The 285513-nt window shown below is 38.5% G+C and overlaps 18 protein-coding genes and 1 non-coding gene across 36 annotated transcripts; 11 read left to right on the plus strand and 8 right to left on the minus strand.

Moving 5' to 3' along the window:
• The first annotated feature begins 9411 nt into the window (after positions 1 to 9411).
• On the plus strand, positions 9412 to 15652 carry ppp1r32 (protein phosphatase 1, regulatory subunit 32). The gene is made up of 11 exons (XM_041794626.1): positions 9412 to 9509; positions 9644 to 9757; positions 11937 to 12099; positions 12214 to 12259; positions 12366 to 12451; positions 12650 to 12715; positions 12818 to 12907; positions 15138 to 15200; positions 15282 to 15376; positions 15471 to 15560; positions 15634 to 15652. Exons 1-11 carry the CDS (start codon positions 9412 to 9414, stop codon positions 15650 to 15652), a joined length of 930 nt encoding a protein of 309 aa, XP_041650560.1.
• Positions 15653 to 22989: 7337 nt separating this feature from the next.
• On the minus strand, positions 22990 to 24319 carry LOC121514498 (leucine-rich repeat-containing protein 10B). Its single transcript, XM_041794627.1, has one exon. It carries the CDS (start codon positions 24172 to 24174, stop codon positions 22990 to 22992), a length of 1185 nt encoding a protein of 394 aa, XP_041650561.1. The 5' UTR covers positions 24175 to 24319.
• A 5683-nt stretch (positions 24320 to 30002) lies between these two features.
• On the plus strand, positions 30003 to 39534 carry fads2 (fatty acid desaturase 2). The gene is made up of 13 exons (XM_041795737.1): positions 30003 to 30138; positions 30695 to 30927; positions 34685 to 34795; positions 35043 to 35240; positions 35311 to 35412; positions 35487 to 35612; positions 35687 to 35747; positions 35824 to 35900; positions 36096 to 36193; positions 37208 to 37304; positions 37411 to 37490; positions 39104 to 39229; positions 39400 to 39534. Exons 2-13 carry the CDS (start codon positions 30727 to 30729, stop codon positions 39449 to 39451), a joined length of 1329 nt encoding a protein of 442 aa, XP_041651671.1. The 5' UTR covers positions 30003 to 30138; positions 30695 to 30726; the 3' UTR covers positions 39452 to 39534.
• Positions 39503 to 70103, minus strand: eps8l2 (EPS8 like 2). 3 transcript variants are annotated; one of them, XM_041795735.1, is made up of 21 exons: positions 69888 to 70103; positions 63212 to 63262; positions 62759 to 62805; positions 56209 to 56273; positions 54678 to 54839; positions 54128 to 54277; positions 52058 to 52137; positions 51036 to 51145; positions 50841 to 50908; positions 50620 to 50746; positions 48465 to 48553; positions 48293 to 48367; positions 46856 to 47004; positions 46575 to 46743; positions 46453 to 46487; positions 46265 to 46370; positions 46006 to 46125; positions 45166 to 45238; positions 44877 to 45045; positions 43125 to 43257; positions 39503 to 40673 (listed from the first exon to the last, which is right to left on the minus strand). In XM_041795735.1, exons 2-21 carry the CDS (start codon positions 63256 to 63258, stop codon positions 40596 to 40598), a joined length of 2052 nt encoding a protein of 683 aa, XP_041651669.1. In that variant the 5' UTR covers positions 63259 to 63262; positions 69888 to 70103; the 3' UTR covers positions 39503 to 40595. The 3 variants fall into 3 exon arrangements, with proteins under 3 accessions (XP_041651669.1, XP_041651668.1, XP_041651670.1); XM_041795734.1 differs by having other exon boundaries at positions 39504 to 40673; positions 45166 to 45241; XM_041795736.1 differs by lacking the exons at positions 62759 to 62805; positions 63212 to 63262; positions 69888 to 70103 and adding an exon at positions 56377 to 56445 and having other exon boundaries at positions 39504 to 40673; positions 45166 to 45241.
• A 9293-nt stretch (positions 70104 to 79396) lies between these two features.
• On the plus strand, positions 79397 to 112814 carry myrf (myelin regulatory factor). 4 transcript variants are annotated; one of them, XM_041796514.1, is made up of 26 exons: positions 79397 to 79931; positions 94030 to 94120; positions 94257 to 94532; positions 96370 to 96431; positions 96808 to 97030; positions 100931 to 101031; positions 101196 to 101310; positions 103332 to 103527; positions 103617 to 103693; positions 104792 to 104902; positions 104997 to 105102; positions 106668 to 106868; positions 107118 to 107226; positions 107372 to 107481; positions 107561 to 107721; positions 107802 to 107874; positions 107955 to 108037; positions 108150 to 108218; positions 108619 to 108686; positions 109142 to 109216; positions 109480 to 109710; positions 109888 to 109981; positions 110622 to 110684; positions 111912 to 112017; positions 112164 to 112238; positions 112367 to 112814. In XM_041796514.1, exons 1-26 carry the CDS (start codon positions 79886 to 79888, stop codon positions 112451 to 112453), a joined length of 3009 nt encoding a protein of 1002 aa, XP_041652448.1. In that variant the 5' UTR covers positions 79397 to 79885; the 3' UTR covers positions 112454 to 112814. The 4 variants fall into 4 exon arrangements, with proteins under 4 accessions (XP_041652448.1, XP_041652451.1, XP_041652449.1 ...); XM_041796517.1 differs by having other exon boundaries at positions 109160 to 109216; XM_041796515.1 differs by having other exon boundaries at positions 104997 to 105087.
• A 2823-nt stretch (positions 112815 to 115637) lies between these two features.
• On the plus strand, positions 115638 to 117707 carry tmem258 (transmembrane protein 258). Its single transcript, XM_041795888.1, has 4 exons — positions 115638 to 115723; positions 116063 to 116172; positions 117347 to 117475; positions 117562 to 117707. The coding sequence occupies exons 1-3, from the start codon at positions 115721 to 115723 to the stop codon at positions 117471 to 117473; spliced, it is 240 nt and encodes a 79-aa protein (XP_041651822.1). The 5' UTR covers positions 115638 to 115720; the 3' UTR covers positions 117474 to 117475; positions 117562 to 117707.
• Positions 117708 to 117773: 66 nt separating this feature from the next.
• tmem138 (transmembrane protein 138) lies at positions 117774 to 120427 on the minus strand. The gene is made up of 4 exons (XM_041795887.1): positions 120291 to 120427; positions 118951 to 119122; positions 118787 to 118862; positions 117774 to 118691 (listed from the first exon to the last, which is right to left on the minus strand). The coding sequence occupies exons 1-4, from the start codon at positions 120416 to 120418 to the stop codon at positions 118579 to 118581; spliced, it is 489 nt and encodes a 162-aa protein (XP_041651821.1). The 5' UTR covers positions 120419 to 120427; the 3' UTR covers positions 117774 to 118578.
• Positions 120428 to 120695: 268 nt separating this feature from the next.
• Positions 120696 to 135839, plus strand: cracr2b (calcium release activated channel regulator 2B). Of its 8 annotated transcripts, XM_041795884.1 has the most exons (19): positions 121079 to 121164; positions 121266 to 121384; positions 126066 to 126322; positions 126396 to 126507; positions 126606 to 126753; positions 128976 to 129122; positions 129217 to 129307; positions 129393 to 129488; positions 129570 to 129757; positions 130555 to 130626; positions 130792 to 130846; positions 131637 to 131716; positions 131823 to 131943; positions 132153 to 132279; positions 132369 to 132450; positions 133146 to 133260; positions 133536 to 133637; positions 133745 to 133821; positions 135491 to 135839. In XM_041795884.1, the coding sequence occupies exons 3-19, from the start codon at positions 126068 to 126070 to the stop codon at positions 135573 to 135575; spliced, it is 1953 nt and encodes a 650-aa protein (XP_041651818.1). In that variant the 5' UTR covers positions 121079 to 121164; positions 121266 to 121384; positions 126066 to 126067; the 3' UTR covers positions 135576 to 135839. The 8 variants fall into 8 exon arrangements, with proteins under 8 accessions (XP_041651820.1, XP_041651812.1, XP_041651814.1 ...); XM_041795886.1 differs by lacking the exons at positions 121079 to 121164; positions 121266 to 121384 and adding an exon at positions 120696 to 120819; XM_041795878.1 differs by lacking the exon at positions 121266 to 121384 and having other exon boundaries at positions 121002 to 121164.
• Positions 135840 to 135972: 133 nt separating this feature from the next.
• On the plus strand, positions 135973 to 143292 carry cd151 (CD151 molecule). Of its 2 annotated transcripts, XM_041794839.1 has the most exons (9): positions 135973 to 136141; positions 137048 to 137132; positions 139154 to 139345; positions 139948 to 140022; positions 140414 to 140434; positions 140773 to 140877; positions 142345 to 142500; positions 142585 to 142671; positions 142806 to 143292. In XM_041794839.1, the coding sequence occupies exons 2-9, from the start codon at positions 137049 to 137051 to the stop codon at positions 142863 to 142865; spliced, it is 780 nt and encodes a 259-aa protein (XP_041650773.1). In that variant the 5' UTR covers positions 135973 to 136141; position 137048; the 3' UTR covers positions 142866 to 143292. The 2 variants fall into 2 exon arrangements, with proteins under 2 accessions (XP_041650773.1, XP_041650774.1); XM_041794840.1 differs by lacking the exon at positions 140414 to 140434.
• A 66-nt stretch (positions 143293 to 143358) lies between these two features.
• Positions 143359 to 146659, plus strand: gatd1 (glutamine amidotransferase class 1 domain containing 1). The gene is made up of 7 exons (XM_041794841.1): positions 143359 to 143540; positions 143763 to 143839; positions 145122 to 145227; positions 145313 to 145420; positions 145530 to 145621; positions 145703 to 145796; positions 145888 to 146659. Exons 1-7 carry the CDS (start codon positions 143492 to 143494, stop codon positions 146001 to 146003), a joined length of 642 nt encoding a protein of 213 aa, XP_041650775.1. The 5' UTR covers positions 143359 to 143491; the 3' UTR covers positions 146004 to 146659.
• On the minus strand, positions 146035 to 152024 carry chid1 (chitinase domain containing 1). The gene is made up of 12 exons (XM_041794837.1): positions 151614 to 152024; positions 151283 to 151426; positions 150083 to 150215; positions 149909 to 149953; positions 149679 to 149785; positions 149531 to 149592; positions 149355 to 149444; positions 149160 to 149261; positions 148888 to 149037; positions 147050 to 147130; positions 146926 to 146968; positions 146035 to 146830 (listed from the first exon to the last, which is right to left on the minus strand). The coding sequence occupies exons 1-12, from the start codon at positions 151716 to 151718 to the stop codon at positions 146732 to 146734; spliced, it is 1161 nt and encodes a 386-aa protein (XP_041650771.1). The 5' UTR covers positions 151719 to 152024; the 3' UTR covers positions 146035 to 146731.
• Positions 152025 to 152070: 46 nt separating this feature from the next.
• On the plus strand, positions 152071 to 161828 carry ighmbp2 (immunoglobulin mu DNA binding protein 2). The gene is made up of 16 exons (XM_041794835.1): positions 152071 to 152252; positions 153554 to 153632; positions 154202 to 154371; positions 154460 to 154655; positions 154765 to 154862; positions 155016 to 155179; positions 155317 to 155517; positions 155597 to 155744; positions 155835 to 156009; positions 156886 to 157068; positions 157162 to 157280; positions 157365 to 157459; positions 157908 to 158031; positions 160231 to 161040; positions 161134 to 161333; positions 161557 to 161828. The coding sequence occupies exons 2-16, from the start codon at positions 153556 to 153558 to the stop codon at positions 161749 to 161751; spliced, it is 2955 nt and encodes a 984-aa protein (XP_041650769.1). The 5' UTR covers positions 152071 to 152252; positions 153554 to 153555; the 3' UTR covers positions 161752 to 161828.
• Positions 161829 to 161968: 140 nt separating this feature from the next.
• LOC121514631 (zinc-binding protein A33-like) lies at positions 161969 to 166831 on the minus strand. Its single transcript, XM_041794836.1, has 6 exons — positions 166439 to 166831; positions 164933 to 165028; positions 164513 to 164743; positions 162820 to 162842; positions 162624 to 162742; positions 161969 to 162543 (listed from the first exon to the last, which is right to left on the minus strand). The coding sequence occupies exons 1-6, from the start codon at positions 166829 to 166831 to the stop codon at positions 161993 to 161995; spliced, it is 1413 nt and encodes a 470-aa protein (XP_041650770.1). The 3' UTR covers positions 161969 to 161992.
• A 305-nt stretch (positions 166832 to 167136) lies between these two features.
• Positions 167137 to 176894, minus strand: rapsn (receptor-associated protein of the synapse, 43kD). The gene is made up of 8 exons (XM_041794947.1): positions 176282 to 176894; positions 175308 to 175646; positions 174332 to 174490; positions 172628 to 172726; positions 171777 to 171899; positions 171286 to 171339; positions 170695 to 170894; positions 167137 to 169370 (listed from the first exon to the last, which is right to left on the minus strand). The coding sequence occupies exons 1-8, from the start codon at positions 176504 to 176506 to the stop codon at positions 169298 to 169300; spliced, it is 1272 nt and encodes a 423-aa protein (XP_041650881.1). The 5' UTR covers positions 176507 to 176894; the 3' UTR covers positions 167137 to 169297.
• A 2693-nt stretch (positions 176895 to 179587) lies between these two features.
• kbtbd4 (kelch repeat and BTB (POZ) domain containing 4) lies at positions 179588 to 182967 on the minus strand. The gene is made up of 5 exons (XM_041794705.1): positions 182859 to 182967; positions 181641 to 182115; positions 181416 to 181557; positions 181036 to 181142; positions 179588 to 180931 (listed from the first exon to the last, which is right to left on the minus strand). Exons 2-5 carry the CDS (start codon positions 182100 to 182102, stop codon positions 180071 to 180073), a joined length of 1572 nt encoding a protein of 523 aa, XP_041650639.1. The 5' UTR covers positions 182103 to 182115; positions 182859 to 182967; the 3' UTR covers positions 179588 to 180070.
• A 2286-nt stretch (positions 182968 to 185253) lies between these two features.
• LOC121515052 (protein FAM180B) lies at positions 185254 to 186138 on the plus strand. The gene is made up of 3 exons (XM_041795619.1): positions 185254 to 185420; positions 185583 to 185638; positions 185729 to 186138. The coding sequence occupies exons 1-3, from the start codon at positions 185351 to 185353 to the stop codon at positions 186071 to 186073; spliced, it is 471 nt and encodes a 156-aa protein (XP_041651553.1). The 5' UTR covers positions 185254 to 185350; the 3' UTR covers positions 186074 to 186138.
• A 31-nt stretch (positions 186139 to 186169) lies between these two features.
• Positions 186170 to 193012, minus strand: ddb2 (damage-specific DNA binding protein 2). Its single transcript, XM_041795618.1, has 11 exons — positions 192877 to 193012; positions 192649 to 192789; positions 192437 to 192555; positions 191940 to 192131; positions 191347 to 191513; positions 189741 to 189840; positions 189417 to 189594; positions 188999 to 189144; positions 187626 to 187781; positions 187216 to 187261; positions 186170 to 186589 (listed from the first exon to the last, which is right to left on the minus strand). The coding sequence occupies exons 2-11, from the start codon at positions 192779 to 192781 to the stop codon at positions 186351 to 186353; spliced, it is 1476 nt and encodes a 491-aa protein (XP_041651552.1). The 5' UTR covers positions 192782 to 192789; positions 192877 to 193012; the 3' UTR covers positions 186170 to 186350.
• On the plus strand, positions 192534 to 208197 carry kif23 (kinesin family member 23). 5 transcript variants are annotated; one of them, XM_041795615.1, is made up of 24 exons: positions 192534 to 192608; positions 194053 to 194116; positions 194284 to 194412; positions 195245 to 195350; positions 195555 to 195691; positions 195791 to 195900; positions 195985 to 196155; positions 196316 to 196360; positions 197718 to 197830; positions 198111 to 198232; positions 198332 to 198434; positions 198524 to 198603; positions 198705 to 198824; positions 198926 to 199085; positions 199641 to 199802; positions 199909 to 200075; positions 200832 to 201005; positions 201139 to 201342; positions 202040 to 202399; positions 202639 to 202872; positions 203893 to 203981; positions 204078 to 204156; positions 204845 to 204915; positions 207676 to 208197. In XM_041795615.1, the coding sequence occupies exons 4-24, from the start codon at positions 195308 to 195310 to the stop codon at positions 207689 to 207691; spliced, it is 2760 nt and encodes a 919-aa protein (XP_041651549.1). In that variant the 5' UTR covers positions 192534 to 192608; positions 194053 to 194116; positions 194284 to 194412; positions 195245 to 195307; the 3' UTR covers positions 207692 to 208197. The 5 variants fall into 5 exon arrangements, with proteins under 5 accessions (XP_041651549.1, XP_041651547.1, XP_041651548.1 ...); XM_041795613.1 differs by lacking the exon at positions 192534 to 192608 and adding an exon at positions 193633 to 193783; XM_041795614.1 differs by lacking the exons at positions 192534 to 192608; positions 196316 to 196360 and adding an exon at positions 193636 to 193783.
• LOC121515832 lies at positions 197886 to 197982 on the plus strand. The gene has a single exon (XR_005992420.1). It is a non-coding gene; the product is annotated as a Z30 small nucleolar RNA (small nucleolar RNA).
• Positions 208198 to 285513: the final 77316 nt, after the last annotated feature.

Raw genomic sequence — 285513 nt, forward strand, 5'->3', positions numbered from 1 at the left:
GAAATGTCATTAGCATTAAGGCCTGCAGTGTAAACGTAGCTGTAGACCAGCTAAGACGGATACTTGACAACAAAAACTGAGACTAGAACTAAGTTTATTTTTCATCAAGAAACCAAAAGAGAATGAAATATTACTGCTGGACTATGAGTCATTCAAAATCCATTATATTTCAAAACGGGGGAGAAAAAGTAGGAGTAATATTTGTGTTTTGCAATTCTATTAATTTCACAACTTGGCTGATTTCAGGAGAATAAATGTTCTGACAAAGTAAAGACTTGAATGTAAAGACTCAAAATATTGAGTTGTTGACATGCCATTTACTAAAACTTAACAGTAAAAATGACTGAAGTGACTAAAACTAATGAAAATTTTAATATAAAGACTTAATTTAAAATAGCTTTCAAAATTAACACTGGAAAAATACTGAAATGTAGTCATGCTTTGGCAGACATCAAGTCCTCCAGCTCAGTGAGTCCTCTGACTTTTCCTTTGATTGTGAGGTAAACATTTTCATTTGTCAACAGAATTTTGACCATAACGCAAATAATTTTACCTTCACTTTATAGAAAGTTCAGTTTGCACTTTACTTTGTCTTATCAATCAACCAATACTTTATACTTTTGTTTGGTCCTAGATCACAGCATTTGCTCTTGGCAGCCAACATATTGAGCAGGTTTAGACCACACTGTGTCAATCGACAGACACCTCAAGCAGAAGAAGATATCTGCAACAACCAGCTGGACAGAGAAAGAAGGACAGGCCGAGAGACACACAGATAGCAGCATCAGCAGTATCAATGATTACAGTGAAATCACTGCTACAATAACGGCACTCTTGAGAGTGCTAATTCAAGAATTAGCATGCTAGAAAGGTAAACTTGTAATATGATGCATGCTTAAATCTGATGGTGCCAGCTGAACAAGAACATGCCATGAAGAAAACAGAGTAGAGCTTATGTTTTCTTTTTGCTTTAAGACATTATGGAGTAAATATGAAAAGCCATTAAAATGTTTTTTTTTTTTTTTTTTTTTTACATTTTTACCACAAATACATACTAACAATAAAGTAATGACAATTTCTTAATTGGGGGAAAAACTACAATTAGGTACACTCAAATTATTGGGCAAAGTTTGAACCACTAACTTTTCTGAAAAGGCTTCCAGCATCATTTTTAAATTATAGATTGTACACAATAGAAAGCAGCAGTCAGGGGTTTAGATTATACAGAATAATGGATGACAGCCAGCTCCCACAAAAGTGAAGCCAAACATTTTAACACCTCTGCTGATGGCTGCTATACTCTGATTATTTTTACTTTTGTCGTTATAAGCTGAAAAAAGACAGGAAATATGGGGAACGACTGTGGGGGAAGCCCTGCACCAAATAGCGGGGACTCTATCCTGCGGCCAGTGTGTCGTGGATTGTAGCCTCTGCATAAGGGTGCCTGCTCTACAAGCTGAGCTTAACTGGCACACGTTTTGGGGCTTATTATGCCTTTATTTATGGAGGAGGACAATAGATAGAGTAAGAAACAGGGATATGAGAGTAGGGAACAACATGCAGGAAAGGAGCCACCGTGTGTTTAAGTTAGTTCTTATACGGGAGCATTTTGCATTTATGTGATAAAATATATTTTTTCTTTCGTCAGTTATATTTTTTGTGTTGAACTTTCTTTTTTCTGTGTTAGTGACATCACTATCTTAAAAACAGAGCAAAGTTAAATTTCAGTTTATCAATGGAAATCACTTCTATAAATTTATGTGATAGTGTTCACTTTTCTAAAGTTTCATTTTTAAATAGTGTTTCTAAAAGAAAAAGAGCGGAAGTAACAGGTTTAGAAGAGTATAGGAGGAACCATGAAAGAAAACTTAATGAAGACTAAACGTGGCTTTATGCATCTGCGTTGAATCTATGCTGTAGTAGGGTTAGGGTAGGGGTTAAGGCATGGGTGTCAAACTCAAGGCCCGGGGGCCAAATCCGGCCCATGGTGCAGTTTTACCCGGCCCACAGGATTTTTTTTAAATAGAACTGGCCCGCAGGTGTGAGGTCTGCAGATTTCCTCCAGAATAGAAATGTAAATTTAACCTTGAAGATTTAAAATATTCTTTGTTAAGTCGTAAAAATTAAAAAAAAAAATAAAAATGACATCGAAAGTAAGGAATAGGGGAGAGAAATTAATTTGTGTTTTCATTTAATACTTACAATTTGCATCTGAAAAATTCAGACTTCAAATTAAAATTTTGACTTTTTATCTCATATTGTGAACTTTTAGATTCCAATTTTAAATTTCGTCATATTTTAAAATTTCAAGATCATGATTTCAAATTTAATCTCATATTTTGCCCTTTTAAACTCCTAACTTTGAATTTTAATCCCATATTTTGACTTTTTAAACTCACAATTTAGAATTTTATTGCATATTTTGACCTTTTACATTCACAATCTTAAATATTAAGTTATATCTTGACCTTTTAAACTCAACATTTTGATTTTTTAATCTCATATCTAGACCTTTAAACTCATGATTTTAACTTTCTATCTCATATATTTGCCTTTTGAAAACATTATTTTCACTTTTGATTTTGTATTCTGACCTTTTAAACCAATATTTTGACTTTTTATCTCATATTTTGAGCCTTTAAACTTTTCATTTTGATTTTTTTTAAAATCTCATTATCATTTATCATCAGTTTTTCTCCCCCTTAAATGTATTACCTGTGAAAATGAGGTTGACAGTTTATGGTTAAATCTTAACCCTGTTAGGCCCTCAGGTTAAAGCTAAATTCAGATTTTGGCCCCTGCTGTGATTGAGTTTGACTCCCCTGGGTTAAGGTAACAGGATACCAAAAGTTAAAAACCTGACCGACAAAACCTGATCACCAAACTTTGAATAAAGCTGAGTGAATAGTCTGCTTACAGGGAAAAAGCTCATTCTCTATGAAAACACTCTAACACAGCAAACGTAGCTTACATAGCTACGTAGCTAAAGCTAAGCTCACAATAAAGCTACATACGCTAATATAGCTATTAACTATACATTAGCTTTAGCTATGTTTGCTAAAGCTCATGTTTCTTAGCTAACTTAGCTACATTTGCTCGTGTAGTAATATGAACTTGATAGCTAGCGTAGCTTAGCTATGTTAGCTTTAGCTGAAGCTAATGAAGTTAAACTGAGCTACTGTTTGTGTAACTACTTCTAAACAGCTCTATGTGTAATTTAATCCCAGATTAGATCTCTGATGTTTTACTGTTTTATTTATGAAGTGTTTCTTCGTCTTTAATGTTCGCATTGCGGTTATTTCATTAATGTGACTGCCAGACTTTGTTTAGGGTTAAATTTAATTTTTAAAAATCTAAGACTGTGAATAAGTTTTATTGGCAAATGTTGGCACTTTCATTCTGAGGGAGACAGTGTCTTAGATGAACAGTCTATGAGAGTGGCTGTCAGAGATGTACGGTCTGCCAGACTGCTCTGTCTCTGAGTAATGAGGAAGAGATGCCCAAAGTGGGCGATAAGTTCTGATTCACACCTTCCATACAAAATAGTGCCAACTATTTATACATAGCAGTGCTGTGAGGCTGGATAAGGGGAGAGACCTCCTTTAATTATGTCCAAAAAAAGTAAATATCATCAAAGCTTTATCTTGGACACACATGCAGTGTAATTAAAATGCACTATAAATAATTAGACATTATAATGACACCATTCTGTTTTGACATGCTCTACTATTAACTTGTAGAGGCTGTAATTTGCTAAGGTTGTTTTTGCCTTTGACAGCAATTAAAAATGTATAGAGGAGCTGTGCTGTAAGCAACACATTAGTCAGCATGAAGGTAAATGAATCTCAAAGCTACATGCTACACTCTGAAGGAATCTTTCATCCCTTTTCAAGCAGGATGACAGATTTTTCTCATTAATTAGCCGCTGCATTGTTCTTACAGTCTGCCTCCCTTCTGACACTCGACGTGTCAGCTCAACAGCTGTGTGTGCTCCAGGTTTAGTCTGTCAGACATCCAGTAATTGATTAAACATTCAAAGGCATTTCTCGTTGCAACAATATGATATGAAAAAGATTGTTTTTCCTTAATTCAATCAATTTCTTGTGGAGTTACAGAGTAGCCTGTCTTGTGCTCGTCAGGAGAAGGATCTGTTTTGACTTTGAATGTCTTACTTTATGCCTGATTTCCCTTTTTTTCATCACAGCCTACCTTCTTAGCATTACAGCGCACACACTGGGCTGACTGAAATATGAAATGGAAAAAGATGACAATGCAATTTAGTCCAAACCAAGCGTGCCAGATTTGCCTATTAAGTAGAGAAGTCAAAAAGGAAGCAGGAAGAAGATAAAGCTGAGAACAGTGAGGCTGTGAAGCAGAGAGAGCCAGCACCTCTGGGACCTGACATGCACAAAGACGGGTCTTAGCGCCTGAGCTGTCTCTTTATGTCTCTCTAAATATTAATTCCATGCTATTCTATTGCAGACATAGAATCATGTTAGTGAGCAGACAGAGAAACCAGAGGATGTGTAGCAGAGCCGGACAGGAAACACAGATGAGCTCCTGCAGACGAGGGGCCGAAGTTTGGTCCCTCCCTGAACTACAACAGACGGCTGCAGGCGAGCCTAGCACATCAACTCGACGGGAGACCCTTGCTTGCATCACCTGGGTCTATTTTTAGACCCACTGCACCCACCTCCTCTTTTAAGCTTCCTCTGTCGTTGAAGTGTCATCTCAAGTACAAACTGTTGCAGGAGCTGTGTTGTTTGTATCTTTTATTCCCAGAATTATTGGCAATTTGATAAAGAATCTGTCTGGGCCCAGCACATATTTTATAAGTGGATTAAACAGATTGCACCTCTCACAGAGGTGAACAATCACGTGGAGGGCTGAAAGTCTGCAGGCGAGTACAGCAGGTGCCTCTACTGATCAGTTTCTCCTCTGTGACTCTCAAGGAAAAGTTGTCCTAATAAGAAAAATCATCTGGTGCAATCTTTGAGTGGAATGAAAACAGACGGCCGGTCTGTTCCTGCTGTATGGATCCCTCTGAAATTAGAATTAGAGATGCCAATAATGTTCCACATTGTGTTTAAGAGAAAAGAAGCAGGAAATGAGACTGTCACTTTCAATGATGCAGGCGTTTCCCAGTATTTTTCCTTTTTTTTTTTTTAGAAAGATAATGAACAGTTCCAGGCTTGGCTCGACAGCATGTCAAGCAGGAGAGACAGTGGAATGGCAATGAAAGCAACAGCTTGGTAAAGATAGGCTCCACCGACGACTGCCAGCGCTGGACAGATGGAGGCAAGAAGAGGAGCAGGAAGAGATGTGACAGAGGTGAAGACGCGGTGTGAGTCCAAGGAAATATGATTAAAAAGATAAGTGAGGGAATGTGAGAATTAAAAGATGAAAAGATAGTCACGGAAAAACACCAGTTAGTCCCACTTTATACTGAAACAAAGAAGAAATCACACTGTGTTTGCAGAGTTCACACATTGCGCTTGGGATATCTCTAAAAAAAGCAGAGAAGATATCACACTTTAATTTGACACAAGGATTCTTTTCAAGGTGGTTGAATTATTAAAGTATTAAAATATACAAGCTCCGCCCGTCTAAAACACACCGTGCAGGGGGATTAAATTCATATGATGTAGATATAGATGATGTAAAGACATTTTCTCTTTCCAACAGCCATGGAGGATATCTCCATGTCTGGGATGGACATTTTTATCATGATGTGATGCAAATTTCATGCCATCCATCAATTTACATAACCTTACAATGTTCAGAGCTGGTGTGGAAGCAGTGTGGCACCACACTGCCATCCAGTGGACACTTGGGCTAACTGCTCTTTGGTGTCAGGGCTGGGCAGCAAACATTTTTCTAAAAAAAAAAAAAAATAAAAAAAATAAATATATATATATATATATATATATATATATATATATCAGAGTGGGAGACTCACACATTACATTGGCAGGAGCTCAGGTGTGATAATTGGTATAAATATATCTAAAACTTAGACATTAACTCATTAGGGCTTGACTATCTGGACAGTTTAAATCACCTTCTATGTTAAAGCACACACAGAAAATTAGCTACATTTTTGGTGTCAGTGAAATTTCAGCAAGTGCAGAGTTGATTATACTCTGGATGGATTCAAATTCCTAAAAATATAATCTCAGTTGACTGAGAGTTGAACAGGAGTGTAAATATTAAGTGTCAGACAATCAAATGTGGAAGTGTTAGCCTCTATAAATCAGAACTTTTCACTCCAACCCTGGATGTGACACTAGAAGTGTTATTTTTCATGCCCTGCATGATAAATGTGTTCAAACCAAAAATGGCATCTTCATTTTAGCAAAATATCAACATTTTCTTAATTCAGTAAATATTCACACCTTATATGAGGATAACAATTTAATAATTTTAAAAATTATCCACTGAGACACTACAAAGAAGTGAGTAGTTCGGGTATTTCAGTTTTAAACATTTCAGAGTTGATTTTACCTTCCAAAGTGTAATTTTAACTCCATTCTCAGTGAAATGGCCTTGACTGTTGGGTTATTTTACCGTGTTAATCCATCTGTGTTAAACAGCAATGTGTCAAATTAACTGGCTAACACTGGCTGTGTAAAATAAATCTAAAAAGTCTAAAAATAATGAGTTAATTAGTGTCGTGGTACTCACTCTCCAAAAAGAGTCAAATCTACACTCTGTGAGTGGACCCATACAGACACTGTAGAAGTGTTATTTTTGCTTTGTTCTTTTTAGACATATAAGAGATTATTTCACTATTATCACTGAATGTGATAAAGTTGTTTAAGGTAACATGAAATGTATAATGGATGTCTGTTTCTTTTGTATTTTCTCTAAAAGATGGATAAGTGACAGTATTATTCTGCAGTAATTTGAGGACATCTTATATTTTACATTGATCAAATCTAATTTACATTTCACTCTATAAAACTATTTTCTAAAAGTACTGACTTTATCAAAACAAACATAAGAAACAATTTCATGTTCAAAAACATGAAAAAAAGACAAGTTAAACCTGACGATGAATGCAGCCCCGCATAAAGATGATGGGAACAAGGCATGATGGGATGTTGCTACATGATAATGTAAAGTAGATACTGGTCCTGCTGCTGCTAATATAGGACTACTCAACGGCTCAAAGTGTAACAGAAATGTGATTAAAAATGCCTAAAACTCTTAGTGACTGTAAGATTCAGTATGTCACTGCAAAGGGAACTTTTTTCTGTTACTTACATGCATTAAACAGTAAATATAAAAAGTATAACGTTGGTTTAAGCAGTGGTGTAGCGGTGCATACTCTTGGGCATACTCTTTATTTATCCAAATCTTCCATCCAGATGCTTCTCTTCAAAAAGCTTCTGTAGTTCACTGAAGAGGCCTTTCAGAAAAGTGGTGAAACGTCTTCAAGAACCTCATTATGTCCAGTTACCACCTTTGGACAAACATTTCAGTAACTGTGTCCCACATGAATGAGAGCCTACACAGACACTCTTAGGTTATCCCACACATTCTTTAACTGGCCCATCCAGCAAACAATAACCAACCTGTGTTATTAGCAAAGACATTTAAGACATTCTTGCAGTTCACCTAAAAATGGGTTTTTAGTATTTGCACAGTGCAGAACTATTTCAGGGAGTAAGAAAGATTATTATGAAATTTACAGCTGATGACTTTAAGAAATTTATACCACTGGTATGCCCACTATAGACCGAGAAAATGACATGATTATGCTGTTTAGGTAAACTCCTTCATGGGCCTCATTCACCAGCCATTCTAAAGAAGACATTTGCTCTTAGAACCCTCTTAAGCAGTTTTTTTTAGAAGATTCTGACATTCACTAAAGTTTCTTCTTCTTCTCCAGAGACACTCCAGAGCACGCTTAAGAACATTTGTGTGCTGTATAAGAGGAGAAAACGCTTAATTTTGCACTCAGCATTCAAATATAAAAGCTTAAGAATAACAAAATAAAATATGTTTTATTCTAGTTTACTACATTTTTAAAAATTTAACACTGTTTACACTGCTACTGTTATCAATATACATATATATATGACCTGAATATAGTTGAGTATTAAATCAAACATACAGTGTTTAATTTTAGCAGAAAATGTGTAATTCTTAATAGTCTCTTACTCAGTGGATAACTTCACAGATGGTGCAAAAGTGTCTAACATTAGTTAAAAACAAAAAGAAAAAAAAACAACCCAACAGGAACAAGAGCAAAGGAATCCCAGCAGGGAGAATTGTACAACATGCAACATCCAAACACATAAAACATACAAACTGCCCAACGGCATGATGGGGAAATTCTGCCCACTTATCCCCCAGATTTGAAACGACAGTGGGCAAAGCTTTAAACAAAGGACTCTCTACAGAGTGGGACTAACATTGATGAATCAACACCGTCAAGTAATAGTGTGCCAGTTCATCTCAGAGTTTGGAAATTTCAAGTTGCCAGTTAGATACATCATCAAGAATGAACCCTTGGGCCCTGGACCCCAGGTTAGAATCAGACAGTGCAATATTGGATAAATGTGTGTTTTTAATTACAAAACTTAAAAATAAACTCACACACTGTCTATATTGCAAAAAAAGCTTTCATAGATTTTAATACCACTGATAAATAAAATAGCAAAGATTGTTTTGGTTTAAAGTGTAAAAATGGTATAAGAAAGTAGTTAGCTGTAAAGCTGCAGTGTTGATATAAGCATACTCACTAAACTCCAGTTTTTGTAAAGCAGGGCAGACATCTCTAACATCTTAACCCCAAACACTGCTGCTGAGAATGTACAATAAGATAAATCCTAAAAGGTATCTTTGACTGCTATTAAAGGGTTCAAACATCCATCTGACACCACTTAAACTAAAGCCTGCAAATAAAGGACACTAAGCAAACACATACAGGGATTACTGAATTAAGTTTCTGAAATCTATTTATAAAGAAACATTTGAAAAGAGGTGAGGTCATGTGATGTGTTTATCTCCTAGCAACAAAGTTTTGTTGACACACAAACAATGACAGGGAGGTGAACTCGGGACCTGGAGCTGCAGGTAGGAAGTGACACTTCTCATGTCCTTGTTAATTCATTTATATGCTGATATTTATCTCCCTAACTGTACTGCAGTGTTATTCACTCCTCTTGTCTTCCCTCCATCAAACAGCTTTAGATAAAGGGAACACTTGTTGCATTACTTTGAACAAACTGTGATCACTTTTCCCAGAGAGATCTGAGCTCTGCTGGATGTCATCAATCCAACAATCTGAGAAGTAACACCACTTTTGCTGCTTTTATCTGCTGTTACAGCACAGTGCACATGCCCTCGGATTTTTCTATCAATCACTGTTGTCACAAGGAGTTTCCATTACAGCAGTCACAGATGGATGAACAGGGGAGGATAGGCATGCCGGCTGGTGCAGCAACAGGCAGCAGAGGACAACAAACCAGTGACAAACTGTACACTACTTCTTACATGGAGTCTTATGCTTGCAAAGGTGGGAATGCAGCATGCTTTTAAATATCTCAGTACAAACAGAAATAGCTTTTATAACTCTCATTATGATTCAGATTATAATGGCTAATTCTTGAATGACTGTCTCAGAGGCCAGCAGGGTCAACTTCATGTCTTTCCTCAGTCATCCCAGCAGCTCAGGCTTCACGGCAAACAACAGACCTGCCATATATTACAATCCTAGTCTGGACTTCATAGACAACCCTCACATGGGGTAGGTGTCTATCTCATAATGCAGCATCCTACTGAGCAGCCGGTTTTGTTTTATTTGACCAGTTTTTTAATGACCTTCATACCTGTTGAGTTGTGTATCCAGTTAATCTCAGTAATTAAACCTCAGCAGGGAATTGAGTTAGGTGACTTTTTCACTGAAGATATTGTGACAGCTCACAGTGGGAGAAACCACAGCAGTAAATAACTAAATTAAAAATAATAGCTGAATTCCTTTGGGCTCCTGCTGAGGTATTTGCTCCCATTTGCCATAATCTCACCAGCTGTTTTCTTCTTATTTAAAGCAAAAAAACGTGCAGCACAAATAGCGTCACAATGACAAATTGCTACAAGGTTGCACAAAGGAATAAATAACCCATTAGCTACTGTCAGGAAACAACCAAAGTTAACATTCAACCATTTCTAAGCTTATATTGCAGGTAAAAGTGCCTGGAAATGAAAGTTGATACCATTTTATGATAGAATCAGTGGTGCAGTGGTGCCTGCAGAAGTGGACCTACTCTAAATGTATGCCCCACATTGTTGGCAACTCATCCAGCGATGATAAATGGCCTGTGTTATAGACTGCTCTTATGTATTTAGGACACCAAAAAAAGGCATTTTGTATTGCCCATTGAAACTTCTGCTGCTTTACTTCAGATATTAAAGATCATTATGACACATGAATGGAAAAGTAGGCTAACAGAAAGTAGTCCCGCCAGGCGCCAGCTCCATTTGCATCATAACCCAGAGAAACGGCAGATCTCAGACATCACCCACTTGAAGACGTCAAGACACCGCCTCTGCAAATATAAGCTAAAACATTTAGAATAAATTAGATTAAACTTTCTCTTAGCACTAGGGTGAAGGCTAAGATAAAAGTTAGGCCCCTTAAAGTTTAAAGCCAAAAACCTGATCTGCAAAGCCTTATTCCAAAATGTTTAATAAAGCAAACAGTCTGCTTACATGAAAAGCTTGTCCTTCATGAAAACACTCTAAAACAGCCAAGTAGCTATGGCTAAAGCTAACAAAGCTCTGTCAACTACATAGGATACAAAAATAAATTAGCTGAAATCTAAAGCTAATGAAGCTACCTTAGCTGTGAAAGCTATGGAGGTAATATAGCTACATAACTAAAGCTAAAGCTAACAAAGGCACATTAGCTACCTTAGTCTATGCTACGTTTGCTAAAGTTAGACCCGTTTTAAAGTAGTTATGCGAAAGATGGCTTGCTTTATCTTCACTACCTTTAGTTAAGCGTAGCTACATTGGCTGTACACAGGTAATCTCAGTAATTAAACCTCAGCAGGGAATTGAGTCTGGAGACTTTTCACTGGAGATACAGCTCATGGTAATCAGTGGGGAAAAACTGAAGCACTATAAAACTAAATTAAAAATAATAGCTGGATTTTTTTTGCGCTCCTGCTGAGGTATTCAATCCCCGCTTTCCATAATCTTATCAGCCGTTTTCTTCTTATTCAAAGCAAGAAAGGGCAGCACAAATAGTGATACAATGGCAAATTGCTAACGCTTTAGCTGCAAAAGTAATATAGCTAAAGTAAACAATGCTACGTTAGATTATACTTCATTTGCTAAAGTTAGCTAAGTTTGTGGAAGTGAGCCACATTTGCCTACATAGTAACGCTAATTACGTATCTCAGGGAGCTGTGTTAGCTTTAGCTAAAGTTTTTACCATGTCGCACACTACTATATTATGTGCATCAGAGGAGATTTAGAGGTGAGAAAGGACTATATAGAAAACAGTACAGTCAGCTATCTTACAATTAAGGCAAACATTGTTCAACCAGCTAATGCTACTGTTAGCTAAGACTAGTATCAGAACTAGAAATATTGATTTGCTGGAACACAGTAAGACAGTATAGTAGTATTATAGCTTTCCATCCAGAGTTTGATATCAGTGGAAGATGGCACTTTTGTTAAAAATGGTGAGCATGTTGTTTTAATGCCTCTTGGTTTTCTACAATGGATTTAAAATGTCAGCTTTGAGTAAAACTGTGCTGTAGTATGTGCAACATAAGCTAAAGCTATGTAGCTAGATTGCTTTAGAGGGCAGAAATCCCACATATTTACTAAACAAAAGAGCACTGAGTCAGCACATTTTCTTTGGTGTTAGGATTTTTCACTGTCTTCCTGATCTGATGAATCTGTACCCTCCTAAATAGGCTCGTGTTATCAGATAACTACATGACTCAGACAAAACGACACTACCAGGCTCCCGTCCATGCCGATGGTTTTGGTTCTTCTCCAAACCTGCTTAACAAGTCCAAAGAGAGCGGCTTTCATCAGCTGAAGTGTCATCCCAAAGCTGCTATCTTGGAGAAAAAGGCATGTCACATTAACATGAAACACAACAGCATATTGGAGATAATGAGAAGCATCACAAACAAACACTGACGAGTCAATTTCTCATAATCTGTTTCCATCTTTGTCTCTCCTCAGACGGAGTACCAAAGGATGTATGAAGCATATTATTTCACTCCAACAGGTAAAAACAGCATGAAACACAAGTTTAGTTTGGAGTTTAGGCAGGACAAACATGAAGTGACATGTTTTCCTGATTTTATCTGGAAATAATGTTGCTTCTCCACCAGTTCCCCAGAAACATGTGATCATTGGTCCAAAAACAGAGAGTGGCTTCACCAAAGAAACAGATCGCCAACCCAGACAAAAATCTATGGCAAGTATTGAAGGAATTATTTTACCGTGAATCATGCAATACAGGCTTGATATCAGCTGAAACGTTTACAGTATAAGAACCTTTTAAGTAAAACTGACAGCAAAATAGTTCTTACTTTGGTTCTTCAAATACTCCTTCTGTTAAATATTCCTTCTGTTGTTTTTTGGTCTGCTTTCATGTTTTTGTCTTCATGTCCAGGCTGAACCTCCTCAAACTTACAGCTCAGTCATGAAAACTGACTTCAACCGTCCATTAATTCTGCAGGTTGGCACACAGATTTGACTCTTACTTTGTTTTTAAGATTTTTTTTTCTATTTACAGTAACAAATGACCAAAACGTTTTGTTTTCTCCTTGCTTTGTTTGAGGACAATGTGGCCAGACCGAGCCTTTGTGGGCGTTCTTGTCAAGACTCGGGCTTCACTCGTGGCGCCATCACTCCTTTGGCCCATGACACAGTGAGCACTGACCCCCTCTCCCAGTCATTTTGAGTGCAACCCCCATTTCCAAAATAGTTGGGATGTTGTGTACAACGTGAATCAAAACAGAATACAGTGATTTGGGAATACTTCCAACTTTTATTCATTTGAATACAACACAAAGATGATGAGAAGATGTTCAAATGCATAGACTTCAGTATTATTTTTAGAAATATGCACACATTTTGAATTTGATGCCACACACGTCAAAAAAGTCAGGAGAGGAGGGGAAAGAAAAGACTGGGACAGTTGCAGAGTGCTTGAAAAACCTGTAAAGCTCAACAGGTAAGTGGTTAGGAGGTAAATTTTGATTGGGTATAAAAGGAGCACTTTTGAAAGACTACGTAGGCAAATAGTTCAACAGTTTACGAACAACATTCCTCAATGTGCAATTGTATGGAATTTAGAGATTTCAAATACAACAATCCACAATATTGTCAAAAGATTTAGAGCATCTAGAGCACAGGTGTCAAACTCAAGGCCCGGGGGCCAAATCTGGCCCATGGAACAGTTAAATCCGTCCCACCAGATGATCTCATATTTCTGTTATACCTGGCCCATCAGTATGAGGTCTGCAGATTTCCTCAAGTATAAAAATGTGAACTTATCCTTGATGATTTAGGATATCCTTGTTAAGTCACAAAATCTGAAAAATTAAGGAGTAAAAATATTTAGATAAGAAGCAAGGAATGTGGGAAAAGAAATTAATTGTTTTTTAATTTCACATTTTCAATTTAGTATCTCACAATTAGGACTCAAATTTAGGATTCTGACTTTTAATTTCATACTTTGAGCATCTCAACTCATAATTTTGACTTCTCATATAATATTTTGAGCTTTAAGATTCATAATTCTAATTTTCAAGTGATATTTTGACCTTTTTAACCAGTTATTTTGTATTTTACCTCATATTTTCAACTCCAAACTTTGACTTCACAATCCCACAGTTTGACCTTTTAGACTCACAATTTAAATTATTGAATCATATTTTGACTTTTAAATTCAAGATTAAAAATTTTATTTCATATTTTGACCTTTCAAACTCATGATTTTGATGTTCTTTCTAATATATTTGCCTTAAAAAAAAACATTATTTTTCAATTTCATTTTCATTTTTTGAGCTTTTTGAACTAATAAATCAACTTTTCTCAGATTGTTAGCCTTTAAACTTATCTTTTTAACTTTTTAGATATCAGAATCATTTATCATCAGTGCTAAAGTTTTTTTTCTTCATGTTTTATTACCAGTGAAATGAGGTTGACAGTTTATGGTTAAAAAGTCCTTGGGTTAGTCCTGAATCCAGAATCCGGCCTCTTCTGTGATTGAGTTTGACACCCCTGATCTAGAGAAATCTCTCCACATGATCCCTTTGGCAGCACTGCATTAAAAACTGGCATCATTCTATGATGGATATTACAACATGGGCCCAGGAATACTTTGGGAAGTCAATATCAGTCGAAGTACCTGACTGCAAATGTAATATAAGGCTCTGTTATGCAAAGCAACAACCATAGTTGGCCAACATTCGTGCTGTCTGCTCTGAGCCCAGGCTCATCTGAGATAGACTGGCATAAAGTGGAAAAGTGCTGTGGTCTGATGAGTCAACATTTCAGATTGTTTTTGGAAATGACTGTCATTAAGTCTTTCAGTATCAAGAACAAAAGGGCCATCCATATTCTTACTGAAGCAGTGTCCAATATGTGATGATGTGGGGGTTTATTAGTGTCTATGTCATGGGTAACTTGCACATCTGTGAAGGCAGAGAGGTACATGCAGGTTTTGGTGCAACATACTTCCATTCAGACAACATCTTTTCAGGGATACAATGTTGAGCTACTTATGAAGTGTATCAAGCAGTAAACACACTTTCAGTATGTCAACAGCTAGTGTCTTCAGTCCCCAGATGCTTACACAATGTTGCTGGTAGAAAAAGGGATGTAACAAAGTGGAAAACATACTCCTGCCCCATCTTTATTGGAATGTGGTGCAGCCAGCAAATTCAAATGTTTGTTTATTTTCAATAACCACAGTAGAGTTTAAATACCTTGTCTTTGTGCTGTATTCAAGTGAATTTAAGTTGAGATGGATTTGCAAATCGCTGTATTATGTTTTTAATCACATTTTACATGCCCCATTTTTTGGGGGGGAAAGGGGTTTGTTAATTTGAATATAATTCCTTTCAGTAGTGTCCTTTTGTCTCCTCTTCTAGAGAACCATACAGCCATCAAAAACTAAAAGTAACGGACCAACTATGAAGAGCATTGGAAAAAAGGTGATATGTTTGATCTTAAAACTTTAATAATTACCACTTTTGTGAAGTGTTGAGTTGGTTACCTCTGCTGTTGTTTTCCAGGAGCCCACAGGATCTCTTTCCAATGCTTCAAATGACCATGCTCTTCCTGACATAGCTTGTGACGACTCGCACTTCACTACTCTTTATGAAAGCACGTAAGTGTTTTTGGGGATACTATCAGTAATATCAATCTTATAGGACATTACACAGGCACATGCTAAACTGCTAGGCTGTATAATTATTCTCCAGGTTCTGTCAAAAGTCGAAATCTGGCCGCGCTTGTACAGGAGTCATCAGGAAAAAAATGGACTATGGCTACGGTCGCCGTGACATGGACAGGTACAAAATCAAGTCACACACAGACTTCAAGAATGAGAATGTGTCATGGACTTGTGTGTCTTTTCTTTTTCAGATTCATTTTAAGGGATTAGAAATTCATGTAATGGCACCTGTGTGACATCTCATCACAAAAGTAAAATTTGGAATCTCTTCTGGCACAGAAAAGGCTTTGACTGAGTGAGAATAAGAACTATTTCAGTATTTTTTTTCCTTATAATCAAATCCTGAAAACCTCAATCACTCCATCTGTGATGCTTGAAAATAATCCTGTTTTAAAAAGCATGTAAGTTTCTTCTCTGTGAGATCTTCTTTGTGTGAGCTGAAAAGCTGCCTGTCAGACAGCTGTGTACAGTGACTCATGTGAAAGCCAAAGAGGGAGTGAAGGCGATTATATGCATTGTCTTTGACCACCCCTCTCGCTGTGACCTACAGAGAATGAGATGAGTGTAAACTAATGAAGAAAATAATGACGCTCAGGCTGAGTATGGTGCTGATTCTCAGAATCGTCTGCGGTGTGTCAAACTGTTTCGCCACCCACTGAAATGAAACATGCTGCAGAGAGCAGAGCGAGGAGGACGGCTGAGTTGCGAAAAGCCTCACATTTCATATCTGCAAAGTAGCTCCGTACTAAGATTGTCAGCCAACTCTCGGACACTGCAGAGATTTTACATTATCAACACAAGTCAAATAAACACTGTCGAATAAAAGCACAGAGATGCTCTGCAAAGTATAGATAATACATCATTTTTAATTAGCTGCCTCAGTATGTTTTAGGGGTGGATGGTGAAATTTACTGCAGGCACTGCTTATAGTTGTGTTGAAGAACTGTCAGTTTGTGATTTGTTCCTACTTCTGCCTTGAAGGAAGTTATTTGATCCAGATAAGGAGGCTGTAAAACCTCTCTTCTGTCTGACATCTCTCTGGCTTTGTTAAATGTTTTCTACAGTTTGTCTTTGTTTCAAGCTGATCCCATGTTATTGTCTTATCTTGGACAGTAATCTTGGGTAATTAATTGTAAAAATGACCGTCAAGCTTGTTTTCTTCTGAAGGGTTAATTCATATCGTCTTGAGGAAACAAATGGGTGCTTTCTGTGGTTAATAACACAATTAATCAAAAGATAGCAACTTTATGATTGAATTCATAACTGAAAATAAATGAAGGCATGAATGTTTGGTTTGAGTTTGTGCAGCTCTATCATCAGAACAGATAAACTCTTTGGTCTCTGCTTCAGTAAACCGCTCATGGAGTCAGATGTTCTGACACAGGTTAGGACATTCTGAGACGCTGTATGTATGAGGTATGGCTATTAAAAACAAGACTGTAATAGAATTTTATTCAACATACACATTGTTCAGTGACTCTCTCCTTTAATATATACTCCCCTTCTGCATCAACACACCACTGTATTCAGGTCTTCCACTCATCAAAGCAGTGCAGAAGGTCTTCTTCAGAAAGTTGTCTCAGAACCTCTGTCGTCCTTTTCTTTACTTCTGACACTGACTCAAAACAGTTCCTCAGTTGTGGTCTCTTTCTTCAGACTTTTTCTTGCAGTTTTTCTAGAACCTGTTTGTAATTCACCGTTTACCCCTCTGGAACCCACTACTCCAAAGTTATACCTTTAGGTCACTTTCAGACCTGATAGTCCAGGGGACTTGGTTCGCTTTGGAACTGAAACGGCGACATTCTTGCACTTTTCCATTTGTTTTGGTTTGCATGCACACTACCCTTGGTCAAACGAACCAAACCATACATTTGTGGCGCTGTCACCCCAAACAAAGAGCGATGATGAGGAGAAGGAGACGTAGAAGAAGACGAAACCGGAAATCCATCTCCTTCCACCAGTCTTTTTTTCCACATAAACAATAAAAAAACCCCACTGCTGTCTTGGAGTTTCTGCTTTTGCAGTGGGCCATTACAAGCAACCAGCACTAACGAAAAAGGCGAGCCAACGTGTTGCTATGGCTACACAGACGCCAAGCAAGGTACTGTCATGTATTTGAGTGTATTAAATCACATATATACATCCATAAATCATTACGCTTTATGCCACTTCATGCATTTGGTTCACAAGTTGGTCTGCATTGCTTTAATACCTCAAACAAACCGCACCAGTGTTCGTTTGGAAGCGAACCAAGACCCCTGTTTTTAAGCGGACCAGAGTCCACTTGTTTGGTCCGCACCAGAGTTCATGTGAGCTTTCACACCACTCCAAACAAACTGGACTATCCAGGAAAACAGACCAGAGTTCGTTTAAAGCGACCAAACAGACCTTGAATTTGGACTTGCTTTGTTGTACTTTCTTTATCCATGGTGGTGTTTGTGTTTTCTAATACATTGCTATTTTGTCTTAGGATCGTCTTGGAAGATTCAAGTTTCATCCCATGTAATCACTCCTAAAAAATGTGGGTTTCCTTCACTTTGTTCCACAATACCTCCACACGTTTGTTTGCATTTTTCCTTTGGCTCAGGAGTCAGAAGTTTTGGACAACTTTGGTACACACTTTTGTATGTTTAAATTTTCATGCCGAACTGTCACATTATCAGTGGAGACCATTCCTGCCATCATTCTTATTCTGAGTGGCTGATCATTTTCGAATGATTTGATCAATTTATTGAATGTTTTCAAAAGTTTTTGAAGTGGGAATGGGGAATTTGCTGACCACTGATTGTCTTGGACATCCTCCCTGCCTTCACTAAATCTTTTGCACCATTCAAACACACTTGCATGTGACATGCAGTGTTCCCCATACACCTCAGTTAATGTACTGACAGATTCGACTGCTGGTTTGTTCAATCTCACCAAAAATTTCAAGTTATTGTATTACTCAATTTTTACGCCAATTATTTTCTGATGCCTTCCCAAAAACACATTCACTTCAATCAGTAGCTGGTAGTGAACTAAAGACATCACTTGTTGGAAACTTAACAGCTGTTGTGCATGAATACCCAACCTTTAATAATAACACTCAATGTGACTGTGAACAATGTAGTTTTATCCTCATAAGCACTGTCTCTTTATTTAATAGCCATACCTCATAAATATAAGGACATTACATTTTGGCTTTACTCCAACATAGATATAATTTCTGCAACTGAATTTTAATTAAAAAAAAAAACCTCCAGAATATCAGTTGAAAAACTGTGTAGAAGTTTTCTAGTATTTTCATGGAAATTTTGAAGATATGTGTTTTTTAGAGAGTTTCATTGAAAGTTGTATGAGCAAATTTGCTTTGAAACTTTTTGGCTTTTTCTGGGGAACTTGGGAAAATTTCTAGGATTTTGGGTGAATTTGAACTTCCAATGAATTTTCATAGGAATTAAGGGAGTTTGTTTGATTTTAGGGGAATTTTCCATAATTTTCAAGAAATTTGGGGAATGTTTTATGTGAAGATTTGGGACTTTAATATGAAATTTTAGTGGGAGTTTAATTTGGGGGAATATGCTTGAACTTTTTCAGGATTTTCATTTACATCAAATTTTGGGAGAAAATTGTAATTTGGATGTTAAAGCTTGATGATAAAGTTTCACTAAAACATTACGAGAATATTAAGCATTTCTGGGATACTTTTCATGGAATATTTAAAAAGTCATATTTTTGAATTTTTCAAATACATTTTCAGTAATTTATATAAAATTTTTAGGAATTTGCTTTGATTTTAGAAAGGACAATTTCCAATAAATTCAGAGCTTTTAGTGAATGTGTTGATTGCATTGCCTTAACCAGTCGTTGTGGTCCATTATCAAAATGATTCCCCCATCTCTCTCTCAACGGCTGACACCATTTCTGTCTGAAGACCCAAACAACAGCCAAAACATCTGCTCTAAAACTGATCCAGGGCTGGATTTTCCACAGAAACAGGACCTTTAAGAGATTAATGGACATCATTTTGGTCTAAACTGGCTGATGTTTTAAACTTATCAGGCTCTACTTTTCCTAAATATGTGAGAGAAAATAAAAATGCCCGAAAAACAACAGCTCTGGTCTCAGGAGGATAATTGTCTGGCATTTACTGCTCTGATAAAATTCTACAGTCTGTTGCTGATTTGCATTATTGTTAGCAGAGAAAACAACCTCTAGTTTTCTCATGTTAACGCTACAGGATTTTAAAAAAAAGGCAAAGCTGCTCTGTTTGTCCAGCACAGACACTGTAGTCGAAACACGTCAACACACGAACACAGGCATAAATATTTCAGCATTGGGATAAATATTTCACTCTTTGAATGAGATGTGAGAAAAAGATACGTGGAGGGAAAGAGGATAAGATTACATACGAGCCCCACATGAATAATTAGTGCAGAGATGAGAGGAGAACAAGAGCCAGTCTGCTTTAAGTCGCAGATGGACGGAGAAAAGGTGTCGTCATGAGGCCATGATTGATCTGAGTCTCTGACCTACAGGTGGCTCCTTTTATTTTAGAAAAAAACACAGTTAATTAAGTCCATGTCGTGCTCAGAGCTTCACTATGGACTAACCTTTTATGGTGAGGCACCCCAGCTATTCATCCCTCTAATAATACTGCTTGTCTCCCTCTCTCTCTTGGCACTGACGCCTGCAGCGCTGCTTACACAACACTGACGAGGGTTGGGGGTTTGTGTTTGGCATGTCATAAATATTTTGTAAATCTAAATCCAATACACACTTTTTCATGCAGGCCTGGCTAATAAAAATAGCAATGAGCTGGGACGAGGTGCACCAGAGGGCACATGTAACAGGCACTGGCTGCGTTGAGTGGAAATACTACAGCATGTAAACAAAGCTGGGTCTCTAGCTGGTTAGAAATTAAAACTGATTTTACAACACATGATCCACACTGCCATCATCAGCTGAGAATATATTTATTGTTTCAAGACAACGTCCCTGTTTTACGGAAGTCAAGTATGGCCTTACTTTTTTTAATGCAGTAAATTAATGCTTTCTTGTAAAAACAAGACAAATTCTCTTACCTGTACGGAGGCCCTAAAAGGACATGCATCCATACATTTTGCTTTACTAATTGGACTGAAGGCTCCATCTGTGTTTCGAATGTACAGCAAAAATGAGCCTTTAGAAGTGGGTGATGTCTTATCATTACCCATCTCAGGATAGATGATTTTTTTCCCGATAGTCAATTTTAGATATTTACTTAAGACTGTGGGAAAATAACTCAGGGAAAAAATAATGTTATCTGATGATAAAGACATAAATAAGCCACAAATAAGAAAACAAAGTAAGTTACCTATTATAATATCTGGGAAAAAAGAGTAACATAAGATGTATGCTGAATGTCTACTTAGGGCTTCCATAAAACTTAAATGTTCATCATAAGTAAATAACTTAAAAATATTTAAGGGGAACTTTTAGGCGGATGAAAGCTGGCAGGACTGTTAGAGGATTAATAACAGAGCCGTAACTGAAATACTACAGCCCAAAGATGCACATCTGTCCATACTTTTTTATTTTACTCTGGCATCCTGCTATCACAGTTGTCTTTTCTTTTAGAAATGTTCTCTTGCTCTGCTGTTGTCTCAGAGTTTCAGATGTTTTCTCATGATCTTGAGAAATAAACTTGCATTCAATATTACATAAATGAGTTGAAAACTCAAGAAAACAACTGGAAATGTTTTGTTATCACAGGAAGACAGTAAAAAATGTATGGATTTTTCCTGCTAAGGGCCTCAATAATTACCTTATACTGAGTACGAAGATTTTTTTTTTAATTGTGGGAAAACATTTTCTAACGTATGACAAGTTGTGAAACTTTAGAGGGGAATTCATTGCAGAACTGGGATTGAAATACAGGGCGATGTAGGACTAACAATACTGGAAAAAACTGGCATTGCTATAGTTTTCTTTCTTCTTTCTATAATAGGATTATCTGATGAAAAAAGGAAATTTAACCAGATAAATGAAGTGCTGTTTAATGATCCCTAACTGAATTTTGAACAATTACTTTTTTTTCTTGTTTGGGCCTTAAATTCCTTTTTGGATTTCAAATATAACACACCACACATAAGAAGGAGAAAAACAGAGAACATGTGGACGGACTCTTTTCTTCATAAACCCTGTCTAATGACATTTAAAGTAACTTGCACATGAAGCTATTAAGTAAACAATCAGCATATCTGTGCCGTTAATGGATCGTATATTAAGAACTAGGACAAGGTGCTACTGTTTATGGGGATGTGCTCATTTAAGATCAGCCTTGTGTGACTGAGCGTCTGTCTGGAGAGTCATGCCGGTGTATCTGTGACAGCAGCAGAATCAGATTTAACCAGAAGCATAGTGCAGGGTATTCACAGTTATGGAGTATACCCACTCTTTTAGTCTCTGTAGAGTATACCAACTCTTTATTTCCTCTGACTTGGGGAAAATATCAGGGTAAGCCAATCAGAGGGAAAGTATCATACTTTGTGGTTCTTGACAATGCTACTTTCTATCACCTTTCTTCCTTCATTATAATGACCCTTATTACATGAGGTCAAGCTGTTTAGTGTTGATGTGCAAATTCAAAAAGGTGTAGCTACAAAAGGCCTATTTTTAGATGCAGTACATATAATGGTCTGTTTATTTTTTGCCAAATTAGTTACTAAAAGTGAAAGGTAAAAATTAAGAGTATAACCACATCTGCATGTACCACTACACCAATGCTTGTAGCCTGCATGTACATGCAGAAGACACCAACTCTACATGCACAGCTCTCTGACTACTGATGGTGATATCAGACAGAATTTAATGCAGATTGGTCGAAGAAATTAGAAAACTGGTGGTTTGGGTTATATCCAATAATGCAAAAGTGAAGACTTTACGTGACTAACATCATATGTCCTGCAACGTGACTGTTGTATGTGCACACATTGGCATCGTGGTTGTGATGTAATAATAAAGCATTCAGGCCTAATTGGTTGATTTCATCAAAATATGTTCCCCTACATCTTTTTTTTTTTGGGTGCTTAAATCTGTTGCCATTGTAAAGATGCCAAGTGCATGCTAGAGCAGCAGTCTTTGTGCTAAAAATAAGAATGAAAAGAAAAAGACATTATTTTGTTTTCTCATGACAGCTGGTTGATTTCTGACTAATTTAAATAATCAACTTGTGATTTCAAGATAACGTCCTGACACAAAAATAATCCAGGTATCACAGTTCTTGACCTATGTATCAGTATACACTCAGAGAAACAAACATTTAAAAGTGCAACACTCACACACAAACACTCCACCCGAGTCCTGCCCCGAGGTGCTCATTCAAGCTCGTCTGAGATGTCACAGGTTTGTCAGTTTAGTTACCTTACTCTTTTAGTTTCACATTTAACAACAGATAAAGAATTAGCAGCACAGCTAGAAAAGTCCTACACTCAACTCCAGCTATATTTTGTGTGGATTTTGTCATCCTACACCTCCACCTGCCTGCTGAGTGTCAGAGTCTGGTTGTATGAGGAGTATTTGCCCTTTCATCTCCTCTCTTCATGTTCCAGTTCCTCATATTCGTAGTCTATCTGGGCCCTCTCATACTCCAGCTCCTCTCCTTCATACTCAAACCCCTCTCCCTCACATATCAGCTCCTCTGTCTCATATTCAACCCCTTCCTCGTCATATTCTAGTTCAGCCCCGTCATACTCAGCGTACACCTCCTCCTCCTCCCCCTTTGTTTCCTCCTCTTTAACTTCTGAGTCTTCTAAATTCAGCACAGCTTCATTAGCCGCTTGTTTGGAGCTGCTGTTCTTCAGGATGCCGTGAATCACCGGCTCCTCTCCTGCCAGAGCCAACTCTTCGGCCTCCTGTTCTGCCGCCTTTCGAAGCCTCTCCTTCCTCGCTTCACGAGCCTCTAAGAACTCAGCGGCACCTTCCCCAACTACAAGAACCTCTTCACCCACTTTGGGAGGTTCTTCCACCGGGTTGTGGTCATAGGAGAACAGGCGGAGAGCTTTCAGACGCTTCAGGCTGGGAAACTCTGTTATCTTGTTGCGGTCCAGGTCCAGTATCTCTAAACCCTGCATACGCAGCAGGACTTTTGGGAAGGTATCAAAGCGGTTCCCGTAGAGCCATAATCCCCTTAAAGCTGCCATACGTGTGAGGTCATGGGGCAGCGTCTTCAGACGGTTGTCCCCGATCTGCAGAGACTTGAGGTGAGGAAGGTCGTAGAGCTCACGTGGAAACCTTTGGAAGTAGTTGCTCTCTACCCAGAGGCAGCGCAGACTCTGCAGGTTCTTCAGCTCGGGCGGGAGGCTCATCAGACGGTTGCTGCCCAGGTAGAGGCGGGTGAGGTTAGTGAGCTCGCACACGGCCGGTGGGACGTCCTCCATCTTGTTGAAATCGAGGGCGAGGATCCGCAGACCCTTCAGCTGGGAGATGCTGTCAGGCAGAGTGCGCAGGCTGTTTCCACAAACATACAACTTCTCCAGATGCATCAGCGAAGAAACACGCTTCGGTAGACGCTTAAACTTACGATAACTCAAGTCCAGTACGGGATCTCCACTCTCAAACAACTCCTCCACCCCAAGTGGAAGCTCATCCTCCACCTCCTCTTCTTCCTCCTTCTTTTTCTTCTCCTTCTCTGTGATTTCAGACTCCTCACCATCTTTCCCTGCCTCCTCTCCTTCCTCCTCCCCTTCTTCCTTCCTTGAGGAGTTGCCCATGCTGTGGCCTGCAGCCTCTGACTCCTCAGTGCATCAGGACAGAGTCATTTGATGAGGTAGTATCTGTGACAAGTTCACTCTCAGCCTTGGAGCTGGTTTGTGGCTGGACCCTCTGGTGGCGCAAAGCATCATGGTCCAAGCCAATCAAAACCCTGACAGCCATGTCACAGCTTTTTGTCAGGTTACAGTTTGCCCCTTCATTTGCAGGTCCCTCTTAAAACTCCTGCAGAAATTCTCTAACAAACTGCAGAGTAGTAGTGATAATAGTAGTAGTAATAGTAGAAATAGTAGTAGTAGTAGTAGTAGTAGTAATAGTAATAGTGTTGCTGGTAGCTGAGCTCAACAAAATATAGCAGAATCTTGAGCTGAAATTAACTTCCTGCAGTCCTTACCCTCTCTCCACGAGGCTTTAAAGAGAGGTCATGCGCAGCTCAAGGCCACCTGATCACGTCATCCGGTAAAAGGAAGAAAAAGTGCCACTTTCAGAGGCTAAACAGTCAGTTAGCTGCCCCTCTGCCTGCCTGTGATGAGGGAGAAGTCCACAGTGAGTGCGCAGCTCGGTGACCCTGCCGGCAGCAAAGAAAACAGTTAATAAAAGTCAGTCCTCTGGTTGAAGCCGCTGCCCCCCATTAGACTGCCGGAGTTATAATCCGCGCGTGCAGGAGCGGGAGAAAAAGTGCACATTTTGGGAGAAGTGAAGCAGGGAGTGATAAGTGACTCTGCTCCTGATGTGCACTCCATCAGTGACAGGGTTTACATTGAACTGCTGTCTCCCTCCTCCCTCCTCTGAAACCGGAGCAGAGGGCATCATCCTCATCACATGGTCAGTGTGTGTGTGTTTGTGTGTGTGTGTCAATGAGGTCTTTAAAAACAACACTTTATAACGCTTAATACTTTAACTTAGTTATAAGATAAGTGCTTAACATCAAGCCTTCTCCTATTATCATAATTATGACTTCATTATCTCATAATTTTGACTTTTTATCTGATTATTTTGACTGTCTTATTATTTTGACTTTTTATCTCATAATTTTGACTTTTTATCTATAATTATGACTTAGGGTTCTTTTTAAAATTCTAACTTCTAAATTCTAACTTTCTTTTATAAGTGGCAGAAATAGGCCTCCATATGAAACTGCTTACCGGGGGAAGTATCAGATAAATTACAGGGATATTTCAGAATTTATTTATTTATTTTTTTTTATTATTTTATTTTTTTTATTTTTTTTGCTAATGGAAGACCACATGTCTACGGTGGCTGACTATGCCAAATCAAAATGGCTTGCTGCTGGAAAAGTAATGCGCTAATAATTTTCTCTATAAGGTGCACACTTACCCCAACATTGTTTATTTTCTTTCCTGAATGTTTTCTTAAAAATCTTGACTCTTTCAGGTGTCAATGCTAGTGTATGATAGATAGATACAAGTGGTAGACTATAATAAATGAATGGAGACTGCTTATGACGACATGATATTTCATTATCATAGCCAAACTAAAATAAATTAAATAACAGATATTAAAAAAAAAACACTTGTTCCAGATTTTTAAAAATTTATTCATAAGAGCTTCAAAACCCACTCCAGTGAATAAAAAATTCTTTTGGCATTATATTCAAATGTACTATTTTCTGCATTTCCATCATTGCCTAAATCTAAATCTGGAGCCCCACATTTTGCTTTTTATTTTCTTTTGTTTAATAAAAAATCCAATTATAAACTTTAGCACTAAATTCCTACCCTTTATATGTTATAAAACTTAAAGAAAAAACACACTTGACAGTTTTAGCCCCTTTTTAGGAGACAGAAGTGAAAAATATTGTTCTTCAGCATGTCATATTATGACTGAAGTGAGGCTACGTTCACACTGCATGCTTTAATACTTAATTCTTCTCTTAAGCTCACATTTGATTTTTTTGTGTGGCTTTTCACACTGCAGGCAAATTCCAAAAGATCAGATATGTATCTGATTTATTACCACTTATGAAAGAGGCTGGAATCTGATACAAAAATGTCAGATTCAATAAGACTTGTGTGTTTTCTCCCCCCTTTTCAAAAAATCTGAAACCTGTTACATATGACCAAAAAAATCAGATTTGTGAATGTGAGTGAGTGTGAATGTAGCCTCAGAGAACAATTAGATTTAACACAATGGAGTTGGATATATTTACAGTATCTTTTTTCTTTTTCTAAAATGATTAATAGCATTCAAATGAAAACTGTTGTATTAAATAAACAGGCCTAACTTCCGGGTACTTTATGACAAAACAAAAGGTTTCAGAGTCATGGGAAAATTAAGCAGTAATCTCTGCTCTGGGATGTGGGGTTGTATGTTAAATGTTTGAACACACATTCACTTTTAGGGAAGAGGTGCCAAGACTTGTCATAAACTGCAATTTGAATTTTCAGGAATCCAAAGAAGACACACTGAAGGCATGCAGAATGAAGGCACAGCAAGCTAACAAAGTCATTATGTTAAAACTTGTAGCAACTCAAGATCAAGCCACTGAGCTGTAGGCATTCAGTTCTTTTATACTGTGGAACTCAGGGGGTGGGATTATACTCACAGAGAGCCCCATTATATCATCAAGCCTCCCATTTGAACCCATAAATCAGTCAAATCCAGTTCTCAGTTTTTCCAAAATATATGGTTTGTTTAGAGACCATTTTCTGATTTTGTTGTATGTAAAGCCAAAAAAAAGGTCAGTTTTTGCCATTTGATCAAAAGTGAAAGTTCAAAGTTTTCTGAGCTGTAGGTTCACAACCAATATGAGTAAAAGATGACTTGTAAGTCCTGGTTCTTATTCTCCACCTCTGACTTGATTGGATATTCGATGATATCAGTTGTGTGACTGACAGCCTGTGTGTTGGTTCTGTTACTGAAGGAAGGCCTTGAAAAGCTGCGAGGGTCAGATGTACATAGCAAGTGTCAGCCTGATGAGCTGTGGCAGAAGAAGCAGACAAACAGAGAGACAGGCCGCACGCTGCTTGAGGATAATCCTGTCTGATGTGCTGAGGACCAAAAGAGCTGATTTGCAAATTTCTGCACCGCATTGAAACGACCCTGAAATGACACAATGGACAGTAAGCAGGCGACAGACAGGCAGAGAGCTTGGACACTGAATGGATGTGACCGCTGAGGTGGATGTGTTGAATGCAAATGAAGCTCCTTATGACCGGCCAGTTTAGGAGACATATGGAAGTACAGACCAACAGTCCAAAATCTACTATCATAGATGATGACAATCATTTAACCTCACAGTCCCAGGGTGTATCATTAATAATAAAACATCTCATTCGGTGTGTATGACAGCTTGTTTGCATTTCTGGATGCAACCCAACTCTGTCATAATATCTGCTGCTGCCTCCTCGAGGTTAAATAAGGACAAGGAAGGTGTCTGACTAAAAGAGCATATCTGCACCATCTGCTGCTGGAGGAGGGAACTGCAACACACTCGAAATAACATATCTTTGTTCACTGAAGGAATAAATAATATTTACCAGTCCTATAATTGGCACCCATATTCTTATAATCAATCACTTAAATTGAACACAGCTGTATGGCTGTTGTTGTGCTGGTCCTGTGTTGACCTGTTTCAGACTGGAGCTTTATTGAAGTTACTTTTAGATATATCTCAAAATTAAAGTTAAAGGCATTTTTCTCAACTGTTCAAACCTCAGAACCTCATATGAAAAACGAGACAGAACAAAACAAACATGCTTGAAAAGCATGTCATTACAGAAACCACGGGAGAACATGTATGCATACATTTTATTTTACCTGTATTTTCTGTGATATAAGGGAATTTTCAATTATTTTCAACAGAAATTATCTTGTTATCTTTGGAAAACTAGCTTTGGAAAGATGATAAATAAGCAAACTCTTGGTTAAATCAACTGAAATGTACTTGTTATCACAGTAAAGGTTAGTAGAATAATAAATGTGTGGAAATATGTCCACTTGGGGCTTCCATACATCATAGACTTTTTGTCTTTTTTTATTCCCAGGCATACATTCATGACCCCTGTTTGGGTCCTGACCCACCATTTAAGAACCTCTGTTTAAGGCATGCACTGAAATGGTCAGATGTTTTCTTATAAAATATATTAAAGAACCAACATCAGCATTTTTCTATTAGAGTTTATCTAAGCATTAACCGTTTAAAATCAGTCAGCTCTTTTTTTTTCACTTCAAGACGCAAATCAAATTGTGTTTAACAGGTTTTAAAGAATCCATATTTGTTTCACTACTCAAAGGGGTGTATATACTTATGTGTCAAATTAAATGATAAAGTAGAGTGCACAGTAAAGTTTTATTTTCTGATTTATGCATACCTAGTAAAAATGTTTATCACTTCATGTCATATTTTGTGTTTCATGTTGTACCATATCCTCATCAAGTACTGTACTGAATCGCACAGCATCGTATCACATCATATCCAACCCTATGGCGTTGCATGGTATGCTATCCTATAACATCGTATCATATTATATGATATTGTATCGCACTGCATTGCAACTAAAAGCATCTCATATCATATTGTTTGTATTGCATCACATCACATTGCAACATATTGTATTTTATTGCATTGTATTGCATGAAGATGGTTTGTCATGTTGATTATACATCATCTCTGAACAGTGCACTAACACTTTCAATGACTGTTAACAGGACAGATCCATGAAATTACTTTACTTTAATTACTTTAGTTATTATTAATATTATCATTTGCTCATATTCTGATAGAGAGAGACAAATCATAACAAATGAACAACATATGTTTAAGCCTCTTTTCTTTGGGTAACAAAGTCAGAAAACTACAGGACTTCCCCAGATGTAAATTCTCAAAAAGACACAGATACCCAACTGCTCATTATTAAAACTCAACACATCTAAATATTTTAACATGTAGACCATGATTTATAAACATCAATATATTGCTACAATACATGTTTTCTGTCACAAATCGTGTTTTTATTTGTCGTTCACAGCATAGCCATTCATCAATACATGGTTTAGGTCTAAAAGACCTTACTAACTATTTATTTGACATTTTCGGGGTTTTAAGGTATGATGTTGGGGCCAGGAACCCTAAAATTAAAAATCCATTTTAAATGCTATATAAGTCACTCTTGGCCCTTATTTCCATTTAAACTAGACATTTGAATCACTGAAGGTAGGTTTAGATTTATACCTTGTATTTTATAATGATTTGAGGCCCCTTGGAGCACAAGGCCCACTTTTGCTTAATGGAAAAACTGCCTATGTGCAACCAAGCACTAAGTGGATCAACACTGGACTTCTTTGTGAGACTGATTATACTTCTTTATGCTTGCACTCAGCTGAACTTTCATAGTCAACATTTCTATTTTCACTCTAATTTATCTGACACTTCTCTGTTACTTTTGTGATTCAACATATTACAATAGATGGAACTAAGTAGCCTAAATATGAAGATATGAATCACAATGACAACTCAGAGATGTTTCACTCTGAAATCAGACACGATTTGTATAGACAACTTTAACTTGTAGCTAAAATGCTTAAGAAGGTCCTTTGATTTGAATAAAACATCACCCTTACGCCGTAATATTGCTATTTTTCACATGTGGTGGCCCACTCCTTCCTTCACAGCCACAGCGGTAATTTGAGTGTAGACTGTTTCCATGTGGGCACACAGACTCCTCGGTGGTACTGAGATGAGCTGTTTATTGAGCCTATTGCACAGCAGTCTGCGCTCCAGGATTTACTGTGCGCCGATTGGCCCACAAACCCTCGAATGATCCGCTCGGAATTTGTACTGAATGAGAGGGGGGAATAGGTCCGTGAACAATTTTTGGGAAGACGGTGAATCATATAGAGGATGTGGCGTTTGAAATGGATCTGAAGAAAACGGGAATGACTGAAGAGAGCCGGTGTTTAAAAGTGACTGAATAGCTACAGGGAGAGAGAAGTCCAAATCCCAGGTCTGTAAGTCTGAAATATTTTTCATCCTCGTGTAGGGGGGGTGCCACCCGCTGTCTGCTACCAGCATTTTGTGTCATAATCGATGGCCAGGCGACAAACGTTAATCGGTTGTCTGTTCGTGGTCGAACCCCTTTTTTAATTTTCAACAGTGCGTTTAATTCTGAAATCAGCGACTCATTTCCCTCATTCGTTGCTGCATTTTTTTAAAAACAACTGTTCCTGGCACACCTACATGCTACATGCTTCTTCAACAAGGGTAAAAAACTACCAGAGAATCTGCATATATGATTATTGTTCATCCTAACAAAACGATGTCCACATGTGAAAATCCGGCCTACTTCAGCAGCAGCAGCCTCCTAGTTGTCGGATTTCATCATCAATTATTAGTGAAGATGTTGCCCTGCTCTTTGTCTTCTTCACCAATCAGCTGGGTGCTTACAGTGAAGAGAGCAACAGGTTAAAAAGCTCCTCTAAATGCTCCCTCTGTGCACTCTGCAGTAGTCTCACATCCGGGTGTCAGACTTTCTGTCTGTGTCTCATTCACCGTGGGTGCAGGTGGAGGTTCAAGGCCAGACACTGCACTGAAGATGGGAGGGGGAGGCCAGCTACCAGAGCCAGGAGAGGGCTCGTCTGCTGGAGTTTACACCTGGGAGGAGGTGCAGTGTCACTGCAGCAGGGATGACCAGTGGCTGGTTATCAACAGGAAGGTTTACAACATCACACAATGGGCCAAAAGACACCCAGGAGGCTTCAGGGTCATCAGCCACTACGCTGGAGAGGATGCCACGGTAACATATTGGGTTTTTGTTCTAATTTACCCACTTTATGAGCATACACGTATTAGTAATTGATATGTTCTAGTGTCTGTACATGTTGGCAAAATAGATGTATCATTTCCATCCTATCTGATACCTCTCTCCACCTTGTTTCCATCAAATTTTGTAGTTTTACTTCTCAGCTTTTGTGTGAAAGCTTAAGTCAAAGCTCTTGGAAGCGATGTAAGCACATTGCCCAACAATAAAACAGGGTTTTACTTAAAAAAAAAACAACAACAACAACTTTAAAACTGTCCAAAGAGCCATGTGGTCAAGTTCAATTAAAAAGACAATTTCCATCTGAGCTTCTGAGGTTGTTTTACAGGTGTGAAATTGACAAGTGATCAAATATTTAATGAATGTCTGTCCCACAAGTGAACACTAATGTTGCTTGTGATAGGGCGGTTCATGTTTATACACTTAGGAGATAATTATGATCCTAGACAAAGAAAACATTTCATATGTGGGGTTTTTTTGGAAGACAGCAAATCAGCAGTATACTTCTGAGTCCTCTCTACTCTCCAGAGGAAGGATCTTATAACATGAACAATGGCATGTGAGACATGAGAGTGAAATAAAAGGCCATCGCCAGGGTTCTCTATTTTAGCTGGAATTTGTCAGCAAGAGTCTACGCAATGGCAGAAGAGTCAAATATATTTCTCCTGATTGCTTGTTCTGGAAGTTACAAGGCACTGACCATGTGAACATGTGTCTGTTTTTTATGTTGTCCCCCTAAGGACAAGCATCTTCCTCTAGTATCTTTGACGCTCTAAACTGTTTAATTGACAAATGAAAGAGGCATTAAAGATCTAAAATATGCAACCATAAGCTTATCTTGAGGTTTCTCTTTTACACTGGAAAAACTAAGATTCTAGCAAACAAGATATTTTTTACTTCAAGAAACTTTAGTACTCTTTGCTTGCTGCATGCAAATTAGACAGAATCTTTTGATTTATCACCTTTGAATGAGATGCTAATAGGAACCTGGTGAAAAGCAGATGCCTAAATCTGGAACCAAATCATGGTAGTGTGTTCTTGGGGTCCCTGCTTTCTACTGCTGAGAGGCAGAAGAGATACAGATTTTTAGACAGATTTACTCAAAATGGAGAAATGTCATGGATTTTGAATGTCCAAAGAAAATCAAATTACATTTAGTCTAGTTTTCACCCTCTTGAAAAACGTAATTTTTGTCAGTTTTAGTCATCACAGATCTGTCTTTGGCTAGTCTTAGCCTAGTTTTTGTCATGGAAAAAAAAAGGCTGTCAGCGAACATTTTTAGTCATAGTTTTGGTTGCCAACATTAACACTGTTAGGGTCCACAAGTAGTTTACCACGTTTATCTCATATTTCATTGTACTTTTGAACAAACCTTGGCTAAGCCATGTCAGTGTCTACCTGCAGCCTCAGTGACGTAAAAAATAAGTCCACCACTGCACCTCAATGTCTCATTCTAATATAAAAACTCACAGACAGCTCAGTGGACAAGTCAAAAACCATCTGAAAATTTACTTTTTATCTGTCCCCTCATTTCCAAGATCAGTAACAAGTTTTTTTATGGTTAAGTTCATGTTAAAATCTTAGATCCCGCTCAAACAGGAAGTCGGTTACCCTTAGTGAAAAAATCCAAAATGACACAAAAATAACTCTGATTGTAAGATAGTGGTTGTGTTTAATTGCAGTTAACTACCAAAATTATAAGATTAATCATGATTAAAAATTGTAATCTTTTATTAGGCATAGTTTTTATTAGATGTCTTGTCATTTTTTTTTTTACAAGAAATAAGACGAATACATTTGTACAGATTTGAGTTTTAGCAGTGTTTAATGATAGATATAAAGGCACAATGTTCATGACATGGGAATAAAGGCAAATAGTGACATGTTTTTTTCAGATTTATATTGTCACATTTGATTGGGAACTTAACTACAACATTACTGCAATTGAAACTAACTTAAACTTGATAAAACAAAACTAGGCAAGGAAACTGCAGGGGCCCTCGTGATATGATAAAAGACAATAGAAAATGATAACATATGATAAAGTATGATAATAAGATTGATACAATATGATATTTAATATGGTACCATACAACATAGAATTACACAAAAAAGATACATTACATGCATTATATGATATAATATGATATTATTTTGATATGACAGAATACAGTATAAGATGAAATAAAACAATATGTTACCAGTACAATACTGAAAAACAGTGCTTCAATTAAGAGTAACTTCAACTTGATTACACAAAACTAGGCAGGGGAACTGCAGGGCCACACATGATAACATGGTAATATGAAATGACATTACATGATATGCTACGATGCATTATGATACAACACCATACAAAACAAAACCATATGAAAAAATATGATACAAAATATATCATATAAAATAAAACCAATGATAGGACACAGTACAGTACTAAATGAAACAAAACATTATCATATGATAACATATGATATCATGTAATATGATAAGGTTGATTATAATACAATGTGACATGATTTGGTATCATACTTTACAAAATTTGTTGAAATTAAACAAAAGGATACAATGTGATTGAAAATATGTGAAAATATGATATTATGTGATGAAATATGATATGAACTAGATACATACTATGTATAATGATACAATACATGGCAGTACAATGGCATGAGGTCTTTGTCTGAATCCCCGTTTGTGTGGAGTTATCATGTTTCCTCTGTGCATGCATGGGTTCTTTCCTGGTACACTGGCTTCTTCCTTCAGCCCAAACACATGCTTGTTAACTGGTCACTCTAAGGGCATACTCGCACATGGTACGCTAGGGTTCTCCAGTACGTTAGACCAGTGTAAGTACACTCTTTCAGGCTTGGACACAGCATGCTTTCCTGGCCCCAGGAAACTATTTGTAACTGAGCATAGCAGTCAGTCTAGGGTGTACCCCACCTCTTGTCCAATGACAAGTGAGACTGGCCAGGATAAGCAGTGTAGATATTATGAATGGATACAAGACAGTCTGGTGTGATTGTTTTCATTATATTGGATGCAATATTAGATAGTATGATACATTACAATAACAGTAGGATTAACATATGATAGGATAATATATCATGATACAGTGCTCCTATAATAGTGGATTCATTAATCATTTAATGATTGATCATGACATCTGATAATAAAATGAAGAACACAAAATTGCACTGAAAGCTTAAGTTAGGATTGCGATATCTAATCACTGCAATTCAGAATCAGTTTCACCTCTAATCATGCTGAATTTCTTAATTTCTTTCTATTTCTGTCTAACATTCTCCCATTGTTTTTTTCTTTTTAATCCTACTTTTAACTTCTTCTTTGGCCACACACCTTCTGTTCATGGGACCCCGATTCATGTCATATCAGCGAGGATGAGGAGCTATAAATCTGTGTAGGGTGCCTCATTTTCTTAAAGTATCAGTATTTGGCACCAGTGATTTGATCAAGTGAGTCAGGATGACAGTATACAGTGCTGTCAAGAAATGTTGTGTCATAACGGATATATTTGGCCTGACCTCATGCCTTTATTTTTGATACTTAAGTACCTCTTACATGTAATGCTTTTAAGCCCACTTCACTGAAAGTTAAATACAGCACTTTATTTTTATTTTATTCCATGGTAGTCCTACTCTTGCTGATCTGACCCTGATGCCACTTTGGACTTCCTGCCTCACTAACAGGATCTCTTCTCTCTGTGCTCCAGGAGGCGTTTTCTGCTTTTCATCCCGACTTGAAATGTGTGCAGAAGTTTCTGAAACCTCTGATGATTGGAGAGCTGGCAGCGACAGAGCCCAGCCAGGACCGGGACAAAAATGTGAGCTCCATGTTACATTCTTTGAGTAAATAAACCTCACATTATTCATGTGGCAGCTTTAGTGACATGTAGAGAAACACCTGAAGTCTGTTTGAGACGGTCATATGTCTGTTTTCTTATTCATGAGTCTTACGTGGTTGGGATGTGGACAGTCAGGTTTCATTGGCTGTTAAATAACAAATACTGAGAGTACACATATTTTTCGTGAATATCTAAAGCTGGCTAATGCCTCCTTCTCTGCTCTCAGGCAGCAATCATACAGGATTTCTGCAGTTTACGCGTACAGGCAGAGAGTGATGACCTGTTTCGAGCCCAGCCTCTGTTCTTCTGTCTCCACCTTGGTCACATCCTGCTGCTTGAGGTCCTTGCCTGGCTCATCATCTGGCTCTGGGGTACTGGCTGGACACTGACACTCCTGTGCTCTGTCTTGCAGGCGATTGCTCAGGTAATGATCGTCTCTAATAAAACTATGAATCAATCTACGTGGTAAAGAAGTTGCAGTCTCTTGCTTTTAGTCGCAGGCTGGATGGCTGCAGCATGACTTCGGCCACCTGTCCGTTTTCAAGAAGTCAAGCTGGAACCACTTGTTGCAAAAGTTTCTCATCGGACATGTGAAGGTCATTTGCATTATTTTGTTTGTATATGTTTATCTTCTGAAAGTGCTTTCAGGCTTAAAAGACTCTTTTCTTAGGGAGCATCTGCAAACTGGTGGAACCATCGGCATTTCCAGCATCATGCCAAACCAAATATCTTCAGTAAGGACCCTGATGTGAACATGCTGCATGTGTTTGTAGTCGGAGCGACTCAGCCGGTGGAGGCAAGTACACACAGAAAATTTAACAGATAGTTCAATCACTCTCTATACTAATATCATGTTTCTTTCTGCTCCAGTACGGCGTAAAGAAGATCAAATACATGCCCTATCATCACCAACACCAGTACTTCCTCCTCAGTATGTTTCATCCATTAATTTCAAGGAGAATCCGAGGAAACAGTGCAGGAATTATAATTTTGTTGTCTTCTTTCAGTTGGCCCACCACTCCTCATTCCAGTTTACTTCCACATTCAGGTCATTCGTACAATGATTACTCGCCATGACTGGGGGGTAAGAAGCTGTTATTTGATTTTCTGTTTGATTTAAAGATCTTTCAGTCACAATTTTTTTTAGATAAATAAAGAAATGAAGAGCAGGCATTTTAATAAAGAAAAGACAATGTATATTAAATGGAAATATGAGAAAGCTTTTTTATTAAACAGAACGACTGAAAAATAAATGATATTAACCCTTGTCTTTGTGAAGGATCTGGCTTGGTCAATGTCTTTTTACCTTCGCTACCTGTGCTGTTATACTCCTCTGTATGGGCTCTTCGGCTCTGTGGCGCTCATCAGCTTTGTCAGGTAATGAGATAAGGTAGTATTAAGTCAAAACTGTTCTTGAAAAAAAAAAGTTATGCATCTCTGCTCAATTTAGAAATTCATCTGAGGGCAGCATCGTTGAAGGCAGGGGCGTAGCTAGAGATTTTAGTCCCCCAGAAAGAATATCACACAGGGCCCACGCTCAACCAACTAGATAAGCAACAAATGTTGTGTAATTTTTATAAATATGTATGCATTTTAATGTATTTTTGAACCATAATTTTGCCATTTATGAGCAATATTTTTACCATGGTTAAACTGAATTTACTTCCACTATTTCACAGCACTGGACTATACCATTTGGCCATTTTTAAGGGAGGAGCAGAGCCCCCCAAGTATTTTATTTTACTCTGTTTGACACAAATTTCAGTCTGTGGACCGATTCATTCATTCGCTTTTTATTCGATAATGACACTAATTACTAAGAAATAAATAAATAAAAACACTCTTTTTGTTGCAGGCTTCTCAAGGGCCCGGGTAATCAGTACCCTTTACCCCCCCATGCTACAGGGGTCAGGGGTGGGGGAATGGAGTTGTAGATTTCAGAGGGCTTGGTCAACAGAATGCGCAAATGATGGCAGAGGATAAATGTAGTCCATCACAACTTAGCAGCTCAAAACCGAACATGAAAACTTTACAACTGGAAAAACATCCCTCACAATTACCATAATAACTATAATAATAATTATAACTTGCCAAATGTTCTTTGCCATAAAAAAGCTTTTCAAAGACCAAGTTTAGATTCTGTTTTGTTTATTGGAAAAACTTTAAACTTTTAACACGTTTTGCTTGAAAACTATTGTAAGTTATTTTTTGCTGTTTTTTTTTAACTGTTATGTTGTTTTTTTATGTTAAGAGGTTCTGTTCTAATTCTAATTCTTTATAATTTGCCTGCAACCTTTAATAAAGATTAAAAATGATGCTTTATGATTATTCAGCAGCTGGATCTTATTTTGTAACATGATTCAATAACTGGTGTGTTGCTGTGGATGACAGGTTTTTGGAGAGTCACTGGTTCGTGTGGGTGACCCAGATGAATCACCTGCCGATGGACATTGACCACGAGAAGCACCGAGACTGGCTGACCATGCAGGTACCCTCTCGAGATAAATACAGCCTGACTGCTGTGAAAACCACCTGAAGGTGATACTGCTGATGTGTTCATCTTTTCTGTTTTTGGACTCATCCTCTGCTTGCAGTTACAGGCCACCTGCAATATCGAGAAATCCCTCTTCAACGACTGGTTTAGTGGACACCTCAACTTCCAGATTGAACACCAGTAAGATGATGGTTGAGTGTAGGGTTCAGGAGAAAATGCTTTGCCTGTTCATAAAAAAAGATGCATCTTTCCTGTTGTGGCATTTTAATCTTGCCGTAAAGCTCCAGTGAGGAAATTTCAGTTTGCATTGGTTCTGGTGATGCCTGTATTTAGCAGTCTGTGCGTACTTTGTTCTGTATATATATTTAAATTATCCTTTAGGAATTGATTTATTTAAGTAGGCCATAATAACCTAGTAATTTTATATTATTTAGTGGTAATTATCTCAGTAAGAGGTTGGACTTTTACTCAGTATTAACTCAGTGAGATAAAAGAATTATTTAACTAGTAATAATGCATTTATTATCAAGTAATTCCTCATATTTTTTTGTGGCAATTCCCTGGTAATTAGGTAGTACTTTGCCCAAACCCTAACCCGCTAACCCTAACCCTAACCCCAACCCTCATAATATTGTGGCAGTTCTCTGGTAAATAACTATTTTACCAAGCCATTTCTTTGATAATTTTCCAAACAAGTAGATAGATAATTCCCAGGAAATTGTCTTTATTTTAGTCTAGTAAATTAAAGTGAGTCCCTTCTGAAAATTGTTAAGGTAAATTTTAGGATCAGGGGTTAGGGTTTCAGTAAAATACCTCCTAATTACTAGAGTATTGCCACAATATTACAATGAATAACTTAATAATTAATACATTATAACTATATTTAAATACTTCCTTCATATAACCATATTTCTAAGTTTTTACTCTGTAAAATGTCAACTTATTACAGGGTAATCACCACCTTATTCCCGGGGAATTACTAAACACTTAGTATAAACTCATTACTTTAAATTAGAAGTTAATTGGCGCGCCAGTAGTTGAGTGGTTGGGGCGCGCGCCATGTGCGCAGGCGACCTGGGTTCGAATCCGGCCTGTGGCACTATTTCCTGCATGTCTCTTCCCGCTCTCTTCCCTGTTTCCGACTCTATCCACTGTCCTATCAAATAAAGGCAAAAAGGCCAAAAATAAATCTTAAAAAAAAAAAAAAAAATTAGAAGGTAATTAGGGCCCATCAAAATGAATTGTTACTGTAGTTCAGCACAAAAATGTCATCCTCTTGTCTTTTCACGTTTCACTTTATCACACAACAACAATTTTGCAATGGGAAGTTTTCAAAAAAGGCTGTTCAAGCAGCATACAGTTAATCACCCCTCATCTGACATGTACCCCAGGGTGGTTACTTTAGTTCATAATAATAATAATAGAGAAAAAATATATCTTTATGCTGAAAGCATCACTTTAATTTCAGTCTTTTAATCACACACTGAAAGTCCCTTTTGGGGTTTTAATGTACTGAAAATTAATACAACTAAAAAGTATATGGGGGTCCATTAAAATGTCCCTTTTACCTGTAGTTTTTGTCTTTGAAGCTCACATCTGCCTTATATACATGTGCAAAGAATGCTGTAATAATTAAAAAATAATTAACGCACATTAGAATGAAGAGACATGTCACATTTTCTGCTTAAGCTCTTCACAGTTCTTTTACAAGAATTATTACAGGCATTTTTTTATATATGTAGATCAAATTAAATAACACATAATATGCTTTTGTTTTGCTGTTTTCTGTGAAGTTTGTTTCCCACAATGCCGCGCCACAACTACCACCGGGTGGCTCCTCTGGTCCATGCTCTGTGCAAGAAACACGGGATCCCTTACCAGGTGAAAACAATGAGGCAGGGCCTCGCTGATGTTATCAGGTGAGTTCTTTTATTTTAGAGACATATTGAGGTTGCTCAAAGTAAAAAACAAGAGCTGTGTAATAAAGCTGCAGGAGTGTACAGATGACTTGAACAAAGGATTATGGTGCGAGACAGAATGAGAAAACAGATGATAAACTGCTTTTGTTCTTTTTTTTTTGGGTTTTCAGGTCACTGAAAAACTCAGGAGACCTCTGGCTTGATGCATATCTCCATAAATGACCTATTTTTTTCTACAGTTTCAAGGAAGGATGTTTTCTCTGTTCATGTTTGGTTGTATGATCATTATCAGTGTTCTTTAAGTCAGTTTTTGTCATTTCGCTTTGCCAGATTCTGTGCTGTGCTTTTAGCACTCACAGAATTACTATGATGCCGTACAGTTATCAGAGCAGCAGTTACTATGTTATGCAGTTATGAAAAGTATGTTCTTTAATGTGATGTTTTGCCCTTTATTTATTATGGGATGTCTTTTTCTGATACAACATGACAAAATACTTTGTATTTATTTTTCTTCCATAAAACTTGTACTTTCAATTCTGTTCTGATATTTTAAGGTACAATAAAAAGTACGGATTGTTTTGTTTTGCCACCTGTAGTATAACCAACCCACAGACACACACAACAAATACCATGTGATATCAAATATTTACCAAGTTTATTTGTAATTATATTCTTTTTAAAGTGTTTCCCATGATATTTACAACCACCCCACACATTTTTTGTAATAATTCTTTTTATCAGTACAACATACACCCATTTACTTTTTTATTTTTCCTGCATGTCTGTACAGTTTACACTGTAAAATATTACAGACACATTACTGACAGTATCTGACTATTACTGTCATTTTCATCATGCAGGATTAAAGACACTGCCTCTGTTGCAAACACCTCAATCCTGATTATAAACATAAACGAGGTCTGGTATCAGCCAGAGGACTTAACACAGAGCTTGTTTTTTATGTATCCTGCCTGTACACTTTAGTATGAAAATTATTGGCTATATATCAGAAAATGTGTCACAATTTCTGGCACAGATTCAGAAAAGCAAAGAATTACAAGTAATTTGGTAAAAAGCTGCAATATTGAAACACACTCTCATACACATGCACGCACAAAAACTGTACATTTATCATAAGTCCCTTTCATACCACAGATTTTCAGGGGGGAAAAGACAACAAAAGCAACTGTAATTACATCATAAAACACTGAATACATACACTTTGGTTGATACAAAATAAATATACCAGTAAAAACGTTTACAACATTTCAGCATGTCCTACTGAAGGTCATAATTAACAACAAGTTGATTGAAGAAGCTGCTGCAGGTCCAGATGAGGGGAGGAATAAAGATTTGTCTCACTCGATCACTCTGTGCCGCCAGAGTCGATCCTCTCCTGCCTCCTCTTCATGATCTCCTGCAGCTCCGAGCCTCCACTGGACTTCTGAAGAGGAAACGCAGCACGATTTGTTCTCATGATTTTTCTTAATGTATACATTTTTTAATTGTTTGAGGATCCACTTTTCAAAAATAAAAATGATTTAAAGCTCAATAGAAGATGCACTCTTTTTTCAAATGCAGAAAAAAAATCTAAAAAATACAAATAGAGAAGCAATGCTTTTTCCTTTTCACGCAAATCAAAACAAAGGGTTATTTGGCTGGATAAAAATAGATAATTCAACAAAAAAATTAGCAAATCTAAACTGTTAGCAGAGACAATCAAGTAGCTTGAAAACAGTCAAATCAATTAATATGCAAGTATTCAAGGAATAAAGACAGCTTACACTGCATAATGACTACAAAATCTCAAAATGCACATTGAGTTTGTTTAATAGCCTGATAAACAAATAGGGCCGCCCATAAGGGGGAAAAAAGGGATATCTTTCTGTGCCCCAACTGCTAAAGGGGGGCATAAAGACAATCTATAACCTTGTTAATCCTTGACATAAGAAATTCAAGTATATATAATAAAAGCAGCCAGTTTCATAATAGTCTTTGCTTTTGTATGTACAGATAAGGACTAAATTATTAGTCCCCTTTAAAAATTTAATTTTTTATTAAGTATTTCCCAATTCCCTGTTAAATAGAGAAAATATTTTTTAACAGCTTTTAAAAATTCCTAGTTTTATTTTAGATGCTTACATTATTTTGCTTTGCACACAGAAAGAAAATAATTTCGCATAAAACAAAAATTACCAGGGGTAAAATTATTAGCCCCTTTAGAACTGATCTTTTTGTTGAACCATAGCATAAACCACTGTAGAGCAATGATGTTATTTTAACTTTTTCATGATCAAAGCTTGTAAAATTAAGTTAAAACTGAGGGTTATCTTCCAATTTACACGTAAAAAAACTTCAGTAAAGGTTTGAGCTGCTACTGAGAAAGCATTGTGGTAAAAACGAAAGAAATCAGATTGGAGTTGAGAAAAAGAATTGTTGCAAAACCTGAGGCGGATACACACATATCTCAGTATTTCCAAGAGTCAAGAACTGGAGTGAGAAGTATCATAAAGAAATTCTAAGTGAGCCACACAGCACTGAACAAGTCTGACAGAGGAAGATTTCAACGACTCTGGAAAGAAAATAAGAGAGATGCGTCTAAAAACCCTAGAACAACTGCCAAGAGAACAGTGAATGACTCAGCCCAGTCAGGGATCATAGTTTCTCAATCATAGTCTCAAAGACAATAATTGCTAGTGCTCTGAACAGGCAAGGCAATGACCACTTGGAAATAAAACTACTTATAAAGGAAATTTTTTGAGTGCTGACTCCTCAGTTTTGTAAGTCTTTTTTTGTTGTGCACCTTAAGAAGTTTATTGTTGAAATGGGCCCATTTTTTTCCATCTTTGCTAATAATTTTATCCTAATCTGTAGAGGTTGGTGGAAAGGTTATGCAACAGAGGTGCATGGCAAAAGAACATGCAGCCAATGGCAGAGACTGAGATACAGAAACAGAACAGCAGCACTGCATACTTCCTTATGTAGCAGTCTTGATGTTACATCCAGCATTCCCATAGCGATGATAAACATTTTCTGCCTGTCACAACTGCCTTGTCATGCCAACTGCATTGATGGACTAATGGTCCATCAATACAACTTCCAAATTACTAATTATTTGAGGTAATGTAAGAACTCAACTAAAAACATAGATAGGATAGTGGGAGTCATTTTTTAAATTAATGTAGACACTTAAGTACAAAATTCTACATAATGTACCTTTAATTATGTGCAGTATGAGTAACAGACTAAACATTTCTCAAACCACTTTGACCTTCTCTGACCTTTTCAAAGGCTGTATTACTGCTCAACAGTGCCCTATTATAATGCATTTAATTATATTCCAGTAATTTTTAATACCAATTAATTACATAATGAGTAAGAGATGATTAAAGACTTTAATAGAGCCTAATTAACTAGTCTCCTTCACAAGTAAGCCACAAGCTTCCTACATTCCCCAAACTTCACATTTAGTTTAGGACTTATCGACTGTTTGTTGTGATGGGACACTTTTGGTGTTTTTATTTGTCTTTTCACTTATTCTGCATAACTGCCAGTTAAAGTGATATTATCTCTGTGGGGAGTTGTTTGTTAGATAAGCAGTTTTCTTTTAACAGCTCATCATTAATTATACAGTTCTCAAGTGTAATTAAAAAGCACACACCCATATTTCAAACTGCACCTGTAATATTGTGACAGCTGACAGCAGCTTTAATATACTCACCTCACATGTCCTCACATGCCCAAATAGGGGCTGATAGATCAAACGTGCTCATTGCTAATATCTTTTTATGACTATTTAGATTTTATTTATGGGTTTTGTCTTTTCCTTATGTTGACTTAAATACATTTGTCTTAATGAAAAGCTAAAAACCAGGAGTTAAAGTGAGTGACTGACCTCAAGCTCTGTTTTCTGCACCGTGACTTGAGAGTACACCCGACTTCCTTCCTCTCCACACACCGCCTTCAGCTCTTCTTTGTTGAGAGAAAACAGCTGAGCTCCAGTCAGGATCCCCAGACATTCAACAGTACTGCAGCCAAGAAAGTCCAAGAAAGACCTTCTATTAACTAAATGTTACAAATCGATCAATCTTTTCAACAAATTTCACATAACATCCACTAGAAACATGAACAAAGGATTTTAGTTGTGACTGCTCTATTTTAACAGAATTGAGCCATTAAGATGATCAACATTATAAGGAAAAGATGGTTTAAAAATGGCATTTCAAAGCTTTCTCACACCTGCTTTCTTAAAGCAACTTAAACAGCTAAAAATCTTTAAACAAGAAATGTGCACAGCATTGTTGTTGATCTACATACATTTTTACAACTCTTCTCTGAATCAGCACTGATCATAATTCAGCAACACGTGTTGGATTGAGTACAAAATGAGTATATTTGGTCAGTAAAACACTTAGCTGGCAAGTCTGGGTGCATTAAGTTAAATGCTTGCATCATGGAGATTACTGTGTGCTCTACAGACTGTTTCTGTGAAACTCGCTTTACAAATCAACTCAATTTGACGTGTCAACACAAGGCGCCACTGTGACTCAGAAGGTAGAGTTGGTCTTCTCTAAACTGGAAGCTCTGGGAATTGATCCTGAGCTCTTGAGATCACATGGTAATTGTACGTTGGCAAGACTTCAAATTGCTCTCATGTTAGTGGCATGTCAGTGTATGAATGCATGAGAATGGGATCATTCCTGATGGTCACTCTGAATTTGAAACTTCTCCCCTTGAGATTAGAAGGTATGAGTGAGTGAGTACCTGTAGTAAAGGAAATTTTTGTTGCTTCTTGGCAATAAATCTTATACTGTTGGAAAGGCTATTTATTCTTCTTTTAAAAGGTGCCAAATTTGTAAGGAACATGCATTTATGGGATGAGCAGCAGAGCTGAGTATGTGGTTTGTGCCCATGAAAAATTTGTCAAATCTTTTCCACCAATACCAAACAGCGTATTTTACTGTTGCTCTTGACTTTTGTTTTAAGCTCCTGGTACCAGCAGGTGCTGACAATCAGGTGCCTGATTGTCACCATTGGAGGGAATCTCAATGCAGGGAGATATCGAGATGAGATTCTGCAACCAGTGGCAATCCCATATCTCCACAATCTCCACAAAAAAATGCATAAAATGGGTAAAAAGTGGTGAAAAAGTGGAAAAAAAATATGGAAAAAATGGACAAAAGCAGCAAAAATGGGTTAGAAAGTGGCAAAAATGAGCAATAAGTGACCAAAACATGGTAAAAATAGGCAACAAGTGGCTAAAAAGGGGCAAATGATCAAAAATATCACTGCTACGCTGAGAAACAGGTCACAGCATCACCACAGACAACCCATAAATGTCTTTACACAAAAAAGTAAAGAACTAAAAATCATAAGCTTGCTTTAAGCTTTTAATAAATCCTAATAATTTATTACAAACTGTTTTTTTGTCTTATTTAGATATTACAGTGGATAAAGTGTGAAAATGGAGAGAGAGAGAGGGAAATGACATGCCTGACTTAAACTTTGGCCGCCTGCTTTGAAGACTACAGTACAGCCTCTATCTATGGATTATGACCTGACCACAAGGTCATCTATGACCCCGGTGCAAACTTTGGTGCAATCTTGATTTTCTGGATTGGTTTGATGGACATTATGGGTGACTCACGGTTTTGAGAATCCCTTCGTGTTGAGCCATGTGGTCACCTGCTCTGGGGTCGACTCAAAGGTTAGCGGTACCTGGCTCCCGGATGGTCGTTCCACACGGATCTTCCTGGGGGGTGGCTGTTTACTAGCAGTGATCTTCATCAATAACTCATTGTTGACTTCATCCATAACTGTGACACAAATACAGGATGATGACAGATACCAGTAGGAAAGCAACAACATGTAAGAGCGTCTTCAATATACATCTGTAAATTGATTCTGGTTTTGTTTACTCGTTTGTGTTTGCTCACTTTTATCTTTGCCTCTTCCCTTGTTGAAGCTGTCTCCAAGGCTCAGGGTTCCAGGAGGTGACGTCCTGTAGCCCTGCTGCACACAAACACGGAAAGAGCTCATGGGAAACCCGACCGCAGCCAGTGTTATTACAAAAACAGGTTTGTCTTTCACTCTAGTTGATACATTTTTGCCCAGGAGCCAAAAACAAAATATGTGTGTGAAAGTATTTGACACCAGGAAGAGCAGCTCGATGCAGGAGCTGCTGCAGGGCGTTGGTGAACCTGCATGCAGCGTGAATGTGTGCAGTGCGTGTCTGCAGGAATGTCGGCTTTCACTGAGGGTGAGAATGAATCTCTGCACAATAACAAGTTCAGAGATTCTGTACACAAAGACGCACTGATGAAAAGGAAAAAAACCTTTGGATGGTTCTATTTGTTTTGACATGTTTTAATGCATTCTTGTGTTATTATTTTATAAGGTTTTTGATTCAATGAAATGATTTTGTTTTTACATATTTTTGTTATTCATCAACTTTGATTTATCTGATCAACTTATTTAACACTGGTAACATGTCTATAAGGACACTCACACTTTGTTGCATATCTGCCGGGGTTAAATTATGATTTGTACTTTGCTCCGGAAGAAATTTCAACTGGTTACAGAGCAAATTTATCCACAAGTTAGCAGTGACCCTGCAATAACTGTCCAAAAACCTTATACTCTGATGGAAATTGCCTACATTTCCCAGAATTCACTGAGACACTTTATAGCAATATGCCTGAACTTCTTAAGTTCTCATGTATCACTGACTGCATGAAACTTGTTACAGATAGTCTAAGAAATGTATCTAATGTTACCTGGTTGAAGAAGCCCTCTGCTTCATCTATCTTCACCACGTCCAGGATGTTAAATGGGACATAGCCAGCCTGTCCACTGCGATTTCTTAGTTTCCACCACTGTTTGTCATCCTCTATCACCTGCACGACACATTTCACTTTTCAATCCACAGCACTGAAACCTGCAGTTTAGTGCAGCACTGCAGATATACTCAGCAAAGCTGCTACAATGCACATCTGAATTTTAGTTGAAGAAGATAACAAGATTTTTGTGTTTTACCTCTAGGACTTCATCCTGCAGCACTGACAGCTCGTTGGCATTCCGTGCTACAAAGTGGTAGCGAATTTTGGCATATTTGCGGCTGTGGGGCATTCCATTGTAAGACCTATATGGACAAATGACATCACTGAATCATATGTTTATGTGTTAAAGCCACAGAAAAGTACAAGAACAAGTCCAGTGCTTACCCATTCGATGAACTTGAAGAATGAGTTCCATAATACTGGAAAAAAAAAAAAGATCATTTAGTCACTTTTTGAGTTGTCAGGACCTCTAATAGTTGATACAGACAAACAAATACAACTCTTACGTCTTCACTTGACAGTCTTCTGTAATCTGGGCTGGTGGGAGAGTTTAATGGACCCATGGGCCCCTCTGTTTCCCATGGTGCCGTCTTAAAGAGTTCTGGTGCTGGCTCCCAGCCGTTACGAAACTTTGGGTAATAAGGAGGAGCACACTGATCCCTCGGCCACTCTGCCCTATAGGACGAGGACAAGGAGGGAAAGGATGGTCAGAGCAGAATTCTGAGGCTGGCTCACTTCCATTAGTGTGTGAAAGAATGAATAAATAGACATGCAGCTACTCCTGTACCTTGGTTTGGTCCATCCGTCCCCGAGCAGCTCAAAGATGGTCATCTCTTTTGGAGAAAGGTGTCCCCGCAGGAAGTCCACAGCATCTTTAGAAAGGTGAGGGGAGATTACAGAACGCGCCAGCTCAGGACTTCCACAGCTCTGCAGCACCTGTGGAAACATTCAGTTCAAATCTAATCATCAACATTTACTGAGTTTTTATTCACAAGTTCTTATGTGGACATCTTAAAAACACTGTTTATAATTATCAGGGAAGTTACTAATTTCTTGCTCTAGATTAATGACTTTATTTGTCATTCTATATACCTGCTCTCTCTCAGAGATACTGTCAGAGAGCAGCACAGAAAAATGACTAAATATGTAAATAATTTTTGATTTGAATTCAAGAAATGGGCATAAAAAGAAATTAATTCATCTGTCTTAAATTCCTCTTTGAAGATGATCAACCTCTACAAAGTGTAAAACAGAGGAGGTGGTTCTATGAGTTTGTGATGTCACATGAAAGCTACAGTATGAATAATCCTTCAAGCAGGCAGTCCAGGATCAAGTCAAACCTGTGGCTTCTCTCTGCATGTCATTTCCTATTCAATCTCTCGCTGATTTTCTACTCTATCCTCTGTCCTATCACATAAAGGCAAAAACCCTGCAGTAATAATCTTCTTTAAAAAACTGCAGAAGCTACAGATCCACCATCATATTTTGAATCAAAGGCTGCAGCAAGGAAAAGAGAGAGAGAGAAAGCATTTCTTACCCAAAAATTGATGTCTCAGACTTGAATTTTTGTGCTATAATGTCCATTCTATTTGATTTTTTAAAGAGCAGCAGCAAAGTTTAAAAATCTTGACTCATCACATCCCTACTGACATTATAATTTCTTCAAATTGTAACACAAACAAAAGCCCACACATCTGAAGCTACTGTTTGTACATTGTTAAGCACAGCTTGTAGCCTGGAGGCCCTGCTTTGAATATTACTGCTCTGGTTTTATCATGACCTTATCAAGCAAATCCATCGTGTCCAGAGGTTAAAGCAGCATATCAGTGTGAGGCCTAATCACAGCAACTCTGTGTTTTCTATGCAGCAGTATCGAAGGAGTGGCTGAACATTGTGGCTTGAGAAAACCAACATTACGTAAGTGTGGCTGCACCTGAGTGGGAGCTGAAAGCCACGTCGCTCCAGTCCGGTGAGAGTTTAGCAGAACGACAGTGAGGGTGTGGTGCCCGAAATAATAAAAACAACTAGAGGAATGTCTGAATGCCAAAGTGCAATCACTAAAGAGATTTTATTCTGTTCATTTAAAGACAATCAATATCTTTCAGTCAGATGTGCTCATAAACTCATTAAGGTTATATAAGGACAGGGTGAAGATGAATGTGTGACACAGATTAACAGTAAAAAACAAAAACAGATCAGTGTGATGGCATCACACTGCTCTTACCAACTCCAGAGGTCCAAAGAGGAAATGAACCAGCTCGGACGCACTTGGGTTCTGTATGTGTTTCTTTAGTTTGGCCTGTAGGGGGTGCAGTGACAGGCAGACAGACAGTGAGAAAGGCGATAAAGCGACGGATGCTGATAAACAAGGAAGGTTAGGAGCTGTGATATCTCACCAAGAGGTTGAGGGCCAGCTTCAATTTCTGCAGGCTATCAATGAACTCTGCTTCAGAGGGGGGCTTGGCTCGCAGGGTCAGCATGCCCTCTGTAAACAAACAGAGCAACAATGACCACACGGACGCTACAGAGTTACAGAAGCAGCAAAAGCACAAGAAACTGGCTTCACTCTCTGGCCTGGATTCAGAGTCATAAAGCCAGATTTTATTTTGACCTACACTTGAGTTCACAACTAGTGTCCTCAGTGAAACATGATGATGGTAGGTAAATGAACAGCTTTGGAGGTGAAAAGTTCAGCTCAGCCAGAGAGTAAAAACCTGAGACAGAATGTGCTGTGTCAGGGTTTCTCAACTTGTGATCTTAAAGGTTAGAAAATTCTCACAAACCTAGAAATAAGAGTTTCAGTCTTAATTTAAGCATAATCCTTAAAGGGTTATTATCAAAATAAATAACGCACAAGATAGGCCAGTATTAGTGATTCAACAACAGACAAGACATTTGATTTCACACCTCATAGTTGAGAAACTGTTTCTCTGGACAGAGATTTGATCATTTTCAGCACATCTTTCTCTGCATTCAGGGGCAAAACACATCTGTATCACTTTATTTTTGTTATTTTCAAAAGATGTTTGGTAAAAAGAAGAATGTGTGTTTGCCCCAACCAGGCAGAAATAATCAGTCACATGTACACTGTTACATGTGCATAGAAATAAAAACACAGCATCACACTATTCCACCATCACTAAGCAGTATGTCAGATCTTCACGGAGAAATGGTAAGGGGAATCATCTAATAATGCACATTCTAGTACAATGTTTTTAATTCTTTTTGGTGTTACAAAAGTTTGCCCTAGTCTCTAAAGATGTAAAGGTACACATTTTTGTACTGAACCCCTCGGTACAAGACTTGCGGTATGGTGCAGATGTCAAAGAAACCAAATACATGTGGAGCACTATTTCTGATCTGACTTTGTCTGATGGACTGGCCAAATTTCATGTCTGTCAAAAGGCAGATCAATCTCAAAGCTTCAAGCTGAAAAGCCTGTTTTGACCATTGTCTGACCAATCAGTTTCATTTGACGAAAATGAGGTAGTAGCTAAAACTAAACAGGATCTAGTTTTACTGCAAGCTGGTAAACAATGGCAACAAGTGAGTAGATTAGCTTGCATATAGCTTTAGCAGCAGTTATGTCAGACCTGTTAACCATTTCTTTATTAAAAAAGAGCAAAGAACAACACTGAAAGCTTTCCTTAGTGGAAAAGATGTTTTTGCATATCTCCTGACTGGCACCAGCAAGAGATTGATTTACCGACTGGCTCCAGTGATAGTGAAGAATGATAAGCCTGTTAAGCTTGTATTCTGAAGTATTTTCTCCGGTGCTGTGCATGCCTACTACATCACATGTTATGTTGCTTTAATTGGCCTGTAATGAATGTGACAGACAGAACGTTCATCCAATCATGTTCCATAATTATTTAAAGGTTCTGCCCTTCCCAAAGACTGTCTACAGAAGGTTACCCAGATAAATGTGAAATATATACCATGCCATGGATATGTGAATCAGTCTGTTTGGCATGTCAGGTCAACAAAAAATTACTAACAAGGAGTTTGGGCCTAAAGGGTGACCAACAGCACTGATTTCTGACATTACTCAGCAAGGATTAGGTGCATTGCTGACCAACATTCAGCTTTTAATACATTTGATATGGAACCACATGAGAATTTGGATTGGTTTCCTACAGTGCTCTGAAAATAAACCAAACTGAGACTTCAAAAATGAGGAGATTTTTGTGTACCTTTACACCCCTACTACTCACATAAAAACAAAATGAAAGCACAATAAAAGAAGCAAATGGATGATGACAAATTAAACTACCAATTCTGCAGGTGTAAAATTATACCATTATGCACAAATAGCACTTCGGGGCACGGCTAAGCAGTCATGTTATTACCTGAGAAATGATAAGTGAGTGATGAGCATTAAATTTCTTAATAGTACCAAAACTGGCCTCTACTACTGTACCACACAAGCATCTCTGGATCAGAGTCCCGGACCACAGGACACAAAAAGACACAAACATTGCATCGTGAGCAATATAAGTATATTGTCACTGCACTCATGCCACCACAGAAGAAGAAGAAAGGGGGACAGACCTGCTGGTCCTTTCTTCTTATTCTTCTTACTCTTGTTGCGATGGTTGAGCTGAGAAAACGCCTCTGATGCCTTTTGCAGCCGTGCCACAAAGAGCTCAATGTCATCGAGGGCACAGTTGAGGATTTGCTAAGGGAGACACATCCTTGGGTTAACATGAAGAATATGGTATTATGAGATTTAGAGTAGCTCTGTGGTTTATTGACAGGTGCCAAACACTCACCACATCCTTCTCAATGCGCTGAGCCAGCTTTTCGTGTGACTCTGAGTCATTGTGTGAAGCTCGTCTGTCTACATCCCACCATTGAAAGGACATATGATAATAAAAATTCACTGATATCAATGAAACTACTGAAATAAAATATGGGCAGCTTGTGAAACAGGGTCTTTATTTGTATGCATGTATAGTCATTCTCACCATGTGTGTTTGTGGCTGCAACTCTTCCCTTTGCAGCAGGTGGGGGGCCCTTAGGGACCGATTGGGGGAGAATGGTTTCTCTGTGTCGCTTCATTTTCTCCTGGTTCACCCTGGAGAAAAGAAGAAATGCACTGAAAGTGAGTGTGGCCTTTTCATTGTTTGTGATGATATACAGTGAATTTGCTAAGCATTACTGACTATGAAAATAGGAAAATATCAGTACTGCCAGACATATTTACATTTTTCAAATTAACTCCCTGCCTTTAATTTTTTTTCCCATGTTTTAGTTTATGGGTTGAAAAGTTGTTTTAATTGGGATGCAAATGTGTGCCAGGAAAAAAATATGCAGTAAAAAGTTAATGATGTATAAAAGCCCTAAGTGAGCTTACAGTGCATTTTTTTCTTGTGTTTTCTTGTGATGACAATAAAATTACATTATTTTTCTCTAGATTTCAACTTATTTATCTTCCTGTCCTGGATAACACAGTTAGTTTTCCCAAGATAATTAGAAAATTCCTTGAGAAATTACCATATTTTCATGATTTCTTGGTTAAAAAAAGGAGTAAAATAAATGTATGCATAATTGTTTTTCTATAATAATGTGCTATTTTGTTCCATTTATGGTCCAAATAGTAACATTTTCCATAAATACATTTAAGTGGTTCAACATTTAGAGGAATTTGGGTTGTGGTTTCTCATAAGGAGGTGGTGGTGGGTCCTCAACTACTGTTTCAGAGTAGTAGTGACATAGTTCAATACAAAAAAGAAAATTACCTAGCTATACCCTCATGTTCCCTGCAAAAAGACTCCATATGACAGAGAACATGACGTTTTTCAAACCCTTTAATTTATCAGATGGTGAAATTACTAAATTTTCAATCTTTATCTTTCAACGGTGGTTGAAAAGCTTCTACTTACAAGTCAGGGTCACTTTCTTTGACCTCTACATGACTGTAACTATACTAAATGTTTTTCTAATCATTTGTGTGTGTGTGTGTGTGTGTGTGTGTGTATGCTCTCACTTTAGCGTCTGAAGTCTCATTTTCTTCCCATGCTTGTTATCTCCAATGGCACTATCTATATCTGCATGAACCATCTCAGCCTGAAAGCAATGATGGGAGACACAAAAAAGAATAACTCAAGATAATTTTCCAGATGTTCATCATTCATACACACAAATTCACTGGTAGCCATGTCACAGGGAAACATATCTGTCCACGCTTTACCATCTTATTGCTCTTATTGCCAGTTTGAATTAAATGCTGATGTTTGCAGTTTAATGATGTAAACCATATCCTCTTAATTTGACACAGTCAAACTGTAAGCATTGATAAACTTAAAACATTTTCAACTCAGACTTTTACCTATCCTACAGGTAGAAAATACTAGGACATGCACCGCATTGGTTTTGTGCTGTCATCTGGTATGACAATAATTCCAAAATGAAGTGTATACCATTAGTCATGCAGGCCACAGAGTCGAACGCTGCCATATATTTGAGATCAGCTGATCTTGAGCAAGTCCTAATAAGCTGACGGCCAGCTGATTTGCTCCAAGCAAGCAATTGACTAATTGCACTTATGCTGCCGTATTAAAACTGCTCTATGCTTTACAGCTCCCTCTGCAAGATGCTTTTGCAACCCTCCTCTACCCCAGCTCCTCCTCTATGTTATATCCAACTCAATCAATGTCACTCTGTTGTCATTGACACCTGCTCTGCCCTGGGTTTATTGCTGCTAGGCTTGTGGAAGGATGCATCACTGTGTTTCTTGACAAAGTGGTCTTAATACTGATACCAGTAAACACTTTTTATTAAATTGTAAAGAGCACCTAGTATGTCCTGTACCAGAACTGTCCTGTTACCCTTATTGGGACAGGCTCTTTGTTTCGAAACAGATAGGAAAAAAACAATATTTGATTCTATAAAAAATGTACTCTTAATCAAACATAGATATTCAGTGAGAAAGGCAATTTCTTTAGATTATAGCCAAAATGTTTTGAACATTTACCATAAAACCAAGCTTTATTTGCCTTTGCCAACCACCAGAGTAACAACCTGCTGACTAACAGTGATCTCTTTCATGCAGAAAATAAAAATGTGACGTGTATTTTTCTTAAGGAGTTTAAACTTTGAAATTAAAATGGCAATCACACATGAACACATGAAACACATCCTTCTCAAGTGGAAAAACACAAAAAACAACTTTTAGTTTAGACCGAAAAAAATCAGTCCCTGATAACATTTTTAATTTTAAGGGATAAGAACGAAAAAAGAAAAAGTAAGTTAGTAAGTGATTTTATTGTTAGAAAGTGGTAGCATTTAGAAACAACAGCAACTCAGCCTTGAAGTGGAAGACCATGTAAAATCACAGAGCGGGTCAATGATTGCTACAACACATGGTGCGTAAAAGTCACCAGTGCTCTGCTGAGTATTTCTTACTTTCCACTGGCATTAATGTAAGCCACAAAGCTCTGGTGCATTCAAAACTGAGACCCAAGCTATCCTTGTAATTGATGGAGATCTCATAAGTAAAGTCAACCATTTACACTTGTTGCATCTATATCTGAAAACAGGCCCTAAATTAACCTAAGGAAGAGAAAATTCAACCCACAAGTGTGATTAAAAATAAGCTATTTTTCCAGACCCATCAGTATTTTCTTTAAAGATAATAAATGACAGAGACATTACAGTTGTAATGACAATTAACTCTACTTACATCTGAAGACTCTCAATAAGAAGTCAGAGTACAGTGATAATTCAAAGGTCGTTATGTTCAGATCCCTCCGATCTTTTATGATTCATGTTTTGTAAGGTATTTCTTTCAACCAAGATTTTTTTTCTGAGCTTTATAAAGCTATTGTTTTATGATGAGTTAGTGGGTCACACCCTTTCAGTGTTAGATCTTCTCCTGAATAAATTTCTCTGCACAAACATGAGCAGGCCACCACCAGCAGCGCTGAAATCGGACCTGGCACTGCAACAACAGAAGCCTGGATTTATGAACCACAAAAAACACAAAGCAAACCGATCATGCACAGACATGAAAGGACACCAGCAGAGCCAAGCCTGTAACGTTCAAACGGAGACTCACCTCCACCTCGTCACAGTGGAAAAAGTGGATGTCTGGTTTGTGCTGCTCTTTGTCCTGACACACAAGCAGCAGCACAGAGGGGTAACGGGTCTGATTCAGGACCGTTTGACACATGTGGATGGTTGGGAGAGGGAAGTTCTCTAACTCCTCCTGCAGGAGCACAACAGAGGAACGATTAGAGGGAAAAATAAAAGAGACAAATGAAGATACTGTGGAAGGAGTCCTTAGTAATTATATTTCGGCCACAGGACATAAATCTATCCAGAGTATTCCTTGACAGCACCTCTCCAAAGCAGTAGTTGATATTTTATCTATACATGTTGACCAGTAAGTCTTTTGAATTGTATTTTCACTTGACAGCAACAACCAGGGACAACAGAAATCAGCAGCAGTGAGACACTACTGCACAATTAAAATGCTCCTATCAAGTAAAATAAAGTTGGACGCACAAACATACATGTTGCATGCACGCAATAGATTTCACTGTACTGCAGGTTACGGCAGTAACAGTGACATTCCTTTTATTATAATCAGTGATGTAAAGCCTTACCTGTGTGTCACAGTCCAGGAGTCTGACAGACTTGTCGGTAACCTGCAGCAGCATCTCCTGAGTCCAGATTTTGTCTTTTGAGTCCAGAAGGACCAGTTTCTTGACAGCATCATCCACTGTGACGATGGACTCTGTCTTGTCCATAATGAACGTGGAGAGATGCTGAGGAGGAGACAGCAGCTTGTTAAATGAGGGACAAGACAAGGCTAAGATCTACAGTCTGCAGCCATGCTAACTTAGCCTAGCATTAAGGTAGGGTTAGGTAGGTAGTTGAAAAGCTAGCAGCATATTTACATCTACATCTGTAAAACCCTTTTAAGAACAATAGTTGTTTTGTTCGTTTCTTTACAATACTTTAAGATAAGAAATCATGCCTGGTAGCTAAAAACCCTTGAAAGTTCAATTTTAAAATTTGTTTATCAAATAACAAGACAAAGTGTTCTTTTCTTTTTTAAAATATCTAGCATGCAAAGTATTGATAGTAGTGAACAGCTGAATATTTTACTTTCAATAAAGTTTATATTAGCTCAGTAAGCTCGGGGATATCACCAGGAAAAAAAAAAAAGAACAGATGCACGTTGGCTCAAGCTCATTTAACCATGCGATTAACTATAATGTATCGTCTGATATAGACGATAAATAATCGTAATAATAATAAAACGCATTATAGGCACTCCTTCTGCTCTGCATGGCTGTTATCTAGGATTACCTGCCCTACCTATGTGATACTGGGAGGCATTCAGGTCAATGACAAAAAAAACGTCATCTATTTAGACATGGTTCAACACATCTGTGACCTGAAGGATGGCTCCAGTGTTATTCATCAGCTCCCTACTCCTGCAATCACAGGCCGGATTTTATTATTCTTTATGATGACAGAGATCCCTTTAAGTGAGATTAACTCAGGTTAACCACAGTGCCAGCCTTATCTTAGGGTGAGCAAACAATATACCATAATGTGTACGTGAGTGATTTACTTTTATGCTGTTTTTATGCTGTAAATTACACATACTGGTTCTGAGATTTAAATCTGGCTTACTAGAACACCTGAAACATCACACTTTTAAATTCATAAACTTATTTTTTTACTCTTCTGAACTTTGCCTTTTAATCAGTTTTATATTGACTTCATTTTACAATATCTCTGATGCCATTTTTATCTCCCAATCCACAGGGCAGGTGAATATTCAACACGCATGAAAGAAAAAGTATTATAATACATGATTATGTGAAAAAGTTAATTACAATCAGATAAAACAAAAAAGATTAAATAATGTACATACATTATGACTGGCAACATCTAAGTGAGGTTTTCTAAAACTGACTTTTTATTCTAAAGAAGTTTTCTAAAACCTAAATAAAGATAAGAAGGGCTGATCAAATGAATCGATTTAACTTTCAGCGTCCTGTGCCAGCTGATAAAATACAATTAAGCTTTTTCAAACTGTGATCAGCAATGCTTTACATTTAAAAAATGGCCTTAATGATTTACTTTGCTTTAGTCGTTTGGAGAAAAAAGTGCATATCTTACCTCGACATGATACTGTGATGTCTCATGCATAATAAAATTAGAGTTGGAGTATTTTTTCCTTTGTTCTGTTGGTGAAAAAACAAAGAAATTAGTATTAAAAACAGAAAGCCTTCCAGCATTTTTGACATTTATCGCTCCATAATGTAAACAGCCAGCAGAGACACTGACCTGAAGTCCACATGTTTGCGTTTCAGAAGAATGAACAAATGAAACAAAGTGAAACAGGCGAGCTCTAAAGAGCGGATGGGCAATAAGGAAGTAGGGAGGACACGTAATGCTTTATGCTGGGTTTCGAAGGGCAACAGTAGATCTCAGTCAGCTACACTGGTGTATCAGTGCACCACTGAAGTGAATATTCACATTTTACTTTAAGAATACCAAGACTTTTCTCTTAAATTATGATAACATATTTAACTAACCACTGAGTTAAAATCTGAGACTTTTTTTCTTTCTGTGCAAATAAGGTGAAACCTAATCTACTGTATAATTATACATCTTTTAGAAGCATTTGCTTTTTAATTAATCATCGCATGTGAGGGCACATTTACTGGAAAGAGACATACCTGAGAAGTTAATTATTATATCACTTATCAAAAACATCGAAATGATTTGGCTCATCCTTTATCACATAATAGTAAGATGGTCGAGTTGGTAATCAGGTTTACAACAGTGTCAAAGATCAGTGCAACTTCACCTCAGCAGCACCATGCTTGTTTCCTCATCTGTGGCACCATACTGTTAACTGTCACATTACTTACTTGTAGGATTTTTCATGTTATTTTTGAAGCTTTTTTCCTTATTTGATAGGATGATTATGACAGGAAATAATGAGAAAGAGTAAGGGAAACATGCACCCCACAGAGCCAGGATAAAGATTCAAACCTGCAACCAGTGTGTCGAGGACTGTAGCCTCAGTATATGAGTACAAGTTTTACCACCTGAGCTAACTGGTGCCTGGAAGATTATTTCAATTTACAGTAGTCATTACTGATGATTAGTAGAGCAGTTGGGATAAATGATCTATTTGAGGTGTTTTGACTGATGTGATAGCGGCATATAAAACCACACATTGGTGGCCAATGGTTTGCTGGAAACATAATGTGACAGATTAATAAAATCTTTTGATTTTAATCTCCCTACAAACAATAGATTAAAAACTAGAGCCATCAGCATAAATGCATTATGTAATCATGATTCCATTGCAATAAATAAGGTCCATAAATCAAGCATAGAGAATTAGTTTAGGCAGGCCATGGATTGAGTGCTGACATACACACAAGCCCTCATCAGCTGACTGGAAGCTGATTCGCTCTAAGCATATTGTTGGCTAATCTCACACATGCAGCAATATTTAAACTGCTCTAGCTGGCTACGCTTTGCTGCTCTCCCTGCAAGCTTCTTTACAACCCCCCTCCACCCCAGCTCCTCCTTTATTCTGCTTCCATGTTCATCACTGTCATTCTGTAGTCATTGATGCCTCTTCTGCTCTTGGTTTTTTACTGCTTCTCTCCCTGCCTAAGGCTTTCCATGTAGGCACAGGACAGGAAAGAATGGAAAGGCAGGGGGATCCTTGAACAACCACACCAGCAAACACAAATAATGGTAATAAATGCAACTTAGTAACTGCTAATAAAGATATATATCTATTACTAGAAACAGCGTGTTTCTTGGCAAAGTGGTCCTCACTGAATAAGTTTATTGATCTTTTTAAATCGCAGTCTTTATTGTCCCTTTCAGCACACTTTGCCACTGCAACATCTGCAGATGTTAAATAAGCACACTGAAGCTCTTTAATGTCTCATGTCACTCCACAGCTCAGTAAACAAGTCAGAATTTACCTGTACTATCCCCCTGTACACTTCATGACAAACGTCGCATGAACATGCTGAAAGTAGTGCAACTTCCATGTGAGTCGTGCGACTCAAAATCTGAATCATCTGAAAATCACACAGTGTACCCCGGCTTTTGTTTAAATCAGTACAAAAGTGAAATAAAAATTTTTTAAATGAAAATGGTGGAATTTCAAAATGCAGCAAAAGGGAGAGTAATTGCAATTGACAACAGAACTTCTGAGATTAATCACGATGTTTCTAACAATGATGGTTTGACAGCCTTGATAAAAACAATAACCTCAAAGAATATCAACTCTAAAACAACCCAAATCTTAAAAAAGTATCTTTCTCAACAACTGCGAAGATCGGAATAAAATCTGGTTTATTGTTAAGGTCTCTGGAAGTGTCTTTGCTCAGCTAATACTGCAAACCTGCAAGAAAAAAATAGCATATCCAGCACACATGGATAAACTTGATCATTTATTTTAAGATTTGTTTTGCCATTATATAAAATGCAAGTCAAACCTTTCCCTTGTTTTAGCTCTTTTTTGGTCTCAACCAATTCCTGTGGGAAATCATCTGTCTTAGTTGTTAAATAAGACCACTGTGTTCACCAACTAGTGGTTAACAGTGTTTTTTTAGTGCTGAGTAGCTAGGACAAGAGATATTTCAGTCAAGCAGCTGCCTTCTTACACGAAAGACAAGTAAAGTGAAAGTGCAGGCCACCACATATTGAGCTGAAGCTTCTTAAAGTTTGAGAAAGTTATGAAGAATGTTCAACTTGACAGCACTATTAACTAAGAGCTACCAAAAACAGCTCTGGATCAATAAAGTCCAAAGTCTTAGTTGAAAAACTGGAGCGCTTGGCTGAGACAGTGTCAGGATTGCGTGTACTGTTTTGTATGTATCGTTTTTTTAAACAGGCTGACGCTGAATGAGTGTGCCAGTGGGCTCATTGACCCATTTAACAGTTGAATAGTCTGCAGGTAACAATTACGGTTAAATGAGAGCATGTTCCTATCAACTCTACTGCCAGGTCTCCTATCAGGTCTCTCTCTCTCCCTGTCCCCCACCCAGTGGAGTCAACATGTTGATGCCACACAGCTTTTCCTTTATACACATATTCAGACACATTTTTCTTCATATATTTGCAGTGAATGCAACACAAAGCCTTTCTGTTTGTGCACCACTTAAAAACTGTGTCAAGGCTCTATCCCAATATTTGCTGTCTTCTTACTGATGATTTACTGTCATGTAAACAAAAAAAAAAAAAGGTTTCTAAGGTGATAACTTTCCATGTAAACAGCTCTCACTGTCAGAATGACGCAAGCGTTTGTCTTCCCCGTTCCTGCCATTTCCTCTCTTCTGATCCCTTCCTGCTCGGCTCCACGCCGATGAAACACAAGCGTCAGGTGTCGTTCTGAAAGTCGAGCTAGCTCCCATGTCTTATTAATGGCTGACATTTATGCCAATCAATTCACAGTGCAGCAACAGCTTGCAATGAGAGCCACTTAGCAGGCAGATGGGCAGATCCTCAGAACTCTCTAAGGTCAATGACCAGTGATAAACATGGCTGCTTGGCAGATGATCAAACCAATACATCACACCAGATCAATCACATAATACAAACGCACATTAAATACCATTTTAAACAAAGCAAGCGCTGATAGTCACCTTGCATAACCTAAAAGACATTAAATATTTCTTGATTAAAAGTCATGACACTCCTTAATTGGAGACTTATGGGTCTTTTCCATTACATAGAGTGGCTTGGCTCTACTTGGTTGGACTTGGCATGGTAGCCCAGCGCAGAAGGGCTTTTCCAGTTGTGAGGGCACATCTAAAGTTCAACATTGTTCCTTGTTCTAAGTTTCTTCTTCTAATCCAGCAGGTATTTCAACGTTTGGTGCAGGGGTTGCAACTTAAACACATCTGCTATACACTCTTGGGCCCTGTTCAGAGCATGACCATTCTGGACATAGCTTGGTGTGGCCTGGTGAGCCCAAACTAGTGATGACTAGTGATGTCAGGTCAAAAAAGGTGATAATTCCACCTGTCTTCATTGTTTGGACTTTTGGTGTACTGTAGCGCATTATATTGAAGAGTGCTCTTAATATTTTGCTTCTATCATGTAGAGTACTGTGTGGAAGTTTTTAGCATGTTTGGGCCAAAACTTGAGGCTGAAGTAAGGCATAAAGGCCAGTAACCCCGCCTGTGGGCACCATTGGGCAGGAAGGAGGTTTGACAAAACCCACGGTAGTGCTCTGAATGTCCTTGCATATTATCTGGGATATCTGAAAATATGTTGAAAAAAATGACAAATTTCACACCTTTAGGGCGGAGTAAGGGGTGGATGCGGTAAGTAAGCATTGCCTGGATGGGTAGTAGGGCTGCCACAACCCCCTGGTCATGCTGTGGATGTCTCAAGGGACCAAAAACCATTGGGATCTCTAGGTGTATTATTAGGGGTTAAAAGGCTTGGACAAAAGAGATACCGTCGAGCTTAACCTTGCCCCATGATGAATCTTTAGCACCCTACATGCCTAATACCCATACACATGACTATATCAAAAGTGTGGAAAACCCAAACTAGCATATTCATTATGATGTTTTTAAAAGACAAAGTCTGACATGCCTGTTTGTGAAGTTGCAGAATCTCTGGCTCTGTGATGGCCTATTCTGAGTGATCATCATAGCAGACAAAAAAGTCATGTAATCCGACCTGGCCTTAACTTACCATCAGGGGATAATAAAGCATCCCATTTATCTCTGTCTTTCTAAAACTAATGTTAACATAAGAACAATTTTGCATGTTAACTGATGATTACCAAACACTTTTGTGTGATTTATGGCCCCTGACAACATTGTTTTCCTAAAGACAAACAGGTGCAAATTGCATAAGTGGTTGATCCATCACACACATTCAAATGCAAACCAGACACTCAAAAGGCTGCTGGTCTGATCTGAAGTCCTTGGATGATGAGTGTGATTTGCTGCCTCTCTGCTGCTGATAACAAACAGATCAGGTGGGAGGACCTGTGCAACATTTGCATCAGTAGTCAGCTGCCCTGCATTGTGTGAATGATGGGGGCATTTTGCATACAGGAGATTGATCTCAGACTCTTGCTTTTGTTCCTCTATGTGTTTATTCAGTGGAGAGCAAATATCTGTCCCTGTTTTGGATGGTGCAAACTATCATTCTTGTAGCTGAGGCGGATAGGTACACTGCGGTCATCCTGCAGAGAGGAGGTGGCAGTGACCATCTGCCACACAGGATGACACCAGCCACAAAAATATTTCACAGGGATCACAGGAGTGGATGATTCCTGTGGATAGCTGGATGGCTTATAGCACCAGACTGTTTTGCAGACAACAAGCTGCACAGTCAGGCGGTATTGGAACATCTTGCATCCCTACAATAGCATCATGTGTCATTTGAAGCCATTCTATATTTAGAACAGTGCAGCCATGTATGAGAGCAGGTAGTTCTGTCATATCTTGGTGCAAGTTTCTATCTGGGCATATTATATGCCGCACAATGAGCTCCTATGTATGACTGAAGAAGGAGGTGCCGTCTGGGACCAGTGAGCTCATGTCTAAGGCAGCACAGGCAGGACCAGAGGGCCAGAGTCCACCTCTTCCTCTTTGCTTTTCAATGTGTCCTTTATTCACCTGCGAGACTTGGGCATCCCCACCCTGTTCCAACCACACATTAAAAAACAGGCACACCCTACCAGTGCAGCATAGCACATTTCAGTCATGCACACACACACACCCTAGCACAAGTATGCCCCAGCAAAATAAAACTGCATGGTATGAGTTTAACACAGTCGTAACATATCAGTAACGCAGGGAGACAATGTAGTAAAAATGTATGCATGTGAGTTAAAATTAAAATCAGACTTTTATGTCTGTGCACAACCTGAATACAGAGTGTAGACAACTAATGATGTAAGGTGCATCTAAAAACAAATCCCAGCATACCAAGCAGGCCTGACAGAGTCCTAAAAACGCATGTTCCCTTCAGGAGCCTGGCCTCCCTTCCTGTGTCTGACTGAGGTGTCAGCAGCCAGAGCTCTGCAGGGCCCCCTCAGCAGGACCTTAGCCCTCTCTTATCACCATGTGTGTGCTCAAGAGAGAACTGTGATAGGTCAGCAAGGCCATGAAGTTAGAGCAATCTGAAGCAAAGTGAGAGTGTGGGATTTCCAGACAAAGCCCAGTACGATTGTAGAGTCAAACTTTGCTCAAATAAGAGCGAACATTTTAATTGCTGGGGTATATTTTCAGCTGTGGATTAGCATTTATTTAACACACTTCAGAGAATTTCCAACCACAAGATGGTGCATGAGGGGGACTGACTTAAATTAACTACAATGCCCTTATTCATGGTAATAAAATATGTCACAGTGCAGCACTTGATTCATCTGTGAGTTATTATGGACAATCCTACGGAGTTAAAGTAAGGGTAAAAGTCAAGAATATACTTCCCTGTCATAGGCTTTTCTCAGAAGACATTGAACATCATCTTACTTAAGTAAAATTAATAATAATGGATTATGAGGAACATACTTAATATAAAGTGAACATTAAGACTACAAGCTGTTTTTAAGTGCACCATACTCTTCTTTATCAGCTGATAAAAACATGCATATTGTAACAAAAGGCCATGTTAAGCTAAAAACTGACTGATCTATAATACTTCTTCAGCCATCACTTACCATAGAGGGCCTTGGCACTGATCTTGCTGTCCGTTCTGGCCACTCCACTGCAATGACAAGAAGAAGAGATGAGGTTACGCTGCATGCTCTTCATCTTCACCCCCTACACCTCTGGATGTCAGTGTCCCAAACCCTCTGGAACTCTCACACTGTCACTTCTCATGAGAAGATTTGTGATATACAGTGAGCAGACTGGCCGGGACTGGATGAGATTAGCTTGGGATTCTGAGCATATGGACCAGCCAGGGAGGGAGAGAGAGTAGGAGAGTGGAAAAGGGGGGGCTAGAGCAAGAAACGCAGGCAAAGCAAACAATTCTCAACAGAGCTGCTCTGTGGCTGAGAGGTCCCTGACCTACAGCACCCTCTGCATACCAGGTTAGTGATTCTCCTGAGTGACAGTGTACTATCAGAGAGGTAAATAAGAGGGGAGGCAGGAATGTGTGCCCCACTTACTTGGTTGGCCTCGACGGAGGTCCCGGGATACTCATGATTTCAGGCATTAACCTGAAGAAAGACACAGAGAAGATAAATGTCAGAGAAAAAAACAAAAACAGAGTGAGTGTTAATGGATGACAGCAACAGGACAGAGGGGGAGGAGGATAAAAACACTCTCCACCAAAACAAGCATGCATTATTTATCCAAAAGGGCCTTTTTTGAAGGCTGTTACATCAGATATCTTATCTTTTCTCTCACTCATTTCACTCCAATGTGGAGTCAGAGTGTAAGTTCAAAATGCTATAGGTTCTTACTTAATCTATAAAACAGCCTGCTCCTCTTTGGAGTGCCAGGTGTTGGGCCTGTACTAGTGATAGTCTGGGGACTAAAGCAGACAGCAGGCTGATATGCTTTGGGTAATTAAATCCTCTGTTAGAGTCTCTACATAGCTTGCAATCAAGTAATTTGGTTGTCTTTCTTTACAGCTGTCCAAGCAATCTGGTAATTAGCATTGCTCCTCAGAGACAATATAATTTATGATAAACTAGAACGCAATGTGATATGATATGATACAATACGATACCAATCGTTATGATTCTGTGGATAGTGATAATATGCAATATAATACAATATATCAAAATGTGATGGTATGATAGACACAGTACAATCCCATTAAGTATCTTACACTATGATTCAGTACCATAACACACAATACAGTACAATACAGTACAATACCATGCAATGTGATCCCATTCTTTATATAATGTGATTAACATGTAATCTTACGATAAGACACAATACTATGTGATGCAATAGGATGAGATACAATAAGACAGAAAACAGTACAATGCAAAACATATAGGTAACAGTACAGTAAGACACAATACAATACAAAAGAATATGATATGAAAACATACAGCACGATTTCATAAATTATGACAAGTAACGGTAATAGGGTACAATATTCTTAATGACAGGAAATTATGCGGTGCAACAAGACATGATACGATGCAAATGATAATACGATATGGTAATATACAATACGATGTGATACGAAAGAATGTGATACGATACAGTACCTACAATATGATACGATAAAATACTATACGATACAACACCATATGATATGAGACAACACAATGCAACACAATGACACAATATGATATGATATGATGCGATACAACCATAGGATACGATACCATACAATATGATGTGATAAGAAACGGTGGGATACGATACAACCCGATATGCTAATATGATACAATGCGATACGATACTATACAATATGACATGCTAATATGATACAACACGCAATACAATATAATGATGCAATACAGGCAATGTGATGCGATACAATACCACAAAACATGATGTGCAACAATATGATACAATACACTACAATACAATGTGATATGACACAAAATGATGTGATACAATACAAAATGCTACAATGCAATACAAACCATACAATTTGATATAACATAATGTGATACAATACAATACAATAAATACGTTACCATAATGTGAATGTGATGCAGTGTGAAAGGATACATTACAATACAGTATAATACGATTTCTGCTGGGCCCACCTTTGGCAGATCAAAATAATTTTTAAGCCCTTCACCCTGTAAGATTGAGAAAAGGGAAACCTTTTCTTGGGTCCAGCATCATAAGGGCAAATTGAAATGAGCAAAGACATGGTCCAGCCAAAATTTGAGCAATGATTATCTTTAATTGTAAACCTAAATACCCATCATTATTTGTTAGAGCAATAAAAATATTATTTATTGGTATGGGCCTATTTTGTTCAATTATAATGCTGTGGGTGGGCCAGTTGAGCTGAACTGCAATGCCAAAGTTTATAGCCATGCTAGGACCTGCAACATTTTTTTTTTCAGCCAGCTCTAGAGCTAATGAAAACCAAGCCTAGAAAGCAAATGTTAGCCAGGAGGCTAACTATAATGCCACTGCTTCAATGTGCAGACATGGATATTATTAAATGACATCAAGGGAGGGTCCACTTGGGCTTTCAGGGGCCAATCCATTTCAGTGGGTAGGCCGGTCAGCTAATATTTTGATATGCACTAAACACACTGTCAGTCACGCAAATTGTTAAGAAATATTTTTAGAAATGATCTCAAATATTGTCTGCATACAGTACATAATACTTCTGTATTCTTCAGTGTATGACAACAAACATGACACTTTTAGTTGTGTTAGTGGGGACATCCTATATGAAACGATGCGTAACTGTACAAAATCATATAATATGATATGGTTAAACAAGACACAATACAAAACAATACGGTACAATTCTACAACACAGCATGACACAATACACCGTATGACCCAGTAAGACAGAACAAAATAGTATGAAACAGGTACAACCAATACTGTATGACATGATACAATATAATATGATCTGGATGATCAAGATACAATGAGATATGATACCCTTTTAGTCCAAGTGGTAAAAATGTCCTGGAACTTGAATGCTTCTCTGCAGCAGGACCGGAGAACAGGCTGATGTGTAATTGTTTAAAAGACAGCTAAGACTACATTTGAGAGGTTAAACTGAATTAGAAATGACAGCTAAAACTTCCCACACCTTTGCCTCTGGGCTTTAAGGTGACTGTGACTTGTCAGTCTGAGACATGTGCTGATGATGTTATGTAATATACATCAGGCTTACAGCAAACTATATGGCTACACACGTACTGTATCAGTCCCTGGTCTGACTGTGGACCCTACTGCGCTGTTACACAACATGGGAGTGGGCTCTGTATGACACAGGAGATAACGGAGATAACTTTTTACCTTGTGTGACTTCTAGCCTTCATGTATTACTTAAAGCGAGTCACTAAGCTGTATTATTAATATGGGGGTTAAAGCATGGGCTGGAAGATAAGATTCTGACCCCGCTTCCCACAATAGCTGAAAACATTTAAGTGTCATTTTAGAACAATTGACAGCAATGCAAAGTAGCCATTTACCTATGACCTGCCTTGCCTCCTCTCTGAACTATAAACCTGCTTTTGCATAAAAGCCAGCTGTAAACTCTACATACATTAACAATGTAAACAATCTAACAGGTAACAGCTGTGGTCACTCAAGCTTATCTCTCAGCGGATCATAAACACAATCGCTCTGAACAGATAATCCTCTCATATCATCTGAAACAAAGCAAGGCCAAATGACAACTGCTCTTACAACTGGCACTTAAGTAAGAGAGTCCCTTCAGACGGTTTGTACAGATTCAATTAAGGAACTCCTCACCCTTGTTTTAGGATTAAGGGGTCATCTAAAATATTACTAAGAAATGCAAAAGCTGTGTTTACTGTAGTTAATTCTGCACAAAAGAAAGACTTCCTCTTTCTGTCCTTATCTCTCTGGCCATTGTTTCTCTACCCTATTGTTCCCAGCTCTGCCTCGCTGCCAGTTTTCAGGAGGTGAGGTGAAGTCGGAGCAGGACGGGCTGGGTGTCATGTGTTGTCAGCCTCATAGCAAGAGGCCCTCTGCACACCTTTTCTCCTCCTCCTCTAAGCCTGAGGTGCTCATTGTTCAATAATGACAACCCTTTATTTACATTTACTTACTGTTACAATAATTAGCACAAAAACAGACGTGGAGAGTGCAGGGGACCTCAACAGGGATACTATTCAACCTGTTTTAAAGAAAATTACTGATAAAATCTAGTTCTTCTTTTCCTTTTTAATGGAATGAAGTGTGACAAGTGTTTATATTCATGCTACGCACTGTGACAACAAATGATTTGAGAGCAATGAGAGTGTTGGCTCAGACTCCCTCACACAGTCTCATGTTTTAAGCCTGTGGTTTCAGTCATGTGATCTCTATTGAGGATGAAAATGACAATGGAGATGTGTGCTGAATGTAAAACAAACACATTGGTTAACAATATAAAGCTCACTTGTAACTACGGTTTGACAGTATGTCAACTTAAAAGTCAAGATATTAAGAAATACCCATAAATCCCAGACTTTAAACATAAGCCCACATCAGTCTAAATAAAGCATTGACACCTTCAGATGTTGTTATAGAAACCAAATAAATAAATAATAGTGTCACTGGGTGATACAGAAAATCATATCACAATGTTTTTAGCTGAGTAGCATGCACAATACGTATCTCGATATTATTTTCTGTAAAGTGAAAAAACAGGTTGTTTTATACCAGGGTAAGAAACTTTGATGTGATTCTGGTAAAAATCAAACAATACTGAGCCCTGTTTGATACCACTGAAAGAAAAATAGAAGTCCGTAACACCTAAAAATGGGCTGATTTTAATGTGTTTTCATTTGTAATTATCCAAAAATGAAGACAAACTACTACAGGCTGTCAAAACTGTGCAAAAACATTGGTAACATAACATCTCATGAGATTGTACGATTTTTTTTTTATACTCTTAAAGACCATATGTGATCTAATATCCATTATTTAACAATAGGTGACAAAATGTGATGATGTTCAGCCAAATTTTTAACCAAAAGAGAGAGAGAAAGGACTGTTTTGACTGTACAACACCTTAACAACAACTGGAAGAGCATTTTAACTCAGTCTTCACCAGTTACATCTACTTTTTTTGTGTTGCATCTATTTGCATTAATTTTGTGGCTATTTGCTTGGGTGTTGTGGGTATCAGTGTTCATTGTGGCTTCTTGTCTGGCAAAACAGTCTGGCTACATACCGTTCATCTCTTACAGCCACTCTCACAGACCATTCATCTGAGACGCTGTATTTCTCAAATCTGATTAAACTTGCGTTTCGGGTTAGGGTAAGGATTCAAGTAAAGGTTAGGATTCCAAAAGTTAAAAGTCAAAATCCTGACCTCCAAAACCTGATGACAAAACATTTAACAAAGCCGAGTAAGCAGTCTGCTTACATTAAAAAAGCTCATCCTCCATAAAACATTCTGATGCAGCCAGTATAGCTTATGTAGCTTGGTAAGTTGAGTAAGCTTCATAGATAGCAGACCTACATAGCTAACAGAGCTCAGGCTAAGCTCTCAAAGCAGCTATGTAAGCTACATATCTGCATTATCTGTGTGGCTAAGTCAGTTTTAAGTGCATATGCTTAAGCTAACATATAGATAACATAGCTATGTAGCTAACATAGCTAAAGAGCAGCTATGTTAGCTATATATCTACATAGCTATGTTAGCTTTGGCTTCATTTGCTAGCTACATTGGCTTATGTAGTAACATTTCTGGCTAGTTTAGCTGTGTCAGCCATGGCTAAAGCTAAAGCAAGCCACCATTCATGTAAATATTTCTATAACTGGTCTATACATAATTAATCCTGGATTAGACTTCTGAAATGTGGTTATTCCATGAATGTAACTGCCAGACTTTGTTTATGAATAAAGTTGATTTTTTTTTTAAGATTTATAACTGGAATTATGTTATATCAGGAAATTCCTTTCTGAATATCCGTTGTGAGAGTAGCGGTCATAAATGTACTGTCTGCAGCCAGACCCCTCTTGTGTTTTTCCCTTTTGCAAAATTGTTTGAACCTGCATTTGTCTAGGACATTCTGGCCACTGTAGTGTCCTACCTGGTCATTTTTTTGCAAATTAACAAGGGATGCACATTTTTCCCAATATCCAATAAATATTTACAAAATAATTTTAGCCATTACTAATATCATACCAAGAATAATGTTGATATCATACCAAGAATAATGTGCATCCTTAAAATCAACATCAATGTAATGTAATGATAAAGCAATATTGTCCTACACTATGTATTACTTTAAAATGCACTGATTTAACTTAAAAACTTGGTATCTTGCCAAGCCCTGAGTGTCACCCTGAAAGCTTATATAATTTAGAAACATTCAAGCATGCTCTGATATGATCAATCTGGACTTTGCTCCCCCTCCTGAATAAGCATTTTGTAAGATAACAGTTATCTGATTTTATGTATATCAAGCCATGCAGCTCTTCAGCTGAATCTCTTCACACTGATATCACATCTGGTGATGATGTTATAGGTGTGTTCTGGGTAAAACTGCTGTCTGTCTATTCTCTGAATCAGTGCAAGAGGAGAGAAAAAGACAAATGCAGGCTTGGATTTCACCAGCAGATCCCTGTTTGTTCACATTGCACTTATGTAACCCTCTTTACACTTCAAGAAAAACAACCTAACCCACTTAATAGACTGAATCTCAAATTAGCTGAAGTTTGTCTGCTTTGTTTGTTGTTATGCAGCATATGAGGTTATATCTGCACATGCTGAACCCACATTACTCTCATAACAGAGCTGGGTGCAATCAGATATAAATGGGTGATTGCTACATGTGCATTTCTGCTTGATTAAGGCAAAACGTTTCTCTGTGAATCCTATCATGAGGAAGAAATTACATTTTTTTTTATTAAAAACAATCATATTGTGCAGGCATTTTGTTTCTGAGACATTTCATTAGACCACAGTAAATAAATAAGAGGGATCCTCACTGCAGAGTACTACGCAGAATATAAGGTGAATGTTCCTGCTCAGGAAGAAGATATAAAATGATAAAAGGCCAAGAAAAGTTAATGAGGAAACTTAAGGGTAAGATTTGTCATTTGGAGCAATGGTATGCTAATCTGCTGTGAATACACTTTTGCAAAGTAAGGCAGTAAGAAAGAAAGAAAACGGAAGCTAGAGAGTATCTTTTACCCTTTTAAGTAACTCACAGTGTTGTTTTCCGGACGGGATGCTCAAGTTGACAAACGTGGGCGATTCAGCGCCTGCAGCGTCACCCTGTCATCTCAGCCCCCAGAAAAACCACGAATGAACGATTAGAGTCCAGTTTTTGTAACACTTTGCTCTGAAGTTACAATCCCACGGTGTAAATCTGACGGTGGCAGGTGTTTGTTGCCGGTTTCCAGACACACGGTCACTGAGGAGGCAACAACGCGGGAGCAGGTGAATGATAGGTGAGGCTGCAGGTAACTCAAGCTGGAGGGGGAGGAGCTTCACGGTGAGTTCACCGGGGACTAGGGTCGGTGAGTGTGAAGGTTTTATTCATATATTTTTTAGTTTGGATGCATCCCATTAGTTTTTTTTTCATCTGCCTGCAGATTCTGAGTCAGCTTTTTGGCTCTTTTGTTGCATAAATGGACCAAAACCTCTGTTATTAAGTAACCCTTGTTGTTCAATGAAAAATAAATGAATCTTAAACCTTAGTGGACTGACAACATCCTACACTGAGCAGCTTAGTCATATTATATAATCATGGGGTGTTTTGTTACACTAAAAGTCTAGGGTACAGTATAGTTTTTCCTGACTTGTATGGCCCGTGTCCCCTTGAACTAAACCTATATCTTTACCCAATTATCTTCATCCAGTACACACTTTTCCCTTTGCAAGCAGCTGACTTGTTTGATTTGTGATTTTCTTTTTGTTTTTCAAAACTGAATTTCAAAGTAAAAGTACCAGATGCTAGGGCCCAAGGTTGCCCATCATGTAAAAGGGATAGCTTTCTGAGGCCCGGCAAAATTGGGGGCTCATGGAGGTCTAAAAACCATGGTCTAGTGTAAAATTTATCTGTGACAACCATATTTTTTTAACCTGAATAACAACCACTCTTATCAAAGAATTTATTTTCCCCCCATTCATCTTGTAGCATAAAATAGCCTTTTTCAGAAACATAAAACCTTTTACCTTCTTTAGTGTTAATGTTAACAATACGGATGGGCACAATGAACTAAACCATAAGGAAAGTTATGCCAGACATTATAGCTTAACCATGATTTGCAGGAAATAAAGTATAAAAAAGAGTACATTTAATGTAAAATTAAATTTAAATAATGGTGAAAACAGGGAAAAACAGGAAAAATATGGTTAGAAATGGCAAAAAATTATTTTCAAAAAGCAGCAAGAGCTAGATCAAAATAGGTAAAAATTAACAAAAAGTGTCAGATATGAGTCTAAAGAGGCAATAAGAAGTAGTGAAGAAGGGGAAATAGTGCCAAAAATTGATTTCAAGTGACAAAAATGGTCGGAAAATGGAAGAAATTGGTAAAAGGGCAAAAAAGTGGCAAAGAAGGGCAAAAAGTGGTTAAAAAATAATGCATAACAATTAACAATAATTTCTACATTAGAATCCACTGATAGTTTGACACACTTTTCAGCTCCAAAAAGAAGTAACTGTTAACCAGGATGCTACCACAATTCAGCACACATGCCCATTCTGGAGGGCCTATATGTGTTTTTCAGGGGCCCTGCCAGTTCTGTGGGCAGGCCTGCTAGGACCCCTCCACTGTCCACGAAGGTGGTAAAAGCATGTAATGTTGCTCAAAACATCCACACTCACTAGCTTTCCCATCACTTTATTTAGAACAACAGAAAAGAACACAATAATTTAAAAAACAGGATTATTTTATACTGTAATTTCTTGTAGGAAAGGCTAATAGAATACAATAAGTCTCCATCTATAGCTTGTAGCACTGTGAGGTTTTTAAAAAAGTGAAATAAGACATTAAGGAGCACTAGTGTACTTATTCTACATCGTTGTAGCTGCAGGGAGAGGTTGCAGTGACTTAACCAAAGTGTGCTGAAATAAAGCAGTAAGTTTATTATTGAGCTTAGCTGCATCGCCATTAATGCATTATTACTGACAGCACTATTATTTCATATGATTCATAGATTCATCAAAGAAATCTACGGTGTTAAGGTCCAATGCTGAAAACGACTGATCAAAAGTATGAGTGATCAGATCTTCTATCAGATAGGGTGTCTGACTTATTAAACATTGACATGGGGATAAAAAGCATGTTTAAAAATTTTTGTTGATGATTTCTGCATATATTACGAAATGTAGTAAAAAAAAAAAAACAAAATAAAAATGCATGGACAGCTATTTATGCAGATGAAGTTATGACATTGATCCATTTCCTTAGGTTTTACTCTGTGCAGAGAACCAGACTGGTCCGAGCTAGATGAAACGCACACGGTGAATGAAAGGGGAGCAACAGTATGGAACGCTGCCCAGGTTTCAGTGTCACTGCCTGCTAAGAATGACCACTCTTTGTCCAGCTGCAGAGTCCTGTTCCTGCAGAGAATCAGTTAATGCTGTTCTTCTACCTTTTATTACGTTTCTGGGTTTTACTTGAATGTTCATGCTTTAAAAAAAATGAAAGCATTATGACAGTAAAAGGCATGTTGTACACCCACTGATTTGACCAATGGTGTTTGTTGGTTGTGTTCAGCTGTTGCTCAAGCTCAGGCACTCTAAAATGTGATTTGTTATGACAGTGGTTACTTTGGAAACCTTACCACTAGGTTTGATTATTAACTTAAGCTGTCAGTGCTGAAAGATCACCTGTTTGAAGAATGAGGGTTAGGAAGTGACTCATAGTAACAAAAATGTCAGGCATAAAGTGCAGAGATTCAGTGTCTATCTCGCATCTAATGAGTAATAATTAAGGAGTCAAAGTAGAGTGGAGCTTTTAACCTAGAATACATAGAGGTTTTAAACATGTATAGCATTACAAAATCACTTACAGAGTAACTGGAACCACTTTATAAACCAACAGGAACATCAGCAGGTTGTTGAAAGTATACTAAAGTGTCTTCACACTCAAATAGACCTGTGAAACTGAATCATTAAAGCCTAAAAATATCCTCCTTTTCTAGTGTATAAATCTCCACGCCACTCAGTCAAATCCATATCAAAGCAATTCTGCCCTCTACTGGAGAAGAAAGAAAAAGAAAAAAATTTTTTTTTTACTACAAATAATCCACAGAATTAAAAAAATATATCAAATGTCTGTTTTCTGAATGACAGTCATGGCTGTAAGGAGCTGTCCTTCTCATAATAAGACACTGAAAGAAAGAAATAAGGTAAAATAACCTATAATTGCTGTACATTAAACAAAAAGCTGAGTAACATTAAAAAACTCAAACCTGAAAAATGCATCAAACTGGGGAAATCTATATGAAAGTTGTCTTGTAAGTGAATGTCATAATGTTTTTCCTTACTTTGTTTTGAAAAGTGTTTTCCTCATCAGACCTAGAGCAGATTATTCTTCTCAGGAGGAAAATTGCAAACGTGACAACATTGTACAAGGTGTACAATATCCTTGAATGAACGCTGACCATTTTAATAATTCAAACAAGTCCTAAAGAGAACAAGGGCTTTTTTCATTCATGAACAAAAGAACAGCTCACTGCGCTCCAGCACTAAGAAACATGCGTAAGAGAGGCTAATTATGTCCACATAAAGTGTCAATCAAAACAAATGGAGCCTAAAATGTAGGCCAGCATCTTCGTGTGATGATAAAGAATGGTGTCTGTGTTTGATCCCAGAGATTGCAATTAACAGACCATCTATTGTTTGTGCTGACATGTGGTCAGATGTAGAGGAGACTGCTTAAGCTCTTACTTGTAACAGAATCTGATAAAAGCATCCTTATCTACCATGGCCTCTTAGGTTTCATATCAAATTTCATAATGAAAAATAAAGATAGTTGAAATGACCTTGCCAGCGCTGAAAGGAGTCTATAAAAGCCACACTTAAGAGATGGACATCTGCACATATTGAGTGACAATCTACAGGGCTTATTAAGAAATATTTGTCCTTTTGGATGCTTTACCCTTTTATTGATTTTATAAATCAATCATGACCAATATAATTTAGCTTTTTAACAAAAAATGACCAAAAAAAAACAACTATTAAATGTCAATTAAACAATGAGGATATGTAAGGTAAAATAAGTGATTGCATAATCATTTACCCCGTGTTAAGTCAGTATTTAGTAGATGCCCTTTTTGGCTGCAATCACAGCACTGAGTCAGTGTGGACAGGTCTCAATCAGGTTTGCACATCTGGACACTGCAGTTTTACTCCATTCTTCTTTGCAAAACTGCTCAAACTCCATCAGGTTGCATTGAGCCGGACGGGAACAGCACTTTTCAAGTCCAGCCACAAATTCTCTATTGGATTGAGGTCTGGCCACTTCGGAACATTCCCCTTGTTGTCTTCAAACCATCTCTGTGCAGCTTTCGCTGTATGCTTTAGGTCATTGTCATGCTGAAGAATAAATCTTCTCCCAAGCTGTAGTCCTCTTGCAGACTGAATAAGAAAGTCCTCCAGGATTTTCTGCATTAATTTCACTCTCTCACTTTACTAGCCCTCAGATGCGAAGAAGCATCCCCACAGCATGATGCTTCCACCACTGTGCTTCACAGTGAGGATGGTGTGTTTGTAGTGATGTGCAGTGTTTGGTGTCCGCCGAATAGAGTGTCTTGTCTGATGGCAAAAAAGCACCATTTTGGTCTCAAAGAACTTTCTTCCACCTTAACATGGATTCTCCCACATGCCTTTTGGTAAACTCTAGTCGAGATTTTAAAATATGTTTTCTTTAACATGCCACTCTCCTGGGCAGAACCTGGGCAACAGTTTTATGCAGTCTCTCTAATCTCAGCTGCTGAAGCTTGTAACTCCTTCAGAGTAGTCTTGATGGCCTCTCTCACAAGTCTCCTTGCACAGCCACTCAGTTTGTTAGGGTGGCCTGATCTAGGCAGATTTACTCATGTGCCATATTCCTTCCTCTTCTTGATGATGGATTTAACTGAACTCTTGGGGATGTTCAGTGCCTTGGAATTTTTTATGTATCCAACCCCTTATTTATACTTTTTAATAGCCACTTCTCTGAGTTGCTTGGAGTGTTCTTTTGTTTTCACAGTTTAATGGTAGCCAGGAAAACAGATTAACCAGTGACTGGACCTTCCAGACACAGGTGTTTTTATGTTACAGTCACTTGAGACACATTCACTGCCCTCTGGTAATCCCCATTTCACTAATTGTGAGACTACTAGCACCAATTGGCTGGACCTCTGTTGAATAAGGTCAGTCACTTTAAAAGGGGTAAATATTTATGCCTTCACCCCTGTTTCTTTGCATATTTTTATCTGACTGACGTTACTTTGTTGAAATGTTTTCACTTTGACTTTAAAGAGTTTTTTGTGTGTGTTTTGTGTATATCAAAAAGGCCAAATTATATTGACCATGACTGACATATAAGGGTAAAACATCCAAGGGGGTGAACACTCTTTATAGGAACTGTATTCTTTTAGGAAAATTCATGAACCTTTAATGGTTTAACACCACATCATAACATATGCTATCTTACAGGTAATTGTGTTATTATTTATAAAAACCCACTATTAATCTACAGTTAGCAAAGCACCTGGTTAAGTAGCAGTAGAAACTGCCATATAACAGAGCAGAATCAGACTGGTGTTGAACAGCCGCCTGCTGCTGAAGTGTTTCTGGTATACCATCAAAGCATGATCTGATCTTTTTAATATCATGAGTTATTCTCTGATGGTGATAAAATGGGAAGACAGCTAGTGTTAATTATAGCAGTTGAAGCTAAACTGCTTTTAAATTCACTTTAACATTTACTATAATGATTATGATAACAGGAGTGCGGCTGATTTTAATAGTTGTGGCAACAGGAGTCAAACAGCTCCACAGCAGCAACCAAAAATACAGAAAAAATAGGTCCAAAGAAAGAAAAGAAAAAAAAAAAATCACACATTTTAGAGAAACCTAAAAAAGCCAGCAGTGATCTGGCGGTCTCTTCTGTCTGATGTTTCCAAATGATATTAGCCATTAGCTACATCTTATTAGCCGACAGCTGATATTCTTAAAATGGGAGATCCCTTTCAGGTTGTAAGTCAGCTATTCTAATTTAATTTAATTTAAAAATCTGTATATTTTGGTGCAGCAGGTGGCAGTATACCATTTTAAGTCTTGGTTGCAGCCCAAAATAAATCTAAATAAAAAAGTAGCTTAAGTTTAACTAGTTGTTTAATAAGTGACATTTTATTACATGAACCTTAGAGTTACACAAGCTTAGACAAATGTTTCAGTGTTTTTTAACAGATACAAAAAATGTTTTTTTTTTAACCTATTCATTGTAGTTAGCTTGAGCTGCTACAGAGGAAGAGAGTTTGACAGAGAGCCATGACAGGACAAGATCTTGATGACAAAAAATAGCTAACACACAGGTGAATAAGAATGAATGAAAATATTGCTCTGTGTTTTTTGAGTTTAGGTTTTAATGCTAATTAACATTTATATTGAATCATATTTATATCTGATTCCTTTCTGTTTGTTCTAGCCCTAGGAGGCCAACACATACAGCTGCCTCAAATAATAGGAAACAACTGGACCATGTAATCTTGGGTAAGTGTTGAGATCAGGCTGATGCTAATGCCAGTGAGGTGGTAAAATACATCTGAAACATATTTTTATTTAGTTATTATGGTTTTATATTCCTGCCCTAACCCTTTCATTTGTAAGTGTTACCTCTGATATCTAGCAACCTTGACAGCTGCACTGGGTAAAAATAACTGATAATACATGCCTGTAGCCCATTTGAATATACACAAAATTTGTGTTGGGATATGTTAGATGAATCAGATCATAACTTAGTCTGTTCTCTGTTAAGGCAACCCTTGAAATGATACTTAGCCTTAAGAAGTCCTATTACTATGACTTTATGAACAGGGTTCATAGCTGCACAGCAGGCAGTACAAGTGGGCCTCACATATCAACACACATGCAGCTCCAGAGCTACATGAGATAACAAATATAGAAAACCAAAATGAACTGCTTTGGCATGGCCAGCTGTTTCATTGTCCCCTGCAGCCTCTATCTGTTTCTCTTTCTTACTTGTCCTCTGAAACAATCTGCATAGTGTGGCTGGAAGAACGAAGGCGTTGTTTGGGTTGAATGGAGGAAAAGCAGAGGGGTGGAGGGGTGGAGAGGGAGATGCTCCAGCTGTGGGGGAACAAGACAACACAACAACATCTCACATGTGGGTGAGGGGGGTGGGTGGGGTGGGCGTCAAGGCTGTGGGGGCTGCACACAGTGGCATTGTTATAAGGGGGGTTGGGGGGGCTGCAGCTGATAAGGTTTAGAGAAATGGATCATTACCTCAAATCCTCCCCTTGGGAAGCTTTGACACAAAACACGTCTGTTGCTGTATGGGTTTTAAACTGGTCGAATTCAGAACAAGTCACTGAAACATAATAAAAGTTTAAAAAATTGAGTAATTCTGCTGGATCAGAGAGTGAGGACCATGGATCAGGCAGTTAAAACTGAACTTAGGTAGTTAAAATTGGCAGTACATATGACTTCATAGTGTTGGACTGAGGGTATCCCCATGTTTTCATTCACATTGTAGTTTTCTCATTGGGTTAAAAAAAACATTGTCAAGTATTGTAATTTCTGTTCAGCTCATCAAGGTGCTGAGGTTGAGGTTAGAGCTCTGTGCGGGCCAATCAAGCTCTTCCACACCAAAGTCATCAAGCCATGTCTTAGTAGTCCTTATTTTGTGCACTGGGACTCAGTCATCTTGGAATAGAAAAGGGCCTTCCCCAAACTGTTGCCACAAAATTGGAAGCATAGCAGTTAAATGTCTTGATATGCTGAAGCATTGAGATTTTTCTTCACTGGAGATAAGGGGCCCAGCCCAAACCATAAAAATAAAGTCCCATACCATTATCCCTCCTCCACCAAACTTCACAGTTGGCACAGTGCAGTCAGGCAGGTAACACTCCCAGCATCCGCCAAACCCAGACTCATCCATCTGACTGCCAAACAGAGAAGCATGATTCGTCACCGTTCAGGGCATGTTACCACTGATCCACAGCCCAGTGTCTGTGTGCTTTATGGCTTTTATGCACATAAGAAAATAGGTCTGTGCGTTTTAAATGTTACAACCTTCACTGCTGTCATACTGACGTATGTTTGTTATGTTGGAGCAGACAATGAAAAATGAATCCACTTAGAGGTTGTATTCTCTCACAGAACTTCTTCGTCCATCCAATAGACTGATAACAGCACAGTCCTCTGCTTCGCTGAGCACTTGTAGTTGTCTGTCTTTGTACCCAGGTGAGCTCACATCATTTGTATGTATCTTTTAACAATTCACTCAATGTTCCGCGATATTTTCTCAGAAAACTCGATTAAGTTCTGCCTTTTTTTTTTTTTTTTTTTTAATTCTTCTTCGTTGTGTTTTGCTACTCTGTGTTGAACTGTTAGCTGCATAACTCAACACTGCCCCCAAGATTGGTGGTGGTATTGCTACTTTTTGTCAGTAATTCTAAGCTTCAAGAGAATGGACAAAAAATGCCAAAATGCATAGTACGGGCAAAAAGGTCAGTCCATAACCCTATGCATTTCAAACGAAGAGCTAAATAAGCCGTTACACCTCTCCATCTGATGCTTGGCATTGGACTTTGTGATGTGAGGCTTGCATGCAGCTCCCATTCCATGAAGCTCCAGCTTCACAGGTTTGTGCTTACGTTAATGCCACTGGACGTTCAAAATTCTCCAACAATGGAATCAGCAGAGCATTGGTGACTTTTAACACTATAGTCATTGACCCCGACCTGTGATTTTATGTGATCTTTCACCTTGTGGCTGAGTTGCTGTTGTTCCTAAACGTTTCCACTTTCCAATAATATCACTTACAGTTGACTGTGGAACATAAGGGTAATGTAATGTGAAATGTAATTTCACAAACCATCTTGCTGCAGATGGAGACTGCATGACTAGGTGCTTGATTTTATACACCTGTGGCAACAGGTCTGATTAAAACACCTGAGTTCAATAACAAACAGGTATGGCCGAATGCTTTTGTCCATATAGTGTATCAAGCCAAAAATCTTGAGAAATATAATACAGTTCATGTTGTTCCTCTTTATCTTAAATGGATAATAAGTTATTGTATTATTGGATACATTTTTCATTACTATGTTAAAAACAGTGAAAAAGCGTATGACGCGTTGTCAGACCTCATTGTTAGCCTCAGTCTTCGAAAAAGCGTGGTTTGTACTGTGTCGCAAAACGCTAGTAGCCTATATTGAATTTGGTCTTCAAGAGAAGGTAACAAAGAAAAGCGAAAATTGTGAGAATTTTCTCGTACAGGTTTGACTGTATATAGTCAGAATCGACTAAAAGGATAAATTGATGCTCAAAATCGCCGCATAATAATTTATTTCATGACCTCTTAATCGTTTTTATGCCGGGTGTAAATGGTCTTTACATGACGTCATCAGTTCAACATGTACCCTAATGTTCAAGTTGACCTTCAGATATGCTTTATTTTTCTATGGGATCTTAGCAGCAGTGTGCTGCACATCCCTCACCTGCAGCAGCTCCTCTCCTCCATCTCTGCTCACATCCCGCCTCAGAGGGTGAGGAGGAGGAGAAGGAGGAAGAAGGGAGCACACAAGGGGACTAGAGTCAAGTTAGTCAACTTTTACGCGCTCTCTTCCAGTTTTTAAACTTTTATCTCTCTTTTATTTCCGTGTATATTCTGCTGTTTTTTTCTACAAGATGCTGATGCGTTTCACTAAAGTAAGCTTTAAGGTATTATGAAGCTCGTGGAGGCTGAAGTGAAGGTGCGCGTGCGAGGAAAAGCTTCCACGTTGTTCTCGTTTGGAAGTTTGTCGGCACCTTAAACAAAGTTGAATCAGATAGCGTTACCAGTGCCAAGAGAAGTAGCCTAGGTTTTAGCGCGTGAAGAAATGGATTTATTTTAACTGAAAAGAAGTGGCTAAGAAAATCATCTGGATTCCGTGATGCACATGTGAAAGTTTCCCCGATCCGAATTGGTTTCGTTCGGACAAGGGGAGACTTTCATGGATTTTTTATGTGGGACCCGCTAGGATGGACGTGGTAGATGAAACAGAAGCGTTACAGAGGTTTTTTGAAGGTAAGAATTCATTAAAGTTACTGCAGTTTAACTTTTAAACATTGCATGAAACGAACTGGACGCACAGTTGTTACTATTGCATCACTGACTCATAAATAGCTAACAAGTTTAATTTTAGATAAAGAAACCTGTGCTGTGGTACTTATTTTTTATCTGATCAATGGTGTAGTATCTTTAAAGTGTGTTGTGTTTAAGCTCATGCATTCTGTTGTTTGAAGAAGGCTATTGTGATGTAGCACACATGGCAGGTGATTTTCATCACAATAATAACAGCTTATTGGCCTTCAGGTGAATTTTTACCAAACATTAACACCAAGTTTCTTTACAGCTGAATTTAAATACTTAAAATAAAATCCAGGAGGGTTAATGGGTGCAGGGAGCAAAAGTGCCGCTGATGGGTAACAGATCAAGTTAAAGGGGAATCCTCAGAAAGAAAAAAAAGGAGGTGGAGGAGGTTGGGGTTGAGAGTTTGAAGGCTGCAGGAATTCAAGTCAAGATAAATGGTGTGTTTTGCAAGGGTACAGGGGCATGATGTGTGTGTTGGAAACAGCAGTGTGATTTTAACTGTGATGTAGTACAATCCAAATCAATTTAGAACAGTGCTGATTTATATTTAGCTTGATATGCAATAAGAAGATTTGTCTGTGAACTATAGAGTGCAAACATTTTTTTAAAAATGACATTTCTTTGGTATTTTGAACAGTTTAAGTACATATGAGTTGTTTTTCACCTCCAGACGACTTTGCATTACATTAATTTTGTCCAGATTTTAGATTTTAAAGCTTCCATGCGTAGTTTTTAACGGGTTATGAAACAGACTAAAACTCATACTGATTGATTTAAATGTACAGCAAAAGCAAACAAGACCAAAAACAACACAATGTATCATTTTGGTTTAGTAGTTTTTGATGCCTGAAGCCACTGCCATGAGGTAGGTGTCAAATGAGGCATTTTACAACATGCAGAAATATCCATGTTTATTTTTTTTTGCTAGATTCACAGTGAGGGACACTTTTGACTGTTTAAAGAACGCTGGATTTGATTTTTAAAATCTTATTTTAAAATATGGTTTGAGCTTTAATGCTTTTATTCAGATATGACAGTGGAACAAGTCAGAAACAGGTGAGAAAGAAATAAGGGGGAAGTATGTGCAGGGAAGGAGCCACAGGGCAGATTTGAACATAGGCCACCTGCTTTGGGAATTACAGTCTCTGTATATGGGCACAGATATAATCACAAGGCTAGTGTTGCCCCATTGTGTTTTAATTGTGTCAGTAAACACTTATAATGCCCTCTACAAAAGCAGCAGACAGAAGAGGTACTGCTTTGTTCACAGGGGGCACCAACATCAACATGGTTTTACTCACAGGAGCTGTAATAAGCAGTGAATGTACCTCAGCTTGTCTATCATACACCTACAGCAAATTTAATTTTTGTGCAGATTTCTTTTCCTCATCGTTCAATGATTTACTGACTTTTTTCAAGGATCATTAATGTAAAATGCTCCAAGAGATGTCAAGTGCACATACTAAAACACGCAGTGTTGCTTATGTGTGCTGACTTATCTGTAGAGAGACTTAACACTTGATTATAATGTACACAGAGTGTTGACTTAAATATACACAGCCATCAATGACTGTCAGAGGTTCCTTGCCACTCTGACAGGAATTTAGTGTGTTTACATTCTTGCTTTGGGAGTTCGAGAGATGTTCTTTGGCTTTATTTCAGCCACTTTTGCTTGAACTAAAATGTCAGCTTGTCCACTGGAGTTTTATTATAGGTGCTGCCTTCAATGCATGCTTCTCTTTTATACCGTTCTTTCTCAAAAATCCTTCCCGATAATAAAAACTTGTCCTTTTATCACTCTCTTATCATGGTCACATCTCAGTTCAGATAAACGAGGAAAGAAAAAGTAATAAAGCTCTGGATGTTACTTAGGAGATAATAAGTCAGAGAGTGTCAACCCTCCTTTATCTTAAAACACACACACTTACACAGAAGCACACCCAAATAGCACTATAATGGATTTTGGCACTGGTAGTGTTTTAATCGGATTAGTGAAATATGTATACATTCACACTAATGCATGGTGTACATTCCTGGAATAGCCTTTGGTGGCTGTTAAAACACAATGAGGTGAGACTGGTGTTTCTCTTCAGTATTTGGTCTTCTCCTGACTCTCCATCTCTCAGACTCCATTAGAGTGAGAGTGAGCAGACTGGGTGAGGAGGTGAGATTGTGCAGACTCAGGGTGGAGAGACTGGGCTGTTGAGAGAAACTCTGTTAACCCCCCACCCACCCCAAAACTTGACCTTCTCCTCTCTGACTCACTTAGACCACAAACATTCACTCAAACAGTCACAGAGCCATGCAAAGGATCACAACATTCATAACTTCTATTTTATATTTTTTCCAAGTAACTCCCTAATTTAAATAAAGCACACTGCCCTTGTGCTATTAAAGCCTCATTAGACAAAATGGAATTGAAGTATTTAAGTACTCTGGTATGCAAATCACTTATTTAAAGTGGTAATAGAGACAAAGAGTTTAGCACTTTGATACATGTGGATCCAGCAGAGATTAGACTGGATATATTAACAGGAACAGTACCAGTTTATAGCCACAGTAACGTCTCTGTGAGCTCTGATTTATGTGTCTGCAATGAAACTATGCCATGGTCTCTGGATAGCTCCAGTGATAGCCACCAGAACATGCTGGCTCAACTTAAAACTATGTTCACTTGTTATATGTCTTACAGAGTTTAAATACTCAGTGTAATATGTTGTGTAAACCAGTTTAGTTATCAAAAGTGCTTCCAATAAGTCACACTTGGGTCAGGGATGTTGTGTTAAGACTGTCTGACAACTCAGTGACATTACAACAAGGTTTAAAACCTCAGGATGCACAATAACTGGATTTGTGTTGGGATCCAGTAGGACGATATTAACAAACATCTTAAACTGACATGGATACAGATATTTAAAACTTAAGTCTTTAAACAAGGAATGAGGATGAACTAAACCCAAATTTTCATCTTATGATTGTCGGGTCTGCTTAAAACGCTACAATCTTATTTAAATGCAGCCGATATTTACAGGTGATATTTCAGTTGAAAATATGAGCATAAAGTTTTATATCTGTCAATACAATAGTTAACTTTATAAGTTAATATCATCCCTATAATATCCTGCTTCCCTGCTTAATCCCATGGTGTATTTTCCACATGAAAACCAGTCCAAAGCAATTTACAAAACAGAGAAAAAAACAAAAATCTTGCATCTCTCAATCGAGTGACAGGAATTAATGCAAATTTGGCAATTTACATCTAACACTTTCTCATTTTGATAAATTTACAGATCAGTTTTCCTGTCTGACATATAAACTTGTCTTAAGGTTTCATCTAGGGTTGCACGATTTTATCGAAATTATATCAGAATTGGCAGATATCAGTTAAAAAGTTACTAATGATATTAACATTTATGAGCATTCTGCTGACATCACAAATGATATATCAGGTATTCATATTTGCCTATAATGGCTGTGAATATCAGCTGTACGTATGAAGTAGTTTGTGGAGTTTTAGGCAGGACGACAGACCTACGTCAGCTCATTCTTAAATTTTAAAGTGTGTTCTGAGGGCTGAACCTGTAGGTGTAAACTACATTTATACACTGGTGCCAATATCAGTATTGGCTTACAATGAGTTTGGAAATATCAGTATATTGGGTATCGGCAAAATCCAGTATCGTACATCCTTAGTTTCATCTATAATCAGAATGCTAACTTGACAAAGGGGCATTTAACTAGTGTAATGTAAATCATTATCACACTCTCATATAAGTAAATGTTTAAAACATTTTTATAACTGATTGGCTTCAGTAAGAGGGATAAACCACACCTCCTCCATGTTAACAGATAGGATATGGATCAAGCTTTAAAATTTAAATTTATTACACACCACATGTTTTCAAAGCTGGATTCTTTTGTGATCTTTAGCTATGATTGTGGTTTTGAATCGTCCAGGAAATATTTTTTCCTGAAAGCTGTTATTGTATCAGTAATTGATGAGAAGAAGAGCACATGTGATGCCATGGTTGACAGCTCTGTTAAGTGAAGCAGCTCCTCTAGAGTTCATTATACTAAATAAGCAAAGTAGAGGAGGAACAATGGAAACAAGCATGACAAAAAAATAGCTGTCATTGAACTTTAAATAACTGTGTGTCAAACAGACATAATAACCCTTTTTGCTGTAGACTGCACTGACTGAGAGATGTTGATTTTTATCACTTAGATTTATGCTTTGTGTTCGCAGAAGGGGCTTGATGCCAATTCTGCTTCTCCACTCGCCAGATCTCATTTGTGCATGTTTTTTCTCAACATGATGTCACCAGTGTAATATATCAGCACCCGTGCATTCTTGGGTACTTTGGTTTTGTTGTTGTCCAGCAGAAGGAGATGGAGACATATCTTCCATATTGATGAGGTCTAAAGTTTCTGGTAGTCTTCATGGCACTCACCGTCCTTGTTGAAACCTCATGGAAACACCAGACTGACTAGGATTCGTTTCAAAGGAACTGTTGATTTATACCAAATTCAAGACAATTCACGCAATAGTGATAAATCTAAATGTAAAGGGGGAAGTTAAGCATAATGCTTGGCAAATAGCTGTTTATTTCAGAGATACATTCATCCAAATTGACTGTTACACACATTAACAGTCAAACCTTGACAAAGTTTTTTAGTATTACTGGATAAGTGAATAAACAAACTTGTTTGTGTGAAATTAAGGCCAAAAAAGAAACTCACCCAGTGAGCTAATCACATTCTTACACCATAAAGCCTCAAAAGGACGAACATTATCGCCACCCATGCTCAAAGTTCCCAGTAAGTCCCCCTGCACTCCCTATGTAGTTTGTGAATCATGGCTTTCATCCATCTTAAATCGACCTGTATGAAACAGGTTGGACATTCTGTCTGATTTACAGGCTCTGTAGTGAACTGAGGTTAGAGGAATGTATTGTTTTTGAGCAGCCAGGCTTACAGCGCTTAAGAGTAGGTTTTATTTTTCATTGTTGTGCCTCACTCCCATCACTGCTGTCTGCCAACTGAGTAATCCTCAGCCAGTAAATGTTGTTTGAGGTTGAACTGGATTTTTTTAAGTTTAATAAACTTTATTCTCTTCATGTTTGCGAAGTAATTAAAGAGTGGAGCTATGAAAGAATCGAATATAGTATGTAGCGTTACAGTGTTTGCCTACATCCTGAGTTTCCTTGTGAGCATCCTGGGCAATTTCTTGATACAGCTCTGCGTGAAATATATATATTTTTTCCAGTTAGTTGACACAAGCAGATCCTTTTCATGATCAGAATATTGAGATCCCAGCAGTTTTGCATTTTGTTGTCACTATAAAGTTTGATCTTCCTCTTTGCTGTATTTTCTTGTCCTGGAATCTCCATCCACCTAATTTTATCAATTTCCATTGATTTTGTCAACTTGTCTATGTTTTTTTGTAGTGGGGTTCTTACTTCATGTCCCGGACCCAGCCTTGTCACTCCTGTAATCGCCTGAGCCAGGTCTGCCGGTGCGACCAGTGCTTGTATGCGACAAGTTCTGTGTGTGGTAGCCTGGTACAGCCCTTTCTCATGACTAGGGGAATAATCCTTATTATAACTTCTTTCTCCAACCTTTCTCACACACACACTAGCACAGCATGCACGCACACACACACATACACACAAACCAGACGCACACTTCAGCTACCCTAGTCTTGGACTCTCAGGTCTGCAGAAGAAAGCCTTTCAGCCAGAGTAGAGAAACATGTGAAAAATAGAGAGGAATTTGTCATCTCATCTTCTTTTTCAGGTGTTTTCATCTCAAGGACATCAACATGCTTTGGTTACGTGCAGGTACTCTGACGCCCTGTCTGCTCTGCTCCTCTTTAGATTAATTTGTGCATTCCTGTTGTGGATCTTTCCTTTCCTAGTCACCTCTTGATAGTTGTCTTTGTTTCATTCATATTTTTTACACTTTCTTGAAACCATTGACATTACACAGATGGGAAGCTCTAAGACTCAGAACCATCTAACTCTTTCTAGAGGAAATTTCGCACATTTTCCATGTACTTCTATGTGTTTAATCATGCAATCTTAGACCATCAGGACTCTTATAAAACTGTGAGATTGTTTGCTTGTGTACATTGATGATATTGACATTACAAAAAAGTGTAAAATTTCTTCAACGACTAGAAATCAGAGCACACTGGAAAGAACAAAAACTCCTCAAGTGCTGAGCCAAAAAAGAGTGGCAAGATAACAAAACAGTAAGCATACAAATGTCATTTTAGCATCATTAAATTTTGGCAGATTGGCAGCAAGGAGCATGTTTCAGTAGGAAGCCTTCATCAGCATTCAAACGAAGGCTTCTTCTTTGTTGTGTCTGTACACTACCATTCAACTTCAATTTAAAGAAGTTAAAGAGATATTTTGTGTGCTGACTTCTGTTTCCCCGAGGTTTTTGTAGCAGTTTACGAAACTGATCTAAATGAATACAAATGCCTTTATATGACTTATAAAAGCAAACAAGACTATCAGCATACATATAGATTTTATCTATAAACTTGTTTTAAATGTCTGTAATTGTAAATGTCAGACAAGCATGCTGAAGAAAAACACTTTTTTTCCATTTTGCATTAGTAGTAGAGAAATGTTCGACTGCTTAAAGAAAGCAGGATTAGATCTGACATCATAAAACTATGCTTACACGTGTACAGCTCCAAAATCAGCAGAGAAGAGGGATCACTCTGTCCATAGAGGTTTTAATCCAAGTACCACAACAAAAAATAAGCAGCATATTTGAAGGGGAATTGATGGAAATATCTTGATAAATGCAGTAAGATTTTTGAGACACTTATTGTTATTTAATATCAATTTAACTTGTTTCAAAGATTTTTTTAAATTATAATTTCAGTATGTGATTTGGTGTTAATTGTCTTATAAATGACATTTCCAGTGTTCATGATAATGTTGATGTGAAAGTTCACTGCACTGGAAAATAAAATAAGTTGCACTTACTTAAAAAATGTGGAAAATCAAGTCAACTAAATTTAACTTTAATGAGTTCAGATAATTTGCTTATTTTGAATGTGTTGCAATTGCACTAGCTAAATATGTATGAGTAGTAAACACTGATGCTAAGTTTATTATCTTACGTGTGCTTTAGTGTTAAACTAATTATTTTAAGTGTTCAAAACTGGGACTTAAATGTTCATTTGAGTTTGCAGTAATTACGCTAAATCTTTTACTTTTAGTGTGCAACACTTATGCAATATTTTTTGGTGCACTGTAAACCCTGATAAGTCCATGGAACTCAAAATAGTAATAAATATTATAGGTAATCAATTACCTTGAAAAATTAAGTTGTACTCACTGTAAAAACAGTATTTTTTTTAAAGAAGTCTTAAGTTATGTCTTTAGTTAGTGGGCTAACTTAAGCAACCATATGCAACAATGGCTGTTAGTGACTTATTTTTGGTGTGCAGTCCAACACTCACTAACATTCACAGCTACATTATCCCCCCATGGGCGGGACTTCTTCAACTCAGTCAGTAACTTCACTCATGGTGCAAAAGGGTTTAATGCTCAAAGGTGTTCTGGGAAAATTATGCAGATTAGGGGATGATAATCAAATAATTTGTGTACAATGACAAAAAAAAAAAAAACAATAGTTTGAGTACTGTTACCTTAAAACTGAAGACCTGTTCTATCAGCTCAGAAAAAAAGAGTTGAAAAAGCTGTTTTGAATTTTTAAATAAACAACTCATTTTTAAAAATCATCTTATACTGTTCAGTCTTGCAGTACAGTGAAAAGGTTACCAGTTTTAAATACTTAATTTGTTAAAAACAAGTGAACTGAAGTATATCGAGTCTTGTTTTTATGGCAAAGGAGTACAAGTAACTTGTTTAAAATTAGTGTCTATCACAGGTTACAGAAAACAAAGTTCAATGGAATATAGGTAAAAGTTTAATTCTTTCAACATTTATGCTACCTTGAGTCGTTTTATTGTCAGAATAAAGGCTACATCTAAGTTTTTGCAAATGCTAAAAAAGAAAATCACATTAAACACTATTGTGTGGTTTAAAAAAAAGCCCAAAGAAAAGGAAAAGCTGTCTATTGGATTGACTGATATAAATCAAACCATGTTAAATGGCCACTCAGACACTAGCTCCTCTGTTTGTGTTCATTTTAGATTATTAGTCTGCTGACAAACTAGGCATTGAAATGGTGGCATAACACACACTTTAACACACACAGACTCATGCAAACAAACACATACACGCGCGTATACTTTAACACACACACACTCGCCTCTCAGCCCCTAATCTGTGAAAAGGCCAGTCTGTATCGAAGTTGGACTGACAATCATTTCACTGTTCCTTGTTGAACACAGCTGGACAGAGGCAAACATTGAAGAAGAGAAATGTACACATCCAGTTCTCAGCGATTCACTGGTTTAAATGGATTCAGTGATATGGAGGCTACAGTTAGTCAATGTATGGCTTATTCAAGAATGGTAAATGACGACGTTACCTACAACTTTCTTTGATCGCTGTGAAGCTTTGGCGTCTTAGGCATATTTGACTTTTACTTTTGTTTTAGTTTTCCATCAGATTAGGTTTGATTTTGATAAATGAGTATGCCATTGTGCAGTGGTTGCCAACCTTTTTTCCTATGAGCCCCCCTATCTTTATCTAAGAAAAATCAAGCTCCCCCAGGACAAACCCATAAAAAGTGATACTTTTGTCAAAATTGGCATCAATTTTTATTCTGTTGATCATTTAAATCCATCAAAAAAGCTCTAAACACAAATTATATAAGCAAAAAAAGTTTGCATAAATGATTCCTAAGTGTTATCATAATTTTTTGTTAATATGTGCGAATACTATTTTAACAGTCTCAGAGCAGACAGAGCCACGAAATCTCTGCCGGCCCCTAAGGGTGTCCTGGATCTCAGGTGCTAACCAAGACCATAGTGTTCTGCTATCATTTTGTTTTGTGCGGTTTTCAGTAAGATGAATAGGGCATGTAGCAACTTCAGAGTCAAATAATTTGTTGTGAAGTTGTTAAAAAAAAAAAAACATTTTAAGACTGTAAGAAAAGACCAAAAAGGGGTTTAAAAGGCTGAATATTGGACTTTGTTCCATCAGGCAACGACACACATGACTAACACAGTTACTAGCTAATGTGAGCTTAGTAAATCCAAACTGTCTCTCTCTCTGTACCTCACTTTTAAAGATGATGTATATTAAAGTCTTATTTTTTGCTGCTAGCACAAGTGGCAAAGAAAACTGTTTAAAGCTCCTGTGGAGAATTTTTAGTCTTAAAACAGACTGAAATTGATTATGGTGCTTCTGCATCATCAACTAAAATAAGACCATCAACAGCAAGGTTGATTATTTCTATATAGTTATATTCAGTGCTTGTAAACACTGCTACAGGGTAGGTGTCATATGTTTGAGCATGTTGGTGCATCAGCCTTTGTTGACAGTTTCCTCAAAAGTTGCCATTGAGTCGTACAAGTTGATGTTGCTGAAACAACACGATTTTTATTTTTAATTAGAAAACATTTTTAAGACGTGCACGATAAGAAGAGCTAAGATTTCAGAGGTATCACTTCTTAAACATGAGTCATAGAAATCAGTGCAAGCCAAAAGTTCCTCACCGGAGCTTTAACTTAATGAGGTAGGTCAATGTTTCTAAACTTGCAAACATCACTAATCACTGGATTCAACACAAGCCTTAACCTGATAGTTGTTAGTCTGCTGTTTAGAGATTTTTTAGCGTTTTCCAAGTACAAACCCATTTCCAAAAAAGTTGGGATGTTGTGTAGAAAGTAAATCCAAAGAGAAACTGATTTGCAAATTATTTTTTAAAGGATTTTTCACTATTGGGAGATATGGCTAATGGCAGAGCTCTGTGCTCTCTGAGTGCTTTTGTAGTTCTGTGATGGACTTGGGAATAGACAAGGCAAGGCAAGTTTATTTGTGTCGCACTTTTCAGCTACAATGCAATTCAAAGTGCTTCACAAAAGACATCAAAAACACAATGACAAGGGAAAAAGGAAACACACCAGTAACATTAAAAAGTGATTAAACAGTTAATAAAACCCACAGAAGATTAAAACAAAGATCACAACATGGGGTCCATGATGTTCTAATACTGTTAAAAACCAACATCAGATGTAAAAATAAAAGCAAGAAAACAGAACAATTCCAATTTCAATACTTAAACAATTGGTGTCTTCAGTCCCCAGATTCTTACAGACTAAGGGTCAACCAATATTGGTTTTTCAGGGCTAATACTGGTACTGATTAGTAACAGTCCATGAGGCACATACTTGAAACTGAAATGCATTTATTATGATGAACAAAATTTACTTAATGTTGCAAAAGGAAAACTGATGATCAAAAAATTTAAGAAGAATAAATAATTTAACTTCAGGTCTATCTGCATGAGAAATGGCACAAAGCAGCACAGTAGCAGCAGGAAAACAGGAAGTGTTGCCATAAGCTTACTGTGTCAGCAGCACCCAGGCTTAAGTGTTGATTGGCTAGTGATCATGTGACATGTAGCCAATGAGATTGTGTTGTATACAGGACATTTGATGAGATTGTGGATAGTGAAAACAAAACCAGAGAGGCCTATCATCAGTAAGTACCGATACTGATAATCTGCCAAATGCCAAATATTGGTCTCAATAATTGGCCTGGTTGTTAATCGGTTTACTCCTATTAGGGAGTGTTGTTGGAAGAAAAGGTGGAGTAACACATTAGTAAATATAGGCCGAGTCGTGCCCCAGCTTTTTTGGAACATGTTGCTGGCATCAGAGTCAGAATGTGTGAGCATTTTGAAAAAAGAAAAAACAAATTTATTAGTTTGAACATTTAACATCTCATCTTTGTGCTGCATTTAATTGAATATACAGTAGGTTGAACAGAATTTGAAAACCACTATAATCTGTTGTTTATTTACATTTTACTCCACACCCAATGTTTTTGGAATCAAGGTTTGTATATTATATTAATACTTAGATTTTAGTTTTTAACTTTACCTAAAGTTTTTGTATTTTAACCCAATAATAAGCCCTTTGTGAAACCATAAAAATGATGCTAGAGTTAATGGTATACAAAAATTGAATAGTTACGACTCTGTTTTATTGAAGGTCTTGAACTCCTTCCCTTTTTGACTTGGACTTAACTGTGCTCATTCTCTTCGTCACAAAGATGTCTGGATTCTTTTTCTCCCATCAGTTGTTCACTCTGTGGGCTTTCCCATTTCCATCCTTGGACATCATACTTGAATTCTGTCTTTCTTGCCCCTCCACCCTCCTCAGCTTCTATCTATCTACCCTCCCCTCTTTATTTTTCGTTATCAGGCCTGCCAGCTTAAATTTACTGCCTCTTTGGGTGGGGTTCACATCTGGAACTTATTTCAGGGGAACCATCCTGCTTGTCTCCCCTCACACTGGCATGTATCAGGAGACATTAACCATCTGTTCCTATCCAGCCAGGAGAGCCAATCTTTGTAAACATGTTACTTTTCCCAAAAATAACACAGTAAAATGAGAATTTATAGCTATAAACATAGGGATCTATGTTGTCTTATTTTTGATAATAATTTGTTTTTTGGGATGTATTGATTAAAGGTTATAAGAAGTGAATTACTATTGTCAACTTTACCATTGGTGACACAAAACAAAGCTATTTACAAGATCATGTGATCTTTGGTATTATTTGTGTTGAACTGAGAGCGACTCTGTGAGTATTTAAATTATGATTGACATTTTTGTTTGGTTTCTGATAAAGAGTGAAATGCAAGTTGAAGACCAAAAATGAGGGAAAAGAAGATTTTTTTTCAAATGCTAACACAAAAATTCCTCACATTCCCAACTGAGTAGCTGCTTAATCTATCAGAGAAGGTGTGTGTGTGTGTGTGTGTGTGTGTGGGTGGGTGTGTGTGTGTGTGTGTATGTGTGAGCGAGTGAGGGGGAAAAGAAAAGGAGAGAGTGGGGTTGCCTGCCCACCCACTTTATACCACATCTTTACCCCTTGCTTCAGCCCTTCAGTCCTGCTCACCCTCTATTCTCCCCCTCTGGCTGTTTTCAGCATCTGCAATTTGGGATTACAAGTGATAACTTTAAAAAAAAATCAATCACTTTCTCTCATGTAACAGTTGCATTGAGTAATATTTGTGCAACAGCACAAGCTGGTTTATATAAAGTGATTTGCTTTTTCTAAATATATGCATACTTGTTGGTGTTTTAGAGATTAAGAGAGGTCATGTGTTTGGGATTTGTGAGGCTTTGGCTATCAAAGGGTGAAAATGACCCAGGGGTGAAGAAAGGGGATCATTAAGGAATTTGTATTACTTATTCATAATACATGTTGTATCTTTATAAACAAATATTAGTGAAAAGAAGCATCAATTTGGTAATCTTGATGACAAAATCTTGGTTACAAAAAACAAACCATCTAGTAGAGTGAATTCTATGGAAGCCCGAAGAGGACATGCATCCACATTTTATTTTAATCTCTGATCCTGTCATAAATGTTGATTTCTTGTTGTTTTCTCAAAATCAACACAAACATATTTATGTAATAATCACAGGTTTTCCTTTGATAATTATTTGATTTTATTTGTTTTCTTAACATCGTTTAAAATTATTGTTATTAAAGCAAAACCAGAGTTATGCTGAGAGAGCAACATAAATAAGCCAAAATCTCAAGAAAACATGAAATTGCTTCTTATCACAGGTAAACAGAGTAAAATGAAATTGGTGGGGTTTTATAGCTAGATTTTGGTTAAAAATAACCAAAATATGAAATATATAAATACGAAATGAACTATAAATAAATATACATAAATACCTTAATATATCTTAATATATTAATGATCATTATTACAATTATTTATATAAACAAATAGAATGATTAATTAAGATTCATAATTAACAGGGCACCACCCAGAAGACAGGGAGCAACAACCAAAAAGAAGCAAAAATCCCTCTCTAATATTATCATTTAATAAATATTGGGATTTAGATAAATTTAATGTGTGATGATAGGCACTGACCTTCTGAACTAGCAAATTATTGCAGGGCATATGCACAATAATCACAGACAACTTCTCTTTCTGTAACAGGATTTATGAAGCAAAGTAGTGAGCAGAGGTCACTCCATTGATGTTCCTTCCATGGTTCCAGCAAGTTAAAAGTCATATGGCATCAAGATCCAGCTTTAGAATGAGAGCAGGTCTTGTATTGTCTTTCTAGCAGCGTGAGAAGAGATGGGTGTCCTTCTTTGGATACTGGTGGGCTTTCTGCAGCACTCCTGTGCTGATGGCGTCAAAGGAAGGAAAGAAATTTTGTCCTCGACTGACCATTGGCTGACTGTACCAAAACTTAAGCTAAAGCTGAGAAAACAGCTGCTTGGCTGTAGAATGAACCCTAAGAGGGGGGCACAGTGGCTTTTATTAACTGTGGACCCCTGCAGAGTCTCCTCAGGTCTCCTACTATCAGAGCAAGAGTGTGTCCTACTGCAAGGGATCCTGGGATGAGAAGTCCCTTTGTTTTTATGGCCCTTTGTACAAGATTGCTTCCATTTAAACTACAAAAACATGCCTCTGCTATGTTTGTAGGCTAAGTCTTTGTTGTCCACATGGCTGGTTCTCAACAAAATGTGTACATGTCTGCTAAGGACTTCCAAATTTCAGTTTCCAATGTTGACTACTAACACATATTAAGACTGTTAGTCACTTATGAATCTTTAAATTCTCAGAAAGCAAATCCTAGCTCTTCTCCAAATAATCTTGATTCTGTGTTGCAATGATACCAAGTTCTTTGGAGTTTGATGATAAATCTATAGATAGTAAACTGAGTTGATAATATGTCATGGATAAGTCTCCCAGTGAAATGTTACAACATAAGCTTTGGTTGGAGCCGGAGCCGTTGTGGCAGCATGTGGAGTTGTTGAAAGATTCCTCTTGCTAATCCCCAGATGCTCTCCATCTCCTCTCTGTGTTCCCAACCCTCCCTTCTCCACAGGTCATGATATTACCAGCTCTCTGGAGCCAGCCAACATCGACACCAGTATCCTGGAAGAGTACATCAGCAAGGAGGACGATAGCACTGACATGTCAGTAGGGACTCTGAACCGACCCAGCAACGTCAAAACAACATGAGCCAAGCCAATCAGATCATGTCGTTACAAAGGAATTTGTTTTTCCTGATAAGGCTAATCCCCCTTTTTTTCTTCTTCTTCTCTCTACCAGCTGTTTCTCAGAGGTCCATAGCACTCCAGGACCAAATTACTCATCTCCCCAGGCAGGAGTGTCCTCAGCTGGGGGGTTGGCGTGTGGTGTGAGCCCCCCTATTCCACTGCGCCAAGGAGCTCCTCTGCCCGGGCCCCCGAACTGTCAGAACGCCTACCAACCAGGTCCATCCCTGGGCCTCAGACACAGCTACTCCTGCCTTGGACAACAGCAGCAGCAGCAGCAACAACAGCAGGTTCACGTCAAGCCTGAGCACAGGGGCCATTACGCTCCAGGGTGAGCACTAAGCCTCAGAGGCTGATGGAGAAGGTGTAAGAAAGAGAGCTAGTGCATGAGTTAATGCTTGGGAATGTTAAACATTTTAAAGATACATCCAACAGTGACATTTAAAACATGTACTCGGGCAAAAAAAGAAAGTGTTTAGGAGAAAAAAATAGACACGCATCCAGCTTCAGATGTGTTACTCAGTTTTAAAACTGATTGAGCTTCATTTATGAAAATAAAGCACTACACTTAATATAAGCCACATTCACCTTATAAACCGAGGCCTAAGTTAGCAGGTAAATATTGCCCATCCTATTAGCAATGCAGGTCTGACTTTTTACTTTTTTATATCTTAAATTTTCTGCCTATCTGGACTTGTTTGATGAATGTGACTTAATACTTGTAATAAGTTATTTTTGGACAAATTCAATGAAAACACTCGCTTGGATTTGAGATTTTGCTGTACAGAATTTGTCCCAGCAATGTTACTTGTGTTACCAAAATTATTGATGACATTACATAATCTACAAACAGCACTGCCTTATACTTTTTATCAAAAGTTTTTGATACTATTGATTAGTGCCCACGTCTGTTGATGCTTCACAACATTGGCTGTGATTATAGGGCATTTTTATTGTTTACAGAGCCACCTATTGTTGAGAAAACAATCACTTTAACTTGGATAGTCCATTTCTAAATTTTTAAATCTCCCAACAGAGAATTAGCATATATCAGGAACAAAAGGGGTTCCACAAGGTTGAATTTTAGGTCTCCTTTAATTTACTACTTGGATAAGCAATATTATCTCCTCTCATCAAACTGTCATGCTTAATTATATGCTGATGATACTGCTGTTTTGATTAGCTGACAGTGTACATCTTGCAGGTCCATAACCTGCAAAATATCTTTAATGACTTGACACTGGTGCTAAATGCTGAGCAAATAAAGCTGATGCATAGCCAAAGAAAATAATATGTTTACGAAGTAATTTATTTGATTATTGGAACCCTTTAAAATATCTTGTTTTGGACAAGGGACATCAGTGTCTAGCATAGTACTTCATGTAGGATTTCTGTAATTTGAAGGTGCTTACAACCCTGAATGGGATAAGCAGCATAGGTAATGGATGAATGGATGGATAATCTGAAGGTAAAGTAGGTCTGTTTTTGTAAGAGGCATCTGACTACACACTGTGTATCTCTGACAGCCACTCTCACAGACTGTTGATCTGAGACACAACATATCTCAGAAAAGAAGTGCCATAATTACAGTTACATAAATGGTGGCTTGCTTTAACTTTGCTAGCTTTAACTAAAGCTAACATGCCTACGCTAGTTACGTATTTAATGTTACTTCGTAAACCAATGTAGCTAAATTAGCTTTAGCAACATAAACTTGATCAACATGAGCTTTGGCAAACATAGCTAAAGCTAACTTGGCTATGCAGAAAAATAGATATGTATCGTATGTAGCTTCTTTGTAAGCTAAGCTTTAATTACATTAGCTATGTAGCTACATTAGCTATGTAGCCTATGCAGCTAATGGAGCTACATAAGCAGCACTGACTGCGTTAGAATTTTTTCATGGAGGAAGAGCGTTTTCCTGTAAGCTGGTTGTTTACTCAGCTTTATTAAACATTTTGTCATCGGGTTTTGCCAGTCAGGTTTTCAACTTTAAATTTTTGGTGTCTAACCCTTACCTTAACCTTAAACAGAAGATTAATCCAATTTTTAAAAAAAGATTTGCCTGTATTTCTGTTCTGAGATATACAGCGTCTCAGATGAACTGCCTGCAACCAGACTGTCTTGTGGTTTTGTGAATGCAGCCTCTATGACCATTTGTTTTTTAGGACACTACCTGAGTCCCCACCAGACTCCAGTTCAGAGCCGTACTCTCCTCAGCAGGTGAATGGTGAGTTAAAAATCTTTTTCTTTCAGAAGTGTGATTGAAATAATGTGAAAGATAGCATGCAAAAAGAAAATATATGAAGTAAAGGGTGAATGGTAAATGTAAATGTTTGAGGTTCATAAGCCTTTTCTATAATATACACAAAGAATGAGCATAATTTGGATAATTCAAAATAAAAGTTGAACTTCCTGCTACTCACTTCCCTGCATTTGTGTTGCTATCAGTAAAAAAATGTAAGCGAGCATAATCTTGCAGGAATTCCTCCAGTTTTCCTGTGTCAAACAATGTCAGAGGGACTTGAGAAGAACAACTTGTTCTATTCTCTACTGAAAACACATTTGGGATCATTATTATACTCAATTGTCATTCTGTCTTAAAGATCCTCACATGATCAGGACCATGACACCAGAGAACATGTGTCACATGACTCCAACGCCACCCCTCCCACCACATGGGCACTATCCCAGCATGCATCGGGACATGTACCTTAAGCCTGAGCCCATGATATCCCAGTATCCCATCGGTCCGGCCACGAGTGGAAGTGGAGACATGCAGCAGACGCAGATGCTCCATCAGCTCCTGCAGCATCCCCAGGGGCAGGAGTGAGTAAATATTATTCACTTTTGTAACTCAACTGAACTTTATTTGTAAAGCACTTTCATTAAAAACATACAGCTCATAGTACATCACACAGGGACAAAAAGACAGAAAATAGGATAAAAAATTAAAATCACTAGAGATTAAATGGTTACCAGCATTAATGATAACTGTGATTAAAATTCCCCCATGGTTATCCTACTGTTCAATTTTAATTATCATGATAACTGTGAGTGATAACTGTGCTTTAAATACTGCCCACTTGCATGCTACGTAGGTTCATTAACTGAGGTGAATGGGAATTAAACCAGCCATGGGTCGACCATAGAGGGGAGGAGGCATCCTTTCTTTCTCTCACCTGTACACCTCACTGTGACTGTCTCAGAGCAGAGACACAGACAGACAAATCAGCCTAAAGAGCACATTAGCCATAAGCTAATCAATCCATAAGCTCGTAACGCATTTTGAATCACATTAAACCAAAATACAGTTGTTGCCTACCTTCAACTGATGGATTGACGGAAACAACTCAAACTCAGACTGTGGGAGTAGCATACACTCACTGGCTGTAACTGCTTCTTCTCTGCTCAAAAAGTCAATGAAAAGCATTCCCAAACTTCCATTAGAAATATTTTTCCAATGTTAAAATCCTCATTGAAATCAACCAAATAGATTTTGATTAGCTCACTTAAAGAGCGGACAAAAATGATGCATTCACCGGCAGTGGGAATATATGTTTGAGGCAGAATGTGTATAAAATGTCATGATGTTTCATATATAACATCAAGAAAAGGTCAACTTTCTGTTTTTTAACAAGAAAAAAGAATACATTCAGTTGTGAGGGCAAGATATGTGTTGGCCTTGTCTGCAATATAAATCTACTCATCTTATACAACTCCAGTTGTCTTACTACCAGACAACTGAGTATCAATACTATAGTGATATTGATAAAGACTCAAATTGATAAAGACTCAAATTAGATATTTGGATTGAAAATATGAATTATATCAGTTTATTTTTGGTAACTTTGGTGCTTTTCTGTCCTATCAAACATAGAAATAATGAATAATGTGTTGTTAAGATTATGTGGTATCAAAAAAGTTTCCAAAAATATCTAATTTTGACCATCTTATCAACAAAGTACTTTTGTAAATACAAATTTAATATGGTTTTCATGTTTACTTTAATGTTCATTCAAACTAAAAGTGAATAGAATAGTCCCTGTGCTAATAATTTGATTTGCAGTGTTTTAAAGTCAAAACTGATCAACTGATTTTAAACAATGAATTGGTACCTTTTTAGGGATTCAGCAAATCACAACATAATCACAATTACTGGTAATATGACATTTTGATATTGTTACATCTCTAATAGAAAAAGTTTTACAAAACTAATAAATCACCTTGTTAAAACAGTAACTTGTTGGAAAAATTCCACTATTTTGTATTCAGAGCTGTTGTGTGTCTCTTTGGATTTTTCTACTGCCTTAAACTTTGGGTAATCGACTTCCTGTTTGGACACAGACCTGCTTTTAAAGATGATTTGAAGATTTTATCATGAACTTGAACATGAGCTTGGTATGGATTAAAAAGTAATTAAAGGGAAGGTAAAAGGGTAAAAGTTTGATTCAGATGACTTTTAACTTGTCCACTGAGTTTTTAAAGTGAAATGAGATAGTAAGGAGCAGTGGTGGACTTACTTTACATCACTTTGTCTGCTGAGAGATACTGACAATTATTATTAAAAGGCTACTCAAGTAGTAAGTAACTTCATTTTGTGCAGTTTATTAAAACATATTGCATTATAACATATTATTCAGGGGTAGTAATATAAACTGCACATCGTCATAAATAAAGTAGCATAAGTTGTTAAAAGTAAAACAAATAAAAAACGTAACTTAATACATGAAGCAGCAGTCAAGTTATGTTTGTTAATCACAATTATGGGATGAAAAGTTCATTATGATAAGAAAAAACAGACTCTCTTTCTCATTATAGTTATCTTACTCCTACATGATGATTTTAATCTCACATACATGAATTTGTACCTTGCAGTTCTTACTTTTTAATCTCTTTATAGTCATTTTATCATGTGTTAATGATTTTTGGCTCATACTTATGAAATTAATCTTATTAACTGTCCTCATTTCTGACTTTTGACCCTTTTTAAATTTAATTTTTAGCTCCAATTTATGAATTTTTATCCTGATTATCACTCAACAACTTTGGCCCACTAGCCCCATGTTATAACCATGTTAGGTACCATCACTGATATAAGAGATATGCCACACGCACATGATAATAGTATCACCTACAGTGTAACGTTGAATAATGCCGTGTAAAATCCCATGTGTGGCAGAGTTGCATAGGTGATTGGACACATGGCATCATTTATCACTGACATAACTGCATTTTTGCAGTCTGCAAGTTAAAACAGAGATATGAACTTATACGTTTAGCTAACCAGCAGTGCAGTCTTGTTTAACTAACTTACCATAACTTGCTTTCTTAGATTTGACATGCTATTTTTGAAGCTTGAGATTTCCACCGTTTTAGGAAGACACAGTAGGCAGCACATTATGTGGCTGTTGTTCCTCAACGTTTAAAAGGCAAAGAGTGTTGATGTCGGGCTAGGGATAAACATGCTCCTCTGAAGTAGACGCAGGTATTACAGCTTCAGCCATTATCTCCAACTGTTGATAGTTAAGGGGGCGGAGTCTCTCCTCCATGTACTCTGTGGTGCTGAGGTTTTTACCTCACGCTGCTGTGAGAGCTCAGCTGAGTGTAAAAAAATGATTAATGAAAATAAATTATAGACAAGTAAATATAGCGACCAGTGCATTGCCCAATGTAACAGGGTAGAAGTATAGTTTTTTCATCACAAATGTAATGGAGTAGGAGTAAAAAGTACTCTGCTCAAAAACTACTCACAGAAATAGGATTTTTCAACAAAATTGCTCAAATACATGTAACGGAGTAAATGTAACGCATTACTACCCACCTCTGTTCAGGACCTACCATCAACTGCTCAGTGACAAACTGTGACCCGTATTTCAGATATTTTTCAACCAATCAGATTTCTTTAAAGAGAAATTGTACTGTTTGGACCCAAGCCATTACACAACATGTAACAGAATGGACAAAGCATGCATGTTTTAAGAGGGTTTCATGGACTTTCTGGCCTTTATTTCCTGAAACACATTCCCAACACACTGAAAAGGGCTCTTCAACCCATTTTTGGGTCCTGACCCACCAGCTGAGTACTTACACATTACAAAAATGAAAAGCCAGTTGTGACTCAAATACTGTTTAAATCTTTGAATATACTAACTCTGCTGTCATTGTACAGCCTAGTTAACAGCCAGTTAATGACTCTAAAGCTTAATAAAAGGAATACCAGATGCAATTACATTTACTTTACTGTGCAAACAGTCTGACAGCAAACTAGGCAGAGTTATGCAGCACAGATGTTTCCTTGAAATCAGTACAACACAGACTCTATAGCTCAGATCTCACCATGATGAATTCTCATGCCTTTTGTCCAAAAATTCAACGTAATGGGGATATTTCCACAAATTAAAAATTGTCCTTTCTTACATCTTGCTTGTTGGATTAGTTTGGTAGGCATGAACACCGGTACAGCTGGTAGGATATTTTTGTGGCAATCAAAGGGAAGGGTAAATACAGCAATTTCTGACCAGTAACAGATAATCTTCTTAAGAAGTATCTCATGAATGGATGACTTGCATTACAGAACTTATCCATATTACTTGTTGTTACTGAAAGTAATGTGAGTAATCCAATGGACTTGTAACTTATTACCACCATCAAAGAAGTGTTTCTAACAAAGAAACAACGGGAAATAGTGTGTTCATCTTGTGACTGTGTTTCCATTTCTTCCCTCAGTGGCATCCCTGTCCACCAGGCCAAGAAGAGGAAGCACTCCGACTCTCCCAACAGCACCCTCAATTCCCAAATCCTCACAGGTATCATCAAACAAGAACCAGGTAGGCAGGCATCTTTCTTCTCTTCCTCGCCTCCTCTACCTCACGCTCACCTGCTCTTACCTCCCCTTTAACTCTCACACAGATGAAGACTATAACAGAAAAGATGCAGACATTCTCAACATTCCTCTGTTTGGCTTTTAGTGCTGATATTGTGTTTGTGTCAGGTTTGATGCAGGATGCAGACAACGCCTACCTGGACCCAAACTATCAGTGCATCAAGTGGCAACCTCACCAGCAGAACAAGTGGACACAGCTTTATGACGCAAACTGCAAAGAGCTGTGGGTGGAACTTACTTTGGAGTATCTCTACATCTTGAGGATGTTTTTTGGGGGGGTGAAAGCATTCTGCAGAGAACCAAAAATTAAATGGAATTGAAAGTTGTAATTGGTTAAATAAATACTTCAAAGTGTACAGCTGGGAGTGGCAGAAAAATAGCAGGGCTGCAGAGGTCTACAAATTCTTTAGAGGTGAGCTGTGCGGGGGAGTGAATGAGTGCGTGGTTTCGGCTTAGAAAGACAACCTGAGGAGGGGGTAAAGGGAAAAATTAGTGTACGCCTACTTGTGCCAAAATAGAAAGAAGTATAGATAGGGAGGAACGTTCAAATGAACTTTCAAGACCTTTTCAGATATGTTATCAAAACCACCTGGTTGCTCATCCAACTTTTAGGAACAGGAGATGTTTTTTTAATTTGTTTTAAAATTGATTTATCACATCTTTCAGAGGATCTCAATCCTTTGTCGTAAAGTCATAGTAACGAAACCAAGGCAGGCTTCTCGTAACTCAGATGAAACATACTTAAACCTTTGTGAAAAAAATAAATTAACATCCCTATCAAGCCAGATCAATCAGATTTGATACATACATTTTTTAAACTTCTACACACTCAGTGTGATCTTTTTTCATCTAAAACAATCTAATGAACGTACCTAGATACATTTAAACAAATTATCATAGGACAGAGAGCGTGCCTATAAAAAGTATTCGCCTCTTGTATGTTTTACCCTTTTATTGATCTTAGAAACCAGTCATTGGTACTGTATTTTGGCTTTTTTTGACCAAAAAGAACCCCAAAAAACCCTTTTTAATGTCGAAGTTAAAAACAGATTTTCTCTTACATAAAGTGTTGACTGGTGAAGAACCCAAGCAACAGTTGTTGTATGCAGAGTCTATCCCATCTCAGCTGCTGAAGTTTGTAACTCCTTTAGAGTAGTAGTAAGGCTCCTGGTAGCCTCTCTCACTAGTCCCCTGCCACGGTCACTCAGTTTGTGAGGACGGCCTGATCTAGGCTGATTTACCATATTCCTCCCATTTCTTGATGGTGGATTTAGCTGAACTGTGGGGAATGTTCAGGGCCTTGGAAATATTTTATATCCATCTCTTGACTTGTACTTTTCAATTATCTTTTGTCTGAGCTGCTTGGAGTGTTCTTTTGTCTTCATGTTGAAATGTTAGCCAAGAATATTAGTAGATTAACCAGTGACTTGACCTCCAGACACAGATGTCTTTATACTACAGTCATTTGAGACACATTCACTGCATGCAGGTGATCCCCATTTAGAACCAGTTGGCTGGATCTCTGTTGAATTGAGTCAGTCACTTTAAAGGGGATGAATATTTATGCAGTCACTTATTTTATATTGCATATTTTAGTTTAATTTACATTACTTTGTTGAAATCTTTTTTCACTTTAACATTAAAGAGTTTTTTTGCTTTTTTTGGTCAAAATGCCAAATTATATTGGCCTTGATTGATTTCTAAAATCAATTAAAGGGAAAAAAACATTCAGGAGTAAGGTAAATACTTTCAAAGACACATCACATCATCACATCATGAAAGCACTTCAGAATTGGTGAAAGTCAATCAGCGCAACAATTCATATTCACAACAAAGGATCACTTTACTAATAATCTGCTTAAAACATTCTATTTAGGGTAAATTATAGATTGCAAATAAATATTGAAACAATATTGCAGACAGCAACAAAAATTAAGCATAAATATTCTCTGCTGGGAAAATCAAAATTTGAACTTCTAGTGGTTAACAAAGAACTGTTTATTTATGTTCTTTATGAAAGATTTCAAGGTTTACATATTCAAAAGATAATGGCTAATGTAAATATGATTCCATGCATCTCTGTGAGGGTTTTGCCTTAAAAACTGTGGGAGTTCCATATTAGTGAGTGTAAGTAAGAGTCTCCCCCTAGTGATTGAAATGCCTCTCTCCTTTCTGTTTTCTCACAATAAAGCAAATGAAATTTTTTAATTTCTCATATTTCACAATCTCTCCTCTTGTCTGTAGTCCGATGCCAACCTACCGTGTTGATGCAGATAAGGGTTTCAACTTCTCCTTGGCTGATGATGCCTTCGTTTGCCAAAAGAAGAACCATTTCCAGGTCACAGTGTACATAGGCATGCTGGGAGATCCCAAGTACATAAAGACAAACGAAGGCCTTCAAACCATTGACTGCTTCTATCTCAAACTCCATGGAGTTAAGGTGAGTAGAGGCACAAAACTGAACATGACATCAACCAGACAGGCAGTCTGTAAGCGCTACAGTTAAATGTGTAATTTCTGTGTTTCTAGGTGGAGGCCATGAATCAGTCCATCAGTGTGGAGCAGTCACAGTCTGACCGCAGCAAGAGGCCCTTTAAGCCAGTGCTGTAAGTATGAAAACTTTAAAGGAGTTTTTAGCTGGTTATGAAACAGACTCAAATAAAACAAAAGCCTCAAGCAACGACAACATTTATTAATTCTATGAAGTTATTTTTGATGTTGAAACTCCCTCTGGGAAGACAAAGAAACAGCCTTTCTCATAGTTTTCCTTGGCTAAGATTCTTCATGACTGAAACATTTGGCTTTTAAAAGAAAGCAGGATTACATTAAATAAACACCACTTAAACATTTGAAACACAAAGTGAGCCAAAAGATGAAATGTACCACTTTGTCCATGGCAGGGCGCCAAAATTGATACAAACCAAAAGTTTCTCAAAGGAGGGTCTGTTTGAAAAGTCCATAAAATAACCCCCAAGTCCTTTCCTAACCACTTTTCCTTGATCTCATTGAAAAACAAACAGGATCAAGGAAAAGTGTGAAGAAGAGAGAACTACAGTGATAAGGAATCAAACTGCGCTTACACTAGGCTGATGTTACGGATGTGATACAGATCTGTTTGTAAAAACTTAATTCTACTGATGGTGGACTACAAAATCCATCTAATGCTCAGTGTGTTCCCTGTGTTGTTTAATGCAGCAAATAAAACAAAAAAAAAACCTTTCGTGATAAATATGAGCCCAGGGTTAGCGGTTATGATCATGTCATTGAAGGGACCTATAGTTAGTAAAACACACTTTTTAGCAAATGTGAAAAAATACACAGCTATTGAACTTCAGTAACAGTACAGTTACTCTGGTTAAAATTTACTTGCGTATAAGAAAAAGCACTGGGCTATAAATCTACTCAAGTAACAGTCAAAAGAGTTTAATTTAAAGTTTATTTTAAGTACTGACTACTGAGTAACTACTGAATGGTAATAGGGTAGTAACAAACCAGATACAAAGAAGTATCTCTAATACCAAGAAAGAGGAAAACAAAACACCCAAAAGAAGAAAAACTAGCACTCTTTACCTCTTAAAATTCAGATTTAAGATTTCAGTGGGAAACTTCCTGGTTAAGTAAAGTGGTTTTGTTTTGTTTTGTTTTTTTTTCAAAAATGTATTAATGTGTGAACACAAATATGTTTGTGATTATATTTCTTCCAGAGTCACCCTACCCTCAGAGCAGGTCACAAAGGTGACAGTGGGGCGGCTCCACTTCAGCGAGACCACAGCAAACAACATGAGGAAGAAGGGTAAACCAAACCCAGACCAGAGGTAAACAATATGACTCCACATGTAAATATACAATTCACTTTACAATTATTAGCTTCAGTGGTAATAAAGGCTCCTGTTGTGTCTGTTCTCCCAGGTATTTCATGCTGGTGGTGGCGCTGCATGCTCAGTCCCACAGTCAGAGCTACACTGTGGCTGCTCACGTGTCTGAGAGGATCATCGTCAGGGTAACGTCTGGCCATGTCTGTCTGCCTCCTACAACAATCATATCCTGTGTGAATGTGACACTTATTCCTCAGTCTTCCATTCAAACCTCTCTGTACTTCAAAATCTCTTTCTTTCTTTCTTTTTCTTTCTTTCTTTCTTTCTTTCTTTCTTTCTTTCTTTCTTTCATGTATACCTGTGCCCCCTGTCACACTCCAGCTACAATCCAACACACACAGTGGCACCGCCAGGTGTAAATTTCATGGTTATCGCTACAACCTATCCAAATTTTTTTTAGCCTAATATTCTAGTAAAAACTGACACATGAATGATTTTATGTTATGTAGAGCATAACATCTCTGCTGGACAAAAAGTGTTAAACTGGTATTTGGCACTCATTTAGATTGGAGAAAATCTGCACCCTCTGGGGTTGGAAAATTACATTAGGTCATGTTGAAACTTTATCTTATTTTTGATTAATTGTCTAGCCTTAATATCAACTCAGTGCCTAAAGTAAACTTAAAATTGAATACTTTTTACTTTTACTTGAGTGGAATTATAGACCTGCACTTTTACTTGTACTTAAGTAAATTATAACTAGAGTAACTGTACATTTTTTGTGACCTGAATTATGCCAGTAATGCGATATACGTACAGTGTGTGCAGGGTTATGACTGGCGGCGCCACTGAAAACACAGAGTTCAAGTGTTTAAACTATGGGAAAAAAGCGTGTCTCATCTTGTGAAAACCATGCATCTTTAGAATGTTTTTCATTGTAGATGACTTGTTGTCATTTAATGATTAATTTAACCTAAGAAAAAGGAGGATTTTTGTAAGCCTATAAATTTGGAACACTAGAAAATGATCATATAGAGAGATTCATGGTTTTCACAGTCATTGATTGTACTGTATTAACTCCAGTTTTGTGAAGTGTTTCATTATAATCCATCTGAATTTCAGAAATGTTGTTTTTAGCTTGTGCGATAACAGGAGATCACAATTATGTATATTTATTATTTAGATACTGACTAACTAAAGTCTGTGTTTTGATTGAAAATCAAGAAACGTGCAGTATTTGTGCCTTTTTCTTTAAACTTAAAAACACATTAGGTTAGTCAGTCTCTTAATAAACTTGATTGTGTAATGCTAAGTCAATTATTTACATGGAACGCTTATGATTGATATGATTTATTCAACATTTCTGAAAATATGTTAATTTGCTTTCATGCCTGGTCTTAGCAAGCACATTTGTAAATGGAAATAGCAGTTTAGCTTAGCATAAAGCCTGAAAACAGAGGGAGACTCTGTCTGTACAATAAATCAGAATCAGCTAAGATTTCCTTAAGATGAATTAAAATCTGTAGAATAAAGATTATGGCTGTTTTTAGTGTAGTTATGACCAGACTTTTAAACTGGAAGCAGAACAGAGTGACTTTCACAGTCTCTTCTGCTGGCCTTGTAATCGTAACAAAAGAAGAAAGCAATTAGCATATTTTTCTAAAAATGTTTCCTTAAACATGTTGAAATGATTGTGATTGCATGGTGTAAGAGAAAAATCGGAACCATTATTGTTTGCACCTTCTGCTCTGCCTTTCTATTACAGGCATCAAACCCAGGCCAGTTTGAAAGTGACAACGAGGTGCTGTGGCAGCGTGGACAACTGCCAGACTCGGTCTACCACCACGGGAGAGTTGGCATCAACACAGACCGGCCGGACGAGGCTCTGGTGGTACATGGAAACGTGAAGGTCATGGGTTCCCTGGTGCACCCGTCAGACATCAGGGCCAAAGAAAATGTCCAGGAGGTCAGAATGCCGACCAGCGTGTGTGCTTATTCTGCCTGTTTCCAAGCTGTCAGTGTGTGTCATTGTGTGCCTCATGTGCCTGTCATTGTGAATCACGTCATCCAAATGTTCACGCTCAGCACAGTTGACTGTGCAGTTTAACTTTAAGTTTTGTCTTCTCATTGTTCTTGATCAAAGCATTTGCCCTGCAACTTGAGCATGTGTTTTCATATCATCTGCATGCATGTTGTTGTCATTCTGTCTGTGTAGGTGGACACCACAGACAATTTGAAACGGATTTCTCAGATGAGGCTGGTCCATTATCAGTATAAGCCTGAGTTTGCAGCCACAGTGGGGATAGAGAATACTGCAGAGACGGGTAACTTCATCAGTAACATCTCCATTTTCCATTTGTCCATTTTATCACCTTAATGTCTCAGTGACCTTTCTGCTGTACATGCAAGCTCTTCCTGCCATATTTTCAGCACTGTTTTTCATCTCTGCATTTGTTATTTCTCCTGCAGGAGTGATTGCTCAGGAAGTTCAGCAAATCCTACCTGAAGCTGTGAAGGAGGGGGGTGATGTGGTGTGTGCTAATGGGGAAACAATTCCCAATCTCCTAGTCGTTAACAAGGTACAAAAAAACACCTAAATGTAGACATTTCCTTAGTGACAGAGCAAACTAAAAGCTCTTCCTGGCTTTAATTTTAAAGGATCGCATCTTCATGGAGAACGTAGGAGCGGTGAAGGAGCTTTGTAAGCTCACAGACAACCTGGAGACTCGAATAGATGAGCTGGAGCGCTGGAGCCGCAAACTGGCCAAGCTGCGTCGTCTGGACAGTATGAAGAGCACAGTGAGCGGAGGCACTGTCAGGTGAGAGACGGGAACAGAAACAAAACATTGTTTATGATACCCTCGTGTAGAAAAACTGAATCTCTGCTTTGTCCTGTTAGTCAATCAGGGAGTTATTTCAGCAGAACTGGGAGTGGCCCACTTAAGAAGAAGACCGCCAAACCTGGAAGCAAGGTCTGTAGTGATAAGAATGCATTTAAATACTGTTGAAAAAGTGAAGAGCAGGGGTGTAGTCATCTGTTTGTTTGTTTCAGAACTCGCCTCCGGATCAAGGCTGCATCAGCCAGAGGTTCATGCAGGGAGCCATCCTGGCACTGGTTGTTGTCATGGCCTTCAGGTTAGACTGAGCCAAATATGTTTGGGCAGGGACTGGAGGGTAAACGAAACTATCAGCCTTCTCTTTGTCCAGCAGTGACATGATGATGATGTATATTTTTGTCCTCTGACAGTGTCATCTCCATGTCAGTTCTTTATGTGTTGACTCTTCACCATCGAGGAGACGTCACAGAGAAGGACGGGTATGTGGTCCTGAAGGACACCGACCCTTAAGCGTTTTAGTGATTGAAATCAATCTACCCTTTCTCTATTAATGTCATTCCTTGTCATCTTTTCCTGCTCTGTGTAGCTATTTTCCTTCCTGTGTTCTGTACATCTCTTGGATGCCCATCTTCACTGCCACTATAACTTTCTGTCCACCAGTCTGCCCATGGTATGCCTTCAGCTCCTTTTTTTCCTGCCATGTGTTTCACTCTCTGATCTGCCCTTGAGTCCTGTCTTTGATTGCTTGGTTGGTTGTGTCTTTTGCTGTTAACAAAGGGAGATTATGGGTAACAGCCCAACTGCTGAAACCATCATTGTGGTCATTATTTTTACCAAAATAAGCTCATGGCCTCCTCTCCTGCCATCTGATTGGTGTAGGTCCAGAGCTGCATTGGGATCATCACGCAAGAGTCAGTATATTCCTCTGACCACCACACCTGCTGCAGGTGAGTGGAAATCCTCACTAATGGTGTGTTTCTACCAAGCAGTCTGGTTTAGCTCAGTACAAACTGGTAGGGTAAGTATGCTTGGTACCCCAACAGAGTGTGCCAAAATATGTTTTATTTCCCAACTTTTAACCATGGAATAGTGAAAGTATAAATAGTGATCCAAAACAAACTGACCAGGACCACTTTGTGGAACTGCAGCTTGATCAGTGGCCTGCTGCACCAATTATGTATAAGTTGTTACTGTTTGGTTGGAGTACAGGAAGGACGGGATTATCAGTAGGGAAACAGTACAAGCTAACTGAAATATTGTTGCAGAAATTAGTTTTAATTTCAGCTGACCAATCAGTAAAATGCATTTTTCTTAATAGAATTTTGTTTTACTTCGGTTGCAATGAAGGACAAGATCAATTTCTCTGACCTTATACAGTTTTCACATTATCTCACACCTTCAGCCTGCTGTTCCCCCACAGCCATCAACAACCAATCAGCTACAGTTCTGACACTGACAAACAACCAATCCATGCCAGGTGAGTGAGCAAATTTGACCGAATTAAACTGTTTTATACATCCCTGTTTCCCCAAAAGGGTTAAATGTAATGGACAGAATGTTTTGATATTTGTTTTTCCCCTTTTCGAATTTGATGCCAGCAGCATGTTTCATAAAAGATTGGTCAGGGGTAACAAAAGATTGAAAAGGTTCTCAATGCTTAAAAGCTTAAAGGAACATCTCAAAGGAAATAATCTGATGGGTACTCTGACTGATAACAGGCTAATTTCCCTTCTTCTCTAGATGTAGGCAGTCTGGTTCCTACACCAAGCACCATTAATAAGAAAGCCAAGTCCAGAATAATGGACAAAGAGGCCCGCAGTAGAAACCGTCTGAGTCACACTTCAGCACCTTTGTACTTCGCCAAGTCAAAAAGACCTGCACCTACAGACCTTGATGGAGGAGGAACTGCCAACCGTCTGCCTGTGGGTCAGCAGCCAGTACCACGCAGACAACGCAGCCTGCAAATAAAGGGTAAATCCACTAACACAGCCCGAACACAACACTTCCTGCATACACATGATATACAGTGCGCAAACACAGTAAAGCCATGTGTTTAACAACAGCAAACAAAGCTTATCTACATACTGTACAGTGGAATTCAGTGAGTAGAGAGATCATAGTAGAGCTGTTCTTGCTATTTCTTCTCAGGAGGAAGGCTGGCTCCCTCTTTGACAAGTCTACGAATTGTGGAGACAAACCAAGAGATCACAGTGCAAAGTTGTGCAACACCTGAAAGCTGCAGGTATTTTCCTCAAAGTTCTACAAGTGTTGAGTCGACATTAATGAGATGATTTATTTCTTTGCTTGTAAAAATCCTTACAAGGGATGCACAATATTATTGGCAGTATATCGGTATGCACTGTGGAGCTCAGTGTCAGCAAGTTAATTTGCTTCTTTTTATTGCCCTCAAAGATGCAGATGACTTTGGCTGTACTGTAAAAATATATGTAGCATGTATTGCACATGTAACCCAAAGACATTACTGTAAGTTTTCATTAGTGTATGGCTGTATAAAAAAAAATACATCCTTCATTTCTGATAAAAATCAAATGTTTTGTCTGTTTCTAAAAAAAATAGACTACCAATATTAAAAATTTATTTGTAGTACAGGATGGAATTGGTGTTTTCTACAGTGGAAAAAATATTAAATATCGGTATCAGCTAAAGTGAGTTTTAAAATATCTGCATATCGGATATCGGCAAAAATCCAATATCGTGCATCCCTAATCCTTACATGAAAAAAAAGCTTGTATACAGAATATCATCACTGCTTGAATTGTTTAAATAGCAACATTTTTAAATGAATAGTATAACGCAGGGTTAAGGGAAAGTGGTGTGCATTTTGCTTGAAACTAATGTTCTTTTTTTTATGTCCATTTTAGCTATACAGTATCGCTCAATGGAAAGAAAAATTCCTCTATCTCACAAATCACTTTACACATGATGTGAGTATAAAAATACCATAACTGTGTGCTTAAAAGGCATCATATTCACACAGTGGTCATGTCACCACTTCACTTCTTTGGTATTGATAAGAAATTGCAAAAGTGAAACCTTATATAATAATAATTAGGAAGTCTTTTACTAAAGCCAATGCTAGAACTGTATTACAGTTTCAGTGTGTTTCTTAAGAATTAGGTAAAGGAAATTAACATGTGATAAGATATTTTTAATCCTAAATTCAATTAAATGACACATTTTTCACTGCAAATTTGCAACAATTACTCTGAGGGTAGCTGAAAGCTAGCTTGGGTTTTATCTGCAGAAAAATGAGCGTAAAAAAATTTACAAATGCTGAGTGAGGAAGCACTGCTTTTAACATTAAAATATTTTTTCTTATCTAATGTGATACATTTAGACTTTTGAGGTGGACTTTATTGCAATGATCATACTGCAGTAACACAAGCAATAGGTTTTTTTGCAGCACTTCCTTTTTAAATTTTTTTTTTTTTTTATACTTTTATTTTTAAATTTTCCATAATAACATGTAACAGGTGAGGACAATGGCAGGTACAATTCTCAAAATTATAAAAATAGACATAAAAAGAAACACAGGCACAGCATAAAAGCACTGTCTAACAATCTTAAATGAAAACTGAGATTTTTTCATTTATGGCAATCCCATTTTTCCCAATATTTCTCTCCTTTTTCCTTTTGAAGACGCAAAGTAAAAGTCATTTTCTCCATTAAGCAAATAGAGTTTACAATTGTTTACAAGAAGTTTCACAGGTGGTGGATTCTTTTGGAGCCAGCACTTGGTAATTGCTTTCTTACTTATAACCATGAAGATCTTCAAAAGATATGCATCACTCCTACAAAGGCAATCAGTTATTTTTCCAAGGAACAGAGTGGTGAAGGAAAAAATCAAACATTATGTCCAAGATTTTTACTTGCAGCACTTCCTTGAAAAATCAGTACATTTTTTTCTTTTTTAGATAAGGTCACATAAATCAGGGGTTCACAAATTTTTCAGCCCATGACCCCCAAAAAAGCTTTGTCAAAATCATCAGAGCATCCGTATAGTGTCCCACCCAGAGTATGATGTCAGATGAAAATAGTACTTATCACACAATTTATCAATGATTTTGTTAAATACAGACAGCTTTTGAGAACATATCAGGACATCGTTATGAAATAACAAAAGTTCAGGAGTCATTTTTTACTCATTGCAGGTCTGAGAACAGTGTGTGGGTACGACAATGTGGAGCCACCTGGGGGCGATTATGCCCCAACCACACAGAGTCAGAGCTGAATGGTGGACAGAATACATTAACAAAGGTAGACAATGATTTTATTAGGATATATCATATAATCAATACTTTTTCCTTCTTTAGTTATTGTATGTATTTGCAGTTATCATTATTATTTATCAAACCTTTATCCCCTATGGATTACTCATTCCATACTTTGTACTTTTCCCCAAGGGGACTCATCATCTGTGGTCAATACCTGTGATGTCTTACCAGGACATTGCCTATCACTTCCGTGTCTCCCTGTCTGTGAGTGAAATTGTCCTTTCAAAATAAGAGGGGTTTCTGAACTCTTGAGTGATTCATTTTGTAACTTTGGTCTAAACATCAGGTAAAAGCCGATAACCATTTTATCTCCACATGCTTTTCATTGGCAGAGTGAAGTCAGTTGTGCCACAGAAGAAGAAAGCTCATCATTCTCTGACTACCATCTTCTCATTCAAAGCAGCTGTGCATCAAAATAAGAACACCCAGTGCCTTGACATTTACATTTCCTTTGTTGTTCCATTGGTACACTGTCATGGTGGGATTTGTTTTTGTCTCCTTATTGTACATTATTTTTAAAGATATCCTTACATGCCAACTATATTACATCCTCCTCAATGTTTATCATCTACATGTACATGCATTAAGACATCTCTTTTTGCTGAAATATGAAACACTGTTCATGGTTTCTTTGTCACTGAAAATGTCTATGATTGCTTTAACTTTTTTTAATTAATTGCTCGTGTGTAAATTGTGCCTTAAAGGTCACATATTTGACCTTTTTAAGACAAGTCTGAATTGGTCTCAGAGGTCCCCAAAACATGCCCATGAAGTTTGTCAGTGAAAAAATACTCCAGTATTGGATTTTTGCATGTCTAAAAACCCTTTTGTTTCAGCCCTGCTCAGAACAAGCTGTTTCTGTGTCTGTGGATTTAAATGTTACTGAACTGTCTGACTCCTCCCCTGGCTACGCCCCTCTCAGGAGATGAATGTGGCTCTCCTGATTTGAAAGGAGGTTCAGGAGAGGAGAGTGGAACTTTCTTCCAAGTGGGGAGGCCAACTGAACCTGGGGGCGTTGCTTACTCCCCTCATGACATCATGAGGGGAAACCATGAGAACAGCTTTTACTGATTCTTGGGATTGTGGACAGGCCAGGGGTTACATGTTTTGCAAGAAAAGCCTGAAAAAGTGTATTTTGCATAATATGTGACCTTTGAGTTGACTGCCCATTTAATACTGGTTACCATGTCATTTGTACTTACTTTAAGCCATAATAACTTGATAGCAGAATTCAGGTTTCATAGCCCAAGCTGAGATACTGTACAACACAATGCAAATTTGCATTTCTGATCTAATTGATCTTTAAGTCCACTGAAACAACTTTGTAGTATTTTTCACTGGGAAAAGATCATTTGCTTCAGTTTATTGTTGCATCTTGCACTGAAAATATATGTACCTCAATAGCGCACACTGGTTAAATCCTGAGTCTCTACAGTGGAGCATTGTGTTGGCTTCTGCATGAGGAGACTGTTGTCTCCTCATGCTCTGTCCTTATTTTTGCTCCATAAATGATAGCACACATTTGAAAACCACTGAGTCTTTCTCATTTCAGCTGATTCATTGGATGAAATGTTCTACAACTGGAAACAAACCACTGGAAAATAACTAGTAGAAACACTGAAAGCTTTATGCATCTGTTGGTGGAAATGGAACGAGTCAAACACTGACAACATTTCAAGAAACACTGGAGTAGCTTAAACTTTATTTTACTAAACAGAAAGAATGCTGGTAAGGCAGTAAACAGGTGTCATTTCAGATGCATGTTCATTTCGTTCTTATAAATAACACATGTAATCCCAGTGGCAACTTAAATGACCTCAGCTTTTGAAATTTAATTTTAATGGCTTGATCATGTTGCTGAGAAGGAATTAAAACCACAGGCAAACATTGATTTCATACACTGGATTCTTTAATGATTTTCACTGGATATATCATATTTTTTTCTGTGTCTAAACAATAAAAGAACATGCAGTGATAACAATTTTAAGGTAACAGAGTTGTATAGTGTTTTATATTCTATATCCCTTTCTTGTTTTAATGGCATTTTTAAAGTTACTCTCACCATTATTTTGTTACTTTTGTCCAAATGTGTGTTTAGATCCATACTCCTAATGTGTCTGCATTAAAAAAGAGAAACACAATTGTGTATCTTACATGTAAAATCAACATTAAATAGGAAAAACAGCCATCAGACAAAGGTTTATGGAGTTTATCATATTATGAAGACACTGTTCAATGTTATGACTATGATTACTTTGACTTCAGTGGGTAGAGTGTACTATTTTAGCTTATTTATAATGCACCAGTTAGCTTAATGAAACCACTGTAGCACTTTTTGCACTGTATATATAAACTGCTATTGCTCTATCCAGTGCACCAGACGGTTTTCATGTTTTCTGGTAGAACTGTGTTACGTGTAACTATAAAGCTTCACTTGTTAATACCAGTGATACTTTTTATCTGATGTATACTATCTTATTTTTTATAGTTGATTTGTTTGTTTGTTCTTGTATCATCAGTAATATATTAATTTTTATCTAATGGGGCCCAGAAATGATTAATAAGCATGCAAACACCCACACACAAATGCATTACCTATTCCAACATTTTTTTTTAGAGATAAAATCCATAACACAAAAAAAATGTTGAATACTCTAATATCACTGCCCTTTTTAGCCCAATTATCATTACATTTGTAAGCATTTTGTCAAAATATGCTGTAATACTATGAATGCAAGTGGTAAATAAATTCCTGATTGAAATTTCTGTTGTCCGTGACTTTGTAAGTGGATATTGATAATTATGTCCGCTAGATGGCAGCCAAATTTAGCCGTAAAGCTTCCTCTAAGAAGTATACCCTGAATGTAGCCTTTCAGGCAGTGGATCGCATATTATTGTGTAGAAAACGACCTCTGAGCTAGGGATTGTGGGTGGAACGGCAATAATTATCGTTCATTAAGAAGTAGTGTTGTGAAATTCGCTGCTCTTGGAGAAAAACTGCAGTTTTAGGAAGTTAAATTCCCATAATGCACTATAAACAACGTTTTCACAAGCCCATTTAAGCCCCCTTAAGCTCCAATGTTATGCTAAAATACCCTGCAATGTATCTTTATTTCTTTACTGTAACCATACTGAAAATAAATTCACTGCGGCAAAAGGCCTCGCTCGCTTCATAAGCACGCTTGTACTAATTAATGTAAACTATGATAAATGAGCCTATCTACTTCAAGTAAATCTGCCCGCATCATGACATATTCTACACTTTTTGATTATGTCTATTTAGCATCCGTGCACCCTTTCCCCACCTTGCAACCATACTTTAACGCACACGGACCTGTAAATCACCAAACAAGAGCATATATATATATATATATATATATATATATATATATATATATATATATATATACTTTTTCTTTTTTTTAGATTTAGTGTTTACATGATGTTACATTGAGAACAAAACTAGAATCATACTCCTTGTTGCACAGCCTAGGCATACTTGCCCAATAAAGATTATTGAGTCCAATTTTGAAGCCTACGTGGAAGAGCAGCCTGACAGGCAAAACCGAGGACAAAATCTGTCATATAATACGTCAGCTGTACGTCACGTAAAACCAGGAAGTCTAAAACAGTACGTGGCCTTTTCATCTTGGACCATAGAGAGAGGAGCTCCACTTTATGACAAAATGGTAGAATAATTATGTTTATCTTGTTTATCTATCTCCAACTCTTACATACGCTCATACGTCGCTTACCTGTCCATGTTATCACCAAAACAACGCGCTTTCCATCTGAAATTGCGCATTATTTGGCTTCAGAGGTTAGCTATGGCGCTATCCTCCATATTCCAGTATTTAGCAAGCCGCTTTAATGAAACAGACCCGGGAAGTACTAATTCAATATATTTTGCAACATGCATCAAACGTTATGTACGAGTTGTTTAGTCGTGTTGTAGTTAAAGGGTGTGATGAGCTGATGTAGCATGTCTAACCTGCTTGTACATAAACCCTTTCTTGTTCTTGCTGCAGGAACTCGAAGCAATGACCAGATACACCAGCCCGGTGAACCCGGCTGTGTTCCCTCACCTTACTGTCGTCCTTCTGGCCATCGGCATGTTCTTCACCGCCTGGTTCTTCGTGTATCCTTTCACTGTTTGCCCCTCTTTACAGTACATAATGCTGACGTTAAAGACCAGGCCATAGACTTCAGCCGCCTTTCCACTAGCTAATGCAGAGCTACAACCCACAGTCAGGATCATGCAGGTGCCTTTGATGCTGAAGCCCATCAACCTCAAACAAGTTATTTTACAAAAATATGCTTCTCCTGCATAATTGCTGAAACTCTCAAAGGGATATGAAACTTGTTTAGACCTTCTGGCTCCAAGCTCCTCAGAGGGATTGTTTTACTACTATTGTCAGTTGAAGATTTGATTACAACTTAAAGGAGTCCAGTGTATTACATCTAGTAACTTGAATAACATTCACTTTATTTCCTGTGCTAAAAGGTATTTTAAGAAGTATTTTGAGTGCATTCTTTTTCGAAGTAGACTCAAATCAAGTGGTACCTCCATACTTATACTGATGATGGAATACTCTTGAAAATATTGTAACATTGCAAAACATCCCCAAAGTTTAGCTACTCTAGTGATTGTTAGTTTAGCATAGGATTAACTTTTATATTATGATGCCATATATACTGATTATTGTTGATTAATTTAAAGTGATTAAGAAGCATTTATTGTAACAGGGGTAACTTGTTAGCCAGGGATGCAGCAGAGCTTTATGGATATGCTGGTAGCTTAACGGGCCAGAACATAAACAAGCGTGCAAGTTGCGGTCAGATCCAGTGGAGAACTATCAGAATCTCACCTGTGCTGAAGCCCATCAGCACAGTTACATTTTACAAAATTTAAAAATAAAAGTAGAAAAACTAGCTTATACCCTTTTTTTGACAAATAGACAATTTGAAAAACAACCCTACACATTTTAAGACCTTATTGTCTTGCATTTAGGACTTTTTAAAAGCTTTAATTTGTGCTAAATTGATTTCTAGACTTTTACTACTTTTGAAGACCTTGCAGACGCCCTGTCAGTGCCCTTGGTAATAAACCTGATTGTAATTGTTTTTATTAAACTGTGGTTTTCTGCAAACGTCAATAGAGATTACAGCGAGGCTTCAAACAAAGTAAAATGTGATTTACCAACTCAATGGGCAAAGTCACCTTTGCATTTGGGGGCACTTGACCCCTCAAAAAAGCACCATTGGTGGTTGGCTGTACCTTTTTCAAGAGCTAGTCCTTAACTCTTCACCAGCTATGAGGTTACATCCACGAAATACACCCGGGACGTCTACAAAGAGCTGCTGATCTCCCTTGTGGCATCACTTTTCATGGGCTTTGGTGTACTATTTTTACTACTCTGGGTTGGGATCTATGTATAAAGGTATATTAGTGTTAAATGTTTTTAATTTTTAACCACTGTGATAGTTTTGTAGCCATTAACTTCTCTCTTTCTCTCATTTCCTGCAGTTTGGGGTGGATGCTTTGAAGAATAACACATTCCAGTGGAGCAAAATCAAACACAACACATACTGGATTTAATTGGACTGCACTGACAATATTTTGGCTTCATGTTGACTCTGGTTTCTTTTCACGAGTAAAGGGTATTTGTAAAACTTCTGTTGTCTTTTATTATGAGCCACTTTTTTGATTATTCATAGACCTGTTTTTGATTTTCTAAAGTAGTACACATGTTGATGAACAGTTATATAAATAACCACCAAGAAGCTCCCTGCAACTTAACCTGTCGAGTGCCTGAGATAAGAAGGTTATTTTGAACCACTGAAGACTATTTATGGCGAGTTTTACTAGTGGCACCTAAAACCTCAATCCCTGATTAATCTCAGTGTTAAAAATAGAGCAGCCGGTTTCACCTTGTGTGCAAGATAATACTCCCCACTCTAGTAATGAAGGATTACTCAGAGATTAGACAAGGATTATTTAATAAAAACAGCAGGAAGACAATTCAAAGATCCCCCACAAAGACATTCATATGAAAATTGGCTTAATAAAAGTATGTTGACCATGTAAACAGCACAAGCTATTCTTACAAAAGGCAAAACAACCAAATAGGTTTCCCCTTTGTGGAGTATAGCAGACTTTTATGAAAGCTATGAGAATACTTTCTACAAATGGTACATCATTAGCTATTATCAAAAACAACCGCATCTGTAACATTTTAACTGTTTCATTATGTCTGCAACACAAATAGATTAACAAAGGCCACAGAGATTAAAAGAGCCAATCCTGATTAACACAATACTGCCATGTCTGACTTACATCTCAATATAAACCATTGGCCTGGCTGCCTGCCTGCCTACACAGAGCCAGTATACACAAAGAGTGATGACACCTTATCTCACCCTCTTGACCTGTTAGTGAGTTCCATGAGTTTTCAAACTGGGCACTTTGCCTGCTCAATGCACATACATTCCCCCCTAATATTTAACAGTCCAAAATGATGATAATGGTCCTTTAGAAATCTCTTCACTGTCGAGCTCTGGCAAATGCCTCTCGCAGCCACAGAGAGTCTTCATAAAGCCTCGGGTCTCCCATATACTCAGCTGTGCGTTTGTACAAGTAGTAATACAAAACCGCCACTGTTGACAGGTAGAGAAAAAAAAGTTACTCAATGACCACAGATGCTATAGAAATAAAAAAGTTTTTTTTTTTTTAAAAGGATTCCACCAAATACCTGTTCTCTGGAAAACAAAAAGAGCCTGAAGACCATCAGTCCAAACAAAACTGTTTGAGTCGAGCCACCTGAGGTTCTAGAAAAGGTGTGAAATGTTACAGTTATGAGAGTTATGATCAATTTTAAAACAGTTTTTCATATGTAGTGGTGTGATAAAAGCTTACCAGCACCCAGCTATGGAAGCAGATGCTGAGAGTCAGGTACAAGGCAGAAAAAAAGAGCAGAGCCCTGAATCTCTCCAGCAGCAGGGACACAAGGCCGACCTGGAACACGTAGGTGTTGAACATCATCAGGAGGATGATGATCACGTTGAACAGGATGGCAATGTCCTGGATGCTGTGGACACAGATTTTAAAGATTTATTCTTAATAATTAAAAGCTATTATATGTATATGTTCTTCAGATCTGAATCTTCAGCCCGTAAACACTCTTTAAAGTTGAAGGATGAATAAAGAAATACACTTCAGCTGATGTAAGTCTTTTGTTCCAGCCTAAAACTCCACAAAAGTATTCAGACATACTAATGTAGGACAATAATTCCAGCTGATACAATGGCTGCAAATATTTGCAACAATTTTCATATCTGCTTATTATGAACTTTTTAAGCCAGTATCTGCCATTACCAATATCATTCCAATAATACTGATTACTTTCCACAAACTGATTATCTTGTGTGTGACCATGAAAACAAATCCAAGTTTGTCCAACAAGAAATCTCTCATTTGATTCAGCAGTTATGCATGCAGGATTTCAGTATGATATCCTATGTCTGTCAGCAGGACTGATATCAGCAGATACTGATGCACAGATTCATCGGTGATCCCTATGAAATATAACATTCCTTTTTTAGAATATGTTTCTTAAAATAACAGTTATGAATTTTATTTATAGTGTCAGGCATTGCAAGAAAATCACAGAAGACAGGTCACAGAATACTGTTATAAATTATAGCTGTAATGAAATAAGGCCTTTTCAAAATAAAACTTGACTGAGTGGTGTTTATGCTTTTGGATATAGATGTGCCATTCATATCAGGGCTGATACCAATTTTTACCATAACAATTTAGTTGATGCTGACACCCATGTTTGTTTTCATTATTTCTTTTTGGTTTGGACTCCACAGTATGCCAACATTTTCTCTCACATTTGACCATGAAATCAGATGAGAGTTGGTCCAACAGGTCACTATATCTGCCCTGTAAAAAATCTCTTACTTGATTCAGCAGCTAGATAAACCAGGTGGCAGCATAAAATTGATTGGTTACAACAGACAAACATTGATGACTGATATCTGTTCATGCTACATAATTTGGCAGATAACCCATGTTTGTACACTGGGCCAATTTTAGATCATACAGATGTTAAACCAATGCATTTGTGCATCCCTTTTTAGAATAGACTTGAAATAACAGGTATTAGAAATTAAATTGTTTGGCTAGAAATATTATTGGTTAACTAAAAATGCCTGAAAAATCTCATTTTAGCACTTAGTTCAGTGACTTACATGAAAAGCACAAGCTGGATGACAGGCGCTGCCCTCAGGAGTTCACTGAAGGAGTTGACAAAGAGGTCATAGGCCAAAAGTGTCAGCTGGATCAGCAGCACCAGAGAGTAGTTACTAGACTGAAGCATATTTACAACCAAACGTTCACAGTCTATCCTCTTGGGTTTTCTTAACAAAAGTAGGTACTTGATGACGAAGTCCTTTTGGTCTTCAGTACCTACATAATTCAGTAAATGGGTGCAAAAGCACAGTGGAGATCTGCGATCAGACAATCGGACTTCAACCCGTTTTCATTCACATAGTCAGAAAATGGTAGCTCCAGTTAGGTGATCTGTTGCTTCGGGTTTTCTTCACTCAGGCTTGTCTCTTTATCCAAAGTCATGCTGTTTGTTTTCCGCTGAAACACAATAACTTGGAGATGTTTGTAGGGAATCCAATTAGATGTTAAAAATCCATTTAAGTGCTGCATGTTGACATCTTTGGAGCGGGAAGTCTCCTCATCCTCAGGTCCTGTGATGAGAGAAAATAGGTGAGACACAAACACTGTGTAGATAATGGGTGGCTGTTGTACAATCTGACAGAAAAGCATCGTAGTTTCTTGTCACCTCCGCAGCGTAACCAAAGCAGACTTATAATACATCAGTAGTAAATCCACACATGTAACCACGTAGGGTCAACATGTTCAGTCTGTTACACAGCCAAGCACGGGGAGGTCACGGCTGGGATAACAGATTAATTTCACCTGCGCGGTCACCATCTCTTGTTTTGTTGTTGTGTTGATTCACTCCCTGTGTTTCGTTTTACGTATCTAATCTACCTATGACGGTAGTCTACCGTTATTTGGTCCTGGCTTATGATAATCTGCAACCCACAGGTAAAGTTACTACACTATTTTTCCACGATCCTGTTATCACAACAAATCACTCGGTTGGCACTGAACCAGCTCAGATTTTAACTCCGAGGAACTCCCTCCAGACACGCTTGTTTGTTACGTTGGCCATCATAACAATGCACAAGTGAGGCTTTCAAAACTACCTTCTTCGACTCCAACTTACCAGGAAAAAAGGCGATAAATGAACCGAGGTCACCCAGAGGTAGGATTAACGACGAAATTGCTTATATTTTCATACTATCCCCCCCGAAACTGCCCACTTTGAGCGACCATGGCTGCTTTTCAGCGGCAACGACTGCATTTCCCTGAATTCCATGGTAACGCTTCCACTTACCGTAATACCACTTATAAAAACGCTGAATACGCCTACATAATCAACGTCCAACATACAGTGGTTAAGACAAATCAGGTTGTCGCATTTGTTGGAATTTGTGTTTTAATTCTCTGAAGTAAACAGTGCTGTATAGACGAAAAACAGCAAGTAAATGTTTTTATGCAGAGGGGTTGCCTTGGACTTTGGGACTACATCAACCATTACGGTAAAAGTGTTTCACGCAGGGTCCTCACCGCCACCCAGTGGCTGAAGTCAGTACCTGCCTAAACTAGTGATGGGAATTTAGGGCTCTTTTCAGTGATCCGAATCATCTGGCTCAGCTCTGAATGAAGAGCTGGCTCCTTTGGCTTCTCAAACAGCTCTTCATTCAGATTCCAGTTTGGCTTCATTTGACTTGCCAACTTTAGCAATACCATAACATAACACATGATTGAACATATGGTCAATTCTGCAAGTAATTGATCTATTCACTGTAACTCGAATACTGTAAGACTGCTCTCTGTGGTAAAACATCTCTCCTCATATGTACATCTGCACTAATCAACTGTCTTAGATTATCTTACCTAATTGGTTTAAAGCTGCCAACATCCTTGCATATTCTATACTCTGATCATGTCTAGTCAGCCTCCTTGCATCATTTGTACCAATACTATCATAGCACACAGGTTTACAGAAATAATACCTAAAAAGAGCTTGTAGATATTTAGATATACATATTTTTAATCTTTTCTTTTCAGTTTATGGGTTTTTGTATTTAATGTTTAATTCCTTTGCACTGAGAGCAGAGTGACGAATGGTCAAAGTTGTTATTGTTTAAGCATACTGAGCCAATAAAGCTGATTCTGATCTTCTGACTCAGCATATTGGTGCTGGTATTTTTTAATCCGGGTCTTGACGTTCATTTAAAAGATCTAGTTCAAAGAGCTGGTTCGTTCACGAGCGACCCATCACCAGTCTAAACTGAAGTACTGCGAGTGTTCAAAGGTAGTGGACACCTGCGTCCAGCACTTCAACGTAGGTGAGTAGGCAAAGTTACAACAACTTCGCTCATTTGGTGTCAAATACAGTAAGAGGAGCCATTTTTGTGTGTTCTGGCAACGCCTGTTTTCAACTTATCTCTGCTTTAATACTCTTAAACAGCCGAATGACTACTGTGTTGCGTCCTTTTCTACTTTATAAATAATTAAAATGTGAACAACGTTTATTTATTCTCTACTTTGGTTACTTTAGCATGCTATATAGCTCCAGAGTTAAGCATATGCTAGCAGTTTCCTTAACTGTTGGTTTTATCAGTGTGGTTTAAGTCAGACGTTTTAGTACAGTCACAACTATATTGTCTGTTTACTTTAGTGTTTTATCGGCAGAGCTGTCACCGTGTTTTCAAGCAACATGCTGCATATTCCAAGCTAACCCGGGCTAATTGTAGTACTATGGGGACTTTTATCACATAAAGTGTGTGACATTTAAAGTTTGACTGACCGTTTTGCAGCCTAGAAAAATAAGTAAAGTCTGTAATATCTTAATTCACTTTCTCTGTCAACCCTGCTGTCTAGTAAAAAAGCTGTGTAATTTATCTTTGGTGTAGCTGTTGGCTTACTGGGATACTGATGTGGCTTCAAAATCCTCAGCAGTCACTGTTTATTCAACTAATTCTCTTATCTATTTATTAGGAAGGTTTAAAGGCTGCAGAGATTACCAGCAAAAGTCTTCTCTGTTGATTGTCAGCACTTTTTTGTTTTATGTTTCATAGATAGCATGGCAAGAGAGATAGCAAGGATAGACTATATTTAATGTAACAGCAGGTAGAATTCGCCTGAGCGTGCACCCTAGCCTGCAGGAAACTCTTTATTCTCTGATATTTATAATCAATTTGAACAGCGTCATTCATGCTGACATGTTCATAAATGTATTCTGACATGAAGTAGGTTTATGTGCAAGGCTTTAGTCCATCAAAAAATCACAGTTTTATGAACATTCATTGAGATACTAAGGCAAATTTTCCCAGTAGTTTTCTAGAGCAAAATTTGTTTGCAATTGAGGTATTTCTGACAATGCAAAACTTCTGCAAATGTTGATTTGCATCTCCTCTCCTCTGGCTATCCTCCCTCCCCTTCATGTACACAGTAACTCTTCTCACATGACACCATCCTGTTTATTATCTTCCACACATCCTGAAGCACAGTCCTGGCAGTACCAGAAGCAGCATCACATTTTATAACTTTTCCTTATCTAAATAAACATTGAGGGTCATTAGAGATCATTGATCATGCTGCATGGTTCTGAGAACTTATGTTGCAGCTTTCCTAGATATTAAAATCTCAGATATTAATATTTTAAACAAGGCGTCATCATCTTGGATACCTAAACTGTTACACAATCTTATTTAGTACAAACATATCTGACAGCTGATCACAGCAGCTGTAGATAGTGTATGAAGTCACAACTTAGTTTGTTCCTCTCCTAATGTTTGACAAGGGAGGTCCTGTAGGGTGAGCTTTCCTTAATCTATCACAGCACCAGTTTTTGATTCAGCAAAAGGAAATGTCTTTGCTTGTGCCTCACACTGGTGGTATTCAGTTTAAAAATGACTTTAACATAATAAAAAAAGTTAAGGTACCTGTCACTGACAAAATTTTGTTACCTATAGTTTTTCTCAAATAGACTTTATGAATAATTGTGAAGTGTATCAGTTGTTTAAAAAAGAGTGAAAACAATGTCCATCTCAATTTGTAGTAGTTAGTAGTGGTGGAAGAGTACAAAACTATTATATTCAAGTACAAGTGCAGTCACTTTGGTTAAAATTTACTTGAGTAGAAGTAAAAGCACTAGTCTATAAATTCACTCAAGTAAATGTAAAAAGTAATTCATTTTAAAGTTTACTCCAAGTACTGAGTATGAGTAGCTACTTTTGACACGGGTAAAATATGGTCCTTCCTTAATGTGCAATCACAATAATAGTGTAGAATATGAAGCTCTAAAAGGTTGTCTATGTCAGTGATTCTCACCTGATCAGGACCCACCATAACCTCCTTCACAACAAATCGTGACCCATATTTATAAAAATTTTCAATTATAACGAAATGTTTTAAATACAAAATTTGGCATTTTGGGCTTGAAATGGAAGAAAGATGTGATGGAGCAAAGAGATAGAAACATCCTTCAAAATAAAAGCACACTGACTCTTTGTCACATTTTTTTTTTCCAGGCACACATCTGCACCCACCGAAAATAGCTTTGTGACCCACTTTTGGGTGGTATAACAAACCACTCCTATCAAAGCAAAAAAAAAAAAAAAAAGTTTTCTTAAAATTTATGCTTTAATAAAATCTAGCATTTTCAAAATGTAAACCCCTTCCCTAAAATCAGAATGACCTTTTTTTTGGTGATGTTAAAAATGTAGATGGGGACACTGACTAAACCATTTGGAAAGTAATGTTCTTCATAGCTAAACCTTGATGTGCACAAATGTCAGGATGCCAGAGAATAAAGTAGAAGAAACTGAAATAACTTTAAGGAGAAAATAATTAAGTAATTTCAAAATTGGCAGTAGAAATGTTAAATAGAGATAAAACATGGCAAAAATAGATTATAAGAGGCAAAAATTGATTTAAAGTATGACAAATTGGCAGAAATAAGTGGTGAAAAGTGGTTAAAAAGTAGTAAAAATTGGTTCAAAGTGGCAAAATTAGGTTAATAGAGGCCAAAAAGGATGAAGCCGTGAATATGGGATAAGAAGGAAAAAAGTGCAAAAATGGGCAGCAAAAATTGTGAAAAGCAGTTAAAAAGTGGCAAAAATTGGTTTAAATTGGCAAAAAATGTGGCAACATAAGCAGAACCATTGATGGAAACGTGTTAAAAAGTGCCACAAATAAATAATTTGAACATCAGAACCCAATAATAGCTTGATACACTTTTTAGCTCCATAATAAAGTAACTGTACCCAGGATGTGAGCCCCATGTACTCTCAACATGTATTAATATCATCAGTTAATCACACCTGGGGAGGGCCTATTCTGGGGTTTTCAGGGACTCAGCAACTTCTGTGGGCAGGCCTTCCCTAGGGTAGGACTGCTCAATTACTGCGAAAATCATAATCATAAATATTTTTATTGGGATCAAAAATATTAAGTACAATTACTCAGTGACTGTAAAACATCAGAACCATATGGGCTTATTCAACTCAAACACTCTAACCTTTGAAAACAAGCAGAAATTAATATAAATGGGTGAAAAAAAAACAGATATCCAAGCTTATTATATAGAAGAACAGTAAATAAAGAAAAAATAGTATGAAACTTTCACCACATGAAAAAGCATGTGGACAAAATGCACATAACACAGCATGTAGCAAAGTAATCATTAAATACAATTATCGAATATGTGTCCATGATCATATGAAGCCAAATTGTGATTGAAATTAAATCTCATTTAATTGCCTAGAAAACAGCTAGTCTATCTGGCATCCACTTAAAAAAGCTTAATTGAGCACTACAGTCCAAACAAACCATCACATTTAGGAGAAGGAATTCACCTGTTTCTCTCTTCACAGTGATGTCTCACTGGTTAAATGATGGTGAGGTGCTGGTGGCTCAGGGCAGTGGAGAGGCAGTACCAGTAAGCCCCAGAACACGGGGCCTTCCACCTGGAAGCCCTTTATTAGGCCGGGGACGCAGTCCACTATCTTCACCCAGCACCAGAGAGGCGGTACCAGGAAGTCCACAGGCTGAGACCATGGGCAAGGCTAAGGAGCTGTTTGTACTGTGTGACAAAGAGGGGAAAGGGTTCATCACAAAGAGGGACATGCAGGTGAGCAGAGGACCAGGTAGAATAAAGTAATCTCTGCAGCCTGCAGAGTCTGAACTTTTTGTTTTATTGACAGAGGCTACAAGGGGAGCTGCCGCTGTCACCTGAACAGCTGGAGACAGTGTTTGAGAGTTTGGACCGACAGAGCAATGGCTTCCTCACTCCTGTGGAGTTCAACACAGGACTTGGTGAGAGAAGTTTTTTGAGACTACTTGTTACCCTTTACCTCTGTGGGAACAGCCTCTGATTATTCATTAATGTCATCTTCTCCTTGTCTGTGTTGCAGGAGAGTTGGTGGGACTGGATGACACGACTGAGCTGGACCAAGAAGTAGAAGAATTAAATACAGACCAGGTGGACTGGTCCAAGGACCCCGCTGCAGTTAGATTTGTAAACATACTGATGGAGCTCGGTGCTGAGAGACTCCTCAGAGAGTAAGATCACTGTCACAGACTCAACCTCATCAAGGCCGTTATATATGATTAAATTCAGACAGTAACATTTATATTACCATCTACATTCAGTTGCTGATTTAAAGGTGCACCAAGGTAAAATTAACTCAGACTCATTCTGATGTGTTTTTCTTGAAATGTTTGGGATGCTAAAACAGAAGAAACACCTGGTGGAATAATGCAACAATTGACAATTTTACACATCAAACTACAGCCTCCAGAAACTGGTTACACAACACAAACACAATGGCAACCCACTAAAAAGGGCTTAGTGACCCACTTTTGGGTCCTGACCCACCAGTTGAGAACCACTGCTTTAAATTAAGATTGAAAAAATGGCAGTATATCCTTTTAGCAAATATCATGTATACTATTTCTAAATTTGCCTAGAGTTCGAGTGGTGTGGGGAAAAGTAAGGTAGGTTAGGTCTGGATGAATTAATTGATATACAAAGAGCACTGAATAAATAATAGTAACACATGAGGAACTTTGCCCATATACAACTCTGTCAAAAACCCAAAAGTAAAATTGTCCACATGATATGCAAGCATGCCATAAAACTTCTATATCAATTTTCATATTCCCATGTGATACACATTGGTTGTAGATTAATCTAAATCTATGTCCCATCTAGCACCAGGCCTGCCCAGAGATTTCACTGGGCCCTGATAATCCTAGAGAATGGGCCCTCCCCAGTTGTGATTTATTGATAGTATCAATGCATGTGTTATGGATCAGTAGCATTGATACTATTCTTAGTGCAACTTTTCATTAAATTTGAGCACTTTTTCTTCTTATTTGTGCCATTTTCTGCCTTTCTTTGCCACTTCAAACCCATTTTGGCACTATTAACGCATTTTTGCTGCTATTCAATCTCAGTTTATCTCCTTCTCTGCCCATTTAAGCAACAATCCACCTATTGTTAGCTTATGTTTACCACTTTTAACCCATTTTCACCACTTTTTGTGCAGTTTTAACCAAAATTAACTATGTTTATGCACTATTTTGGCCACTTTAAATCTGTTCTTGCCAGTTGTAACCACTTTTCACTTTTTAATCTGGCTGTTTTTGCCACTTTCTGACATTTTTTTTTTGCCTGGTAATTCATTTTTCCTCTTTTGACTCACTTTTGCATTTTATTTCAGCACCTTTTTCCCACCCATATTGCCAGTTTCCCACTACTTTTTAACCTCTGTTTACCCTTTTTGCCACTTTTTATTCCTATTTAATTCATGTAACTCCTATAACCTATTTTGGTGCTTTTTACCTATTGCAACTACTTCTTTTGCCATTTTTAACACATTTATGTCACTTTACATTGTTTTAAATCTGTTTTGGCAGCTTTTTTCCCATTTTTGTCACTCTTATGCTTATTTACACCCATTTTTGCCCTTTTTTTAAGTCTTGTTGCCACTTTTAACCTATTTTTGCCTCCTTCAACTAATTTACACATTTCGAATCCAATTTCATTACCTTTTCTGCACATTTTTTGCCACTTTAAACCCATTTTAATTGTCTTTTAGGAAAAGGGGCTTAGATTGTGAAGGCTATATACTATGGCATAAATGAATAAGAAAATATTTGATGCTTTGATTGGAGTTGTTGTTATTCAGGTTAAAAATAAGATATGGGTATCACAGCTTAACTTTACATTGAACCAGGCCCCCAATGTGGTTGGGTCCCAGAGAGCTCTCCCCTTTATCCCCCCTTATGGGCAGCCTTGCTCCCACACCAAAAAATCAGCCTTAGTACTGTATGTAAAAATCACTTCTATGAAGAAAAAAAGCATATATTTACCTCTGCCAAGGAGGTTATGTGATCGGCGGGGTTTGTTTGTTAGTTAGTTTGTTTGTTAATTTGTTTGTTAGTTAGTTTGTTTGTTAGCAACATAACTCAAAAAGTTATGGATGGATTTTGATGAAAATTTCAGGAAATGTCAGAAATGGCATAAGGAAGAACTGATTAGATTTTGGGAGTGATCTGAATCACTGTCTGGATCCAGGAACTTTTGAAAGATTTTGTACTATTTGGAGATAAGGCTACTGGTGGAGGTCTGCGCTCTTCGAGAGCTTTTCTAGTTTATAGTGTAATTTGTCAAGGTCTTAATGAGATGCATAACATATTCATCACCTTGCTTTAATTTACTGTTGTCCCATCCTTTGTCACTTCATAAGCGGTATTTTGTGTTATGTGTTGTGTGTCAGTCAGCAGGACCTTTGTACTCTGTGGTGTGACCTCCAAAGAGACAGACCTGAGCTGCTGAGTGTCCTGGAAGACATCCTGATCCGTGCTGTGTCTCATTTGCAGGACTCCATCCAAGAGAGAGACAATCTTGAACAAGCTCTACGCAGGTAGCCTCTATCTATAAACTAAACATGATTTATACCGTAACTTTTCATTTTCATGTGTTTATTTCATGTTGGTTATAACTATTCCCCCCTTTAGGCGGGAAAATGAGCATGACCAGGTTGTTCGTTCCATATATGAAGAAATGGAATCCCAAATCCGAGAGGAGCGAGAGAAACAGTTAGCCCAGGTACAGATGTTTGCTTTTTTAGTCAGGTGTTTATGTCTTTGTGATCATCATCATATCATTTAGTAAATTTCTTTTTAAAATCAAGGACAGTGTTCGACGCAAGCAGAGGGGTCAACAACTTGAAGAGGAGCTGAGGGTGAAAGAGCATGAGCTGGAGAACACACTAATGAAACAAAAAGAGGTAGGAGTTTAAATAGAGCTAATATTTTATCTGAAGAGTTGGTTTTGTGACTGAATCATATGGGTTTGTTTTTGTTCTTAGCTGGAGACCAGAATCCGACAACTGAGCTGTGAACAGGAAAACATTAAGCAGCAGAATCAGCAGCTGCGGAGCCTCAACATCCAGCTTCAGGAGCAGGTGGAGAGCAGCAGAGAGCAGCTGCAGAACGCTCTGGGTCAGCTCAGCCTGCTGCAGCTCAGTGAGGCGCAGGAACAAGTGGACAGAGAGAGGTGAGCAGCTAATGGAACAAGAATCTGCCAAAATCAGAAAATCCAACCATAGCTCTCTCACACATGCATTCTCGACATTTCTATAAAATTTCAGGACATCTGGCCCTGATATTTTAGGGATTTGCCATACTCAAAATGCAAAGCATGATGGGACATAGTCACTGTTGGATAGCCTCTCACAACTCATAATACTTTTCTGGTTTAGATGAATCCTCACTGTGCTTATTCATTTGCAGTAAAAGTTTAAGTCTAGTAGCTGCTGATTTTATGCACAGGGCTGATTCACAATGCTTTTTTAAGGTAAGATATTTTTGCCCCGGTGACATTTTGCCTTCACTATAAATGTTGCAGAGGCCTAATGTTGGGCTTTGTGATCCTGTCTCTGTGTCAGCTTCTGATGAAGTAACAGGTGGGACAAAGATGTGAACACAAGTGCCAGCCTCCAGTGCAGTCGGCAGATTTTGGTCCAATCTGCTTGAACTCCACAACTTGCATGTGAAAAGTAGGGAAAGTCAGGCCTTTGTTTTATCTCAGCTCAACTCATCTCATCTTCTATAAACTCCTTGAAAGGATCAAACCATTCATGTGTTACTTGCAAACATTGCCTGACTAAGCTCTCAGTGTAAGCACTGGTATTCAGCGATCATCATGAACATGGGCTCTGACTTCTCCCTGAGTGTTGCACTGACTCAAAGGCACATTTGTCCCAACTTATGGTATCTTTGTATTTGTTTAACATGAAAAAATAGATAACCTCACCACATATCCTTTTACAACCCTTGTTGTTTTTACTGTAGAAGTGTGATGAAGGTGTCCAAGAACATGCAGAAGGAGAAAGACAGTCTCTTAAGACAACTGGAGCTGTTAAGGTCAGTCTAAACTGCTGCTGTCTGATACGGTTTCTGCAACATTAATGCTGTGCATGCAATGCAATGAATTAAATTACAGTCTTTGTACTTCTGTCATAATCAACCACTTGAAACAAGGACTCACCAGAGTGATATTTCATCTGAATGGTTCTCTCTCTGTATCAGGGATATGAACAAAAGGCTGCGAGATGAAAAGGATGCTCAGCACACTCAGAAGAGGGTTAGTCACAGACACACTGCCCTTCCTGCTCTTCCATTAACTTATTACCTCAGTGAAGACCTTTGCCCTCCATGGACACAGCAGATTTATCCAACCTAAGCTAAGTCCAGGAATCACTTTATGCTTTGTTTCATCCTCTGGACAATGATTATTTATATGAGAAGCTGTTACTCTTTGGTTATTGATTATGTTAATGTCAACTACACGTTGTGGGATTTGTCAATGTCAGCAATGTTTTTTCTTCTGAGTGGATATTTTTGTGGAAAATACATTTATTCTGTCCTGTGTAAACTTGAAGGGAAAATCTCAAAACTATACATGATGATACTGTATGCAGCACTATGTAGAGGCACTACAGTGGGTCAGTATTAAACATCTAATAAAACTATTTATCAAAATTCTTTAAAGACTGATAATCTCTGAAATGGATACTTCATTTCACTGGAGCAATTTTGTGGACTCTTATTTTCTAACATTTCCTCCAATCAAGGTTTCTGAACAAAAAATGTTAATATGAATTAAAAAAAACCATTACAAAATCAATTATTGCATCATCTTGACATATGATTTTTATTTGAGTAATTGAATTGCAGAGAAATAATTATGATTTTGCATCTTTGCAGCAGAATAAATGTCACTTTTAAACTCAGATTTTCCTTTTAAATCTACATTCTATAAGTTTTCCTTGTGAATACGTTAATAATTTAGAGAGAAAATACATAATACAATAATACATCTTTACAAAAATAAAAACCATAACACCCCTCATTTCTTCTAAAACACCTTTCAGAGTCCAAACATAAGAAAGCCTTTACAGAAGAAAGGGTCAGTGATAGGTAACTACTTACTGCAAGACAAGCCGTTGAAAAGGTTTGTATGACTTACAACATCTGTTGTCACATCTGTCATCTCTGTAGCAGTGTTGGTTAGATTGACTGAGGAAGCGACTAATTTTGTGTATTCATTGATTTCAAAGACAGCTGAGTTCGTCTGATGAGTTGGAGCAGGACAAAGACAAAGAGGTGACAGTTGCATCCAAGAGACACCAACCATCATGTAGAGTCAGGGCTGAAAATGTTGAACAAGTGCAAACTCAGGTAGGGAATTAACTAATTTTTCAACCAATCTCAATTCCATTTCAATACAACATACAGGCCTCAGCAGACCTGTTATGATTAAGATGGGAATTTTGCAGGCTTCAGAGCAACCATGGAGCACAACTATGACAAATGTGCATCCCCTTGAAAGTAAAGAAAAAAGATGCTCCTTTAAAGTGTTAAGATTGTCACCTTTACCTATATTTTAGAGTAACATTATCACTCTTCAGCGAGTGTTCAAGCTGGTATTCCTGGGTAACTCAGGGGTGGGTAAGACCTCATTCATCCAGCACTACTGCACAGGAAACCTCCAGAATGAAATGAGAGCTACTGTGGGTAAGCCTTTTATTTGTAGTGACTATTTTAGAATGATAAATATGCACCTTGTTTATAGTTGTGAGAACGTGTGTTTCTGTTGTCTCCAGGTATAGATTTCCAGATGAAGACATTGACTCTGGAGTCCACCACCATCACTCTGCAGCTCTGGGACACTGCAGGACAAGAAAGGTCAAATATCACACAGGTTATTCCAAAAAGCATGAAAAAGAAAGCATGATAAACGACTGTGCATGGTGACCCTTTAGTGGGGGAAATGTTATTAGGGGCAAATGATGATGTTTTACTCTGACTGTGCATATCTGTCAGTGCTGGTGATTAGGATTGGATTTTTCTTCACAGTGAGACTCATTTTCAAAGTTAAGGGGATAATTTTCACCAAGTTTAAATGGCAACTGGACTTCAGCTTGTATAGTGTCATCTGACTACTCAAAGTGCTTTTACACTGCAGGTCACACATACCCTTTCTTACCCTTTCACACCTTTCACTCCATTCACACACTTATGGCAGAGGCTGCTATGCAGAATTGGCCATCAGTTTTAGCTTATACCATTCAAACCCATCCATACCCAATTACACATCACCGACAAAGCAGTGGGAGCAAACTGGGGTTAAGTGTCTTGCCCAAGGACACATCGACATGTGACTGCAGGAGCTGGGGATCTAACCCAAAACCTTGTGATTGCAAGGCGACCAACTGAGCCACAGTCGCCCAAAAGGAATGACGCATATTTAAGCAAATGGCGCTTAAAAACTATGTCACTGGTGTGTTTTTGTGGCCTTATATATTTCACAGATATTGTCAGAAGAACATGCAGATATCAGTGTAGATTTAGTTTCTTTGTCTTTATTAATGTATGTGAAGGTTTCGCAGCATCACTGAGCAGTACTACAGAAAGGCTGACAGTATCATCGCCATGTATGACATCACCCAGCCTGATTCTTTCAGCGCAGTCAGAGGATGGATAGAATCTGTGAAGGTGAGCTGCTCGGAGGGTTGAATGGGAAAACATGCAAAACAGTTTGTCTCAATTTGAATATACATACAGGTGACTAAGATTAAAGCAGGTCTCCACAGACAATCAATCACAGACAACAGGCAATAAATCTCTACTTTAAATCTTCTGTTTGTGTTGGTTTGTTTATCTCAGATTTTTAAGTAGATAATTAACAGTTTCCCTCCTTAAAGAAGTATTTTTGCCCTCATTTTTAACTCTCAGAACCTCTTTTCTACTCTGGTGTGTGTTTGTATCAGGAGAAGATGTGCAATGGTGCTGTGCTGATGCTGCTGGCCAACAAGCTGGATCTAGCAGAAACTAGAAGAGTATCAACCTTGGAGGGACAGAAACTAGCAGAGGTGAATATTTATAAAATGTTACATTGTTTTAATCATAATAATAACAGAATATGAACAGACTTTGAATTAAATAGGATGAATTAACATTTTTTCCTTGTTTTTTACAGCAGCATCAAGCTTTGTTTTACGAGTGTAGCGCCAAAACTGGATGGAACATGGAGGAGCTTATGACTTCTCTGGCTGGGTATGGTGTCCCTTTTCCTGATTTTGAACTGTCAGGATTCTGTGTAATGTTTGAATCATCTGTGTTACCAGTTAGAACAATTGAAAATATTTATTTTTTCACCAAACTCACTGAGGGGTCTGGCTGTACACCATACGTCTCTCACGGCCACTTACAGACTGTTCATCTGAGACGCTGTACGTCTTAGAAAGGAAGTGTCGTAATTTTCCGGTACTACGTAGTACGGTTTTAGATTTTTTTCTAATTCAGCTTTATTTATAAAAAAGCCTGACAGTTACATCCATGAAATAATCAAATTGCAAACAGTACAAACTAAGCAATATTTCATAAACAACTCAGAAAAAAAGTAAGGTCTACTCCGAGATTAAATTATTTAAAGGACCTGTTTAAGAAGTAGTTACATGAACGATGGATTGTTTTAGCTTTGTTAGCTTTAGCTAAACCTAAAGCAAGCATAGCTACACTAGCTGTGTTAGCTTTAGCTTAATCTAAAATAGCTACACTAGCTATGTAATTAATGTTACTACACAAACCAATGTAGCCAAGTTAGCTTTAGCAATGTGAGCTTTTGCAAAAGTAACTAAAGCTAACGTAGCTACGTATATAGTGTACTTATGTAGCTTACATGGCTGCTTTATGAGCTAAGCTTTAGCTACGTTGCTGTGTTATCTATAGCAAATTAAGCTTTCGCAAAATCAGCTTTAGCAAACGTAAATAAAGGGAACTTAACTGTGCAGAAAATATAGATACATAGCTTTCTTAGCTGCATTGTGAGCTTCACTTCAGCAACATTAGACATGTAACTACATTAGCTACATTCTGTAGCTTACACAGCTAATGGAGCCATGTAAGCTATGCTTGCTAGGTCGAATGTTTTCAGCTTTTTTCCTGTAAGCAGACTGTTTACTCTGCATTATCTAATGTCTCGTAAATCAAGTTTTGCAGGTCATGTTTTTGATTTTAAACTTTTGGTATCCCAATCCCTGCCTTAACTTTAAAGGGAACTTGAATCAAATTTTATTTCGAAAGTTTTCGAGTGAATTTCCTTTCTGAGATATGCAGTGTCTCAGATGAACAGTCTATGAGAGACGGTGTCAGAGATAAACGGTCGGCAGCAAAACTGTCCTGTAGACTCAGTGGTTATTATAACACACAAGAATAACAACAATCAGTTACCCTCATGAGATTAATGAGGCCTTCTTCATCTCCCTTTTTTAGGAGTAGTTGACATGCTTTAGCCAACAATTATGTTTGGAGGATTTATTGATTAAAATGACCTCTTAGTTTTTGGCATCCATCAATCACCAAACCTATAAATGCCACATAATGAGAAAAACTCATGTTATATCTTCGCAGAGTCTTAAATTTTATTCTTTAGGGTTTGTCAGACTTCAAGTCCAAACGTAAAAGTCATACAGGTTAAAGAAATCATAAATATATAAAAGTAGCAATTTATCACATTTCAGTGTATTTTTTATGTTACTTGATATTTACCTTAAACATAGAATAAGATTCCCATATAGTTTGTAGTTAATTCATCTCACTTTACTAAATGATTGTTTCTGCACTTTTACTTTCATATTGTTTTTAAAAAAGCCTGAGAATAAACAATATTCTTAAATATTTTGTTTCTGCTGCTTAATAATTTGTCGTAATTATTTTGTTTTAGGATGTTAGTTTCCCAGCATGATCGACAATTTGACGATGCTGTAACACTGACAGAGGACACTGGTCAAAGAAGCTGCTGTGCTTAACTGAAGAGGAAAATAAAACTTTCAGGTGTCGGCATTATGGTTCATTGTTTCTGTATCTGTTCTTGTTGGGGCAGTGGTACAGATTTTTAGTCAAAGTTGGACACACTAAGAAAAGATTTCTACCTAAAACCCCAGGTCATTTCTATTTTTTTCAGAATGCAAAAGTGCGATTTTTCTGTGAACAAATGTTACTGTGCAGTATCTGTAATTTACTTATTTTGTTATGTATCTTTATAGTCCAATAAAATCTATATTTTAAGACCCTTTTGCTGTCAAGTTTCATGTTTTCATTAGTTCCACAACTGCTCATGTGCATGAGTAAACCAGCTGGGGGCAGCCATGTCCTCTACACAGGCTGTGCAGGGGTGAGCTGCCTGTTGTGCCAAAAGAGGACAGACTCTCAGACACTCGAGTGGGAGGCTTCGGGTCTGAGTGTTAACTGAGAACTTGCACTGTTGCAGTTAACCTTCAAAGAGACAGCAGAGCTTTGACACTGGGGTTGACCGGATCTGGGAAGACGTTACCCCGATAATCTGCATCCTTCAGGGCCCATCATCTAAAATCAGGTAGGAGTATTTTAGTCTCAGCGGAAAGGGAGAGCAGTTTTTCCATGACACAATGAGTTAAAAATAACCCTGATTCTGGCCATTGGGAGATTTTGTTTTCAGTCACATTAACACATGCAGAGTTCTTTCCTACTGCTGAGTAACAGCAGTAGTTTTTAACATGTTTGATGTAACGATATTTTTCTGGCATTATCTTTTACTTTACTTGTCTTTAAAGTTATTATCACTTCGTGTTTATACAGACAGATGTTCACCAATACCCAGATTTAAAATAAGCTGTTCATGACTTTTCTTTTAAAAGGCATGCAGAAAGTTCAGTTTAGGTTTGGATAAAAGCGGAGGGACTCATAAGTTAAGACATTAAAGTGTGAGTGTATCAGATTGAGTTACTGAGATGGGGGACATATATTTCTGTCTGCTAGATGACATGTGACGCAAGTTGTTAAGCATGTTTTTACCATAACATATTTGATTCCATCTTCGGGCTCCTCCTATTTCTCTGTTGAACTATTATGTGGTTTTTAAATGCAGTTTAATGGTATCACACATAAAGTGTTAAAACATGCTGTCAGGAGAGCACGTACACTGTGGTTGTGTCACAGCTCCACCCAGTATTACATTTTGACACCAAACCTGGGACTTAAGCAGACTGAGAGAGGAATTTCCTCCATGTAGTATATCACAAGAGACATAGTCTCAATCAGATATCCCACTAATAGGCATAAGCCTTCGGTCATGTGAGTCCGAAGTGTGACAAAAATCTTCCCTATACCATAACAGCTGTGTTAGAGTGGGCTTTGCTTGATTCAATCTGTTTTTTTATATAGTCCACTAGAGTTTATTTTTATGTGCTCCATGGGTGTAAATCAACTATCAGTGTATTGATACATGTTTTTTATATTTCAGGATGGAAGCCCGAGGAGAAAAACCACAAACTTGTGGGACTATTTGTCTGAAATATCTACTGTTTCTCTTTAATATTCTTTTTTGGGTAAGTAAACTAGGAAACACAAAAAGTTCTCTCTATCCAGAAAAGAAAAACTCTCTGAAGGGTGTTGTGAACACTTGTCTTAATAATACTAATATTTTACGAACAACCTGAAAGGTCAGCATCCCCTGAACCACACCGTCTTTCACTTTAACGTTAACCTTGAGTGATATTTCTCACATATACTGTACAAAAATGGGTATTTTTATACTTCATAAAGTTCCTGTGAGCTGCTTTTGTGTTATAGATTTTAAAGCTGCTTTTAAGATTTTTAGCTGGTTATAAGACTTAGATTAATATTGTTTCAGATGCAGTGATTTACGGCAGGCTCCAGAAACTGTCTTCTTTTTTTTATAGCCAAGTCAAAAATTCTCAGTTGGTTATAAATTTAACCATCCTACTTCTTGATGAAAGCACAATAGATTTAAAAAACAGCAGCACACAATTGTACATAACAAGTTCAGCAAAAAGATAAGAGTACTACTTTGTCCAGAGGAGGTGCCAAACTTGAAACAAACAAACTCTTGCAAGAGCTTTAAAACTGTTCAAAGCAAAATGTGATATTGCTCTCCAAACACACCATTTATTCTCTAAAAGAGTAGGTGAAATAACAAAACTATCTTTGACTGAATCAGAAATTTAGATAGTTCTCATCAGCTTCAGGCCTAGTCCACATGTAGCTTGGTATTTTTGTAAACCAAGAGGTTTTACTCCTCTGTTTAAATAATTCCATCCAGACATGCTGTTCAAACAAAAATCTATTTCCAGATGAAAATGCATAAAAAAGAGCAACATTTCTTTCCATTTCTCTGCCATGACCTTTCATTGTCAAAGTTGTTCCATCAACTTGGACCAGATCTCATCCAAAATCACAGATGTTGGCACATCTGTTCATAGTGGGAGAGCATCTGTATACAAGTGTAAGCATGTCCAGTTAGCAAAGCTTACACCAGCACAAGGTCAGTATTAGCCTACCAATTTTTACTAAAGTGATAACATTACATACTGGTAACATCAAACAGAGGAGGAACTGGTGACATTACAAGCCCAAAACTCTGTTTTCCTAATCTAGAGTTCTCTGTCTTGACAGAGTTCTACATGGGTGAGTTTCCTGTGACCTAAATCAGTGTGTGTACAAAGGGCCAAAATACAGAAAAACCAGGTTTAAAAAACACCCACCTTCATCTGGATTGGGCCATAGGCTCAAGTGTTTTTTGAGCAAGGCCAAATAGGAGCTTGGTGACAGGTTCCCTATCTTAATCTCACCCCTAGTGCAATAATGTAAAAGCATGCTAGCATCTCTCCCACTTGATAACAATCACTTTGAATTTGATAATACAGTCTGCAGGTTTTCTATCTAGTTATACCTCCTGTCTAGAATTGCTACTTCCACAAATGCAAGAATTTTAAGAATTTATGTCATAGTTTTTAACAGCAGAGAGAAGTGTGTCTTTCCTATGAGTGGGCATAGTTTCAACACATTCAGTGGGCATACCCACAGCATTCCAGAGTAGAGATTACTGCCTAATTTTTCATAATTTTGAAACTTGATTTTGTGTGGGATTTTAATAATTTCTGGAAGTGTTGCCTGGTGGGTAATAACACAGACTTCTGTTGTATTTACTTCAAAATACTTTAATTTTTTTTTTATTGCTGTCCTCAACCGTCAAAGAGAAACAAGAAAAAGTCAAGACAGACATATAAAGATGTACAATATCACATTATGATTTATAATGTCTTAATTTTTCTGCTTTATCTTCTTTATTAACTTATTTCTAATTTATAACAATAAGAGGTTTTAAAGCGTGTCCAGAATAAATTTCCATTGAAACATAAAACTTTTTACACACATGGTGGGCTTCTGATAAAACCAGATCAATCTGAGCGTCTCTTGAGGCTGACGGTAAGAGGCGTTGTCTTGTTTGTATCTGTCTGTGTTGAAACAGTTGAAAATTCAGTTGCTGCATGCATTCTTTATACAAGCATCTGGTTTAAATTGGGCTGATACCATTGCGTTCTTTCAGCTGGCAGGAGGGGCCGTGCTTGCAGTGGGTGTGTGGACTCTGGTGGAGAAGAGCGACTACATCAGTTTACTCAACTCAAGCTTCTACTCGGCCTCGGCTTATATCCTGATAGCTGCTGGAATCATCGTGATAGTGACTGGGATGATTGGCTGCTGTGCTACTCTGAAAGAGATGAAGAGTCTTTTGATTGTGGTGAGCTGTTTAAGTCCCATGAACAATGCCCCATAACTAAGATTTTATCTATGTATTATTTTACATTTTTAAAGCATCAACCTTGTTTAATATTGTTGAGTCTAAAACAAAAGAGGACACGTCTGACTCATGTTTATACAAATAACCTGAAATTTAATCCTTGGTGTCCAGTCGGCCTTCTTACACAGTGCGTCAGACAGAAGTGACAGCTATAACAGACAGAGTTATGCAGAGTGTTTCTTTAAGAGTTTAGATTTAGTTTGCAACTCATAGCAGAGGTATGAGCGGCATCACAAGCACCTGCTATAACTGACAGACGGACAGCGGTAGAGAGAGGAAGTATTACAGAATGTCTATTTAAATATACACCTCCAGCTCTTTAAATGAACAACTTCCTGTAGTCAAGTTTATTTTGTTAATTGGGCTACATTTTATCCTTTTGGTCACTCAGATAATTTTAATGCTAAAATCAGATTTCATTTTATAATGTAAGAAATGAATGTACAATAACCCCTCCTGAAAACTGGTAGACTTTATGTTAGCCAACTACTTTTTATTCCAAATATGCAGTGTTTCTTTTAATCCATTTCTCATTTTTGTAGTATTTGGTCTTGCTGCTCTGTATCTTCCTGCTGGAGATCATTGCTGGAGTAATGGCCTACATAAACTACCAAGAGGTTAGTGCTTGTCTGTAGTTTCTATCTATTTCTACATATTTGACAAATATAAAAAGTGTATTTTTGAAAAATGTTTCCCGGTAGAGTACCTGAAATGTGTAAAAATCTGATTTTACGTCATATTCTGTGCATGCCATAGAGTTTAAATCTCTCCAAAGCACTCTAAAAATCTGACTTTTCTTCTCGCATGTGATTATTTCTTCATAATTCATTTTTTTGTCGTGTGATTTAAACTTTACTCACCGTCGTCATCCACATTCTCTTGCCTTGCATGAAATCTGTCTCTGAACTGTCTCTTATGAAATCTTCTCTGCATGCCTCTCTGCATATGTTCTTCTTTTGTCTCCGTTTTCTGTGTTTCATCTTTTCTCCCTCCTTTCTCTCACTCCAGTGTTTCCCTCTCTGCTACCAGGTAATCTGCTGCACCCTGTTTCCATTTCACATCAATCTGTGTCTCCAACAGGCTGATGTAGAATGATCTGTTTACACTCTTTGCACTTTGTCTGTCAAGTAATGAGAATATTTTTGTTTGCATTTTCCTATAAAGTATGCTCATGTGGAGGAGTGTGGGGTTACGGCATAGATAGGCCCATATGTTTTGAGTTATGTGTAGACGTTGCACAGGTAAAGAAGAATGTTACAGGGTAGGAGAGAAACTTGAACTCAGGCAATTTTTATTGATGGGTGGGGATTTGCAGGTGACAGATTATTTTCCTATACTATCACTGAAGTGCTTCTCCTGCCTCACAGCTGGATGAGGAGCTCAGACAGAACCTAATGGTGACCATGCAGCAGAAATACCAGCAGCCTGGAGAGGAAAGTGTCACACAGGCTGTGGATAAACTTCATCAGGAGGTATGGAAGCAGACAATTATACTAACTAAAGAGTGTTTTTTACTTGAATAAAGTGCCTATAAAATTAATTCAGCCCCTTGGATGTTATACCCGTTTATTGATTTCATAATCACAAAAACATCTTGTCAAAGTGAAAACAGCTTTCTACAAAGTATTGTCAATAAAAAATATATATATTTTGTTTAATAAGTGACTGCATAATTTTTCTCCCCCTTTTAAATTGACTGACCTAATTCATCAGAGGTACAGCCAATTGGTGCTGGTAGTTCACAATTAGTGAAATGGTGATCACCTGAGTGCAGTGAATGTGTCTCAAATGATTGTATTTTAAAGAAGTCTGTGTCTGGAAGGTCTAGACAGAGGTTTATCAGTGTTCCTGGCTACCATTACACTAAGATGACAAAAGAACACCATTAGCAACTCAGACAAAAGTATAAGTCAGGGGATGGATACAAAACATTTCCATGGTATTGAACACCCCCAAGAGTTCAGTTAAATCCATCATCAAGACATGGAAAGAATATGGCACATGTGTAAACCTGCACGTGTCGTCCTCACAAGCTGAGGGACCATGCAAGAAGGAGACTAGTGAGAGAGGCCACAAAGATACCTGTGAGTACTCTAAAAAAGTTACAAGCCTCCACAGCTGAGATGGGAGAGACCATGCAAAAATCATATTAAATCTTGACCAGGGTGCACCAAATGGCATGTGGGAGACTCTGTGGTCAAGTGAAAGAACATTCGTTGGTCAGATGAGACCACAATGATGCTTTTTGGCCATCAGACAAGATGCTATGTCTGGCAGATGCCAACCACTGCCCACCACCACAAACACACCATCCCCACTGTAAAGCATGGTGTTGGCAACATCATGCTGTGAGTATGCTTCTCAGCAGCTGGTCCTGGAAGACTTGCAAAGATAGGTAAGAGGAAAATCGTATTCAGTCTGCAAGAGAACTACGACTTGGGAGAAAATTTATTATCTAAGACAATGACCCTAAGCATACAGCGAAAGCTACACAGAAATGGTTTAAAGACAACAAAATGAATGTTCTGGAGTGGCCAAGTCAAAGCCCAGACCTCAATCCGAGAGAGGATTTGTGGCTGGCCCTGAAAAGGGCTGTTCACACCCAATCCCTGTGCAACCTGACAAAGCTTGAGCAGTTTGGCAAAGAAGAATGGAGTAAAATTGCAGTATCCAGATGTGCAAGCCTTATATATATTTATATAATTGGCATTTCGTTGTAGAAATCTGTTTTCACTCTGACATTAAAGAGGTATTTTTTGTAATTGTTGGTCTAAAAAGCCAAATTTTGTTAATCATGATTGATTTATTAAATCAATAAAGGGGTAAAATATCCAAGAGGGTGAATACTTTTTATAGGCACTGTATGTGGGAATCAAGTACCAGGCTGTCATTTTCAAATGACATTTTCTGTTTCATCCTGCACTGGTTCTCTCCCTCAGTTTAAGTGTTGTGGCAGTTACAACTCCTCAGACTGGATGGACAGTGTGTGGATCCAGGATACACACAACGAGCGGCTTGTCCCTGACAGCTGCTGTAAAACTCCCAGTGACCTCTGTGGTCGCAGGGACCATCCGTCCAACATCTACAAGGTGGAGGTGGGTATAACTGTTTGTTTTGTTTTGAATTAATGCTTTAAGTATTATGAGCTGTGACAGGAATTCCTTTTGTGTTGCTCTCAGGGAGGCTGCATTATGAAATTAGAGGAGTTCATCCTGAGTCAGTTGTATATCCTTGGTGCAGTGGGCATTGGGATTGCATTTTTACAGGTACAGCAAAATACTAATTTATATTAACAACACCACATTAAATTTTTTTCAAAATATCCGAAGCTGATCTGCTAACGATGAATTTATCTGCTAATTGTTGAACTAACAAATTCCTGTTTTTTTTTTTCTTTCAGCTTGTGGGGATGATGTTTACGTGTTGCCTTTATCAAAATTTGAAAGAAGATCCATACTGATGTTTGAATTATTTAAAATCATAAAACAAGCCACATCACTACATGTAAAATATTGGATCAGGTATTTTGATGTCTAAAATGTACACACATCCAAATACTGTTAAGTTGCCAATTAAAAAATAGTGAATAAAAATGCACAAACATAATGAGTGCTATATTGCTGCTGGGCAGCACGTTTCTTTGTATGGCAATACCCTCCCAATGTATGCTTAAAGTATATCTCCTTTATACCAACACAGTGTACACTATGGATCTGTAACAAAAAAGAGCAACTGAAATGAGCATGCTTTGGTTATTTTTTCATTCAGAGTTTGTCTTGTTGTGTATCCAGTTTGTCTGTAATGTATGCTCTCAAATGCACAATTTAAAATTTATCTCCATCTCCAACGGAGAAGCAAATAAACATCTTGACTTTTTTCCAGCGTGATCTCACATGTACTAGTGGTTCATTTCACCATTTGGCATGAAACTTTTATTTTGAAATTCTTCAGCGGATGTTGTTGTCAGCTGACTGTTCTTCCTCTCCGCCTGTCTTCTGCATGACTTCGTGTTACATGTTTACTCATTTACACCTGGTTTAATTTAGCTGAAATACTTCATATAGAGGGAACACAGAGATAAATGAAATGTCTGCAAAACCAACCTGTTTGATAGTGGCGAGCGCTTCCGCTCAAGGTAGGACCGTTATTTTCTTTATAACAACCGGTGTAACGACGGTAAATTATTAACACAGGGACACTCAGTTTTGTTAAAATATGGACATTCTTATGTAATTTTTCTACGTTTGCCTGTAACCCTTTGGAAAACGTTACTTACCATCGTTATTTAGCTTAAAACATACAGTTACGGTTTGCCTAGTTCCTCTCCCAGACTTCAAACTGTGTTTTGTTCCTTCAGGAGTGTCAGCAAAGTCTTTCCATCAGTCCTTCAGCCTTTGTTCATCCGCGTTTAATCTCCAAACAGCAACACCTGGGGTAAGAGTCAAACCAACTTTCTATCTGAAAAACACGCCATGGTGCATAAAAGAGTATCCTACATGTTCCCCTGTATGTCCGCTATCACTGATATCGTTAATGTGTTAGAAGAGTGGAAGCACTACTGAGTTTTCGTGGTGATCTAATGTGCTCATTTGGGAAATTATTATTTGCAATGCTTCATTTATCAAGTGAAGGCGAAAAAAGGGTGGAAAGTAATTTATTGCATTTACTCAAATTACTGTAATTGCGTAGTTTATTCGTGTACTTGTACTTTTTTGAGTACATCTTGAAATCCGTACTGTTACTTGTACTTTGCTACGTTTTAATCAGAGATAAATGAAATGTCTGACCCTGTTACTTGAGTACCATACTCTTGTACTTTTTCCACCTCTGTTGGCGTAACAATAGCACATAATGAGAGAATGATTTCACATCACACCCCAAAACAGCTGTGTTTAAATGTGATATAGTTGAGTTTGGTTGTTGCCTGTTGTATAGTGATCCCTGCTGGGGTGCATTTGCTCATATTTCTGGTGGATGGATTGTTGTGTTTTTATTTGAGACACCCATTGGCACCATGAGTGAAGTTATCAACTGAGTTAGGCTTCCCACCTGTGACTTTAAGTGTTTCCTAAAGACTCATCATGGGTATTGCTTGTCTGGGAATGTTTTTGACAGACAACTGTAGTTTTTATTTTTTTAAAATTTAAATCTTTTTCACTTGTGCTATTACACCATTAAAATACCATAAAGGTCACTACAGTTGCCCAATTTTTGGATGTTAAAACGTTTTGGGTTTTTTTTTTCCCATGAGAGACCTTTCAAATCTTCAAAGTTGACCTCAGGCGTATCTGCAGGCTGGCAAGATAGTCCAAAGCAGAGGTTTTCAACCTTTTTTGCCCAAGGCACACCTGAGATCAAGCCAAAACTTCAAGGCCCACCGATGCATATCCATTCAAAAACATGTTACAGTAACTTAAGTTGTTGTAGTTACAATGTATGGCTTTACAAATTTCCACAGCACACCAAGACTTTTCAAGTTGCCAAACCATTTGAGAACTGCTGGTTTGAAGACTTAATAGGTTATTAACTGGTTGTCAACATTTAAATTAGTTGCAGACTGTTAAAAACAATACCATCTCTCTAAATATGAAGGTTTTGTTTTTTCATTTTTCACAAGAATTGAGTATTTTTGGGATATGGTCCAAACAAGGGATTTAAGTCATCACCTCTGGCTTTTGTAACCCTGATCTAATTTTTTTTTCTAATTTTATTTCAGGGGAAGCCAATAGATTTTGTTGGAGTTGATGAAAGCACTGCCAGATGGGTGCAGGACTTCAATGTGAAACCCTATGCAACACCGGCCAAACTTGAATCTATAGATGGTAAGAATATCCATTCTTGTTTGTACATGTGCTGTTTTGCTGTTGCTTGGAATCGGGTCAGTAAAGTCAGAATGACCTCTTCCAGGTGCTCGATACCAGGCCCTGCTCATCCCAGACTGCCCTGGAGCACTGAATGACCTGGCACACAGTGGCTCTTTGCACCGCATTCTCACACACTTCATCTCCCACCAAAGTTAGTCCAGAGTTGTTTTTTGGAAGCAGTTTTGGGTGTGTGATATTTTCCAGAGACTTGGATGCAAAGTGTTTTTTTGTTTGTTTGTTTGTTTGTTTTGTCTATGCAGAGCCAGTCTGTGCAGTGGGACAAGGAGTGTCTGGACTTTGTTGTGCCACTGAGGGACAGAGTTGGATCTTCAGTGGTTACAGCTTGACTGGGGTCAGTCAACATGAAGGAAATTCATTCTAACTTGTTAATATGTTGAAGCTGTTGAATAACAGAATTGTCTTTTGCCAAAAGCCGTCAGTGTTTGAGCTGGTACGGAGGCCTGACTTTGCCAACCTTCCTTTGGTTGTGGAGGACTTTGTGAGGGACAGTGGAGGATCATACACAGGTGAGCTGACCTGCAGAGCACGTATGCTATTTTGATAAATGCTTAGACAACATTTCTAAAGCCTTCTCATGTATATCTCTTTGTTTAACAGCTAGCCCTGAAGATGCTGTACATGTGGTAATAGACAGACACCTCATCACGGGACAGAACATGCAGTCGACGTCACTAGCTGTGAATAATCTGATCCTGCTCTGTAGTGCGAAGTGAAAACAGAAAATGTAACATCAGGAAAAACTGCTGAGTCATTCCAAGTTTATATTCATGTAATTAAAACATTCATTCCAGACAAATATTGGAAGAGTCCGTGTCAGAACAGATGTTTGACAACACTGTATATAATTTTGACCCGTGTCAATAATACAAAGAATAAAATTAATAAAACTGGACAATCAAATGCCTTGATTTGAAGGTTAAAAGAAGCTGCAACTTGGGTTGTCCGATGCAAGACAAAGCTAAAATTGATGCATCTTCACAGCAAGCAGAAACCATCAAATTCCCTGTGTGCAAAATGGTTTGAGAAATGGAGGTTTGAACTGAAGAGAGGCTTCAGATTTCAGAAGGCCTCTGAAAAATAACCCTTCATTTTCACATACATGTACATATTAATGATCATGCACCTTCGTTGTGAAATGGAGATGTTACTGCACTCTGACTGAACTGTACAAGTTGATTTCTTTCAGTCGGTTTCATGAAAAAGAATACAACTTAATTAGGTACCTATCATCCACAGCTAGCATCCTCTGAATCAACAAATCCCAGATTTGTTCAAATTGACTTTTAAACCGCGAACAGGTTGAGATCACGTCACCCACTTATAAAAGAAGATTTACACCAGCTTGAGCTTATAGCCTTAATTTTTTTGTGCAACATATTTGGGAAAAAGAGAAAATGTGTTGATGATTTTAGGTCCACAGTTTTCACTTTGAAATCCACTCTCATAGGAGATCATAGAAATAGTCCAGTCCTTGTCCCAATTCCCATAAGGAAATCCCCGTTCCAAGTTCAGTTGCCAAAGAAACCCGTAGATAGATCGACTGTAAAATAATGTGAAAAGTGTTAACGTTTGCTAGTGTCACTTAATCTAATAAAAACATAATTGCAGTTAAATCACTGTTTCTTCAGGACTTGCCTTTAGTGATGGATAGTACACCACATGCTTGACTCCATTGTTCCTGAAATTAAAGTCACATGTAACGTCAAAAAATGCTCATTTTGACTGATATTTCTGGGCTTGAATTCAGATTAATCCATACCTCTTGTAGCTAAAGTAATGCTCGCCAGAATATTCATCCCACAGGTGTTTTGGCCGGTGTTCTCGCAAAAGCTCAATGTACCTGCAGTGAAAAGGAGAGTAGTTTAAAACAGTATTAAAGAGACCAATTTCCTCATTCATCTTTTTTTTCTTAAAACAAAACTTATAACATTATAACATACATTATTTACCTTTTTTAAACATGGACATGGATTATTTAAAGAACTGATGTCACTCGCTTTGGAGCAGCAGACAAGCTGTCAACTTTGGTTGTTGTCAGTGCACTGCCAGTCCAATCAGATCAAATCACACCCACACAAGGATTTTTTGGTTTACTTTTTGGAGCCTTGTTGCTTGAAAAGTCATTGGTATTCTTGTCATGAACATAAAAGTATGCTGAAAAATATGGTGATTTGAAGTAAAACAGCATTGAATTATCAGAATCCAGCCTGCTACTCATCTATGCCTAAATCTAGCAACCACAGCTAACATAACACCTCAATCTCTAGCTGAACTGTTGGAACTTGTGTTTTATGTGGATAACGCTGTCAACAGGTCTGACAAATGATTGGAAATGTAATTTAAAGATCTTTATGACACAGAAATATCTTAAATTACCAACATGAGTTTGAAAATGTCATGCTAATGCTAAATTAGTGGAGTTTTCTTCAAATTACACACATTCTTAAGACATTGTTGAACACTGACTTTCTTAAAACCAAGAGTGAAGTTATATTATAGAGTGACGACAGACTTTCCAAACTGACGGAAAGACTAAAATCTTAAAATACTGCATAGAAATGTAAACAGAATCATCTTGGGGCTAAATGTATTGAGATCAGTGCCAGAAATGGCTGCAATTTATCCGAACAGATGAGGGAGGACGGGAAGCAGTGGAGTTTTGTTTTGGTCTGAGGGACTTGTGCAAAGGTGAGGGGTCTAGCTGGAGACTGTACATCTCTGACGGCCACATTTCCCACAGACTGTTTGTCTGAGACGTCTCTTTCTGAATGGAAATATATGCTAAAACTTTCAAATTAAAATTGGATTAAACTTCAGTTTAGTGTAAAGGTAGGTGTAGGATAACAAATTTTATAAATTAAAAACCTGACCTCCAAAACTTAATTAAAATAAATAAATAAATAAATAAAGCCAAGTTAACAGTCTGCTTGCAGGAAAAATGGTTTTCCTCCATGAAAACTTTCTAACAGCAAGCTCAGCTTACTAACTCCAGTAGCTGTGTAAGCGACATTGATACTGAGCTAACATAGCTAAGCAAAGCTCATGAAGTGGCTACGTAGCTATGCTCTCTAGGTAGCTACATTAGCTTTAGCTACATTTGCTAAAGCTCATGTTGCTAATGCTAACTTAGGTACACTGGCTTATGCAGTAATGTTAATTACATCCCTAGTGTTTCTGTCAGATTTAACTAAAGTCAAAGAAGCTAAAGCAAGCCACAGTTCGTGTAACTACTTCTAAAAAGGAGTGATACATAATTTAATCCTGGATTAGACCTCTGACCTTTTTCCCTGTTTTATTTATGAAATGGTTTTTGGAATGTAATGTTTGCAGTGTGGTTATCTCATAAATTAACCGCCAGATTTTGTTTATGAAGTTAAATTTACAGGAAAAAATCTAAAACGTTGTATCGGTAGGTTATGGCATTTCTGATCTTAAAGAGCCGGTGTCTCAGATGAAGAGTCTGAGAGTGATCATCAGAGATGTACATACTGCAGCCAGACTGTCTTGGTGCAAAGTGCCTCTCCATCCAGAGTTGCATAGTTTACCTTTAATAGCAACAATGTTGCATTATCTGCACTATTTTCTGTAAAATATTACCGTCCTCCTAGGATTGGCTCTGTTTCCTGGCTTGCAAAGTCAAGACCATACAAATTAAATCCAAGCAGGATCTTCTGCCTCCACTGAGTATTGGGCGCCAGCTGAAGTACACAGTCTCTCACCCAGGGTAGAGGAGAGCTTGGGCCTGCTCTATAACAAAAAACAGAAGAACAGAGAATAATGCCTTAAATCTACGAGTACGCTTTACATTTTTTACCACTATGAATCTTTGTACATCATTTTTCTGACACTTGAAGGTGCTTGATGCTCACCTGCCACCACTGGAGTAATCGTACGTCATAAGGCTGAATCCATCGACGACAGGGGCCAACTGCTCAAACTCCTCCCTGCCAAACATTCCTGGCTGCCCTGTGCTGATGAAGATAAAAATAAAGCAAGAATAAGCGCCATTTTTAAAATAACATTTAAGCATTTACTGTTGTTGAAAGAAGACCACTTTCAGTCACCTTGTCACAGCTGGCGGAATAACAAGAATGCAGTCCAACTTTTTTGCCTTCAACATCTCACATATGTGTTTCACCATGTGGACCAGCTCTCTGTAAACGATTTTGCATGCATGATTATTTTGCTTCTGAACAACATAATCTATTTATTTATAACGTTTGTCAACAGGATAACTCACTTTCTTTTGTTGCCTCCCAGCTGGCTCCACATCTCCAAGGTGAAACCATCAAAACCTTCAGTCTGCAAAGCCAAAGTTTTATTAACCACAGGTTATAAAGCATGATACTGTTACCAGGAAGGAAAAGCTAAACAAAATTCTTGATTACCTTTGCAACATCCACCAGCTCACTTCCAAGCTCCTCAATTTCATCTTCACTCCCCAGCACACTCATGTAGTCCTGGTAAGACCAGCCATCAAATAAGAGCCGCGGCACTGACATGGAAAGAAAAAACTTGAATATAAAATCAAATGAAAAGAGTCTAAACTGAAACAACTTGTACTGACAACGCTACCATAACATGGTTTAATTGTGTGCGGGGAAAGGCGTCCACTTACACATCCTGACTTTTTTGTTGGATTTTCGTACAGATTTGACCCAGCCTGGAGAGATGAAAAGCAGGCTGGTGTGACACTTCAATAATTGACAAGAAATCAGCCCAGAAAAAGACTATAAAAGCTATTCTTTAAGACTAGAAAAGCATGTGACTGTCAGTGGTGAATGTCCTCTACCTGGGTCGTGATCATGGAGTCCTGTAACATCAAATGTTTCAGGGCCTCTTCGGCGGACCTGAAGCCACACTGGAGACACTGAAGTCAGTTTAGGGCCAAATGTTTTCGCAATGTCATAGCCATGGGAATTCCACTGGAGAATGGGACAAAACAAATATGGCACTGATACTGAGTGGGAAAAAAACTACACATGGAACACCAAAGGACAAGTCTTGTGTTTTTTTTTTCTTATGACCTCTTATTTAAAGGATAGAAGTAGGGATAATTTCTTGTGACTGATCTGATCATTCTCTTAAAACGTAACTACTTGTTTGGCCTATCAAACTTGAAAAAAACATGACAATTTCCAAGAATTGGAAACTATGTCCTCAACTTACTTTTTTTCCTCCACTGATCATTCCTTACACTAACAATCTTTCTCACCATCATACACCAAGAGTCCTACTGATATGTTGATGAGCTGCTGTTATCTGCTAAATTAGGATTATCTTGGGTCTGTGCTCTTGGATAAGAGCTGCTGTGAAAACAAAAAACCAAAAACAAGGATTTGGGTGCTTAAGGAACTGTGCCAGTGCAAAGTTTGTTCAGGAGGGCACTCTTTAACTCCAATGGTTAATGATACTCTGGGTTTTCACAATACCAGATTTTTAAACTTCAATATGATTCAAGAAAAAAATGCATACTTGTTCTGATGCCATGGCATCTAAAATAAAAGCCTGAGACGTGCAATGTTGGATTATTTCTTGTTTTCAATCTTCAAAAGTTACATACTTTCTAAATTGCACACAGACAGTGTCGCCAATGAAAAACAGTTCAGATAGAACCTTGAAATAACATGACTGTGTTATCTGCTTCAGATTATGAATGAATATTTATTAGTATGGTAACATTAAACTTCTATCAATTGATGGATGAATTGGCAGCTTCAATTCTACTAGTGTCAGCCATTTAGTCAGAATTCACCTTTTTGAGTTTCTTCAAAAAGCACAAAATGGAAATATTGCACAATTTTAGAACATTTCATGTGGCTACCACAAAGACGAACTAATGCAGCTGCATTAGCTTAGTGTAACTTTCTAGATTTACAAAGACTTAGTTCATATCAAATCCAATTCCTTTATGCTGTGATATTTAGTGTTGTTGACTTAAAAAGCAGCAAATAGACAGAAGGCATGTTGCTGGGCTGGATTTTATACTTACAGGTGTGACATATCCAAGAACATGTCCTTGAAATGTTTTCTTGATTTGTGTGCAATGTCTCTTTTCCTCTTTTACTATGTCTTTCCAGTGAGGGTCTGACACAACAAGGCCTCTCTCCAACACGGATAACTCAGCTGGAGAAGTCTGAAAAATAAGATCAAAAGAAAATAAAAGACAAACATTATCGTGAATGGACAGTCGAGGATATGGGCCTTTTATTTACTGACCCTGAAAATTTCAAGTGAGTCAACAGACATCTAGATAGGGGAGGACTTGCTTGACCTGTCATCTCACAACCATTTCAAGGTAAAATACCTGAAGTTCTACTCACCTCGGCCTCAGCTTTATGCGACTTCTTCGCATCAGTTTTTGAAAGTGTGGCACTGACCAACCAGTAGCATGAGATGGCGTGCAGCAGGAATAATGTCGTTCTCATTTCCACAAAGTGCAGAGAGAAATGAGCCGTGAAGCAGTCAAAAAATAAAATGGGTTAGCTCTGGTCTGCAGGTTTCCAGTGCAAGTGCTTCCTTCCTGAATGAGATTCTGTGAGATAAAAACACAGCATATCCTCTTGAGGTTTGGAGTCACGTCGAAAAACAAGCAAATGCAGCGCCTTTCATACTGCTACTAAATAAAGCCTGAATCTGTAATTAATGCTCTGGCTTTGACTGTCGAGCGTTTGGTGCCAGGTTGATTGACAACTTAGCTCAACGTGTTTCTGAAGCGTCACCAAAGCTGCTTCCACTTCCGCCCCAGTGCGTTCAAAATAAAACGTGTGCACGCGCGAGTGAGAGGAGAGAGGCATCCGAGGAGATAGGTGGCGATGTAGCTTAGCATGCTAGCAATGTAGCACAGTAAAAGAAGAGACAAACCAACTGATGTTATGGTGTTAAAAAATATTTATACAGAAAATAGAGACTCGGCTAAAGGGTAACACTAGCATTTCGTGATTTATCCACGTTTCGATCAGGTATGTGTCATTTTACTCTGCTTGCGAAGCAAAACGAGTCGTTTGGGTTCAGTGAGGTTAGCAAGCTAACATGACAGCATGACGGTATGGTACCTGTCTAATGGAGCTTTTAGTGGAATTTGAACCACTCCTGTACAGTCCTTAGTTTTGACAAGGTAAATAAAGGGGGTAACTTTAACCAATAAGGGTTAAAATTCGCAGTTTTCACTTTAATTGTGTAAACTGGGACTGGCATTTAGTATGAATCATAATAAAACGTCAGTCTTACATTATGGAGTTGTATCTACAGACTTGGTACTTCTTCACTCTCAAATTCCTAGACTAAGTTCATCATTTTGCTCCTAGATTCATCATTGCAGATCCCTTTAATACTCATTATTGTATTATGTATATAAACGTTGGTTAGTCTTAACTAGCACAGAAGTGTGATAAACTAACTGGATAGTTTTATCTATAAATTCCTTATTAGACATCGTCTTACATATCATCTATCCTGAGCTGGACCACTGGATCAGACTGAACTTGCTCCACTAACTGTGCATTGCTTTAGGTCCCTCTAGGAAAATCTAACTTTATCTTAATGCTCAAACCGCTTCATCACAGTGCTCAGTAGGGGTGGGAATCACTTGTGGCCTCACGATACGATATTATCACGATACATGGATCACGATTCAATATTGTTGCGATTTTAATCATTTTGCAATACACTGAGTATTGCGATAATATATCTTGCAATCAATACCATTTTTTTCAACCATTGAGTTGATTTAGCATTAGCCTTGCCCTCATGTTAGTTGTATTTCCGCAGTATTTTTTTTTTCATGTAGCACTTCTTGCAAACCTCATGTGACATGTTCATCTCATTCATGTCCTGCTTGCATTCCTAATGTCCTTCTCCTGGTGCTGCCATGTTTGTTGTACTAACTTTCTCCTGCTCTATAACCGTCACCTCTGCTGACCTCACTGGACAAACAATTGTCCAAACAGTTTATTTTATTTTCCATTATCATAGACTTTAGTTCATATTAGCAATTGATTTGAAAAAAAAAATGATACTTGGTGGATTAGACAATACGATGCATCACCAGACAAAATATCATGATACTATGCTGTATCGATTTTTTTCTTCCACCCCTAGTGCTCAACTGTTGTTATTGAGTTGCCTCTTTTGGTTTATTTTAATTGTGCTATTTTGTATCTCATCATCACTGTAAATTTCTTAAAGAAAGGTGTATTAATAACAACAATAACCTTTGCTGCTCCTGTTGATATTAAAAATATTTTTTGCTCTATTTTTTGAGGAATGGCTGTTGAACAGTTTGTCTCAAAGACACTTGAGCTTTTACAAGAGGAAAGGGAGGCTGAAATAGAGGAGACCAGGTATGTAAAATAGCACTACATTATGAATCCCTTCTATGGGTCAAGCTTGAAAAACATGTGTTTAAATAGTTCTCACAATGCTGCTACCCAATACAGCTTTGTTCAAGGTTAAAACCATTTAATATCCACATCATCAGTCAGTTGAAAGCATCTGTCATAAATCTAAGGCCTGAACTTTTTGGCTGAATATTACCCAAACCTAAAGCTAATAAAGCACATCATCACTTCATATCTGTTTATCTTAATAAATGCTAGCTACTGCAGTCATACGTTGAAGGCTTAACTAGATAGCCCATGGGACATTAACAGACAGAAATATGCTCTAATGCTGCATACTGAAGAGGAAGTTAGATGCTGTCTTGGTAAAAGTCCTCTAGAGACAGAGTGTGTTTAGAAGTTCCAAGATGAGTAGACTGAACTATATGAGTTAACTTAATGAGATCAGTATTTTATAGATTATGGAGTTTTTAAACATAGGGTAATGCTTTGGCTTCAAACCTACAATTATAATAACAAATGCAAAGTTGACTGTTACTGTGAAATAATAGTATCTTGGTGTCTTTCTTCAGGATATGGCAGGAGAACATCTCTCTCAAAGATCTTCAAAATAAAGGGGTTTGCCTGCTGAAGCTGCAGATTGGAAGTCAATCTACGGGCCTTTATGGTCGCACAGTTGTCACCCTTCAGCCCAGGAAGCATCTTGGTTTCTTATCTCTGCCAAGCAACAGTTTTGGGCCAGGTGAGATAGTAAAACAAATTATATCTTCGTTCTTTTTGTAAGGTTTGTAGTTCACTTAATGAGAGGTTTATGTCTTCTTTTGTCACAGGGGACATAGTTGGCTTATATGACACAGGCGGATGCTCTGCAGCAGCACAAATCGGCACGGGAATAGTGACAAGGGTCAGCCAGGCCTTTATAAGTGTGGCATTTGATGATTCAAAGGATGGCCTCAGCTTTGATGATGATGCTCTTTACAACCTCTTAAAGTTGGCAAATGATGTCACGTACAAACGAATGAAACAGTAAGTAATGCAGCTATCATGAAATGTGTAATGAGTATCAAGGCAGATGCAAGTGAGGCATGACACCTATTCTAAGAACAGTTTCTTACTGTGTGGTTTGTACTTACAGGGCCCTGAATGCATTAAACGGATACAGTAATGGACCAGCTGGCAATCTGATAAGTGTTCTGTTTGGAGACACAAAACCTTCCTCTCAGTCACAGCCAAGTAGATCAGTCTTTACTAAACAAATAGGATCATGTATTGCTCTGTGAAGCTGTGATTAGATGTTTATTTACAAAAGCATTCAGCATGACACTAATAAACAAATCAGTATTGAATTAAACATACTAAATTTTGGGTTTTATTATGTTTCATCAGATGAAGTAGATTTTTTTAACCCCAACCTGGATGACTCCCAGAGAGATGCTGTGTCCTTTGCTCTGTCTCAGAGAGAGCTGGCTGTGATTCATGGACCACCAGGCACTGGCAAAACCACCACAGTGGTGGAGATCATCCTCCAGGCTGTCAAACAAGGTCAAAAGGTACAAAACTTTATTTGTGAATGCTTATTTTTCACACTGTATGCTTTAATTACTTTGACTTTGTTTTGTTAATGTCATCCATTGTTGCAGTCTTCATTCCAACATCTCACTCTAAAGATGATTTTGTCTCTGTTCAGGTCCTGTGCTGTGCCCCTTCTAATGTGGCTGTGGATAACTTGGTTGAGAGGTTAGCTCAATGCAAAGCAAAGGTCCTGAGACTGGGTCACCCTGCCAGGCTGCTGGAGTCCATTCAGAAACACTCGCTCGACGCTGTCCTTGCTCAGAGTGATAACGCAAACATCATCGCTGACATTCGTAAAGACATGGATAAAGCTTTTGTCAGTATTTCAGTTCATGCTCATACTGTTGTTCCTGTAGCCTTGGATGTTTTCTAATATTGTGATTAACATCCTCTAGATGGGAATGAAGAAGATGCATGAAAAAGGAGAACGAGGGAACCTCAGGAGAGAAATAGGGGAGCTAAGAAAAGAACTGAAAACCAGGGAAGCAGCAGCCATCACGCAGATCCTAAAAAGTGCTGATGTTGTTTTATCAACCAATACAGGTCAGTAATGGCCTTCAGTAAAGAATATGTGATTGCACTTGATGCGCTGATGGTGAAAAGCAATCAGAGTGCCCTTGTGTGTGTCTGCAGGCGCTTGTGCTGACGGCCCTCTAAAGTTCCTGCCGGCGGAACATTTTGATTGGGTGGTGATAGACGAGTGCGCTCAGGCCTTGGAGAGCAGCTGCTGGATTGCTCTTCTCAGAGCACGCAAGTGCATTCTGGCTGGAGATTACAAGCAGCTACCACCTACAATCAAATCACAAACGTAAAAAACAATGTGTTTTAATTTTTTCTTGAGAGGATGGTTGAGAACTTTTCATAGACCAAGAACTGTCCAGCTACAGAGAGCATAAAGGATGTACAGTTTACATTAGTGCCTAAACACAAGCACGGTAAATGGGTCGGAAACACTCACAACAATTTAGCACCATTAATGCATCAATGCCACACTTACCCATTCACACACTGATGAGAGAGGATGGTGATGTGTCCATCACTTGAAGTAATCCCATTCATACACATTTACATACTACTGATGCAGCAGTGAGAGCAGTTTTAGGGCTCTTTTACTACACAGGTCATTCTCCACATAAGTTTTCATCAAACAGGAGCATTGAAATTCTGATGAAATTCAATGAAAAAAGATGTGCATGTCAGACTTTTCCCATCTATTCTTGTTTCAGTTTTCAAGAGTTGCATTAAAATTTATAAGGGTAATCATGCTAGACTGAATCATTTCCTGTTTTGGGTTGTTCCATGTTTATGGGAGGAGTAGAGGGCACTTTTACCAAGTTCTGTATGAACTAAGATGATGGAAAATGTACTGAAGTCCTGCAGGCGTCAGCCATTGCAACACTGTTTACATGACATGTTACATTATTGTCTGATGTTTAATTCCACATTATAAGAGCTGATATTAAGCCATATCCTGACTATTTAACAGAAATTAATGATGTCAGCCTCTTCCTTCTGAGCCCTGCCCATGTCAAACAGTGAGAAACAAATATAAGGAGAGCTGATCTGTCTTTGTAGGACTGCATCATTCAAAGCAAGATGTAGACTGAGAAATAATTTTTCAAAAGCATGCATATTTTAATGTTTATTTTTATGGTTTTGCTTGTTTTGTCTTTTGTGCACACAGGGCTGCGTCAAAAGGTCTGTCACTGAGCCTCATGGAGAGACTGATCCAGATGTATGGAGACTCTGTTGTCCGTATGCTAACAGTTCAGTACCGCATGAACAGCGCCATCATGGAGTGGGCCTCCAAAGAGATGTACCAGGGGAGACTGACAGCTCACAGCTCTGTGAAGGGACACTTATTAAAGTGAGTGCAAGCTTTAAAATGGAGATTGCCCCTCTTTTGTATTTTGATGATTGATAGTTTATTAAAGCAAATGTTTGTCTTTTATGATGGAAGAGATCTACCCAGAGTCTCATGTGTGGAAGAAACAAGCACACCACTGCTTCTTATCGACACGGCAGGCTGTGGTCTGAATGAGATGGAGGTCGCTGATGAGCAATCTAAGGGCAACCAAGGTAAATCAGTTTCACTGTAAGAAAATTGTTTAACTGCAGTCATTCTGTTTTGGGATCTAAATATTTTGTTTCCTTCATTCTCAGGTGAGGTGGATATCGTTGATCTGCACATTAAGGCCCTGACTGAAGCTGGTTTAAAAGCTAAAGACATCGCTGTTATTGCGCCATACAATCTACAAGTAAGTCCTTGATAAGAGAAACTATATCTCAAAGACACTCTGGATATTTTTTCATTTATGGCTTCTTTTATTTAGCGGATTGTACCAACAGGTTTATTATATTTTTTGTAATTTTATTGTTCCTGTTACAAGTATGCTTCTTCATTTGCCTTTCTTTTTTACTCTTACTGTACATTGTTGGTATGATTGTTGTCCAGTGTGTTTAATAAATCTCTTCAGTTATGTGCATTTTGTTTCTGTAGTATCAAAGTCAACTTTAGATTATATTGTTTTAATGAAACATTTATCACCTGTTTGAATCAAAGCCACAATCCAAAATATCATTATTGTTTACATGCAAATACTTTCACAGGGACAATAACTCTACTCAGAATAAAATATTTCCAACTTTACGAGAACAAGTTTGTGTTAAACTTAAACAATCAGCTGATTTTCAGTTTTTTAAAAGGTGGATCTGCTGCGTCAGAGATTATCTGCAAGACATCCGGAGCTGGAGATAAAGTCAGTGGATGGATTTCAGGGCAGAGAGAAAGAAGCTGTGGTGTTGTCTCTTGTTCGATCCAACAGAAAAGGTACTGTTCCTTTTTTCTACAAAATAAGGACTTTTTCTGTTATACTACAGTGAACTCAGGAAGTACTCAGACCCCCTTCATATTGTCAGTTTTATGTTGCAGCCTGATGCTACAGTTGAAAATATTCATTTTTATTTTCATTAATCTACAGTCAGTACACCCATAGGGACAAAGTGAAAACAGAATTAAATATTTTTTTTGCAGTTGAATAAAAAAATAGCAACAGCTCTTGAAATTTAGCTAAGTTGTCTCCCATTTCTCTGGATCTTTGCTGAGATGTTTCTACATCTTGATTGGAGTTCACCTGTTTTAAGTTAAATTGATCAGACATGATTTGGAAAGACACGCACCACTCTATAGAAGGCCTCACAGATGGCAATGCGTATCAGAGCAAAAACCAAGCCATGAGGTCAAAGGAACTACCTGCAGTGCTCAGAGACAGGATTGTTGCAAAGCACAGATCTGGGGAAGGCTACAAAAAAATCTGTTGCACTGATGGCTCCCAAGAGCACAGTGGCCTCCATAGTTCTCAAATGGAAGATATGGTTCCAAGAGCTGGCCATTTGGTCAAACTAAGCAGTCAGGGGAGAAGGGCCTTAGAGAGAGTGGTGACCAAGATCCCAGTGATCAGTCTGACTGAGCTCCAGAGTGGCTAGATGAAAGCCTCTCCTCAGTGCAAAACACTTGAAAGCCTACTTGGAGTGTCCAACAACTTTGTGAATGCCAAGGGGGTCTGAATACTTTCTGAGTGCACTGTATGTCAGTGTCGGCAATTACACAGATCTAAATTACACACAAGGGCCAGGCAAAAGAGATTTAAAATGTTGTTTTCAAGAGTATCTGGATGAACACAGGAAGCAGTACACTCTGTGTTTGACAAGCAACATTTAAACATGATACAAGACTATATATATATACAGTGCTTAACAAATTCATTAGACCACACTAACCCTAACCAAAATAGGGTTTATGCCACAGCTGCCCTAAATTAACAGCATTGGTAATTACCAAAATCATTTTTTATGTTTCTGCAATGATTAATACACCAATATGTAGCAGCTCTTTAACTGAAATTGATATTTTTAATGCTAAAATTTAATTATTGTTAGCCATGAATTTTCAAATTAACTGATTTACAAAAAAACTGAAAAAATAGTAAAGCGCATTAATACTTTTTGATTAATATGTCAAATTATAGTTATTTACTTGCATTTCTGAACAGAAAAATGAGTTTTAGTGGTTGAATGTTATGCTTGATTAATTTCTGACAACTCAGAGAAGCCCAGTGAACTGGCTCAAATTTGGGTGAATTCAGTTTGAAATCCCTTATTCCTGTTCAAAATGGTAAAACCTGGAGAGCTGACTGAAAATGAAAGAGTCCGCATTAAAGCACTTCATGATGCTGGATGGTCTCTGAGACAAATATGACAGGTGGTCGAATAAATTTGTTAAGCATATACATAAATACTCTTCAAGGTCACCCACAACCATGTGTATGTAATTGGTTCAAAGTAAAGCAAACTTTATCGTCTTCTTCCCCAATCAGTTCTGAACTTTTATACAGACAGTTTGGTCAAGCTCCTGGGTGAAAAAACAAGATCAAATAATAATTGACCTGTAATCTTTTTCAGTAGCAATAGGTAGAATAGACCACAACTTCTTGATGGCATCATAAACAAACAAACGAGTCCAACAAAATGGCATGAAGACAGCAAAATTATCAGCATATTATGTGTAGATTGCCATGAATGAAATATTGTACTGCAGGCGTATATTCCATGAAAATGTCTACATTTCCATCTATTCTCTGCCTGTATTTATGTGAATGCAGGATAACAGGCATTATAAAGAGGACTTAGTCATGTAGTCATGCATGATCTTGAGCTCTCTGTTGATATTTTGTGTTTTGTATGTGTCATTGTTGGGTTTATTTCATACTGTGTATTTGTTGTTGACTTCCATGTATTGAAAAGGCTCATCAAGGGATGTGCATTGTAAATGAGCTTGATCTACAAGTGTTGTAATGTGTAGCATTTGTTTACCTGCTTTATACTTGTCCCTATGGAAATAAACATATGATAAATATCAGAATGTGGCAAAGTAAAGTTGATCCCAATGGTGACTGAAATAATTTTAAATTTGATTTTGCCAAAGCTGAGCAGCAGTATCATAAAGTTTTCCCATATTTATTATTTTTAGGTGAAGTTGGATTTCTTGCAGAGGACCGAAGGATTAATGTTGCTGTAACACGCGCAAGACGTCACATTGCTGTGGTTTGTGACACCCAAACAGTCCAAAATCATCTCTTCCTAAAGTCCCTAATTACCCACATGACTGAGTTTGGTGAGGTCAGAACGGCATTCGAGTACATCCAGGACATAGTGCCACAGAACTACACCCGTGACCATAAAGACACAAAGCCCAACACATCTTCCAGCAGCTCCAACACCAAACAGAAAGTTAAACAACCACCCCCCAGCAAAGGGAAACAAGGACAGATGTCAAGTGATAAAAATACTGCTACAAAGAAGCAGACAGCATCTTTTGAAACGGCACAGAGAGAGGAAGAGCAGAAGAAAAACAGACACGCTGAGATCAGAGAGCAGGTGGAGAACTTTCTAAAGGATTTGAATCAAAATGAACTCCAGTTTCCATCATCGTTTAACTCTCACGACCGCCTGCTGGTCCATCAGATTGCTGAGGAGCTGGGACTTGTACATGAAAGTAAGGGTGAGGGGAAAGACCGGTGCATCACTGTCTCCAGGCCAGTACAGTCATCACCTGCTGAGGAGCAAAATCAGGAAGCAGAAAACACCCAAGAAGAAGAAACAGTTCAAAATCCCCAAACAGAGCTGCTGTCTCAACTTCCATTAGACCTGAAAAGTTTACATTTAGAGCGGATGAAGAGGGAGCAGCAGAAAAGAGAAGAAAATAGTCAACAAAAAAAGCAGCAGGGCAATATCCCAGCAGCTCAAAGCCAGTCATCAAAGAAGCAAAAGTCAGCAAAAGGTTTGCAGGAGAAACTTCTAATACTGATATTGTTTTTCTGCTCTGATGTGCGTGACACAGCTCAGCTCTCTCTCTTAATCTTGTTTCTCTCAGGAAAGAGCCGAACAAAGGCGGGCGCATGCGACATTGCTACCGCTGCTGCTCCAGACGATGACTTTGACGCGCTGATCAATGCTGTCAAGAAGGCCGACAGTGTGTGCAGTTTTGTGAAGTGTAAGGCGTCGGTGCTAACACTTGGACAGCTTTGCCTTTTCTGCAACAGGCAGTTTTGTCTGAGTCATCATATACCAGAGGTAAGATGGGGCAGAGGCCAAAAGAGTTGTATTTTTTATGTTTAATATAAGGTTTTACAGCAAGGATTCACTTGGATTCATAGCACAGATGCATATGAAAATGCATAAAGGACTTTCATTTAAAGGCAGTGCTCTGATATTTCATAAAAGGCATAAAACAGACAGCTGAAATTGTTATGTGTGATATTTTTTAGTTTTTCTGATCCCATTGTTCCTCTTCCAGGTCCATGGCTGTGGAGATAAAGCAAAGTCTCATGCTCGGATGAGAATAAGTAAAGAAGGTGTTCTTTATGCAGGGAGTGGCAAGAAAGACAAATCAATGGACCCCAATAAGAAAGCCTATCTGCAAAGGAAACTGGATTCCAAGCTGAAAGATATGGCATCACAGAGGAGACCGAAAACCAAAGAGGATAGTTAGTGATAACTAACAACCGTATTATTAATGAGCTGATCTGCAGACTTTGTTCTAAAAGTGATTAAACAATTTTAACGGCCTGTTGTTTTAGTTTTCTTGTTTGATTAAATATTTGCTTTAACAACAGTCATTCAACATAGTACAGTACAGTGATTCTGAGTTTTATGAGTGCATTTATCAGTTTTTAAGCTATGAATGATGTTCACTTTTCTGCCACCATACAGAGCTTCTGTTGCATGTGAGTTTACTCCAATTGCACCTGTATCTTCAGAGAACAGATTTTCAGTGGGCTGGAGATTTTCTCCTCATTATAGAGTCCAGGAGAGAAGTAGGGGAAAAGCTTCTCTGTAAATCTGTCATTGAATATGTGGATTGTCGTCAAATCGACTGCATTGATGAAGGCTACTTTTCCTTTGTCGTAGTCCACTTTGACAGTAATCTTTTCAGGTTTCTGCTTCAACACAAGCTTGGTACGAGGTGAGGTCTCAGCCCAGTACGAGTCTCCATTTTGCAGACTGATCACCCAGAATCCCTCAGTGGGGTTGAGGAAGACAGCAGTCTTCCTGTTGATGGACTCCTGGACCACTCCGATGTTCCAGTCTTTGCCTTGGCCCACATCTACAGTCCAGCTGTGCTTTCCCCACGTGAAGCCAGCAGCTCCCAGCACACACACGCGGTTGGTGCAGCGTTCAGGATTGTCAGGTAGGAGTTGCTTATTGCTGTACTCCATACAGGTAAGCTCTTCGGTGATCCTCAGGTTGGACTGGGCTGTGTTTGGATCCAGAGTGATGGGGACTAAAAGTGAATAAAAACATCATTACAGGGGGAAAATCTATCAAATTAGCTCTAATGGAAGCTGTTGGCTGTTAACCCACCGTGATTGATGATGTCAGCCATCTTCCTCCAGACTTTGTACCTCAGTAACCCCAAATGTTGTGCAGAGTTGATCAGGATGTCTCTGATGCACTCCGGTTCACGAATGATGCATTTGACACTAAAATGTGTTGAACTAATCACAACATTGTCTTACGGAAACTGTGCTAACTAATACAAACATCAACTTCCACTTACCTTTTCTTTGTCTGCTTGTAGTCCTTCAGCCAATGAAAGAAAATGAAACAAAACCTCTCATTACACAAAATATGAAGTGATTAGTTATATATATTAAAGTACATTATGCAGTTGACTCAAATGGAACGTCAAATTGAGCTACACTGTACATTCAAATATGTTTATAGTTTACTCTGTGGAGTTTACACTATAAACATTACATAAAACTTGTAAGTGCAAGACTGCTGGGAATCATCAATAATATAAATAAGAGTTAATGCCAAAACTGACTCCAAACCATGAAACTATTCACTGATGAAGTTTCCCTTTAACCACTCTTTTATGTTGAAGACCAACAGCCAAATATACACAAACTGGCTATAAGGCTGTTTGATGAGTATGTTAAACCATCCAGTCTGCCTCAGATCACCATCAAACTATCAACAAAGTAAGGGCTATGCACTCAACCCTCAATCTAAAGAAGTGGGAGTATGGATGCTTTTTATAAACTGAATAAAGCATGAATAAGAGAAAAAATTGAACAGGACCAATAAAAATCAATTGCAAAAGTGGAGGCTTAACATTTTAGTAACGATACATTTTCTACATGTCAAGGCCATCAGTACTAATACATTAATTGCAATGAATTAAGTTCTATAATTAGTGCATGGCATTTTAAAAACTCTTAATTGCATGCTTTATTTTCCCTTCAAGCATACTTTTGTTAAGCGACTGCAATGTCTGTCTGCAGCCACAGTGATGTAAAAAACTGATCCTTAATGCCTCATTTTACTTAAAAAAACAACTGACAGCTCAGTGGAAAGTCAAAAGCCATCTGCACCTTTGTTAGTAAATATTTTACTTTTTATGTTCCCTTAATTCCTTTTCAATGCATAAATGCATCTTTTTGTGGTCAAGTCTATGTAATAACCTTTAATCTACAACATCAGATGTACTTTGTTCAAACAGGAAATTCAGGCTGACATGTTGGACCTGCATAGTAGATACAGTAACTGTGAACCTTCTAACCATTACACTGTAGGAGTTTTTATGAGCTTACTGCCTAACAGATGTTATTTTTTAGCAGAAAGAACAGCACATCCTCATAAAGCAGGTAGCATGACTTCAGATGTGTGTGGAGGTTCTTTTGGAGATAACAATGTAAAAATTTTAAAAGTCAGAGTATTTATACAGCACATTTCAAACATCCTCAGCTGACCAAAAAGCTTTACATGCACTAAATTGCATTCAAGATGTACATTTTTCATATTTGTGGTTATTTTCTACCTTTTGTCTTTGTACTCTTTTTTTTTTTGGCTGTTTTTTTTTCAGTGTTTCAGTTTAGTTCAGCTTAGGTTAAAAGTACATATAAGCATCCCATGTACAGACGCTTTAGCGCTCAACACAGGCGGCCCTGGTTAAATTCCCACCTTGGCTGTTTACTGTATAATATCTGCCTCTTTTCTCATCGTGGTTTCCAACTCTATTCACTGCTGTGTCCTCTCGCTAAAGCATGAAAAGCCTGAATAGGTTTCAAAGGAACTTTCATCATAGAACCCATGAGTCACTAACACAGACCAACTCTAATTTACAATTACTGATAATAAGTATCTGAATATGATATTCTAATTCACTAAAACCTAAAGAAATTTCAACTGAACATGTGTAGTGCCCATTTAGATGAAGCTGTAGGTTGTATGCAGGCATAATGTACCTGTAAAAAAGCTAAGTCTCTCCCTCTGAGAGACTTCTCAGTATCACTGATGGTCTTCGAGAGGGTCCTGATCTGGTCTTTGATGTTATCCAGCTTCTTACTCATCACCTCCTTCTTCATTTCCTCCTCCTGTTTGAGTGCCTTCAGTCTTTTGCTCTCCTCCTTCTGCAGGAACTGGTGTAACTGCTCAAACTCCTCTTTAATCGCTCTCTCACACTGAAAAGCTTGGGTCTGAAGTGTTGAATGGTTGGGTTATTTTTAGCAGTAAACAACAGGAATGTTTTGGTGCAGTGTTTTTTGTTCTCTGGACATAATATGGAGTTGTTAAGAAGAAAAATTTCCATAATGTGAGTGTGGGTACAGCTACAGTACAACTATTATTATGCAGATATGAAAACAATGATTGAACAGACTTTTTACCTGTATGTAGTTCTTTGTTTCCTCCCACTGATCCTTTGTTTTGGTGAGCACTCTCAGTTTTTTCTTTAAAGGCTCCAACAAGTCAGAAATTTCAGTCTGAAATTTTGACCAAAAAAAAAAAAAAACATGCGTTAACTCTTTACTCAGAAATAGATTGTCATTTTTAAGCATTTATTTTTTTTAGTTGTGACTGTAGAATTCCAGGTAAATTTGTCTAAAACACCTATCCAGGAATACCCAAGTTAAATTGAATGCTGTGTTTGAACGATTTGAAGTACAAGCACAAATCTGATAACAATAACACAGGAAATGAGCATTTCACAGCTGTTTTTACGAGGGTAAAGTCCAAGTGTTGTTTTACTGGAGACTCCAAAAAGGATTGAGGTTGGCAGACATTTTTCTGCATTGCATTACTGATAATTGCTTAGAAAAAAAAACACGTATTATTACAGCAAATGCTGTGGACTATTGAGAACAACATTAGAAAATGTGAAATTATACAATTCAAACTGTGGATCTTCAAGGATGTAATCATGTTTAGGATTAAAAAAATGGATGGGGGGGGGACTCTTTTGATGCAGCAGGACTAATTTGATGGAGTATTTTGATCAGGAGAGCTTCTAATTGTGAGCTGTGTCAATGTATTAATTGTGGCTGCTGTGGTAGTTTTATCCCTAAATGGTTAACATGGTCAGAATTCTGAGAATTGGAGCTTTCTACTGGTGTATAACATGTAGTATACTTGTGAACAGTTATTTCATAAATAACGGAATAGTTAAAAAAAAAAAAATCTGCTAGCCTTGGAGTTTAAAGCGGTTAAAGACCTCATATGTGACCAAGGGATATTATGGATTTAAAAAATACTGATGCTTTTCTCTCTCAATGATTAATTGGTCAATAGATAAATCAATATAGACTCTCATAATTTCAAAGTTTGAAATTGATGAAAGTGCAAAAGTATTGTACTAAAGTAAAAGTACAGATACTCTGGTTAAAGCTTACTTAAGTAGAAGTAAATTTTCTGATTTCAAAATGTACTTGAAAAAGAAAAAGTACTCAAACACATTACTCAATTTCAGTAACTTGAGTAAATGTGATGAGTTACTTTCCACCCCCGATTACCAGTCATTCAAGAGTTTGTTTCATTAAGCTCATGTGAGAAGTTCTTACACAAATTAACAATGATCCATCTTTATGAGAAACAAAAGCAAATGAGATCACCAGTGACAAGATTAGAGAGGACGGTTATTCCTCAAAGCAGTTTATTATGAGTTTAAGTGCTGGCAATGGGAAGGTGTATGTCAATTTCAATTAAATTAAGCTTCTGAGCAGCCTGTTGCATTTCTGTCATTTCCAGTGAGTGACACATCTTGGGGTTTAAAGAATACAGGGGGCGCTAAAATCAACACTGAAAATTCTTCATAGAAGCTTGAAAGGTGGAATTATGTACTGTAGACATGAATGTTAAGAAAAAAAGTCCTCCTGTTGTTTGTCTTTTTACTGTACCTTTTTCTTTCTTGCAGCCTCCTCCACCGCACTGCACTCATGAACTTTATGCCTCATAGATGATTGGCAGGCGAGACAGATGGGCTCTTCATCATTGTGACAAAAAAGGGTCATCTTTTGCAGGTGAGTACAACAAACCTCCAGATCCCTGGTGTTCTTCTGCTCTTGATATTCGTCCACAGCTATCTTTAGTTCCAAATTGATGGGAGGTTTCCCAGGAGCAGCCACGTAGCGACACACAGGACATACTCTGTATTCTTTCCATTCCTGAGATTTCCCCAAACAAACTTTGCAGAAATTGTGGCCACAATTAAGAAGCACAGGAAGCGAGTAAATCTGACTGCACAGAGGACAAAGCAAGTCCTCTTCAGAGAGTGAACTGGTAGCTGCCATCAGGTTAAAATGTTGGTGAGCTCAACGATAAAGTCTTCCTGCTCTTCAGGTGTTGTGACTGTAGGCGTTACAGCTTGGCTGAAACTTAAGGTAAATTCTGGAAAACTAGTTCGACTGGTTAAGACCATCACATACTTCCCCTCACTGTTAAATCTGCCACTGTCACGTCAGGGCATGAGTCTTTCACTCTCAGCATAGTCATGAGTCACAAATACTCTTTGAAAATGTGTTACGTGTCAAATACGAAAAAAGTAATAAGCAGAGCTTAAAAACAGAGAAAAGAAACATTTAAATGACTTTGATGGCTCTTTATTTTCCATAATTAAAGGTTTCCATATATGACACAGTAACATGTTTCGACTCAATGCATAAATATATTAACAATGCATTTTTGTCCAAGTCTATATCTTTAAAATTACGGTTATATCAACATGAAGTCTAAAAAAAAAACATAACTCTACATGTATTTAAATGTTATGTTAATATTGCATTAATCCTCTGAAGAGGGAAACGCTTAGAGGCAGAAACAGAGGTAGTTTAAACCGTAAAGATGAGTGGCTGCACTCTCAGTAAAAATTGTAATCATACCCCAGAACCAAGAATATAAAGTGTAGATGCTCTCAGATGCTTTACAAGAGTTTCAGATGGACTGCACTAACAGGTAAACAGACAGTGAATCATCGCTACTTTGGAGGCAGAAACATTAAGTAAGTGCTTGTGCAGTAAAAGTAAATATGTTGGTGTTTCTCCATCAGTGCTGTTGAACTTTTTCATGATGTTTACAGAGGGAGAGAGATGCCTTTAAATGTAAAACTTAAAAAAAATGACAAAATTAGTTTGCCTCTTCAGCTTTCTTGTTAGTAGTAATTATGTTTCCTCACTTTTTGAAGCCTTCCTTCAGTTTTAGACACACAAATTAACTTATGAGGAGAGTAAAAAAGAAGTTAAGTGAACTTCAATCAGGATATCAAATTTAGCATGGGGTCAATCTTTGAGGACAACCTTATTTTATCAAAAGCCATGATGATTTCATCACTGGTTTTCCTATAATATGTGACAAAAACAGGAATATGAATAATACAATGTATATTAAGATATACAATAGTAATTCCAAAATAAAATACCCCGTTACATGGACACAGTTTGATACAATCCAACTTTCCTGTTTGGCTCTGTGAATAAAACATGCAACAAAAAACAAGTTTTCACTTAAAGACACCTTTGAATAATAATTCCTAATCTCAACATAAATTATTAATTTTAAATATTTACACATGACTATAGATATGAAAACACTACATTAAACATAAAGCATGTATCCTCATTAAATAGTTGTTTGACAAGTTTGTGATTGTACAGAAGCCCAGAGTGGACAAACATGAGTACACATTATTTTACCCCGTTTTCCAGTAATGAGTAAATTTATGTTGTTTTTTTCTGGCTCACAGAATAATGCTGCTGGTTTTCTAAGTTAATGTCAGCTGCTTTCTTAAATTCTCCATAAATAAATGGTTAATGTCCCTTATAAAACATAAACCAGTGAAGAGCTTGAAAAATGACTGGAAATTTGCAAGTTATCACAGAAAAAAATGTAGCAAAATCAAATGTTTTACAACAGATGCATGTCTGCTTAGGGCCTCTGTATAATTGGTCAAAGTAGATCCTTCTCATTAGGCTTCCCTCTTCACAATGTTATTAGACTTAAGAGTAAAACATTCTCAGAAATGGATGGAAAAATAACTTCTGCTCCTTTATATCAACAGTAAAACAAAGAAACAAAAAGCTGCATGACCTGTTCTGTAAAGACATACTAGTTTTGAATGGTTAAGAGACTTAAGTTTGTTTTTAGGTTTTACAAAACACCTCAAATAAACCAAACTTTTAAAACAAATTGAGAGAATATGTACATAAATACAGTAATAAATATATGTATATAGGTTTCAAATGGCTCTGTGTTTTGATTAAACATCACGAAACTGTAGAGAACAGAACAAGTGGAAGTTGTGTAAAAAGATGACCTAACCCTACAACTACAAACACAGAATATTTTCTCTACAGATTGTTTCTACTAATTCTAATGCATAACAAACACTTAGAACAATGCTCTTTGGATAGTCCAGTTTTCCTCAAGAATTAATTCTGCATCAAACTGTCCTTCATGAGGTTCAATGAAGGCTCTTTCTTCTTCAGCTTATATTGAAATGTTCCACAGTCACGTCTACCTCCTCAGTGAGCTGTAAGTCTCAGACTGATGGCCGGCACTCACGCATGCCTTTAAAGTGTCCTCAGAACCCCATCCTGAAACACTCGGGCTTCAGTTCAGCATCCTCTGCACAGAGCAGTGAACCCCTCATCTTCAAACATCTTGAGCTCATCCTGAGGCTGCCTGCTGCTCTTAGATCAGTCAGCAGCCCACAAGGCCTCATGCTGTGTCTGCAGATCCAACACTCAAACACAGACTCACAATCAGACAAATCCAGGTTTCATGGAGGACTTGAAACATTTAGGACAGCCTTTTGTCCCGTTTGTCTGCAGACACCTGGAGGGGAAAAAGAGATGGATGTCAGGAGCTTTAAATTCCTGAGCTGTTAGCATCACAGCAGTTATTTCATTGACTAGAATCAGAATCAACTTTATAGGCCAAGTATGCTTATGCAACAAGGAATTTGACTTGAGTTTGCTTTGCTCTCAATGTACAGGAATTAAACATTCAATACAAACATGAATAAAGTGGAAAAGTATTAAAAAATAAGTTTCAAATATGTATAAGCTCTTGTCTGTGTACACTGATAGTGTGGTCACAAGATGTGTAAAGGGTGCAAGGATGCTGACTAGACAAGATCAGAGTATAAAACATGCAAGGATGTGGGCAGATTTACAAGAGGCAGATAAGAGAATTCAAGGTACTTGATTAGTGCAAATGTCCATATAGAGTGAGACATTTTGCAGCAGAGCCTTCTTACAGCATTGGGTTACAGTGAACAGATTAATAATTTGCAGCATTTGAGCACCATAAATACATTAAACTAGAAATTCGTACGGTGAGTAGATTATATTAGTGCAAAAATGCATGTAAGGTGAGGCATTTAACCACAGTGATATGTTACAGTTAATAGATGAATGAGCGTAAATGTGCATATAAAGTAAGGCTTTTACCACAGAGAGCTTTCTTACAGTAAAGCAGTAAGAGACAGTGCAGGATAATTTACATTAAGCTGTGCTAAGTGGAGGTTCTATTTTCTGACTAAAGATGTTCATCGCCTATCTTTTTTTCCATGAGGAAAACAAGACTAAGACTACCTATAAATAGATATTCGGTGATAAAAAAGTAAGTTCAGTTTTCATCACAGAGACTAAAACAAGACTAAAATGTTAGTGCTGGACAGTTGGACATTCAAAATCCAGTATATTTTTCCTTTGCATATAAAGTATGTCAGTATTTTCATCAGTTTGTAATAAAACAAAGAGTTTTTATGGGTGTTTTACATCTATATTAATTTTTGAGTGACTGAATAATTGCAAAGAAAATAAATGCCCTAAATAAAAATTAAGACTAAAATCTAAGGACTTTTAATTGAAAAAAACTGGACCAAAAAGTTGTTGGGTTTACGTCAACTTAAACTATATTAAAACTTAAGGTTTAAAATGACTATAGTGGGACTTAAACTTTAAAATTGTTAATCTAAAGTATAAGACTACATTTTAAAAAGGCTGCCAAAATTAATACTGCTTTATAGAGTGTCATTTCCTCTACAAAGTTATTGAATGCATGAGGAGAATCAAAATAATTGAAACCCCTCATACCTTTTCTCTGTGGTTTGAGCATTACAATAATAACTAGTACACACTGCAGGATCACCCACTTGAGATGGAAAATGTGGGAACAGGGTAAGGACTGCAGTTTTTGGTCCCTGTCCCCGATGGACTCTCCACACATGCCGCAGTAAAGCTCCAGCTCCTCCACACACTGCAGGAATTTCACCACCTGCTCTCTGAGCTCGTCCTGCTGCCCCCGGCTCCGATAAATCCCCTCACTCAGGCAGTGGACCTTCAGCGTGCACAGCTGGAGATACGTACGAGAAAAAGACTGAAATGTGACACCATGCAGACGCTCTATTTTATTTAGACCATCATCTTCTTATTTTTTATACCAGAAACTGATAAGCGATATTATATCAAACAATTAATATTAGCATCCTCAAATGTTTCTTTTTTCTGGACAAAATTTTAAAGATAATTAGTGAAAAAAACATGACAAAAAAGAAATACAAATAAGATTTGTCCTATGAGAGGGGACTTGCTTTAACACAACAGGACATAAAATACTTTTAATGTCTACTTTTTGCATTCAGAAGTCAACAATTTGTCATAACTTGTGTGTGCATATACATGCAATTAAAAGCAGGCAGTACATGTACAGAGGTGACACATTTAAAACCATTAAACACACTTGCCTTGTTTCCCATTCCATCAGCCAATTCCTGTGCTCGCTGCAGGGACTCAAGAGCCTGGAGATAGACAGTCATGATTACAACAAATAATTACAGATTTTATTTCAAATATCTTTATTGTAAAACATCCATACATCAGTAATACAGATGTAATGATCAGATCTTTCCTTAAAGGACATCATCAGTTTCCAAATCCTTTCAAACTCTGTCATTGAGGGTATGTTTAATCCTTTCCAGGTAAAGGGTGTCTGTCTGTTTTTCTACCCAAGCTTTTAAAGTTGGTACATTTTTCTTCTTCAAGAGGAAAAGCATAAGCTTCTTAGCACAAAGGTGGATAGGACAGGACATGTTGCTGTGCACTCTTAAGGCTTTTAAAGCTTTCCAAATATAACCAAAAGTGTTTCCAGGCTTATTCTAACAACAAAAGCCTTTGATTCCAAAGAAAACATTGCAGAATTCCTTCAGTTTAGGACATAGTACATAACCATAGGTACCTTGTCAAACTCCTTCTGCAAAAGCCAACACTTTGCGACTCCAAGGTAGACTTGTGATTGTCCCAGACGGTTTCCGATCTCAGTCATGATAGCCAGCGCAGACTCGTATCGAGGGAATGCTTTCTAAAAGGATGAAATGAAAATAAGCTTATCAAATAGATTCAAGAGTGATGGAAAGCTAAAGAAAAAGAAAGCACATTAGGTTATTAAAAATAAGTAAGAAAAACATATATTAACAAAGATGAAGTCTCTTCATTAAAACTAGGGATCATCAAGATTAATCAGTTATCCTGATTAACTACAATCCACTATTAGTACACAATTTGTTTCTAAACCCAATCAATCACATGCTTTATTGTCCCTGTCAACACACTTTGGTTAATCCACATCGGCATCTCCCTGCAGCTACAGTGATGTAAAGTAAGTCCACCATTGCAACTTAATTTCTCCTATCAATTTAAAAAGCTCAGAGACAAAGTCATCTGGACCTTGTATTATCAAAGATGTAACTTTTTTATTGCCCCCTCATTTCCTTTCCAATCCATAACAAGTTTATTTTTCCATGGTTAAGTTAATGTAATGCGCTTGGATCTACTTATAAAAGCAGGTCTGTATCCATACAGGATGTAAGGCTTACCCTTAGTTTCAGACTAGAAAAGTCCAAAAAGACACAGTTACAATTTAAACACAAAAAAAAGAAAAAGATTTTTAAAATGCGATAAAAAGGGTGTGAGTATTCTTCTGTAGTATTAACTACAGAAATCCTGAGATTAATTCCAATTTAGAAAAAAAAAATCTTTTGACAGCCCTTATTAAAACCAAACAAATCTGCACAATGAGTGGCACCTTACATCAACGTCATGCCTGCAGCGATGTATGTCTGCAAAGTTCAGTAAGCAGAGAGCCTGAAGAGGACGATCACCATGCTGCAGAGCAATCTTCATAGATTCCTGTTGGATTAAATAAAAATGAATTTTTGATCATTTGGAAATCATACAATGGTGAATTAAACTTTAAAGTTAGTCTGCTGATAAAACTGCTTAGAAGCCCATGTGAGGAACAAAACATCTTTGCTAATTTTGGTGACCGGACAGAGTGGTACGTCTTATCTCTTTTTACATATGAGAATAGTTTCTCATACCCCCCTGCTATGTTACAACTGTTGATACTCAAGCCACTTTGCTTTGGAAAATATATCAGACTGTGCAGTGTATCACTTTGTCTGACACCTAACCCCCAGCAGAGGCTGGAAACATTAAAAATAACTATATAGAAATAGTCCGTCTTTATGCTGATGATCTTGTTTGCTTTTTGCACCACAAAGATCCATCGATATAAATCTGTTTCATTACCACAGTACCTTTAATCAAAACATATAAATACACTTCCTGAAACTGCAATTTGATGAATTTTTTAGAGAATGTACAGTGCTTAATACATTTATTAGACCACCCTAACCCTAACCAAAGTAAGGTTTATGCCACAGCTGCCCTAAATTAACAGCATTGGTAATTACCAAAATCATTTATTTTGTTTCTGCAATGGTTAATACACCAATATGTAGAAGCTCTTTAACCCAAATGATATTTTAAATGCTAAAATATAATAATTATTGTTATCCATGAATTTTCAAATTTACTGATTTACAAAAGAACTGAAAAAATAGTAAAGCACATTATTATTTCTTGATTAATATGTCAAATTATAGTTATTTATGTGCATTCCTGAACAGAAAAATGAGTTTTAGTGGTTGAATGAATTCTCAGAGAAGCCCAGTGAGCCGGCTCAAATTTGGGTGAATTCAGTTTGAAATTCCTCATTCCTGTTCAAAATGGTAAAACCTGGAGAGCTGACTGAAAATGAAAGAGTCCGCATTAAAGCACTCCATGATGCTGGATGATCTTTGAGACAAATATGACAGGTGGTCTAATAAATTTGTTAAGCACTGTATAGTCAATCACAAGGAGCATTTGGAAAAATCAAAAATTATTTTTCTATGAATATTTGAATATGTAAATCCTGAAAATGGCAGTTAGGTTTAATGAGACATTTTTTTAAAACAGCATGCTGAGATTTCATGTATCAGTTTCAGTATATTTTGGGGAAACAGACGGATGTGTAAACATGACACTTCTGTTGTTTCACCTTGTAGTCTGGTATTCTAAATATGACAAGATGGGTAAATTGTTTGTCTAAAAGTGTTTGGCAAATGTAATAAATCTGAAATGCATCCTGCTGTCTTGCTACTCTACTTCTGCACTCCAAGGCAATGACATCAAGTTGTTTTTCACCCTGGGTACATAATTAGAACAGGGCGAATACTGAAGCCACCCTCTTCATTAACACTTTAAACCAGTGCCTCTGAGAGCATATTTTAGTCGAGGTCTAAGGCCTTGTACAACAGAACAACTGGCACCCACACCTGTCAGCCACACAACAGTATTTGCAACAAAATCAGGACAGTAGAAAGACAGAAGGAACTGAGACATGTTCTTTCACTTATGTAAGTTTGTTCTCTGAACACAGTCATGTTATGGATGATTATAAAACAATACCTCACAGCACTCCATGGCGTCTGGCAGACGCTCCAGCTTCCTGTAGGCTACAGACATGTGGTACTGGCTCATGGCTCGATACTTGAGGCTCCAACCTTTGCCATAGTCATTGACGAGCTCAGCTGCTTTGCAGGGGAAGAACAGGGCCTTCTCATAGTCCTGTTGGCAGAGGTTTTACACGAGTAAGACCCTTGATGCCTAGTTATCGTCCACAAATAGACATAGCCTATATAAATACTGCTGACATGAACTTTGTGATTTCTGTGAGTCTTTTTAATGCGCCTCCATCTTTACTGACTGTCAAATAAGTTTGATTTCAAAGAATAACATGACACATGAGTGCATTCTTCAAATGCTACTTCATCACAATCCCATTGAAACCAATCCTCCCTGGGAAGCCAAGGGATTACTCTTACAAATCTCTGATGTCAAGGGTACTACATAAGCCCTTAGCCAGCTAGCACGCTCTCTCCGCCCTTGTTTTACAACGCCCTGTGCTGCATGAGCCAAGCATTGATAATATTTGCTTGGATGCTCTGCGGTCTTGTCATGTTATGCATATTTGTTGGCACTATCAGAATTGATTGTGTAATTAATTCCACCAAGATGAAGTACCAGAGAAACAATGATTAACAGTTTTGGTAACAGAACTTTAATTACTTGTCTAAATATCTCAAGATCTCTCAAGAAACATTTTAGACTAACTTTTGAGGACTTTGCCTTTCTGCCTTCTATCTGAAGCGGAAAGGACAGCGGATAGTGTAAGGAATGACAGCTGGGAAAGAAGCAGCAGGTTAAATTCAAACATGCGCTGCCTGCTTGGAAGATTAGCTTCTGTACATAGGGTGTGACCAAACCACCAGACTATTTCTGCCCGGCAAGAAACATTTTCAAAGAAATCCAAAGACAAGAGTCTGTAATGCAGCACATAAAAACAATTGAAATCGGCTCTTTGGACTCAGCAGTTGAACATCACCTTAAGCTGAACATAGATGTTCCCCAGACTGCAGCACACCCTGCACTCCAGCATCTTGTCGTCATTGTTGTGTGCGTAGCGCAGGGCTTTCTCGTAGCTCTCAAGAGCTTTCTGGAAGACACTGAGACCCAGGAAGGCGTTGCCCATGCTGAGACACACCTGGCCATTGAGCTGCAGGCTGACCGTGGTACCCTGCATGTTTAAGCAGGTCTTGCAGTAGGACACTGTTTTCTGGAAGTCGCAGAGCTTCTCGTTGCTGCGTGCCAGGTTCAGGTATCCCTCTGTCAGGTAGTCCGGGTCTTCCATTTCTCGAGCTGTGTCAATTTGATCCAGAGCGTACTGCAAACAGAGTTAGTGTGACGTGAAGGGAAGCTAAAGGTAAGTTCATAATCACTGCTACTGAATACAAAAGAAATGATTAATTTCTTCAAACAGATGAGGCCTCTACTGTATTGAGTCCTCATTAAAGTTGGGTGGAAGAGAACGGGTGCTGCTGGACATGAGATGATTATGTCAACAAGACACCCCACACTAATACTCAGGTTGCAGGACACTTATTTACTCTGCATCGTGTGGAAGCCACAAATTAACCCATGCTGCTGAAGATTGCCCTAAAAAGAACGAAGCGTTTGACCTCCTACTGCTTGTCTTTCAATAATCACTTGGACAGAGTGAAAATGTTAAAAAAACTACTGTGAGATGAACTGTACCAGAGCTGAGCAGACATGATGACATATTAAATTGATGGTTCACTTGATGGCATTCACACACACACACGCAGAGTGCCGGTTGCATAACACAAAATATGATCACACAGTATCAGTGACGTGAGAAACATCTAGACATGAAAAATGTTAACCACATATAACACTAATTACTTTGGAGTAGAAAAAAGAACCATTTTCCAGAATAGTTTAAACATCAATACAATCTTCAGCTGTTGTATGCAGCATGCTCTTCTTTTCGAGGCTTACCTTGAGCATATCCTTATACTTTCCCATTTCCGAGTGAGCTGTGATCAAACACCCCAACACCCGAAACTTCCCTCCAGGATCAGAGGTTTTCTCCAGCACTTTCGTCCAGACGTGCAGAGCTTTGTCCGTCTGGTTGGACTGGTACAACCTCAGGCCCTTCTCTATCTGCTGCTTGGTTTGGTCCTGGCCCATCTCTGGTGCAAGGTGCCTCATAAAAATATTCATTAGTTTAGGCCATGCAATTTCAGTGAGGAAGCAAGAAAGCAGATTCTTGCCATGCACAGCACAACTCCAAAGAAGATCCCTTGAAGATGATCCCCTGAGAGGTTGGAGCCAGAAGGCCTAACCAGATCCCGCTCTCTCAGCTCCGGCTGTGCTGAGGCCGAGAGGAAACTGGATCCGCCCGAGTAAAACAGCAATACACCAAGACCATTATCACCAGTCGGTGCATGGGGAGCCCTACAGCCGAAAAAATACCTTCCACATTTAACCCTGTGACAATTCCCACTCAGCATCAAGTGTTCAAAAATCCTTCCTTGGATTTCCGTTTGAAAAATGCCAAAGAAACACGTTTCTCAGCAGAGTGCTAGCAGCAATATCCCAGAATATCTACTCCCTCCACACCCCAGCGAAAGGAATTCTCAGTACCCCCAGTGTCCAACCCCCCCACCTTCCTCCTACTGCTGGCGCTACAGCAGATGGCCTTGTCACTCTAGACCATGTGTCCCTTCAGGAATTCTGTCCTGCCCTCAGCAAGCAGTCCCAAGGTCACTTCAGCTCCTCGCAATCCACCTTCACACCAAACCTCAATCGCTGACAAAACACTGAACAACAAATTTTTAAATCACAACCCCCTTGGGCATAAAAAAAAACATGTATCCACAAATGGAGGCTTACACGTGTGGAACTGAGAACTCTGATACGGTGGCTATAAACAACTTTATTGCCCAACATTAAGGGACTGCATGTCAGATGAGGCTCGTAGTGGCTGTCAGTTCCTATTGGGAGTTCTTATGGAGGCGCATATGTGCCCCTAGAAACCCCCACCCCTCGTCTTGGCGTCAGCAACTGATGCTTAGAATAGTTCACAAAGTCTGACATGTTACTGGGTTTGGGTTTCAGCTACATAGCCTCCTGCAACACATCAATGGGATCATAGTTTTGGCCTCTCTGTAGTAGCTTTCTCTCCTTCAACTGTCCCTTTCCCTTGCTCCCTCCCAGGACAAAACAGACACCTATACTACCTCACATACCAACTCACATACCATCTACCATTCAGAGGATGCATTACAGACTCACAGATACTGTTTGGAGTCTTTGTTAAGGCACACTTGCAATAAAGGAATTTCTAAACACATCTCTATAGAAGTGAAAGAATAAATGATCCAAAATCCATTACAGCTCCTGAGAGGAAATTTCCAATATTGATGATTTTGGCTCCCCCTGTGGACAAAGTGGGACATCTCTCCTACTTGAAGTGTAAGGCTAGAGATACACTTGCTATTAGCACATACATGGATGCATGTTTGCTGTTACCTTACATTACATTATGATAACATCTAAAAAAGCAGTCAGCTGAAAGTCACCAGTTAACACAGTCACTAATCAAACCAACACAAGGAGGCTTATACATCTGTGCATGGAAGAAAATGTAGAAATTATGTGCAGAAAGTGCGTTCTGACCCCCAGACATCAGTCTGATCTTACATTACTATTCGTTTCTAATTGATGTTAACATTATTTTGGTTCTGATCTGATCCATTTTTGTAGTTTGCATTTGATACATCAGGAAGTTGTGCATGGCCTGAGCTCTTTCCTGTGTCTTCTTGAGGTGTACCAGCTTAACACATTTGTTGCGAGAACACTCATGATACTTGCAGCAAAGTGCAGATGTAAATGCAGGGAGAAACAGTGAGTTTATCCCCCACTTTCTTGTTTTTTTTTTTTTGTTTTTTTTTGTTTTTACATTTAAATGTTTACAATGCAACTCCCAAAGACCAGTTTTAGTCGCTGATGGTCAGAGTGCCTCAGTCCCCACCTTTGCCCAAGAGGGTCTGGCTGCAGCCCTCGAGCAAACTTCTACGCTGGGGCGTTCAGCTGTAGACCTCTATGTAGGGGCGAAACCTCTTCGCTGGGGCGTGACGTAAATTGCCCAAGCCTACGCTGGGGCATGCAGCGTGTTAGCTGTTGTTAGCATGACCTAGCTGTTGTTAGCATGACTACACCACTGTGCTTATGACACATTAGCATAAACTGGTTCAGTTTAGGCGTTTAAATCCGACTGGTTAGATTAAGGCATTAAAATCCAACTGGTTAGGTTTAGGCATCAAAACCTGACTTGTTAGATTTAGGGTCAGCCTGTCAGCAAGCGGATAGAGCTGAAATTTCATCGCGGGTAATATACATCACGCCCCAGCGTAGAGGTCCACCGGCTCAGGCAATATACGTCACGCCCTGGCGTAGAGGCCCATGGCTTGGGCAATGTACGTCACGCCCCAGCGGAGAGGTTTCGCCCCACCATAGAGGTCTCCAGCCGAATGCCCAAGCGTAGAGGTTTGCCCGAGGGCTGCAGCCAGATGCCTCTCCCTTTGCCTGCCACCCACCTTGCTATGCACCCAAACCAAAACCTGCGGGTAGTGGGACCACAGGGTGGGGAGTGAGTCTTGGCTGGCTCTGCTTCAAAGATAAGGTGAGGAGCTCGGATATCAGGAGGAATCATGGAGTAGAGCCGCTGCTCCTTCACATCGAGAGGATTCAACTGAGGTGGTTCAGGCATCTGATCTGGATACCTCTTGGTTGTGTTCCCGGGGAGGTCTCCTGGCATGCCCAAACGGGACAAGACCTTGGTAAGGTCCCAGAACTCATTCGGGGGATTTTATATCCCATCTGGCCTTGAAACAGCTCAGAATCCTCCATGAGGAGCTGTAAAATGCAACCGGAAAGAGCCTGTCTGAGCTCAGCCTGCTGCCACTGCAACCCAGAAGTAATAGAAGCAAATGGATGGATGGCCATGCAACTCAGAATAAATCTTTTATATTAAAAAAGGCCGCTTCAGCAGAGTGTAGTTTGTCACTTTGCCAACAACCATCCTGCAGCAGAAGCGAAAGGCATAAAACATTGTGCACCCCAAGTCAATGCAAGCCCTCTCTTTGATGGTCTTGCTTGCTTCTGAAGGTCATAAAGAGACGTCAAAATTTATTTCAGTCAATTTCATTACCAGCTAAAAAGTTCTCACAAGAGCTTGAAGGCCAATGGATAATGTTTGAAGACTGAAAGGCAAAAAATATCAAAACAAATCACAACAGCTTGCAGCAACAGAGATGTATATTTGACTTTGTTAACATGAACATGTACACTGTACACCAGAAAATACAATCTTTGAACAATAGACTGAAAACTTAAAAAGTTTGAAAACAACCCTGTTTTCATGTTTATGCACATTTGACATCATCAGGATACACTGGTTCACATACACTGTACTGAAAGATGTTTTATGTTTAGTAAAATTGTTCATGCAAATCAAAAACAAGCAGCACACAGAGGACAATGTTGATTATTTTATCACTGGTTACAGCATCACCACAAAGTACATCTCAGCTAAGGGATTTACAATGAGACACACTGTTATACAACCAGGTGACACACTGCTGAACTTGTTTTGTTGAGATCTGATGGTGAAGACAGAGAACCAGTTATGTAAACAGATTTACAGCAAGTCATCTGAGCTGTAAAGTCATTGTTGGTAATCGAGCAGTCTTCCCTGATTGTCTGCGGTGAGTTCGGGAGTGTTCAGGCCAAAACAAACTGCCAGTTTGTGAGGAGGATTTTTATCCCTCTGATAACAGAGACAACAGATGTGGCTGGGTTAAACTTTAACGTGTTTGCGTCTCCTTTCTTACATTTGTCCCTGAAGACATAAATGCAACCATTACAGCTGGCCACCTTCCAAAGGGAAGGAACACAGCTCCACACCTCAGGGAAGCGCAGGCGGGTGAAGCTCTCCAGCAGCGGGTTGTAACACACCAGGGAGTCTCCCTCTGCAACAATAAAGATCACATCCATGTGAACCGCAGCGTGCATGCAGCCGGCGAACGGCAGCATGTAAGGCTTGATCTGACACTTTTGTGAGGCGGTGTCGAAGCACTGAATTAGTCGAGACGGCTTAGTAAAGAAGTCCATGTCATTCTCCTCCCCTCCGAGCAGATAGATGGTACCGCCCAAGTTAACGCCCGCAGCCCCGGACACTGCAGTGTCAAGCTGGTTTGTCTCTGTCCACATGTTGTCCTTCACTGTGTAGAAGATGACGGCATTAGAGAGTGTGTCCTGTAGTGTCTTACCTCCTAGTGAGTAGATAGCGTCCTCAGTGGAGACAGAGACCATGGTGTGGTGAAGGCGGTCTCTGGGCAGAGGGGCGCAGCGTTCCCAGTCCATGGTGTGCATATTGCACTTCCACATACGGCGAGGGATGGACCCCCCGACCACGTAGAGGTCACTGCCATGTTTACAGGCTGCAGTGATTTGATGGCACAAACTGTTCTGTCCACTCACGCTAATGGCATCATCCTCGTCACAGTGAAGTGAGACAGCCAGAGAGTGAGTCCGTGTCTCCTCTTTACCGATCAGGTAAATGTGGACATTCTCACCTATTTCCTGAAGCGACAAAGACACATTAGACATCAGGACTTAAAAAAGATTCTAACAGATGCACCTGACTGTCAAGATACATTTTACAACACTAGATAAAAGAATTTTACCTTGAGATTCTCTTGGAGGATACAGGAAAACTCTTCTCTTTCCACCTTGTTGTGGTTTATCCATGACTCGATTGCCGTGGTTGGATTCTGAGAGCTTGGAACTCCATCTGTACACAAGAAAACACAAAACCTTTAGTGTTACATTAATTTAAGTAAGGGGGTAAGAAGACCAGTCACAGGACTTGTGGTCTTAGTAACATAATGAAGGAGGTGCAAAATAGGCTACAGTGTGGATATGATACAATAGTATTAAGCAGGCTTAACATGACTTTGGTCTTCTTAGGCTTGAGAACCAGTTTTAGGTCACACATTTTTTGTAGTAAATAACAAAAAACTGGTGAACAACACAGTACACATGACAGGTATGGTTAGCATGATACCTTTGATTATGTCCAGGAGCAGACAGAGAGGCAGATTCAGAAATTCTTCAGTCTGATGCAGCTGAGCCAGGTGGATTTTAGCACAATGCTTGGCTGCAGTATACAACTCCTGGTCACTGTGTCTGTCTGCCAGCCACATCACCTGAGCAGAAAACAGGTGGTCATTAAGTTTAAACAACACGATCATGCAACAAAAAACATGGGACTTGTAAAACAGTGAATCACCTGCAGGCAGTTCTTGACCTCTACTGTCCGTGACAGGAAGCGGGAGCATTCTTCAAATAGTGCGGTCAGCTGGTACATATCTGCCATCTCATAGGTGTCCTGCAGCTCCTCCACTCTCAACTTTATGGTGCCATGATAGATATAGTCAATCAGCAGCTGAAAGACGGTGGCACTGACATCTTTCAGCTCAATGGAGCGGTTATGAGACTCTTTGAGGTTGGAGGTGAACATGGAGCGGAAGAAACTGCTCTGTGCTGAAAGCACCAACCTGTGCAGGTGAAACTCTTTGCTGTCCACGGTGATGGTGACATCAGCAAACAGGCCATCCTCCAGACACAGGTCCATGATGCTCTTCACCACACGGCTGGAGTGAGAGCGATCTGTGAAGGTGTAACCAAGGAAATAGTTCTCTTCTCCCACGGAGCCCCCAACACTGAGGCCCCCCTCCTCACTGGACTCCATCTCTGTTTCACACCTGGAAAATTACAAAACATCCATCTGACTAATTAGTATCATACTTTATATTTTTAGGGACCTTTTAAATCATGCATCTAATCGAGTATCGTCTGTGGTATGATTATCTTGCAATATGGCTGTGTCCATTTTTTATGCAACATTATTATCCTAGTATAAATCACATATTGTACATTATCCCTTTATGTATTCTTACCTATTATAAGTTACCACTCCCATTCCCACCCCTAGTTTACACAAAACTAAATACATCCTCCAGCAGAAATAAAAAATATCAACCTTTATGAATTGCGTATGTATAACAGTTATGTTGTAGCGCATTCGGTTTCATCACGTGAGTATACAAAGCCAGCTGTTTCATTTCAAGGCTATTAAACTAAGCACGTAGATTAACAGGCAGAGGATGGGGAAGAAATACCTCGGATGCTTTTTAAAAAAGAATCGAGATATCATCTCGTCCCGAAGTAACTATCCTTTATTATAATTAGCTTCAACGAGATAAAAACACTTTCAGGGCCCACAATAGTGTTTGTAACACTGTCTGCCTCTTCATCGTACCGCGGGCTGTTTTGTTTGTAGCTATGTTTAGCTAGCATTAGCATCATCATCAGCTAGCTGTCTTGCTGACGGTCTGTACATGAAGAGTCTCACTACAATACCATGAAGGTATTCAATGAAGGGATTTTTAAATGACTCAAACTGTCATTACGTGTTTTAAAATAACAAGTTTACAAACGCAGTTACCTTATCTCCACTACTTTATCATTCAGGAGCAGGTGAACTCTTCACCGGAAGTACATAAACATTTTCATCATCTCGCTGATGCTGCAAGGAACAGCCCGCTTCTGTCGACTACTGCCTCCATGTGGGGAGTTATGATACTGTTGTTCATATTTCAGTAAAGACCTTTCTGTCAATGGTAAATGATGCCCTATTTCTCCCAATTTACCTGATATGATACAATCATTACCCATGACAGAGGAGCAACTCATAGTTGCAAGGACAAATAGCTTAATATTAAGCAAGTTTAGTAATTTAGGCATTGTTGTGATAGGGTTAGCGCCTTTTGTGGATGAATTTACTGTGGATATTTGACCCAGGCCTGCCCATAGAGTTTGCTGGGCCCATGAAAAGCCCACAGAATGGGCCCTAACCATTTGTGATTTATTGAAGATATCCAAGCATGTGTGTTGGACAAAATGTTACGTCCTTTTGGAACTAAAAAGAGTGTCAAACTATCATTTCATTCTGATGATTGGAATTATTTATTTGTGCTACTTTTTAACCCTCTTTACCCACTTTTACATCCTGCTTTACCCCTTTCTTTTGCCACTTTTCATCAACTTTCACCCTTTTTTGCCATTGTTTAGCTACTTTTAACCTATTTTTGCTGCTTTTTCAACAATTTTGCTACACCTTTTTGGCACTTTGAACCAATTTTTCGCTGCTTTTCACCCTTTTCGCCCTTTCTTTGCCACTTTTCTCCTACTCTTAGCCCTTTTTACCACATTTTCAACCATTTTTCACTCCTTTTCATAATTATTTATTTTCCATTAAAATTGTCTATTTTTTTCTACTTTGAGATATAAGATCTGATCTTATTTTCCTAATCATCTAGTTCAGTATTCCCGTATACATTGTTAAATTTAATTTTTTTTTTTTTAACAAAGGGGTTTACATTTCTTAAAAAGGGCTGCATTGTACTACAGCATACATTAATACAGTTACTTTTGTTGCTTTTACAAGAGTGGTTATTATTCAGGTCAAAACCAGGATTTTGCTAACCTCCATGGCCCCTAGTTTGGCTGGGCTTAGAAAGCTCTCCCCTTTACCTCCCTATTTTGAATGTCTCTGTTTAGTGCAGTGCAGAGCCACAATCTGCATGAGTGACAACATCATGGCTTCACAATAGAAGAGTGAGGGTACACTGTAAGACTGACCTCTCATTGGAGAAGTATGGCACATAATGAAGTGCAAAATGTGAAAACAGAAAACCTTGCACTGTTGAGCAACCTTTGATGTACACCAAGCTAGACAGGGAAATAATTCCACTTTTAGTGTAAGTATGTTCTACATTAATCTCAGAGTGAAATATTTCAAGATGTTTTTGTTTACATCTTATGGCTTATAGCTAATACAAAACAGTCTTGACACACTGACTCCATCCTCAGTTATCTCTTTGTGAAGCTCCCATTAGTTCTTGAGTCTGCTTGGCTTTCATCCCTTGGTGGCTGAGCTCATCCCTGTTGTGTGTGTGCTTTTTCTTATCACATTTTTCCCTTCCAGTCAACTTTCTATTAATAATCTTTGATGCAACACTCTGACAACAGCCTGCCTTTTTAGCAATGACCTTCTGTGGCTTACCCTCCTTATGTAGGTTGTCAATGATTGTCCTCTGGACAATAGTCAAGTCGGCAGTCTTCCCCATGATTGTGGTTGTGTTTACTGAACCAGAGTGAAATGAAGCCTGGGGAAACCTTTGCAAATTAGACTTTTCTGCAATATATAATATTTTATGAAAGTGGATTTTTGATTTGTGTGAGCTGTAAGCTGTAATCGTCAAGAATAACACAATAAAGTCTTTCAATGTTTCACTTTATATGAGATGAATCTTGATTTGGGAAACTGACTTTTTCATGATATTCTACTTTTCTGAGATGCACCTGTACTTCAAAAGTCAAGTGTGTTCAGTCCATAGACGCTTACAGGAAATTATTTGAAGAAAAGGTTATGTAACACAGGGCTAGGCATGCTCCTGTCACAACTTTTTTCAGAATTTGCTGCAGGCATCGAATTAAGAATGTGTGAATATTTATAGGAGGTTTATCAGTTTGAACATGAAATGTCTTGTCAGGATTTCCAAATCACTGTTTTCTGTTTTTTATTCAAATTTAATACAATGTCCCACCTTTTTCATGGATGGTTTTGTTTGTCTCTGGTAATACAGTGGCAAAAGTTAGTTGGCAGATAAATGTAATATTTGTGTGAGTTTTAGAACAAAGTCTGAACAGTTTGTACCCTGTCTTATTTTAGAACTCATGTGGTGGATAATAAGAATCAAATCTTATAAAATATTGGTCCCAGCTCTTCAACAGAGCTCACTTGGCTTTGTTTTGGTTTCCTTTGTGGAAATATGCACGGTATTCAGGCAGAGCTTTTCTTGCCCGGATTCATAAAAGTGAGTCAGAAAGAGGAGCGATTGGAGGCATTATTCGTCTCTTACCATCGGGAGAAGAATGATGAAAAAACAACTTAATATCTGCCTTTGGGTCCTTTTGTGGATTTTGTTTGAGCATATGCTGCAAGGTAAGTAAACTACAAAAACATCTTAAATGTTTGAGCTGCAACATATTGATATTTCATGTGCTGTTAATTTGCAGAAAGAATCCATGAATGCAAGCACTTCAGTCTTATTCGCAGTGATTTATCTCAACTATGCCACTTAAACTTCAGTATTTTTTACTTCAGATGTCTCTGCAGGCACACGCCCAACCTCTGCCTTAGATGCAGACCTGATGTTTGAGGTATTTCTCATCTGTCATTCAACAGACTTCTAAATGCAGATCTTTAAGGCTGTACTGGCAGAATAAGTGATGTATGCATTCTGAACGCAGATCTTGCTGGGTGGGGTAGAGCTCGACCAGGACAACAACATCATCCTTGTTGACAAGGAGCTGGCATCGATGAGGCCAGGTCGGGCTTTTCTTTCTCAGATTAATGACAACATCCCCAGAAGTCTGAACTCCATGGGACAGATGGTGACCACACTGAAGGGTCACAGGAGACCGCTGGCTCCAGAGCAGTTTGAGAATCTCGTCCTGAGTATGGTGTACTCTGCTCACAGGACCTGGCATCAGGAGGGAGGAGAGGAGCAGGAGGCCTGGGGTGGAGTGCTCCTCCAGCTGGCTAATGTCACAGTTCACCAGCTACGTGGAAGTTATCTCTTCAGTTATGACTGATAGACACTAACATCCTGAATGAGGTAAAGCTGTGTGCAATAAATCTCCTTGAATCCTCCTTTCCTGTGTTTTTAATTCATGAAAAAAGGACTAAAATTGCATTAGAAAAACTTTTATTCGACAGTAGAAAACATTTGAGAAGATACAAGAAATCCAGTGAGAAACTGGTTTATAAAAGAATATATGACTCATTTTACAACATCAAACAATCCCTGAAGTTTAAGACTTAACGAACAGTAAACAAGAGTATGCACATTGATTTTCAAAACAGAATCTTTCACTTTTTCTTTATCTGTTTTTGTTTGGTAAACCCAGTCTTAGTCTTAGTCTCTGACTCTTCCAGAGAAGCCAGCTTCTTCTTCAGCTTTGTATCCAAAGCAGGTCCTCTCCGGTCTCTGCCTGGGCGTGGCTGAGTCTTCCTCTGGCTTCTCAAACTGTCTGCTGAGCTTTGGCTAGGCTCTGTGAGTCGATCGCTGATCAGCGACTCGTTTCTATCCCAGACAAGCACTGTTACACCTGTGAATGAGCATCGGCCAGCTTCAGTGGTACAATTTTACTTCTTCTCACAAAACTGATTTAAAGCAGTGGTTCTCAATTGGTGGCTCAGGGCCCAAAAGTGGGTTGTGTGCTGAAAGAAAAGTTGCAAAAAGGCTATGCTGTATGGAAACCCTAAGTGGACATATAGTGCCTATATAAAGTATTACCCCCTTGGATGTTTTACTCTTTTATTGATTTTATAAATCAATCATAGTCAATAGTCAATATGAAAACAGGCTTTTCAATGTAAATTAAACATAATATGTAATGTGAAATAAGTGACTGTATAAATCTTCATCCCCTTCATGTAAATATCTAGTACATACACCTTTGGCTGTAATCACAACACTGAGTCTGTGTGGATAGGTAAAAAAAACAGCAGTTCTTAAACTTGTTTTGTCCTGTTTATTTCTTCAGTCCTGTGTTTATTTTTATTCTTAATTTAATATTTCTAATACTTGAAGTTTTTTCAGGAATATAGGTAGCAATTTTGGATTCAGGACATGGTGTTTAGCCCTGAAGCTGGGCAAGTTGAGAACCACTGCTTTAGATGAAAACATCATGTATAAATACAAGGATCACCAAGGTACTTTTAAAGAACTCACCCATTCCTGTTCCGAGCACATCGCCCAATGGATTGAATTTATTTACCTGCAAATTTAAAGAAAAGATTTATTTTCTTAGTGATGAAGTACAGTTTCTGTATGTTTGGGTATTTCTAAGGGGGATGTACTATGAAGCAGAATTTTCAGTGATCAAGTAAATTCTAAGACCAGCAGAAATAAAAGATTTTATTTGCGTATTCTCACTTACCAACTGTAGCACAAGTTCTTCCTGTATTTGTCACTGCAGTGGTGTGATTTTAATCTGGATTTTGTGTTAAACTCCTTGATTTTTTTTGTACAACCACCTTTGATGGTAGACTTGTTCATGAACTCAAATATCAAAAGACAACCTGTGAATGTTGAACTTATTTTGTGGTTTATTTCAACTAGTGTTGCCAAAGAATACTCACAGATTTGATCCCTGCAGCGTTGGGATCCTGCAGCTGATACACAAGCTCTGCTGTGTTAGAATCAAAGATGTCGACGGTCCTGTGATCTCCGGGACAGACCCGATCATCAGGGTAACGGCCCGCCACGATGAGGTCATAGACAGGGTGCCATGTGGCCTGCAGAGAGATAATGGCAATACTAAGTCTAAATCTAAGCATAGACTCTGACTCTGAACACAAAATGCTTTGCTAGCTCAGTCTTTTTATAACAAAGATACAGTTGAAACCAGAAGTTTACATACACTATATAAAAAGGCACATAAACTTTTTTTTCTCACCGTCTAACATTAAATCAGATTAAACTTTTCCTGTTTTTGGTCAGTTAGGATTACCAAAATTATTTCTATTTGCTAAATGCCAGAATAATAAGAGAGATAATTTTTTAGACAATTTTTCATTATTTTCTTGAGAGTCAGAAGTTTACATACATTTCATTAGTATTTAGTAGCATTGCCTTTAAACTGTATGACTTGGGTCACACGTTTTGGATATGCTTCCACAAGCTTCTCACAATAGTTTGAAGGAATTTTGGCCCATTCCTCCCGGCAGAACTGGTGTAACTGAGCCAAGTTTGTAGGCCGCCTTGCTCACACATGCCTTTTCAGCTCTGCCCATAAATTACTAATGGGATTGAGATCAGGGCTTCTGACTTTGAAGAAAGTAATAAAAATTGTCTAAAAAAATCCTTTTCTCATTATTCTGGCATTTAGCAAATAGAAATAATTTTGGTAATCCTAATTGACCAAAAACAGGAAAAGTTTAATCTAATTTAATGTTAGACGAAGAGAAAAAAAAGTTCATGTGCCTTTTTATATAGTGTATGTAAACTTCTGGTTTCAACTGTATATGCTAAAAGTTCATTTTAGGCCCTACCACCTTTAATTTCTCATACAGCACCATGCATCCTGCTTAGCCATTTCAGAATTGTATTTCTATTGCCCTTTTCTCTTTTTATCTGCTTCCTGATAATGATTAGATATTTTACATTAACACAGTCTCCCCCATCAGCTATGTATTTCAGCAGCTGATGGAGGACACAGGAGTTTTCATGGGTTGAAGTTCCCGTATAAAACTTAAGAAAAAAAGAATGGATGTTATCATTTCCAAAATTCATAGCATGACTTTATCTAATGAAATTGGCATTTATATCCTTTTAAAAAAAGATTTATATCCCCCCTTTTTGTATTTTGAAATGAGCTGGAAAGTCTTGGATGAGACTGCTGCTACTGTTGCCAGTGATGTTCTGAAACCGTCTCATCGCATCACGGATCATTGGTCTGAACTAGGCTTTAAAGCTGTGACTCCAAAGCAAGGCATGTAGAGAAGGGATATACCTTGATTGGTGTGAGATGTTGGAACTGTCTGTGTGGATGCTGGATGATATGTTGAGGTTTTGACCAATCAGGTGACGAGTAGACCCGGATCTGGTCATACTGGTCTGTGGTGAGCAGCTTGGAGCAGTCAAGAGGGTTGAAGTAGGCTAAGGATATGAACCACATAAATTACCAAAATAATACAGACTTTTATTTTGGGTAAGGGAATTTTTTAAATACTAAAATTAGGAAAGCTGAGCCTAAAGAGAAAGATAAAAGGCAATTATATTAACTTTTCAGAAGTCAGAAAAAAGATAAATACAATCAATCATTTACAATATTTCTAATTAATGACATTTACGTCCAAAATTAAAATATACATATCTTGATGTAGAAACCTTACGTTAATGAAGTATCAGTTTGTCTGGATGATAGTTACCTGAGTTCACTGCACGCTCATGAGGCATGTCATGGAGGAAGCTCTTCTTGTCTTTGATGTTTCTCAGGTCCCACAGCTTTACTGTGTGGTCAACCGAGGCTGTCGCTAACAACCAATCACAGCGGGAGTTGAACTCAGCATGGGTCACTTTAGCTTTGTGCAGTTTTTCACTGAAAATCTGTTATATCAAAGCAAAATAAAAACATCTTTAAAACCACTAAATACATTTTCTTCTGCCTATTAGCTTCAAGAAGATATATCAAAATAGGATAAACGAGCCCTCTGTGCTAGAAATTTCTATTTAATAAGAGCATGGGCACACACCTTTTGTCCATCAAGACTCAGCAGTAACAGCTGTCCTACGTTGTCTCCCGTCACGAGCATTTGTCTGCTCACTGACACATCTACACAGCAGTACCAGAAACTGGAACAACAGAGAACAGAGTGAATTCACCACATATAAGAAAGCTGAATATTACACAGCACGAAAATAAACTATAATTAAAGAGAAACTATAAATATAAGGTAGATTTTTTAGTAAAATTAAAAAAAGGTTAATAAGAACATTGCTCACTAAATTCAACTAAACTAGAAATCACACATCTAAAACAGGCCACGTTAATAAAAGCAGTGTTTATACCATTGTTGTCCAGGAAAACTTCTGTAGGCGTTTCCCACTATCATGTCCTATTTCAAGGATTTCAGATAAACTGAGGGCTGCATGTTTTGAGCTAAAAATCAACATTTAAATGTCTGAAAATGTGTATACAGTTCCTATTAAATTTTTCACACCTGTGCAATTTTAATCCTTTTGTTGATTTTATAAATCAATCATGGTCAATATTTTTTTTGACAAAAAACAACTCTTTAATGTCAAAGTTAAGACAGATTTCTACAAAGTTATGCCAATTTAAAAAAAAAAAAAGTCACATTAATAAATATCCACCCTTTCAAGCCAGTATTTTGTGGATGCACCTCTGACTGCAATCACAACACTGAGTCTGTGTGGATAGGTTTCAATCAGGTTTGCACATCTGGACACTGCAATTTTACTCCACTCTTCTTTGCAAAACTGTTCAAGCTCTCCTTGTTCAAGTCCATCTACAAATCCTCTATTGGATTGAGGTTTGGGCTTTGACTCGGCCACTCCAGAACATTCACCTTGTTGTCTTTAAACCATGTCTATGTAGCTTTTTACTTTATGCTTCTGGTTGTTGTCTTGCTGGAAAATAAATTGTCCCCCGAGCTTTTGAAGACTGAATAACATTTTCCTCCAGAATTTTCCTGTATTTTGCCACACTCATTATACCCTCTACCTTTACAAGCCTTCCAGGGCCAGCTGCCAAGAAGCATCCCCATGGCATGATGCTGCCACCACTGTGCTTCACGATGGGCATGGTGTGTTTGTGGTGATGTGCATTGTGTGGTGTCCGCCAAACATCACAGCGTCTTGTCCGATGGCCAAAAAGCTCCATTTTGGTCTCATCAGACAAAATAACTCTCCCACCTAACCATGGACTCTCCAAAATGCCTTCTGGCAAATTTGTGTTTTCAGCAACAGTTGCTTTCTCTTTGCCACTCTCCCATAAAGCTTTGACTGCCAAAGAACCCCGGCAACAGTTTCTGTATGCAGAGTCTCTCCCATCTCAGCTTCTTGCACGGTCACTCAGTTTGTGAGGGCAGCCTCATCCAGGCAGATTTACACATGTGTGATATTCCTTCCTTCCACTTACATTACTTAGTAGAAATCTGTTTTCACTTTGACATTACAGAGGTTTTTCATTTTTGTGTCAAAAAGCCAAATTATATTGACCACGATTGATTTATATAGAATAAATGAATGGGTAAATCCTGGAAACACGTGCAGCATCATTATTCTTTTGCAGTACATTAAAATAGCATCTATAGTGTGAAGAATCAGTCTTCTTACCAAACATCATGGTGATCATGGCCACAATCTTGAGTTCTGGACAGAAGTGTGGATGGATGACCCTCAAAGCTCTGCATGGTCACCGTTCCCTGACCAGAAGCCACATAGACTCTGGAAAGATCCATCGGGCAGAACTTCATCCCTCCGATAAAGTCTCCTGCTCCACTCTGTGCGCACATACACAAACGCAGGCCTATCATAGGGCGGCTATTCAAACATCCCAACCATGCAAACCATTAACAAACAGGGCCAGCCTGATTAAAAGACTGATGCTGGGCTAAGGAGAACAACTATCTACAACCCTTTATAACGTTAGCTTCAAAAGTTAAGCTGCTCTTAAGTCTTACTTCAGTGTGTCTGTGCTGGCAAAGACTGTGAGAGTTTTCCCACTGAAACCTTGCAGGGCTGTGGTACCCGCAATAGAGAAGGTGAACAGCTGAGTGAGATTTAACTGGTTAACCTTCATGCCTGTAACTGAGTCTCTAGCCCCATCTGAGCACAGAACCAATAAAACCATACTGTAAAATAAGAAATAAATCTGTTGGTCATCCAGCTTTATGGTAAATGAATAAAACCACCAAGCAGGAACTCACCCCTTGTAGAAATGTTTTCTTTGCAGGTGCATTAAAGTCCCACAGGTAGATGTCCCCACCCTTGGAGCCCACAGCCAGAGTGCTGGGGTGGGTGGGGTGCCACTCCAGGCAGGTGATCCTGCGGTCGAATGGGCTGGTGGCACCATGGAAATGATAGGATGACAGAGAACGGACAAAAGGCTCCTGAAGACACTGGAGAGGATGACACACTTAAATCAACAACTGTCTACATACTATAGACACATCACAGCTGTTTGAAGATGGTAGAAAAGCAGACATTTATTCATACATTTCTAGTTCAATTTTACGCCATAAAAATACCAAGTTATTTTGTTGTTTCCTCAAGATCTGAACTTATTTATCTTGTCATATTGTAAGGTCTTTTATCAGCATTCCATCGGGGTATACATTTTTAAGAATAGTAATAATACACATGCACTACTTGCACTGGCTAATGCACTTATGATGCATAAACGTATAGTGATGCACAGTCTGACCTGTCTCATCTGTGAGTGCAGACTTTGGCCCAGTGTGCTCTTATAAATGTAGTGCAAGATGCTTCCTTGCCAGCCTCTCTTCTGCACTCCTGCGGACTGGGTGGAAGTGGGAATACCTCCTGCAAAACACAGCGGACAAACTCGGCTGTCACGCCTTTTAAAAGATCGTTTTGTAAGTGTCACTGTCAGCGTCATCTGACAGGGCTACTCACCCTGTTTGGATGACTCTCCATCTTTTTTCTCTCGTAGTTTTTGGGCAAGAGTTGGAACACAGTTCTCTTTGGTCCTCTTCTTTACTCTACTCTTTGATTCAGATGCATCTGACTTCATCGGTCTATTTTTCATTTCCCGGTCTAAAGGAAAAACTCAACTCATCAGAAAACTGGAGACAACACATAACCACTTGGCTCTTTAGATCATAAAGACGATATTTTGCCTACCTTTGATTTTCAGCGTCAACAGTGCAGTTTCAGAAGACTGAATCCAGTGTTTGCATAACGCAGCAGTACACGTGAGGACGTCAATGGCTGCAAATGCCAGTGTTTTGTAACTGCTTGGTATTCAGCCAGTAGACTGTAGGGGGTGGTGTTTTCGTATATTATGTCTATGACCAAAACCCTCATTTGACGCCATGTTTGGTGTTTTCGTAGGACTACAAAATGACGACATATCAGCGTTAAGAAAATAAACCTAATCGTTTGTTAAGTTTTAGATTAATAAATATGTCTTATGCCTCTTTTATGCATTTAAAGAAAGAATCAGAGCTGTAACTTGAAACCTTAGCAAACTCTTGTAACTATTACTGTACTTTTAGCGATTTTTTTCACAAATGCTTTCTATTTTTTGTATTATTTTTTACTCTTTAATTACAATTTTGTTACCATTATGTCTGTATTATATCTTTAACTCATGTAAAACCTTTTTTGTTTACAAATAAGGTTATTTAAAATAAATAAATTATAAATTCAAACACACTGTGGTAAACCTTGAAGAAAAAGTAAATCAAATTTCCTTTCATATCAAACTTTTTACTTTAAATTTTTTTTTTTTTTTTTTTTTTTTGCTTCATAGTGTATTCATTTTAAGTGTTTCTAATCCGTTTTGTTTTATACATTTTCCAGTGCTCGATTGTAGATGTGTTTATTTCGGTTTATTTACATTTTGTAATCACCAAGGAGAGTCGAGAGAGAAAGCGGAAACGCGTGATCTGTTTTCTGAACTCTAATTGGCTGTCCCCAGCTCCTTTTGAATAGCGTTCCCTGATTTGATGCGGAGGGAAGTTCAAAAAATTTAGGAACAGGAACGGTGAAACTACTGGAAGAAGCGAGTAATAATGATACGACAAGCGTAAGTAGTAATAAAAACGTATTTTAGTTTTATTCGAGGTGTTATGCACACGTCTGGAATGCCAATACCGTGTAATGTATTGTTACAGTATGACTTATCGGTTTGACGACGTAATCCAAACAAGGAAGGACTTATTAGCTTAACCGTTAGCCGGAGGCTAAGCGGCTGACTAGTCTGTGGCTTCGTCGACTTATCATTGCCCACTGTAAACGATATCTTTAACAATGTAGCCTCTGTGCTAAAAAAACTGTGAACTTTGTCTCTTTCAGGAAGGGTAAAACCCCCCGCAGGCCTCCAAAAAAGCCCTCCAGCAACCAGAAAGACCCTGTTGGTGTGAGTTGCGTTTAGTTGAGAAGGAATGAGCCATCAAACAGTTCATAATGTTCTAAAATGTTTTATGAGACATTTGAGAGATTTTATGAACAACTTGATAAAAAACACTATTCATTAAACGTTTGAATTTTGCATTTAGAGCGTGTTTGAATTGTGTTTTTCCTCAGGTGTACTGCCGTGTACGACCCCTGGGTGTGGAGGATGAAGAGTGCTGCATTGAAGTGATCAGTAGCACCACCATCCAGCTACACGCTCCTGAAGGTTTCAAAACAAACCGAAATGGAGAGTACAAAGAGGTAAGACATCCAGCAAACCTGGATTGGATATCTTACGTCTTATTTTTAATGAAGTAATTTACTAGAGCTAGAAATTCATTGTCATTAGAGACACTTTGACTGCTGTGTCCTGTTGGGATGGTGATATAAAAACTATTGTCATTCATGCCCGTGGCTCTGGAGAATAACGTGTAATTGATCTTGTAGGGGAACTAGTTTTAGATTAAATAGAGCATGTTGTAATTGATCAAAAGTTCGCTAAAGGATTTGAGTGGCTAAATGTAAAATGTTGGTAAAGCAGTATAAAACTATCAGTATAAAATAGGGAGATACAGTTGGTTATGGAGGATGCACTGTTGTTGATATAAAAAGTATATAAAACAGGACCCAGTATTGAACCTTGTGATAATGGCAGACACACAGAATGACAATTACTGACATTGATTTCCATGTGAAAGGCACTACTGGAACCATTTACAGGATAGAGAGTCAAAGCCAATCTTTCTTACCCTCACAAGGAGCAGGGATTGGTCAACGGTGTTAAAGGCTTTTGTTAAATCTACAAATAAATATATCTCTTTGTCAATATGAGAAATTATATTTGTGACAGATGTGACAGCAGTAATAGTACTAGGATTTCTCTGAAGCCTGATTGATGTGGACTTAATACATGATTACTGGGGAGTAATGACTTGATTTGATTATTGACTAATGACTGTAAGGTTTTAGCTAGACAGGACAGTTTGGAGTTGGGCTGCTAGTTATTGAGGTCGATTTTGTCCCACCCTTGCGAAGTGCATCCACCGGGATAATTTTCCTGATCAGTTCTAATTAATCGTTTTTTCCCTCTCAGACACAGTACTCCTTCAAAAAAGTCTTTGGCGTTTCAGTATCTCAGATCGAGCTGTTTGAGAATATGGCCAAACCTCTTGTGGACGACCTCATTCATGGGAAAAATGGTAAGACTGCTGGCACGCTTGGAAATATCACAAGAGTAATGAGAATGTTACTATGAGCCACATTTGACTGTCAAATCTGCCTGTCTGTAAATCTGTATTTTTTAATTTGAGTCTATGCTCAGTTAGAAAAAGATATTGCACACCAGATACTGATTTGTTTGGAGGTTATTTTCTGCTGTTGAGTCTCCTCTCTGATTGTTTTAGGGCTTCTCTTCACATACGGAGTCACAGGAAGTGGAAAGACGTACACCATGACTGGCTCTCCAGGCCAGGGTGGACTTCTACCTCGCTCACTTGACATGATCTTCAGGAGTATAGGACCCTACCAGGCCAAGAGATATGTAAGAGATTTAACATCCAACAAATCTTTTGTAACCACATTGTTTTAAATATGTGTGAAATATGTATCTTTAAACTCAGCTTACTACTCATTTTTTTAGGTTTTCAAAACTGATGACAAGAATGGTATGGAGGTTCAGAATGATGTGGATGCTTTGTTGGAGCGCCAAAGGCGGGAAAATAACTTGCCTGTTCCAAAAACATCAGCCAGGTAAGTCTGGATCCTGTGAAGAAAGTTGTGCTACAGTTTATCTGCTGCATTGGGATGTATCACATGTGACTGCTTCTCTTTCAGGCAAAAGCTTGATCCTGAAATTGCTGACATGATAAAGCAGGAGGAGGCTTTCGAAGCAGATGGAGTTGATGAAGACAGCAGTTACAGTGTGTTTGTGTCCTACATAGAAATCTACAACAACTACATCTATGATCTTCTAGAGGAAAACCAGGAAGATGCGATCAAACCAAAGTGAGTTGGAACCTAATCTAAGTGTTAATGTATGACTTTACACATGTTTTTGAAATAGTAAGAGACTTTTGTTTTATTTTGTGTTGTGGATTTAAGAGTTGTTTATTTATTTTGGTCAGAGTAGCTGGAAGACAAAATTATTGTCTTTTCTTTTTACTAGGTGGAATGGTGGAGGCACACCAGTGCGCCAGAACACTGATTTCATGTATGTGAACAGTGAATACTCAAACACCAGACATCAGAATAGCTTTTTATTTAGGTTTACTTTTCAAAATGGAACCTCATCAATACATGAGACATTTTTAAATTCAAAAGCTTTTCCAAACCAGTAGTATCACAACATATAAAACGCTTAGTATCATTTAAATCTTTTTATTTCAGTGCAAGTTGAGAGTTCAAGTAAAGATACTAAAACAAGGGCTTATAATATTGGTTTATTTACACAGTTTGGAGATGTTATTTGGTGGTTATAGCGATAATTTTCATGATTAAAACAATAAATCACGCTTAAAGAATAGATGATAATGAAAGTACTCCTTATTTGTATCCCTAAAGCAAAGGCTCTCAACTGTGAAAATACCATGCAAGAAGTTTACTTGAATGAAAAAGTCAATCTGGCATAACCTTGCAAACAGATGGATATGCCTGTTTTCTTGCTTTTCACTGGTGAATCCATCTTGCAAAGCTCCCATCTGAACCGTTTGGGCCCGGTTAAAAAGTGACAGGACCAATCAGCGACGAGGGGCAGTACTTTCTGGCGCAGCAGAGTCGTGACGTAAACAAGCAGCAGCAAGAGCTGGTGCAGTTATGGAGGAAGAGATTAGCGTGGATGCTGCTAAAGCGCCAGTTTTATCAGAACTTGATGACATTTCTTCATTAAAAGAAGAACAAAGAACAGCAGTGAGCTGTTTTCTTTTCAAAAACGACAAAAGTCGAGTACTTACATGTCTGTAGTCGCCATGTTGCGTTAGTCGTCAGTAGCTGCGCACGCGCAGCTTGCTAGTGGCTACGTTTCGTGTTTCGTGGCTCTGATTGGCCTGTAGAGATGTGAGGGACAGAGCGTTCACCCAATCATACAGTGAGTTTTTTTTTTAAAAGCCTCTGCCTTTTCTCAACCGTTTCCTGTTGAAGCTTTCCCAGATGGATGTGTGAAACACATCCATCTGGCATGTCGGGTTAAATCTGGCATAGAGAGTAAAAAATGAGTAGTGCAGCAATTATTGGCAAAGTCTTGCACTCTCTGTGTGCTCAGGCAGTTTTATGGTTTGTTACTCAGCCGAATATCATAACTTCACCAGCTGATGTCTCATTGTTGACGAGTATCCTTAAAATCACACAAATCATCAACTCCCCTGGCTGCTGCTAGTTGTCTTTGTCATGGCAAACCTCCTTAATGTTCCCCATCCTGCTGTTTGTTGCTTTGTATTGCGCGACATGATTGTAACTGTTTGATTGTTTTCCATGGCTGACATAAAGCAACATTAATGCCCCTGTCCTTTGTGTTGTGTTGTGTTGCATAACTCACATCTTCAGTCACTAACATTGTTATTTTCTCAACTCAGACCACCTCAGTCTAAAACCCTCAGAGAGGATCAGAATCATAACATGTATGTGGCTGGTTGTATGGAAGTTGAAGTTAAGTCTGCTGAGGAGGCCTTTCAAGTATTCTGGAGAGGTAAGCTGTAAGATCTATATTATGTGTATTAAAAAAAGAAAAATAAGGAAAAGCACTGCAATGATGATGGTAGATGTGGCTGACCTGGTATTGCTGACCTCTGGGTTTGCTCTGACCAGGAAAGGATCTTTGTTAATCTTCTCTCTGAGCAGATTTCTTAAAAGTTATTTAAATCAGTCATGACCTTTGTGCACCAAATCCTTGATGGTATCTGAAATAACATGAAAATTCTCTCAGATTGTAAACAATTGTTATAAAGAGATGACTGGGCTTTTTTCAGGTCAAAAGAAGAGGAAGGTTGCTAACACCCGTCTGAACCGGGAGTCCAGTCGCTCCCACAGTGTGCTCATCATTAAACTGGCTCAGGCGCCTCTTGATGCAGATGGAGATAATGTTCTCCAGGTCTGTTGTAACTCGTTATGTTGTCCCTTCATGATTAATTGCGATTATTTTCCAAATGTATGTCTTGATATTTAACTGTTTTCTGATCTCCATTGTCAGGATAAAAACCAGGTGACTGTCAGCCAGCTGTGCCTGGTGGATTTAGCAGGAAGTGAGCGCACAGGAAGGACAGGCGCAGAAGGAACCCGTATACGTGAAGCAGGTCAGTAACCCAAAACATTGTCTTTATTTATATTTTTGTATTTGTTGGCTGGGGTTGGTGTGAGATTAAAGATAATGCCACATTTGCAGGTAACATTAATCAGTCGTTGCTGAACCTGCGGACATGCATCGAGATTCTTCGAGAGAACCAGATGTGTGGAACAAACAGGGTACAAATGACACTCAAGCTGAACTATGTTCTGTTACAATACAATGTCCCTTGTGCTTTAAATGAGATTTCATTGTAGTTAATGAAACTCTTTTCTTTTAGATGGTTCCCTACAGAGATTCCAAAATAACACATCTCTTCAAGAACTACTTTGATGGAGAAGGAAAAGTCCGAATGGTTGTGTGTGTCAATCCAAAGGCCGATGACTACGAGGAAACTTTGGTGAGTTTATCCAGCGCTTCTCTTTCCTCTAGTACTTAATGTGAACATTCATGGAAGCTGCTTTTCTCCTCTGACACTCGCCACATTCTCTGTTTGTCCAGCTGGTGATGCGGTTTGCAGAGATGACCCAGGAGGTGGAGGTGGCTCGGCCGGTGGACAGGCCCATCTGTGGCTTCACCCCGGGCCGTCGCCATAGAAACCAGGCCTTTAAAGAGGAACTGTCCCGTAAACTAGAGGAGCGTGGTGGTCCAACAGACAGGGGTGAGTTATGCACTGTGTTGCTCATTCTGCTAAATATGAGTTAATAGAAACTGATGTTTGGCCTGAAAATCAAGACTCCTGTATATTAAACATGTTATGAAAATTTAGCTAAGACATTAAATTTAACCTTCTAATTGCATTATCTTAGTGAAACAAAACAACATGTGAAATCAAAACATCTTAACATTCTAACTTTAAATGTCACTCCTTAAGAGAATCAGCATGAAGCAGGTCATTTAGGTCCTGGTTTTTGTGCTTTGCTAAATTACAGCTGTTATAAACCCTATTTCCTCAGCCTATTATTCAGTCAAGTACTTGGACTGGGAAACTATTACAATTTCATCATTAATGTCTGAACATGCAATAATCAAATCTCAAAGGCTGAACTGGTCATGATAATTAAGCAAAAACAAAAATGATGCCATTTAGTGGTTCAGAAATGTTTTTTTGTATGCACAAGAAATATGATGCAGCACAGTCTCACTCAGTGAATGTTTGGTAAACTTGGATGTGCAATATGAGGTTTTAACGGTCTGATTCCATCTGTTTCCATAGATATTCCATCTGTTATCAGCTCCGTGGTTCACAGTCTCCCACCCTTACCTTCCTGTGAGCTAACCGATCCTTACGACGACATCACTCTGCCCAGGCTGATCGAAGCTCTTCAGAACAGATACAGGATCAGGCAGATGATGATCGATGAATACCATCAAGCAGGTGCTCACTCATACTGAGGCTCCACCCTTACCTCATAGCTTTTGAAAGCAGAGAAGTTGGATAGGCTGTGTTGGCTGAAATGTTCTCTACTTTTGTATTGTTTTAGCCAACATGATGAAGTCCTTGCTTCAGGAAGTGGACAACAACCTCATTTCTAAAGAAAATTTTATTCATGAACAAAATGGGAAACTGATTGAGAAGGACAAAATCATTCAGAACAACAAGGCTGAGATCGAACGCTTGGAAAAGAAAAACAAGATGCAAGAACACAAGGTAAAGACTCAAAAACATTTTTAAAAAATCCTGCGGACTGCTATTTTGTAGATATACAATCTCTACTCATAACTTCTGTACAAGAACACAGACTATTAGGGCAGATGGCACTATTTTTTATTTTATTAAATTTTAATTTTGTTGGTCCATATCAGCAGTTAACTGACGTCTGTTAAATTGCAATTACCACCAGTCCAGCCAACAGTCCACTTTAAATTGACATCTTTCAATTCCAGCACACGTCTGGTTTTTGAAGTTATTAGTTGAACTGTGAACTGTGGCAACACACAGAAAACAAAGTCTTGGTTGGATTTTTTTATTTCTAGTTACTGGCTACATCAGAAGGCCCGTAGTACAAGGGGCTGCACAGTGGTGCAGGGATTAGAACTGTTGCCTTATGGCAAGAAGGTTCCTGGTTCGCATCTCAGCCAGGGTGCTGAGTTTACATGTTCCCGCTCCAACATGCTTGTAAGGTGAATTGGTGACCCTAAATTGACTGTATGTGTGCCTGGTTGTTTGTCTCTATATGTCATCCCTGTGATTGACTGGTGTCCTGGGTGCACCCTGCCTCCTGCCCAATGACAGGTGGGATAGGCTCTACCCCCCCACGACCCTGAATGGGATAAGCTGCATTGAAAATGGATGAAGGCCCAAAGTTCCCATAGTCTATAATGTTTTTAGATGATAGCTAATTTGTTTGGGGGTTAGAAGAAATGTTGCTCACTTTCTTAAAAGTCCCATGGGTTTCCATTCCAGATTGATATTCTGCAGAAAACCACTAAAATCTACGAGGAAGACAAACGTTCACTGCAGCAGGAGCTGGAAACCAGAGACCAGAGGCTGCAGAGGGAGCAGTCGGAGAAGAGACGCATGGAGCAGCGCATGCATGGTGTGGTTTCAGACACCCAGCACAAGTGGGAGAAAGAATGTGTGAGTAACTTCATTTTTCAGTAATGTGCATAAATAAAGAAGGCTTCTGTGGCTTATTTTGTTCACCAGGCCTTAAATTTCCCAGTGACACAAAGTGTTGTTTGACTTCAAAAATGTGCCTCTGGCTGTGCAGGACAGACGTGTTAATGCAATGCAGCTGGAGATGCAGAACAAGCTCTGGGTCAAAGACGAGAAGCTGAAACAGTTGAAGGCAATTGTGACAGAAAGCAAGACTTCAACTCGTCCGGATCCTCCACCACGTCAGACGCAACCTAAACGACCTTCTAGAGAGGAACGCCTCCCTGCAAAGAGATCAGCCTCACCTTCGCCTGGCCCTGTATGTTATTGATAATGCACAATTAGAATATCTCCCTGCTGGATAATCTATTCAATGTCGACAGATGACAGTCTCAGTCACATTAAAGTTAGCAGCTATTTTTCTCCTCTCCTAAAGGAAATACAACCTTTTTTCCAACTAAGACCACTAACAATATCATCATTGGCATTCCACATTATAACATAAGATGTGTCAATCCTATAGCTGTTACTAGAGTTTTAATGCTTTAGATTTCAAAATTTGGTGAGACATTAAATTATATAGAATGATAGTAACACTTAAGGCTGTCTATGGTCACAGTGGAATTGAGCTGCAATTTACATTATAAGAATAATGAAAATATTTTTTCTTTGTTTCCTTTAAAAGATTTACTTACTGTTAAAGATTTTCTGTAGAATTTCCAAAATAAAATGAGTTTTAAAGGGAAAAGCAGAAAATCCTCATATTTGGGAGCTAAAACCAAAGAATGATTAAAATATGTGGAAGAGGGGACCTTCAGATTTTGGCCTTTTTGCTTAAATTAATCCCAAACCCATAAGAACTTTACATAGCTTCACATAAAACATTAATTGTAAGCCTACTGAATATCAGATTATTGCAGGTTTCTGCTGCTTTTCCTTTTCTATCATACCTTCCATTTTTATTTCAGTCCTTTCTACTAACTGCACTGTAGCTAACCATGCATGCATGTGTGCAGTCTGTCCCCTTTGCTCCCCAGTGTCCTGTTGATTGCCCTCATGTCAGCCCAGTGCCAGGGCAAGTCAGTGCCACTAGATTCGAGGAGGTTGAAATGAGCCCCGTCCACAGCACCACCAGTAGCTCCTCGTCTGTAGCCAGCTGCATCTCAACATGGGAGCAGCGCACTGCCCAAGGCAGCAGGCAGGGTTATCAGTCTCCCAGAACGCCCAAGAAAACCCAGTCCTCAGCAGGCAAATCCCAGTCCACAGCAGGCACCTTGGCCAGCCAAGCCAGGAGGAGAGCCGTATGTTTTAGTAAAGAAGATGAAGAGGAGAGATCCCCAACGTATGATCTAGACATTACTGAGGGATGCTACAGGGTCAGTGAGAGAGCTTCAGACAGCAGCGTGACATAGATGAATGAAAATGTCTCGTAGTCTTAAAGCACTGAGTAGATGTTCTCTGTCTAGTTTAGTAGAGTATTTGACAAAGTTTTCCCCTAGTTACAGAGAGAATATACCATCAGCATTAGTCAGAATTAATGTCAGATGTCTTTGCCAATCTTTGAAGTTTTCATTTAACCCTTGCTTTACCAAAATCTTTCTTCCCTAAACTGTAGACAGCGACCCCGGTGCGACCTCTGCACCGCCGCTCCCGCTCTGCTGGTGGGGAGAAATGGGTGGACCACAAGCCCACCTCCAGCCTGGACTTGGGTACCGTTTTGCAGCCTGTCATCCCCAATGCCATTCAGGTGTCTGCACCAAGTGAGAAGGCTCTATCCAAGTGTGATAGATACGTGCTAACACATCAAGAGATCGCCTCTGATGGCGAGATAGAGACCAAACTTATAAAGGTAATGTGTAATTCTATGGTATCAGTGTTTTGTTTTGGGATAGGTTATTTCACATCTTTAATGTATAATGTTTTCCTCTAACATCACTCTATAATGTGACATGAATACATACACAGTTACAGTTTTCTGATTCTTTGAGTGAAAGCTGTGCCACTACCACTTCTCCTCTGGAAAAAGATAAAAAATCCCAATTCTTAGGTGGTGGAAGATCCTGTAGTATAGTCATACTAATCAGTAGAGCCATTGCCTTGGCCCTTTTTTTCAGTATCTTATTAAAACCCCTTTAAATTCAAATATGAAAGTGGCCAAGTGCTTGTTCCTAATCTTCTTACACTGTCAGGTCTTGTTTCTTAACATTAATCAGAAGTAAACTTTACACTTAACCTTCCTTTCCTCCAAACTGGACAATAAATAAACCAAATGTACTTTTAAACAAATAAGACTGTTTGCTCATGTGACTGCAGAGAACACAAGATTTATAGTACATATATAGAAAGTATTAGGACTGTAGTTGACAAAAAGAAAAACTTTGTTGACTGAAATTACTTCCACACACCAACCTATCGATTGGTCGTTGATTTAAAAAAAAAAAAAAAAAAAAAAAAAAAAAATAAGGAAAAACCTGCCCATAACCTCTAGATCAAGCTAATCAGTTATAATGTCATCATTGAACCCTCATGGTAGTCTTCATGAAATTGAAATAAACCCAAAAGCTTTTTGCAGCATAAACATTTTGAACCTCTTCATGTTGTACAGAATCAACAATTTATTCAGAATTTACCAGCGTGAACCTATCAGTTTCTGGAATTCTTGATCCTTGCACAGTTACTCATTTGAAATACATTCAGAATGGTGTCACATAATGTTTTGTGTCTGCACTACATAATTCACAGACATAAATGCCAGACAAGTTAATCAGATGAGGCCAAGCTGATCTATATCCAGTGCTGGTTCTGGTAATATTAGAACTTTAAAGTCTTACAGAACTGGAGCCACGTGTTTTTTTTCCCCTCTTCTCAGGGTGAAGTGATAAGAACCAGAGGAGGAGGGCAGGCTGTCCAGTTCACTGACATTGAGACGCTGAAGCAGGAGCTCACAACAATCCCAAGGTATAAGCTGACAGACAGCTTTCAGCTGCACGACAATCAGATCTTAAGTGTTTTCACCTTTGATTTGTTAACATCACTTCACATTTGTGTTTAAAGCCGCAAAAGAAAATCGTCAGAGGGCAAACCTGCAAATGGAGCCCAAACAGATGGAGCTTGGACAGATACAGAGACAAGGGTAGGAGGATAAGATTAATGCATTTATAATGAACTAACAATAAATGTGTGACTTGATTTAGAGATATAAAAATAATGTAATAAAGTTTGTATGTGAGTAGATGCTATATGGCGAGCTTGAAAGACATGCAGAGATCTCTTGTTGGTAGAACATTTTTTTGTTGTACTTTCTAAGTACTTGAGATTATGCCAAAATTTACCTTTCAATATTTGGCATGGCTTATTAATTTAGCTAATATTTTATTCTAATGAATAAATATTAGATAAAGTATTGTCTATAAATGTATGTTATTAATTAGATTTTTATCTAAAACCCCCAAAATATGATTGGAGAACATTAATTATAAACAATGCCAGCAGGAAAAGTAGTTATACCAACATTATTTGATCAGTTTCAAATAAAGTTACCCATAATTGTTTCACAAACCTCTGACGTGTTTTAAAGAAGTTTTTAATGCAAACTACATAAGAAAGATGAACTACGTGTAATTTTCCTGTAAATAATAACTTGATGTTGCTCTTACATAACACAGTCTTTGGTGCCTTTTATTCAAATGTTTGTCAGCTGTGAATTATTCACAGGTTTAGTGTCTTCATTTTACTGCTGCAGCTTAATTTAGCATCTTTCTATTTTGTTTAACACTTTTAAGATTCAGGACCCAACATTTGTCTTTTTTTTTTTTTTCCAGTGCTCTGTGGCCGTGGAGATGAGGGCTGGGTCAAAGATTGGTCCTGGCTATGAGCATCATGGAATTACAAAGTAAATTCTCTTCTTTTATTGTTTTTTCCTCACATTTAAATCAATCAATCAAACTTTATTTGTAGCACAAAGTGCTTTACACACAACAGAAAATTGAAAGACAAATACATGAGTTCAACCCCCCCCCCCGACACAAACACATCCCTTACCCACTACTTACATCCCACCCTCTTCCCAATCTGTAGTCTATATACAACATTGGCAACTATGGCATAAATAATGAATTCCTTGCAAAAATTCTTAAAGTCTTAAAATTCAGAATGAAATAAAAACAGAATGAGAAGATACTAAAACAAGCATAGAAACAAAATATAGCTCAATAAAACTGGATAAAATAAGTAAAAAATAAAAAAACACATAAAGACAGCTGGGTCAAGTTATGCTATGAGGATAAACTACTAAAAGGCAATCCTAAAATTAAGTTATAGTGAGATAAAACCTAAAACACAGACAAAAGATGATAAGATAATAAACTAAATTTTACTTAAAAGCCAGGCTAAAAAGGTAGGTCTTGAGTTTGCTTTTAAAAACATTAACATTAGATGCAGCCCTCAGATCTTCAGGTAAGCTGTTCCACAGACAGGGGCCATAGTAATAAAAAGATGCCTCACCGTAAATTTTTGTTCTGTTTTTGGGTACTGTTAACAGAAAACTCCCTGAAGACCCGAGGGTTCTACTAGGCTCATAAGGTAAAAGCAAATCAGATAAATAAGAAGGGACAAGACCATAAAAAGCTCTAAAAACCAGTAAAAGAATCTTAAAATCTATTCTAAAACAGATGGGTAGCCAATGCAGAGGCCTCAAAATCATTGTTATGTTTGCTGTCTTTCTGATCTTTGTCAGCATCTGCACAGCTGAGTTCTGAAGAAGCTGGAGCTGTAAAAAAATTTTTTTTCAGAAGAACAGAAAGAAGAGTGTTACAATAATCTATTCTACAAGTGATAAAAGCATGAATTAATGTCTTTGCATTGGCTTGAGAGAGTAACGTTTGCACTCGTGCTATATTCTTGAAATGATAAAATGCTTTCTTGATGATATCCCAGATTTGTGGTTCAAAACTAAGATCTGAGTCAAATAAAAGACCTAAATGTTTGACCTGCTGACACAGATTAATAGATAGTGCTTTGAGTTTGCTGACCAGTTTCTGTACCTTGTTCCCTGTACCAATGACTAAAACCTGAGTTTTGTCCTGATTGAGCTGTAACTACAGGGCATCAAGTGGGTACTGTGTCATCAGGAGACACGGCAACATAAAGTTAAGTATCAGCAGCATAGCTGTGGAAATTGATGCCGTGCCTCCTGATGACATTCCCTAGAGGAAGCATATAAATATTAGAAAGAGTAGGGCCTAAAATTGAACCTTGGGGAACACCAAACTTCATGTCATAAGATTTAGATGAGTGATCCCCGAGATTCACGTAAAACTTTCTGTCACCAAGATAAGATTTAAACCAGTTAAAAACAGTGCCAGAGATGCCAATGAAAGTATATAGTCTATTTAAAAGAATGTCATGGTACACTGTATCAAATGCTGCACTCAGGTCCAATAAAACTAAAACAGAAGGTAATTTATTATCCATGTTGGACCTGAGGTCAATAACAATTTTAACTAAAGCAGTCTCCGTACTGTTATTTTTTTTTCTAAACTGGATTGAGAAATTTCATAAATATTTCTAGAATTAATAAAATCATTTAACTGGTTTAAAACCATCTTTTCTAAAATTTTACTTAAAAATGGCAAATTGGATACAGGTCTATAATTATCCAGATTGCTTTTCTTCAGAGGGGGGGTTAATGATAGAAGTTTTAAAAGTAGAGGGGAATACACCTGTCTGAAGAGAATAATTTAAAATGGTACTAATCCCATGTTTAAAAGTCAGAAAAGTTTTTAAAAAGGGATGTCGAGATGGAGTCTAAAAGGCAGGTAGTAGGCTTGAGTTGTTTAAAAACTTTTTTAAGTATCACAACATCAACCAGAACAGAACTATCCAGTGTTTCCTCATTTAAAAGCAGAGATTCTCGACAGTTAATATCAAAAGGCTGGGAATGTAAAAAGTTTGATCTAATAAAATATATTTTACTGCTGAAGTGGACTGCAAAGTCATCACATGACAATTCTGGGTTAAAAAATTGGTTAAAAACAGAGTAACTGTCTATTGTTGTTAACAGATTTTTTGTATTTTGTTTGTCATGAATTAATTTTTGAAAAATGTTCCCTTCTTGCATGTTTAACTGCCTTGTTGTAGATAATCAATTGTTTCTGGAATATTTCATAATTAATTTGCGGCTTGTTCTTTTGCCTCCTCCTTTCTGCTTTTCTGCAGTTTTTTTCGAATTGATTGTTTGTTTCTCCATGGAGGCTTTTGGTTTGTTTCGACATTTTTAATTTTTATTGGTGCCACTGTGTCATGTGCTGTCCTAAGATTACTGTTAAAATTTTTCACAATAAAATCATATGAGGAAGGTCAAGCATCTGGTGGGATATCAGTTAAAATGTCAACAAAATCTGCAGCCACTTCAGCAGTAAGCTAGCGTTTCCTGACAGTACGCACTGGGATTTCCTGCTGCTTAAAATCACTGATATTAAAAAAACACACAGAAATGGTCAGACAAGCCTACGACCACAACAGAGGTCACAGACGCTGACAGGCCATAGGTAATAATTAGATCTAAAATGTGACCTCTGTCATGTTGTTTGTTTAAAACAGCAATAACTCTGCGGTGCTACATTGAAATTAACTTTGTACCTTTACTCAACAGGCGCAGAAAACCCTGAATGCAGCTGCAGTGATCACTTCCTCACTCTCACCTGGCTGTTGTGCAATAATCTCAACCTTTTTTTTATTTAGCTGTAGTGATGATATTTAAACATTTTCCACACAACGTATATATAAAAATGTGTTTATACAGGAATCACCAAAGCTTTTTGTAAAATATATTTTATATTTGTATTTGAACCAATAGAAAAAAGTGTTTGACTGAGTTAAAGGTGGCAGAAATGTGTAGTTACTGCAGATCTGCTGCTGAGAAAAGTGTGTTTGCACATTTGTGTGTAATGTAGTCACATTTGATACCTGGCACATGAGACCTTGTGAAGCATTGTTTTTGTCTGCTGCATCACAGTCTCTTCTGGTTGGTGAAGTATAGAACTGTAGGTTAAGTAAAAAATACTCCAGAACTTTTCAAATGCCTTTTGTTTTATAAAAAAGATTCTGCCACTGAAAATGTGTTTTTACTCCTGCCTTACTACAAACCCAGGAATAAAATTCCATTGCAATAACATTTTGTTGTGTGTAGAGATGCACTTATTGTGAAAGTCAGGGCTGATACCAATGTTGAAAATATCATTTGAGCTGGAAACACTGATGTGGATGTTTTTCAAAATTAACTCTTTCAGTGTAAGATTCCCAGAATGCCAAAATTTCTCCTGTGTTTGATGACAAATACAGATGAGAATTTGGACAACAGGTCACTTCTGCCTGACTTAAAATCTTAAGCAGTTAGGTTTACCACCATTAAATTAATACTCCTGACATATAAAAAGCATGCTACTGACATCTGTTTATGCCATATTATTTACAGATATGTCTATAAACAGAGCCGATAAAATGTTGAACTGATGCATCAGTACATCCCTAGCTGTGTGTGTACACACTAAAATCTGATACAGGCTTTACAGAAGAGTGCTTCAAGGCAACTTGTGTCCAGAGGGATATATTAACCACCAGATGGCAGCACAGGACATGAATTGAAAGTCTGCACAGCAGGAACATAAAAGTAGACTGACTCAGCTTTTAGGAGGCACCCATCAATCTTCACACATCTATAAACATGTAAACGTGACCAAAAATACTTCATAAATCCCTTTACTAAAGCAAATATTAGTTCTATGCATTAACTTCGAGCTTCTTTAGGATTGTGTGAAAAATTCTGCAGCTTTATAAATGATCTATTAACAATCCTATGCAGACTACTTGACAGGTTTCTAAGGACAAATGGCCCAACTGGGAGAAAAATGTTTGTAAAAAGATTTAATGCCAAGTTAGAGCTCTAGGCTGTCCTGGTCCAATAGTGTAGCAATATTCTCAGTTATATAAACAAAGTCTGCTTTCAATTACTTTGCAGAAATTGCTTCACTGAGCTCACGCTTGATTAGACATTCATTATGTTAAACAAGACACCTTGTATATAAATCCATATTAAATTAGTCTGGTTGGCTGACTACAAGTCAGCTGGGTAGAAAAAAAACGTCAGGGTTGCCTTGACTTCACTCTTGTGTGCAAAGCTCTTGACTAAGTTTGATGACCTGTTATAACTATAAAGGCTTACATATGGCTACAGTACAAAACAGTGTCACTGCTTCATTTAGGTCTTATTGAGTAAGATGGAGCTAAAGCCAGTTTTAATCAGGTTGTACTATTGGAGATAATTAAACCTACAAGGTTTCACATTTTACATTTTTTTTTTGTAAATGTTGATGTTAACCTAGGTAACTACATCTAAGTAATGAAATGTATTTACTTTAAAGGAATGCTGCAGTTTAACAGTTTTAAAGCAGAGCATGAAGCTGGTGTGCTTTATAGTTTTGCTGATTTCCAGCTGCTAAATCCTATAAATCAGTACAAACTGGGAGTTTAAAAAACAACAATCTGAGAATGGATACAGCTCTGGTTAATGCTCAGCAAGCATTTGGCTTTGTTGCAAAATATTTTAAATATATGATTAGTTTTATTTCAGCATGTTTGAGATTTTTATGGCCTTTAATGGAGGAAGTTACTGTCCATATGTATAAGTATTCTCCAGTTTCACTCTGTTACCATCCTGTCTTTGAACATCTGGATGGAGGTTCAGGGGTGAGATTTTTGATACATTTGAAAACAAATTTATTAAAGGATGCTGCAAACTGTGATAAAGGACCATTGCAACAGGTCACAGATCCATAGTTAGGTGTAAAATAAGCAGCACATTTTACATATGTTAGGGAGTATTGCTTGTCAAAACTAGAGAAAGAATGACTGAGGAAGATGCTAATATGTTTAAGCAATAGCCTAATGGAAAGCTACTATTAAGAGCTGTACTCCCACATAATGTGAACTTCATCAGTGAAACAAAAACATTGGTTTACTTTTTAGCTGATACACCATGTGAGTTTCTTGCTGTTTCTGTTGAACAGAGTCCTCATTTCAAGTAAGTATTTTCATTCAGCTTCAGATTAGATAGATATAATTTTTGTGATCAGCTTATCAAATAACTCTCCTCAGATAAATGTAATGAGTGGGCAATTTACTTCACTGCAAAAATCTCAACCATAGAGCTCACACTGGAAAAACATATATACACAGTTCCAACCACCCAGGCTCCTTACACCCACTGACAAGTACCCAAGCTAGCATGTGTAATTTTACAAATGTTACCATTTGTGATCTTGAGGAGGTGATCCGGCACCTTAATACATCCACCTGTCCTCTAGATCCAATCCCCACAAAACTTTTCAAATGTGTCTCGTACTGCCTGTTAGGTGACCTTCTTCATATTATTAATACATCACTTCAGTCTGGAGTTTTCCCCTTTTCTCTTAAACATGCTATCATTACCCCACTGCTAAAACACAACAAACCTGACCCATCAATAATCAACAGTTACAGACCTATCTCCAACCTTCCTGCCATAAGTAAAATCATCATAAAAAACTGTCTTCAAACATTTACACAGTTACCTCACCTACCATAATCTATACGATGTGTACCAATCAGGATTCAAAACCAATCACAGCCTTGAAACTGCATTAGAAAAAGTAATCAGTGACCTCAAAATCAACAGTGATTCAAACAAACTTTCCGTCTTAGTACTACTAGGCTTAAGTTCTGCATTCAATACAGTTGATCATAACATCCTTTTACACTGACTGGAAAATCACTTTGGCCTATCCAGATCCATCCTTCAGTGGTTCACATCATACCTGAAAGAAAGAACATTTTCTGTATCACTTGCCAATTTTACATCTGTCAACTTTAAAATTCATTGTGGGGTGCCACAAGGCTCAGTTCTTGGACCAATGCTGTTTAGTCTCTACATGATACCCCTGAGATCTACCATACAAGAACACAACATTTCTTACCATACCTATGCAGATGATTCTCAGCTGTACGTTTCAGTTTCTCCTGGTGATCACAGTCCTGTACATGACCTACTAAGATGCATTGATGAAATAAGCAAATGGATGTCCCATCATTTCTTACAACTAAACAAAGACAAAACTGAAATACCAATAGTAGGCCCACAAAAACAGATGCAAGAGTTCATCTCCATGTCATCATTCCCTCTACAGCACAGTGAGCATGTCAGAAACCTAGGTGTCATCATTGATTCAAATTTGAATTTGATTCAAAATTACACAACAGCTATTGCAAAAACAGCATTCTACCACCTGAGAAACATTTCTAAACTAAGGTACCTGATGTCACAGACTCTCAAAAGCTGGTTCATACATTTATATCCAGCAGGTTAGATTACAGTGACGCCCTTTTTGCTGAACTTCCTAAAAAGTCAACTGGAAGGCCCCAGCTCAAACAAAACACTGCTGCTAGAGTGCTTATGAGGACAAGGAAAAAAGAACATATTACACCTGTACTTAAACATCTTCAATGGCTTCCTGTTCAGTACAGAATTGATTTCAAAATATTACTTCTAGTCTATAAATCTCTGAATGCTATGGCACCTCAATATCTTTCTGACCTTCTCACTGACTACCACCCCATCAGACCTCTTCGATCATCAGGCATGCGTCTCCTTAATGTACCTAAGTGTGTGGACTCTGCTGATTGAAAATAATCTGATATCTGGTAGCTCAGACCGCATACAGAGGTGGTCTGAGATGCCTTCATCTGGACTGGATTGGTTGTGTTGATACAGCGAGTGCTAGCATGCATTAAAGACCATCCTGTGTATTACTTATACATTATTCTGAAGCCAGTCATGTCTCACTTCTACAAGAGGTAAAGATCTAAAGGCAACTTCACTATGTCTTGAAAAATGAATATTTTTCATTTAAATAACTTTAATCTGCAAGTAAATAGTATTTAGACTTTCTATGTTTATTTTCTAATATTAGCATCTTAATATGCATACACTTTGTGGATTTATTTATTTTTTATAATTGGAAAAGGAACCATATGGTCCCTCTACTGACCTTGATTTTCAACTTAAGCTTGAAAAAGTATATATATTTATGTATGGCAAAAGTAAAAACATATTGGGATGCACACCAATAACACTCTAGAGTTTTAAATTTGAATTTCCAAGTTTTAGAAATCCTATGCAAATTACAGTCATCTTGTCATTTATCACAATTCACCTGCATAATGTGTTTAACGCGAGTTTCAGTAACTGACTGCACTTTCCACTTAATGATGTGTGAGTGGGAGTGATGTTAAACAGCGCTTCACAAGTTCTGCTGGAAACAGGCTGTTTCAGACAATCGGGGGCATGAAAATGTTCCTCCTGTCAGGAACTTCTCTGTAAACTTTGGTGCCCCTTTGGACAAAACGACTTTGCTGATTTTATACTGCTACTGAAACTGGTAGGTAGTATTTTCTGGTTGAAGCTCCATGCTGATTGTCTTTTTTTGTGTTTGAAGTTCATAAAGATGTATCTGTATTAGTTTAAGTCTGCATTAATAACCACAGTTCTGTCATATAAATGCTTTAGTTAAATGGTAAAAAAAAAGAAACTATCATACTTCTATAATACCCCCAACTACCTGAATGTTGAGTGGAAAAGAAGTGTAAAAATCCTAGTACTTTTTTTTCAAGTATACATTTTCTGAAGATATTCTTAAATACAGAAATGAAGTTGATGCATTCTATATTTGTGTTTTTCCTGCTATAGCTTTGTCAAAGTAAATTACAGATTACTGATAGTGTTTTAAACTACTCAACGGAGATGGCAGAGGTGTGAAAACCCTCTCCAAAAAACTGCAGCAAAAACTTCAAAAATGTCTGTCTACTTTCACAACAATCTCTTAAAGTTGGACCAAGCATCAGCAGTCTAATTACCAGGCGCAGCTCGTGGTACAGTCATCCAAGCATTGAGCAGACAGTTGAAATCTAATCTAAACCAGTCTGGCTGTGTTTCAATTGGAAAGCACTGGAGAGTGACTAACATGGAGCCTCTTGGAGAGGGTCAAGAGGCAGGAGTAACCATTGGCCATTAAATTCACTCCTATGAGATATGGAGTGCTTTGCTTTTTGACCATGCTCTGTTTGATGTGCTGCAGTGTGCTATTATCCCAGGCTCCTCACTGCAGGTCCTCCACATGAGCTTTATAAAGATGTTATTATCAAAGTCCTGTGAAAGCCCCTGATCAGCATTACCAGTTTCAAAGAGATACTCGGGGAAAAATAAATGAAAACTGCAGTCAAAGGCGAGTACTAAGCATAAACCCCAGTCTTAAAGACAGCAGGCTTTGGTAAGCTGACATCACTTTGCATTTCAGAGTGTCAATCTCATAATTATGCATTATGCTTATCAGTGTTATTAAACTTGCTAGAGGGAATTACCATGTTCTACTTGAACACACACAGTCAATTAGACCATCTTAGATTTTAAAAGAGCAAGCCTAATTGCTGTTTTGTATTGACTCTTTGCTTGAATAGCTCTGATAAAGAGGTCTTAAGCTGCCTTTTGGCACCAGCAGGAGGAAATTATTTCCACATCAATCTATAATGCTGATGAGGCCCATTCAGAAATCAGCAGCTAAACAACAGAACTGTCCATTATTTCACCTGGGTAATAATCTTCCCCTAAAATCAAAGAAATTAAATGCTAGATCTACTGCTTTCATAGCTGTATAGTTTGTTGGTGGTAGTTTTTGAACTTAAAATGACCCAATGTTTTTGGCCACTGTAGAGCAAAGTGAGATTTGCTTTAATGATAATTTGGCTACATGTTTGATGATCAGTTGCTTTACAATGATCACATCAGATCTTTTTTAAGAGAGGGATTATCAGGATACCTGAATTTTTTACTTTAATATGATAATACTAAAAACGAATCAAGATTTCTTTTAACCTTGTTTTCTAAATGTGCATTCAGAGAAAAACCCTAACATCTTCTGCCAAGGCAAAGAGTTATACATTTTAACTTTCAAAGGAGTTTATAGAAAAGAGTTCTGTCCTGACAGGTATTTTTTTACAATCTTTCAGACCTATCCTCATCTCATACTGGCTTACCTTAAAACACAAAGTCTCGGTTTTAGGAATTCTATGTGTAATGATAAGAAAACATGCATTTCCAACCAGTAGTGGAAAAAGTTCCCAACATCATAACTTGAGTCTTCCTAAAGTCAGGTCAAACATCACTCCAACACTAGTAAAAGTTGCACAGTCAGATTATTACTTGAGTTAAAGTAAGTTTGTAGTAATTAATCATTTTTCTTTTCAAAAATGTCAAAGTTAGGCTTATGATATGGCCAAGAGTGACGATACCAAAATAAAATGACCAGCCTTGTCTGAGTGACGTTCGCTTTCTCAGAGACAAGAGACAAGTAATGTACAGCAACACAACATAGACAAACTATGTGCAGAACTACAAATACAGTTTGTCCTTAGGATTTGGTTTTATAAAAGAAAAGAAAAGAAAATCAACTGACTCTGAGAGGGGTCTAGCTGCAGATAGTACATCTCTGAAGGCCACTCTCACACAATGTACATATCTTAGAAAGGAAGTGCTATAATTTGCCACCACATTGTATTTTCAATGTCATATTTTTGGTTTAAATTCAACTTTGTTCTTGAACAAAGTCTGGCAGTTACATTCATGAAATGACTATCGTGCAAACATTACAGACTATGCCACAGTTCATAAATAAAATAGAGAAAAAGATCAGATGTCTAATCCAGGATTAAATAACCTGTTTAAGATGTACTTAAATGAAGAGGCTTGCTTTAGGTATGTTAGCTCTAGCTACAGCTAGTAGCTACGCTAGTTATATAATTAACATGACTAAATTAGCCAATGTAGCTTAATTAGCTTCAGCAATGTGAGCTTTAGGAAACATGGCAAAAGCTAACCTCGCTATGTAGAAAAGCTGTAGATACAGTATGTTAGCTACTTAGCTACATTATCTATAGCTAAGTTAGCTTTAGCAATGTGAGCTTTATCACATTTAGCTAAGGCTAATCTAGCTAACTGGATAACGTAGATATATAGCTACTTTGTGAGCAGAGCTTTAGCTATATTAGCTACAATTATGTTATCTACATAGCTTATGTAGCTAACAGAGCCACGTCAGCCAAGTTTTCTGTGTTAGAATGTTTTCATGAAGGACAAGCTTTTCTCCTGTAAGCTGTCTACTCGTAAACGTTTTATTATCAGGTTTTGTAGGTCAGGTTTTTAACTTTTGGTATCCTAACCCTTACCATAACTCTTACCTTAACACTAAATAGAAGTTTTAATCTGATTTTAATTTGAAGGTTTTAGCGTGTATTTCTGTTCTGAGATGTATGGTGTCTTGATGGACGCCCCACCCCCTTTTTTTATTCTGTGGTCGCTTTCTTGGCTTCTAACACCACCAAGTGTAGCCTAAAGCAGATAGCACCCTCTGCTGGTTAAAAAAGCATCACAATATATATATTTTGTGAAATTGTTTTCATTCTAAATTTTATTGCATGGTATTGTTAAATCTGTTGATTCGATCCATTATTTCTATTAGATATTGTTCAAGCATGTTTAAAATTTGTCTTGAGCATCAGGCTCATGACCTGTTTCTGTTCACATGATTAACATGCTGTTCTGATTCAGGCTGTGAGAGGTTGGCATCAGTTTAAATAGGTGTGATGAAAGCGTCATTTTATCCACTTGCTGTCTATACTTGGCCGTACAGAGCATTTAAAGAATGGCGGTGGTGTCAGTTGCCTCCAAAGCTGTATCATAACAACTGAATGGGTTGCTGATTTGAAGGGCATGTTGTAGCAAGTACCACAGCTGTCCTTTAAACCGGAACCCATTACGAGGGTTTCTGCCTTCTTTCAGCGGCAAGAACAACAACCCCTGACAATGAAAGTCAATTAGAGGGAAACACAAGTAAATACTGCATGAGAGTGGAGCTTTTCGAATCAAAACTGTGGGTCTGTACACCACGTCTTCATATGTCAAGGCCGTGGCTGGCTGCCAGCTCAATGTGTCGGGCCAAAAAGATATGCGAATGCAGATGAGTGTTGACAGCGAGTCAATTGTCATTCAGCCCATCTCCTAGCCTCTCGGGACTCATCTGCCTTTTTTTATTTTGTTCTGAGCTCCTCTTCACCGCTTGCTCACCTCACGCTCCTCAGCTTTAATGCATAATAAAAGGCACAGTGGAAGCATGAGGCGCTGTGCTCAGTGTTAATGAAAGGTAAAAGCTCCCACGCTCTCTTTCCTGCTGGTGCGGCTGTGACGAGCAGATAGGTCAGAGTCCCAAATTTACACTTCTGGGAGTTTTTCTTCCTCCAGATGTTTTTCTAAGCATGTTGGACAAGAATTGCTCTGACCCTTGAGTGAACATGGTTAGTGGTCCAGAAACCTCATCCCATCTGCTGCCTATTCGTCCTGCTTGGCATTTTAGTCTGACATGCCACTTATCTGCTTTCACTTTATGCAGATGATTACTTGTTTTCCCCATGAGACTGGTCAAACTGCTGTCAGATCTTTTAGTTCGCATTTAATCTCATAATCTCATTGATTGTTGTTGTGGCCGCACATAAACTGAGAATGTTGACCTCAGACAAAAGCAAATCAAGACGTGACTGATTCCTGACTGAAAATATTGGAAGCCATTGTTTTAGGGTCATTTTAGCCAAATTGGGCTGAATGCTGTTTTTTCCTCTGTTTGTTCTTGGCAGAAGACTAAGTGCTTGCAGCTGTCAGTTGAGTGTATTCTCCTTGCCCAGTATATGTGGCTTGGCTGCACTTTTATCTGGCTGGGTCCCTTCTGTGGTGACAGTCTGCCATGACTGATTTCCGTTGACTCACTTTCACTGTAACCACAATGTGTCCCTCACAGAAAAAAATGGGACACTTTTTTTTTTTTTTAACAAGTTTTTGATCTGATCTAGTTAACGCGATGGAGAAAGCAGGCTTTGCATGCAGTTTGCTGATTACTTAAGCAGCGCTCGGAGCAGTTTGCTGATGAAATGAAAGTAGAGGAGAGGCCAGAAATGATTGTACTGACAATGGCACAATGCAGGATGATACATAGTGACTAAATGGTATTTGGATGTGGCTGAGATTGACTCAACTTTCACACATTGCATGAATCTTCTAGCTTCATTTCTTGCAAGTACAGAGAATAAATGAGCGTTAAAAACACCTCTTAATAAGCAGCTAAATGGATATGTGTGAGTCCTTGTTTGCTGCAGAACGAAGCCTTTCTTCTGCCAATGCTTTCATGCAAATTACTCACACTGGAACCAGCGTATCTGCGAACGATCATAGGTGGCATTTGGAAGAGGGTGAAATAGCACGTCCTGATTTTTCTTATCTGCATAAAGCTCAGTTGGGTCCAGACACACAAACTCCCACACAAAGGCCTATTTTGAATGCACACATTAGCTACTTATCTTAAAATAGTCAGCAATACTGCTGCTTTAATCCAGCACCGTCCACAGTGTACTATGTAAATGGAGTTACACACAAAGGGTTAAAGAGCTGATTTTAAAGTCATCAGACATGGTTACACCTGTTCTAATAAAGCTGCAAAACCTATCACACAGCTTGGTGTAGGTGTAAAGGCTGGGACAACAGTAACCAGATGTGATTAGAGATCTGCCTTTTGACATGGAGTACTTTCACACTTGCACAAAACATTTGAAAATTCCTGAAATTTTTATGGTGAGCTGTATATGTTACTGCAAACAGGGGAATTTCTCACCCTGACATTACTAGGAATTGTTCCTGCCATCCTCCTACTAGACTGTGACATCTGGGTGAGCCAATGTGAAAACACAGCAGATAAGATTTCTACAAAGTCATGGAAATTAAACAAACTATTTAAGGTAAAATAAGTGATTTAAAAAATATTCACCCTCTTCATGTTAGTATTTATAGATACACCTTTGGCTGCAGTCACAGCACTGAGTCTCTGTTGATAGGTCTGTACATCTGCATACTGTGGTTTTACTCCATTCTTCTAGGCAAAACTGCTCAAGCTCTGTCAGGTTCCATAGGGGTCCAGTTACAAATTTTCTACTGGACCGAGGTCTGGTCTTCAACTCTGCCACAGATTGTCCTCCAGGATTTTCCTATATTTTGTTGCATTTATTTTACCCTCTACCTTTAAAAGCCTTCCACGTCTGGCTGCTGAGAAGCATCCTCACAACATGATGCTACCACCATGCTTCACATTGGGGATGGTGTGAGTGGGGTTATGTGCAGTGTCCATCAAACATAGTGTATTGTGTGATGGCCAAAACGCATCATTTTGATCTCTTCAGACTAGAGAACTTTCTCCCACTTGACCATGGAGTCTCCCACATGTGTTTTTTTTGGGAAACTCAAGCGGAAATTTTTTTCATAGGTGTCTTGGTGGCCTCTCTCTCTCTTCTCCTTCCTGCCACTCACTCAGTTCGTGAGGACAGCCTGATCTAGGAAGATTCACTTGTGTCCCATATTCCTTTCATTTCTTGGTGATGGATTTAACTGAACTCTAGGGGATGTTCAGTGCCTTGGAAACTAAGTACCCAGCCCCTGACTTATACTTTTTAATATCCTTTTCTCTGACTTGCTTGGAGTGTTCTTTTTTTTCATGGTGTAATGGTAGCCAGGAATGCTGATTAACCAGTGTCTGGACCTTTCAGACACAGATGTCTTTATATTACAGTAACTTAAGACACATTCACTGCACTCAGGTGATCCCCATTTCACTAATTTTGAGACTACTAGCACCAATTATCTGGACCTCTGGTGAGTTAGGTAAACCACTGTACAGTGGGTGAATGTTTACGCTATCAATTATTTTACATTGAAATTTTTGTTTACTTGACATTACTTTTTAAAAATCTGTTTTCACTTTGACATTAAAGAGTTTCATTTAAAATTTTCTTTGTCAAAAAGCAAAAATGAAAAACTGTCAAAGACTGTTGCCTCATCCTCCACTTTGCATCATGTCTTAAATATCTTGTCCTTCCGAGATCCCCTCAGCAAACAGGGATGGTCTCCCTATGCTTCAGGAAAACTTCAGGACTGTCTGAGATTTTCATGAGTGCACATGTAAAAAGGCTGTTAAGCAGAACAGTTGTGCAGAAAAGCAGAAACACTGGGTGGCTATGGGTTTGAATAAATCACATGGTGTGTTTATTGGCATGATAAATGACTGCTCAGATTTTTGCATTTGAACATTACCTGAGGAACACATCTGCATCTGCCTTACTGGATGCTAATGATCCAGCGCATGCCTAATAAACTGGAGTGAGAATTCAAATGAGGCTCAACCTGCCTGCGAGGCTAGCCTAAGCAAACACCAGGACAGCTGGCAGAGAAATCATTGTGACTAATGGCCTCAGTGTGAGACAGGAGCAGTGCTGTGGGTGGTTGTTTTACCACACAAAGAAGAACAGACTTTGTTTATCTTTCTATAGCATACAGCGTGACTGTGTCATTCTGGAAGTGTTGGCTTTGTTTTTGTTTGCCTTGCTTTTCCTGCCACTGTGGGGCTGTGACAGGAAGTATGAAAAATGTGTTTTTTTGAAGAGGTGACCTTGTGAGATTAGAAAGCTTTCAGAAGTGGATGGACAAATCTCAGACTGAATTCTGGGACCTGGAGGTGTGTTGCTCTTCCTTGTCAGTTCTTGTTTTGACTTTATTTGGATTTGGCTCTTCCACTGCGGTAACCATAATTCCCTGTGACCTGTCCTTAGGGCAAAATGATCTGATTTGTTCCTCTCTTGTCTTTTACTCCTAATCACATCCACCTCAGAGCCAGAAAAGAGTGCGCAGCTGTCATAACTGAAGCACAGCGCGGCGTGATAGGAGAGCATGTTTTTGCTATTATCTATTCAATCTGAGCCAGAGCACAAAACCAAAACCTCCACTGCTTCCCTCTTTCTCACAGACCGCAGCATGATCAATACCCACATCAAAGGCTGTGCGGAGATAGCAGGATTCTTTGAAGCATGTTTGTGGAGCTGGATTTGCTGAGCTAACACGGTCCACACCGAACCCCCTTGAATAAGCTTGTTTGGCTAGCATCCTGTCTGTTTGTAGAAGAACTGAGTGGACTCTAATGGAGAACAGACAAGGCCTCTCCCTTGTCTCTTTTTTCCTCCCTTTGAGTGGCTAAATGCATCCATAGTGCCAGTGCTTTTTGCTTGTCTGACATACGCTTCATTGCATGCCAGCTCAAATATTTATCTAATACCAAATTGGCTGGAACACTTTGAAAGCTGTGATATGCCAGAAAATATTTCTCATCGAGGATACAAAATAACTTGCATCATGTCTTGCGGTGCCAAGTGCAAATATGCTGGGTAATTACTGATTGAATTGAGATGGAGTGCAGACAGCAGCCATGTTTTCTTGTGCAGTTACCTTGTGTTGTGACTTCAACAAACAGGCAAGAATTTCAAACAGTGATTATTTTGCACAAAATGCAACCTGTGTCCCTGGAAAGCTGTTGATTATTTACTAAAGTGCTTTTTGTCTCCTCAATGGGAAAACAGCACTTTTTGGACTTTGTTTGCTAAGCGGTTAAAGAGAAAAAGGATATGAAGGTTCAACCATGATGAAAACAAAGGCGCAAATCTCCTGCTGTCTGTAAGAGAGAGAGAGAGAGAGAGTCAGCACCTCTGAAGCAAGAACTACTGAATCATCTCAATACAAGCCAATGCAACCAAGGATGAAACATGTCCAAATGTAAGCTTTAAAATTGCAGAATAAACCTTATTTGTGATGCTTTAACTTTTTAAATCCACAAACTGTTGAATCCTTTGGTAAGTAATTGCACTGTTTGGTGTGCGGGTTTGACTCTCCAGTCAGCTGTGGCTCATTTGAAAGTGAAATGTGGGAAAATGCTGACATCTCTTTCTTTTCCCTCCCAGCACCAGGGGCTCCACTGCATTTGCATCCCTGTCTCTCTCTCAATCTCTCTTTCTTCCTCATTTACATTATGGATGGTTCATTTAGCTTACATGACCGAGTGAATACATAACCCAGGGCAATTCAAAATACCACGAGGGCCTGTAGGGATAAAATGAAACCACATAAGCAGAAAAGATTGCTGCACTGCCATCTGCAGCAGCTTTTTATTCAGCTTTCCCCCTTTCCTGTGGTTCACAAACTTTGCCTGGCCCTGACTAGAACGACTCAACAATGTGTAATCATTAGCAGCTCAAGTTAGCATGTACTGCTAATGACACAGACTGTTTTGTGTTTGTTATGTACTTGATTTTTGGAGTGAGCTGTTACTGAAGAGGTGCCATATCTGCCGTAAAGCGGTTGTTGTTGTGTTTATCTGGCTCATTCTACTTGTTTCCAAGTGAAAGCCCTGGCTGTACATGTTACACCTTTAGTGCTAGCTTAGCAGAGATAGCAAGCGTATGTTGGGATAAAACTAGCATAATGACAAACAAGAAAGATAGCTAAAAAACAGAACAGTACCACATAACAATGGATGTTGGTTCTAGTGTCTCTCCTTCAGGTTAATGGTTATTACTTTTGAAGTCAATGACCTATCTTTAGCTGTTAGCTGCTTATTTAAGTGAACCACAAGCAGTGTTGGTATAGGGTGACTAGATGTCCTTAATTTCCTGGGACAGTCCCTGTTTTAAGAGACCCATCCACGGCTTGAGCCGACCCCAAGAATCTTCGAGATAACCTCCCACAAAGTAGGCAGCTCTGGTTGTTTCAAAATGAATAATACCTCCCTCATTACATTACAGACTGAATAAAACTTCCTCCTGACATATTTCAAATTCATCCGCCGTCATGGATTTCTGAAAACTGACACAGCACCGAGGCAGCTACTTGATAGACAATGAGATAATAAAAATAAAGTAAAATGTAGAATTCTGGTTCTAGAATAGGATCCAAATCACTTCCAAACTTTATACAACAGGATTAGAATTACGTAGGAACTACGTAATTTGTAATCACCATCAGTGTATGTTCACAAAGTATTTCCTTCAATAGCTAATGTAGCTACACAGCTAACAGCTCAAGTTAAGGTTCACAAAGCAGCTATATAAGCAACATAGCAATGTTATCTATGTAGCTAAGTTAGCTTTAGCTATGTTTGCTAAAGCTCACATTGCTTAAGCTAATCAAGCTACACTTGCTTATGTATTAATGTTAATTATCTGCATAGCTGGCATAGCTATGTTAGCATTAGCTAAAGCTAATGAAGCTAAAGTGAGCCGCTGTTCTAGTATCTACCTCAAAAACAGCTCTATACAGATTAGACCTCTGAACTTAATCTTTGTTTTATTTATAGAACGTTTCTTAGTCTGTAATGTTTACAATATGGTTATTTAATGAACATAACTGCCAGACTTTGTTTATGAATGAAGTCTAGTTAAAACTAATGGTAATCTAAAACTGGAAATATGTTATACTAGCAAATTACAGCACTCCCTTTCTCAAATAAACGTTTGTGAGAGAGGCCGTCAGAGATGTTCAGTCTGCAAGTCTTTAAAAAATATGAAGCCTAATAACAAACGCTTGGCAATCAAGTTTTTAATGTGAAGCCTTTATTCTTCATAAACTGAATGTATGCTTTGCAATCAGACAGCTTGGCAGTGTCTGAAAAGTGCAAAGCCTTTAGCTTAGAGATTCATTAGCAGCACAGTATTGTAAGTACACCTAATTCTGAGTTTGGAATTACTCCCACATTCAATACCACATACATTAAACATAAACATAACTTTTTAGTGAGTTAGTCACTGCTAAGGTAAGCTAGGCTAATCTCCACCAGGTTCTGAGCTGTAAAAATGTGTAAAATGTAATGTTGCATGGTGGGAAAGCCAGCAGATGGTAGCATACATTTCAAGAATAGGCCTACAACTTTTTATGTGTATTGTAAAGTTAACTTTTAACAGGTCAATAAAGTAAACTATTAATCAACAAGAAATACTAAAAGACACAGCCTGTTTACAAACTGTGTGAAAGAGAGATATAGAGCGATAAAATTAGTGACTAATCCTGCAATGTGTAACCGAAGATAAGAAATTAATACCTGCATGCACGTTAAAATGAGCTCTGGCAAACAACGCAAGCTGTTATTCCTGCTGCCAACAAGTTTGACGGCACTTTGCTTTTGAAACAACACAAGGCTCCAGTGACAGGCCCGTTTTACAACCTGGAGGACTCAATGAGACTAATGACAGAAAAACCACACGCACATAAACACAGCCTTCCTCACACAGAACAAGACCGCTGTGGGTGATTTCATAAGAAGACGTTTCACAAGTGGCTGTTATTGTGAATCGGTGATAAAAGTGGCAGAGTGAGAAAACATTTGTGTAGGGGCGCGGGGGGGGGGGACTAGATTGCGAACTCCACCTCTGCAACCTTCGTCCAGAGCTGTGGTCCGTCCTGCTCTGCTTTACATTAGCACCACAGCTCGGGCCTGGACAGGTCTATGGCTGTTATCTCAATGATGTTCTAATTCTAGTCAAACAGCTCTGTGTTTGACTCAATAGAGGCAGTGTTAGTCAGGAGAGTCAATATTAGCAGAGCACACAGAGCAGGACTGGCATTAGGAGAAAGACAGAATGCTGTGTGTGTGTGTTAGTGTGTGGCAGGATACACAGCTAAGTGTGCTCTGTTGGTGAACCTTGACCGCCTGCTGGGGTAATAATAATAAAGATAATAAGAAATGGGAAGAAAGCAAACTCCTGCTTGCTTTTACCTCAGTGGCTCCTGTGTTAGACATGAGTGACATTTCTTTTATGAGGATGTTATTGTTAGACATTGGAGTTCCTCATTTACCCTTTTCTTTCCTTGCTCTCTTGTCTGAGGGCGCTAACTCGAGCCCGGGCCTGCTGCTCCTTAAAGAACAGGTTCGATTTTTTTCAGTTTCCTCAATGTCAAACAGCTGCCAAAATCAACAGCTGGATTGTGATATTGTCTCTATCAAATTGCACAACTACCACATTAAATCATCCATTTAATTAATGTGGTTTGGATGAGTAAACTCAGAGTGAAGGCAGAAGCCTCTGTATTAAACCTGCAGTGGCATAAAGCCCTTTGTGGATGAATGAAGCTTTAATTACAGAGGGCAGCTGAATAATGTTTGAGTTTTGCCTCATTTACATTTATAAAGTAAGAGGAAATTATGAAACAAACAGCACCTTCTGTTTGTTCAAGAATTATCGACCAGTAAAGATGAATTCTAAGGAGAAAACAAACAAATTAGTTTGCATCTGTCAATCCACACCAGGAAGGATCAAAGAAGTGGATCTGCAATATGCTTTTATTGCTGTGTGTTCACCATCCCTTATAGTGTGTAACAGATCCTGCCAGACTCTGTCATAGCAGAGTAAGCTGCAGAACTGATACGGCATTATTGCTACGTTTTAGCTTGCAAGTAGCTTAAGTTAGATAACAATGGATAAATGATCAGACAGGGATTGGTTAAAGACTAAAGCTTTATTTGGTTTTGTCAACCGATAGGAGTGTATTTATACATGTAGGTCCAGCAGGTGATGGATCAGCTGTTTGTCCTGGTTGCCAATTGTTGTGGCACCTAAAAGAGATGTAACGTAAATTATTAGCTCAGATTGAGGATTCTGTGGCTTAGTTAATTTATGTAGGGTGAAAAATAATTTTTAAGACTAAAATATGGGTAAATGTGGTGATGGTGAATGCGCTGATCACTTAGCTGTGCCTCTCTGTCTCCACTCCCAGGAAAGAGTCCCCCGGGGAAACAAACAACTGCTTTATAGTCTTGTTGGGGGGGGGGGGGGTGTTCAATCCTGCAGATTGGTACAGGGGGTGGGAATTAAATGTACTGATATCTTTTCTGGCTACTTTGGGTTCATTAATCAAATTAAAATTAATGCTTGTTTTCAATGTAACTATTTTTCTGAGTATTTAGATATATTTATGGATCTGGGTTTTAATTAATATTGTTTGATGTTTGATTTTTAAATAGCATCCCTGCATGTGGTAGCACCCAAGGGGGAGGGTGATATAAGGGCTCTCATTCTTCCATGGAGGGTTAGTCTATCTGGGGTTTGCTGTCTAAAAGTCCACTAATATGACTGTGCACTGTGGAAACTGAAAATAAATGCCCATTTCCTGGGTTTGCTCCACTTCCTGCCTCTACCTCCTTCAATGGTCTGACTGCTCCTAAGGCCCATTCAAGTGTTTTAACTCATCTGAGGGGTTATGATGTGATCAACAAGGTTGAAGAAATAAAGAAATTACAGCTCCACAAAGTACATGTAAAAAGTGTTTCATTTAAAGTTTACTTTAAGTACTGAGTAGCTACTGAGGAGTTGTACGGTAAAATCTGATCCTTCCTTATTGGCAAAAACAACAAAAGAATAGATCAACCACACTGATCAGGTAAAGACACAACTCTACAATAAAATAAAACACACAGAATAATTGACAGTGTTAATTCATCTCATAGTAGGTTATATTTGACACGGTTAAAGTGTTTATATTAGCCCACACTACATAAAGTTGCACTACTCGTTTGAAAGTCTTAAACATTTTACAATAAAACAGAGCTGCAGTAACTCTTGAAAATCTGTGGCAAGGTGGGTCTCCTCAGAGAGTTAACCTCATTGCAAATAAATTCACACTGATGAAAAATAAACATAATGCATCCTTTAGGAGCACCTAAAGTTACAGGTGTGAACCCTAACACATTGGATAACTTCACTCATGGTGCAAATGTGTCTAACAAAAAAAATTAAAAGTAATACACTGGGAACAGAGCAAAAAGAACCCCAGAAAAGATCACTGTACAACAGGCAACATCCAAATACAATTGAACACAGCTAAACATAGCTAAACACTGTCTGATAGCATGATGGTGAACTCCACCCACACATCCCCCAGATTTGATATTACACTGGGCGGAACTTAAATCAGTCTAATTACACACTTGTAGATCAACATTGTAAAATAACTACAACGTTGAAGACCACTTCACTCAGACTGGAGCTAGAATAAAACTTAAGGAACTAAAATCAACTCTTAAAATTACCTGGGAATGATCAAGAAACAAAAAAAGAAAATTATCATCTTATTTCTAAGAAATTACTTGGTAAATTACCATCTAATTACCAGAGAATTGCAACAATAATAGGAAGGTTATGGGATTAGGCATATTAGGTTAGGGGTTAGGGTAAAATACTCACCAGTAAACAGAGAATAGCCACAATATTACAAGGGTTAGGGGTTAGTGATAGGGGGTGGGGGTTAGATATTAGGTTAAGGGTGTTAGGGTAAAATACCACCTAATTACCAAAGAATTAAGGAATTACTTGATAATTAATAAGTATTACTAGGCAAATACTTCCATAATATTACCAAGTTATTACCTGGTAGAATGACAGTGTATTACTAGGTTAATACCATCTTATTCTTGAGAAATTCCTCGATAATTACACTTACTAGGTAGTTACAAATACTAGGTAATTGGAGCCCACTACAATAACGTGCTAAGCATCAATGTTTGGGCTTTTCCATTATTTAGAAAGGCATTTGAAAGATAGAAACCATGAGAGAGAGGGAAATAACATGCAGAAAAGTAGCTAAATGCCAGATTTGAACCCAGCATGCCTGCTTGGAGGACTGTAGCCTCTATGCAGCTAACAGCTGTGCCATCAGGGCTCATCACAATGGGTTTCTGACTAGATGTGAGAGGTTGCTCCATGCTATGGTACCTGAGAGACCACAGCACTGAACAACCCTGCTAACTATACTTTCATTAACTTTTTCCCTTGGTAGATCTAAATAAGCATCAGTGCTGATTTAACTCAACCTTCTCAGGCAAAAAAAGGAAAACATACTTTTTCTCCCTTAGAATACAAATCTTAATGTTTGCTTTCGCCTTTAAATTCTAAAAGTGAACAGGGATTCTGAACACGCAGATAATGGCATCTCTTTTGTATCTGTTGAGCAGGTCTGCACAGTCGTAGCATAAAAACATGCAAATGGCCTGTGCAGCAGCTGTGATAGTAGCAGACAGGCAGACATGTCTGACTGAGCCTGTGGCCTTGTTAGCAGTAATAACTAGAGTAAACAAACAGCAGCAGTGTATTTTAAGGTCATCACGAAACATCAACCAAACCCTCCCAGTCAGCACAAAGCCTAGGATCTGATGTGGCAGCACACTCCTCCTATTTAAATGTGCTGACATGAGAAAAAGCAACATTAGCTAATGCACTACTTAAAGACCATAATCGCTCTTTCTCCTACTGTTAATGAATGCTAATTAGAAGTCTGGAGCAGTTTCTGGCGTGTGCTGGCTGCTCCTCTAATGTGCCGTATTGTTCCTCTCCTCGCTCCAGCTCAGCACTAATGCTGCTGTGCCAGCTATTAAAGTCAGATAAGCTATCCATCTTTAGCATTGCCAGCCAAAAAGCCACTAATAGCTTGGCCACAAAATTGTCAATTTCCATGGTTTCCTTTATTATTTGAGTGTTCTCTCACCATGTATTAAATGGGCTGATATTCCTCATGGATCGTCAGTGTCAGCCTGTTGTATTTCACTTTTTGCTCACTTTTTTACAACACCTGATCCCCTATAAACACTCTGTTAAAAACAGGCTACTTTATTTCTGCATGCTACTTTACAGGGCTTTTTTCAGCATAGTATTTAATCATGGGCAGTGCCATGAGGACCTACAGGCAGAACAAATGTTATGGGAAATGTTATGTTAGAAGTCCATTTTAGGAGCTCATCTGAAAACTGGTGTAATAATGTGATACAATCCATGAAACTACCAGGCTATAATAAGGTTAATCACAACCACACTTTTAACGAGGAATAGGAGACATATTAGCTGCCATCTTAGCCTCACTCCACATTCCTGTTAATTTTACAACTGATTTTAAGATCTGGCGGAAATCCATTAGCCAATTTAGGCTAAATAGGCCGCGGAGGATTTGAATTGAAATTTAAGTACATGTGTCAGCATGAGTGTGAGAACTAGCTTGTGCTTTGCCCTTTTCTTGGGCACATTTCTAATGTTGGCGTTTAAAGATTAAAAATAACAAGTGTTTGCTGATTTAAACAGGAATAAACTGCTCAGAACTGAGGTGGTTGCAGCATTTCATTGGCTGTTTGTTAGCACAAGGCGTTATTTAAACCCTTTATTAGCCAAAGCATTGGCAGATATCCAGATCCAGATTTTAATTAACGAAACAATAAAAAACACAAACAATTTTAAAGATATCTGCATGCCTCTGGTTTATTCTTCACTCTGTAATTTTTTTTCAATTTTGTGTCTGCTTGAAAAATCACAATTTTTTTTTGTTTTTCTTCAATGGTTGTGGCAAATCCAGAATTTTAAATGCCATTATAATAAATCTAGGCAGATGGCTGTGGTGGTTGTTGCTGTGGGAGGAGATGTAGTCTAACCTGATGTGCTATTAGCTGCCATTTCACAGTCATACAGCTGTAGAACCACACCATCATTCTCTCATTCAAGAGCTTAGGGGAGCTTTCCAAGAAAAAGACTGAGGTTTACGTCAGTAGCTGCGGTTACATCAGCATTTTTTCAAAATCTGATTGAATTTATTCTAATTAAACTAAATTGAAAAAAAAAATAGACTGGCATGAACACCCAGGCCTGGAGAGAATAAAATTGCCCGAATGGATCGGAGAATTTTAGGTCTTGAGTTGCATATAAACATCAAAATTGAACAAATAAAATGAAAAGTGAAGAATGCTTTTGGGTCTCAGCCCTGACAGGTGTCCCATATTTCAGAAAAAAATTACATTTACACTTAAACTAATAAAAACAAAACTAAAATGAAGCACTTTGCAAAATAAAAACTAAACTAAACTAACAAACCAGCAGAAAAACTATTACAACCTTAATCCGAATTTTGGCATAAACTACTACGCTCCATTGGAATAAAATTTCTTCCCAAATCGGAGGATTTTATTCCAAATGAAGTGTTTATATGAAGCATTTTTATTCAGATCAGGCATTTATTCCAATTACAGGTGTTCCATGTAAATCTAGCTGCTGTATCAAGCGCCACCACACACACACGTGACCAGGAAATGGACTACAAGTGTTGTGTTCCTGGTGTTGAGCCAATCCTGATCCACAGACAACATCCTAAGCTTCTCACCTTGACTAAGGAGCAAAAGACTTGGACCATTGCTCAGTGGTCTAATCTCCTTTTTCAGGTTAAACTAAATTTTGAATTTCATTTAGAAATCAAGGTCCCACAGTCTGTAAGGACGATCACAGAGGAATAAGATCCAAGATGCTTAAAGTCCAGCGTTTTCAGTTTCCACAGTCAGTGATGGTTTGTGCTGGCATGTCATCTGCTGATGTTGGTCCACTGTACTTCATCAAGTCCAGTGTCAAAGCTGTCAGCTGTCTACCAGGAGATTTAAGAACAATTCATGATTCCATCTACTGAGAAGCTTTATGGATATTCTGATTTCCTTTTCCAGCAGGACTTGGCACCTGCCCACAGAGAAACCAAAACTACCAGAAACTGGTTTGCTAACCATGGTATTACTATGTTTGATTGGGTAGTCAACCTACCTGATCTGAGAGAGAATCTCTAGGGAAAGGCCCATGACAACCCTTCTCAGCCTGACAGTACTCAAGGCCAGTGGTTCTCAACTGGGGGGTTGGGCCCAAAAATGGGTCACAGAGCTGTTTTCAGTGGTTCTTGGGTAAACAAATGTCACTTCGTTTTGCTGGACAGAAGGTAAAATCTGGCTGTTTTCTTGAGATATTGACTCAAGCATCCTGTTATCTTGGATGGAAATATCTTAAAGAAAGATGGTTTTCCTACTGTATTTTATAAATTTATTGAGGACCTTCGAAAAAAAACCATTCATTTTATAGGTTTGCATGCATGTCTTCCTTAAGTCCTGTCCTGACTCTTTATTTGGTCTTATATTTTGTTTCAAGACACAAAATGCAATATTTTTTATTAAAATAATCTAAACATTTTCAGAAATTTGGGTCGCAGCTCTACATTACAGAGGTGGTAGTGGGTCCTGTGGCTGGATGAGTTGAGAGCTACTGCCCTAGGCCATGCTTACTCTTCACCTCCACCCTTTACTCCACCCTAAAAGTGTCAAATTTTCTCATGCCCCTGGTTATATGCAAGGACACTAAGAGCACTACCAGGGTTGTGTCGATTCTCCTTCCCACCTGGGGGTGCCCTCCGGCGGGCCTACCCACCACTACATGCCCACATTCAGCCTTAATTTTTGGCTCAAACATGCGTAAAAGTTCTTCACAGTACTATGCATACATATTTATATTATGTATATTTTTGACTGAGTTCCCTATAACTGTAACTTTTCCTCCTGAGATTTAAGCTGAAACAATTTCCCAGCCGAACAGACGTTCAGTTTTGACACCCATGTTAGAGTTTGACCCAGACAGATGCATCTTATTTCATGGATCTAAGACTAGATTCATAAAAGTTCTCCCAGAACAGTGAGTCTGTGAATGTAACAGCTCCCCTATGAAAAAAGTACTTGAGATTTTATATATCCTGAGAGTATTCAAGAATAAGCTGATACATGAGTAAGTGTAAATTTCACCAGCCCGGAATTTTCATCTGCACGGAGATGAAACGGTCTGGCCTCGGAGAGAGGAAGTGATTAGTTTATAGAGCGTGTATGAGTTACAGTCCTGTGGTTGTGCAAACGTGCCCGGCTCTGTGGCAGAGCAATGTGAGAAAAGTGAACCTTTAAAACTCTGCGACTTTATGGCTCTTCATCATGTTTTGTTTGACACAAAGCAAAGTGAAGTTTACCATTTCCCCTCACAGTCTGGTGTTACACTCTCACAGGCTGATGGATTTAACAGATCAGAGCGTCACTTCTATTTACAATGGAGAGGATTCTATGAGTCTGTCGACAAAGACACTCTATTATGCATGTAAGACATTTATTTCATCTTTAAAAGAAAGAAGGAAATAAATGCCATAATTTAATAATTTTAACAATTTTCTAGCATCCCCCTTACAAGTAGAGTCTCAGGCTGTACCCATTAAATGGAAACAGCAGTGATATTTCTTTTCACAGTATTATATGAATTAACTTCGTTTAATAAAAAATGAAGTTTTCATGTTTTGCTGCTTATAAGCTCATAGTATACTGTCATATACAGTACTTAATTATCTAAAAAAATTTAAATTAAAAGTAAATTAAATCCACCTCATCAGCAAAGGAAGACTTAGATTCACCATCTTTGATCCCTGTTTACAGGTATTATGTCCTACTCTGTGTAATGAGTCTATATAAGGTATGGGTTTCACTTTCTGAAATAAGTGACAAAAATATTGAACTTTTTCATGATATTCTAATTTTTTGAGATGCACTTGTATTGTCTACACACTAGGTAAATCATTTAAACTGTGGGGAAAAAACACCTTTTTAATAAAAAATAAATAGACACATTAGGAAATAACAGGAACAATAGGAACCTAGCAGGAACCCAGCACTGTAGGAACCACATTTAAAAGTTAAGATCTAACTCACTGAACATGGTGTAAATGAACACAGACTAGTGATGCCAGTTGACACTTGCGGTCCCAAGAGTCTGAGCTCAAATACACCATAAATACACCTTAAACTTTGCAAATCCCTGTTCAGAAAAGTAATTATTTCTACGTTGATCTAACTTGTCTTTGGATTTGGGGTCCAAATAACTTTTAAACTGTATAATTATTGTATTTTAAACTTTAAATAGGTAAGACCCAGTCCTTCCCATTCACCACCATTCATTTTGATGGGACGTTTGGGCAAATACTGCTGGGTTGCTGTTATCAGTAGTAGCAGCAGCTCAACCTGGGTGTGAATAAACCTAATACCAAACTACACCCACACACTCCGGGGAGCATGCTTGCTAGTCGTGCATCCAAGGCTCCATCTAATTGGTCAAATGATGCATGCTGACTGAATAACTGAAAGCAGGGTTCACTTAAATAAATGTGTATGTTTTAATTAAATAACTGTGCCTTAAGTGTCCTCTGTGATGGGTAAACTGCCAGTTTCCATATCTTGATGAAATTGTAGTTAATCATTCATCCTTGGTATCAACATTGCAAAAGCTACACCTAAAGCAAGACCTAACAAGAAAACTCCTCTAGCCTTTATTTTTTTAATGTTATCAATTAATTAAACCAATTGAAAATAAATAAACATCCACTTAGCAGATGAACTGATCTGTGAGACTAAAAATACAGTAAAGGTTCTTTTCACTTGCAGAGGAGTTTGCCTTCAGGGTCCTTATGTTTGACTGCTCTGCTTGGGCTTTCTTAAGCAATCGTGAGTAGTTTAATAACTAAAGACTTTTGCAATACTTTCTTGACAGATCCATCTGTCTATCAGATCTGGATGTGAGTTACTCTGCCAGCCACTTCTTGTCCTGTCACTGCAGCCAAAGAGGAGTCGACTCAACGGAGGAGGATCAGCCTGACGCAACACGACTTAAATCATAAACCTGACACTGCCAGTCAAACTCTGCAGAAGAAGTGAATGCTCCTCCTCCAGGTGAAATAGTATCGATAGCATCCTGTAATTGTCATCAGTTCCTCAGTGATGTGCCTGCAGGGCAGGGAGGTACCTGTGTGCTGACTGACAGGTGGTTCAGCAGTTAAATGTGTGTCATATAGCTCTTTCCTCAATCCCAGATCAGACTCACACACCCTTCACTGCACTAACACAGCTGCTAACAAACAAGTTAACACACAGAGGAATGTGGTCCAGCTCTAGAGCAAAAGCAGAACAGGTCTTAATGAACCACAAACAGCCGCAGGACTCCAGGGCGCCAGCACCTCATATAACAGCCACTATTATTATTCTTATTATTATTATCCTCATGCCTCCTTTGGCTCTATCATTGCTCAGATAGTCTGTCTGTTGCCAAAACAACAGCTTGTTATCTGAGGAGTGATCAGCATGTGCTAGCAGAGGGTTTGCCCCACTGACTTCTCACAACACACAGAGCTACAGGTGTGAGCATTCCTGCGCTCACTGGGAGGGATGGAAAGATCGTCCTGTGAGTAAATGAGAGCAGGAAACAAGCACACATTCCGTATTCCTAAGATAAGGGTTACCTGTGAACCAAAGGTCAGACCAAAAAAAGAAAAATATCAAACTATCTCCATGCCATCCACCTTACCCTTCAACTTGCACATAGCAGACATGCTGTTCTTTGAGACAACCTCTGACAAGGATAATCCAAGACTTTGTTACAGCTCTTTAAGGCTTAATTGCTACCTGTCACAGGGCAGGAATCTTCTCCCTCTTTAACAAGGCCCATAATAGCCAAGAGCATCAATCATCTCTCTGTGGTGTAACTCATCAACCTAAAAGGGTGGATAAGTAATCTGGCGGATGAAAGATAAGATGGGAAACCATGTGAGTCAACACAACCACATAGCAAGGTAGCTTGTGGTAAAATCTTTGTGTTTTTCAGGGCGGGGCCACGTCACGCTGTTTTGCCTTGAGCGCTAAAGGGAAGCAGCAGCGATGAACCGGATGCACTGAAAACACTCAGATCATGGCAAGTATATTATTATTACACGCCACTGTCACAACATCTAAACCAGAGGTGTCTTAACTATGACCCAGGGTGGAAATGCAGCCTATGGTCCAGCAAATTCTAAAACAGAATGAAATATGGCCCGCTTTAAAGCATGGCACTTGTGCTTGAATGTATTGCACTTTATAGTTTCGGCAGTAGGAGGTGTTACGGTGCTAATTCTGTAAACATCCTGACAAGAATTAATTGATGTACTTTTTTCAAGACAAAATCAAAACGGTAAGCAGAAGTATGTTGATGTCTTGATTTATAAAGCCCTGATGGCTTACAGCAGTAAATAGCAGTACCAATGCTCCACTATCTGCTCTGCCTCAAGGTCCAATTCACAAAGCAGGCCATGCTAATCATCTTTGTGAACATTATAAAGTTTGACAGCTTTGTGCAGTTAGCTCTTGTCTTGTGGCTGAATGTGGAGATGAGCCATCAGTGTCTCCCCTCTGTCTGGTTTCCCTAAAAACCACAAAAATGTTTGGTTATCAGCCTTGCCAACCAAAGTACATAAAAAAAAAAAAAAAAAAATTCATGAAAAAGTTCATTTCCCCCCTTACTTTAATTCAGAAAATAAAACTTCCATATAATCTAGACAGGGGTGTCAAGTAACGAAGTATAAATACTTTGTTACCTTACTTAAGTAGGAATTTTGGGTATCTACAAATACCCAAAATCTACAAATCACATCACACTCCAGCAAGGAAACAGCAGACGTATGCAGCCTAGTACTAAGATGTCCGTGGCAGAGACTCAAGAGAACTTGAGTGAAATGTCCAAACCAAGCACCAGCGAGGAGGTTGGTAGCCATGAAGACCAATACTTAAAGGCAACTAGTCATCATATCTTCCGCTCCATGAAACACATGTTAATGCTCAGTAGTACACATACATGGTTCTTGAATGTATTTGCATTGTACTAAAATGCGTTCATTTTCAATGGGCATAAATGAGGCTGAAACAGGTTTCCTCCCAAATTTTTCATCATTAACATTTTAATACAACATTATAGTTATTATGGCCTTTAGAAAAATGTTTTTTGGGCAGGTGGGGTAGAGCACTATAGGCCCCTGGGGTGCAGCCTAAGTTTTTGTCCTTAATGGCATTTTCCCCCCTTACATTACTTTTATACTTTAAGTAGTTTTGAAACCAGTACTTTTACACTTTTACTTGAGTAAAAATTTTGAGTTGATACTTCTACTTCTACAGAAGTCTTTTTAAACCCTAGTATCTATACTTCTACCCGAGCAATGAATGTGAATACTTTTGACACCTCTGGTACTGAACAAGAGTGAGAGAATAATGGCTCATAACTGACAAGAAATTGGACTTTTACAGAGTATTCTAATGTTTTGAGAGAGTGAAATTTTGATTTTCATGAGTTGTAAGTCATAATCACCGAGGGAGATCTGGCTGCAGACTGTACATTTATGATGACTACTCTCACTAACTGTTCACCTGAGACACAATTTTCTCAGGAAGGAGGTGCTGTAATTTGCCCGAACAACATATTTCTGGTTTTAGATTATTTTAGACTTTATTCCTAAACAAAGTCTGGCAGTTACATTCATGAAATAACCACAATGCTAACATTTCAGACTCAGAAACATTTCATTAAAAAAAAAAAAAGAGAAAAAGGTCTAACCCATGATTAAATTATGTATAGACCAGTTATAGAAGTAGTTACAAGACAGCTTGCTTTAGCTTCATCAACTCTAGCTTAAGCTAACATTGCTATGCTAGCAATGTAATTATTGTTACTACATAAGTCAACGCAGCTTAGTTAGCTTTAGCAACGTGAGCTTTAGCAAACATAGCTAAAGCTAACGTGAGAGTGGTCATAAGAAATGAATCAGACTGTCTTGAGTATCAAAATTAAAATAAAAAGACCTTTGAAACATTCCTATTTGTATGTGATCTACCTTGAAAGTAAGTAAGCTTCACCTTTTGAATTAAACTATAGGAAAAAATAACTTTTTCATTATATTCTAATTTTCTGATATACCTTTTCAATATCCTAAAGGTGAAGTACATGAACGCAACTCCATCACTCCAACATAATTTTGTATTTGGCCCTCTGTGGAAAAACTCCGAACATGCCTGATCTAAATTATTAATTTCACGCCACTTTAATCAGTCAGAAATCGCTTAACTTGCTACAAGGAATCCAGGCTTTGCTTTTCTTTATATATTTTAAATAAGATGGATTTATCTGCTTGTATTGTCAGTAATATATTTTGACAAAAAAAACACACAGATTATACTTGTTGGAACTTGAATTTTCGCAGTGTAAGAGGTGACTGCAAGTATTTTCCTCTGCAAAGCACTTAGGCAATAGGAGGCAGATCACGTCCGAAAGTGTCAGCCACTTCTCTGCCCTGATTCGCTCTCCTGTTTATCTGTAGAGTGACGGCGAGGGGCGGGAGCTCATCGCAACATTTCAAAGGTGAGTGATTTATATGGCAGCTGTTCCCGAGTGTGCCCGTTCCCCATGTTTAACAGCTGACAAACACATGCTTTTTCTGTCACGCTTACATTTATGACCTCACAATTCTATTAGTGCAACCTCCACCATACAAGGAAGTTTTTATGAAGCCGTTATATCAGTCAATCAAGCCAGCAGGCTTCTTCAGCAAGCATGGTAAACACATGCACTGCACTGTTTATCAAAGACAAAACTATTTTAAATTTTTTCATTATTGTTTACATTTACCACATATTTTTTCTACTCTTTTTTTAATATGAGAGCTAGTTGTTTGATATTTGAGCCCTCTGCTTTAACCCACAGCAGCCCACCGGCAGAGTGTAACCTTATTTCACGCTGGCTCTCAAACAGTGCTGAGAATTTGTGAGGCAGTTAGTGGCCGTCATTAATAATGGCCTCGGCTGGGCTGACAGCTGCTGATTGGAATGAAGAGCTGCTCCACGGCAGACAGCTACAAATTTCCCTGACAGCCAGGTCTCCATTACTGGGCGTCAGCTGCCAAAACAGCAGTAATGAGAGAGGCAGAGAGGAGAGAAAACACGCTTTCTTGCAAACAGACTCCTTCCTCTTTCCCCCACTGAAAGAAAACATAAACACACAAACAAGCATGTACACATATAACTTACTACAACAGACACACTGGTCTAACAACTGCTTAACATCTGATGGGTACATCAGTTTCTGGTTGCATTCGTCATTGTCAGACTGGTGCTATTCAGACTTCATGCACTTTTAATAGAGACTATCCTTGCTGGCTGAATGCAAATAAATGCAGTCTAGGTTTTGAGCCACATGTGCATGTACTACTAGTTAGCAACAACAATAATAGTTCAATAGTTAATATAAATCAAATCTGTATTTTTCTTGCTTCCAAGCAAGGGTGGCCTTGTTTGAACAAGGTAGAGGTAGGGGGTACAGTAGGGGTTGACGGCCTGCCCACAGAATTGGCTGGGCCCCTGACAAACTCAAGAGAATGGGCCCTTCCCAGTTGTGATTTTTCGATGGTATCAATGTGTGTTAGTTCAGTAACATTGGTGCTAGCAAGCATCCTGGCTAACAGCCACCTCATTTTGGAGCTTAAAAGTGGGCTAAACTATTATTGGGTACTGATGACAAAATTCTTTATTTGTGTCACTTTCTAACCAATTTTCGCCACTTTCCCTGCACATTTTTACCATTTTAGACCTGTTTTCCCCCATATTTGAACCCTTTTCATCACTTTCTATCCCTCACATTTTGCCATTTTAATAACATTTTTCACCTCTTTTAAATTCCATATGACCAAATGTTCTGCCCATTTCTGTCACTTTTAAGTTTTGCCATGTTTAAACACTTTGCACTATTTTTTCTGCCCTTTCTACCCATTCTGCTTTTTAAATCATGTTACCTCATTTCTGCCAATTTTTGCCATTTTTAAATCATTTATGCCTCTTTTAAACCCTTTCCACTACTTATTCTTACTGTCTTTGCTATTTTTACCCCTTTTTGCCACTTTCCGCCTATTGTTGCCCCAGTTGACTATTTCTACCACTATTACCACTTCCAACTCTTTTTATGCTTATTGTTTCAATATTTGTTATACCCATTTATTGCCACTTTAAGGCTATTTCTGCCATTTGTAACCCTTTTTCACCATGTTTTTTTTTTTTTTTTTTTTTTTTTTTGCCACTTTCTGGATGTTTTTGCCACTGTTATCCCATTTGCTGTTCCTGGTTGATGCTTTCCACATAGGCTAATGAATGGGTAGGGGGGTCCCAGGACAGCCACTCTGCTAAATATAAATAACAACAATAAGTGCAAATTAATAACTGTTAATACAAAGATTAATGCAGTCCTTACAAATCCTGTGTCTTACTTGACCTTACTGAAATGCTTTTTCTTCAATCACTTTTGTTATTGTTGCCTTCCAGGCTGCCTTAGTTTCATCCATTGATAACAAGAACAAGAAAATCTTTGTGCTGATGGTCTTGTTTGCTTTGGTAGGCTATAAAGAAAGGTTTCAGCCAGCTAAAAATCCTTACAGGAGCCAGAATGTCAGTCTGATAACTGTGACAAAAAAGAAATCAAAAGAAAAAGCTGGCTCAGTTTTAAAAGATACAAAGAGAATTTTTGTCATATTAGACCCCAATGTCTGCACAAGTATCAACATTTTTTCCACAAAAAAAGAACAGTTTACTAAAGCTCCCGTTCTACTGAGGAATAAAGTGAAACATGGCGACTATAGACATGTAAGTACTCGACTTTTGTTGTTTTTGAAAAGAAAACAACTCACTGCCGTTCTTTCTTCTTCTTTTAACGAAAAAATGTTGCCAAGTTCTGATAAAACTGGCGCTTTAGCAGCATCCACGCTAATCTCTTCCTCCATAATTGCACCAGCTCTTGCTGCTGCTTGTTTACGTCACGACTCTGGTGCGCCTGAAAGTACTGCCCCTCGTAGCTGATTGGTCCTGTCACTTTCTAACCGGGCCAAAACTGTTCAGATGGGAGCTTTGCATGATGGATTCGCCAGTGAGAAACAAGGAAACGGGCATATCGGTCTGCTTTGCAAGGTTAGTGTTTTGGGTGACTGTAAACAATACTTTTTGAAAACAGGTCCCAGAGTGCACAAATCCCTAAATGACTACCGTTTCGTTTCTGTGTGGACAGCTGGCCGCATCTTTCTTAAAACGCTTACGTCATACATAGCGTAGCTCTCTTAAGAGGCCTGCGCAGGTCCTGCCAAAGCAACAATGGTTGATTACAGGGTTGTGTTTGTGATGCAGAAGCTACTGAGCTTGTTATGGCTTTTACAGCAAAATTTAATGCTCCTTTGCCACCACCACGAAACGCATACACCGTATGTTCTCTCTTAAATCCAGTGCAGAGAGCAACCGGAAGGGCAACTAGAAGAAAGTTTGTGTCAGTTTTCTGTGATCTTCTTCTCCCTTTTGGTACATTTCTGTGGCAGCAATACAGCGCCACGTACAGGCTTGGCATATGCACTACAGCGTTTTCAGTCATTTTCAGTAGTTCCGTGCTTATACAGAAATTTTCCTGAAATGATCCCGTCTTTACGGAAAACTTTTTCAAAATGAAACGGCAATAAATCGTCGTTATTTTTATGTTTCACATTTTATTCTCCAACTTATTTAATACTTGTTTAATACATGCATGCTGATTCGTGATGCAATGTACTGTATTTCAAACAGTTCAATGGTGGAGTAGATAAAGATGATGTGCTGAAAGAATAAATCCATAATTTACAGAAGTATGGTATATTTCCTGGAGGGAATGATACATAAGATCTTAAACACTTCTCAAGGGAGCTTTAATCCAGCCTGCTATTGTGTTTCCATCTGAAAATATTTGTCAAAAATAACATTTAGGAAACTGATATTACAGTCTGAAGTCATTTGGAGGACTTAGCGGACATTGCTCAACTCTCTTTCTGTTGCTGCTCAAAGTAAAAGCAGACAGCGGATGTTTCAGCCAAAGGAAATACAGCTAATTGAAATCAGCCTTTCTTGGGAGCATAATAAAAGAAAGGACTTGATGACTCTTAGCAAAAATCAAACAGGTTGTTTCAAATTAATACTGTAATTCAAACAAAAAAAGGGCATCCGCATAATTTTCACAAGAGTAAAATTATAAATGCTGGCCTCACTGAGGGTTTTCCTCAAACTGGAGTCAGGTTTGATGTACATGTGTGTACATTTTTCATTTACAGTTTGTTTAAGACAGGAACAATGTGAAGGAATGTCTATAAGCCAAAGTTACGTCAGTACAGCGCTCCAACGAACTGATCATGTCACTGTTGTTGTGTGAGTGAGGAGGGGAGGTGCAGCATTTTTTCAGAGGGAGGAGTAAAAGTGAGAGTCTGGGGCCTTGAACGGTTTGATCCCTGTAATGACAGAGGGCTTTGGTATGGGTCAGTCTGTCAGCGCTGTGCTCCCACTGATCCCTGCTGCTCCCCACTGCAAAGCATGTGGATATGGTTGTCTGCAGGCTGCTGAAAAATGTCCCCGGGTGTGTCCTACTGTCCCCCAGGGAGCAGTATCTTCTCTTCCTGATGTATTGGACTAATTGAGATATGAAGTGAAAAGCAAACACACTTCCCTGATACAAAGAACTCTTTTATAATTGAATCATCAGGTCATAGCGGGGTCTGGAAAACTATTTGGAACACTTAATTTAAAGGCACTGTTTGGAAGTGAGGCTGTATGAGATACTTGGCGATGAAAAGTGGCTACAAAAGATGCTGTACATTCAGGCCCCTTTAAGGGGAGATCAGCCGAAGTGCACACACAGAAGCTAGGCTATGTGTCAGTGCACACGGGGTCATTTGTAACATACAATAGCTTAATTTATGAAAATTTAACCAAAAAGCATAAGTGTACATTATTGAAAGTAAGCACTTTTCCATCATGAGGTCACTTTGTTTAGCCTGGTCCACTGCTACAGCACGAGTTTCTCTGATCAGCTGCTGGAGTCTATAATGTATGACTCAGCTTAAATTTTGCAAATGTTTAAGGATTGTCTGGCTAACAGCACAGAATGTTTGCTGTTCTATCACTATTCCATCTCAGTTTTTCTTGTCAATAGCAGACACATAGTGCATTTTTATCAAGTAAACATATCAGTAGGACCTCGGGTTGTGTCATTAAGCATTAAGCATGATTAAAAATATATAAGAATGCCATGGTAAGCTATAATGATGAGGTAGTCAAAATTCTGAAATAAAAATGTACTTTAAAAAAAATATTTTATGGTGCAAACTGGCTTTCATTGAATTGAGAAAATAAGTCTTCAAAATATGTATTATTTATTATTTTCAAAATATAAATTTTGTGTCAGTAGCAGTGCTAGGCAACAGTATCTGTGCGGGTGTTGCTGTCAGTGACACAAGGTCCAGGTGTGCTGATGTCGTACAGTGTGTGAACAAGTGCACATGATATAGTTGGTTCCAGTATCATGAATAGACTATTTATACTAGAATGTTACAAGTAACCTTTTATTCAGCCATTTAAAAACTATACTTAGTTAAATTCCATTAAAATAAGTATAAGCTTAATCCAGTATTATCTTTTTTAGTAAAAGGGTAAAAACTAAAGTGGAATGGTCTGAGCCATGAATGTCCAAGGGTGAAAATGAGTCCCACTCCAGCCATGTGGTTAGCGTAAGGGTTAGGGTTAGGGCAGGGTGGTTAGTAATAGCCTGAAGACAATAAAACTCATCATTTTTATTACAAACTTTAAGCCTTTAAAAACTAAACTACATAACCTGAACTGCTAACCTTGCAGAGCAGATGGGTTTGCCAAACTCCATCTCTGTCAACAGGTAAATCCATCTCATAAAGCTCCAATCCACAGTGTTTGTGCTGAACAGAACACTGGTTGGACCAATCAGCATCCTTTGTGGAGAACGAGGCAGTAGCTATGGGTGGGGTTTAGTTGTACTCAAAGCCGTTTCCAATGGCTGCCGCCAGTGCAGTGATTAGCTTGGAGGTAGTTTTAGCATCGCATCAGTTTTACCAGAACTGGACCATGATTCTGTATGAAATAAATAAAAACAACATTAAAAGCTTTTCATTATGTACAAGATGTTTTTGCTCTTCTGCTGACAATCTTCAGCATGACTGTGAGAGTTACAGGGGTGAGTTGTACTGTGTGTGTGGGTATTTACAATGGCTGCTAGTGGAGTGATTAGTGCAAACATGGCCACACAGGCAGTTTTGTCAAAACCCTTCCCAAACCAGACAACATTTCTTTATTAAACAAGGGCAGAGAGCAACACTGAAAGCTTTTCGTGAGGGAAAAGATGTTGGCACTCTTCTTTAGGTCTGCTTTGACATGGGTCTGCGATCATTACAGGTGGGGTGCCAATGTATACAGTGACTGCTGCCACGGTAGCTGTTAGCTTGGGTGTAGTTGTAGGAAAGCGTCAGTTTAATCAGAACTGGACCACATTTCTTATCAAAACAAGAGCGAAGAGCCATACCCAAAGCTTGTCTTGGCAGGAACTATGTTTTTGCATGTCTCCTGACTGGCCTTGGCATCAATTTCATTCACTGGGAAGCTCCGCCATTAACAATCTAATGCAGAGGTAGCCCATCAGCTCAAGCGTAGCATGTGCTTAGAATGTCATTTTGCCATGTCGCTCTAATTGGCTGGTCAGACTGACTGTTCCTCCAATCACCTGTAGAGATTTTTTTTTTTTTAAATCCTGCCCTTCCCAAATGCTTTCTATGAGAGCTTTCACAGATGAATGCCATGCAATGTGAAACAGTCTATCTGGCGTGTCAGGTTACACACCTGCAAAACATAATTGGGCTTTACCATACTATTTACAAAGCTGACTAAACATTTTCCTTTCAGAATAAAAGGATGTCCTCCACAAAAACACACATAGCTAACACAGCTACAGCTAGCCATTGTTTACATAACTCCTTCTTAAACAGCAAATACGTTGCAGCGGTAAATTACTTTACTTTGCTCCTGACAGAAATGGTGTCTTACAGTGGTGGTATGCAGGAGGTCTACAGCTAGACCCCTCTTGATTTTTTCATTTGGCTGTATTTGTTTTTTCTTTCAGTCCACAGACCCAAAAAGCGGATCTGCCAGTGTAGGTAAAATATGTGTAGAAGTGCCAAAGCTTTAAAAGCTTTAAAAATGATCTCCATATATTGTTCACTTGTACCACTTGTACTGCCTAGCTTATGTGCCTGCACTTTGACTGGTCTCTCCTTAAAGGGGCCACGCTCATACACTTACTATTGACAAGCACCTCATAAAACCTCACTTAACAAGAACAACAACAAAAAAATCTATTCCCTAGAGCCCAAACTTTGTCAGCCTAAAACCAGATGTTGCAGCACATGAAAATGAATCACTCCCTAAACTTTCCCCTGATGTTGCTGTACACATTGACTGCTGTACGCACTCTGCAGTACGAGAACGTGACAGATTAGGTATCACAGCCACATAGATTACACTGACACTCGAGTAATCACTGACACTTTATTTATTCTAGAAACTCAGCGGCTCATCTTATACCAACTGAACAAACAAACAAGCTCACAATGCACATCAATCTCCACAGTACACACTTGTACGTACACACTGCAGAGCTTTCACAGGAGGTGGCAGACGACCAAGAATGGGAGGCTTCATTTTATAGCTGCCTCTTCCTTGTCAGCTTTACTCCTCGCAGCAATAAAACACTCCATAATAAAAGGCGCTATCCCCGAGAAGCAGCAGGACTGCAGCTATAGATAATCCACTCAGCTCACACGGCCTCGCTCGGCGTTTGCATATCTCGCCCCAGAATTCATTTTGTAGGTTTACTTCAGCATACTCTGGTTTTAAGCATTATGGAAGGCACCAAGCTATATGGCTTAGCTGCAGGATCAACGTGAATAAAGCAATATCGTGACCTTAGCTACAAGTGGGAGAGTGAGCTGCTTAATTAGCACCAAGTACATTATCTAAACAAGACCTTTGGAGAGGAGATAATTAAACCTCCAGATAAGAACTAATAAAGGGGAAAAGCTGGTGGGTAGTAAATTAATATGTACACTATTGTTTTCTACACTCAAGTTAATCTAGCACCATTAGAATAACTTAATTGCACTGCTGTAAACCTCACATTTATGTAGGAAAAAGAATTAAAAATAAAGTGTTATTCACAGCAGCACAGGTCTTCACATCACCAGCGTGTTTCTCTGAATACTCTCGCTGCATGCCTCTAAATCACTCACCACAATTTATGTCTGTACTTGCAAATCTGCGGTCAAGGTTACTTGCTTGGAAGTATAGCAGAAGCAGGCATGTGTCATTACAGCCAGTATAATTCACACAATATTTATGACACAGGATGTCCCATCTGGAGCTGCTTCCTGTCGGCTGCCTCCCTCTCAGAGGACAGGCTGCCTGGAGCTCCAGCAGCTCTTCAGTGCGACATCTGCTCGTCTCCTCGGGGTGTAACACTATACATTCGCCCACAGCAGAGGAGCACAGACAAAACAGTTTGTCTGCAGATATGCTGAGATGGAGTTGAGAGTTGCAGCTATTGATTATTTGCTCTTAAGTGTTTAATCTAGAGCTGGATACGTCAAAACCACAGAACTTTGCCAAGGACCCCAATATAGCAACAGGCACAACATTTCTTAAATCTTGTATTGTGACCCGCCCAAATCTTAGCATTCTTCATGTTGTTGTTTTGCATCCATTATCCTGTTTTGTTCTAATTTGACCTTGTTGTTGATACTTAATGTGAGTAGGAGTGATTAATTTCAAAACAGAGAATAACTACTGATTTATAGTTGATTTTTCCATCCTACATTAAGTAAGAAAATGCAATATCACTACATGATTTTTAATTGAATGCATTCAAAGTAAATTTTTGCTTCTTTCTAAGGCCATGCATTCATCTATTGCAGACAAAAAGCATGTTTACAATGCTGATTGGCACTTATCATCATAATAAACATAATTTGTTGAGAAAACACTTATGATAGATGTGTTGAAATAATGATTCACTGCAGAAGTACTGCAGGGTATACAATATAGTTAAGCTGCTAGATTTTAGGAGTTTATTAAGGGTAAGCCTTTTTAACATAGGACAAGTGTAGTATAAACAGAAATTAAGACAATGCATGGATTAAATTCTCTCCAAATAAGACTGATTTGGTAGACAGCTGGACTGGAAAGGAAATTTGAACCTGAAGTTTTTGGAGCAACCTACATTTTGTGGAACATAATATAAACTACACTGTTCCTTCCCTTTATTAAGTCTCCAAAACATTTCGCCAAATTACTACAAAGCTGAGAAGTAAAATGCCATTGACAAATTAAATTACAAGTATTCACTCTTTTTTGGACTCCTTCATAGTCAAAGTGGACGGCAGCGGAGGTTGTTGCACTTTCAGTTATAACAGTGTCACTCAAATGGTTCATCCTTGTTAGCTATGGCGGTGTTTGCTGCCTTTTTAAACACGTGGTTTTCAAATACAGTGATAAATAACATCTGAAAATACACACAGTAACCCCTTAATGCATGGTTACTCCAACAATAGCCAGAAAATTCCCTTTTCTGGAACTGAAATGTTTATTTAACCTTTTACAGAAATCTAAAAAAAGAAAAGTTGTGATAAAATTTAATATATATTTCTTTTGAATCACATTATGATTTATCAGATTATATTCAAAAGGGTTTAAGGTAATTTATTGCTTATGCTGATTAGATAGAGGTTTCATTAAGTGTGTATCAAGTATGATAAAATAAGCTTTGAGAGTCCTCAACACCCCACCTCTTGGTGACTCCAAGGACCCCTGATTTGAAAAACATTAATAAGTATAAAGTATAAATAAACATCAGGTGCAAGATAACCTTGTGGATAGGTTGCCCTCTTGTAAATGTGCAGCTGGGGTTGAAGACCAGCCCCTCGGCTCTTTCAGTGTGTCTTGTCTCAACCCTGTTTCAGGCTCTATTAGGCCTGGGCAATATGGCCTAAAATCATATCATGGTATTTTTCTTGCCTTTGATGATAACGGTATTATATCACGGTATTACAAAATTAAAAAGAGATGATGCTTTTTAATCCAAATTCAAGTGTTATTAACCCCCTTCTCCCTTTAAAACAAGCCTTTGATGGCATACCCAGTTTATCTCTGAGTATAGCAATACAGAAAACATATTTTACTTTTTTTAAGTCTCTCTAGGTTTACTCCTGTCTAACTGCACTCTAAGTTTGGCATTTCATCTCTACTCTGATCAGGTGTGTTAAGCTGTTAATGATTTGAACATGTTTCCGGGTGAAGGCTTTCACAATAAAAGCGTTTCAGAAAAATAACAGCCACGGACTTTTATTTTGAAGAGCTTGACGGAAGTATTGTGTTTAGCACTGAGTTAGCTTAGCTTTGGCTGCTGTACCGGAGAATACGGCTAGTTTACAGCAGCTTTTCTGACCTCATTTAACATCGCAGCCTGGATCTTTGACTCACTGTGGACTTTGAAAAGAAAGTCATAAGTTAAAATAGACTTTTAAACCAGCCAAAGCAGCACTTAGCTTGTGTTACAGCCCCAGGCAGGCTGACAGAGACAGCACACTGATAACAAGCCTTATCACAATTGGTTGGTAGAGTCCAAATCTCTACTGTAGGCCAAATATATATCATTTATACCGTCTACCTCATATACCGTGCATCCCCTGTCCTTTCTCTTAAATAAAGGCAAAAAGCCCAAAAACAATTTTATTAAAAAAGTATACGTAAACATTATGGGCAAGTTATTTAATTGTGTTTCTATTTCAGTGCATTTTTACCTTTGTCTTATTTTGATTAAAGTAAAATGTTTTTTGTCCACTGTAAATACTGTTTATAATCCATGAAGGCTGTTTTTCCTATGTTCCCTAATATTACTTCTTTTTATCTATAATATGCTGACTATTTGCAATATGCTGCTCAGGGTGATGCTTTGCTGTTTCTTTTTTCTTGCACAATGACAATAAAGAATTGAATAACACAAAAATCTGCAACTAAATGTGGCTTCACAATCAAAAATGTAAGCTTATGTAAAGTTCTTCAAATATTTCAGTATTTCTTCCATATATCTTACACTAAACTGTGGAAAAATTGATTTTCAGATTATTGATAATTCATTGATCATTTGAATATGATGTACTTCTCACTAATCACTGCTTGCATTAATGCTGCTGCTGGCAGAGCTTCACCTCCTCCACCCCAGCCTCCTCCTTTATAGCATAGAGTTTGTTGCTCTCTGTTATTCAGATTCATGCTATGGATTGGTTGCTTTGAAAGTAATTTTTTGCCATTCAAAACTTATTGTCATAAACGTATCTTTTCATATTGGGGTTTCTAGCTATGCACTCCCTGGAAAGCCAAAGCATGATGCTTGACTAACCCAGAGAGCATCTTTTGAGCAGAAAGTATATATCCATTTTTCAATGAATGGTTAAATGTATGAGAAGATTGTTCCTGACTGAAATGCAATTTTATTAAAACTTACCTGCTTTATTCTCACAGTCTTCCTCTCCTCTTTTGTTCCTGGTACATCAGAGCTTTCTTTTGCACATCAGCACCGCCTGTAGGTCAGAGGAAGGGTGTGAAGCCAGTGATATAGTATGATGTATATTTAACCAGTTCACAGAGTGCACAACAGCACAATTGGCATTTGGATCACTGCAATGAAACATGAAAGGCTGGAGGATCTTTCGTGCTATGGTGAGGGTGTGTGTTAATAACATTGTCAGTAAAAATATCTGAACATTTGTGGTCTTATGATAACCATCTTTTATATCCATTTGGAGGCCTTGTTATCAGATGGTGGAGGTAGGTGTGGCCTGCAGCAGCAGCCTCTGAACAAGGCAGAAGCCCTTATTTAACACAGCATGAAACTGCTGTTAGTCATAGATCGCCATGACAGCAGCTCTCATTATCACTACCTGGATATGCATAGCATGGTTGTCAGAGCGACGCAGGCACAAGGGACAGACACACATGATCGCCACAAATCAGCCGAGAAATGGGATGTCTGATCACTCTCAATTCTGATAGAAGCGCAGAAATTCAGCGCTGGCTGTTCCACTTTGTGGATATTAATGGAAATGCAGATGGCTTATTAAGGTGCAAATTGAGAGACAGATATGTTCAATCTAGTTTATTTTCCTGTGTTTGTTTTAAGCACGAAGAGAGAAGAACAAGTAATACCCTAATTTCAGCGTGATAACACCAAAACAGGCAGCTTTTGATAGAAAAAGTCCCCAGTTTTGGCACCCTGCAGCCACTCAAATCAGCCCAGCCTCTCATGGCTGTGTCCTTCTGTCGAGTGCTGCTGGGCTGCCAGTTCCCCTCTCCCCCTCTGCTCTGAGTGCTGAGGGCTCCAGGACTGCAGGTGCATAGTCTGTCTGCCCACTACAGGTGGGCCCCAGAGAAAAAGCTCACATCTCACCCTCCTCTTGGCTCATTAAAACCTTCAGCTGTTCCCCTCCCTCCTCCTCCTCCCCCCTCCTCTCTCCTCCAGCCACATGCGGCTGCTCGCACCACGCTGATCACACCAATCAAGCTTTGATTTACTGTATTTACACCATCCTCTTGTCCCCGTTGTGACTACGGGGAATCTGAAGAATGCCCCTCCTCCCTCTGCCTGCCCTCTGTGCAGCCAGCATCCTGCTAAATGTGAGCCAATCAGTGGCGGTGGGTGGAGTGCCAAGCCACAGAGCACTTCTTCTCGTTGGCAACATTCCCTGTGGTGGCTCTGATCACAGCGCAGTGTTAACAACACGTGACCTGGCCCCGCAGCCTGCAGTAATTGAGGTTACATCCCAGGCAATACCTTGATGAATAATTAAAAGGCCAGAAACAGAACTCAGAGTGACTTAGCCAGCGCCCTGGGGTCTAATAACGTGCTTGGACTGTATTAGGTAATCTATCCACTGGTGCCAGTTAATGCCGCACACACACACACTCATGCAGAAGCACACACGACTGGGCCCAGATAAAGGCAACACAACAATATCAGTCATTGTCAGGGGCAGGCAGAGTGCTGGGTATAGCTGCGGGAACAACATAAGGAATTATTTCAGGGCGAGTAGTGGGCACTTATCCTGACAGGGATGTGTAGAGATATCTAAATATGGCAAAAACTTGGAAAAAAAAGTGTAGGATGCTTAAAATCAGATTACAAATAAAAAACAAGCATAAATCATTCGTATTCTGTGCACTTTATGTTCTTGTCGTTGCTTTGCACGTGTAACAGGAACTACTCTGTGACCTTGACCGCACTGAAACCTGAGTGTGGAAACACTAGCCCCATTTATAAGTTGCCTCTAAGCCTGCAAAGGTGATAAAGATGTACCTCCATACCAGCAGCAGCCGTTAAAGCCACCAGCGTCATTCGTAGGGTAACAGAGGTCATTCACACTATGCTAAAATATGACTTGTTTTATGGACTGCAACCCTGAGTATAAGATTAGAAACTGCATGTCCAACAGTGAGGACATTTCTGCCCACAAATCACTGTAAAAGAAAGGCTTAGGCGTGGCATAAACAATGGCTCATAACCGATAAAAAAGCAGGGAAAAAAAAGTCCAAAGCAGGGATCCTTGACGCTTAGGAAAGATGGAGAAATTATGAGTCAAACGAGCAACTAACCTTTGTCAGATGTTAGCAGGCTTGTTCACAGAACTGTCTGGGTCGCTTTATTGATGACATGTGTGCTGTATCAGTAGGTTTGGTGCTCATGTCTTGGTCAATGTTTACTTCATTTGGAGCTGAAAAGAATGTCAAGCATATTTTCTTGGGTTTTGGAGTTCAAAGTATTTGTTAAGCCATTTTTAACCACTTTTTTTTTTTTTACTGATTCTACCAATTTTTTCCACATTTGTTTCACCATTAAACCCAATTTTGCCTCTTTTAACAAATTTTTGCTGCTTTTTAACCACTTCTCATAATTTTCTGCCCACTTTTTGCCTTTCTAACCTTTTATCACACTTTTTAACCCATTCTGCCACATTTGAATGACTTTTAACCCATTTTTGTCCCTTTCTCACCTCATATTTGCTGTATTTATCCAAATTTTTAAGCCCATTTTGACACTTTTAATGTCTTTTCACAAAATACCATCCATTTTTTCCACTCATTAACCACTTTTCACCAATTATTACCAGTATTTGTCACTTTTAACTAGTTTTGTGTATTTTGGGATTATTTAATTATTTTGCCCTAAAGTTGTTTCAGTTCCTTCTACCTCTTGTCTGCTGTCCTGACCCACATGTCACTTTTTAAACCCTTTTCATCACCCGTTTAATCCAATTTTCCACATTTTAACCACTTCTCACAATTTACACACATTTTACCCTTTCCTAAACACATATTTGTCACATATTTTAAACTCTTTTTTGCCTCTTTTTTACCCGTTTTTTACTCTTTTGACCTGTTTTTGCCCCTTTTTTAATCACTTTTCACAATGTTTCATCCATCTTTGCCCCTTTTTCAATTCACATTTGAAGCAATAAATATTTTTTTTACCTCTTTCAACCGATATTTGCCACTTGTCCCATTTTCTTTTTAGACCCATTTTTGCAACTCTTTAACCACTTTCCACCACTTATTTCTGCCCATTGTGCCACTTTTAAAACATTTTTTCCAATTTTAGCCTGTATTTTGCAATTATTTTTCCATTAGGTTTTGCTTCCTTCGACTTTATTCTCTGTTATCCTGCGGTTTGGGCACATCATGACTTAGCTACGAAGTCTGACATTACTTTTCAAATGGTTTAGTCATTGTAAACATTACAAATAAAAAGGTTATTCTGTTTTAAGAAAAGGGGTTTATATTTTGAAAAGGTTGTTTTGTACTACATCATCATAAATTCATAATTTTCTCTTTTTGTTGCTTTGGTAAGAGTGATCACCACTCAGGTTAAATATGAAAAATGGTTATCACAGCTTAACTTTACAATTGACCATGATTTTGCTGACATCCATGGGTCCCCATTTGGCTGGGCCCCAGACAGCCCTCCCCTTTATCTCCCCTCATGCTGGGCCTTGGATATTAGTACAAAATAACTGCAGGATAAATGGCGTTACGCTGCAAAAAAGTGTATTCAAAAAGGACCTCAAAGACAGATTTGTGTGGGGTGTTTACACACTGAACCAAACTGCTGTTTACATGTTCTGTGAGTGCAGTGTGTTATAGAGAACAGTGTGGCCCTCTCCTCTGACAAGCCCCTGTGTGTCACTGGCAGAGGGGAGCTGCCAGTGCAGAATAATTAAGACCTCTGTGGAAGTGACAGGGTCACTAGGAGGTATGCAGCATTGCAAAAGCTCCTCTCCTCAGCTGCTTCCTCTGTGAGCTGTCACGGCCGCTGCGTATTTATAGCAGCATGGCGCAGCACTCTCTCCTCTCCTCTCTCCCCTCCAGCTTTCCCAGACAGATGTCACCTTCAAGCCACCATCTCTGGGGCTAAACAAGATGCTTTCAGCGGCCTAACAAGGCGCACACACAGGCAATCAGGAGAACAACGGGAACCCGAGGACGACATCAGCGTCGCCTGATTTGCAAACGGCTTCCTCAGGTGAGGAGGCAGCAGTGCACCTCTCCCATTGGGCCATCCCTCTTTACATAACAGCGTAAACCAGAGCTAGTCAGATACTGTTATTGTGCAGGATGAGGGCCCAAGGCAGGGGACACAATAACACACTCAGTCAGGGAGGAAAAGTTACAACATCTCCACAACAACCCCAAAAACTTCTGCTTAATAATTTAATTCCATGCCAAACCTCTTGGGTGCAAGTATGAGACTTTTAATTTGATTCCATCAATAAATAATGTCTTTCAGTGCTTTCTAATCTTTGCGCATTGTAAACAAGGCAAACATGTCCTCACGGCAGACAAAAGAATGATTTCCGAACTCATTTCAAATTCAACACAAAGATATAAAAATAGCAGGATAAAAAACAGAGGACTATCTTGTGTGTGTTTGTGGGTGTGTTTGACTTTCTGTCTGTGCCACAGATAAGAGACGAATGAGGGGCTGCTGTAATGTAAGCCCTGCTGACTGAATGTGTTGACATAGCTTTAATTCAGCTTGATACCAGACACCAGTAGTCTGTCTGAGCTTCTGAGCACAGGGGGTGTTAACCTCTCAGAGATTCTCAAAATACACAAACACCAAGCACCACCGGTCAGGAGGGATTAAAATAACTTTTCAGGGTGCCATGCTCGTATACTATCATTTCCACACTTGGCTTGGGTCAGCAATATAACTTATTCAAACATAGCAAAGCACCGGCGTAATGATGAGTAAACACTTTTAGTTTAATGATCTATTAGCCATGTGTTTGTAGATATGGTTATAATCACACCCTGCCTGCTGTATTTATCAAAGGAGCCATAAAGTTCAATTACAGCCTCCAAACACATAAACATCTTGTACGGGTAACAGATGCAATTTATGACCGGGGCTATGATTTGATCCTTTAACCTTACACAGATTGCTAATGTGTCAGACTATCTGCCCGGTAGTGTGTTCTCAAGGCTAGGATAACACCGCCTGAGCCCCTGGATGAAGTGCTGGTTACTCAATATCTTCATGTCTTGCAAGTCATAAGCCTGTCACTGCCAAAGTGGGCTTCTTTTACTGCGCCGAGGGCGATAATCAGCTGATGCTGGCTGTCAGTCGACGTGGCTATGGGACAGACAGGGGACAGACTCAGAGGACACACGATCACCCTGCTGACAAGTATCCCTAACCCCAGCTGCTCCGGCGGCTCCTCTGTCATGAGGGAGGGGAGACGGAGGGCTGAGAGCGGAGGGGGTGGAGGTGGCAACAGGGCCCCGCTGAGAAGGGGGGAGTCTTATGGGAGCACAAATTTCAGCACCCATACATTGCTGTGTACTCCACCCCTCTCAGCAGGCAATTCCTTTCTCCATTCCCAGCTGCAGGGCATCACTAAAGCCACAGGAGAGCAGGTAAATGGCTAGACGACAGGCCTCAGTGAGCTCAGGCCCAGGATAAGCCAACAATCAGGTGCTACATTGTTCAGAAGTGTTAGCTCAGTTTAGACTGTTATTGTGAAATGTCACAGAACCCTTCAACTCATACTTAAATAAACTCCCTGTATATGTACATTACTGAGTACATCAATGCCTGGACTGTGCTTTTAAAAATGTAGCTTTAATTAAACAGGAAAATCGTAATGTGTTCACAAACAGTTTTATGTTGTTTCTCAGTGACAATAAATCAGGAGCAAAAAGCCTATGTTGGATAAAAAATGCAAAATCAGAGCTGAACAAATATGCAATTAAAATAGTTTTTTTCCGGACACTAATTGAATGGTATATCTAAACCCATAAAATAATGTTAGTCATACAGATAGGCCTGAAATCTACACATGCACAAGCAGGGTCCTATTGAAATGCACTTACACATGGAGTCAGCAGACTGTGGGGTCTGCAAAGTTGAACGTTTAGTGCCTTGATCAAGGGTGCCTTGCTGGAGCTCAGGAAGCGAACTCTCATCTTGCCGACAACCAGACAAATTTCCAGACTTTGACCCATGCCAGGACTTGAACCAATGACCCTCAGAGTCCCAATCCAAGTCCATACAGTTTTAAACTGACATATTTGGTGTTTGGGAATAGCAGAAACTTTCAAAAAGAAAAAAAAAACAACTTTGGTCCTATTTTAAGAGTCTTGTATTGTAAATAAACGTTTGCTGAGGCCAGTTGGGTTGAGAGAAAAAAATATCCTCTGCGTCTGTCCCCTGTCTGTTGACAACTCAGTAACATACTGCTCCTAATTATCAGTGGAGCCTGTTAGTTAAACAAACTTTTGCTGAGGCCAGTTGGGTTGAGAGAAAAAAAGTTTTTTTTCCACCAAGAAAAGCTTTGTATGGTTCTTTTCTACTCTTTTAATAAAGAAATGTGGTTCTAAAACTGGTGCTAAAGCTGCATTCATGCTTATCTCCTTAAAGGCCACCATTGTTCACAGGCTTGCTGTCTCTTCATCTAAACCATGCATGGAGCTATTACCTCTTTCTTCACAAATGAAGCTGATCTGTCCCATCACTCTCTGAATGGAAACACATGTTTCAGCTTAAAGCTTTGCAAGATGGATCCACCTGATGATGAACACTGAATATGGTCAATCCATCTGCTTTGTAAAGTTAATACTAGGGGTCAACCGATTATCAGACTGATCCATTTTTGATGCTGGTATTTAGCATTTGGCCAGTTATTGGTACTGGCATGTTATTTCCCCAATAATCTGTAAGTTGATTAAACAAAAGGTGCACTACTTTGGTTCCACTGCAAAGTGTGTCTTCCCCCCTGGCTTTATTTTTATTCTCCATGGTGTCACCAATTGTCCTGTCTACAACACAATATGACTTGCTAGATGGCACATGAGAACTGGTCAATCAACACTTAATCCTGGGTACAAATGACACAGTGAGCTCACAGCATCACTTCCCATTTTCCTGTTTCAACTGTGTTGCTTTGTGTTGATTCTCATGCTAACAGGCCCGGGCCACACTGTTGATTTTCTGTCATTTTTTTTGATCATGCAATTCTACTTTTGCCTCATTAAGTACATACTGTACATCATAATAGATGTATTTCAGCTCCAAATATCAGTTATCTGTCTCATGAACTTCTGATAATCCGTATCGGCCTTGAAAAAAAAATATCGGTGAACTCCTTGTTGATAAAGACTGAGCTACTTCAGTCAGGACCACTTTGTCCAGAAACACATGATTTGCAGCTATGATTATTTCTTTATTAGCGGTTATTTGTTAACACTTATGCCATGAGTCCATGAGCCTTCTTTGAAAGCATTAAGCAGGACGTTCCTCCTCTTCCTGTGCTGACAAGAAAAGCCTATCCCACTTTGGAGTTTGCTTACGTTGATAGCTAAATAAACATATAGAATAAGGTTTTATAATGATTTTATAAGATGTAAAGTATGGATATTGGCAAAAGTACCTATATGAGTGCAAAAAGCAAGTAACATCAGCTATATGATTAAATATTTTAAATGTTATTTTTTGAATGTTAATAATAACAATGTTCATAACAAAATAAACATGACAGTGACAGTTCCATGTAGTTTTAAGTGCTCCCTGCTGATATAACAGTGTTTTGATTCTTAGCAAATAATGCAAACCTTTCTCTGAAGGGTAGAAACAGGCGTCCCTCAAGTCGCCCAATCTGTGCACTCAGGTGGCACTTTTCATTTGGATTCAGCAAAATGAGAATGTGTTGGGTAATGTTCCCAGCTCTAAATAACCCTGCTGCATCCACAATTTAAATATAGAATTTGGTCCTACTGCCTGGAAAGCTATGCATTGCCTCGAAAAGTTCAGGCCCATTAATTAGTGTAAACTTAACCGTGGCCCCTTATAGACGTGCTGTACTGGCTGTGCGCTGACACGCTCAAATGACCCTACATCAACACACATGAGCTTGGGTTCATCTGCAGACCCACCGTGCATGACGAGCCGAGGCTTTGGGGGCATGTGATCTGCACGCTGGGGGTAGGGGGGTTGTTGACCCCTTCGGTTTTGATTGGCAGATAAATGGCTCAACCGGAATCTTCTTTCCAAGGAATGTGCTCGTGTCTATCGGAGCAAAGAGCAGCTGGCAGGAGTAAAGACAGAAGATCAAGTCAGCTTTAAGTGTTAGAATAAGATCCTCACAGCTCTGCCTGCCATTTAACAGCACGCCAGACTGTCTCACTTTAGACGCTCATTAGCAAACCAAGGACTTGTTATTGCAGTGCAGAGGGATTGCACTGCTTATGAACAAGACGGCTTTTATTCACTCAGACCAAATGTTGTGATTACATTGATAGACCTGCTGCTGAAAGGGAGCCTCTTATGGACACAGGCATGAAGCACATTTTCATTAACAGGAGTAAACTCTTAACAGCAGCCATCATTCAGTTTCAGGGTATTTGAATGATATTCCTGATTATTGCTTCATTTGTGGATTCCATACCGATGTTCTGCTGAGCTGCAGAAACACACAACACATGGGCATGCACACACAAAGTCGTACACACTCACACATTCCTCCAGTCCCCACCATTTGCAAGTGTTGAGGTGTTGAGTGTTGATGTATGCATATCCTCTCACATAAGGTGGTTAAATTAGCAGTGAAGAGTCCTGAAGAGTTCTGCTCTCAGGCTCTCACCGAATAAATTAACACTTACACCACCACAGATTTGAAAATAAAAAAGTCATTTAAGGAAGGTTTACATCATTTCCTCATAATGAATTTAAAACAGCACTCCTACATATTAACACCTCTGCTTTAGCACCTACAGTATGGCGCTCATCTTACAGGGAAAGAGGGGTAACTTAAGAGCCCCTTCAGTGCTCTGTGACCTTGATCCTTCTTTATATGGTCAGACAGACCTGACACGGCTCATCATGTCAAAATATCCCATGACGACTGGAGAGAATCTGTTTGAGTGATGAATACGTAAATTCTTTGGTCAGATGACTGCTGGCCCCGGAGCCAAACTTCCCCCTGAATAAAGCTTTTCTGCTTCCAAACCCCCAAACTTTCCTTTAACCCTAATCTATCACCTGGGTTATCCTGGGTGATTAATCTGGGGCCTTAAATAACCAAGGCAGGCTTGATTAATCGAAAAGGGTTGAGGTGTTGAGATCTGGCCCTACGGTAAATGTGCCGAGCCAGCGAACGCCTCGTTCTTCTGTGGCCACTGCCATCTGTCTCCCAGTGGGAGTTGTTCCTCAGCAGCGCCCCTTGCGACTACTCAGCTACATTACTAACACATTGCTGGCACATATAACACAGACATCCTTCTGCTACAGGATGCTCAGCATTGTGGACACCAAGAGACTTTGGAGAGGAAATATGAAAGTTGAAACGCATTGCCTATAAAAAGTATTCATCCCCTTGGGATACCCTCTCATTGATTTTATAAATCAACCATGGTCAATACAATCTGGCTTTTTTGAAAAATAAAAAAACCTTTTAATGTCAAAGTGAAAGATGTCTACAAAGTGAAGTCATTTAAATAAAAATATGAAATACTAAATAAGTGACTGCATAAGTATTCAACTCATTTCAGTCAATATTCAGTAGATGCAGCTTTGGCTGCAATCAAAGAGCTGAGTGTGGATAGGTCACTATCAGCCTTGCACATCTGTATGCAGCAATTTTATTCCATTCTTCTTTTTTCCATTTTTAAAAAAATTTTCCATTTCCAATTTCCATCAAGAAAAACCCCAAACAGGTGAAAAGAAGATCTCAGTCTCAACTACAAACCCTGGCTAGCTTAAAAGCTAACAACAACTGTCAGCAACTGCCTGATCAACAGGAGACGACTGAATGCTACCTACTGAGGTAGCATGGGGTGGCGCGTGCAAACGCAGCGGCCCGGCACTCCATTACTAGCAGCAAAATAAAGCCCTACACTTATACCAGAACTGACAGTGTGCCCACAGAGTTTACATCTTTCCTGATGGAGAATATCTGGAGAACAGGGCGCTCGGAGACTGACAGGAGGAGAACGTGGAGCAGCACAACACCCACAGCCAGTGGGGAGGAGGCAGTCACGGCATGGCGTGAGAAGGCGAAAGCAGGGCAAACAACATGGGCTGCCGGCTAGGCTAAGCGCGGCCCCATACAAACTTGTACTGAGCATCTTTCTCCCGGATGCTTGCTCCCTCGCCAGCAGGATGGATGAGGTGAGGCTGACCATCGCTGACCATCGCTAACCATCGCTTTGACCACTGTGTTTTCTGCTACAGAAGAAACTGCCAAACATAATTTTGTTGCGTTTTTACAATGCAATGACAATAATCTAATCTAATCTAATCTATCTATCTATCTATCTATCTATCTATCTATCTATCTATCTATCTATCTATCTATCTATCTATCTATCTATCTATCTATCTATCTATCAGTGCTCGCGCTTTGACAGGTTGCACGGTGATTAGGCATGAACAGCCCTTTTCAAGTCCAGCCACAAAATCTCAATTGGATTGAGGTCTCAGCTTTGATTCTTGTTGTCTTTAAAAGGAACCCTGCATGATCAGACAAGTTAATCTTGTTAGATAGATATTTGTATCTCTCAAATGTATATTGAACCAAAAAACTCACTAGATATCTGCACTTGAGTCATTAGCTTTCATGCCAGGCTGAGTTTGCTGTGTGTTGGTTTTGTCTCCCTGCTGGCAAAGCTCTGTCATTTCACCTAAGTTTTTCCTCAATAAAACTCCCTACAAGTGACTGGCTTCAGTGTTTTTGTGGAAGTGTGCCGGGAGCTTTTCAAAATAAAAGCATAATGTACAAATGAAGGGAGTTCCAAAATGCTCATGTGGACTTTTACTCTGAGAAACGTAAACTGAAAGTGCTTTCATACTGTGTTTACCTTTACCTGAACCATGTGGAAACAGAAAGATTAGAAAGAGTAGATGTTTGGGGAACAGCTTTATTAAACAGACACATTTTAGCTCGTAGCCTTCATCTGGTTCATCAAGAAACAGATTTCAAACATATTCAAACTCAAATTTACTCAAAATGCAGATATCTAGTGAGTTTTTTTGGTTTAATATACATACAAGAGAAAACCTATCCAACAAGATAAACTTGTCTGATCACGCAGGATTCTTTTAAACCATTCATCTGCCACCTTCACTGTGCCCTCTCTCAAGCCCTAGATTGAATAAGATTGTCCTCCAGGATTTTCCCATATTTTATTGTATTCATTTTACCTTCTGCCTTTACAAGCTTTCCAGGGCTGGCTGCTGAGAAGCATACCTTCAGCATGATGCTGAAAGCACCGTGTGTGATCTCATCAGACCAAAGAACTTTCTCCACTTGATGGAACCTCCCACATGCTCCTGGGCAGCCAGTACTCATTTTATCACCTGAAACAGGAATACACTAATTTATACGGTCAACTTTATCATTGCATGCAATTAAGATAGTATCATCTTCACTGTCCAACACCTGCTAGTAAGCAAAGAAAAGCAGATTTTGCAACTTTATAAAATGTCTGAAAATCAGATTTCTTTTTAAGTTTTGGTACTTTCTGATACCATCAAACATTTCATTTTAAACATGTGGCATTAAAAGACATCAAAGTATGGAACATTTTGACAACCTTACAGCACTGCAAAACATTTTAGAACCTCAAGGGGAAGGTTCATGATATGAAACATTACCTGAGCCAGCACATGTCAACTGTCCCAGCCAGTGAGAGCTGAGACAGTGGCAGAGAAGTGTGCTAATGGCTCCTCACGGGCGGCAGCTTTGGTGACAGACAGACAGAGCAGACAGGTGGCACACATTTGGCGGTGGTATATCTTTGGCTGTGCTTCTCTCCAAGATACAGTAAATGTGAGCTGTTACTATTCGTCTTTCATTCTGGAGGTGAAACGAGAAAGAAAGTGCTGCTAGAGCTGGGGTCAAGTCAATGCTGTTCATCAATGTTCACATGTAAACATGTGTGGATGATTCAAAATGCAGAGGTAACAGAGTCTGACCTTGATAGTTACCATCTCTCCATATGTATGAATGCTATAAAATGATATGTAAAAGAAACAAATTCATGAACTAATGCAGATTGCAAAGGTGGAGGAGATCAGGATGCTGAAAGCTCAAGTACCTGAACTCATCCTTTACTGAGCCAAACATTGCTTTTAACCCTTGCAACAAAAGAGCTCACAGTGTCATAGAAGCTCAAAATGTAAAGCTACAGGACAAAGCTTCAGCTGATTCACAGCAAGAAAAGACCCCGAGAGCTGGAAAAAGAACCCTTAGAGTGGGAGATTAAGGCTCTACAGGAAGAAGCCTCCAGAAAGGAAGTCCACACTGCCATGCAGTTTGAAACATTTAAGAATCACCTGCAGGAACAACCATAAAACTGTAGGCTCAGGAGGAGGCCAAAAGGAGATTGAGAAGGAGATGCAGAAGCTCATGGGATCCCCGTGTGGAACGTCAAACAAACAAGGAGGTAAGGTTTGATGAAGATGGCAACCCAGAGGAGGTCAAAGAACCAAAGAAGCAATCAAGTCCAACCTCCAGAGAACAAGAGGGGGAATCAGTTCATACTTAAATAATAAATAGCTTTCGGACCTTATGTCTCTTCAAAATGACTGTCTGCAGGCTGAAATGTTAAGGTCCCACTCCTTGCAGAGAGAAGTACAGGAAGTCCCTCTAGATCAGTGGTTCCCAACCTTTTCCAACTCAGGGCCCACTTTTAAGTTTCAAAAATTTTCGTGGCCCACCTCCAACCCCATATCCTAATACAAAATATATATCGCAATATTTTGAAATGGCCTCTCAGCAGCTGTATTAAATTCAGCCCCAAATGGCACTAGTTTGGTGATAAAAATAAACTGTTCTATTGAATTTTCATAAAATTATATGCAGAAAGTAAAAATCAATATAAAGTCAAATTTAGTCGTTTTATTTTGAAAAGTACTTCATTCAATCTTTCACTACTAAATCAAAAATACATAAACCATGAAATACTTTGTCTTTTACAGTGTATGGAAAGTCCTGAAATGTTTTCTGTGTTATGTTTACTATTGATGATTATAAAATTATTATTTTCCTCATTAAGGGTGAAGCAAAACTCACCAATTCTGCATGAAGACCAAAACCCTGCAGTCTAGTCCTCCATTCAGGCACACCTGTGATTATATTAGTCCGCTATCTGTGCTGATGAACGCTGGAGCAGTTTCTGACAAGTTCATGAGATGAGAGCATCTTCAGACCTTATTCATGAAGCTCTCCTGTGTGATCATGGGGGAAAAGCTTGTCTGGAGGCAGGAACATTTTAACTTCTCGTTGTCGGTGTTTTGAACTGTAAGACTGAGATAAGTCTCCGTTGTTGTGGAGAAGTGGATCACATTTTTCCGCTGCTGGACGTCTTCTCTCTGACATGTAGGACTCTGGCAGGGAGTTTTCAGCAAAATGTTTGCACCCAGGCAAATCTCGTATTCTGGTTAAGTGTCTTTATGAGATTTTTAAAATCCTGGCTTTTCAACAACACTGGGCTCATGTCATTAGTGACGTGTTGTGTTACTCCCGCCGTTATCTCTGAGTCATCTTGTGGCATATTTGAACAAATTCCGCTAGAGTTCGACCTCTTCCTTTTCAAAGTTGAACGACTGCTCAACGCTGCAGATCCAGCGCTGTTTCTGTCTCTAAAGTCAGCTAACTGCCCGCTAACTAGCCACGCGGCTGCTGTGTTTACCTTCCTCTCCCTTGCTTCTCACCGCTGATGCGCATGTGCAAAGAATTTTTCTGAATGGGCGCCGGCGCAGGAGAGAGAGTGAGCTCTCTGCTGTGAGAGATGCATTCAGGAACAATGGAAGAAGTGAAACGAAAATGCACGCTGGCGGCTCAAAACTTCCACATAATTTATACTCGAAAATTTGCGATATAGTCATTTTAACGACACACTACATTCACAGATCGAGGGTGAACAGGTAGCACCAGAATCTATTTGTGGCGGTCCGCCACAAATAAATGAATGTATGGGAAACACTGCCATATAACGCGTTCTCAGAGCACTTTTTAAATTGAAGATTGAACATAAAGGGCTGAACTGAATACAGGAGAAAAATGCTGGAAGCTCCACAGTTGCTAACACAACATCTGTAACATGTTGCAACACCTTCAGTATTACAGTTTTCAAGAAGCTGTCAACACAATAACCTCGAGATCGGTGATTCCCAACCTGTGGGCCGCGGCCCCCTGGTGGGCCGCAGAGGTATTGCAAGTGGGCCGCCAAATCATTTCCAAAAGAGTATGATTTTTTATTTTTATTTTTTTGGTGGGGTGGGGGGGGTGTAATTATATAAAAATAAAAATATACAGAACAGTGTTTTATTGTTGAAACTCAGTTACATTTAAAAGGATATTAGAAATGTTCAAATATTCTTTTCATTATCTTGTTTTGTTTTTCCTTCTAGTATTAGACATGTGACAAGCTAATGAGAGACAGGAACTTTTGTTGTTGTTGTCTAGAGTCTAGACACATGTTGGGAATCACTGCTCTAGATGAAGCGCTACATCCACCTTAGAGATGGAGGCTTTGCAGACAAGCAGTAGCCACCAGCTGGAATACAGACTGCATGCTAAGAAGAAGAAGACCATCCAGGCCCTGCAAAAAGAGAGGCAAGACACAAAAGATCTTATTGCATCCCAGAAAAGCCATCTGCAGACTGAACCACTGAGAGAAGAATTACAGAGAGTCAGACATCAGCCTTCAAAGCCAGCCGACAGGAACCTGATGGTGCAGCAGAAAATGAGGGAGGAAGCCTCCAGCAAAGACATGTTAAACCGGCAGCAGATGAAGAGCCCAAAGAACCAACTCCAAGAGAAGACGGCCTGCTGCATCGTCCTGCAAAGGGAGATAGATGAGTTACAAAGACAGGCAGAGGAAAATGTCTCTCAATGGAGGGAGATGAAAAAGGCCCACACTCCATCGTGCAGCAAACGAGGCAGCAGCATCAGGAGCACCAGAGGGTCATCTCAACCAGCCTCCTCACACTGCCCAGACAGGCTTTAACAGCTCTGTACAGTATTTTTCCCAAAATAATAAGGCACTTTCTAGAGAATTTACAAAAAATTCCATGCTGTCTGGGTAAAAGGGAGTACAGATAAATGCATGCTCTTTGTAACTATGCACTTTTGTATATCTTTGTTTGAGGTGTTGTGTTCCATTTATGGTCCAAACTGTGGTTGAAAATTTTAAGAACTTGGGTTGTTATGTTTGATGAGGACGTAGTGGTGGTGTTTTTAACACATTATTAGAGTTTATTTTAACAAAATTGTCATTTCCTTTCACTTTGGGTGTAAATTGTAGGTATTTGAGCAGAAAGTCAGTGCAAACTATTTTTTATAGATAACCCCTGAAATGGTGCAGCAGTGTTTAACATCAAAAACAAGAAGCCCAGCCGTGATTGACGTACAACAAGCAACATCAAAACACATCTAAACATGTAAAAATACATTTAAACACTCTGCCCAAGGGCATGACCCCCCGCCCCCCGAAGGCAGCGGTTGGAGCTCAGATCATTGACTCTCAACCGACTGGATCAACAGTGTCAACTTACTCCAACACTGAAGGCCATTTAACTCAAAATAGAGTTAAATCAACTCTGAAATGTTTTACACTGACAATTCAACACTCCATTTTTTGCTGTGAACTGCTGCCATTTTGGTCTATGCATCAGATTAGATAACAGTTTAGAGTGGACAGAAAAGCCTGTGGAGCCGGTGTTCTTGCTTAAGCCAGGCCCTAAAGATTTAATTAATACTTCAGCCATAACAACTAAGAATAGCTGGTCAGCTTGATAAACACCTTTGTATATTCATGATTTGTTTCACATTGGACCTGAATCTCCCTGTATTGTTTTAGTGCTACATTTTCCACCTATGTGATAATGACCCCACATACTAGCTTAATGATATCATAAACACTGCACTTTAATGCTGCTATTAATATGAAGAGAGCTTTTTCAGCTCCCTGTGTCATTAATTACCCACTGATGAAATGTGACAGAGACGCTCGTGGGCTTGGAGGCAGCACATTATTACTCCTGACTTTCACATTTCAACATAGTAAACACATGGTGATATAATGTAGTAAAACACTCCCCTTTCTCTTCCTCTCTCACAACATTTGCCACTTTATCTTTTCTGCATGACTAACCATGTTAGGTTGGCTGACGCAGGGGTAATTTTTGGCCTTTCTCATAAGCAAGGACAAGGTCCGCTTCATTTTCCGTCTAATCTTTAGTCCCTCAAAACACCAATTATAAGAGGAGCTTGAGCTGATACATAACTTGAGGTGCATGCTACAGAGAACAGCTAGATTAATGTCAAATGGATGATATAAGCTCCTTTGATATGTGCGTGCCTGCATTTTTATTTAGAAAATTTTAGGACAGTCTGCCTCTGACATTAACAAAATGGCCCTTTCACACATGTCCCTCACAGCAGGAGAGTTGGAGGCAGGACATCACATAGAAAACACACTACAAAAGGCTCAGCAACACCCCTATAAAGACATATGCCATCCTTCCCTCTCTCCTTTGCTTCATTTCTTTGCATTTCTCTGCATTTCTGGTGGGATGGACTACGACACAAATGAAGAACAAGGATGGAGGACGAAGTAAACAAGTCTGACAGCAGCCTTTTACTTTTGCATCAATTATATATGCTATTGAGCTTATGCATACATATAAAAAACAACAGAGTGGAAAAGAACTTGTTTGGGCTGAAAACAGTGTGAAGAAGCTTCATTATCTTCATGAAGTTCCCAGCAGATTTTCAGCTGATGCAGCTTGTTTGCTTGTATTAATATTTCTTGACTTTTACCTCAATGTCATCCTTTTTTACAGCTGCAGCACAGGGAAAGAGCCTAAGACCAATTTCTTACTTAGTGGCTCAATACCGTCAGTAAAAGAGTAAACAGCCTGTATACAGGAAAACCCCCTCAACTTCCATGAAAATACTCGAACATAGCCAGTGTAGCTGACGTAGCTCTATTAGCTATATAAGGTACATAGATAATAAAGCTACATAGCTAGCTGAGCTACATAGCTAATGGAGTTAAAACAAGCTCACAAAGCAGCTATGTAAGGCACGTATCTACATTATATGTGTAGCTAAGATGGATTTAGCTACATTTACTGAGCTCAAAATGCCAAAACTAATTTAGCTGTAGATAATATAGCTACATAGCTTAGATAGTTAATGTAGCTATGAATTTTAAGCTAGTTATGTAGCTGATGTAGCTAAAGCTAAGCTAATACAACAGACATAGATAATAAAGCTACATAGCTAGCTGAGCTACATAGCTAATGGAGTTAAAACAAGCTCACAAAGCAGCTATGTAAGGCACGTATCTACATTATATGTGTAGCTAAGATGGATTTAGCTACATTTACTGAGCTCAAAATGCCAAAACTAATTTAGCTGTAGATAATATAGCTACATAGCTTAGATAGTTAATGTAGCTATGAATTTTAAGCTAGTTATGTAGCTGATGTAGCTAAAGCTAAGCTAATACAACAGACATAGATAATAAAGCTACATAGCTAGCTGAGCTACATAGCTAATGGAGTTAAAACAAGCTCACAAAGCAGCTATGTAAGGCACGTATCTACGTTATATGTGTAGCTAAGATAGATTTAGCTACATTTACTGAGCTCAAAATGCCAAAACTAATTTAGCTGTAGATAATATAGCTACATAGCTTAGATAGTTAATGTAGCTATGAATTTTAAGCTAGTTATGTAGCTGATGTAGCTAAAGCTAAGTTCATACAACAGACATGTAAGCTACATTTTCATGTTAACTATGTAGCTAAGTTAGCTTTAGCTTCATTAGCTAGAGCTTAAGTTGCTAAAGCTAATTTAGTTGTAGATAATGTAGCTACATTGCTAACATAGTTAATGTAGCTATGAAGCTAAAAAAGCCACGTAGCTTTAGTTAAGCTCACAAAGCAGCTATGTAAGCTACATCGGTAAGCTATCTACATAGCTATGTCAATTTTATCTACGTTTGCTGCAGCTCATGTTGCCAAAGCTAACATAGCTCCATATGGTTATGTTGTAATGCTACCTAGCTAGCATAGCTATGTTTGCTATAGGTAAAGCTAACAAAGCTGCTTTAACAGGTGATGGAAACTTGTGCAATTTACCTGCAAAACGATGGCAGAGAATAATCATTGTACATCAAGAATAATCAGCACACAGTATGAATGAGATACAGAAACAGAAGACCAGCTTCCAGTGGTAGTTACCACCATGTAGCACTTTTTCACATAACATCAAACGTTTCCATTGCAACAATGAACAAGCCGCATCTGTCATGGCATTTCCATCATGACAGCCTCCTCAGCCTCACAAAGATTAGATATTTTAATGCAAAAATTCTTCATAGTGTAAATTACTGTGATTGCACATAAGCCCATACTGACTTCTTCCAGAAATTTCACTGGAGAGCTGGCAGGAAAAATTCAGGATGAATCTGGGGTGAAGAAAGGACTGGTTGCATTCCTGCAGCCAACCAGGAATATTTCAGGGGGAAAATGCTTGTGTGAAAGGGGTTATACTGTAGAATACTGTCACTCAACAATGCTTATGTTACAATTTTCATTCACACACTTCAGTTTAAGATGCATTGATGAGGCAAACACTAATCTGTAAATTGTAATTACAGGCCAAACAGAACAAGAGCAGAGCTAATAACTTCCCATGTGTATAATCATTTCCTAATATAGACTTGTGGTTGCTGTCACAGTAATAATGGTATCTGCCCAGTATAGACATAGAATGGTCTAAATATTCCCACTGCTCTAATCCTACCATTGCAGTGATGCAGCGTTCTACAGTTTAGCACATTTTAACCGGTCAGTGTCTTATTTTCCACTGACGGAGACAGGGAGGGGGGAAGAGTAAGAGGAACACTCTGTTAATTGGACATCGAGTGAGGCTAACAATAAGCTATGCATGGTGAGATTTGCCTCGGAGAGCTGGGGTAAGGATTTGGAAGAAGAAGAGTTATAATTGGCCGTAAGATGAGGAGCTCAAGCCAGCTGTACACGCTCAAACTGTGACATTGGACTCTTATTCCCCTCTTCTCCGTGAAAATGAGCTCAAGATTTGGAGCCTCGGGAGACATAATACATGTCACAGCCTACAATAATGGTTAATTTGAAATCATGTAGCACCCCTCTCTCTCGCTGTCTCACTCGTCTCCCCTCTTTTCTATTCAGCTTCCTCTCTTTCTCTCTCTCCCCTGCCTTCACTTTCTCGCTCACTCCCTGAAATAACCCATTCATCCTAAAAATGGTTTTCATCGTTTTTTTGCCTCCACCCCCAGCCCACCCCCGTACACCATTAGTCCCATCCCTCCATGCTTTAACGGCCAAATGCATTTCCTAGATTTTCTCTATAGCAGCCCTTATTATCCTGGAGCTAATGTTTTAAATTCAATTGCAACAATCCATATCCAGGCCAATTTACTGTCTCCTTTTTAAAAGCGGCCCTCCCAACACAAGCTTTAGAGAAGCGCGTCTGTAGAGTGGAGATAAAAAGCAGGCTGGCTCGCCTTATATACAAGCATCCCATCCCAAAACAACATTCCAGTTTGTTGCTAATATATTCACACAGAATGTCTTAACAATACCAGCTGCCTCCTCCACATTTATAAAACACTAAAGCAAATGGACTCCAAACATGCATACACATCCTGAAGCATATACATTCATAAAGTGACCCCCCCCCCTTCACATGACCTGCGTTGCTCTTCTTGCAGCTGTAGGCAAACTGCAGCAGAGGCTATTAATGTTTCACAACATAGTGTATCTGTGTCTCTGTCTCTTTTTTTCAAGGGCACACAGCCAGAGGGAGAGCGTGGGAGGGGTTTGTTGGAGGGTTGGGTGTTCAGACACAGACAATATTTCCCCCATCTCTCGTGGCTCGATGCTTCACTGCTCACCAGACTCAATCACATGTGCGGTGTGCTTTCATGAATTAATAACTGGCACTTTGGAGGCCTGGCAGGAACACGGTGACCACACGCTGATGGAAGTTTAATGAGCAGCACGGGGACCGCGTCGTCATGGCATTGGCGGGTCTCTGGGTGCGCTAGGCCATGTCCCTGGCCCCTCCCCGCAGAGCCACAGTGTTTGGGCTCTCATTACCTAGATAAATATATCTGCCCTCTGGATCAGCCCACAGGCCCCCGCTTCCTCCTCACCCCCTTCCTCCAGAGATGTTATCACGGCCCTGATTACACTGCTGTGCCCTTGGGACAATGGCTGGGCCAGAATCACGAGCGCAAAAACATCAGTCTCAATTCACTCCTCTGTTAAATATCAGGCCTTATAGGAAGAACAGCAGCAGCTCGGCCACATCATGACACAGGTTCAGGATTGTCCGAGCAGAGACTGGAGTAAGGTTCAATGGTGTTTCCAATAGGCAATTATCTCAATCGGATCACATTTGGATGCAGGCAGCAGTGCGGGGTAATTACCGAGGTCAGTGGCTAAGAGTGTACCCCTCCTCCTCTTTCACAGTGTCTATCTGCCTCTCCTTCCTCCTCGCTACCCAAGCTCTCTGGGGACTGCCCCGCTGATGAGTCTCCGAGATGCAACACACTCATTGATTTAAGACCCGCCACAGGCATTGATTTGAAATGGCTGAGGTACCAGGGCGCAGAGCACCCTGCCCGTCTTAATGACTAGATCAAATGCATCACACCTCCTCGCCTGGCCGCTCCAATACTGACTGCACTCACACCAGAATCACACAACTAATTCCCTTTCAGACTGGGGAATTTCTTCTTTTTTACTTTAATCCATAAGAAGTGATTTGATCATTGATGTAAACAATGTACGAAATGTCAGCAAGATTAAAAAAAGAAACCTGCCTGAAACCAATAAAATCAATATACTTCAGTGCCTTCACAGACATTAACACTTTGGTATTTACATTTAGATTTTAATTTTTAATATGACTTTCGATTTCCTACCACTGCATTTTAGAGATGCATGTGTCCTTTAGGACCTCTATTTTAGGGATTATTTATTTGATCAACTATTGTTAGCTTAGAAATTCTCTATAAATCACTTGATAAATAAAGTTTGAAAAGAAAATATAATTAAATTTTGTAAATGCTGACATTTGAAGAACTAGAACCACAAAGTTTTCAGCATTTTGCCAGGAAAAGACAGGCAGAATCTGTTTCTTTCCAAGGTGTGAATAGATTAATGTTACCCAATCAATGTAAAGATTCAGCTGCAATATTCCACAATTTCTGTTCTAAATAATATGATATATGACGTAAATCAAGGTTATCAAGCTGAAATGTTTCTGTGAAAGCCAGTACAATATTGTGAGTCTAACAGATACTAGGAACTTTTCTGATGCATCGGCTTTAATTACAGCTGGATTGGAGTGAGTGTGGGCAGTTTACACCAAACAGACTGCACAAGTGATGGTTACTTTTCAGTTCATTGTGTTAGTTTACTTCATCTATGTTCCTCCGCCACCAACAGAGGCCTGATAAAAGATTAGACAGTGATACAACCCACATGCAGAAGTAACAAGTCTGCGACAAATGTCTGTATTGACTGGAGTCTTCTACTCATCCTCAAAAATTTAATTCTGGACTTTGATGGAGGACTTCACTGCTCTTCTGCTTTGTTGTGGGGAAAGTGTAGCTTGTTTAAACGCTATAGTATTTGATCAATATAACAGCTAAGCTGTTGAAAAAGTGTTAGGAAACATTACTTTTAATGATAACTTGTTCATTACTACATAAAATATAGTGAAAAGAAAGCATTTTTGCGTAACCAGAAATTAAAACCACTTATTACACCTGTCAGTTTTAAATATTGTACATCTGACTTTGATTGATTTGACTCTACTGTCCTTACACAGCCTAGTTTATAGCCCATAATCTGTAACTCTGCAGCCAAATAACACAATAAAAGGGGTGATAACCTTAACAACTTTTTAATATGCTTTCAATCTGTCAACTAACAAGAAAGAAGCATGCCGTATTACGCACAGTCTGTGCGTAGTACTGCATGTAAAACAATAAGACACAACGCTTTGAAATACATTTTGTGATGTTGATGTTCTTATCCTTTTCATCCAAAAATTCATCATAATGGGGATAATTCAATGGTGTAATGCCGTCCTCTTTCCCATCTCACTAGCTGAATCAGTTAATTTAATCGCACTGACACAGGTGTCTTTACTTTCCACTGGCACGCAGCTACATGTTGACTAGTAGAAAAATGGAAACAGTGCAGATTCTTCAGGGGTTAGAGATGATGTATAACTTGAATTATTTTACTTATAACAACAAATAAGTAATCAGAGTAGCTTAACAGATTACTTTGTAATGTGTTGTATGCAGACAACGCTATTTGATTCACAAAGCAAGGCTACAGCAAAGCTAAAAATGTAATACAACTACTAACGTCATTATCTGTACTTCTGTTACTGTTCATTACTGCCCATGATGCAACTAGCTTTAGTCCAGAGTTTCCAGCAATTCTGCACATTTTTCACCAGATCCCTCAGGAAAAAAATGACTATAAAAAGCATTTTAAACATATAATGTCATAGTTCTTATGACCTTTAAAGAGACTTTGTAAATTAGAATAGTGAATATCCTCTTTAAAATAACATAATTTAACTTCCTACATCCCAGCATCCTCATATGAGGACATTACTTGTTGGGTTCTCTGCCCTATTACTCTTAATTTTGCAGAACTTAGGCCTGTTAGCCTTATTTGTGGACATGTTGTCTATTGTCTTGTGGTCACAAAAGTACATTACAATCATCAGTGTCCATTACAACAAAAATGCTCTACTGTCTATGTCATTTTGGCACGTTTTATCAACAGTAACACACTACAATACTGCTTAACAGCAAGTACTTGTATGAGGACATTGACACTTTTTATAGGTATAAATAAGAAATTATTGGCAGATTTTGAATAGAAACCAACAGTTTACAAGTAAAAGTAAGGATTAATGCTCAGAAAACTTTTTGTTTCAGTTGTGACAAATTTGGAAGACCAAAAATATTAGGAAACTGCAAAAGGAAGTTTAAAGTAAAAAAAATAAATAAATTAAGAACTGTGTACCTTGAGTGATAGCAATATGCAGGTATAAAAGAATTGAGGGAATAACATGTTTTTTGTTCTGGATATTTCCAAGTCTATTTTGCACCAGTGTGATATAATAGCCTATATTGTGTTAAGCAATGGTCTTTGAGGTGGTGTAAAAAAATACATACACAATCACAGCTTGAGTCTTGAGGATATCAACTCTAATGTGCAAAAACTTAAGAAAAACTTTCATTTTATACTAAGTATCTTTTCTAACGATTCATGCTTTTTTACTGCTGAAAGATTACTTGTATTAGATACTCTGACACTGTGGTGTTGAGTTAAATAGACCTTCTGAATAGAGTACATCTTTCCCCAATGCCCAAAACAGGCCCTGCACAATGCACGTTAATATATCATTGTGGCGTGTTGCTGCAATTTGTATTCAAAGAGAAAGTGATGGCTCTGCAGGCAGATGTAATATGCACTTGTAATGAAATGGAAGGGCCTCCTTGAATTCCCCGGTGTGGAGGGGTCTCTTCGTTTTCTTGCCTCTTGCACCTCTCGCTCTCATGTTTATATAACAGTATAGTCTCAATCATTCTCTCCAGCTGGTTGAAGGTTACCAGGGGCAAGAGGGGTAACAAATGGGCTCTGCGCACCATCTGAGAGCTAGCAGGCTGAAGGCTGGATAATGGCCTGTCATAATGGACAATATAGGCAGAACCCTCCTGAGACCAGAAAACCAAAGAACAAGTAGGCTGAATTATTCATGGTTACCATGGCGGCCCGCACAGCTGCATTACATTAGGCTCTTCATTAGCCGTGCCGTATTCGACAAAAAGCTTGAAACTAAAATATGACCAATATTTCCCATTGAGGGAAGACATTATCATAAGCTCTCAAGAGGGTTTATTCGTGCTTAAATGTGCCTGAGTGCTGACCTTCCTCACCACAGTAATAATGTGGTGGGGATTAAAATGTGATTCCATCCACGACAAGAGCTTCTCATGCTTATTCTAATGATGGGTGCACTGTGACAGCTCAGCTCGCCTGACACTGCAGTCATTTCCTGCTAATAAGACACTTAACACAGGGCCTCTTGCTCCTCTTCTCTCTCTGAATACCACAATGAGGCAGACACAAGTAGGAAGGAAATCTGCACTCTGGGTTATATTTGCTTTTCACCTACATGTACAAATCCATCTGTCACTCACATTATATCCAGGAGATAATACAGGTATAGCACTTTCTGTACAGCAAAACCATGCACAGTTTCTATACCAATACAAAGAAGGATTTTTGCCATTATTAAGAAAGGAGGGTTTAGAAAAAGCACTTTAAATTTGCAAGTGAAATCGGCCGTCTATTTCAATCCCGTGCAGGAATGGTTTCAAACATTTAGTTAGGCATCTTAAACATTTAGCTGCTTAGCGAAGTGCTTGTCACATAAAATATGTAGAAGTAGAGCCAGCATTACTGTATAAACTGACCATATACAAAATTCTTGCTAATGGAGCAGCATTACCAATGTATCACGTTCAAAAAATGTATGTTTGAATTTTCATGCAAATACGCCACCACCGCCTCAGGACACATGCTCCACCACCAAAATGATAAATGAAAAAAACAGAGGGATATTGCTTTGCATTTCTTCCTTCGAGAGACAGAGAGATATTTTTCTGCATGGCTTCATTTGGCATGATAAAACAAAGTCTCAGCTTTTAATGAACAGCTCATTTGTTTCAGCAACAGCAGATAACTCAATAATCTGATAATGGTGATAAACTCAAAAATTATTTCAAAACAGCTTAGATGGATGGTTTATGTTATAGATCCAGATGATGGATGTTACTTTTTAAATAACACCTGTTGAACACAAACTGCTTGTCTGAAAATCTGAATTAAATAAGTTACAGAGAAGTGTGCAAACTGTGTCTACAGAGCAAATAAAATCTTTCAAACAGGAATCAAACTCATACCTGTTAGTCTTTATTTGTATGGTGCTGATTTGTATCAGATGCTGTCCCTATGCTAAATACCTTAGTTTTGGTGTAATAATTTTATCTGGCTGCTTTGAGCTGAATAATAACAATCTAATGCTAACACACAGGTAACATGTTCATCTTTTTAATTGTGAGTGTAAGCATGTTAAAATTCCTGATTAGTATTGCTTTATTAACTGCTAAATTATTTAGTCAAGGCATCAACAGTCTCTCTCAAGGCATCAACAGTTTAATCGCTCCTGTCTGTTAGCATTGTGATGTTAAAGTCATCATTGAAGACTTTTATTTTGAAAAGCAGCATCAGAAAACAAAGTGTTTTCAGCAGCAACTTAAAAACAAAGACATTTCATAATGATCTGTGATTTTACATCGTTGTAATGTTAGGCGGGAAAGGTAATACCAATAGTGCTCTGTCATGTCTTGAGGTGCTTTATTTGCCCTGTTGCCAACAAACATTGCTATGAATGAGGTGGAAAACTTTCTAATGATCTAAATCCAAAATTCTGTCACATATAGATCAAGTGTTTTCAGATGTTTAAAGCAGACTTATTCCAATGTATCTAGTGTGTTTTGACACACAGGAGTCGCTTTACAGGGACTTTAATTTTATATACTTAGAGATGTTTTTCATGACTAAAATTTGGCCTGGTGATTCACAACACAGTGGCATGTAATACAACAAACCTAAATTACAGATTTTCTGTACATCAGGGGACTTAAACACCATCCTAAATGCCTGCACAAGATTTCATGGCAATTTATTGAGGTCTTGTTGAACAATTTCAAATGGTGGGATCCTCCCATTAACTCCCACCACTTGCTTGTGAATTTTCATTTCAATTTAACCAGTACTCCACAAGATTTAAGTCATGTTTTATGACAAAATGAGTAAAAAACAAGGTCCGTTTTGTGTTTACCTATTATAAACACTGTTGCACAGGAGGTGGAGATTCTTGAGAGTCTGGCTGTATTCTTTAGGGTCAGATACACTGTAACACAAGGCTGCCAAAAACTTTGGACAGAATGGATAAACGACTTCTGACCGTCGAAACACAAATAAATACGCGCCATACTGAACGGAACTGAATCAGACAGCTTGGTAGAAACATACGATTAAGATAACTGTATTAACTGTACATTTAGACAGTACTTTACAGCTGCTGAAGCAAGACAGAGATGTAGAAAGCAACACATCAGTGTTGTGGCTATTTCTGTCACTGAGCGTTGCACACACAGTGCATCATTTATTCATAAGGGCCAGTCTGTCAGAGCAGGGTGGCTTGTGTTAGACACTGTACCTGAAAACCTGCACCTCAGGACCAACGAACAGCCAGGCAGATGGTTAAAGGGTCATAATACCTGCAAAGTCACAGCGACCTATCAGGCGGCTCTAACTTAGCACAGGATTTTTTTCCCCTCTGTAAAAACATGTTTTAGTTGAAGCAGATGGTGGGATATTTGACAGCAAAACTGGGGCAATTAGTTGTCTCACGTTGGACTAAATTCCTTAAATGGGATCCAGACACATGTTGACACACATGAGCACAACCACACTTATACATGCAGTCTTACACAGATGCCACACAAATGTTTTATGCAGCCTTTTATGCATGCATGACCTTTCACACATAAACAACTGCAGACAGAAAACCATCCATCCATTCAATCACACACATTAAACCACACATGCACAGTTAAAGATCCATTTTCAGGGGGAGGCAAAATGATTAGCACTGCTGAAACATGAGCAGTTATTAAAAAGTCAATACATTGTCATTATAAGGGAAGACTGTTCCCTCAGAGTGAAGTTATTGATCCGTTCATGTGCTTACTGGTCATCGACCTGGCTAGTCATTTGCTTCCAAACAGATTTGAGAGATGAGGTTTCTATTCCACAAAGCCAGCCTTTATCTCTGTTACATGTCGCTAAAGCTGAGACTCACACATGGAAAAAGTTTCAGGGATTCAAGAACATTAAAATATTCCCAGGTCAAAACCCCACATCTATTTAAGCAGACATCGTGGGATACCAATTTTTGACCAGTGTATTTTTTTAATCACTGCTGGAATATTCAGAGGTTTTAGTCATTTTCATATCAGTAGGGGGAGTTTGCTATGTCATCTTGAATATCTGTTTGAAAAAGATGTGGTTTTCTGAATTTTATCAAGGCTGCTGTTACTTTTCTTCCAAGTTGGCACTGACTAAGCTCCAAAAGAATTACTAAACACTAAAATCATAATTTTTTTGTGGATAAGTATCTGTGTTACCTGACTATTGAGCAACACTGGCTACTTCAGCCAAAGGTATATTATGTAAATTTGGGAATATCTAACAGATTCTTCACATTACAAAGTAGATGGATACGGGCGTATCCATCGCCCGTATCCATCTGCTTTTTCCATATTTCTCACTGGCAAATCCATCACTCAAAGCTCCAGTCTAAACCGTTTGGGCCCGGTTAGAAAGTGACAGGACCAATCAGCGTCAAGGGGCAGTATTTCAGGCATGGAGGAGTAGTGACGAAAGCAAGCAGCAACAAGAGGTCGGTGCAATAATGGCAGAAGAGCTTAGGGTGGATGCTGTTAAAGTGCCAGTTTTATCAGGACTTGACAACATTTCTTCGTTAAAAGAAAGAACAAAGAACAGCAGTGAGTTGTTTTCTTTTTAAAAAACACCAAAGTCGTATACTGACATGTCTACAGTCACCGTGGGGAGTTATGTAGTTCTCTATGGAGTTTACGCCTTTGGTCGGGCGCAGCTCGGTAGTGGCTACGTCACTTGTTTTGTTGCTCTGCTTGGCCCGTAAAAATATGACAGAAAAAATCTTCATCCAATCACCCTTCAAGTTTTTATTCAAAGGCTCTGCCCTTTCCCAAACGCTGTCTGTGAGTGGTTTACCAGATCAATGTATGAAACAATCCATCTGGCGTGCCAGGTTAATAGATTCTAGCATAATGCTAAAATCCAAGATTGCAGGGTGCATGGAGGAAATCCCATCTACACTATATTGCCAAAAGTATTCGCTCACCTGCCTTGACTCGCATATGAACTTAAGTGACATCCCATTCTTAATCCATAGGGTTTAATATGACGTCGGTCCACCCTTTGCAGCTAGAACAGCTTCACCTCTTCTGGGAAGGCTTTCCACAAGGTTTAGGAGTGTGTTTATGGGAATTTTTGAACATTCTTCCAGAAACACATTTGTGAGGTCACACACTGATGTTGGACTAGAAGGCCTGGCTCTCAGTCTCCGCTCTAATTCATTCCAAAGGTCTTCTGTTGGGTTGAGTTCAGAACTCTGTGCAGGCCAGTCAAGTTCATCCACACCAAACTCTCTCATCCATGTCTTTATGGACCTTGCTTTTTGCACTGGTACACAGTCATGTTGGAACAGGAAGGGACCATCCCCAAACTTTTTCAGCAAAGTTGGGAGCATGGAATTGTCCAAAATCTCTTCAGAATTCCTTTCACTGGAACTAAAGGGGCCAAGCCCAGCTCCTGAAAACAACCACACACCATTAACCCCCCTCCACCAAACTTTACACTTGGCACAATGCAGACAAGTACCGTTCTCCTAGCAACCGCCAAAACCAAACTCGTCCATCAGATTGCCAGATGGAGAAGCGCAATTTGTCACTCCAGGGAACGTGTCTCCACTGCTCTAGAGTCCAGTGGCGGCGTGCTTTAAACCACTGCATCCAACGCTTTTCATTGCACTTGGTGATGTATGGCTTGGATGCAGCTGCTTGGCCATGGAAACCCATTCCATGAAGCTCTCTATGCACTGTTCTTGATCTAATCTGAAGGCGCATAAAGTATGGAGGTCTGTAACGATTGACTCTGCAGAAAGTTGGCAACCTCTGAGCACTATGCGCCTCAGCATCCGCTGACCCCACTCTGTCATTTTACGTGGCTTACCACTTCCTGGCTGAGTTGCTGTTGTTCCCAATCTCTTCCACTTTGTTATAATACCACTGACAGTTGACTGTGGAATATTTAGGAGCGAGGAAATTTCACCACTGGACTTGTTGCACAGGTGGCATCCTGTCACAGTACTACACTGGAATTCACTGAGCTCCTGAGAGTGACCCGTCCTTTCACAAATGTTTCTAGAAACAGCCTGCATGTCTAGGTGCTTGATTTTATATACCTGTGGCCATAAAAGTGATTGGCACACCCGATTTCAATTATTAAGATGGGTGAGTGAATACTTTTGGCAATATAGTGTATGTCTGACTAAAAGGCTCACTTTAAATCTGGTAGGAAAACCATGACTGTGTGGCTGGAGCGGACACCAATGTTTAGAAGTAAGGAATCCCCAAGAGGACAAACATTTATCCAGTTCTCCAATGATCAGATGTAAGTTTGGGTTGTTTTCTCAAGATTTAATTTGTGTCATCATCTCATGATGACAATGTTTTTTTTTAATGATAATATCATTATCACAGAAAAACAAGCTAAGTTATATGGCTTGGATGTATGTCCTATTAGGGTTTCCATACCATACAATACACTGTACTACAGTACTTTAGTACACCTTACTAGAATTGTGCATGCCGATGTTTTGTCTCAGGCTGCAGAGTCAGCTCTACAAATAACTTCTCTTTAACAATAAATTAAATCAAAGCTGAATGGTCCCTGCTGTAATGAGCGATCAGAAAAGAAAAGTCTGTTTGAGATAAAAATAGTTGTGCTGTCTCTCCAAACTCAAAGGAAAGAAAGCTCCTGAGCTGTTCAAAGCAAAGCGATTATCTGAGGACTTCCACCTGATGTGCTTTCACTCAGCCTCTGTGACAGGCCTGTTTGTCTCAGAAACAATGCATTATTTAATTGGACATTATTCCAAGGTAATTCAAATGCAGACCGAGTCATAAGAGACCTTGAAGATTTATGTTTGCTTAATCCTTTGAATTTGTGTATGCTGTGTGATTCAGTAATGCACTGGAGCAAAACCCAATCATTTGAATAGAAAAAAATGCTCTCTTTAATATTCATAATCCCTTTTGAACTGTAAACTCCATCTGTAGTTAAAAGTGATGACTCGTTCAAAGCATAATCTTAATCCTTTTTTTACGCAGCTTAGTTCTGAAACCAAAGGGAACTGAGGGGGAAATTGAAAGCTGCCATCAATGCAATAAAGCAGAATCAAATACAGGCAGAAGGGCACAATCTAATTCTCATACAAGGGCACCAATGCTGTTCATCTGTGAACTTCACTGAGAAGGAAAGTATTTAAATCAACAAGCCATGAGAAATAAAATTCAGGTTCTCTACATAACTTGAACCAAAGAGTATTATATTTAATGTAAGAATATGGCAAGCACAAACCACAAGTTTCTACCTGCAGATCATTATGCTCTCACTTTATTCTTAGTTGGGGTTTGATGCTCTATATTTTTTTCCTTTTAAATCTAGACTTCCATGGGGTTTAGTTTTGCCTTATTAAAACAGAAAAACTGCATCTCAGTTATAATGAGTGTAAGGTCAGCACCTTAACAAGCTTATATGCTGGTATTAAGGTATTTGTGAGAGATTTAGATTTTTGGGTGCTGAACTTCTGTCCATTTTAGTACACAAAGCATTATTTCTTTGATTTTGCTTCACCTGTTAAAACTCCTTAATGCTCAACACCTGTACATAAGGATATGGATGTTGCCTTCTGTCCATGGTCTGCCTTCATTTTGCCCATTTTTCTGCAGGTTTTTTGGAAGCTTACTGATACGGTTTAAACATTGCAATACAAGTTGTGAAGGTTTTATTGAGAAGGAAAGCCAACAGTCCCAGCCAAACCAGCAAAACATAAGAAATACTTTGGAAAATGTTGGCGCTTTTTGAGGCAATATTGTGCAAGTTGGTCAGGAACTAAAGTATAAACAAATGTTACCTCACCTAGGCACAGAGACAAACATCATAGAAGCTGGGCAGAGATTGGATTAGAACTGAATCTCAGTTGGACGGCAAGGATGCGTAGCTTGAGGTTTGTGCAAGACTACAGCTGATCTCAAGATGGAGCAAGATGGAGGGTATAAGGATGTAAATGTTGATGCAGGAGTTACCTTCATGGTTGTATTAAAGGTGCAGTGTGTAAAATGACTTGCAGAGATTGGCCTATAACATAAGAAAGGGACCATTAGAGCTGTGCAGTTTGACTTATTTATAATGTTTTAGAGCTGCATTTTATTGTGAAGCTTTAAAAAAGCATCACACTGGCTGCATGGAGTCAGACACATATTCAAACATATTTATGCAGTACTGCCAACTAAAACCGAAAAATAAAAGTAAATAAACTGTGATTTCTAACACCAACTTGTGACACATCTCCTTAGTTATCTTGTTTAATATGAGCACGGAGAGGTGCTTTAAAGAGAGTTTACTCTAATCAGGAAATGTGAAGCAGGTGTATCACTACACCCAGGTGTGCAAAATACGTTTCCATGTGGGCATGTTTCAACAAAGTTCAGTTGTTTTCCAGCTCAGTCACTTTCTCTCATTTATAAAGAAATATTCCATTTTATCTCAGAACTCCAAAAATTCAGAGCTGCCAGTCGGATACATCTTCAAAAATGCGCCCTGAACTCAGAATTCTGACTCTGAAATTTGAAGCAAACCCCCAGTACCCTTAATTACAAACTCATAATGAAAGGCATTCACCTCAGGTGCCACATCATTCCAGGCTCAAAAATCCCAAGTCCCAAATCCGAGGTAAATGGAATGCAGCATGTCACGTGTTATACAGGGGAAGTGACGTAATGGGGGGCGTCGAGGAGGGCAAACTGAAAGTACAACAGTTCTGGATTCTATTGAAAATCTGTACATATTTATGATTTTTTTCGTGGCACCAGTTTTGAAACAGAGTACCTGAGAAGTCTTCTGAAAGGTATCAAGGACAACTGGAGCAACGGTGTGGCGTGCAAATCAACACAGACAGGCTGCCAATTATAGTAGTAAGATATCTGTTATGTAGTCCCTCCTATAGTACCATGGAAACATGCAAGATGCAAAAATCCAAGATGGTGGAGTCAATGAAGAGACCCTCTCTATTACTGCTGTCAGGCTGAAACCTCATATCTCCATTTTTCTTTTTCTTTTTCTTTTTTTTTAATAAATCAGTGCAATTGGTCACCCTTTATATTTACCAGTGACTTTTAACAAATTTCAACACCATAAAAAGTGTCTAAAAAATGCTGACTATAACATTTCCATGTTAAATCTTTTCAAAAATACAGCTTTTCAAAAATTCCCTTAAAAAGTGTTGATTTTGGAGATACAAAGTTTTGGCCAATGCTAGCACTATACGGGAATAAAAGGCTTATTCTAATTGATAGAAATAAAACAATTCCATATATTTTGATTATTTCACATTTGAAAAGACCGATTATCTGATGGTTCTTCAGATTATCTATCCAGATTTTACTGTTAAGAGTAATCTGTCCCTCTTGGAAGACGGTCGAAGCTCCTTGGACTCAAGATAGAAAATATTATTACATGTTCAATATTTATCATCAGAAATCTAATTTTGTGACAGGAACACCGAGGACAGCTGAGCATGCCCTCCATAGAATGTAGCAATAGCCACTCAGGAAGTAAGCTAACCAAAGGAGGAAGTACAACAAACACAGCGATGGTGACGCTCGTAAATTTGAACCATAAAGTAAGATTGACGTCAGAAATAAAGGACCCAATTGCTGATCTGTGGCAACAATATTAGTGTTTATACGACAGGTCCTGTAAAACATACCAAAATCCAGTTTACAAGGAAGGGAGTTGGACTGAATTTGCTATAGCAGTGACTGTAGCAGGTAGATTACGGCTAGCAACATTTGTCTTCTTAAGGGGCCGTCCACAAAGGGACAAGTTTAAGATAATGCGCAAAAGTATTTTATCCTATTGGCATTTCATCCACACAAAGCCGGCGTTTTGGGTTCCCTAAAATGCTACTTTTTTGAAACCAGGTCCCAGAGTAAACAGATCTATATACAGCAACCATTACATCTCTGTGCGTACAACCAGGCTAATCTTTCCTGAAACGATTACATCATAGCCCACTTAACCTGCATGCATGAGCACAACCATCAACAGTAATAATGGCTAACATGATTGTGTTTGTGTCTTCTGCTCCTCAACTACCACCGTGAGCAACAAATGGTCATGGAGAACAGCATACGCCACATGTTATTAGATCCACTGCAGAGTGCGACAATACAGGCAGCCAGAAGAAAGTCTTCTTCTATGTTTCTGGTGCATCACTGTGGCAGAATTACAAAGGCACTTACATGCCTGGCAAATTTACTTTGGCATTTTTGTTCATTTTGCATGTTTTTTGAGAAGAGGAGACTTTGGTTATTGGGTAAACAATCTGTTAGTGTGAGCTGTGTTTGCTATCAAGTTGCACACCAACACAACACTGGTCAATCTGTCATTATATGTGGGTCTCTCACATTTACAAAATTGGTTATGATTTTTAAAATCTTTTAGTTTGTGCAAGGCTTTAGCCCCACTTTCCCGAATCTGCTCCACTTTTATTTCCACCCTAAGTATAAAATATTTTCTTGCCCAAGCCTTTATCCTCCCTTAAAGATTACCTCATAGCAGTTTCCACATGATAATACAACAGGAAATAAGATTTTAGCTAAGCTTGCAAAACATGCAGAAAAATATGCATTGATGTTCTGTGCTTTTCTGCTATGACACAATGAATCATTTAATTCTGTCTACAACCACATAACCTTCCAAACATCCACCCAACAACTGAACAATTCCCATGAACATAAATCTCATTATCTTAAGATCAGAAAACACTGTGCTTGTACGGCATTAAAAAGTACCGACTCAACCGTGACAAAACAATGTAATTGCCAACAACCTAATTTCAATGTGACTAATGTGAATTACACTCAGGGTCTCTGCAGACACATTAGAAGGTCTAAAACATTTTGTTGTCCTTATCTGAGTCTGCTTTCACTTAGCTTTAGTGATGATGAATGGAGTGCTGGGAGTTATGGATGGATTAATTAGCAGTGAGAGCTCATCTCATTAGACAGTGAATGGCAGCAGTGCTGAGTGTAGCATGCTATCAGAGCTCTAATGACACATTCCTCCACAGACCTGCTGCAGCACAACTCTGTGTTTATGGATCTCTTTATAGACGGTGACCTCTTCATTGCTGACACATCATTACACCCTTGTCTCTACATTACACTTACCCTTCATCTATCACTCTATATTTTGAAAAATGCCATAATGTTATGTATCCTTTATGCAAAAAGACTTAAAAAGAAATTTTGAAGAACAGAAACTATCCATTACACATTTTTTCTGTATGCACACCATGCAACACAATGAAATAGCCAGCTAGTCAGCCAGCATACCATTTCCCTCTATAAGTGGCATGTAGGTAAAACCATATTTAAGTAAGGGCTTCTTACAACAGAATAAAGCATGAGCCAAGGCTATAGTTACCACCAGTTAGACTTTATACCCTAGATTACACTAAGTTTGTGAGATCAGCCTTTCTTTATCTGAAGTTAAATAAAATGTGACAGATAAAAATGTTCTGTGAGATGATAAAACACATGGCAGGTGTCTTAATTTTAAGAGGTATGTTGTCTCCTTTAAAACATGCATCACAAGAGAGAATGTAAAGGATATGGTTTAGAGGCAGGCCATAAAGACACGATAATCATTGCACAACATTTCAGGCACAAGCGAAGATCCCATTATCAACACGATGTGATTAAGCAGTTATTAATTAAAATTATCTTGGTATGAGGATTCTGGATTTGCTGTTGTTGAAATTCTTGCCTTGGTCTATTTGGGAAACCTCAAGGCAGAGATGCACCAGTTGTGAAAACCAGGATTGACACTGATATTAACTATGTTAATTACATTTTAACCAATTGTTAATACAATTATGAAATTTTTCACATCTGTTGTTAAAGACTTCCAAAATGCCAATATTTCCTTTGACCACAATGTTTATGCCAAACCAGAAATGGTTTGAACCAATGAGCATCATTTTAGGAGAATGAGGCAGTAGCTACGGACAGGGTTAAGTTGTATTGTTAGCTGTAAGCAATGGCAACCTCTTGTGTAGCATTTAGCTTGGATGTAGCTTTAGTATGGTGGCAGTTTTATCAGAACTGGACAACATTTCTGTGTAAAAACAAGAGCAAAGAGCCACACTGAAAGCTTTCAAGATGGAAAAGATGTTTGCGAGTGTTATGGGGAGGGTTGAGTTGTACTGTAAGCCTGTATTTACAATGGCTACCACCATGGTAGCGATTAGCTTGGATGGAGCAATAGAAAAGTGGCAGTTTAATCAGACCTTGACCACTTTCTTATTAAAGCATGAGGACAGAACCACACTCAAAGCTTCTCTTATTAGAGAAGATGTTTTTGCAGGCTTCCCTATAGGCTTTGGCATGAATTTTAGCCACCAGCAAACTTTGCTGTTCAACCAGTACGGTAGCATTAACCTGTAAAGCTCAGGTTGGTACTGGAGCTGCACATGTCTGCTACTTTGTTTTGCCTTGCTGCTCTTTTTGGCCTATCATGATTGTGTCACACAGAATCGATCTAATTACCTTCTGAGACTTTTCTTTAAAGTCTTGCCCCTCCAAAATGCTTTGTATAGGAGGTTTTCCAGACCACTGGAAATCTATCAGGCAAGTCAGGTTAAAAAAACAGATCCAGTTTTGTCCTTCCTCTGCCCCATGAACAACTCTTCTCTAAATCATCACTTACATGATGCCAACATTTTATTGATACTTAAAAACAGACAAAAGCCTGCTACTGATATCTGTTCATGCTGCATTATTTCATTAGGTGTGCTGATGTCCTGCAGGTTCCAGTCCCAGTACTTGTGCAGTTTAGTGCATCTCCACCTATCTTCTGTCTCTCAGCTGTCCTGGCTGATAAAGGTAAAAAGTCCAGGAAATAATCTTCAAAATTTTTGAAGAATGTGACAAGCTTCATGTGAATATGCCTCTTGAGATTCTGAAACTGTTCCTCACAGCAATGCATTAAATTAGTTAGACTTAATTTGTTGAAAAAAATCTTTATCTGTTCTGGGTACTTACAAAAATGTAATCATAGAAATATATGAAACACAAATGTCTGCTTTTGAATACTCTCATTTGGACAACTGTGTCAAGTCCTCCTCTTCCACGTTGTTGGTCTACTTCTAACACATCTGCAGCACATCTGCACAAATCTACAGTCTAATTTCCACAGCTCCTTTCAAATCATCTATATGACTTTGAACATTAAAGATTTTCATGACTGAATATTCAATTTCTTATATACTATTACCGCAAACCCCAGGAGCTTTCAACATGTTTGTCAAATATGTACCATTTGACAAATCATTTCCCCCATAGCAGGCCTAATGTTTCGTGCATATTCATAGCTTTTTTTCACATTTCCAATCAAAGTGGCTGGCGGGTCTCTAGTGTGAGCTGCGCCTCTCACTTCTCTATGAATCATTCATGCTGTTTAGCTCACAGTTGTTTGGGTGCATCTGGCTCGGGGAGGTATGGGGTTGGCCAAATGGAGAGGCCACATGGCGGCTCCAGATGTTTTGCTTTTGTATATGCACAGCTCATCAGAAACAACAAGCGGTGCCACCCTGGAGTCTCTGCCATCTGGGAGAGACCAGACAACAGCTTCTCGTGCTCCCTGGTGAATTATTGGAGGGCTCTTTTGAAAAAATATGAGTTACATTAGCTTTATTCAGATGCTATGAGGACAGGAGGACCTTGTCTAGTGTTTTTTTAAAAATGGGAAGAAGCCAGCTAATTAGAAGACAGCTATTCAGTCCTCAAGTGCCCTTAACAGAAACACCAAATCCCTGACAGACTGGGCTGATTTTTATAGCTGCTTTGTGGCTGAAATGTACTTTACTGCTAATGCTAGGATATGAAAACGTGATTTATAATGCTTCTCTAGCTCTATCTTCTCTTTAGGCTCTTATTGAAATGCATCACAACACCAATCACAGAGATGAGAGAAATGTCTGCCAGCTGAAGTTCACTTTTCACATAAAGTTTTTGAATATCTGTCAGGTCACATTACTCTAAGCGCTGTGTGCCGTGTTCTCCGAAGGCTCTTTGTGTCCAGCCCCCCCTGCGCACATCACACCCATCCCCAGATCCCTGCCACTCTGAGTAAAATCATTATTTAGTCCTTTTGTAAGCAAGCAGTGTCCCAGATCACAAATTAATCTTTCATATGTTTCCAAGATCTAGCCTTCTGTAATCCCATCTGTATGAGACACAACAAAGCGCAGCCAGAGAGAGCCCATGAATTATTCATTCATTTCTCATGAAAGCCTTTCGTTATGTCTGTCATGTTTCACTCTTGCAAGGAAAAATCCATTGATCCTTGCCTTTTTCTCTGACAACAAGAACAAACAAGCGACATCACATGGCCATGCATTTTCTCACACTCCCGACAAACAGATCTGACAAAAATGCACCGCCAATAGAGCAATGTATAATATGCATATGTGCACATTGTGTACACACACACTACAAACGCTCACTCACACACACACACATCTCCATGCTCTTAACTAATAGCTGCAAGTGCGACCGCAGGGAAAATGTTTGAACTAGAACACGGCGAAGCGTAGTGGATTAAGTCACACGTGCCTTGCCAGTAATCATTTATCTCCAGTAGTATTATAATATAACGGGCATGTCTTCTTTTTGACAAGTTGCCTTCATAATTCAGAGCAACAGAATAGAGAAAACAGCATTGTTAACAAGAAAAGGCTTTAAATCACAAGCACAGAGTACATTTCCTGTGAAATATTAATGTGGAAAGTGTGTTTGTGTACGAGGAACAAAGGGCAGAGTGTTGTACATCAATGGGCTGACAGTGCTGCGGGCTCTGCTTACTCCAGCTACAGCGCGCCGTGTATATATGGTGGGGCTGGTGCATGGGGGTAAAATAGAGGGGGTCATTTATAATATATAGGCCTGCTGGGGCGTGAGGTGTTGGGTCTGCTCAGGTTAGTGTGCACAGTCCTGTGTGGCTGCTCCTTACCTCACTCACAGCTCTTATTTACTTTAAAAGCTTCCCTCTAGTCAGCTTTGGAAACAAGGAGAGGCTGGATTGCTAAAAAATATCCAATTCACTAATTCCTCAATTTTTTTTTTACCATGATGAACCTATCCCCTTAGTAGACATGCAGCAGACAACAACTCTCCCTTTGAAAGTCCCAAAGCCTTGTAAGTCCA

This window comes from Cheilinus undulatus, linkage group 9 (genome assembly GCF_018320785.1).
Source record: "Cheilinus undulatus linkage group 9, ASM1832078v1, whole genome shotgun sequence".
In the NCBI taxonomy this organism is placed as follows: Eukaryota; Metazoa; Chordata; class Actinopteri; order Labriformes; family Labridae; genus Cheilinus; species Cheilinus undulatus.

What these genes read in the sequence shown, in the direction of transcription:
- ppp1r32 (XM_041794626.1), top strand. Translation starts at nt 9,412, where the DNA reads ATGGATGAACAGGGGAGGATAGGCATGCCGGCTGGTGCAGCAACAGGC. An exon ending in AACCCAGACAAAAATCTATG is followed by an intron (nt 12,452 to 12,649) that starts GCAAGTATTGAA and finishes CTTCATGTCCAG; the next exon opens with GCTGAACCTCCTCAAACTTA. An exon ending in CTCCTTTGGCCCATGACACA is followed by an intron (nt 12,908 to 15,137) that starts GTGAGCACTGAC and finishes CTCCTCTTCTAG; the next exon opens with AGAACCATACAGCCATCAAA.
- LOC121514498 (XM_041794627.1), bottom strand. Translation starts at nt 24,174, where the DNA reads ATGGGCAACTCCTCAAGGAAGGAAGAAGGGGAGGAGGAAGGAGAGGAG.
- fads2 (XM_041795737.1), top strand. Translation starts at nt 30,727, where the DNA reads ATGGGAGGGGGAGGCCAGCTACCAGAGCCAGGAGAGGGCTCGTCTGCT. An exon ending in GAGCGACTCAGCCGGTGGAG is followed by an intron (nt 35,613 to 35,686) that starts GCAAGTACACAC and finishes TTTCTGCTCCAG; the next exon opens with TACGGCGTAAAGAAGATCAA. An exon ending in GAGACTGGCTGACCATGCAG is followed by an intron (nt 37,305 to 37,410) that starts GTACCCTCTCGA and finishes CTCTGCTTGCAG; the next exon opens with TTACAGGCCACCTGCAATAT.
- eps8l2 (XM_041795734.1), bottom strand. Translation starts at nt 63,258, where the DNA reads ATGCCTGAAATCATGAGTATCCCGGGACCTCCGTCGAGGCCAACCAA. An exon ending in TCTTTGGACCTCTGGAGTTG is followed by an intron (nt 47,005 to 48,292) that starts GTAAGAGCAGTG and finishes ATGTTTCCACAG; the next exon opens with GTGCTGCAGAGCTGTGGAAG. An exon ending in GGGAAGAGGCAAAGATAAAA is followed by an intron (nt 45,046 to 45,165) that starts GTGAGCAAACAC and finishes TTTGTGTCACAG; the next exon opens with TTATGGATGAAGTCAACAAT.
- myrf (XM_041796514.1), top strand. Translation starts at nt 79,886, where the DNA reads ATGGACGTGGTAGATGAAACAGAAGCGTTACAGAGGTTTTTTGAAG. An exon ending in AGGCCCTTTAAGCCAGTGCT is followed by an intron (nt 103,694 to 104,791) that starts GTAAGTATGAAA and finishes TATTTCTTCCAG; the next exon opens with AGTCACCCTACCCTCAGAGC. An exon ending in CCAAAGAAAATGTCCAGGAG is followed by an intron (nt 106,869 to 107,117) that starts GTCAGAATGCCG and finishes CTGTCTGTGTAG; the next exon opens with GTGGACACCACAGACAATTT.
- tmem258 (XM_041795888.1), top strand. An exon ending in TTCACCGCCTGGTTCTTCGT is followed by an intron (nt 116,173 to 117,346) that starts GTATCCTTTCAC and finishes ACTCTTCACCAG; the next exon opens with CTATGAGGTTACATCCACGA.
- tmem138 (XM_041795887.1), bottom strand. Translation starts at nt 120,418, where the DNA reads ATGCTTCAGTCTAGTAACTACTCTCTGGTGCTGCTGATCCAGCTGACA. An exon ending in GCTTCCATAGCTGGGTGCTG is followed by an intron (nt 118,863 to 118,950) that starts GTAAGCTTTTAT and finishes CACCTTTTCTAG; the next exon opens with AACCTCAGGTGGCTCGACTC. An exon ending in TTTTGTTTTCCAGAGAACAG is followed by an intron (nt 118,692 to 118,786) that starts GTATTTGGTGGA and finishes ACCTGTCAACAG; the next exon opens with TGGCGGTTTTGTATTACTAC.
- cracr2b (XM_041795878.1), top strand. Translation starts at nt 121,110, where the DNA reads ATGACGGTAGTCTACCGTTATTTGGTCCTGGCTTATGATAATCTGCAA. An exon ending in TGATAATCTGCAACCCACAG is followed by an intron (nt 121,165 to 126,065) that starts GTAAAGTTACTA and finishes CTCTCTTCACAG; the next exon opens with TGATGTCTCACTGGTTAAAT. An exon ending in CACTAATGAAACAAAAAGAG is followed by an intron (nt 129,489 to 129,569) that starts GTAGGAGTTTAA and finishes TTTTGTTCTTAG; the next exon opens with CTGGAGACCAGAATCCGACA.
- cd151 (XM_041794839.1), top strand. Translation starts at nt 137,049, where the DNA reads ATGGAAGCCCGAGGAGAAAAACCACAAACTTGTGGGACTATTTGTCTG. An exon ending in TGAAGAGTCTTTTGATTGTG is followed by an intron (nt 139,346 to 139,947) that starts GTGAGCTGTTTA and finishes TCATTTTTGTAG; the next exon opens with TATTTGGTCTTGCTGCTCTG. An exon ending in TTGGGATTGCATTTTTACAG is followed by an intron (nt 142,672 to 142,805) that starts GTACAGCAAAAT and finishes TTTTTCTTTCAG; the next exon opens with CTTGTGGGGATGATGTTTAC.
- gatd1 (XM_041794841.1), top strand. Translation starts at nt 143,492, where the DNA reads ATGTCTGCAAAACCAACCTGTTTGATAGTGGCGAGCGCTTCCGCTCAA. An exon ending in TCCAAACAGCAACACCTGGG is followed by an intron (nt 143,840 to 145,121) that starts GTAAGAGTCAAA and finishes ATTTTATTTCAG; the next exon opens with GGGAAGCCAATAGATTTTGT. An exon ending in CAAACTTGAATCTATAGATG is followed by an intron (nt 145,228 to 145,312) that starts GTAAGAATATCC and finishes GACCTCTTCCAG; the next exon opens with GTGCTCGATACCAGGCCCTG.
- chid1 (XM_041794837.1), bottom strand. Translation starts at nt 151,718, where the DNA reads ATGAGAACGACATTATTCCTGCTGCACGCCATCTCATGCTACTGGTTG. An exon ending in TTCTTGGATATGTCACACCT is followed by an intron (nt 150,216 to 151,282) that starts GTAAGTATAAAA and finishes CCCATTCTCCAG; the next exon opens with TGGAATTCCCATGGCTATGA. An exon ending in CAACAAAAAAGTCAGGATGT is followed by an intron (nt 149,786 to 149,908) that starts GTAAGTGGACGC and finishes TTTCCATGTCAG; the next exon opens with TGCCGCGGCTCTTATTTGAT.
- ighmbp2 (XM_041794835.1), top strand. Translation starts at nt 153,556, where the DNA reads ATGGCTGTTGAACAGTTTGTCTCAAAGACACTTGAGCTTTTACAAGAG. An exon ending in GTGAAGGGACACTTATTAAA is followed by an intron (nt 157,069 to 157,161) that starts GTGAGTGCAAGC and finishes TTATGATGGAAG; the next exon opens with AGATCTACCCAGAGTCTCAT. An exon ending in TTGCGCCATACAATCTACAA is followed by an intron (nt 157,460 to 157,907) that starts GTAAGTCCTTGA and finishes GTTTTTTAAAAG; the next exon opens with GTGGATCTGCTGCGTCAGAG.
- LOC121514631 (XM_041794836.1), bottom strand. Translation starts at nt 166,831, where the DNA reads ATGGCAGCTACCAGTTCACTCTCTGAAGAGGACTTGCTTTGTCCTCTG. An exon ending in AGGCTGCAAGAAAGAAAAAG is followed by an intron (nt 165,029 to 166,438) that starts GTACAGTAAAAA and finishes TCAAAATTTCAG; the next exon opens with ACTGAAATTTCTGACTTGTT. An exon ending in TACAAGCAGACAAAGAAAAG is followed by an intron (nt 162,743 to 162,819) that starts GTAAGTGGAAGT and finishes AACACATTTTAG; the next exon opens with TGTCAAATGCATCATTCGTG.
- rapsn (XM_041794947.1), bottom strand. Translation starts at nt 176,506, where the DNA reads ATGAATATTTTTATGAGGCACCTTGCACCAGAGATGGGCCAGGACCAA. An exon ending in ACGCCATGGAGTGCTGTGAG is followed by an intron (nt 172,727 to 174,331) that starts GTATTGTTTTAT and finishes TTAATCCAACAG; the next exon opens with GAATCTATGAAGATTGCTCT. An exon ending in GCTGCAGGCATGACGTTGAT is followed by an intron (nt 171,900 to 172,627) that starts GTAAGGTGCCAC and finishes TCATCCTTTTAG; the next exon opens with AAAGCATTCCCTCGATACGA.
- kbtbd4 (XM_041794705.1), bottom strand. Translation starts at nt 182,102, where the DNA reads ATGGAGTCCAGTGAGGAGGGGGGCCTCAGTGTTGGGGGCTCCGTGGGA. An exon ending in GCTCCTGGACATAATCAAAG is followed by an intron (nt 181,143 to 181,415) that starts GTATCATGCTAA and finishes TCTTGTGTACAG; the next exon opens with ATGGAGTTCCAAGCTCTCAG. An exon ending in TCCTCCAAGAGAATCTCAAG is followed by an intron (nt 180,932 to 181,035) that starts GTAAAATTCTTT and finishes TTGTCGCTTCAG; the next exon opens with GAAATAGGTGAGAATGTCCA.
- LOC121515052 (XM_041795619.1), top strand. Translation starts at nt 185,351, where the DNA reads ATGATGAAAAAACAACTTAATATCTGCCTTTGGGTCCTTTTGTGGATT. An exon ending in GTTTGAGCATATGCTGCAAG is followed by an intron (nt 185,421 to 185,582) that starts GTAAGTAAACTA and finishes TTTTTACTTCAG; the next exon opens with ATGTCTCTGCAGGCACACGC. An exon ending in ATGCAGACCTGATGTTTGAG is followed by an intron (nt 185,639 to 185,728) that starts GTATTTCTCATC and finishes TTCTGAACGCAG; the next exon opens with ATCTTGCTGGGTGGGGTAGA.
- ddb2 (XM_041795618.1), bottom strand. Translation starts at nt 192,781, where the DNA reads ATGAAAAATAGACCGATGAAGTCAGATGCATCTGAATCAAAGAGTAGA. An exon ending in TGAGTCTTGATGGACAAAAG is followed by an intron (nt 189,595 to 189,740) that starts GTGTGTGCCCAT and finishes TTGATATAACAG; the next exon opens with ATTTTCAGTGAAAAACTGCA. An exon ending in TGAGCGTGCAGTGAACTCAG is followed by an intron (nt 189,145 to 189,416) that starts GTAACTATCATC and finishes TCATATCCTTAG; the next exon opens with CCTACTTCAACCCTCTTGAC.
- kif23 (XM_041795613.1), top strand. An exon ending in CCTCATTCATGGGAAAAATG is followed by an intron (nt 195,351 to 195,554) that starts GTAAGACTGCTG and finishes TGATTGTTTTAG; the next exon opens with GGCTTCTCTTCACATACGGA. An exon ending in CGCCAGAACACTGATTTCAT is followed by an intron (nt 196,361 to 197,717) that starts GTATGTGAACAG and finishes TTCTCAACTCAG; the next exon opens with ACCACCTCAGTCTAAAACCC.